The sequence below is a fragment of the Parasteatoda tepidariorum genome, chromosome 7 (assembly GCF_982258835.1).
Source record: "Parasteatoda tepidariorum strain Cologne lab strain chromosome 7, Ptep-v5.0, whole genome shotgun sequence".
Taxonomy (NCBI): domain Eukaryota; kingdom Metazoa; phylum Arthropoda; class Arachnida; order Araneae; family Theridiidae; genus Parasteatoda; species Parasteatoda tepidariorum.
In genome coordinates this window covers 100,037,008-100,318,771 of record NC_141761.1, presented here as the reverse complement: position 1 = coordinate 100,318,771, position 281,764 = coordinate 100,037,008, and the positions used below count along the sequence as shown (strand labels likewise).

The window sequence follows — 281,764 nt, the reverse complement described above, 5'->3', positions numbered from 1 at the left end:
GACAATTATTTCAATTTTTTTTCTTTAAAAACTAAATAATTAATATTCACTGACCATTTTTTATGTCCTAAGACTATTATATGTGTGCAAATGAGAGTATTTTTCTATTAAAATTTTTGTACAATTTCATCATTTCGTACAAATATATTTTTTAAAATTTATTTCTTAACTTTTATGATGCAATTAATTTTAAGTAAAGAGCATTTTGCCGTTATGCTCATAAAAAATATAAATTTATAATTTATAACATAAAATTAATTAATGTGTATGTGGCAATTGTAATCGAAATAAGTTAGAGTTACACTCAGAGAAGAGATATGGTAAAAACTATCAGAATATGGTAAAATTTACCTTGTTTCTGGCTCTATAAGAACACCAAAAATCTCGGTAATTTTAACCGAAGCACTTAGGTAATGATTTTGGTGAAATTAACTATAAAATATGAATATATTACGCATGATAAAATTCATTAACTTTATTATGATACATTAGAGCATGGTATAAAAAACATTTATTCCGTTAAATTTACTTTTATGTTTTGTATTTTTTTTTACCAAATATTTACTAGTTGTCTAAAACTTTATAAATGTCGAAGCATTTGGCAATTTCATCACGATACCTTAGAGCATGGTATAAAAAACATTTGTTCTATTAAATTTACTTTTAAGTTATATATTTTTTACTAAATGTCTGGCCGTAAGAGCTATAATTTTAAAAAACGGGAATTTTCGGAAAACCGTTACCATATGAATGGATAAATTATCAAATGAATGGTTTTTAAACCTTACATTTTATTTTTATAAGGCGAAATTATATATATTTTTTACCAGAAATGTCACTTACAGTACCGTAGTTTTATCAGAATTTTTCTCTTCGTGTAGAGTCAAGCTTTGAAGAAAGTCCGGAGTCTGATTTAAAGCAGTCGACTACAAGTTTTTAATCTTTGCTTATTAGACAACAAATCTTAGCGGCATACTTATTTGGAAAATTTCTAAGATTTCTTGCTGTTTTAAAATTTTGCTACATTGCCGAATTAATAATTAAACAAGCACCAATTTGATTACTATGTAATAATTATTCCGAGTAAGTTTAACTTACTTTATAATTATTAACCTCAATTTTCTAACAAACAGAAAAAATCATTGCTCTTTCGCTTATATCTTCTTTTTTTTCCTCCATTTTTTTTTAAAGAGCAGATTTATAAACAGGAAAAATAATCATTCTTCCCTGACGAAATCTAATTAAAGATTACAACTTTTTCTATGATTTGTTTTCTTTTAAATAAAAACGAGAATAATAAAAAATAATTTTGATGTATAAATTTTCTCGTTTGTCCACAAGAGAGGAAAAAAAAGAAAAACTCGGAAAATAAGGCACAAAAAATATCTGGAAAAAAAAGGGATGGAGCAAAAAAGGAAAAAAAAAAATCCAGTTTTCATGCTTTATGATTTTTCTCATTACTTTATTGTTCTAGTTTACACTGAAGCTCCAGGGACAAAGGATTAGTACTAGAAGTGGTGGTTTTTGACAAGCGATATACCCTATTGTTTTAGTACCACAGTTTTTTTTTAAACATCCTTCGTAGTATTATAACTTGATGTTTTTGTGACTGTTTTTTTCTGTTCAACCGAATGAATCTGGGATTAGAGATAATACTTAGGCTGTTTTGTTCTCCATAAGCCCTGGGGGACAATTATTTATTGCAGTTCTCCCGTTTCTTTTTAGCCATGGCTTTTTCACCCAGAAATCAGCCGGAGTGCTTTCTCTTAAAGCTAAAGCTGAAAGATTTTTTTTTCTGTATCATTTATCCACCCCTGTGTATCTTAACTTCTTTAATTTAAAGATAAGCATTAATGTTCTCTCCTTTGTTAAAAACAAAGAACTGTGAGATGGTTTAGGAATAAAATAAAAAGAGCTTTAGTATGGGTTGCGGGGATTTATGTTTCTTATTAAGTTCCTGATTTTATATTCTTTACAGAATGGAGTTCTTTTTTTGCTAAAATTACTCGATTTAGGCTTCAATTCCCAATGGTATTGTAAATATAGTTTTCTTTTTTTGGCTAAGTTAATCTCTTTCTGGTTGCAGAGGAAAACTCAGAAATGCTGGGAACCATTTACGTTATTTTAGTTGCTGCCTTAAATTTTTTTTATTTATTTACCTATCTATTGATATTTTTCTTCAATTGAACTATATCGGGCAATCGGAAAAAGCTTATCAGAATATTATTAATCATAAAATGTATAACCACATATAGTGTAATGTATGCCACTGGGTCCTTTGGTTAAATAAAAATACAAAAATGAAATGGGAGAATTTAAGCCATTACCCATCTAATTCAATTCAAGACACTAGATTAGGCTGGAAATATAGTTTAACGGCCCCTGAGCCGATTGCGGCTATACTGCTCAAAATTCAAAATAATATCTATCCCAGCAAGATATTTTGTCATGATATATTAAAACGTTCAAAAAATCACCATGATATTTCAATATAATATCAAATAGGAAAAAAAATATGATGCTTCAAGCTATGCGTCACTCAAACACAATGAAGTAAGAAAAAAATGTTTGTTTATTCAAATTTTTTCATATTTTAATGTTTCGCGCTAAAGCAATTGTCTAGAGTTTTTAACAGAGAGACAGTTTTGGTAGTTGCACAGGTAATTGAGGTTAAAAAAATAACAATTCGAAAGCATTAATTCACATATAAGGAAGTTGACTTTATTTCATGATTGTTTCGAATAAGCCGAAATCTAAATATTTAATGCAAGTAGAATTTTTAATTATTTACCCTAGCACCAGGAAAAAATGTAAAAACAGTGATTTATGAAAACTACAATATTTAATTGGTTGCTAAAGTCAGTCCTGCTGACACCTGAAATGCAGTTTCAAGAAAATTACTTTTGACACTTTCCGGGCTCACGCAGTTGATTATAAAGGATTGTAAACATTGAAATTCGAGAATTGCTTCCACGACTTTCCTTCGAATATCTAGATTAGTACAAGATGGTTATAATTGAACTGACAAGAGCAGCGATGGGAATAGAGCCCTTGCCTCCCAATGAGGTGACCCAGGTTCGAATCTCAGTGAAAAATTTTGCACCCGGATCTCACCAACAACAGTGCTGTCGTAAAATACTCTCAGTGGTAGACGGATCATGGGTTACAGTCCCCTTGCCCGTGCTAACCATGGGAGGTTTACAGGTTTTTTTTTCGTGTAACGCAAATGCAGGTTATTTCCATCAAAACCTGCTTATTTCCATCAAATCTGTTATTCTTTGAATTGCCAGCTGCTTTCTTCGTACTGTATTATACCACTCCCGAATGGCTAACTTCAAACTATTTCTTAGGGAGAGGGACCTCAACCTTATATCCTATATAAAAATTTTTTGAAGTTTTATCTAAATTCGTCCAATAGGACCGAAAACTAGTCTCTGAATGTCGTCATTCGAATTTTAACTACTTTGTAAATTAGATGCCTGTTAACACAGTACTTATCACAATACTTTACCACCATGCTTTTAATACTTATTCCTCCAAATTGAGCATACTTGGGGACAATAATAGTTTGACAATTTAAAAAAAATTCGTTTTATGCTTTTTACTTCATTTTTCTCTCTTCAAATTTATTACCTATTCATCCTATTTTAACCCTATAAATTACGAAATATGTAATTGCATTATAGATACAGTGGGTGATCGGTTAACGAACATAATCCGTTCCAAGACTATGTTCGCTATCCGAATTGTTCGTTAACCGATCATCGATTCACCATAGACTTCTATGTGAAATCGATTAATTCGTTCTGGAGACCCTAAAAATTAAATTTAAAAAAATGTATAATTTCTTATTAAGTTTTTTAAAAAATAATACATACATATAGTCTTGCATATTAATCAGCTAGTCCTTTTCATTTTTTGCTTATGGGGCGTTGAAGAACATGTCCAATGTCGATTGCTTTTCTGTCTCTTTCAAGATTATACGGAAGTAATTAATAGCATTGTCGTTGTAAAAATCCCCAACCCTACTGACATCAGCTTAGTTTGGGTGCCATTCTAAGACCATTGCTCTGACATCTTCCCACTTTTTCAAAAGATCTTTAACGGCAGATGTCGGCATTGGTATGCTCTTTCGTCTTCCTTTTGTTCAGAAGGAGACACATTTCGCTGTGTTTCTTGGTGTTCTTCATTCAAAATTTCTTGGAATTCTTCAGTCGTCAGTTAATCTACATGTCCCATTATGAGCTCTTCTATGTCATCCTCGTTCATCTCCAATTCCAGATCTATAGCAGTTGTCAAAATTTTATCCATAATTTCAGGGGTGTCTCCCTGATCATCTCCGTCACTTTAAACGAAAGATGGACACAGCTTCCGCCAAGCAGAAATCAACTGTCGCTGTGTTACTTCTGACCACGCCTTTTGAATGATACGAATAGCTTCAAGAATGTCAAATTTTTCTTTCCTAAACTTTTTTGAAGTCATTGTTGAGGAGAATTGGCTTGCTTCAAAACACCGACGAAACAGCGCGCGAGTGTTCTTGAAAGCCGCAATAACTTCCTGATCCATCGGCTGAATCAGCGAAGTCGTATTCGGAGGTGAAAACTGAACTGTCAGCCAGGGAAAGTCTGTCAACAAATTATCTTCAAGATCCTTTGGATGTCCTGGTGCATTGTCCAATAGCAGCAGTGCTTTCAACGGCAAGTCATTGGCATCAAGGTAGTCCTTGATGCTCGGACAAACTTCAAATAGCCATTCTTTGAAAGGATACTGCTTGACCCATGCCCTCTGATTCGATATCCAAATTGCTGGCAGTTTGTTATTAATTATGGAATTTTTTTTTAATGCTCTGGGATTCTCAGAGTGGTAACCGAGAAGTGTTTTAAGCTTTATAATAATAATATTATAATTTCACTTAGTTATTATCAGTACTAAGCATGCTTTAAATATCTTATTTTGTGTGCAAAATGATAACAAACGTTTAATAGTACTTTTTTTCAGGCCGAGAAGTGTTCGTTAGAATTCGTTTTGTTCATTATCCGAATATGTGTTCGATGTCCGAACACAAAAAATCTTTCTTGAAAGTGTTCGTTATCCGAATATGTGTTCGTTAACCGAACACAAAAATCTTTCGTGAAAGTGTTCGTTAACCGATTTGTTCGTTAACCGATCAGTTCGTTAACCGATCACCCACTGTACTTTATTTTAACTTATTTTAATTTTTTTCATAGAATTCTTTTAGATATTCTTTTATATGCTTTTAAGGAAGTTATATAATAATAAAAAATACATTTATTGCTTCATAAATTTTTTTAATATTTTCCAATGTTTAATAACAATACTGAAAACAAATTAAAGTATGGATATTTATCTTCAAAATAAATTAAAAAATAGGAAATTAAAAAACGATATTTTTAAGCTTTTTTAAAAATCGAAACATAAAATTTTTAGAAAAATTTAAAATGTTTCATAATTGTGAGATTTTTTTCAAATCTTTCTATACAATACAACACACACAAAAAGAAAAAAAAGAATTAATATATAAAAGCATTCATTATTTAAAATGTTTTGAAAATTATGTACCCTCTCCTAATAAATAATTTGTTGGTTCGAAAAACTGTAGCCCTTTATGCCGCTTTACCTGATAACATCAAATAATACAGAGAATCACACTAAATGATATTGAATGCACGTTTTTGTCTTAACAGTATTGCACTGCCATCTATGAATGATTTTTAACAACAATCCCAATTCAGTTAGTCTAATAGATTAACTCTATTCACTCTTTCAAGAAAGTTTTTGTTTAGTTATTCATTGTACTGTGCCAGATATGCCGCAAATTTTTTTTTTTTTTAAACATTGAATTATTGTAAAAGAAATGCAGGAAAAATAAAATGATGTTCTCAAGCAACGTTGATACCAGATTATTTAAAACACAAAATTTATAAATTAAGTGAAAAATAATAATAATAATAAAAAAAAAATCTGACATGATATAAATTAAAACATTAATTTTCTTAATCTAAAATAAAATTTCTTGAAAATTTTGAATCGAATTATATTTTTTAAGATTTATATAATTACAAATGTTTCAATTTCAACTATTTCACCATTTTTTTTCCTACTTGCATGCATTAGGTATTTCCGGACTTAATTGTTTTTATTCTGACCCATATTTTATTTCTCAATTTTTCATTGGAAGAAAACAAATTTAAATCAAATCACCTATAAATATTTATTCAACTAAATTTCATCATACTGCAATGTTAATTGACAAATTCTTACCCCAATAATCAACCAAAATTTATATGTAGTCAAAAATATTATTGCTACATTATTATCACAATTTTTTTTAATACTTGCATTAGATAGTTCGAAACTTAATTGTTTCCTTCTTACCCATATTTTATTTTATATTTTCTAAGAGGAGAGAATTTAACTAAAATTAAATCTTTTATAAATATTTATTCAACAAAGTTTCATCATATTACAATATTAGTAAACAACTACCTACCCCAATAATCAACCGAAATTTATAAATAGTCAACGCTATTATTGCTAAGAGAGTGTCACAATTTTCTTTCTACCTGCAATAGGTTGCTCAGAACTTGTTTGCTTCTTACCCATACTTAATTTGTATACATTGAAAGGAGAAACAGTAATTTAAAATTAAATCTGCAATAAATATTTCAACAAAGTTTCATCATACTAAAATATTCGTAAGCAAATTCCTATACCAATAATCAGCCGAAATTTAAAGGTAGTCAAAGGTAATACTGTTACGTGAATGCCACATTTTCCCCCCTAATTGCATTAGGTAGCTTAGCACGTAATTGTTTCACTATGACCAGTACTTTTCCCATTTTCTATTTAATTGAAAGAAAAAAGCAACATTCAATCAAATCTATTACAAATATTTATTCAACAAATTTTCATCATACTACAATATTAGTTAACAACTTTCTATTCCAATAATCAACCAGGATTTATAAATAGTTAAAGCTATTATTGCGACATTAGTGTCACTATTTTCTTTCTACCTGCATTAGATAACTCAGAACTTAATTGTTTTCTTCTTACCCATATTTCATTATGCATTTTTTAAAAGGAGAAAGAGAAACTTCAAATCAAATCTTTTATAAATATTTATTCAACAAAGTTTCATCTTGCTACAATATTAATAGACAAATTCCTACTCCAACAACCAACTGAAATTTATAAGTAGTCAAAGCCATTATTGCTACGTTAGTGTCACAATTTTCATTCTATCTTTATTAGGTAGCTCAGAACTTAAATGCTTCCTCCTTACCCATATTTTGTTATATATATTTTGAAAGGAGAAACAGTAATTTAAATTAAATCTTTTTAAAATATTTCAACAAAGTTTCCTCATACAACAATATTCACGGACAAATTCTTATCCCAATATCAACCGAAATATAAAGGTAGTCAAAGATAATATTGCTACTTTAATGTAAGTTTTTCCCTTACTTCCATTAGGTAGCTTAGAACGTAATTGTTTCATTTTAACCAATATTTTCTCTACTTTCTATTTAATTGAAAGAAAAAAACCAATTTTCAATCGAATCTATTACAAATATTTATTCAACAATGCTTCGTACTATAATATTAATATCTAAATTCTTACCCCAATAATGAACCGAAATATGTAAGTAGTCAGAGATATTAGCGATATGTGAAGAACTAACAATAAAGAAAGAGATCTGTCAACATTTACTTCCACTAGCATTGGCCAACTCAGAAATAAGTGATATACTCCCCAAACTTTCACCAACATCATGGTAAACATTTTCCTCCTCATGTCTGCGAATCTATTCCATAGTTACTTTTGGCTATGGCTCCTTTTCTTCTTACACCGAATCCTGAGAGGCTATTTTATTTATTCCATTTCCCTATATTTTCTTTTATGGGTTGTGTTTTTCATAAAAATTTCATCGATGCAGACGCACACGAGTGGTCTATTTGCATACAAAGGGAGAAAAAAAGTCTACTCAGCATTCGAAATTTTAGAAAACAAGTTTAGAACGACTTTTCCCTAGACAGTGTCTTTTAAACCATAGATGACGGGCAATGGAGAACTCTGTAGTAGAGACGGCTATTTTATACTGAGTTTATGCAATTGAGAATAGTTGAAAATGCAGATTGTTTGTTTGCTGTGGAATGTAAAAGATATGCTTGTTGCGATTGGGTATGGGGTATGTGTTTGTTAGGGATATTTTGTGTTTGGAACAAAGTTAATGGTTGAAAAATTACAATTGTCATTTGATTGTAGTCACACATGGATTTGAATTATGAGAAAAATATTTAGTTTTTTTGAAATAATTTATTTGTGTTTAAAGTAAACAGAAAGAAATTTGTAATTTTTTACAGTACTTTCTATTAAAATTGCAAAAGTGAAAGATGGTACGCTACACTCGTAAAGTTTGCATAACAGATGAAACCTGGTATGGTGCAGCTCATTCATGTAATGCAGACGACAATGGCGACATATAAAAGTAGACATTCTTCATTAAAACAGGCTTTAAAAGTTATTTTCGACTAAAAAGTTGCTTCAATGTCCAGTGTAAGCGAATACGTAGCAGCACGTGTATGACTTTGATCGGGGAAAGATTATAACTAGACTATAAGAGTTGCGGTTTATTGTACAGCATTATTCTCACTTGCATTAACTGAGGTCTCTTAACTGTCCACGGAATATGGAATCAATGAATTCAAGATGGTTATACGAATTACATTGCGAGTCACAAGTAGGGAAACGGAGTAGTTTGCAGGACAAGTTTGTGCTCAAATAGTTCCACAACGATAGCAGCAGCATGGACCTCTAACGTGGCAACCAAGGCTGTTGTTATCCTTTACGGAGCACCATAGACCGGAGCACATTCTGTGGTCTGATAAATGATAAACATGGCATGCCTTTATTACAGACGAATTCTGGGCTATATAGAAATATGATGGCCACATACGTGTTTGACATATAGAGAAAGCGCGTTACCAACTTGTATTCTACATCGTCATACTGGTCCATCACCCACAATTGGGTGCTATTTTATTTTATAACCATCGTTGAACAGTCGACCCTATATTGGGTTAACGACTACCAATGCTCAACACCGTAACGTTGTAATATTGAACCCAATCCAGAAGACAAGAGAACTTCTGGATCTAGTATTGGTAAAGTTTTGCGTCTCTATGAGTAACACTACTACCGCTCTGGTAAATTTTCTTTAGGTTAAAATTTGTTATAAAGTTTTAGGAAATATTTTATCATAAATAGTAAATTTGAAGCAAAGTTTTCTTCTCGTATCTGGTTGTTGTAGACTCTCTTATTTAGTATGTTCGATCATCAAATTAACTTAATAAAAGAAAGTTCTAAGATGGTATTTTTTAAAAAAAAAAGGAAATTTACTCGATTATCATCTTATTTTAGCCTTATCTGACCATACATAATTAATATATTTAGCCAATGTTTAAATTTCCTAGATCTCTGCGACGCTAAAGATGCTAACTAACAATTTAAGTAGTTTCAGTGTGAAAGAATGTCATAAGCGCATTCGGCAACAAATCATTCAAGAGTAATCTTAACAATACTTCCTTTTTATAGCAATGTAATTGGCCAAGAAATGTCGCAAAAAGTTTGAATAAGTTTTAGTTTTTCATAGACAATTAGAAGCTTATGAATAAGAAATAAAGGCAGGGATAATACCTTTACTTTCTGCTGTTAACTATAAATTTTTAAACTAATTCCCCAAAATTCCCTAAATTTTCCCTTTGATCCTTTATCCACTTAGCTCTTCTTTTATTATAAAGCATTAAGCATGTATAATAATTATGCTTAATAATTTATTATTAAATTAATTGCGTATTGAAGCTTACTTACAAGAATTAATGGCAATACATAATCTTTATTTCCTTATGAATTATCATTATTATTATTATGATCTTTCAGCGTCTTAGCTTTTCATTTAATAAAAAGCACAAAGCATGCTATTAGCATCAATGCTATTTTATCTCTTACTTGTTTTTAATGTCTAGACATGATGCGATTTATCTGAAAATGAAATTTATTTTTAGATCAATTGCGCATTGAAACTTACTGATAAGAGATAAAAATGCATAATCTTTTTTGTTTATTGTCAAAGGGCTAAATTTATGGCTAATTCACAGAAATTCGCTAAATTTCCCTTAAATCACTTCTTAGCTTCGTTTCTTAATTTATTATTGAATATCAAGCCTATTTCTGTTTGTATCCACTCCATATAATACAAATCATTTATAAATGAAATGTTCTATTAAATTGCAACATTTGCCAAAGACACCATTCTAATTAATTCGAGATACATTTTTTTTACTATTAAACTATAAAGAAATGACTTATTTACTTCTACTTATTTGTTTATTTACATAAAAATATTCAATTTTAAATTCATTCCGTATTGAATCTTATGAACGAGAAATCAAGGTAAGATATAAATTATATTTGAGTATGAACTTTAAAGCCAATTCACTAAAATATCACTCAGAACTTTCCTTCACTATTCACTTAGCTCTTTGTTGATTACAGCATCAAGCATACTTCAATGTGTCATTTTGCCTGTTTACAGCATTTCGACATAATGCAAAATATCTAAAAATAAAATTTACTATTAAATTGCAAAATCAGCCAAATCTTTGCCAATGACTCCGTTCTAATTGGTTCAAGAGGCAGTTTTATCTGGGAAACCCTTTCTTCATAAAAACCCTTTCTTCATGCGCTGAAATGAGATAAGTCACGATTCAGGGGTGTTTGATTTAAGATAACTTTTGAAGTAACAGTTCCTCTGTGAAATAGATGGTTTGAAAATAAAGACAATTTAGAACGTACTAATATATTGAATTGATTTTTTTACAACAAATTTATTAAAGAAAAAATGAAAAGCAATCTACCCCGTTACAAGTTAAGAAAATACCATTGCGGTATAGGATTTAAGTAGTCATCAGCCACTGTTAGGTTTCAGTTCTTTATCAAATTATTCAAACTTGCCGGAATAATCGATACTTACACAACAGTATAAAAGTTTTTAATAGTTAAGCATTCCAGACAAAATTTTATCCCAGCCATCTTTTACGATATATTTCAGAGAATTGTTAAAAAAAAAAGAAAAAAAAAGGTTATAGTTTTGCAGTCTTACTGGAATCCTAGGCGCAGTATTTTGATAATGAAGAACATTTGTTCTTGAAAAAGAAGCAACTATATGACGTTGCAAGGGCTTCGGATTTCATTGGCCGCCTGAAAATGACACGCTCTTAACAAATCAAATGCGAAATAAAGAATTTTTAGTTTTGTTTCACTGTAGAAGAAAATTGTCTGCAGGAAACAATATTTATTATCCTTTCATCAGTTTCTTTAAACGCGAACAGAAAAACGTACATTTGTTACGATTTTTAGATATAATTTTTATTAATTCTTATAACTTGTTAATTGATTATTGTTGTTAATAAGAAAGCATGCAAAAAGAAGATTGTGCAATGACATTTCAGGAGTTAATGATGTTGAAATACGCTCGCTGGAGTTTGGCATCTATTTGGCTGGTGAACCGCTGGCGTAAGGATTCTTATTTGCAATACACTTATTTTGATGGTATGAGCTTGTTTCGTTCAATCTACGAACGTAAAGTCACCAGAAAAGGCAACTAATAATTAAAACGAATTTTGATTCAAGCTACCTTGATTAATTGTACGCCTTTTAGTTATGTTCGTGATTCAACAGCGTATATTAGTTTCGAATTATTGATTGTTTACTTCAAAGAAAAAACTAGTTCAAAAGAACGAGCATGAAAGAACAAGTATTTCGCGAGTGTATAACAATAAAAAAAAACATATAAAAAGAGTCTGAGTGTGACAGTGCAAGTGTATTCTTTATAACTTCAGAACCACTCGTGCTAGGGTTCTGAAATTGATCGGTGCGTGAAAGGAGCAATTTGGCTTATTTTGTTTTGGAGGGCTGTTTGAAAAAGAATTTTTCTAATTTCTTTAACACTAAGCATCATTAGAACTTAAACTGTAGACGTTTTTTTTAAAGTATTTATTGGATGATATCAAGGGCTTTTGCTATTTAGCAGCTCTGTTTAATTAAAACCGAGTTTCAATGAGAGTTTATAGCACCTTTTTTAATGATTAATTATATTTGATTAATTATGTCAGCTGATTTGATTAATTATGTCAGCTCAATAATGGCAAAATCAAACTGGAGTGACGTCACTGAATTAGTATCTTTAATACTATCAGAAATCTGTTTATTTTAAGCTTGTTTATTTTAAATAAAACGCGTTTATTGTACAAGTTTATTTATTACTGTCTGTTTATTTTAAACGCGTTGCTGCAAATATGAATAATTCAAAAACAAAAGTAATGAAAAAATAGTTATATACTAGAGAGCAAAATTGATGGATAGAATTTTGATAATCTTGAATTGACTTCGAGCAATAGCATACTTTTCGGAACTGAATGATACTCAGCAACTTAAATCTTAATTTTGATAAGTTGAACTTTTCTAAACACGTGTCTTACGTTACGTTACGCGAGCAATAGCGTACTTTTCGGAATTGAATGAAACTGAGTAACGTCAATTTTTCTTACGATTAACTTTTCTAAACACGTGTTTTACGTTACGTTACGCGAACAATAGCATATTTTTCGGAACTGAATGATACTGAGTAACGTCAATCTTTATTTCGATAAGTTGAACTTTTCTAAAAACGTGTTTTACTTCTTATAATAAAGTTAAGTCACCATAGATTGCAACAAATAATTGTAAGAATAACATTGGATTTATTTTAGCTTATTTTATCGAGGTGATTTGTCCACTACGTAAACACATGTCATCTCAAATGAGTAGGGCATGTTTCCCGTATGAATGGCAGTGATACTTTATAAGAAGTTTTTTCAGTCAAATGAATTAACACGAGAAGAAACGAGGATGATCTAATCTTAAATGGATTGATGCTGTAGAGGAGAACTGTTTTGTCCTAAAGGATAAGAATTGAAAGAGTTTTGCTGCCAATAGGAATGGCTGGAAACGTGTGTTCGGAAGACCTTGGCCCACCCTGCTCAGTCGTGCATTTGTGAGAATTGTTATGATTACATGTTTTACAGTTTTGCACATGATTTTTTTGGTGTTAATAAATACCAACTTATGAATTATTTACTTTTCATTTCCTTGCACGAAGAACGCAGTTTTCAGCTAGTTACAAATGTAAAAATTTAAATAACTTATTGATCTCAAAGCAGGTTGCTCCTTGGCAGCAATTGGAGTAGTATGGTATTTTGGGGGACGATTCACGTGGAATTACTTCTACTATGAAAAAAACAAACAAATATATATAAGATGTAAGATTATTATATGATTATTGAAAGTGCAATGAAGTTTGTGGATAATTTAACATTTACTACGCGTTTTTGAAGCTGTGTATAAATTGAATGAAACAAAGCGTAAAAGACATAGGTGCGTTGTTGAAATAGGTTTTTGGGATCAAAACTCGAAGTGTTATAAATATTTAAACTTAAAATCGACGAAAATGTTCTAAAATAGATTTTTGTCGGATAAGTTCAATATAACTGCATTCTTACAAACGCATGTATTTTCTAATAACCGAAGAGTTATTTAATCAGCTTATAATCTATTAAGAATGGAAATAATACATCATATTTGCACACGCTTTCTATCATCCGATTATCTACATCTTAGAAATTATATCTTCGAAAACATCGACTTTTAATGCTGCGTCTAATAACCTTCGTGACCATAGATTTAAAATAGAAGAAGGAAAGATTTATTAAATAGATTTGTTATAGATAGATAAGGAATTTTAAAGTGTAGGAACAAAAATATTAGCTACAGCTAATTTTGAACGCCTTGGTAAAATACAGTGGTCGGAAGAACTACATTTTCTATGTAGTTAACTACATCTACTTTTTTACAATTGTAGTTAATTACATCTACTTTTTTTTACAATTGCAATTAACTACAGCTACTTTTTGTTTAAAAAAAAATGTTACGACTACAAACTACTTTCGAAATGTAGTCACTACTTCGCTACTTTTAGAAGACCAACTTAACAGGAGAATTTAATTTTCCCCAATATTCAAAATGAACTTGAAAGAAAAATTGGCTTGGTTAAATATGTGGAAATGTTAAGAAGTTTTAATTCATGTGAATACGTGAAATTTTTATTTTATTCTATAGCAATTTTTACGAATTTGTCGTTTTAACCTTCAAACTGCATGCTTTCTTCGACAGTGGTTTAAGAAATGCTTGGAAATTATCAAATATTTGCGATTTAATAGATCAATGCTTTTTTATATCCTACATGAAATAAATTGCAATTTTGAAAAACAAAAAACGGACCACCCTGAATAACTTTTGATCTAATGATCGGATCTTCACGTTTTAGGACTCAATCGTAGTGGTTTGAGAGGGTGACCCCAAATATTCTAATTAATTAATGCAGACGATACTTTAAGTTACGAAATAAGACACAAAAATGTACTTTACAGTTGCTGTTAAATCGAATTTTCAAAAAGTCCGATTCTAAAAATTCGATTTCTCAGGAACTATTCGACCGACTTCGCACCGAATTTTCCGAGCATCAGACGTAGATCTTATTAACGTTTGGCCACAGAGGCATTCTCATTGTGTACGTTGACGGGACCGAGAAGGATTTGCACTAATCAGTGCATTTGAACTTTGTTTCTTTATTTAACAACCGTTAAAAGTAGTTGCCAGGAATCACGACTAACTTCGGTTTTTTTGTATAGCACTACTCACTACACTACTTCTTGTAAAAAGTAGCTCACTCCACTACAAACTACGGGAAAAAAAGTAGCCACTATAGTTGTTTCGCTACTTGTAGAACGCTACTTCCGACCACTGGTAAAATAGCTTTCGATTGAAAAAAATTAATACTATAAAAACTTTTTTCATTGAATTTCAAACATTTTTAACTACAAATTTGTAAGAACAACTATCTGCGTTGCATTTATTATGCAGCTTGGATAACTTGCTATTTCGTGAGTAAAAAAAAATTCATTTTGTTGTAAAAATCTTTCTTTTCTCTACAGTGGCAAAAAAAAAAAAAAAAAAAAAGCAAAAAGAAGGAGGTTTTTTTTTTTTTTTTTTTCCTTTCTTTTTTTTTTCTTTTTCTTTTTTACCTGACTTAAAATTTGTAAACGTAAGGGGTGCATTATATTCGTAATAAATTTCAATTTCAATATTTTAAACGTCTATCGAAAGTAATGTTTCCCACGTTTTTGAATAGATAAATGTATGGGTCATTCTCACAAAAACAGTCATTTTCATGTCCCCAGAATATTTTATGTTTGTTTTACAGCTTACGAAGAATAAAAATTCTGGGAAAGTGTCCTTCAGAATGCAAGCTAACAAAAGAATAAAAATAAAATTATCAATTTTTATTTTTTATTTATTTTAGGTAATTAAAATATACCAATATGTCATTCCCTCACTTGTCCCCACTGCTGATTTTAAAAAAGAAAAAAATTGTTTCTGAAGTAAATTTTTTTTTTTACAAATTCGTGTTTTTTATTTCAGAATACTGAAATATAGAATTCAGAAAATCAATTTTAAATTTAATTTCTGATAAAAATATTAACACAGCACTATTTTAAACTTTGTCCCCAGTGTTTCGCGTCATTCCCTCACAACAATGTTCTTATCACCTACAATCTTCTTAGAATAAAAATATTTTAATAAAAACTTCAGAAGTTAACAACTGGCATCATAGAACAAAATTGCAGTATGTTTCCATCTTCAACTTAAAGAAGCTTTGCTGTGGAATAAATTTGAATGAATCAAACCAGGTAAAATTTTTTACATTTGTCATTCCCTCATGTCATTTTTTAGAGTAAAATAAAATACAATTTCATCGAGAAAGTGGATAATTATATGTTGCTTTCTTGTATGAATATAATTGTATTTGATTGACTTCAGAAATTAATTAGGCCTAGCTGTTATTTTTAAATTTTATTGAATTCGTCATTCCTTCACTAGAGTATAAAGTGAGGGAATGACGCTGAAGTGAGGGAATGATTCAAGATGAGTATATTATTAAATTTTTTTTTGTTCAATCGTGTCAGCCAATTTTATTTCCCAAACCTGTAAAAACTATTAAATATATAAGACTAAATTATAATAAATATTAGATATACTTAGTATGCTATCATTTTCAAACTTTAGGTAGATGTAACTTAGATAAAAACATGTATTAAAATTAACTATCATTCCCTCACTATTAGTGTCATTCCCTCACTTTTTAAATAGTGAAAATAATTAATTTGAAGTGAAATTATTAATTAATTTGAAAAATAAATTAAAAGATTAATAAATTAATTTGTTAAATTAATTAATTAATTATTAATTATTATAAATTAATTAATTATAAATTAATTATTTAAAAAATTAATTAATTTAAATATTAAGTATAATTTATAGGATATATACTTTCTTTATAATGCCATTACATATTTCTATTAATATAAAAAGTTTCAGAGCTTTTTATTCACTTTACTTTTTTGGGATTTTATGAACTGAAAAATGACAGTTTTCGTGAGAATGACCCGTTTAATTATTTTCTCCTTTTTAGTTCACTTGAAAAACGTTATTCTTAAAGATTTTTTTTAAATATTATAATCAGATAAAAAAATGTTTGCACATAACAATAAAAATGTTATAATAGATAATTAATGGAACTTTTTGAAATGACAGAACAATAATATTAACTAGAGATAATTTTGAACACTTATGTAAAATAGTAAAAAATTGCTATTTTATTGTAGTGCTATTAAAAAAAATTAAAAGAATAAAATTTTTTTTCATTGAATTTTTAATATCGGTAATACAATAATATCGATAATATTATAAATACAATACTTTATTCATAAATTTGTATGAAAAGGTATCTGCGTTGCAATCAATATACAAGTTAGATTATTTTCTATTTCATGATCAGGAAAATCGCATTTTGTTGTAAAAATCTTTCTTCTCTCCACAGGGGTAAAGAAAGAAAAAAAATCTATTTTTTTTCTTCTTTTTTTATCAAATATAAATGTGAAAATGTAAGATGCATTACACTCGTCATGAATTTAAATCACCACCAAAATTCTTCTCACGTCTATCAAAATTGATGTCCCCAACGTTTTTGAACTGATAAATGTAAAATGATTTTCTTATTTTTTAGTTCACTTGAAAAACGTTGCTCTTAATGAGTTTTTATTTTATTACTAATCAGATTAAAAAAAAAAAGTTTGTACGCAATAAAGTAAGCGCAATAGCATTACAACAAGATTGTAAAACGTAAAAATATAAATTTTTTTAGACAACTCTCTTTTAATGCTGCAAATTAAGCATAAAACTAACATTTTGAAACTTAAAAAAAGAAATAGACAAGATTTAAAAAAAAAAAAAAAAAAAGTTTGAAAAACATTACAAAAAGGTTTAAAAATCATTACAAAATTTAAAAAAAAATACTGCATACTTATATTTTTTTCATTTAAAAATGTGTTTATTTTTTAATAAATATTTTAAAATTAAAATCTATTTTCTGTAAAACAATTTAGCTTCCAATTGAAACGTTTCCGATTCGTTAAAGAGATGGCAGCACCAAACCAAATTTTCACTTTAAACAAGTAAGCAAAAGAAAAAAGTTCCTGTAAAATAATTATGTACGCATTTCCAAACGAGACCGCTTATTCTTTCCCTTGTTCTATAATATTTTATGCAAAATATTATTTTTTCTTGAAATATTTAAGATTATTGGCATTTATAATTTCAAATATTTCAGCATGAGTTTGAATTAGAAATTATTTTTAATTTTGATTAATTAGAAATTAGTTGGTTGCATAGTTTTTTTCGTTTTAACAACAAAAAAACGCAGTCATAAGTTTATATTTTTGCACACATTTACCCAAATAAAGTATTTATAGGGTGTTTGTGATTAAATGTTAAGTTTATACTAGTACAAAACAATTAATACCTAAATTATGCTCAAATTTTTAAAAAGTAGTGGCGCCATCTGTAAGTTGTAGCTGGAACTTAAGTATAAAATTGGATTTGAGGCATTCATAATGACTTTACGGTGCTGACATCTGTGAATTAGGAACGAATTGTAATGAAAAAATTATAATAAGGGATAATTTCCAAGAAAAGTTAAGATATGATATGGAATAGCTACTCGTGTATGTTTCTTCTATACCTGTAGTAAATGAATGAATTTCGTTTTTCGAAGACTACGTAATAAAACTTATGCATTATTTACCTTCTTATAATTAAAAGCAGATTCTGTATAAATGACAACATAACACTTCTTATTGTTACTTTATAAGTCGATTTGTCTGTGGAGGCGGAATCTTGCATACGAAATTTGGACCACTTTCCACTTAACTATAACAGTTCGAAATTTACTAGAATGATACATGCAAGTTTTCCTAAGCGCTATAAGTAAAATTTATTGTCATTTTATCACAAAAAATGAAATTTTTATCAAAATTTCCAACCACCTTAAATATCCATTTAAATTTTATGTCCCATAACAATAAAAGTTTCAATAGCTTCATGACAGCTAAAAACTGATTTTATCTCACTATGATCGACTAAAAAAAATTTCTCAATAATCAAAAATTTAAATACTTTCCGACTAGCTATAGTACTCACATTTTAAATAAAGCTGTGTGATATTTACTATAAAAGTTACAGAACAGAAGTTAATTTTATCACCAAACAAAATTTTTGTCACTTTCCAATATAAACTTTTACATTTTGACAGTCTAGTAAAAAGAATACAATAAAAAATTATTATTACTATTTTTTTAAAAGTTGTTTACGTAGATTAAAAACACGAAATAATTTCCTCTTTATCAAACCTGAAAATAAAAACATCGTGCACAATACTCATGTATTTCTACTGTTATCAGTATGCTGTGATATCCTGATATTTACTTTTTATATTTCACAAAAATAAAACTAATTTCTTCTTTTTCTTTGCTAGCATTTCCTGGAGAATTTTATTTGAATATAGAGGAAATAAAATAGAAAGTTTACTCTATTAAATTAACAGTTAAGTGTTAAAAATGGTGTAAAACAGAAGATGTGATGGAAAAACAATGAAATAGGCTCTTAAGTAATTAAATTATTAAATAAAATAAATATTTAATTTTTATAATGTAGTTTATGCAATTAAAATTATGTTATAATTTGACCTCATTCAATCACATTGGGATTCGTCTAAAAGAATTAAAGGAATAATCGTTGACGAGTTTAAATTGCATGATTAATAGATTTTTCAAGTCCAATTTTTTAGTACGGTTAAATTTAGACTTTGAATTACGATCGTATCAAAGGACATAAATTTTTTTTATCATACTTGGTGCTGCGTAGAGCCGGCTTTTAGAATCCTTATTAAAAAAGAAAACAGCGAAAGTATCCGCGTTAGGATCGTATTAAGTCCAATCTTTTATTACGGTAAAATTCAGACTTTGAATTACGATGGTATCAAAGGACATAAAAATTATACATGGTGTTGAGTATAGCCGGATTTTAGAATCCTTATCGAAAAAGAAAACAGCAAAAGTATACATATTGGGATCGTATTAAGTCCAATTTCTTATTACGGTAAAATTTAGACTTTAAATTACGATGGTATCAAAGGACATAAAAATTATATTATATATGTTGTTGCGTATGGCTGGATTTTAGAATCCTTATCGTAAAAGAAAACAGAAAAAGTATGCACATTTGTTTCGTATTAAGTCCAATTTTTATTACAGTAAAATTTAGACTTTGAATTACGATCGTATCAAAGGATATAAAAAAATCTTATTATACACGGTGTTGCTTAAAGCCGGCTTTTACTTTGAATTACGATGGTATCAAAGGACATTAAAAATTATACTATACATGTTGCGTAGAGCCAGTTTTTAGAATTTTTATCGAAATAGAAAAAAAGAAAAGTATACACTTTGGGATCGTAAATTAATATTTAGGCAAGAAAAAAAAATCAATATAAAAATCTGAAAAATTCAGATGAGGAAGGCGAATGTAATAAACCTCAAACCTGAAAAAGGGCTGAATTGGAGGTTAAAACATGAATTTGTTTTTAATAATCGTTTTTCATGTGACGTCATTATTCTTTTAATATTTCAAATAACTCCATCAGAAAAACAAACTACAATAAAAGGAATTTATAATCTTAAAGAATAATGAAATACATTTTCTGATTTTTAGAAACTTAAAGAACAATATTATTGAATCTGGATTTCGAACAGCTATTGCGTAGCATCTTGGAGCAAGCTCCTAAATATTTGTTAAATAAAAGTTCAAAATAAATGTTTTAAATAAAAAAGTTTAAAAGTTAAAAGTATAAAATATTTGTTAAATGAAAGTTTAAGAATGTTGAAGATTTTAAAAACGTCAAAGTTGAAGAGCAATCTAAAAGAGAACTTTAAATGTTATTTCTAGAATTTTACAGTCGATTACAGAAATAAATTTCACCAAGTGGAGCTTAATTTGAAACATATTAAATGGGCTTGTAATTCTTTTTAATAATTTGAAACATATTAAATGAGTTTGTAATTCTTATAATACTCTCAGGTATTATTGCGACAATCTTAGGAATTAATAGCTGCGCATTAATATAAATATATGAATGAGTGATTCAAATTTTAAAACCCTCAATTGTCTGCAGCTCTAGCTAAACATTTCTTTATCGTAAAAATTTTTTTTCATGGTCAAAAAAGTCTATTTGGAAACTCAGAAATTATTTAAAAATGTCTACTAGACGTACTTTTTGTTTTTAGGAATTTAAAAATCTATTTGCATCGAATTGTGTGAACGAAACGAAGTCTTTTAAAATCTTGAAGAAAAAAAAAACTTCTATTGATAATATTTATAGAATCGAATGGTACGCCATTGTCTCCATTTTTGTTTGTTCATAGGCTAGCATTTAAAATTCTTAAAAACATTTCCCGACAATTTTTTATTTTTATTTTATACACTTCCTTATAGTTCATCGGGCATCTTAACTTTTTCCTCTTCTTAGAATGGATAGAAAATTCTGTGAAGAAATATCTATTTATTTACTTTTCAATCGGTTTTACATAAAATTCCTTCTCTGTCTCATAGTAAGATGGAAAGGATAACTAGTACTTTTGTAATTTTCATTTATAAATTAGTACTATATGTGATTTTTATTTTTAATAATATAGTATTATACTTATGATATATCATATAATATTTCATTTATTTTTATACAATCAGTTTTTTCCATTTATGAAATGTTTCATATTTTTTTATTCCCTTCGTGGGCTTTATCCACTTGTTTCTAATCAGTGGATAATAAGCGTTTTTCGAAACTCTTTCATCAAGGTAAAGTAAAAAAAAGGTCACAGTTTATTTACCTTACAATCGTGGCAAAATTGCAATTTTAAACATATACCATTTTGCCGTTAAGAATTATCTGAATTTTAAAACTGTCGAGTAACTAAAGTAGTTTTAGATAACTAAAAATGGAAAAATGAAGCAAAACTAAGAAAACCACAGCAGCCGAGGGAGAAAAAAAGATGAGAAAGAAAACAAGAAAACTCAGATTTATGTTAACACTGAGTAGAATGGAGTAAAGGGAGCAAAACCAAGATAATGGGCAGGTTGTTTAGAGATCAGAAGTAAGATCTGCTGTAGCTCAGTGTTTGGGAGGGCGAATTAAGCTGAGGTCCATTTATGGCACAATCGGTTAAGGCATCGTTCACACCGTTGGTAAAGATCTAGAAGCTGTAAGTTCGATCCTAACAGCCGACTACACAAACGGCGTATATATGCAGCTAGGTGCACGTTAAATAAGCCGTGGTTGAAAGTTCTCTCGTTTGTCATGGGGTGACAGTTTGAAGGAAGGGGTACCAGCTCAGTCACTTCCACGTCGCTTCAACTTGGGTCAAAATTATATAGCATTCTTATCAAGGTTCCAAGCATAGGAGGAAGATTATTTAAATATTATATTACGATAAGATTATTTGAATTATTATTTCTCAGAAAGAGAAAAGTCAAAATGGGTCGGAAGTCGCCTAGAATTTCTATTGCCTTACTTTTGTGACGAATTTTTGATTTTGTCCTATCCAACATTATTGTTCTTGGATTAAAAGTGAATACAAGATAAATTAACTTTGTACTTGACAATAATAATAAGTACCTGACAACATTCTATCAGAGTAATATCAATTTATCTTAAACTAAGCATATACCGGTACCCGATAATAACACCTTCATCATTCGAAAGTTATTACTCTGGCTAGGCAAGCGATTTTCCGTATATTGTACCGGATACCCAAACCCAGTTTTTAACTCTATTTACCCGGTACCAGGTACCCGGAATCATAAAATTTCAACGACCGACCGAATGTATGGTAGTCAGGGAGCTGACCTCATTTCAGAAAGGTCTCGGGTACGAATCCATTGCATTTACTTCGGCCAACATGTTTCTTATTTTTTAGTACAGTTAATTCAAATTTCAATCAGCCGAATTAGTCGTCAAGTCGGGCAAACCGTGAAGATTTTTGCGGTTTTCATCTCCATGTAGCGCTAATAATTTTACTAAAAGCATTTCTCACCACGAAGGCGAGTTAAGTCTAATGTTTAATTAAAAAGTTGCTTTGTTTTCTAGATTGGGATCAAAAATACAGGATATGAATTTCAATAATAAAAATTGGAAAATCCGCTACATTAAGTAACGTTTCCTATTCAATAAATTTTTCACCAGAAATATCGAAACATTTAAGATCAAGCTTTATTGTAGGGTAAATTTAAAAAAAAAATATGATTCTTTATCCGGTAAAATATTTGTTTAGTTTAAAATTGTATTATTTTTGAATGGTTTCACATGAATGCTATAATAATAAATTCAATTTTTATAATGTTTGATGTATAATGTTTATCGAAATGCAAAATTTCATGGTATTTATAGTTTACATAAAATAATTTATACAATGAGCACTCTTTTTTACTGTTTATTTATTTTTTAATAAACAAAACCCAAACCTATAATACTAATTGGAAGTTCCTTTAAAGTTAGCAATTTATAAGTAATTTTTTTCCCACTCATTTACACTTTAAATTGCCTGATCATCATTTTCGATTCGCTTGTTTTTAAAGCAATGTAAAATACTTTCAGAATTTAAAAGAATACTGAAATTATGTGACACTTTACCAATCATAAATGTAAAGTATCAATATTTCAGAAAGTGCTTCAGAACCATTAGTTACTAAGTGATGGTTGTTCACCATTCTTTTCAACCTAAGTATTATGATTTACTCAACTGTTAAACCAGCAAGTTGGATTATTCACGCGCTGCGCTCGTATGTTTTTTTTTTTCACTTCACAAGCACAACCTTTCAGAATGTAACGCTTAATTTCTTCCATGATTTGCAGAGCTCGCTTAAATTTTTACTCTTTTTTTTTTTGTAAATGGGAAAGTTTCGCTAAGTAGTTGAAATGCTTTGCTTGTTTAATGGCTTGTAACATTATCGATATAAATATAGGTCCAAGAGAAAAAGTTTGGGAACTTTACGATTGAAAAGCGCCGATTATTTTGAGAAAGTATTAGTTAATGTGATAAATGCGTCGAGCAGTGATGTGGAAAATAATTAGTTAACGATTATTCATTGCATTTTATAACTCATTTCAGTCATTCAGAATAATGGGGATGATTCAAAAAAAGGAGAAATTTCGAATGAATGAAATTAAAAGAATTAAAAAAAGATAGACTTCTGGGATATATATATATATATATATAAAATTTCTATTTTATATATTTTTAAAATAAATATTTATTTTCTATAATTATCAATTGTCAACTTCATTAAATTATCCAGTATAATATTACCTTGCGCACATCCATTTCGGGTCCAACCCTGGTAACTAACAAATCAAACGCACTTCAGTAATGCAGTAAGAACGCACTTTATTACAAAAATCCTCTAGTTACGCTTTTAGCTCAATTTGCGCTTTTGTTTTCATTTTTTGCAATCTGGCAATCTTGATACGAAAATATTTGAAATCATTTCTGAAAAATGTCCCGTTCATGTAAGTTCATTAGAATTCGCTACTCACTTTTTTGATTTCATTTCTTGTTTTATTCTGTTTTTCCTTTATATTTTATTTTCTGTCTTTGCGTGATATTTTTGCTTATTGTGTTCTATTTTATTTGTTGCAATTTTTTTGTAAAATTTTTTGAGTGCTCCTCACACTATTGTATTGATATATTTTGCTTTGGCTATATTGATACAATATTAGAAAGCACTCTTTTTTGTGTATAGTCGTGTGAGCTGATGAAAAGATTATATCTCTTATTTTCCGGATTTTTTGTAAAATATTTGTTCTTTTTTTCAGATTGCTTCTTTCTTTTTTTCTTCTTCTATTTTTCGGTTTCCTGTTATCTTTATTTTTATTATTATTATTATTATTATTTTTCTCCTTCTTTCATTGTTCTGTAATTTTTCCCTTGTTTTCTCCACATTTTGAAGTTATTTTATGAGTTCTATTTACTTGCAGCTTATGCGCAATAAATAAAACTTATTATTTTCGTTAATTTTCTTTATGTTTTTCGTATTTATATATATATATATATATATATAATTATTTCCTGAGTACAGTAACTAGCTACTTAACATAGGAAATGTAGAAAATCAACAGAACACCGTGAATAACTTTTGTTTAATGATCGGATTTTCTCGTACTAGGACTCTACCTAAAGGGAGTGACGGGCGTGGGAGTGAAGTCAAATATGCTAATTAGTTGGTGCAGAAGAAATTTTGGGTCAGGAAATCAGGCGCATAAATGTACTTTCTTTGAATAAACATACTTTTTATCTGATAGATTATGAATCCTGATCCCCAAAAGGGCTGTCGTAATCTGGGAAATATTGTCCCTATTGTTGGGTCAGGTCGGGTTAGGTCGAAAGTTTGAACCCCGACCCATATTGGCCTAGACTGACATATACGTCACGCGAATTAAGAGAATTCTTCTTATCTGATACTGGACTGTTTTCACATCAAGCAAATGCTTTTTTTTATTTCAATAGTAGCTAATAGAAGAAAATATTCATTTAGTTAAAAAATAAACACTTTTTCAATAGACACTTTTTTGCGGCATTTAAAAACGGCATTTAAAAAATTTAGCTGTTAATGTGTTACTGTTAATTTTACCTTTTGCGTATTTCGTCACATCTATAGAACGTTTTAAGCGAAATTAAATTTTTTGCATATAGTTATAAAATTTGTTTATCCAAAGATTATTCCAAAGAAAAGATAAAAATTAAAAATTATTTAGTTTTATTATTTTATTTATTAATTGCTGCGGAATATTTGAATAGTAAAGTTTATAAATTTTTACATAATTTAAAATAATGAAATTTTATATGGTCAAAATTGGTTTCTGATTTTTTTTTTACAGTGATTATTCTATAAATTCCTTGCAAATTTCAGATTTTGTCATTCGAAATAGCTCGGATTAAATAAGTTAAAAATTTGTGTAGCATACAATTCAAACTTGTTTCGTCAGTTAGAAAATTTAAACAGAATAAATAATTACAAAATAATAATTTTTTTAATATCTTGATAAACAATTTTTATAATTGTGTGCAAAATGTTTTGATATGCTTCATCAGTTCTACAGATATGATATTAAAATTAAAGGGCATTTTCGACATCGGTATTCTCTCAGGGGTCCCCAACCCTATGCCCGTGGGCACCATGGCGCCCGTCAATCGATCTAGGTGTGCTCAACGATAAAATATTTCAGTTTTCCATTTTCCCTATAAATGCTATGCAAATACATGCTAAAGTACGCCGGCTCAGTAAAGGTAAAGTACTTGAATAGATTTCTACATTTAATTGGATAAATAAAAAATTATCTTGCAACCAAAAGTCAAGCATTTTTAGAACTAAGAGATCCTCTTTGGCTAGCAGATTTGTCTTTCAGAACAGACATAAGGGAAAAACTAAATTATTTAAACTTGGAGCTGCAGGGAAAGGACAAACATAAAGCAAAATTGATAGAGGCTGTAAACTCGTCCAGAGCTAAGCTAGTTTTGTGGTTAACACATTTGAAAATTAAGTTTCTTGTGCATTTTCTAAGCATGAAAAAATTGATAGGTGACAGTGAAATTGACTTATTAACATTTGTCACCAACCTCTAGTTGCTTAAAGATCAATTTAAAAAGCGCTTTCAGCAATTTAATATCATCGAGCCTTTGATAACTTTTTTGTTAATCCTTTTACCAACCAAATTAACGTAACCGTAATAGCAACATACATTTCAGAATTAGAAATTGTGGATATTCAGAATGACATTATCCTCAAAACTATTATATAACATGAGAAATTCTGGAATATAGTTGAAGGAATAAATTCCATTCTTAAAAAGAGCATCATATTCTCCCAATTATGTATTGCTGGCCAGCGAAATGCCATGCCAAACACCACATGCCACTGTATTTCATAAGTAATTTTTATACTTCGTATGTTTTGAAAGTAATTTAGTAATATTTTAGTTTACAAAAAATATTAATATTAATTGTATTCATATATTAAATTAATTTTAAAAATGTAATTTTTTGTGCGCTATATGTAGTGTGTAATATTTCCTATGTCTACCAACTATAAATTTATCTTGAAAAAATAAGTGGTGCCCGCCATTCGATCGATATTCTGGTATTTGCTCTTAGGTACAAAAAGGTTGGGGACCACTGCTCTAAATAATTGGGACTGCGTATAGTTTACAGCAATCCCTCCTTGTATTTTGTGGGTCTAAAGAGCATGTTTATTAAAGTAAATTTTATGTTTCATTTTAGTAATTAAAATATAGTCTGCCAAAATTTATTAGCGAATTTAAATTTAAACATTCGAACCCTAACCGTTGAATCCCAGAATGTAAAAATTCGATCGTAAGTTATTAAGGCTTTCTCTTTTTAATTTTTCGCATGCAAAAATGTAAAAACCGAAAAAATTTATTTGCTTAGGCTGCAACATTTATCTATTTCATTTAATTTAAACATAATTGCTTGCTGAAAGAAAATTTTTAAGCTGCATATTAATGAAAAAAGAATAGTTTTCTTGTTTGAAAAGGCTAAATAAAAACTCAAAAAATTTCCAAAACTTATATTTTATTAATTAATTATAATTTATGCGAATTCATTTGTATAGAATGTATCAACTTAAATACATAATTCCCTACTGGAGAAAAGGAAATTTCTGAACTAAAGGAGAAAATGCGAATTAAAATAATTTATTGTTGAGAAAGTGGAATAATTTAAGGGCAACGACTAATTCAATTGGAAAGAAATTTTACATAAATTCCCAATGAAAATAAATTAGGTCTTTAGGTAAGGATTAAAGATAGGGATTTCTCTTTGGACTATAATTAGTGTCATTACAATAAATTATATTGGTATAATTTATTGCTAGAGTAAAGCGTTACTAAATGACGTTAATAAATAGTGTTAAATAAATGTGTGTTACATTGATTCAAAAAAGTTATTCTACTTCAATCTTTTACTGGAAGTTCTTCTCTTGAATATTTTTTTTAAAATTAAAAATGCACAATAGGGACGGATTATTATCAATCTCAAGTTGAATTAATGATGTAAATTACATTATTATGTAAAATTGTAACGAATTTTCTACGTAATTTGTTTGCTGAACTAGTATTTTTTTATCTGAATCATCTTTGAGATATAAAAAAGGTATTTTTATACTATTTTTGTCTTGTTTCTCAAAAGTTTACAGGAAAAATATATGATGAAAATTATTATTTTATTGTTTTGCGATTTCTCAGTAAACAGATACTTACAAGTCTATAAAATTAAAAAAAGATAGAAAATAAATTTTAGATATATATTAATAATGAAATTACACTAGTTAAAATATATAATGAAATAACTTTTCATGAACGCATTTTTACAAAGCACTTTTAGTGAAAAAAACTTATAATTTTCAACCGGAAATAAAGATATTTCAGTGCACTGAGCACTGATCTTGAGGAAATATTCGAAACTGGTAAATTACTCCTCTTGAAACAATACTGAGAAACAGCTTGATGCAAAAAAGCAATATTTGAAGAAATTGTAACTTGTAATTAGTTTGTCCCAAGACCTTTGATTCTTTTTTCAAGAAAAAGTTTTGTAAACATTAAAATTTATGAATATTTATATTGATTATTTCGACTTTAATTCATTATTTTGGCTATTAAGAGCTTCTCATATATGAATGAAAGCAAATCAATCTTCAGCTCACGTAACTAATGAAGATGTTGCCAATTTACATTTCTTTTTTGCTGAATTTTCGTTCAGGGGAGAAAATGGTTCTGAATAATGGATATATATATATATATATATATATATATATATAATATGATGTCATTTGTGAACCAAAGCTAGATCAATTAATTGTACCGTATTTTTAAATTCTATGTTTCGTAAATTTTTTGTTTTGCCCATGTTTATTGCGCATGACGTTTTTTGCATATTTTTGCAATCAATAGGTGTGAGGGAGCTTAGTAAATACCTTAAAATAGTCCAATGGGTATTATTTTTATATAAATAATTTGCTTAAATTTACCTGTTTGCCTTAAACAAAAACTTGAATTAAAAACTTGACCTTAAAAGCACCATTATGTTTATTTGTTAATATTTAACCACTAGTATTAAAATAATTCTCACAGAAAATATGCACGTGCTGTTTAATTATGCGACTGCTTAAACATTTTGCTAAAACTACTTTAAATGTCGAAAGGGAGGCGAATGTAACACTAACAATTACTGCACACACGTAAAAGTCGCAGCTCATTAAATAAGGTAACTCTGTACAATCATTAATTCTCTTTGCTGTTATAGTCTTAAGTTTATATTTAATTTAATCTTTTTAAGTTAAATGTTAAAACTGGTCTTTACATGAAAGAGGGGTGTAATGCAATTAGTGCTTTTAACGAAGAGTAAAAAGGAGCTAAAATAGTGATTAAATTCTAAAACTTACATTCGTGTTCGCACTATTTGTTTACAAACATGTCGTAATATTTTCGTAAAATTACCGAAGAAACGAAACGTTTTTAAAGTTAAACAACACAAGACATAAGAGTTTACTATTTTCTGGTGAGAAACTAGAAAATTTACTTATACTAAGTATTAAAAATAATAAATTTCGTCAACACTCAAAAGATTCCTGTACTGTATGAAAAAAACAAATAAACTATAAAACATTGTTTTCTACAATTGGGTACATGCAACTCAAAGATAAGTGAAGTGTTATGCCTTACCATTTGATTTAAATCGGATTTAATTGGCTACTGGCCTGTGACGTCACGCGATCGTGTGGCACCTGATAGGCTTTTGAATCCATAAATACCGCGATTTACATGCGATGACGTCACTAGTAGGTATCCAAATTTAACTGAATTACTTAGAAGGGTGTACTTTCATTTTATCGTCAAATGGAGCTCCGTCGTTTCTGCATATGGTGCTTATTTTCAAAACATTGTTTTAATAATTGTACAGTGAACAGCGCCATCTTTTGACAACGTTTGGTAACAAGTTTGAAATTTAGAGAGAGATACAGACCATAGCTGAACAATAATTTTCTATCTCGTCCCGTCTTTTTAAACATAATCTTTAAAAGTCATTTTTATTTTTAAAAATGATTTTTAAAATTGCCCATCAATTTCAAGATACCCTGGAGTAATCCGTGAGTTATCTTTAGATAGCACATTTCTTAAAAATATTTTTAGTTTATAGGGCGAAAAAAAAACATATTTAGGATGAAGAAAGTCAAAGCACAGTGTTTGCAAATGGATATTTAATTCACAATGTAAAACACAGATAATACAGTTAAGAAAAATACAATTAAGTAGGGTTTGAATGTGAGTATATGTTAAGGAATACATAACTTCATCAGCATATACTCACATGTGAACAATAATAGTAAGAAAAAGAAAAGGAAAAATTATTGTATCATGATGTGGGTAAAATATTGCTTAATTCTGTATTCGTAGATATATTAGTGGAAGCATTATTTGCCTTAATAGATTACTGCATCAAAAATGCAGTAACTGACTACAGTTACAGGAAAAAGCAATTTTTTTGGTAAGAAATGGGGTTTAAAAATAGAATGTAAATAAACCCAAGAAATTTTTGTTTAAATACTGTAGGCTGTTTTCCTAAAAAATTAATTTTTAAGACGGAATATTTTCAAGTTTCTATGTAATTCCAGTTTAAAGAAATATTTGGAGACAACCTTGGCCTGAAACAGGTTGTCGAGTAGCAGATGAAGATATAGACTCATATGGGTATCATATGTTGACCAAAGGATATCTTATTTCGAAAATCTTTCAGAAAAGTGTTCAGTGTTGTTGTTCTGTGTTTAAAATAAATAAACAAATGATGACATGAAATATGTATATTGTAATAAATAATAATTAAAATTATGTTCATAATATATATGTGTAAAAATTATGTAAGATCTAAATATCCAAGGTTATTTTTCTCCACTAGTGATATTTTGCTACTAAACATTTTCAAGTTTCTTTATATACTCATAGGTGTTTTATAAGTAGGTCAAGGGATATCTAAGTCAGAAAAATCTTTCACAAAAATGCTTATTTTATGCTTAGGGAAATATTGTTTTTCTGTTTTATAAAATAAATAGGGTCAATAATATTGTATATATATATATATATATATATATATATATATATATATATATATATATATATATATATATATATATATATATATATATATATATAGAATATATATATATATATATATATATATATATATATATATATATATATATATATATATATATATATATATATATATATATATATATATATATATATATATATATATGAATATATATATATATATATATATATATATATATATATATATATATATATATATATATATATATATATATATATATGAATATATATATATATATATATATATATATATATATATATATGTATATATATATATATATATATATATATATATATATATATATATATATATATATATATATATATATATATATATATATGAATATATATATATATATATATATATATATATATATATATATATATATATATATATATATATATATATATATATATATATATATATATATATATATATATATATATATATATATGAATATATATATATATATATATATATATATATATATATATATATATATATATATATATATATATATATATATATATATATATATATATATTTGTTTTTGTTAAAAATAATATTTTACTACTGAATAGTTTCAAGGCTTTTTTAAAAATTCATTGGCTATGAGCACATGTGTAGACAAGGAAATCTTCCTGACTCAGTTCTGAATGTTCAATTTCTAATTATGCAGTAATAAATGCTGCCGCCTTCTTTTAAATAAATAAATAAGTAATGAAATTCATTTTTATAAGTTTTGAGTAGATATATATAAGTAGATATTTTTATAAGTTCTTTTCCGAGTAATTTTTTCCTTATTTTTATACAATTATTGTAACAAATACTAAGGTTAAAGTTAAATTTAAAAAAAATACCCAAAATTTTATCTTTTAAGTAAACAAATCACTACTTTTTTTTCACAGAAAACTAAGTGATAACGATGTTAAGTATATTTAAGAGACATTAAGAGATTTGTAACACAAGCCTAAATTAATCGTGAATCATTTAGCTGTAATGTCTTTAGTATCAACAGAATGATAGAAACTGCTGACACAAGATTTCTGGAAAATCTTGATTTCTATTGGCTACAGATAATGAAGAAATCTCCTTTTATAGGCGAGTAATCTTCTGTCCAATGAGTATCAGTATTCCCAAAGTAACGATCGTTTTAGGAATAAGGCCTTAAACTGAAATCCCAAGAATACATCAAAAGTGGCACTTTAAGTGGTTGGCATACTTTTTGGGATCCAATAATCTAGTCCCTGATTGTAAAGGGAATCAAGTTCCCTTAGACTCTTTAATTAATATCACTGATAATAGAGTCTTTTATGCCCCTTGATACTATAAAATGCTCTAGGCTTTATGTGGTATTTAAAGGAGAGCTGAAATCGATGATAATTGAACTAGTCGTAGAGGTACGAATGATGATTTACAAATGTTTTTCAGAATTTTGGATTTGTTTACTTAACATTTTTTTAGAAGCTATTTCGCCAAGGACAAAAATGCTGCACTTTTAGTGCCTTTTATTCCAGGCAAAACAATAATTTCAAACTATATATACTATTATAACGTAAATAAATATATAGGTCTTTTGAACGGATAAATTACTAAAATATTTTAAAAGTGTTTAAACTTTCTTTATAATCTCCAAATTGAGGAGATTTTTTCCGTTTATGAAAATCATTAGGACTGATATTCGAAGCTCCGTCACCAAGGAAAATAAAATGACATAGTTTAAGTAGTTATGCTTTTAGTGTCAAATTATTACGTACCGTTAAATTTAAGAGCTTATTACATTTTAAGAAACTAACACTTCGTACTATGTGGTGCATGTCAACATACTCCTAGAAGAGAAAAAGCTTTCTCACGGGGTATCATGAACAAAAAATACGATACTTTAATATTCCGAACGTTATTAAATACATCGTATTTCTCCTCACTTTGCAGTTTAGTAGTCCAGGCGTTGTGACATCTTTCGTATTTCCCCCATTGCGCAGTTATTGTTCGTTTCGTCGGACTACTAATTGACCGAAGCTTTCTTTCTTTTTAGAGGTGTTGAGTATATATGCCGAAGTATTAAGCTTCGTTCCTTACATTATGCGTTAAGGAGCTTTAAACACCTCTTATTATTTTATGTGCACTCTGCATTTTAGAAATGCTTGATATCTTTTTTAAAAGATAATTGCAATTAATTTTATTAATGTTTTATTTTTTTTCTGCTTACAGTTTACGTTTAAATTCAAAATCGGTAAAAAAAACGCGTTGAAAATAAGTTTTAACATCATCGGGAGAAAATATCAAAAATGTGAGGAAAAATATTTCAGTCCAATTTCTTTCTTTGCAAATATCGTGTCCTTCTAATCGGTTGTTTTCCCCCACTATTTTATCCCTTTTTCTAGATTTTGAGCCATCAAACTATTGAATGAATCATACGTTAAGATACAATCAAACAATTATTTCATCTTCCTGAATTACTACAAGGACATTAAAAGGAAGTACATGATATTGCTGCTACGCTATTTTTACTTATGCTTGAGCTCTCAGTTTTAAGATAGTTATTATCTTCTCTTCCTAATGAGTGATACCAAACTAGGCTATTGGTCTTTCCGTGGTCTTGGAGAGCCCATAAGATACTTATTACACTATAAAAATGTAATATTTGAAGACAAGAGGTACAAATTTGACGGTACATGGGAAAAGGAAAAATTTACCTTAGACTTGAATTTTCTAAATTTGCCGTACTACTTGGATGATAAAATCAAACTCAAGCAGAGTACAACTATTTTGAGGTACTTGGCTCAAAAATATGATTTGAATGGAGAAACCGAGGAAGGGAAATTACGTATTTCGTTGATTGAACAGCAAATAAAGGATCTTGGCATTTTATTCCTTCAAAGCGCTGTACTTTCGGATTCTAATGAAACAAAAAAGTACTCTTTGAAAGTGGCCCGGGATTCTCTAAGATTGTACTTAAAATTTCTTAGAGACAGAAATTTCTTTGGAGGAAGCAATATTTCTCATGTAGATTTTATGATTTACAATAAGTTCGATTTTCATGTGCTGTTTTCAAAGACGATTTTGGATGATTTTCCAAATTTGAAAACTTATATCAAAAGATTCAGGAGTTTGCCGGAACTTCAAGAATATTTAAATTCGACGTTCTATATAAGGCGGCCTATTGTTGGAATACCAGAGACTTGTGCTTGTGGAAGTAGTGGTGATATGCCGTAAGTGATGTAGTAAAAATTTTATGTTGAACTAAGATAGCTGTTTGCGAAATATCTGAAATGCTCATTTATAGATTTATGTTGATTACTGTTACAATAAAATAGTATTAAAATATTTTACACTCAAAAATAGTGATGCTTAAATTTGTTCTTTTCTTTAAAGTTTGAATCTTGTTTTCTGTTTTAACTGAAAATGTGACATAACTAAGCATAATTTTTTTAATAGATTCTAATAAAAATTTGGAAGCTGGTGTAAAACTTATTGCATATTTTTTGTTATCAACAGTTATATAAATATATTAAAAAATATTTAGAGTATATATGCAAATAAAAATATATGCAGTTTATTTGAAAGTTACAGATGCAGATATGTTAAAATGTTTTCATTTTGTACTTAGAAATAATTAAAAATTTACCGAGATATACTAAAATACTTGCCATTTGCATCTATAAGTTATCATATATAGTGTATATGTTAACTTATACCAAAGATTTCTTTTTGAAATAAGGAAAGTGCTAAGCGTTTTATGTTGCTAAAGCAAATTTACAGTTGGTAACAGACAATAGTGTGATTTCTAGGAATTCACGAAGGCTTAAAGGTTCTCTAAAGAGAGAAGAATAATACTCTTTTTTATCCATTGTTAATTAAAAGGAATTATGTCAGCGCAATTTACTTAATTGTTAGGAAACTAATTTAATATTTTAAGTGTCTTTTGTTTAATTTTATTCATTAAAATGTGCATTAATAATTCTAGTAACCAAATTTTAAATTTTAAATAAGTTAGCACTTTCAAAACTTTTTCCAAGTTTGAAATTTTCTGAAATTTAAGTTTTAAATATACTTCAAATTTAAAATTGATTAATTAGGTTCAATAGAAATACGTTTTAATGGATAAAATTAAATAAATATATTAATTAGTTACTGGGTTATTTCCCCATAGGAAAGATATTCTGTTTTCTCCATGTTTACATAATGGAAATCGTATTTCTAGAGATGTAATTTAAAAAGTTGTATCAGTAGGTCTGAGATATAAGAAAACTGAAGTGTTTTTTTTAAAAATAATAATATTTTTTTTGCTTACTTAAAAAAGAGTATGGCTTTCAAAAAACTTTTTTTTTGAAATTTATTATTCAGAAGACAAATACATATTTCAATATGCTGAGTTAGCTATCAAAGTTTTTTTCAGTAGCATCTATACATACAAGCTTGTTTTGAATATTAAAAAAAAGACACTATTTTTTGTTGCTTTGTTTCAATCGAAATTCGAACAAAAAAGTTTCAATTTAGTCGTCAGTGCAATTTAAGCAATTTTGTCTCTCTTTTTCTTTCATTAATGAAAGAAGCTTTCATTTTTATAGTGATACAAATTTTTTAATTTTCGGTTCGAATTTAATTTTTTGTATTTTTCCATTTTTTTCAACTTAAATAGTTAGGAAAATATCCGAAAGGAATAAAGTTAACAAGAAAAAAGTTTCGCTTTTCAGTATGCTCTGATGAATACAATGCAAATTTGCATCGATTTTATATCTAAGAATTTTACTAAATGATTTTAAAAAAATCAAAAGTTTCAAAGGTTTGTTATAAGTTTAGTTATAATTAAACATTTTTAATGAAAGTATTTGAATTACAATGTTCTAAAATTGTAATATTTCTTTAATCAAATCATCTCCGAGTGATACGGTATTTTAAGGAACAAATTGGTTTAAAAGCAAAATGTTTAGAAAACATATGCAACTAATTTAATGCAGTAGTTATAGTAAGATAAAATTTTCTTGAAAAATTAATAACTTGGAATATTTCTTATAAAAAACTTTTATAAACAATAGCTGAAGGCTAATATTTCTCACGTATACATGAAAACACTAATAACTTTTGAACTATTCGTTCTATTGACTCGTAAATTCATTCCATTCAGAAAAATGCACAGGAAACAATGTCTCGTTTGTTTTGATAGATATTTCAGATGAGTAGATAGGTACAAGCAAACATTTGTTCTTTTTGTAAACAAATACCTTATTTTATAAACGAAAAAACACGTATTTTGCACACGAAACCCTTATTTTGTACAGCAACTTCTAAACTATTCATCTGATCTCCTCGTGATTAGCCTCATTCTATTCAGTGCAAAATAAATAAATAAATAAATAAGAATAGGAAACAAAGCTGATTAAAATTCTTTATTGCAATTCACCACTATTTCCCTCTAAAAAGGAAGGTTCAGAAGAGAGTTAGGGAGGTTTCAGGCATCATTTATGAGAGCTTAACAAAGCTTTCTATCAAAAAATATTTTGGGTATAATTTTTTCAAAAAAAAATCTAACTTTACTCGACTAATAAGTTAAATTTATAATTGAAATTTTAGTATAAAATATATCTACTACTATAACAATAAAGTAAACTTCCCTATTTAGCAACAAATTCTTGGAAAACAGGCTCTGGAAGTAAATTAAGCATTAGTAATCTCATGAGCACCTCAGTTTTCACTATATTGGACAACATTTCCTACAATTTTATCACTTATTGATAATATTTGAAGTTTTTTCTTCCTATTTTATGCTTGCAATCAACAGAAATGTGTAATTGAGATGGTATGCTCTAAGAGTTGTTCAATAAATACAATTTCTATATCCTCATAAGACCAATATGTTGAACAACATTTGTTAAAATTTTACCACTTATAAATAATGCTTGAAGATTTTTTTTCTACTTGTATGCAATCTACAGTACTGTGTCGTTGAGGTAGTATGGCTTGGTTTGAGCAGTTATATGAATTTTGTTTGATGATAATAATGGTGGTAACGGGTGGAAAAAAGGAATTTATTTATAATGCACGGCGGTCATTTTTCCCGAAAACTTGCTTAATTCCCCACGTTCTTCTTGCTAATTCCACTGGTTAGTTTGAAGTAAAACCTTTCTCAATTAAGCACTTCCATACTATTGTATTATAAGGCAAATAATTATCTCAATTTCTCTCTCTAAATAATTTTCCTCCCTCTATATATTACCTCTTTTCTTCGCCGTTTCGGCTAATCTTACTTTTTCCTCCGGTAGCTCATTTCATCAAGCAGTTGGAATATAATGGCACGAGGAAGAGCGAGATTTTCCCAAAACATGGAAATTGAGGGACAAGATGTGGAATATAGAGAAATCGTATACCCTTGACATATCTATTCTATTTACAAAGAGTTGAAAGGACAATGGTGACTTTAGTGTAGTTTTACGATTTCATGCGGGTGAGTACGTTTACTATGGTTTAGACCAGGGTTTGAACCCTTCCTGATCAGAATGGATTTTCTCCAATCACGCCTTTAGTTAGGAATATACCCTAATCTAATGTTCGCAGCGCCTAAGAACATTAGATTAGAGTGGATTGCAAAAAAAGGCAGGAACTATTACACAGTTTGGGTGTGTGATGAGAAGATAGGACTGTTTGATATTTCCATTTCAACCGTTTGCTCTCAGATCTATTGTTGCGGGCTAACTGGTCAGTATTGTTTTCTGATTATCACTAAGGATGAACTCCAAATCGTCGCAAATAGCCGATTACTTTAGATCAATTACGTAATAAACTCTAATACGATAAGCTTTTTTTTTGAATCGTCAGTCATTTGTCTTATTCAAAGCACAGAGGATCTGAATGAAATACACAGTTCAAAATTTATTTATTAATTGGTACATACATGCAGGCCTGTGTGCTCAATTACATAAGTACGGTTTAAAAGCCTTTGTCTAGAAGAAAGACGAAGAGTACAATTCAGAAAAACCCAGCATGAAGATACATTCAGAGTTACAGTGGGATTCGAACCCCCTGCCTCCATAGAACAGAATCTTTGGTGGGTGAAACAGCTTGTCCTGGGAGACCTCTATAATTATAAAAGAATTATCTATTAAGAAGTTACGTAAATGAATAAATAAATAAGAAAACAGAGCCCTGAACTGTTATTTCCCCAAAATCACGTAAAGAACTTGGAGTTTACAGACGAATAACTCACAAATATTTAACTTTTATTTATTTATTCATCATTACATGTAGTTGGTAGCATTTACGCCACACTAGAGCAGCGCAATGGGCTATTAGCGACTGTCATAAAAACGTCCCAAGGGATGATCCGAAGACATGCCATCACATTTTTGATCCTCTGCAGAGGGGATGGTATCCCTACTTCGGTAGCCTGACGACCTGTGCGCGAAGTCGAACTCTTTTAACGAGTTTAACGAGGTTTAACGAGTTTAACGTCGTCAGTTTAACGAGGACCAATACCGCACATCTTCGGATCCTTTGCAGACTGATCCAAGTGGTTACCCACCCGAGCACTGACCGCATCCAGTGATGCTTGATTTCGTTGATCTACTGGGAACCGTGTCTTAACGATGAGTTCACTGCGGGACCTTATTACACATAGATATGTAGGCTTGTGTGCTCACATCAAAATACTGTTTTTAAGCCCTTGTCAAGTTGAAAAACGGTTGCACAAATTAGAGAGGGATATCACCAAGATACAACCAGGGTTACGGCTGGATTTGCACGCACTACCACCACGATACAGAGAGTTCGGCGGATGGCGAGAACACTCGGCTGGTGAGGATCTACAAATGCTTCCCTGAAATGGTGCTTACATCAAATATTGATTTGGTTAAATGTCGCACCAGAAATATAAGATTCATCCTTAATGCTGATCTGAAGACATTACTGGTGCATACGTACAATATATAACCACAATTTAGATCCGAGTACGAAGGGTGGTAGCAGTGACACACATTCTCCGTACTACTCCCAATCATGCGTGATCTTTCTCGGCTCTTAAACTGATAAATATATTAAAATTTTTTGCTTACTGTTGGTACAACTGATGATCCAGAATAGCAGGTGCTATCAGGTGTCGTAGGCAAAAGGTTAAAGTCAATTTTGAACCGTCAATCTGTAAACCGGATCAAACCTATGTAATGTAACCTAATGTAAACCTATCAGACATACAGTTTATAGCACAGGAAATCGGACCTCAGTCATAACAGTAGTGCATGAAACTTTAACACTGATGATGCACTGATTGGACGATTGAGTACAGTTATAAATTATATTTCAAGTTTATCAAGGGGGTGGATTTTGATTTGTGACCGAAAGTTGTGGGTTCGTTCTCCCGATTACCTAAGGAGCCTTAAAAATCTGTAAGCAAATACCGTGTAAGCACTTTATTGAAGTACGACAGTTAACTGGCAACACGAGATGAGCTCTCAGTTACGTTGATTTCAGTTAAGTAGAATGCTCATTTCTTGATTGCTAAATAATATTTTTATTAATCTTAAAGTGACTAAACCTAAGATTGTCGACCGACTATTATTGCAGACGCCCTACTTCAGTCGCTTCAGTACTGTTTTGCTTGTAAGTACTGAGTTTCAGAGTTTCATCAGTGGCTTCGGGACATGAACCTGTGACCTTCTCTGTCTTAGCCTGATGATTTAGCCTCTCGGTCACCTCAATTTGAAAATGACGATTGATTTTGTTGTTAAAGCACTGAATGGTAGGTAGGTACTATATTTACGTCTCACTAGAGCTGCACAATTTGCTAGTGGTGACGGTCTGGGAAGCATCCCTGAGGAAGATCCGAAGAAATGCCATCGCAATTTTGATCTTCTGCAGAGGGGATGGCTCCTCTAATTATGTAACCTAGCGATCTGCGCGTGAAGTCGAGCTCTTTACGGTAGAACAGTTTAAGGAGGACCGATACCGCCCACCCACGGTCCATACGCAGGCTGATCAAAGTTACCCACCCGCACACTGACTGCAACCAATGATGCTTGACTTCGGGTTCTACTGGGAACCGTGTCTTTACGATCAATCAACTACGGGTTGTTGTTGTTGTTGTTAATTTACGTCGCACTAGAGCTGCACAATGGGCTATTGGCGACGGTCTGGGAAACATCCCGGAGGATGACCCGAAGACATGCCATCACAATTTTGATCCTCTGCGGCGGGGATGGCACCCCCGCTTCGGTAGCCCGATGGCCTGCGCGCGAAGTCGAGCACTTTACGGTAGCACAGTTTAACGAGGACCAATACCGCACACCCTCGGTCCCTACGCAGACTGATCCAAGTGGGGCACCCACCCGCACACTGACCGCAGCCAGTGATGCTTGACTTCGGTGATCTGCTGGGAACCGTGTCTTAACGATCAGTCCACTGCGGGATCAATCAACTACGGGACAACGCACTGAATGAGCACAACAAATTGTATACACAGCAATGATCACAACCGTCGACCGACCTGTGTAGGGGTCAGGGAACTGGCCTTGCATCAGAAAGGTTCTGGGTTCGAATCCCGGGGGAAAGGCATGGATGTTCTTTCACTCTCTGTATTATCTGTCCTTACTGTGGAAGCAACGTTGGCCCACCTAATATGGTGCTCCCGAAGGAGTGGTCAACAAATCTGCCCTTCAGATGCCTGTATGACCTAGGTCATTTACCGGAGGGCAATGGAAAAAACTGACCACAACCTGATGGAATTTGAATCGTAGTTCTATTAAGTGGGAGTTACGATAATTGTGAATGATTAGTAAAATTCGTCGATTACTAAAAAAATATTATATGTTTAATACCGTGAAAAAAGTAATTGTATTCATGATGAAGTGCATATGTGAAAACAGTTATTAAGAGGACAACATTTGATGTTTTTATGAACTATGAAAATAATAATTCTCTCATCTGAGATTTTTATACAAAAGGGTAAGCTTCTTTTTAGTTTTAGTTTTATCGATTTCATTATTTTTTGATTTTCTTGTAGTGTAAGCCCTTGTTGAAATTTATGTTACATGGTTGCTTTACAAATTAGTTCCATTACTTGAAAGATTAAAAAAATTCAGTACACATATAAACAAACAATTATGATTCAAATTCATTAAAAATATTTTACGACCAATCTTTGAAGAAAATAGTTTTATTATCATACAGGATCAATGCATCATTACAAATCATGTTGGACTTTAAAATCTGGAGAAAAAAAACTTGAATTCAAAAGTGAAACGCAACGGTTGAAGTGAAACTGATTTTGTGTGTAATTATATGCCTAGTTTAATTTTTTATCTCTTAAAAATTATTCTGGGAGTGTTTAAGTGTTTTTTATAGTTTACTTCTTTTTATTAAGTTTATACAACAAGGAATAACTTTAAAGAATATGCCTTTTTCAAATATATTTTCGAATAAATTTAGATTTCATGAGCCTAAGGTACACTAGTGATCCTTTTCTGTTTCCTTTTTCTTCTGCATACAAAACGGTAACTATAGACGGTTTCAATATATAAGACATTTAAATATCATTTTCAAGAAATTTTCATCAGCAGAATATGAGTAGAAAATATGTTACGGTCATAAAATCTAGTTCATTTTTTCAATCGAAATAGAAATTTCAATTTTTTACTTTATTCCCTTTTAATTTTCATAAACTAAACTTTGTAATATCGCAAATGTATTATTTTTTTGAGTTTAATTTGCGAATGTAATAGCGAAATTTTTTTTTAATGAAAAAGAGATATCAGCAAATAAATTTCAAATCTAAGTAACTTTCTATTAAATATATATTATATATATATATTTAATATATTTGAATACTTCTGATGAAAGAACAAATATAGCTGTATTTCTTTTTCCAATAAAACTCCTTACAATTTTGAAAATGTTAAACTTTTTTTAAATTCAAAGCTACAGATGCTATTTTTTTCCGGATCCTGTAACAGGGATATATATAAATCTGGTGCAGGTGTGAGTGCTAAAAAGTATAGGATATGGCGAGAGAAAACGGATTTGTTTTTGCAAAAATCGAGCATTGCTAGCATAGTTCTTATACGTATTGCTGAAAAAGCAGAAAAAAGCTTCTCACGATTGCTCAGAATAAAATAAAAGAAAAGCAATATGGTTTAGAGTCTCGTAAGGGAATACTGAGAGAAACTGCTTGCTTAAATTCATATTTTTTTGTGTCAATTTACTTTGTGTCAAAAAATGTTATACATGTATAATGATAAAGAAATATAACATTAATCATATTTTCGTTACTTGTTTAATTTGTATTTTGTATTATATATATATATATATATATATATATATATATATATATATATATATATATATATATATATATATATATATATATCCTATTTCAATAATATGTTTTATGCTGGAATATAATCCAAATTTAATTATTAAAATTATTTCGCTCTTTATTTGCTTTTTGTTAAGTGAAAAAACTCTTAATGATTTCTAGATTTTTCTTTCTCTAGATATAAATTGTTCATTTTTCTTAGTGGATTTTTTACCTATAAATCTTTAAAACTAGTAATACAAAAGTGTAATGTAATATTATTTTATTACGTTTTTTATTATAATAATTTGTTTTCAAACCTTTCAGGTATGGCAAATTAAAATAGTACAAATACGAGGCGCAGCCTTTTAACCTTCAATGAAATATTAAAATAATAAAAATAAGTTTAAATAATCAAAAAATAATGAGTACCATTAAAAAATATCAACTTCACGAGATATAATAACTTTCTTATGAGGAGCAGTTGTGTAAAAATAATGAATATTTTTCTTAATTATGTTCAATCCGATGAAAAATTGATAAAATAATATAAGAGATAGTAAACGTAATTATAAGCTCGTTAATATGATAATTAAATCATCTTCAACGCCCTTAAGCTACTAAGTTCAGCAGAAAAGTCATAATGCTGAATAATGAATTAGACATCCTGTTTTAATTTTTTCTTAAAAAGAAAATAGTAGGAACAGAAACAAATAAAAGCAAATACATAATTTTTCTTATTTAAATACTTTTAACACTGATAACAATTTAAAGGTATATTTTAAATGCAAAAGCTGCTTTTCTTAAAAATATATTTGAATATTTCTTTTATATTTCTGCATCAATTAGAGTTGGTAGCTTACGTTTACTAATAACGCATATATAAAGAGAATTAGATTTTATATATCTTAACCCAGCTCTTTTTAGGCGATGTGTTCACCCTTTAGGAAATCATTATCACTCTGCCTATCATTGATTTTGGTATTCATGCTCTTCGTTTTTGGGGCTCTCTTAAAATTCTCCACTAAATATATCTCCTATAATGGATTAAAAATGATAATTATAATTCTAATTTGCAATATAACTATTTTAATATTTTGGCAGCCTTTATGCAGCTAGTTTGTTCACCTTTACGAGTTTATAATTTCGTGGTTCGACATTAACTATGCAACATTCATTTTTGCACTTTCATTTAGCACTAATATTTAACTCCAAACCAGTATATTAATTTTGACTCTGTTTCAACAAAGATTCTAAAAACATACACTAAAAAAGGCAAATGCTCTTAAGGAGTCTTAACCTAAAAAAATTAATCTGAGTTTTTAGGTCGGGCAAACTTAAAAAACTGTCTGCAGATGAAATTTTTTTCAAAATTTACTATAGAGCCGTGGTGGCTCAGTATATAGAGCATTCGCCTTCGAATGAGGTGAACCGGGTTCGAATCCCAGCAATGGCTGGTCGATACGAATTCCGCACCCGGCTCACCCCGACCACAGTGCTGACGTAAAATATTTTCGGACGGATTATGGTAGACGGATCATGGGTTAGAGTCCCCTTACCATCAGGCTAACCGTGGGTCGTTTTCATGGTTTATCTCTCCATGTAACGCAAATGCGGGTTAGTTCCATCAAAAGCCCTCCATGAAGGCAAAATTTCCCCCAATACTTGATCCAGGAGTTCCCTTGACTTCCGGATTGGGTTCAAAATTACAAGGTTATGGAGTTGAATATTAGTAGTCGTAAACACAAAAATTGGTTCGAATGTTTAGCGTCGGTTTTAAAATAAAATAAAATTTACAGTATCAGATTTATAACTTGAGTCAGGCTTATAAATCACAATCATTGTTGAATTTAGTCATTTTGAACAAAATTTATTGATTATAAATTTACTTGATAGTTTAGTTTCAATTATGATATAATTAGTCTGAAATATAAATTGATTTATAAACTGAAACATTAATTCTCATTAAAATTTAAGATTACTTTAGAATTTTTTTCAACGATCTAGGTTTTTATTTAATTAACTAACTTCTCACTTCTAACTTAAACGAACCTGACTTTAAATTACATCTAGTAAAATCAAGTTTGTATTTTGCTGTGATTGAAGTGCAAATATCTGATTGTTGTGATTTAAATCAGAATATAAATCAGCTTACTTCGATTCTGAAAGATTATTGGATGTAAAGACATTTGAATATTTTTTATAAACTAAAAAAACGATTTTTTAGGTAGGTAGGCAGATACTTTATTTACGTGGAAATAGAGTTGCGCAATGGGCTGTTGGCGACCGTCTGGGAAACACACCTGAGATAATCCGAAGACATACAACCGCAATTTTGATTCTGTTCAGAGGGGATGGCTCCCTTGCTCTGGTTTACCGACAACCTGCTCCGGAAATCAATCACTTTATTTTAGAACAGTTTAACGGGCACCGATACCGAACTCTCTGGATCCCAACGCAGGCTGATCAAAGTTGCCACCCATCCGCTTACTGACCGCAGCCAGTGATGCTTTAATGTTAACTCTAGAGCCGCGATGGTTCAGGGGATAGAGCGTTCGCCTTTCAATGCGGCGAACCGGGTTCGAATCCCAGTCGATACGAATTCCACATCCGGTTTGCACCGCCCACATTGCTGAGGTGAAATATCCTCAGTGGTAGATGGATCATGGGTTAGAGTCCCCTTGCTGTCATTCCTCTCGTATTATCAGATAGAATACTTTATCCGCTTTAAAAATATGCAAAAATCAAATGGCAGTCGATATGATTAAAGTGCATCAAAAACAGGCTCTCATTTTTCAAGATTTGACAGACTTGGATGCAACGAAAAAAAGTGATTTGTAAAAATTTAAAGTTTCCACCGAAAAAGGAAAAAATAAGGGGAAGGAACAGAACTAGAAAAGCCTTAAAAACCAAGCTAGAGAAAAGAGGAAAAACAGATTTAAAAAAAAAAAAAAAAATCACAGTGGCCGAAAGGCAAATCAGGGTAAAATGCATCTCCATGCGTAAGGAAGGTGGTGAGGAACTAATGTCGTGACGGATTCAAATGAATAAAACAAGATTACAGAGTGTCAAGATGAGGTGAGGTGGCGGGGGTGCACGTAGCTGTTAAATTTAGGTCGAGCATTAAAAACGCGTATTTTTTTCTATGTGTTTTCTTAAGCACGTGTTTTGAACTGTGTTCATTTTCTGAAGCATGAATTTTGTGACATTCCAGTGAAAAAAACGTTGTCCATTTTTTTCAACATGCATTACCTTTGTCCGTTTGCCATGACCAATTGTTATGACCAAGATAGGTCCAGAATAAAAAATTCAACTGCGATTTGTAAGTAATTAAACTTGACCTTATTTATTTCAGATATAACTGCATATCAAAGTTAGAGAGATGATAATAAGACACTTTTTATTTCAAAACTAATAAAACTTTATTAGTAGCTTAGAAGCATTTTTTAAATTAAAATTAACATAACATATTGCATGAAATGCTTATTTTAAGCGCTATCATATAATTAAGATGGACTTTCATAGTCTTCTTTGTATTCCCGTGATGCAAAATTTTTGAAAACCTAACAGAAAACGTTATATACTTATGACCTGGGACCAAATCCCAGCGATGACTGGTTGACACGAATTCCGCATCCGACTCGCACCGGCCACAGTGCTGATGTAAAGTATTCTCAGTAGTAGACGGATCATGGATTAGAGTCCCCTTGCCATCAGGATAACCATGAGTGGTTTTCGAGGTCTTCCTCTCCATGTAACTCGAATGAGGGTAGGTTCTATTAAAAAGTTCTCCACGAAGGCAAATTTTTCCCAATACTTGATCCAGGAGTTCGATTGTCTTCTGGATTGGGTTCAATATAACAAGGTTGTGGAGTTAAAGATTTCTAGTCGTAAACCCAAAATTGGTTCGGCTGTTCAACGACGATTATAAAATATAAAATGCTTGTGACACGTGAACTTTATGATCTCCTTTCTTTCATAAAAAAATTGCTTTTCTCCTGAAAAAGTAAATTATCATTTTTGAGAAATTTTTCAATTTCCCACAACAGATAATGAACGTCTGATAAGTTTTTTTCTTTTAAAGGAAATTTTGTTTCCCATCGTCAAGTTTTAGAATAATCCCTCTTTATTAACAAGAAAAAATAGTCTTTAACATATTTGCATCACTAAAGTTTGTTTTAAGAATGAAAATAATAAATTTTCAATTTTTATTCTGTGTCTACTAAATACAAAAGGAAATTATATCAGTGTAGAATCATTTTAGAAACTAATTTTTCTACTATAAACAGTGGAATCTATATTTTTGCATCGTAATTAATTTCTATGGTTGTCAATCTTTGAAACAGAGGCTTATGAGTTGTAATTTTTTTTCAGATAATTGAATTTCAAAATAATTTTTTCGGCGGAAAACGCAACAATAAAATTTATTTTAGAACTTAATTACATAAATCTGAACATCAAACTTATACTTTGGGACATAAGTATTCTTTTATGAACATTTATCTTAAAAACTGAGGCATACACATAGTTTATGCATTTCAGTATAATTAGTGTACTAGCATGTAGTGTTTTCAGTTATAAATAGATTTTATTTCGGTGAAAAAGTGACCCAAATTGCAAACATACGATGGATACATTCAAAAATGTATTGTAAATTTTTTTTACAGCGTAATTTACGTTTTAAGGACAAAAATAATTCATCTATTGCTTAACTGTGAGCTGGACCTAATGCAGGAGAATAATATTCAAATTTAACGTTAAATTTGCTTGATCTAAAATGAATAGATGTTAGCTGAGTTTTCGATGATTCAAAGCACTCAAAGCAGTGTTCACAGTATCTATGAATCTGTGTGACTAGTTTATGTCAGTGATTACGGTTTATGTAACAGTAAGGTGAACTCAAAATTTCAAAACCCTGAAGAAAATTAGAATTTAATAATATTTTAATTTTACTCTAGAAGAGATTAATTTGACCTAATGCAGGTGAAAAATATTCAAATTTAATGTTAAATTTTTTCTTGATCTAAAATGAATAGATGTTAGCTGAGTTTTCGATGTTTCAAAGCACTTGAAAGCGATGTTCAAACAAATGCATGATTGAAATTTAAAAACTAGATGAAATAGAGAATTTCCTTTTTAATCCTTTATCAAAATAGATAAGTTAGGCTAAATAAATTTAAAAAATCGATGTACTCATTGGAATTTTTTTTTTTACAAAATTTCTTTATAGAAAATCTGATAAAGTGAGAGATACTGTAAACATTATGAGAAAAAAATGCTTATTGATAAAAGAGACAGCACAATTCTAACTCTGGGTTATTTAATTTAATAACATAGACATTTTAATTCTGTAATTTGAAATTAATGTGTAATAATTTAATAATAATTTAATAAAAGTATAATATAATTTAAAATAATAAATAATAAAAGTATAATAAATTTAAAACACTGTTTTTTAACTTTTTAAATAAACAAATCAACAATCAAAATTTTTTATATATCTACATAAAAAATCAGTTGATTTACATCAATGATTTAAAAAAAAATCATTTGATTTAAATCAATGATCTAAAAAAATCATTTGATTTAAATCAAGCTGATTTAAATCAACAAAGTCTGATAGTGGGGGGAACTCAAACTTTCAAAATTCTGAAGAATATTAAAATTTAATAATATTTTAACTTAATTCTAGAAGAGATTAATTTGATTTCTAATAAAATGAATTTTTTTCCCTAAGTAACCTTTAAACTATTAAGATCAAATACTTGTTCGTGAAAATTCGACCATTCGATCAAAAGTCGTGAAAGTATAAGCTTATTTGCACAATGCCCATTGGGATTGTTTTAAAGATATTCTTGATTATGACTAAGATTTTTCTATTTCATAAAAAATATATTCGATTGAATTGAAATTGAGAACGTATAGCTGTTAATTAAAAAAACGTGTTTTGAGGAAAACGTTTTTGAAATCTTGCTTTTATTAATAAAACACTAAAAAATAATTTTATTGATTCCTTAACATAAAACTGCACTGTTACACAGAAATTTCTTTTGCCTAAAAAAAACTTTGAAGACGCAGATTTTTCTGTTTTTGATTGTTACCTTTGTGTGCAATTAAATTTCCTTTTTTTTTACAGACTATCTTCGTGTATTTGACTGTTTTTCCTTTGTTTTTAACATTAATCATATACGGATTAAAACCGTAAATTCAAATTTTAGTTCAAGCCATGCAGTTTCAAATCTTTTTTTTCAAGTCATTCAAGTTATTTTCTATACTTGCACTTGCTTTTCAGAAATTATTTTATGACTTGGAAAATCGAATAAATAAAATTGCGATTCGATTTCTTTGTCGAAATGATACTGTATCTGATTATTATCTGTCTTTAGATATAATTTTTTGGTTAATTTAAATTGTCAGACATTTTTATGAGGATAGACTAATAGAGTTTTAAACGTTTTATACTTTTAAATATGATTTCAATAAGTAAGTCTTTAAGAAAGAGGACGGTTTAACAGTTTTTTGTATACTCATACTTTAGAGCTGCAGTTAAACAGAGGACAAAGCGCTCACCTTCAATTGACCGGGTTCGAATACCGGCACTGACTTGTCATGCAAATTCTGCTCTCGGTTTGCACCATCTACATTGTTGACATAGTTATTTTATAGAGTTTTTTGATGTTGTAAAAGTCTCTTCATTAAAATAGGAGTTTTTTTTAATTATATTAAGAGATTTTTTGTTAAAATAAGTTTTTTTTCGTCGAAATAACATCAGTACTTATCCACTTTCAAATAACTGTATTTTTCTGTGAAATAAACAGAGTTTTATACTGGCACACCAGATGACAGTTTTTTTTATGTAAATTTAGCAGATTTTATACCGTATGTTTACTCTGTTTTGTTTTCTAACATTAATAACATAAAAATTCTTCCAAACATTGTCTTTCTTATTACGCTGAGATAAATAAAACTAATAAACTGCAGAAACAATTTGAATTCCGATGAAACATTAAATGGAATTTAAATTTTCAACAGAGATGTATTTTGTTTTGATTATTTGTCGAAATTGAACTTCATTGACTCCTCTAAGACTTTTTCCACTAATTCTCTGTTCCCAAAGCAGAGTAAATAGTATTGAAATATATTCTCAAAAGCTTTGTTTCGTCAGAGTAAATTTTGTTATGGGTGTTGCAAACTTTGTTTACAATGTAAAGTCAAATTTTACGGGCGGATATTCAATCCATGGAGGAAATGAACTGAGTTGATCTTTTGTAACTTTATTTGACAAACATCAGAAATGACTTTCTGTTTACTTATTTAAAAGGTTTGATATTTGTAATAGAATATGTGTGATATTTCAGTAAGATCTCTATAAATTTGATTTGACTGATTCATTTAAATTTAAACATACAATATGCGATGAGAAGTAAAAAAAAGAAAAACTTACCAACTTTCTACTGTAATAGGTACGGATCTCTTGCATATATTCAGAACTATATGTTTTTCATTTAAATCACCAAAACAATGTTTTTAAATATGTGGATTTAATCAAACGTTTTCAAAGAACATGCTTTTAATTTCTCATTGAGATGAATACACTGTAAAATATCCATTGATTTTTCTGAATTTCTTTTCTTGTTTAACTCTTTAAAGCCATTTTGTTGACAAATCGGTTTTTAGCCGTTTTTCACCCTTATCAAAAACCTATTAAAGAGTTACCTCTCAGAAGAGAGAAAGACTCAATGCGGGTTACCACAAACATGAAATGCAATCATTTAGTAGTCCAAACGGAATGACATCTTTCGAATTTCTCCCACTGTACAGCTTAGTAGGCCGAACTTTACTTATATTTGCATTAGATTTAAGCTCATCTAAAATTGACTCTGGGTTTGGACAATTTATCCATTTCAGTCTCTTTGGAGGAATTTTTTAAAGGATTTGGAATAGTATCAGGTCTTAATTTTTTGGAATAGTATCAGGTCCTTCTTATTTACTTTAATTTGAGACTCTTCAAAATGAACCTACAAGAAAATATTTTAAATACTGTTTTATATTTTCATACTTAAATTAAATCGCATTAAGATTCAGAGTTTAAATTTTGTAAACATACTCCCCTTAACTTTTCAACAACTCAAGAATTTTGAAGAAAGAAAAAACAACATTAAAATGTCTAAATACGTATTAAATATAGCATTTTAGATAGATTTCTTTTAATAAAACGTAAACAAACCGTTTGAACATTAAGTGACATTTTACCATAAGTGACTAAAAAAAAATTAAAGGAGCTAGGATTGAAAACTTAACTATCTGATAAATAGTAAATAAAAATGAAATACAATTAGGAAGAGGTAAATATTTATTTTTAACAAAACAAACGGAAATACTTAAAAGTGAATACAAAACTTGAGGATTCCGAGAAGTTTATCGTATACTTATTCAATCAATCTCTTGCCTTTATTTACTTAGTTTTATACCACACAAACATTCAAAATTTTAAATTAATAATTAAGTGTTGTTTAAAGGTCATATTTTAAATAAATATTTACTTAATAAATGAAGTTTTCAATGGAAATTTCTACATTTGCTATTTGCACTGGTATAAGAAATTAAGAGAATTTGCAGACTTGGTCGATTAGCTCAAGAACTACTGAACCAATTTTAATAAAATTTGATGTGCACATACATTAATGCAATACAAGACAAATAACCGTGACGTGCGTAACACTTGTTGGAGTCGGGAGGTATGAAATTTCCACATTCCAATTGCCACAGGAAATGATAAGCTGCCTTATTTCAAGTATCAAATAACGCTGCAAGGCCTGTATATCTGTAAGAGGGGACGACCATACCCCTATTAACCCATTTTCTGTTTATTCTGCAACCGCTGTTTCATACCTTCCGACTCCAACGAGTGTTATGCACGATCATGCGTGTGTATTACAATTGTTGAATGGTTATTTATTTTGTACTGTATCAATGTATGTACATATCAAATTTCATTAAAATTGCTTCAGTAGTTCTAGAGATAATTTTAATTTCTTACACCACCGTAGTTAGAACTGAATTATTCAAGTAAACCCAAAAAGTTATTGGATTATTTATTTTTAAAGGAGCAGACAAAAACAAGTATTCAGAAACAAATTCTAGCAACTTGAGATTGTTTACATGCTACATATATAAGTAAATAAATTCAATAAATTGTAAATAAGTGAGTAGTTACATCACATAACCGAGCTCCACTTCCAGTCTTCTTGTCATATCTTCTGCAATTTATTACTCTTTTCCTCTTACTTTTGAGATCTGATAAAAATCTTAACAATAGAAAGGCTTTTTTGAAAACTGATTTTTGTTAACTGTTATTGTAAACCTATTCATCGCTGCACAATTATCCACATTGATGATTTTAGGTATCTAAATGGCTTCAATCTCTCACGCTAGCATTAACACAACGTAACTAGCGAACTTGTTTGCTCCATAATGGCTGACGGTTCAGTTCTCCCTATAGAGGTGCCTCAGTATGGGTCATTGCGAAATTATAACATTTTAATTATAAATATGCATTTGATTAAAATTTGTATTTGAGCCATGATGGCTCAGGGGATAGAGCGTTCTTCTTCCAATGAGGTGAATCTGGTTTGAATTGTAGCGATGGCTGGTCGTCACGAATTCCCCATCCGACTAGCACCGGCTACAGTGCTGACGTGAAATATCCTCAGTGGTGGACGGATCATGGGCTAGAGTCACCTTGCCATCAGGCGAACCATGGAAGGTTCTCGTGGTCTCCTTCTCCATGTAACTCGAATGAGGGTTAGTTCCATCGAAAAGTCCTACACGAACGCAAATGTTTCTGAACACTTGATCCGGGAGTTTGTCTTCTGGATTAGGTTCAAAATTACAAGGCTACGTAGTTCAGCATTAGTAATCGACGCTGTTCAACGACGCTTATAAAAAAATTAAGAAAAATTACACAAGTCTGCGAAATTTAAGTTTTTGAAAAATACAAGAGAAGTTTCAGTTGATTTATATGTTATATGATGTGCTGATTTCGAAATTGACCTTCATTTTTCTCAATCACGTCAGGATGTTTTGTAAAATCGATATTAATGTTTTTACTAAAATCCTATTCGAAAGGAATTCTCTTTGAATGTATTATTCGGTAACTATCTTCTTCATTAGTTTTGATTTAAGTAAAACTTAATCTTGTGAAAGTAAATTGATTTTTGAGCTATCGGCTAATTTTTATAGGTTAAAATGAATAAGAAATACTGTTTCCAGATCGCACAAATCACCTCTGGTCGGGAGAAAAACAATAAGTTCCTTGTGTTTAAATTTTTTACATCAGTTTCTAGGAGAAAATCACCAACATACCATTTTAATTTACTTTTATTAAGATAACTTATGTAAAATTGACGATTGACCAAGAATAGCAACTATTGTTCATGTGTATATGAAAGTTTGAAACAGAAAACAAAACAATAAAAAAACAAAAGAGAAAAGTTTCTTCTTAAGCACATACTCGTTTTCCTCTAAAACTTATTTTTGATGATCTTCTTTTCTACTTAATCTCAGATCTATCCCTAGCTGTCATAGACCAGTAGTCGGAGAGAACGTTCTTTTCCCTTCTTCCTTGATATTTACTCTCCATCTCTCTGATATTTTGATGGAACCTTTTCCCTTGTTCTTCGCCGACAGCTCCTAAATTTTCGGGGTAAAAGTCCACATGTGAGTGAAGGACATGCATTTTGAAATTCATGGAGCAACCCAAAGTTTTAAATTTGTACAGCATTTTCATTGCAATTTCTTTATAATTAGGATCCTCGTAATTACCCAGTAATTTGCTGACGACATCTTTGAAAACAGTCCACGCTTCTTCTTCCGTTGCTGTCATGTTAGTCTCAAACTCTTTATCCTTCATGGGTTTGCAGATATCTGGACCAACAAAGATTTTCTCTTTCAACTTGGCTTGGAATGAACTGGGAAACTTTTTGCACAGGTATTTGAAACAATCACCATTATTCGGAACAGCCTTGACAAACTGCTTCATTACACCTAATTTTAAATGTAGCGGAGGTAACAATACTTTTTTCGGATCAACTAAGATGTTTCGAATAACGTTCTTGGAAAGATTTTGTCTTTTTGGCTATTCTTTTTTGACCAAATGCTGAGTTTTGACACGGCTGTCCCACTCACAAATGAAACATGGGAAAGTTGTAAATTCACCTTGTTGACCATAAAGTATGGAGATAACTTTCGAATCACCGCAAATGGTCCAACTATGGTCGATATATTTTATATTATCCAGGACGAGTGCCAGGTTTTCATAGCATTCTTTTAAATATACTGAGTGTCCAACTGGTACGGTTGCATACTGCTCCTATGATGAAGAAGGACAGCTTTGAAATTTATTATAGATTAATATATGAACAGCCTCCACTCATCTTTATCATAGATGACATTAAATTTGCTCATCAATCCAGGAAAATCAGAACAACAGACCAAGTTCTCTTCATCAAAGTACTTAATAAATTCCTTTTCACGATTCCTGTACCTATAAAAATATGTTCCTTTAGCCAATAAGGTTTTTTTTCCTTCAGCCTGGAGCCTAACAATTCAGCTACCTCTTTCGAAAGGCCCCGATTTCTAGTTAGATCATTAAGTTCAACCTGAGAGAAGGGCTGAGGTGAACCAGTTGCAAATGGCTTACACTCGATATCGGAACCTTGAACATATGGATATTCCGAACTCTGAAGAGATGACTGGCAATTCAGTTGGAGGCAAAGGCACAGGCACATCAGGTCCATGAGAAACGAGGTGCATGGCCGATGGAATGTTATCAGGATAAGATATTAGCCTTTGATTTTTCCGGGTATACCCACGAATATGGCGGTAACAAAAATAACAATCATCAAAGTGGTTTTGAGGCTCCCTCCACGTCATAGGAATTCCAAATCGTAAAGCAGTCTTCTTTCCTTGGTGCCATAAGCGTAGATCATTGAGACACTGCACACAAACTTTATGAGGATTTGCCCACGATTTGTCCTGGTCTCCAAGTTTCTTGCCAAAATATGCACGATAGAGTTGTCTTACATAGTCTGTAATGCTCCTCATGCGATTTATAACATCACTATATTCGCTCGCAGCGTATATAACAAAAGTCATCTGGGAAATTTTCACAATGTCTTGAACTCGAAGCTATGTTTCACGAAGAGCAAAGAGAGTAAAGCAGACGTTAAAATGCTTCCGAAAAATGACTCCCTATTACGCTTGCTAGTGTTTCTGAGAGGTCAGTGAACCTAGATAAGAATTCTCGAGATGCTATTGGTAGAGAGAGATTGTGACAGAGAGAAGGACGATGACAAGAAGATGTCATAGAGGGGTACTTTTGTAGATTTAACCAAAGTAGAATGCTGGTCAGGCAAGAAATTCAAAAACGAAAAAAATTTTATGGTAAATATTCATAAAAATTCCTGTAAAATTGAGTTTTTAAAAAAAAACGTGACGTGACAGATATTTTGCATTTTTCTCCATTTCAGCACCAAAAAATACATAAAGTTCAGCAATCAGACCCCTTGTATTTTTTTTATCGCAGGCTTGTGTTATATTTGATCAAAATTTGTATTTGTCTAGTTTATAAGTAACTGTTATACACTTCAAAACTATATTCCATGGATGAACTATAAAACTTATTTCGAAAGATTCCTTGCTCTTTTAATAGAAAAATGAAATCCTATAAATGTTTTAATTATTTTTATTTGATGTTAATTCTAATAGAATGCGAGGAAGCTTTTCCATTTAGCAGAAAATCCTATTTCGTAATTTGTCTTTTTTGAAAAATTACGATTTCTTTAAGAATAATGATAACGGATTATTTCCCCAAAAAACTATTAAAAGGAAATGGATAAACTAAAAATAAAAGAACTTAAGTTTCTTAAATACAGTTTTTCCTAAATTTATACTATAAAAATAAAGTTTACTTCAGAATCTATTTATAAGAAGTTCCACTAATGGATTTCTTTTCTTCCATTTAGGTCGTTTTTTTCATCCTTAGTTAATCCTGATTCGATTTTATCATCCCTATACATACTTAGATTTCTTTACTATTTTTCATTTGAAATTGACCACACAAAATAAAAATGTGGTCAAAAATAAAAATATTTTAAACGTGCAGTGCGCAAAATTAAAAATAAAAACTACATCTTTAAATTCGTTCTTCTGAACTATCGGAAACCGCGTTATTGTTCTGTTTATAATTATACTTTTAAGACGTTCTACTATAAAGTTAAATAATTTAAAATCAACGGTATTTGAAATAAAAATAAATTAAGTTTCGTTCTGAAAAGCAAAAATAACGGTAAAAGGCACTAATTTGGTGAGGACAAAAGTAAAAAGACATTTATTATTATTAATTCCAATGATAATTAGTTTTAATAATAGTTATTAATTGAAGTGAAAAATAAAAAGAGTTAATATATTAAAAGTAGAAAGGATTTCTTTTGTATAAATGTACTGCTTTTGAATTGCATCTTATGAAGGAAGCCTTTATAAATTCAAACTATTTATCCTATCATCTCGAATTTTATCGCATTTAATTCAATATAAAAAAATTTAAAAAAAAACATTAGAAAATGCACCACACTGTGGGGGCGGAGCTATCGACCATGCCAACCTTCATCTATCAAAAGGTACCTCATGATTGAATCAAGTTAACATGTCTTATACCCAGTGAATTGATGTTTAATAATCGTAGTGGTAGTTACGCCGCAATACTCCCCCACCAGAATTTTATCACGGATAGAATTCGATGAACGGATACCACTAGTTGCTGTACTTGTGAAAGACCGGGAGAGCTGGTTTTAAGGACACCGGATTTTTGAGGGCTGAATGTGAGAGGTGTATTAACTTCACAGTCGTAGTCGCTCCTGTGTTGCCATTAGCAGTCGAGTGTAGGCAGGCCGACGCGTCCAATAATCGAGACTGAGTAGCAACAGCGTGAGGAGGTGGATAATGTCACAAGTCAACTGTTCAATGTGGACCATCCAACGAAGTAGGCGTTACTGTCAAGAGTTTTGCGAAGTGGGCGTTACTGCGTGTCTAATAATCACGTCCGGAGATCACCAATGTGGGAGTCGGTGTTATCGACAATGCCAACCTTCATCTATCAAAAGGTACCTCATGATTGAATCAAGTTAACATGACTTATATACCAGTGAATTGATGTTTAATAATCGTAGTGGTAGTTACGCCACACAAACTTATTGATCTGCAACGGATTTCATATAATTTCATAGTTAGCGTCGCATCATCAGATTTTTCATTAAGCACTCAATGTCGCATAGGATATTTTTGCAATGACCCCATAAGGTCGCAAATCGGTTTGGATCACATAGGAATGTCTCATAGGAAAAAAATATTTATGAAAACGCTTGCAAATTTTGAATTTTACGTACTATTGACTCATGTATAGTCTCATTTAATTCAGCCTGATCCGTTACAGAAGAAACAATGTCTCTTATGTTCAAACATCAATATCAGATGTCTAAATAGGTACAAGTACAAATTTAATCGTTTTTTGAACTTTTCAGCTTCTAAACTATTGGCCTATCATCTATTTAGTGAAGAATAAGTTGGAAACAAATTCTCCTTTTCCAGCTTAGAAGAAATTCACTTCTTTTCAAATCACCCTACTCTTTCTCATTAAAGGGTTAAGCTTACAGAAGAGACTTGGGTAGTTTTCAAGTCTCATTTATAAAAGCATAACAACGCCTTTTATCAAAAATATTATCTTGGGTACTAGGTCTTTTCGAATAAGCACACATTTTTTGCTATAATCATTGGACTGAAACATTTTCTCGAAATTTAAAACCTAATTGTTTATTTTAAGTTATCTTGAATTTGTGGCGTAACTACCACTACTATTATTAAAGATCAATTCACTAGCATATAAGACAGACTAACTCGATTCAATCGTGAGGTTCCTTTTATAAGATGAAAGTTGGCATGGTCGAAAGTCTATTAGCTGCATTGGTGACCCGGGCGTGACAAAAATTCGCCGACATGAATTGTGACGCCCTCTTCAATGAATGGTCCTCATTGTACAGTTGACTTACTATTTGTGACGGCATCATTGTCCTCCTCTCGCTGTTGTTTCTCAACCGCATTAACACACAACGAGTTCCTGCACGCACTCGACTGCTAATAGCAACACAGGAGAGACCACACACACAACCGTAAATTTAATACAACTCTCACGACAAACGCTTATACTCGGTGAACATAATACAGCTCTTACCGCCAGAGATCAAAATCCGGTGAAATTAACACAGCTCCTCCGTCTTTCGCAAATACCGCAACTAGTGTTGTACATTCCTCGAATGATATCTCTGATAAAATTCTGTTTGGGGAGTATTTTGGCGTAACTACCACTACAATTATTAAACATCAATTCACTTGTATATAAGACATGCTAACACGATTCAATATTGAGGTACCTTTTGATAAATGAAGGTTGACATTATCGAATGTCTGTTCCCCACAAGATCCTTTTTCTTCATATTTAGAAATATTAAGCTTCTTACGCGGAATTGTGTCTTCTTAAAAAAAGAGAGTTCTTTTTTTTAAGAATGTATTCGCACAAATGCTATCATGGATTGGAGTTTCCTGAACAAATGTAATAAAATAAGGATCTCCACCTTTTCTACAACCCCCGTATGTACCACTCACTTATTAGTTTTTTCTTATAATTCAATATTTTTCACAATAAAATAGAACACATTTCGTTGGTAAAAATGTAACTGATACAAAATTGTGCAAGAACACTTTATTAATGCTTGTTAATCTTAAAAAAATGGATGATTACCTAGTTTTGAAAAATAATCAAATGCACTAGAAAAAGAAATTGAACTTAGGTAAACAAAATGTGTGTGAAATGAGAAGAAAAAAAAAGAAGTAATTTTACATGTTAAGGATAAATAATAATAATCTTATGAATTAATCAATTATTAAAAAAATGTGTTAAAATTTGGATTTTGATAAAATAACAGTACTTAAAAAAACAGAGGTCTGTTTTTAAATTACAGAATATTTCCATGAAAATAAACGGTTCTATACTGGCACGCGAGCTGATATATTTTTCTGTAAATTTAACAGATTTTATTTTACAGTGTAAAAATGCTTAATTAAAACACAATAAAATAATGATTAAAAATATTAGTTATTACTAAAGTTGTTATTAGTATTAATCCTATGAATTAAACAATTATTAAAAAATTTTGTTAAAATTTGGATTGTGATAAAATAGTATTACTTATCTGCTTAAAAAAATAGGCGTCCGTTTTTAAATAGCAGTATTTTTTCATGAAATAAACGGTTTTATACTGGCACACAAGCTGATATTTTTTTCTGTTAATTTAACAGATTTTATTTTACAGTGTAAAAAGGCAAACTCAATAAAATTAAAACTTAATAAAATAATGATTGAAAACGTTAGTTATTACTAAAGTTTTTATTCCATATAATTATACTTGACAGAAACTGCTTTTCAGTAATGGCAAATATAAATACTATGCATTTATTTTTCCATTGTTATCATGTTTACAAAATGATTCTGCAAGCGCATACTGTGAAAGCAAATATTTATTGTGTGGTAATCTCACAATAAATAACATCGGTATCTGGAAGTTTCTTTATGAAAGTAAGTGCTTTGACAGTAAAGACAGTTAATTGAAACTCTTGACAGCAGATAGATGATGTCATATAATCAAGGTCCCATTCAGAAGTTTTTTTCACGTGAAATTCATATGATATACACCATTTATCTTACTGTTCCAAAATCATGGCAAATTTTTTTTTACCAAGGCAGCTAAACTACTATGATAATGAATATCTATTCATGTGGAATCGCAAACAATTCTTTTCATAATGTTTCGAGATGACAGTTTGTAAATTAGCATCATTTTTGAAAGAAACTAATTCTGGAGATATATTACCGTGTGATAACTTAAACCATATTGCACAAGATGAAATTATTTCGTATTATTAAAAGCTTACAAGAGTGTATGCTTTAAATAGTTCAGTGCTATCTTCTATTGTTTGAGTAGACATATTTATATTTTATTTGTTTAATAAAACTTTTGAACATTATTTAGCTTGTAATAATATTATGAACTGTGCTTTTTTAATACAAGGAATGGAAAGCGAATTATCTCTTAAAATACACTTCAGAGATCTTCATATTAAAATACAATGTATATAATTAAATAATAATAAGTAAGTGTGTGATGATTTTAATTATACATTTTCTTTATCTACTTTTTTACTTATTGTTTATTGTCGTTTTTGAGGTTGCCAAGTCAGAGGCTGAACTAGATCAGTTTTCTCCCATCGGTATCTGGAAGTTTCCAGAACTTTTGAACATTATTTACCTTGTAATAATATCATGAACTGTGCTTTTTTAATACAAGGAATGGAAAGCGAATTATCTCTTAAAATACACTTCAGAGATCTTCATATTAAAATACAATGTATATAATTAAATAATAATAAGTAAGTGTGTGATGATTTTAATTACACATTTTCTTTATCTACTTTTTTACTTATTGTTTATCGTCGTTTTTGAGGTTTCCAAGTCAGAGGCTGAACTAGATTAGTTTTCTCCCATCATATAATCAATTGGAGTTTGGACTATTCCTCTTGGACGACTCTTATTCCTATCTCATCTGAAAGTTATTCCTATTGGTTACATTTGCAACTAATTGATCATTGATAGATTTCCAGTGAACAGGTATGTGAAGTAACGACAGCTTAGACATGTCTTTAGTATCTTTACCTTTGTCCTCATTTTATTTTCTATTTAAACACGCAAACTAATTTTTTATTTGTCCCTGTATGCAAGATCTGAGCTAATCTTCGGATTTTGATACCGTTCCAAGGCAAACTATGCTCCTCGAGAGCCCTATTGATGTAAGGAACAAAGAATTATTCGAATAAAAGCTATTCGAAGAGGAAGGAGCAAAATTGCGAACTTTTCCAAAAATTAAATTTTGACAATTTGAAAAAAAGAAGAAATAAGTTAATTAAAAATTCAAAAATATTTTATGTGACATTGAGTGTTTCGAGGAAAATCTGATGAAGCGGTGTTAACCTTGAAATTATATGAAATCCGTTGCAGATCAGAAATAGAAATAGAACTTAACAATTATAATCGTTTTAACGATTCAGATCTTGGTTCAGCACAGTTGTCAGAGAATACTCGGTATAGTTTTGTTTGGTTGTTAATATCCCTCAAATATGGAAACAAAAAGAACAAAAAAACAAACTTTTCTTAAAAATCTTCAACTTCAAACTTTCTTTAAAACAAACCTTTCTTGATCATAACTGTTCCTTGATAGTCTTAAACACTGTCATCGCAATGAAAGTATTTTATGTTGGTTTTTGTCTACTGAAGAAATATCTTAAATTTTACTCTTTTTTCTAGCTAATATATAATATTTAAAGAATGAAAGTGTAGGACAATAATATAAAATTTCATTTCACTTGCTTATGAAGCATTTTTAATCGATTCAGCATTCATTTTTAAATCCATCTAAACATGAACGAAACATGCCCATTCACAAAGCTTTCGATCTAGTTTATGAGTAACGGTGTCGAAAGTCAAGGATCCTTTAAAAACTTAAAATGAGCGGATATACTGATTACGCATCATTGTATTTTAAAATTCATTCATCACAGAAAGGAGTTAGTTGCGATACATTACTGAAAAAAAAAAGTTTTGTTTTAAAAAATTGAATATTATTGGAATTGTTTTGCTATAAAAATTAGACTGACCAATCGTATTTTTATCTATCAATCGGTATTGATATCTATTGCGCTGATCAGTAGATCAATAGGTATATAATTGATATCCATTGATCAGTTCGATTGATGTAAATAAAGATGTAAAAGAAAAATAACCACTTAGAAACCATTAATTTAAATTGTAAGAATTCTAAGGCTCAGTTCCACAATTCAACTTCTCTTTCACAACTGAAGAGATTAGTATATGTTTTCGAAAACTCCTCGCAGAGTTTTCCTTAAAATCAAAAAAAAAAAAAAAAAAATGTAAAGTAGAAGATAGCATTTAATTTATATTTTCTTCAATTTTTCCTTAATTCTAAGCTGTAATCTGATTAAAATATAAAGGATTAGTTTGAGAGCTGCTGCAAACAATGACATTAAAAAAACTGAGATAAATAACTGTTTAAGATAAGACGGGAGTATAAACAAAATTAGGATAAGTCTATCGCTTCAGGAAACTTTAATTAAAAGCTGATATATTGATGTTTGGGAGAATAAATAAACCCTAATAAATTAATCCCAAGAACTATTTGACCGATTTTTTAAAATCAAAATTGTCTCTTTAAATAGTATAATATTAAATGCTTAATAAACAATCCCAGGAAACTGAAGAGATTAGATATTACTTGATTAAAAGCTTCATTCGGAAATTCAATTGGAAATAAAAGTCGACATGTTTTAAGCTCTCAAAAGAAAGGCGTCCATTTTCAAGACTTTTCAGACGGAAATAAGAAGAAATAAATGTTATTTGAAGTATAAAATGTAAAGTTGCCAACAAACAATGGTAAAATAAAGATCAGAAATAAAATTAGAAAAACCACTGAAGCCGAGAGGGAAAAAAGAGGAAAACAGAAGAAAAAAAACCCACAGTGGCTGAGAGAGGCAAATCAGGGGGAAATGTATTTCCGCGAGCTATGGAGTGGTGGTAAGAACTAATGTTGTTAACAAGGGAATCAGCATTCATAGGAATAAAACAAGATTCTAAGGCCTTAAGATGAGCTGATGTGACTGCGGTGGAAATAATTTTGTCACTCTCAAGATTGAATTAATGCCAAGGATTCCAACAATGATTTATCGTACTCTTGATAACGAACATATCTATCGTGTGCCTTAAGTCGAAATTTTAAAGGGCGTCTAGTTCGTAGGGTGCTGCCAATGTTGCACTGACAAGGAAAGTGGTACATGTCCCAGCGATTATTAAAACTCAAGGATCATTTAAATTTAATTTTTGATTACAGGCCTAAAATTAACTTTAAAACCGAAACGGGAGAGGAGAATTGAAATTTGGTAACAAATGGAAAAAGAAAAAGCGCTTAAGTAACAAGTTTTCTGTAAGGATTAGAAGAAGAAGGGAGTGCTTGTATTCACGTCTGACAAGGCTTGAAAATGAGCGCCTGTTTTTTATCACTTGAAATACGACGACTGTTTTCTTTCCATATTTCTATATTTTTGAAGTTCATGACGTTTTTAATCAAGTAAATACTTTAAAACCATTTGATCTTTTATATCTTATTGTAAAATTTTTTACACCATTATTAAGCGAAATAATAAGAAATAGCAAATTATAATCAAAAATTGTTTTTTACACGAAATTATCTTTGCATTGACGAAGCAAAATACCGTAAAGTGAAATTATTAATTATTATTTTCTTACAATAGTATTGGGGTCTGTCTAAACTATTGATCGCTCACCTGAATCAACTACTGAACCCGTATTTGCAGTGGACTATTAGCGACATTCCCTGTATTTAGATAGCTAAAAGTTCAAATCCTTAAAAACAATTATATGTTTCTTAAGCAAATGTTCGTTTTGGGAATTAATCCGAACCTTAAAATATCGTCCGCACTATTTAGTAATTTAATTAGCATATTTCAACTCACCTTTTTGAACCATGTACCCCAATACTTTGCTTTCCCTCCATAGTCGCATCTGATACACGTTTGCTGTAACCTAACTATAAGCTTTCTGGAATCAATCAGTTTGATTTTAGAATTCTTTCTGTAAACAAACTCGTGAAAATTATGTAACTGTTATCTTTACCCGATGTTCTGGGCTACGATTCGTTTCTGTTTTTAGTTAAGACTCGAACATTTTGATGTTTTTGCAGTTACCCGGGAAGTTACTATTGCAATTAACAGGGCAGTTACAAAAGTTACTCTACTGTAACGACGGAAGTAAGTCGATGTTGTGGTTTTGTAACGCAACAGTTACATTTGGTACTTCATGGATGTACAAGAGTCATTCGGGAATTTTTCAACGTAATTCACGAAATGTCAAATTTCTGAAAGCGTCGAGAATTAGTAAAGGGATTACATACTTAATGACTTTTTAGTGGTGTTTACATGTTCCTCTCAATAATTAGAAATCGCTAAGAGTCTCCATCAATATTTCAGGAAAATAAAATTTTCCTGAATTATAATCGATTTAAATTGTTGTTAAGTTAAAAAAGAGAAAACGATTAAAAATGCTTTTTTCTTTCAAATGCTTAGCATATATAAGAATTTCTTTTTCTAATGTGTGAAATTTAGTTAACCATTAAGACTTAGTATTTTAAATTCGTCCTCCTTGAAAATTACAAACATGTAACGCCCATGCATAATAGTCTGCCAAAGTTGAATCTATAGTTAACTTTTTTCAACTAAAATTTCTAGAAATCTCCAGCATTATTACTAAATCAATTGTGTGGTAAAGATGTAATAAATACAAGCTCAAAGTAGTAAAATATTAAAATATGTAGTTAAAAGCTACTCTAAAATAGTATGCCTCTGACAAATATTATATTGAGCATCAAAGATGTATTTGAAATAAACTAATCACTCAATAATTCTTACAGTTTTAAATAGTTACAATTCAGAAGTTAAATAAGAGTGTTTTTAGAGCTGTTTAAATGTTGAAATCTCCAATGCTGTTAAAATCTCATTTGTACAGCATATCATTATAAATGTAGACTAGTAGGTAAGTTCTAAGTTACATTTTAGCAAATTAGAGTAACTTAGCTTTAAAGTTTACACATAAACAACAGTAAGTAATTATCATGCCTCCAATTCTGAAAATTTTTTAAAATATTTCAAAATATTATCCTATACAAAAATACCTAAAATACAGAAAATGTGTAATATGTTTTTTTATTTTTCAGATTTAATATTGAAAAATCTTTGAGCAGTTTTTTAAATCACTAAAATGTTCTTCATGCGCAACAAAATATGGAACAAAATTGGTACTAAGTACTAATATTGGCAAGAAGAAGCTGTTAAGATAATGACAGCATAAGCTACATTTTTTTTAAAAAATTACTCAGCTAATGACTATGTTTTAACGTTAAGATCGTTTGCGTAGAGTCTAAGAATTTCAAGCGTTCTTTATCTGGTAATTTAAAAGAAGCCATAAACATTAACTTCAAAAGAAACTCTTTATTGCTTAATTAATATTTTCAACGCCTTCATTCACATACTTAATTCAGAGATTAGTATAGCTAATCCTTCTTTATGTTTTGTGTAGTGTGTTTATTTTTAGTATTTCAATGCTACATGAATAAATATAAGAGTTACTTCTTCAATTATATTTAATGAGATTCCTCATCATTTGCCTAAATGATTTTATTTTATTTTTTAACCGTTTTAGAAGAGCCGAACCAATTTTTGAATTGGTGAATACTAATGTTTACCTTCTTAGCCTTATAAATCCGAACAGAATAAGGAAGACAAGGGAACTCCTGGATCAAGTATTGGGGAAAATTTGCCTACTTTTAAGATATTTCGCTAGAGCTAATCGCATTTGCGTTACAGGGAGAGGAAAACAACAAGAACCTACGGTTAGATTGACGACAAGGGGATTCTAACTCCTGATCCGTCTACCACTGAGGATATTTCATGTCGGCGCTGTGGTCAGTGTAAGCCGGATGCTGTATTCGTGTCGACCAGCCATCGCAGAGATTCGAACCCGGTTCGCCTCATTGGAAAACGAACGCTTTAACCCCTGAGTCATTATGGGTCTGCCTAAATGATTCAGGTATATTAATAGCGTAACATTGCCAATCGCATCGTTTTATAAGACCAACAAAGATACACAATGTGCCAATCACTGATTTGAAAATCAAATATAAAATTCCTTTAGTCTGTTTTGAAGTAATTAATAAGTCCTAAATTGTAAAAAACTGCAATATTTGATCTTGATTATAGCTCCAATTCCTTTTTATGCTGAAAATTAAAAAAGTATAAAAGTGTTCTAATTTTAAAAATTTCTCCGTAAACGAAAAGTTTACTTTTAAATTTCAAAGTGTTAAACTAAAAGATAAACTAAAGAAAATATAATAAAATCAAAACAAATGAAACACAAATTAAATAAAATTTTTATTTTCATTTCCCCCTTCTCTTGAATACATAACATCGTAATTTCAAGTTTCTAAGTTTTATGGTTTGTGCGTAGCAAATCAAACTCTAACGTAATGAAAAAAATGTGAAGAAAATCCGCACAAAAAGCTTCTAAAATTCCAATAACGTATGAAGCCTGTTCATAATCGAAAATAACCCTTTCTGCCCCCGTCAAATCTAAACTTTGTAGTTGTTATCATGCGGCCAGACAGAGCAGCCCACATAACATATTTAACAGTTAATAATTATCCAACGAATTTTCACTTATAGATTACTTTGTTCCATCGTTTATATTTTTCTACTCATCTATGAAGTTTAAATCTTCTAAGTTTCACAGTGTTCGCACAGCAAATCAAAATGTAACGTTAACTTGAACATCCAAAATAATGGCTATGGTGCTTACAATTTTTTGATACGAGTATACAGAGATTAATTAATAACAATTTAACAAAAAAAATATCACACATGAAAAAATTCCGGTTAATTTATGAAAGGAACTTCGAATACCTTCCTTTCAAGTATAAAAAAATGAATGCAGTCCCTGGCCAAATTATTACACGCAGTATAAGATTCTATGTAAAATCTTAATTATCAGATGATACTATACAGCTTTATTATTTTTATGTGGCTGGTACCTGTTTGCATTTGTTTACGTTCGTGTATCAATTGCAATACGTTATAATGCAATACGTTAAAAATAAATACAAATAGGAAGTATATAAAAAGTTTCCTGAATAAAAACTCATTAAATGTATGTTTAAATATAAAAGTCTTGCATACAAACTCGTGCAAAACATGCAATTATTAAAAAACTGCAGTGCTTCTAATAATTTGGACTTATAATATACTAATAATATAAGTGCTGACGTGAAATATCCACAGTGGTAGACGGATCATGGGTTAGAGTCCCCTTGCCGTCATTCTAACCATGGGAGATTCTCGTGGTCTTCCTTTCCATGTCATGCAAATGCGGCTTAGCTCCATCAAAAAGTCCTCCACGAAGGCAAATTTCTTCCAATACTCGATCCGGGAGTTTCCCAGTCTTCTAAATTGGGTTCAAAATTACAAGGCTACAGAGTTGAACCTTAGTAGTCGTAAACCTATAAAATTGGGTCAGTTGTTCAACGATGGTTATGAAATATAAAATAAAACGGTCTAATTAATATTATGTATCGTCTAATTTATCCAATCGATATACGAACGGAAACAAGTGCAAACCCGTTTCAGTCACATAAAAGCAATAAAGCTGTATAGTATCAACTGATAATTAAGATTTTACGTAGAATCTTATAGTGCGCCTAGCAATTTGGCCTGGGATTGTAGGAATTAAAAATTTTGTCTTAGGTTACATAACAAAACTTGTTAAATTGAAATTTAATATAGCACAAATCATGAGTTTTAATTTTATAGTACTTTATAGCAAGGAAAGACAGGAATATTTTGAATGTACTTAGGAATTTGGAAATCTCGAGCTTTCAAACCCCTCTATTAAATTAATAAATAAAATAATTAAAATCAAGAGAGGCCCTCTTTCTAATTCTCCTTTCATTACTTTTAATCTCTAATTCCCCCTGGAGCAAAGACACTTAAGACCAGTTCGCACTGAACTCTAATTATGCGTGAGTCAAAATATTTACCGAATAGGAAGGATTAAAGAGCCAAAAACAGAACTCTGATGGTACTTCCACCAAGTTCATTTCAAGTGTATTATATGAACTCAATTTCCTTGATTATTAAATAATTAATATCTCTTTCTCTTGATTCATTGAAATGTGTTTAACTGCATCCTTATTTAAAAAAATATTCAACATTTACAAAAAGTATTTTAGCATAATATTTTTAAGAATAAATGGAAGAATTTTAAAAATTTTAACGAAGTCATTTTGATAATTAATAATCAAGGGTTTTAGAAACATTTACGATCTTAAAACTTTCAAACTAGATTTAATAGAACACATTATATCTGAACAGTTAGTTTAAATAATTGTTTTAACACGGCTGGCAACTCTTGTATTTGTAATATTCTAACTCTGGCTGATTGCTAAGCAACCAGACGACTTTTTCTTGCAATAAATGTTTTGTATATCGTTTGTGTCTGCTAGTGGAAATAAAAGAATAAAATCGGTGTAAAAGCCAACATTATTAGGTTCCTTCTCGAATTATCCGCAATACTGAATTGCCCCACCAAACTAACAGTTCCATCAAATTATCCGTTTTGTTGTTATATGAACCAAAATTGTTAACTGGCAATCTATAAATTTCATGTGAGCTGATTCATAGTGGGAGTTGATTCATTGCGTGAGTTGATTCATAGTGATTCATGGTGTTTAGGGTAAGAGTTAGATAAGATTTGTCAACTTTAGCCAGAACCATCTATGCTTATTAGGAAATCATAAAAAATTTCAATACTAAAAAAAACTTAAAATTGTGATATTGAAAAGTTTTTTTTTCAACAATGAAAAATTAGAAACTTTTTTGTCAATATTTTGAAAGTTACTCCCATCTTGCATTGTATATACGCATAAAAAATTGCGAAAACGGAAAACTATTCGTCAATTTTTATGATTTTCATCAACGTATACAAATCTTCCCAAACTGGCACTTTTTTAAAAAAAAAATTACTTATTTTCAAATATTAAAGCTGTCTTTCTGTTCAATAGCTGAGATAATTCTTTACGATAAGATGGTATATGCAATTTAAATAACTTCAAAGTTTGTCTTAAATTTAAAGTTTATCAACATCTCCCTCTTAATTTTTTGAAACGCGTCTGCAAACTGAAGATTATCTTTTGATTAGTAATATAATGAGCTAAAAGTTATTTACTTAATATTTTTTCTTTTGCATGCAGGCAAAATACGAATGGGCGAGTCAACTTTCCACTTTGCAAGGATTAAAAAATCTTGGAAAAGCCAGAAACCCTTTAAATCCTACCTGGGAATATAGAATACTTAAAAATCTTTCCCTTAAATAAATTAAACAAACTAGTAAATAACTTAAGTTATGATAATTAATTTCAGAACAATAGTTTATAAACAGCCATACATGAAAATGTCATTTTTAAAAAGTAACCGGTAGAAGTACAAGTGAGCCCAGTTGATTCAGTGGTTACTGCACTGAACATTCATTGAGAGGATCTTTGAATGTAATTTATTATATTGTATTGTATTATATTGTATTTTGTATAGTATAGTATAGTATATTAAAGTACATTACAGTGTAGAAGTAGTTATAGTATATATATATAAATAGTTATAGTATATGAGTTATAGTTATAGTTATGAGTACTGAAAGGTAGAGTAACGAGTACAAAGTGCTATTAAAAGTACACGAACAAAGTGAAAAAGTAATTATTTTCACAAAGAGAATATTGACAATTTTAAATAAGATAGCTTATAACTAAATCAAAGAGAATTTAAACTAAGTTGTTTTATAAATAAACATCTAAAACATGTTTTATGATTGAATGTATTCAAATGTATTCTCATTTATTTTGCAAAAGACTCAGACTGGTTTCAAAATTCTTTTTGCGATGATAAATAAAAGCTTCATTGGAGCACTAAGAAAGAAATAATAAATAATTATAAAAGGAAAATACTTTTGATTGTTTTATGTAAAAGTACTCTTTTTTTGCGTCTGATTTCTCAAATTGTCATAGCGTCTGCACAAAATAATTAACATAAATAATAGAATGCGTCAAGCATTTTTTTTGTTTTAGTTTTGTAAGATTTTAGAGTTGAAAAGTTGCGGACTGAAAATACAAAAGGCATAAAAATTTTAAAAACGGTTAATATCGTTCATTCGCTCAAAGCACTTAAATTTAATAAAAACTTCAGAAAAGCACGTTTTTTTAATATTTTTTTAAATTGGTTAAAACTGTGTTGAAATAAATACTCTTTAGTTTTTCTTTGTTTGCTTGATTGTTTGAATATCCTAAATGAATTAAATTTTGCTGATTAAATTTATAGTATGTTTCATGCTCACGCAACATTTCTGAAAGTACCAAAATTTTACTAATTTTTCTCAATTTCAACTATTTTTTTTCCTTATTATGAACGAAATCGAACGTAAAGATAAGTAGAATTCGTTGAGTTGAATTCTTTAAATTATTGTATTGTTCAGTTTTCTGTTTCATATCTATAGAGCAAGAAAAAAAACTGACTATCCTGAATTACTTTTGATTTATTGATCGGATCTTTCCGTTCTAGAATACAATATGCTGATAAGATATTTTAAATTACAAAATTAGGCACAAAAAGGTACTTTTTCTGAATAAACATATCTTCTTTTTTTACGGATTCTGATTTCTACGGATACGGATTTCTGATCCTCAAAATATAGGGGGCAGCAGCAATCTGGGAGTTACGGTCCCCATAGTTTGGTCAGTAGAGCGGTTCAAAGTTTGAACCCCTTAATGATAATTTTACTTTTTGCGTATTTCGCTATATTCTGATGTTTTTCAGCGAATTGAAAAAATTTTGCACGCAATTCCTTTCATCCAAAGATAATTCCATGCAAAAATAAACTTTAGTAAATATTTATTCTTTTATTAAATATTTGTCGAGGCATTTTTAATTTTAAGGCATAAATTTTTTACATAGTTTTAATGCATGTAATTTCACATAGCAAAATTCAATATTTGATTGAAATCGGTTGTATAGTTCCTAATAAATCGATTAAAGAAGATTAAAGAAGTCATACACTTCAATTAAAGAAGTCATACACTTAAAATAAAAGGCGTGTTTATTCAGAGAAAGTGCGTTTTTGTGTCTTATTTTGTAACTTAAAATATCGTCTGCACTAATTAATTAGAATATTTCAAGTAACCCCGTCGAATCATTAAGAATGATTCCTAGAGAGTGAAGATTATTTAGGCTATTCAAACCATCAAAAAAAGCTAAGATCATTTTCAAAAGTTTTAGTTAATTGAAAAAAAATTAAAACAGGCGCAATTTTATTAATTATTTATTTTATGCATGACGATATTAACCGATATAAAAAAATCGTTGCCGTTTTTAATTACTCTTACAGCAGGAAGCTTTTCCACACAAAAGCGTTCCTAAACTACAAAAATAATTCGTTTTCGACACACTCTAATGAATAAGCTGTAGTTCCTCGAATAATTAAGATTCCATATTGCATGTCGAAATCCGATCATAAGATCAAAAATCATTAATTTAACATGTGTATTACTTTGTGCTTTGTCACACCAAAACAATTATTTAGTAATTAATTCATCGCTTAAAAATATTAAAAATATTGTAAAGTAAGCAAAAAAGCTTTCACTTTTTATCTAAAATTATTTTAAAAACGTTTGCTACATTTTCATTAGATGGTCGAAATCAAATAACTGTAAATATGTCAAAAAAAAACTGTGCATTATTATTTTGAGGTAACTTCTATTAAAAATGAAATGTAATTTAATACTTTATTTAAAAAATTAATCTTCAGAACATAATTTTTTTTAAATTTTTCAATACACAATAAAAGTTGAAATGACATCGATTGCTTGCAAAACCAAAGTGTCAGTTTTTCTTGTAACAAACAACTACCTTGAATTTTATTTTTCAAACGCAACTTTGAAAGTGAAATGATATGAGTTAATATTCCAAGCTAAATATCTGCTGTATTGGATAAATCGTATTACCAGATATTTTTCACTTATTTTCTTCCTTTGGCGACAAAGTTGGCTTCAGATGAAATGGTAACCAAGCATAAATGGAACATCAGGTCTTGTATAAAATAGCACTGATAAAAATACAGGAATTTCGGGAAACCATTTATTATTCAGAAATGCTTTTGGGAGATGAACTTTCCTAAAATATATCTTAACCCTTCTGCTTAGGAATCATTTTTCTTGATGTTGAGAGTTTAGATATTTCGTGTTGCTTTTATTCACTGGGGAATAAAGTTCGGCAGCAACTATTGATGCATTCCTGCTTACTTTCCTATAGACGATACTCTTGGCGGGCGGATGGGTTAACAAAGAAGAAAGTTTGGTCTTTCAAATCATCGATTATTGTATTTTTTGAAGAAAACATTCCCTGGGTGGAGAGAGTTGATAAAAGTTCAAGTTCCAGTAACTGATTTCAATATATTTCTCTTTTGAAGGATGGAATATAACATGCTGTTACTGATGTACTAATACAGGCGTATATTTTGCAATAGATTTTTAAAATCAAGACAAATAAGCAAACTGTTAATAGCAAGAGTTTTTAAAAATGCATATATTTCATAGATAATGAACATTTCTCGTGTATTTATAAAATTGTGGAGTTTAAAATTATGTTGGAGTAAAGAAATTTGACTTATTTGAAATTTTTTTTTTACCTAAAATAATCATACTCTAATTTTTATACATTTGGAAAAATTACTGTAAAATGAAAAATTTCATTTATTTTTATTTTTATTTCAATAACTTCAAAGTTCTTTGCAAATTTGTGTGTTATACACTAGTTGTTATAACCTTAGCATTGATAGTAGTTGGTGTTTCCTGAAAGTTTTTAACATGAACTGTTAAACACTGTTATCAGTTTTAACACATTGCAAGAGGGTAACGTAAAAATATGTTTTTGAAATTTCTGCGATTAATAAAAAAGTTTAAAAAGTGGTGGCAAAACTAGTTCGCTTCCGATCTGCTTTTCAAAGAAATTATCCATTCTTGATTACTACAAACATAAATGATTCAGTATAGATGTAATTAATTTTGCAATCACTCGTCGTAAATTTTTATTTAAATTGAAGTTGAAATGACAAGTTTGATTTAACTTTTATGAAATCTTGCCTACCACTTTTTTAAAATTTTAATCTGTAACAGTTGTAATACATTTTTTGGAAAAGTTGTCCGTATGCATTGTGTTAAGATGCAAAACTTTCTATTAAATGAACAATTTTCTCTTTTTGAGAATTGTTTAATTTTTTTTCTTATTATTATTTTATTTTTTCCAACCAGTGTACATACAGCTTACACACTTTGGTTCTTAGCATTAGAAATGTTCCATAATCACAGACTTTAGAGCATAATCTAGAATTATTTTCCTATATGAAGTTACCAAAACTTAATACAAGTCATAACTACTATTTAATTAGAAAAATATCTTCCTGACAAAATTATCTTGGCTTGTGAAGGAGTCAATAGCTTGAATATTTTAGAAACTATGAAAATTTGGTGATTAAGCTCGAGGAAAAAAATAATTAAAATCTTCGGATAATTTTCCTTTTTTGTAAATTTTATAAGCGCAGAAAATGCAGCTTGGAAGAAATTGCAGCTTGGAAAAGCGGTCTTCATTTTTCCAAAACTGATCTTTTTCATTCTTCCAATTTAAATTCAAGTCATTTTTATTATTAACTTAGAGTTTGTATAAGCTCATAACAGTTTCAAAATTTGCATAACAATTATGTTTTGCAGGAATTTATTGTTATTTTTCAATCGATTTATTTTCTTGTTGATTAAATACTTTTATATTATGTTTTAATTTACGAAGAGTTTACAATATTTATAAATTATAAAAAGACTGTCTCTTTATACAGAAATAGACGCTGCATAAGCTAAAACATCCCTGTAATAAATAAACTATTCTCAGAGAAACTCATAGAAAGTGACTTATTGTTCTCAAGCCACACAACTATTTGCATCCCAACCAGTGCAGCTTTTAATTTTGAAGACAAAGACTATCTAAGCTAAATTTGGAGCAATGTACTATTAAAGATTCCAATACTTACTACTAATTGGATACCAGATTCTTGGTAAGTTCCATTTACTAGGTATCCTTATAAGAGACACCGAAGCTTGTACTAGTAGCTCTCTAATCTCCATCTTTCTCTTCAATTATCGTCCACTTTGTGATGTAAATGGGTCGTTGGACTATAGTAACATCAAAGAGATGGATACTTCAAAGGAAGGCTCCATCTAGGACAAACGCAACAGATATTTGAATGTAAATAGGTACTATATTAAACTATGTTATATATGGGATTATTTTAGGATTATTTTAGGAGTTTCTTATTTTAGGAGCAATTCTTCCCTAATAAGTAATTTATATTTTAGATAAGTAGAATTATTTCAAAATAGTTCATAATGATCAATATTTCTTCGTATATAGGTTCTACATTTAGTGTGATATTTCAGTTATGTTTCCTGACATAGTAATAATACTATAAGCCTATAAATTATTAAGACATTTATTTTTATTAAATGTATTTTTGTCCCGCATTAGACTGATCTTAAAGACACGGTTCCTAGTAGAACACCGTAGTCAAGCATCACTGGCTGTGGTCAGTAAGGTAGCGATCGATGATGTGTGGTCCGCGTTAAACTAACTGTTCTACCGTAAAGTGCTCGACTTCGCGCGCAGGTCGTCGGGCTACCAAAGCAGAGAGGAGCCATTCCCTTTGCAGAGGATCGAAATTGTGAAGGCATGTCTTCGGATCACCCAAAGGGATGTTTCCAATCGCAGTAAAGTGCAGCTTTAGTTCTTCGTAAAGAAAATACCTACAGACTTAAGTATATCTATTAAAGCTTTTAAAATTATTTTTCAAATACCTCATTGGTTAACATTTAATTTTGAGCTGGAATGTTTTCTGATAAAGTGTGTCTGTTCATGCTGAAGATAATTGAATGCTGAAGATAATTTTTGCATATTAGATAATAGTATGCAACTAAAGTTTTTTACAACCAAAAATTATGTAACTAAAAAAAAAAATGGTAGTAGAAACAAGTATTGGTTATCCAGAACCGAGTCGTTGTTTTGGCTAACTAGTCTAACAGGTTTACTTATAATAAGCTTACATAGGCTTACTTACTGTTGTTGTTTTGTGTTCAAATCGAAAAGGTAGTTTTAGTTTATATTTATCAAAAATATATAAACATAATTATCATTAATGTGTTAAAATATCTACATTTGTCAACATAAAGTCTATTTCTGACGAGTTGTTTATCAGAAAATACTTAATTAAAGTAGCAAATATATGATTTAATAGAAAGGCAAATAAAGTATCATTGCCTCTTTCTAATCAGCAATACTACTCTGAATCAGTAACAGATAGATTGCAGGGAAATGCAATTAAATCTATTATAATAAAATGACGAGTTTGCGTGTGCGTCCCACTTGTAACACCAGAGCCAATTGTGCTAAAGGAATTGTGCTAACTTTGGAATTTGTGCTAAAGGTAGAATTTCAGCTCCCGATTCCAAAATTCGTTAAAAAATTTAATTAGTTCGTTTCAGAGGGGGATTTGAAAAAGGAGTTTTTCTCATTGATTTCAACGTTAAATTAAACAATGGTCGCATCGTTTTTTTAGCTATTTTGAAAGATAATAGTGATGATTGTTAGCTTACAGCTCTATTTTACAAATAAACGAGTTTCTTTCGCGTTACTTAATATCTAATAATATTTCGTTTGATTTTTAATGTAAAATGTATGATAAAAGAGAATGACATGTGAGGATTAAATCACTCAATAAGTGTTTATTTTGTTACCACGTGTTTATTTTTTAGTTGAACTTTTGAAACGTGTTTCTATACAACCAAATAATTAAAAATCAGTGGCAAGTTTTGTGCAAAAATGTAACTAATGGATGAAAGGTTCTCGTTTAGGCAAAAGAGTACCTTTTAAAAATCGCTATACTTTTATTGAAGTCAAATGATGCTAATTAATTTTGGTATTAGGTACCTACTACTAGTATTGCGGTAATTAATGTCGTTTTAACAGGTACTAAGTGATCTAATATATGCACCCAGTTATCTAAAATATATGCTGAGCGATTATATCTTAACGGCCTATTCAAAGGTACCAAAACGAGGGAAACTCCATTGATTCTGATGCATTTTGAACATCATTAGTTAGTCTAGACTCGAGAAATTGCTTAACCTCAAATAATAATGGTTTAATCCTTATATTGATTGGTTGAATGTGCTTTGCTTAAGCTTATAAGGTAACAAATAATAATAAATAAAAAAAAAGAATTATGGTGGTTTTATTAATCGTGTCAGTACATATGAGGGTTGCTATTTATATTTCTGGCCTTGGCAACAGTAAGTGTTGCTTGGCGCTTGCAGACGATTTTAATCGAAAGTTTGATATTTTTAAACATAAATTCAGCAGACGATTTACCATTATAGCTTCATTTGTGTTGTTGACAGTATATTGAAAAGTTCTTCTCTTTCAAAAAATGGAATTGAATCGTGAACATTTTCGTGCCATTATTTTTCATAACTTTCGACGTGGATTGTCAAGACAAGAGTGCTTCGATGAACTTAATTCTTTATTCAGCGATAAAGCGCCATCCTACAGCACTGTAAAAAATTTGTATAACGAATTTAATCGTGGTCGATGTTCGATCCAGGACGAATCCCGTGCAGGTCGTCCAAAATCCGTTGTTGTGCCCGAAAAGATCAATGCTGTGCATGAACTGATAAAGCAAGATCGTCATGTGATATACCGTGAGATAGAGGCGTCTTTGGACATTAGTATGACTAGCATCAATAAAATATTGCATGAACATTTGAGCGTTAAAAAAAATTGTTCTCGTTGGATCCCGCATAATCTGACAAACGCTCAAAAAAAGGCTCGTGTCGATTGGTGCAAGGAAATGTTGGAAAAATGCGTTCAAGGTACATCAAAGGTTGTGTATAAGATCTACACAGGTGACGAATCATGGATCTATGCATATGAGCCGGAAACAAAACAGCAATCAACTGTATGGGTCTTCCAAGACGAGGCAAAACCAACAAAAATTGTTCGAGGAAGAAGTTTACCTGTTTCTTCGGCATTAACGGTCATGTGGCAACAGTGGCGTTCGAGCAACGCAGGACTGTCAATTCTGAATGGTACACGACCATTTATTTGCCAGAAGTCATCGGAGAAATTCGAAAAAAGCAGAAGAACAGGCGAATCATTCTTCATCATGACAATGCGAGCTCTCACACATCGACTCAAACAAAGGCATTTCTGACGGAGCGAAAGATTGAACTGATGGGTCATCCGCCGTACAGCCCTGATTTGGCACCCAATGACTTCTTCTTATTCCCACACATCAAAAATAAATTACGTGGGCAACGATTTTAGACCCCCGAAGAAGCGGTTGATACATTCAAAACGCATGTTTTGGAGTTACCTCAATCGGACTGGAAAAAGTGCTTTGAAAATTGGTTCAAAAGCATGCAAAAGTGTATTTATCATCATGGATTATATTTTGAAGAACAATAAAACCAATTTCGATCCTACATATTTTTTTTTCATTATTAGGCCAGAAATATAAATAGCAACCCTCGTACCTCTTAATTTTGTACATTGTTTTTTTAGGGTTAATTGATACCGATTAATCGATAAATAACTTTTTCTCCATTTTGTATTCTGAAAGAAATATTTAAGTATTATTTCAAGTACAAAATACACCGTTATAATTTTTGAAATGTTTGTGTTGAGAATCTGAATCTTCTTTATAAGTAAGGAACCAGACAATAGCACTTACTAATCAATAAGAAAACACTGACAAATTCAAAAACAGCTCTAGACCATAGACCGATATGTTATGTTATACTGAGAAATAGTAATCCCAATATTAATTCATTATAGAGATGGAATCATTAATTTTGATGCAGTTTTTCATTTGATTATTTTTCCCGAATACCATTTCGCTCTTAAAACCGCATGGTTTGATTTGATGCTTTTCATTCAAAAAAAAAAGATTTCTTCTAGTTCTCAAATAGTCGGAATGTTTCAATACAAGCTAAAATGGTGAAATTTTTATATTTTTAAAAATATATTAAAGCATTCTTTCGCAGACATAGCTCAAAATTTCAACAAGTATTCATATTGGTCGTGTTTCTATTTTATTAGCAAAATTTCGTGAAACTCTTGATTTCGATTTAGAAAAAAAACATAGAATTCAGAAATAATGATTGTTAAATTATAAAAATATATAAGAGCAAAATCAAAGTAAAGACATTAAGGATTTGCAATAAAGTGAAATGTCAAAATTTATCTATAGATAAAAAATAGGAACTGACTTAGCTACGAATTTTCCTGTTTTCCAAAAAAAAAAAAAAACGTTGTTTTAGCCTTTCTAATACTTCACATAGAAAATATTCTGATGAAATTACCTTATTGTACGGTAATGACATTTCCGGTAATAAAACCTAAATTCTGATGATAAAACCTAAATATACGGTATTTAAGCCAATCATTTGGTAATTCTTCCGTTCATATGGTAACGGTTTACTGGAAATTCTATTGTTAAAGTTATAGTTCGTTTTGGCAGAATTTTTGTAAAAAATAAAAAGAAAAAAATGTGAAAAGTAAATTTAACCAAATAAATGATATTTATGCCATGCTCTTAGGTATCGATATAACAAATTTCATCACTTATTATAAAAGTATATTTTGTTGTTAATTTTACCAGAATCATTACCAAAGTGCTTCGTTAAAAATTTTCAACATTTTTGGTGTTTCAATAAAAGCAGAAATGCTGTAAACTTTAGCATATTCAGAGCTTTTCGATCATACTTTTTTACTCAGAGAGTAAAGCTAAATTAAAAACTATTTTCTAATCAGTTTTCGATTTATGGTTAATTATTTTTGAATGCATAACGTACATTCCTTTGACGTTTCGCTATTTATTTGAAAAATTAAAATTTTTCACTCCGTATTCACTTATTATCAATCCGTATTCACCGTTATCAATTTGTTCTCTACCATTTTTCTACTGAATAACTTTTCAATTACATTCTACTCATTATGTGAATATATTACGAATTTAGATTTGTTACGGACATGCTAAAAATTTAGATTTGTTAAGGATGTGTTACGAGTTTAGATTTGTTATGGATATGCTACGAGTTTATATTTGTTTCGAATACGCTACGAATTTAGATTTGCTAAGGATGTGTTAGGAGTTTAGATTTGTTATGGATATGCTAGGAGTTTATATTTGTTTCGAATACGCTACGAATTTCGATTTGTTAAGGATGTGTTACGAGTTTAGATTTTGGATATGCTACGAGTTTATATTTATTTCGAATACGCTACGAATTTAGATTTGTTAAGGATAAGCTACGAATTTAGAATTATTACGAATGTGTGGATATGTAATTAGGATTTTAAAGCTCAGAGTTGAAAATGTGTCCATTAGATTTGAGATAGTAAAATTGTATATTGTATAAGTATTTGCTATAGGAATGTAGTTTCCATTTTTATTAAAATTTATAATACTACAATTATTTTTACCTACACCAGTAAAAAGCATTGCATGGATGCTTCTTATGTTTCGAAAATAGCATAATTTTATACATATAAAAAATATGACTTTATAAAACTTTCTTAAATGATGACAAATTTGTCTTCTTTTTTGTTAAAAAGAATGAAACATTTGGCTTTCGAGAATGCATTGCTTTAGAGGAACTTGAAAGAATTTTCGAAAACGATACTATTAAACTAGAAAATCCGTACTTTCGTCCTTGAAACTTTCAGACTGTGAAACTGAAAATATCAAATTCTTCGTTTGGATATTAAGTTATGATAAATTTTTACAGATGTATTTTAGTAGCAGACATTTCTACAGGATTTTGCTTACAGAGAGATTCTCACGATTAGTTTTATTCAACCAGTTTTCTTTTTAAGAATGCAACGTTAATGTAACCAAAGTTTAAAAAAAAAAGAAAAAAAAAACACTCTGCAATGTTCTACCATTTACATAAAAGAAAAACGTGAATTTTGGATCAAGACATCGAATGAGGTTCCTCTCTTTCTGGTTCCTAAGTTAGGAAGATAAAGAATATTTGAAACATTCATACTTAATGCTTTTTTTCTACGAAGCATATAATCACATTACTTTGGTTTCCTCTTTTTTCTTGTCTTTATACAATAGCATTTCTATGATGAAATTCACCTGGAGAAAAGAGGTTAGAAGTTAATCTTCGTAGTTAGATTATCGATATTATTTTTTTGTTTCCACAGAGCTTACGAAACAAAGTAATTCAGTAAATACAGATATTTCCAATTCTTTTCTAGTAACCTGATAGAGAGTTCTTTACTTTAGTATCTTTTTATTTTTCTGAATGAAAAAGCTTGATATAAAGGTGAAGCATGCACCGACAAGTGATACCAACCTTCGAAGTGAAATCCATTATAGACACCCAATTCAGTTTCTATTCATAGCTTTTTTGAAAAAAATAATTCTATGTTTGTATTTCCTAATATACGTTAGTATCTGGTATTTGTTATTCCGAAAACATTATTACTGTTTAAGACTTGCTTTCACGTGGAATCCAAAGTCGAAATCTAGTTTAATCTACTATGAAATTTACGTGAAAAAATACTATTATTTTTTATCTGTGTTTTTTCTTCATTTTATTATTTACTACGCATGATGATTTCTCTCAATATAATAATGAAAAGAATTCGGTTATTAACAATTATTGGGAATTTATAAAAAAAACAACTTTCTATTAGTAATTTTAGTATTAATTAGTAATTTTGTATCTGTTTACAAAATATCGATAATTCAAGTTTAAAATTACTTAAATTGATACTATCCTTCAAGGTGGTATACAATATGGATCCCAATTCAATTTTCTAATTTAAAAAATTTATTTTTTAGATGTCAGGATTTCCTACTATATAATAGTACCTTTTTTATTATTTCAAAGATTTAGCTATGTTTGTGCATGGAATCTATTATGAATTATGGAATACACTTCACATTTTGTGGGAAAAAATGCTTTGATTTTCTTTTCTGTCTTTCCTACTTTCCTACTACGCGTGATAATTTTACGCAAAGTAATGAAAATATAATTATTAGCACTAATTGGGAAAGTAAAGTTAAAATATTTATGAGAAAATTATGATAGAAAATTGAGGTAGTATTGATAATGAGATTCAATTAGTTCATGCGAAGGAAAATTTATATCGATAATGCAAATATTCATTTATTTTATTATTTATTACATCGTAGAAAAATGCCAATGGCCGTAATATTTTAATGAAATACTGTAATATTTTTTTTATTACCCCCACTTCCACATTCGTGTTAATGAAACTGCTTTAACGTGAGAAGATTAAAAGAAAATTTATAGAAATCGCGCATAAAACAGCATAACCTTAAAAAATGTTGAATGTTTTTTCAATTCTTTTAGCGCAGATATAAAAACAAAGTATGCGTAGTAGTATATAAAAACTTTCATTAATAAAGGACATAAGTTTTAGGTAGAAATTTATAACTAATTATTCCAGTTTTTATTATATTTTAAGATTTTTGAAATACTTCACCAAAGTTTTGCTATCATTTTAGTTTGCGCACCAAATGAAAATGGTTGAAAATTTAAAACATTGAGCAAGTTTCAGTAATGTATACCAGGCACATTTATAGTATAAATCTACATTAATGTGTTAATTAAAAAATATAATTTTTCCATTATTATGTCTCTATTGAAGAAATTGCTTGTTTTATTGAGAATTTATTTTGTTTACTCACTCTGGTGGTTTCATCGCTTCAGTTGCATTTTTAGATGACACGCATTGTTATTTCTGTGACTAAGTTCTGCAATATGACAGTCGTAAAGAAACAGTTCCCAATAAAACACCAAAGTTTATTTTCTTTTTCTAAAAGCAGGTACTGAACTTTTACGCTCTTCACCTGGGAAGATGACAGAAGTGTTGCTCACTTAACGTCACCCAGTGGGCACCTGTGAGCCTAAGTCGCTTAGACGAGCAACATTAACCACATCGCACTGCCACAGATACCGGTTTGTAGGGGGGCCACATTCACACATCACACACAACAGAGGACTTGGACAAACAAAAATAAATAAAAAAACATTTAACTCAGAAAAATCTAATATCTTGCTCTTATCAAAAACATGAATTGGAAGAGAAATTAAAATATATACGAACGGCAATATATTGAATAGTGTCAGTGAGAAGAGATATCTCGGCGTGATTCTTGATAGGAAACTTTGCTGGAATATTAATACATTACAAATATGTTCAAAAAAGTTAGCTACACTATCAATCAATACCCTCGCCAGATTGGCAAAGGTGACTGGGGCCTAAGGTTCAAAGGCCTTGAAAATTATTTATGATGGAGCAATCTTGTCTCAGCTAACTTATGCTGCACCAGTATGGTTTGATAGCATCCGCTACAATTATAACAGGCTCAAGCTAAGAACAGTCCGGAGACTCATAGCCCTACGAATTATTAAAGGTTTTCGTACCATCTCGTATGGGGCATCTTGTGTTCCAGCTGGAATCGTGCCAATCTGTATTAAAATACAGGAATCTGCAGACAATAAAATTCAAAATATTGAACATATTTTATTTTCCTGCCCTGAATTAGACTCTCATCGTAGTGAACTTTTCAAACATGTTATCACTAGTGGATTACAAAGGCCACCAAACTGTCATATTCTGATCAATACTGACTGTCTACCAATTTTTCAAAAGTTTGTTCATAATATTCCTTTTCCTTCTTTTTGATTTTACTCGTCTGCTTTTATATTTTATATTTTTATTTCATTTTGTATTTTTGATCTAAATTTGTTATTCTTATTCTTCAATGCATGTATTATAACTCCTGTTATGGAGCATGCTGGAAATGAATAATTTAAAATAAAAAGGAAAAAAACAGAGGACAACACATAGAGAGAAAGATCCATGCCCAGAGCTGGATTTCAACCCGCAGCCATTGGCTTCGCAGTCAGTAACCGCTCGGCCACCTGGCCGACAGAGCACCGAAGTCAAGCATCATTAGCTGCTGTCAGTAAGTGGGTGACTGATCACGTTAATCAGCTTACGTAGGGACCGAGGGTGTGCGGTATCGGTCCTCGTTAAACTGTTCTACCGTAAAGTGCTCGACTTCGCTCTCAGGTCACCTGATTACCAAGGCAGGGTAGCTATCCCCTCTGCAGAAGATCAAAATTGTGATGGCATGTCTTCGGATCATCCTCAGGGATGTTTCCCAGACCGTCACAAATAGCCCATTGTGCAGCTCTAGTGCGACGTAAATAAAGTATCTACCTACCTCCTCAATACTACAAGCCACGTATGTCTGAAATTAAACAAGCCAGGTATGTCTAAAACTATAGTTTAGTAACGACATCTTACAAAGATTTGATAAACGATGGATTTCTTCGCAATATCGAATAATAGTTCAGAGCCATCCTTGTTACCCAAATGAAAATTTCAATAAATACGCCCTTAACATACGACTTTAACCTAAATGATTAAATCCACCATTAAATAGAGTCGTATTATGAATGAAAACCTAGAAAGCTGCACTGATGTATGTTAACTATTTTTGGAATTATTGAACAAGAAAAAATGAGAACAACACAAACGCTGCTGTTATTCTAATGTTATATAATGACCAAGCAAGGAGCTATAATAATATTTAATCAATTTTTTTTTCTGACCATCAAAATTCCTTAATCAAAAAACATTCAGCCATGAAAGATTCTGTTTGCATGAAAAAGTGTTGTCATCCCATAAATAATGCAGCAACTCGAAAAGAATAGGCAAATCATTTGTTTACCCATAATTGATCATAAATATGAAGACAGCGTTACGACATAGCAAGTTATCTTCTTACGCTCTCTTAATGGTTCCTGCCACATTGATAGTCCCTTTTTATGCATTTTTGGCAAGAACCCTTCTTTATCTATCCGTGCTAGAAATTTATGAGAAATGTATTCTATACATTACAAATATTATTAACTTTAAAATAGCGTTTAAAAACGAATATGCATTTATGAGGATGTTACTCGAAGTTTCAATTGCAAACTTAGTTGATATTTCTTATACACGGTTAGCGACTTCAGTTAGAATTTAGTTAGCTTAGTTAGTCTTTCTCACAAATTTTGTCAAAATCATGTATTTTTAATACGGTGTTAATACAACACGCGAATTTCGAATTAAAATCATCACTTTTTGATGGGTTTGATTCCTGCCGATTCCGTTGTAAATCCAAAATATTTATAAAAATTTTTTTTTTCACTTTTTGGCTATTCGCAAGATTTTTTTTTCAATTCCGATATTTTTGTGCTACGCTATGGCTAGCAAATTTCACCTTTTAGTAATCCATTTGTAAAGAGCTCGAATCGCGATGATTTCATTGCAAATTCCTATTAATTTCCGATCACTTTTTCAACAGTTCAGTTCCTCTTCAATTTTTGAAACCAGGACGACGTTTTTTGAATTCTGATATTTTTAATACAGTATTATTACCACCTGCAACATTCTAAAATTCGAGAAATACGTTCATTTTGAAACCAATTTATAGAATGTACTAATTTAACCGAGGGATTATTTTTAAATTGAACTATTTTTTTTAGAGAAGAAGAATTTTTTTAAAATAAAAATTAAGAATTTTCCGTACTTTGGGTTTCTGAAAAGCTATGAAAATTTTTAGGAAACACAATGCTCTTTTTTTGTGAAGGGTGTCCTTTTTTGAGGAAGGAACATTGATGCCTGACGCCATTGACGCCTAACTGTTAAATTTTATCTTTTAACTCTATAAACAATTAAAACAGGAAACCCATCGTGTGCGATATTGGGTAAAAAATTTCAAAACTCTTAGGTCTCAAAATTACAAAGCAGGAGCTAACCTGCTGGACACAGAAGACAACGATCTGGAAAAAGCAGACAACAATGTGTTCGAAACAGGAAATAAATTTTATCAAAAGACGAAAAAAAATATAACAGAACATACAACAATCAATAGTAGGCAACTCTCAGATCGAAGCAGGAAACAATACAAAATAATTGGTGACAAAACAACCACAGGATAAAACAAGCATACCCTTAAAATAAAATGTATGTCGATCAGATCGAAGCAATTAACCATCAATTTTCCTAACTCTCATTTCAATCGACATAACATAATTTTTTTTCAATCTTAAACTTATTTTTTACTTGTGTTTCAGCAATGTTACTTTAAGTAATGGTAAAAACAGAACATGCACTGATTGCAAAATTATTACTTTTTGTTCCATTAACGCAAAAAAAGCATCATTAAAACTTTCAAAGCCAGATTAAATAGTAATTGAAACATGTAGCATAAAAAACCACTTTTCTATATACTAAGACAATAATTAAAGTTCTTTTTTTTTCTTTTCTGCATAAGCTTTTCTTTAAGATATAATTTCGATTTAAATACATTTATATCTTTTTCTTTATGTATCATAAAACTATTTTATTGAACAGATTAGATTTTTTTTTCAATTGCTTTTATTTTTCAGGCTTTAAGAAGTCGATATTCTACTAAATTTATTTATCACTCCCACTAGATTTTAAGCAACTCTAGTTAATCTACGAATTAAAGACTTAACTGCCGTAATCGTTAATAAAACTTCCACTTTAAATGGTAATTTACTGCGAAATATTAGCAGTTTCTAGACATAAAGTTAGTAGATTCTAAGTAACTCCGATTGAAAATGAGTTTTCGGATCGATAATAATAATAAAAAAAGTAATAATTCCTTCAGTAAAGTTTTTAGTTACGTTCATCAAATTACTCATTTCATAATCTTCAAAAATATTAAGATTAAAATAATGAATATTTAGTGCTAATTTATAAATATATTGTATCTCATAAATGTTGAATAATAGTAGGGGATATGGAAATAGATCTGGGAATATTTCTGTTATTTATTCCTCAAAATTTCTTTAAAATTTCTCTCTAATTAAAAAAACAACAAACTGTTTCGCACTTTTATATGCATTTTTATGACAACACTTATGTTGTACGTGTTACAGAACAAGTATTTTATGATGGAAAAATGGATTCCTTATTTGCTATTTAAATGCTACTTAAGATTATTTTTTTCCTTCATATACCTTTAGTAGTTACTTTTGATTAGCTTTTTAAATTAATTAACAATAATATCAAACGAATATAGAACTCCATGAGGCTATTTATATTGAGTTCCCTGTTATAATGTTAGTTAATTGATAACAATTCAATTATTAGTATATTTATTTACTAACTTTTGATTTTGTATTGTAATTAATTTATCGACAATTCTTTTTAACTACTAAAGATTTTTATTTATTATATTTTTTTTTATTTTCTCTTTACAAAAAATGAGGAAAAACTAAAACTTAAATTAATTTTTATTATTTTATTAAAAATGTTATCTATCTATAGAATTTATTAATTAATATTATAAATTTAATATTATATAACTAATATTTTTTAATGAATATTTGTTTCGAGTTCTGTATTGGTATTTAATTAATAATGCATGTTTTGGTTGTAAATTACTGATTATATTTCGATTTAACTTTATTTTTTTATTAAATACGTGCTTCAATGCATTTATGTACCATTCAAAATGAATACAAGAGTTTATGTTTAAAAAAAAATAAAAGCTACTTACTATATACAAGCTTGCATGCATACCTGGCAATAGTTTTACTTTCCTTTCTTATAACAAAAGTTAAAAGTACGTACTTGTGCTTGCTACATTACAAATTTATCACTTCTAGTTGTTTTTACATTATTTTTTAGAATAAAAAGTACAAGTATTTGTAACGAAAATGCCAAAATAAATCGTTACTTTCTTTTTCAAAATTTTCCTCAAAACATTTTTAAAATCTTTTAATTTTTTTTTTGTTTTTGAATTTATACATTTATTGCATTGCATATTCTATCTAACTTCCTTTTCCAAACACCTCTGAGGATTTAGATTTCTTTAAAGGGGAAGAGCTGCTTTTTTAAACACACAATGACTTTTTTTTGCCTATGTCACTGCAAATTCCGACTAATTCCGAAGGAAACAACAAACTTTCTAAAGATTTGGTTAAATTAGCATAATTTAATAACTCCTTTTCATATGCGAACACTGAATTTTAATTTCTGATTGGGATTTTGGATATTTTCAACCTTCTCTACTTCAATGGATTTTGAAAATTTTATAAATTAAAATTAAAATTTAAGGCATATTCAATTTGAAAGAAAATCTTGTATTTTTTAATGAAATTTAAGCTTTAGTTCGAATTTTTGATTTCCTTGAAACGCACATTAAATCCGTAAAATTTTTTCGTACTTGTTGTACTTTTTCAAAAGCTATTAAAATTTTACTGGTACTTTTCAAAGCTTTAAATTTTTTTCTCGTTACTTCTGCTTAAAGTATTCGTACTTTTACTCGTTACTTCATAAGAGTAACGCTCCCATGAATGCTCGCAAGATAGTTATTATGTTTTGATATTGGAGATTTTTTTTAAAAACTTTTTAAAAAGACTACTACTTTTCAACATTTTTGGGAGGATTAATTTATTCACCTTGCACTATACGTTCGCTTTCGCTTTGCTAATGAACAAAATTCAGAAAATAAGCTAGAAAATGTAAGAATAGATATTTTAAAACATTTTTTAAGTCTTACACACTTTCCCTTATACGTGTAGTCATCAACTTTTCCTTAATGCATTAAAAAATAGTATAAAATTTCATGGATATCCAATTTTATACTTAGTTAAACTAAGAGAAGCGCTTCAAATTTAATTTTCCATCAGACTAGTCATTAAATTAGTGAGTTCATAAGTTATTAGGGAAGGAAAATCCCTAATTCGTTTCCTTTTTAGCGACGTCAAAACTGTAAGCAAAATTGAACGTAAACTGTAATAGGCAGCTGGATGAAATCTTTATCAAATGAGAAATTTCAAAACCCCCGTAACAGTAATTGGGTATTAGTCGAATCATGAAATACGCTTTCATATTCGTGGAGCTTAAATCCCAGCATTAATGTAATGGAGTTCTCGTGAAAACCATTTGCTTTAATGTAGTTAAAATAAGTCATCAATTATCAATGTGTGTACTTACCTTTTAATTGCTTTACGAACCAACAACATTTCGACGATGAAAACAAGTCTTTAAAGCGAAGAATAATTAAATGACGAAGAAAAAAACAGTTTATATTTTAACACTCCGTAATTTCTTTAATATGGAGTACTTAATATTTTCTCAAAAACGGGGATTAGAATCTGTTAATTTGTAAAATTTTCAGAAATTTGTGTTTTTGTGCTCACATATAAAAGGAACTTTGCAACCAATTATGTAAACTTTTTTATTATATTTTTATACTTATCGTGTTCGGGAATTTAAGTTTTTGTTTAATTTACTATATTTTAATTTCTTTCATTCTGAAAACAATAAAATATCCTTTTGTAAAGGTATTTTTATTGTATTGTTTGGAGAAACATTTTTTTCTTCCATTCTCTTGCATTGTTTTGTGACATTAATAAAACTTTTCTAAAATATTTTTTACGAAATAATTTTTTTAGTCTTTAAAAATTTCATATAATGCATTCATTAGAAGCAATTAAGTTTAGTTAAATGGTCGAAGAATTTGATTCTACATTTCCGACAAACAATTCTTTCAATGCTTTCGTTAATTTTTCAAAAATGAACGTTAAAATATAATTAATAGATTTGGAGTAATTATGACAATAATTGTGATTCATGTTACTTTAGCTACTAATTATGTTGTTTATGTTTTTTAAAAACTTATTTTAAACTTATTAAGACACCGGAGTTTATATTTCTTTTATAGAAAGACATATATCTAAATGAACAGTAAAAAATTTATTTGTTTGAGTAATATTCCAAACACAATTAAATATTTAAACAAATGCTACAAAACTTTTTATGCCTTTTAACATACGATTTTATTCAGTTTAGTTCGAAGAGTTAAAACCGATTTTGGTACGAAAATTCACACCAAATGACAAAACTGTCAGTGAAAATAAAATTCTAACACCCTTTAAAATTTAAAGTAAATAAATATGTAAGTAAAAACGATGAAAACCTTGTTGCTAAACCAATATATAAATTAAATGGATATATACTCAGTATATTTTTAGAAATTTTATTTTAAATTGAGTACCAGTATACATACAAAGCTACGCTAAAGTTATGAAGTACTCAATGAGCAATCAAGGGAATCTGAAGAGAATTGTTAGTTTTTGAATGCGCTTTTCACTTCCGCTTTTCAAATTTTTCATCTTAAGAACTCGGAAAAAAAATAGAATATTTAAAAATGAAATTTTTGTGAAATATTGATTTGCTTTTTTTTGTGAGATAAAACTGCAAGAAACATAATATTACACCGCAAGAATGACACTTTTTACTTTCAAATCATTCTACTTGAGAAAGAAATATATTTAAACATCTGTTGAATTAATATCTATTGGGATTCTTATTAAATAAAAAAACAGTAATTATAGAAATGAATAAATAAAAATGTATAAAAGGTAGATGGCATTGAAATAAAAGTAATAAGCAATAGCGGATTAAAATAGGTTACCTCAAAAACTATTTGTCAAAGTTATTGTTTTCCCAGTTTTTTTCAGCAAGCATAATATATTATATTTTTCTTTCAGAACAACTACAATTCTTTCTAAATTTATAAGATTTTTCTATTTAATCACTTTGCATTCCACAATTTTTTTAAAAACTTATTACTTTTCTCAAAAGTAAAGATATTTTTTTAAAATTTTGAATAGCAGAATTAAGAAAGAAAAGTTTTTTTTTTTCAACCCCATTCAGAAGTTACTTTTATTTTTATTATTATTATTATTATTTGAACGAATAGGATTTCCTTGGAGATGCGTAGAACATAAATTATTTCATATCCCATTTCGAGAATTTAGATTTATTTTAATTGTTAAAGATTATTATTTTCAATGCAGAAAAATATTACTCTTCGCGAAATTATTTATATTTTCTAAATGTTATAATAAGAAATGTTTGGCATCAGTAGGTAGTTCCGAGCAAAGGCAAAAGGAAACAATTAAAAAAAGTTTTATTCTACTTATTAGATTGGGTCAAATAAAATGTCGACTTAAGTAGCAGAAGAAGTTACAGAAGTTAATTCAATGGTTAACTCAAAATACAATGCAACTACATAATGGAATTAAAAAGAGTTAAAAAATGAACTCTACTTTACTCTCTGTTGTTGTTTCGAATGCATCCAGCAAGCCTGCTTGATGAAGCCAAGCGAATTTAAAGCGAATATGAGTTTCTCCGGTTTCAATGGCCAATTCCGGTTTCAATTATCTATGACCAAAAATACGTCATTAGTCACACACACACGTCACAGCCTCGTTTAGAGGGCAGAATATTCATACATCCACAGATCGTAATTTTGTACAGATTGTAATAACCTAAGAACGATCAATCTCAGATTCAGAACCCCCAGAGGATTTGATTTGTAATGGGAACTTAGTGATCAGACAGATTTTAGGTGCACCAGTCACCATTACATCGAACTCATGATCTTCTGGATATGGGCCCAACGCCTTACGGGTCAGGAAGCTTACCTGGCATCAGAAAGATGCCGAGATCGAATCTCGGACAAGGCATGCATGTTCTTTCATTCTCTGTACTTTTGTCTTTACTGTAGAAGCAATGTTGGCCCACGTAATATGGTGCCCCTGAAAGAGAGGACAAAAATCTGTCCAACTGGGTGGGCATTGTAAGGACAAATAATTCAAATGCATACAGACTTACACTAAACATTTTTGGAGTGATGGACACCGGCAAATCGGGAAAATCTAATATTGTATACAATGCCTCATGTTTTTAGGTAAGCATGGAGCAGGAGAATTAATATATTCTTTACCTAAGGATACAATAACAAATTATTAAATAAAAAGAAGCACAATTATATTCAAAACTTATAATCAATCTATATATAAATGCTCGATAAAACAAGTAATATATAAATCAAATATGTTTTGTTCTGTTAATTATATTCAAACATGACGGAAAAATCTTTAAAGGCAAGAATACCTTGTGAAATATTGTTAGAATCAAATAGTTTTAGACAATTTAATTACAACCATTAACTTTTTTTATATGAAAGTACTTTTATCTCACGCTGTTTCCTAGTGTTGTTTCCAGATGGGTGAAGATATTTTTTTCTGTAACAGATCGCAGCACAAAACGGAGAGACTTCGTATTTCCGAAGAAGAAATTTTGTTTTTTCCTAGAATAATACTCTTTTAGATAAAAATTTGCCAATAATCACGTCGCAAAAACATTCCAGAATTTCTTCATAACCGTGTTCCGAATTTAAAAATTTTATGCAAATTTTACTATCCAATATGGAAATACATTTCTTCGAAACTTTTCCTTATCCTTCTATAGTACTAAATCTGAAATTGAGTATTTTATTTCTGTCTTTGAATTCTCAGTAATATGTCGGCTAAAGGTATGAAGAAGATGCGGATAAAGTTTCCGTCTTACGAACCAATCAAAGACGCGAGGTAAAAAAAATAAGTCAAACCTTATTCTTCCGACTATTTCAAGATAGGCTTTTACTTGAATATTGAAAAGAACCCGAGAATGGATATTTTCTAAAGGCTTTCTTCTCGTATGATAAAAGAAAAACCTTATCCATATTTTTTTACTATCTTTCCACAATGTCCTTTTTTTATTCTTTATTTCGATTTAATATTAAAAATGGGAATAGATTTTACGCGGTATATATTATCTTATTGAGTCTGAATATGTGTAAAATTCGAAACATTTTATTTTATAAAGTCTGTTTTAGGCTCGGTATCAAAATTTTTACTAGTACTTTCAAGGAAAAATAAATAAAAAGTAAGAGAGCGATGAAAAGATAAATATATAAAATATATAGCTTGGGTTTTGGAACACTGCCTTTAAAATATATTAATAGAAAATTTGAAAAAAATATGCCTTAAATATACACATTAAAAGGCGCAAATAATTCCATGATTAAAAAAAGTATACTGCTGGCAGAATTTGACGAATTATTATCGAGATCGATTCTTTGAAATTAAGCCTTAAAGTATTAAAATGATGCTCCATTTTTATAAGTGTGGGAAAAAGGTTAATAGTAATGATTTTCAACATCAGTGGTCTCGATAGTAATTCATTAAATTTAGTAGCGTTTTTCCTTCCTTACTTAAACACTAATTTTGTAGTCCTTTATTCGCAAATTTAAAACGAAGAATGCTAAAATTGTACCAAGAAGTTTTTAATACTAGCATATACAATCTTTTATCCTATTATATTGTAAACAATTAATGTAGCTTCCGTTGCACCTGGAATTCATTATGATAGACTTTTTGTTTTTGATAAAATAAATGCTCTACCCTGACTTTAAGATCATTTTTTGGTCACACTTTATGAAATAAAATATTAATTTTGAAGATTAGTTATTCGTTATTCTTGACACTGTTATAATTTTGTCATTAAATCCAAGTTATTTTTGATAAAACGTAAACTCTTTAATATTTGACAAAACTGCTATTGTCATAATACAGAATTTTAGAAGTTTGCAGTTTTCAGTTTGTTAGTTTCTACCTGAAGTTTTTCTGTATATTATACATTCGAAGATTTGCATATAATGCATGCAAGAAATAGTATTAGTGGTAAAATTGTTCTACCAGAACTATCAGAAAATAGTTACAGCTTAGAAAAATATTGTTTTCCGATTAAATGAAAGGCATATATCTGTTGAAAATGAAAGGCATTCAATCTTTTACGCATTTTAGCGTTTCCAAGGAATGTGTTTATGTCTGTTAAAGTGCAACCTATCAGTGAAATTTGGAACAAAAATTATTTCTTGAATAAATGTTGAGCGTTTCTTTTGAATCCTCTATGGTTGAATTTTTATCTCAATTAAAGTGATTGTATTAAACATGCTAAGTCCTTTTAAGGGAAACTTATTTCTTATTAACCCTATAAAATTGACTTATTTATACGAAATATGATATATAAAAGTCCGGGTTGGTAGGACGTTGGGTTCGTGGTCGTGTGAACGTGAGTTCGAATAACGCCGGCCGAAGAATCCCTGTGTATTAAACTGTGGCTGACTGGTGTACGTTAAATTTGTTGAGGTCACAAAATCTTTCAAGATCCCATAACAAATAAATACCTCTCTGGGGGTACTGAATTGTAGACTCAACGTTCTCTGGTTCAGGTCAAAATTACAAGCTGTGGATGAATGCATAAAGTATGATTGGGTTCTCCTTCCCCTTCAGACAGCTGTATAATATATTCCATTTTCTCAAATGAGATATAATTTAAACTACAGATGCTTTAAATGATATTTTTGATATTTATTGTTGTTAATTAAGAAAAAAACTATAGAATTGTTCAAACTTGATAGATGCTCGAACTTACGCTGGAATTTGTGATATGATATGCAGCAGAAAATATTATTTTATATTTTTCCAGTCAATGCATGTTAAAGAACCTAAACTGAGTTTGAAATTTGATTACAAAATCTATTTCCCTATAGAGAACGCAACAAAATCGCACATTCATATCACTTAGCGTTTTTTAAATTGATTTTTCAAACAGAATGTATATTTTTATATATTTTATTTATTACAGAATGTATTTGAAAGTAATTAAAATGTATATTTTTTTTAAAATTTTCCACATAATTTTGGATTTTGATTGCTTTGACAATTAACAGTGAATCCAAAAATGTTACGAATTTCTCTACTTTTTTTAAATGCGAAAAAAGAAAGCTTCAGAAATTTTCTCGGCAATCTCGAGATAAACTCCATCCCAACAAAAAGAAATTTCATCAATAATTGATTTCGTGATTTCGCAATAAAAGGATCTTGAATAACTTTCGATCCTAATGAATAGATTTTCACTTTCTTGGATCAATATTAATAGTTTGAGTGGTTGATCTCAAATATGTTGATGATTAGTGCAGACAATATTTCAAATTACTAAATCAGACGCAAAACGTACTTTTCCAGAATAAACCTACCTTTTTTAGATGGATTCAGATTTCTTACCCTTAAAATATAAGGAGTAGCCGCAATTTGGGAAATATGGTTTTCATAGTTTGGCCAGGAGAGCGGTCCAAAGTTTGGACCCTTTAATGCTTTATTTATTTTTTGCATATTTCGTCATAGCTCGAAATGTTTTTAAGTGACTTAAAAAATTTATTTATTCAAAGAAAATTTCATGAAAAAGTAATAAATATGGTGGAATATTTTTTAATTGTAATCTATATAAATTTTTACATAATAGTAAGAAATGCTATTTAATATAGCGAACTTTTAACGAAATCGGTTGAATTAATTTAGAGAAATCGAATTTTAACTATAAAAATAGTTTGATAAGTATTCGACTAATTTAGTTCAAATGTTGTATTTTGTGTTATTAAATCGAATATTAATAATTAAAACTAGGGTTTTTGAGACTCATTTCAGAAATTCCTTAAAAGTGAAATGAAAAAAAAAAAACGTATGTAATCAAGACTCATGTTTTTGGTATTCTTTATATAAGCAAAAACTGGAAAAGTTTTTCTAAATAATAAAAAATAACTCAAGAAGAATACAGAATAATAATAAAACAAATTGGCGAAATCTGTGAAAAGTATATTTTAAAAATAACTTTTATTTTAATTCTTATTTAAATGTCAAATAATATACAAATTCTGCTCAATTCCCTTTAATAAGATATTGCCTATCAGTTTTATTTCGTACTTTTTAAGACATTCTGAATCTGAAATTTAAAGAATTTTTTTTTGACTTAAATTCTTAGAGATAGCTTTATGGCTACGTGACCATGAATATCTTTTTCAGAAAGAGTTTGAACCTAGATAAATATTGACGTATTCGGAAAAAATCTTCAAGTTTTTGAAAGAAAAACACGTTTACAGGCTTTTTCTTCAGAAGCGGAGGTTGTCATCTTACTCACCATAGAAATGGAATATATGTATTTTCTATCTCCAGATACGCAGACCCATTAACAAAATGGGAAACGGGAATTCTTTTAAAAAAGATCACGGTACACAGGTTGGAATTCGTAGTTTGCTTAAAATAAAAGTTGCGTATAATTTTATTTTTCTATCGGCAAAATCGAAACTTTATAATCCTTTCTTATCCCAATTAATTTCAAAAGGGAACTTTTTCTGCCTTTTTCTATTATATTCCATTCTCTTCTTCATCTCGTCTACATATACATATGCATAAAATAAGCTCAAAATTTAGAGAAAACATGGAAAAAATTACAGAACAATGAAAAAAGGTTGAAAATGAAAGATAATAATAAAAATAATAAGAAACTGGAAAAAAAACTGAAAAAAAGGAAACAAAATTAATAAAAATCCTGTATTGTATAATCCTGCAAATATATTAATACAATACTATTGTATTAATATACTTTGCTTGGCTATATTGATACAATATTAGAAAGCACGGTTTTTGGTGAATATAGTCGTGTGAGCTGATGCAAAGATTATATCTTTCGTTTTACGGATTTTTATAAATATTTTTTCCTTTCATTCGGATTTTTTTCCGGTATCTTATTATTTTTCTTTTCCCCCTTTTCTTTATTGTCCTGCAATTTTTTCCATGTTTTCCCTTATATATATATATATATATATATATATATATATATATATATATATATATATATATATATATATATATATATATATATATATATATATATATATATATATATATATATATATATATATATATATATATATATATATATATATATATATATATATATATATATATATATATATATATATATATATATATATATATATATTATAGAAAGCATGCGTCTTTGCAATTTTTAGTAATTTTCTGTCGGACCCTTATCAAAAATGCATTTGTGTTTCAAAATTTACAGCTAAACAAAGAAAAAACAATTAAATCATTAACGAAATAAAAAGGTATTAAGAGAAAAACCAGTTTTATTGCAGGAAGAAAAATCCAAAATAAATGTCGAATCAAAACACCTTCAGTATTAGAAGCACCTTCAATTTTCCTTCGACAATTAAACTGGATTTGATGTTTCTAATCTCAACAACCTCAAAAGTTATTCGTCATATTCTGGCATCGCTTTTGTTTTTCCCCCCTTTAACTTTGGGATAGGTATCCATTTTTTTTTTTTTTAAGCAATGTCTATTATTTTTACTAATGTGCAGTCTTTTTATATTTTATTTTTGATTGAGGATTCTAAAAGGAATTATTACAGAAAACTTTGTTTTAGGTTTCGAATAAATAGTGGTTTTAAAGGATTCGAAAGTGCAATGAATATTTTTAACAGAATTGTAATTTTATTTTAAATTTATTTTTGAAACTTCGTTCTTTTTAGACATTGAACAAAGCATTTTGAATTACAATTATAGAGTATGCTTAGAGAAAGGAAGATACAGTTCTTAGTAGATCCCCGAAGTCAAGCATGACTGGTTGAGGATCGTGAGTAGGTGATTGATCAGCTTTGTTTAGCCTGCGAAGGGATCAAGTGTGTACGGTATTGGTTCTCATCAAACTGCTATATCATAAAATGCCCAACTTCGAAGCAAAATCGTCGGGCTACCAAAGCGGAGAAGCTATCGCATCTACAAAGGATCAAATTGTGATGGCATGTCTTCGGATGAACAGCAGGGACGTTTCTCAAACCGTCGCTAATAGCCCATTAGGCAGCTATAGTACGGTGTAAATAAAGCACTACTAAGTAAAAGTATGTTTCAATCATTATTTAATGATTATTAAAATAGAATTTAGTTCAATCATACCAGTTTCTGTATGAACTATATGTATGTGTATGAACTATAATATAATTAATATCATAACATGAAATTATAGATAACTTTAAAAATAAAACTTAATATTAAAAATAATTTATTTTCCATTTCAAAAATTTTAGTTCACGTAATTTATTAAAAACTATCAGAAATAATATTTTATAGTCGTTTATTAGATACTCTAAGCAAATATTTATTCATCCATATAAGTATGATAAATTCTTAAAAGACTTTGTATAGTTTTATTTTAAGGTTTTGTGGTTCGTAAACTATTTTAATCATTGAAGTGCACTTTGATTTGAAATTTCTTGAGAGTTTTCTAGTTAAAGTGGCACTTACTTTAATTGAAGTGTGTATCGGGATTTTGTGCACGAAAAAATAAAAATACTTTAGTTAGTAAGCACTAAAAGTTTTCTTTTGTCCAGATTTTTAAAAAGAAAGAAAAAAACAGTAATAATAATTTTACCCATAGGTTGCTTTTTATCAATGTGTTTTCTTATTATTGTTCAAATAATTGTTATTCAAACTTTCTAAACATATTTTTAACATTCTTAATAACATAGGTTTGGATTTTTAAAAAAAAGTTTTATTGCTTTTGTGTTTATTTCATGCATTATTTGAAAATAATGCGAAAGTTTTTTGAGTTCACAAAAATATGAAGATTTGAAAAAGTGATTTAACAGCTTACTTCCTAACTTTTTAATTTGTAATTAGATCAATCTTTAAATTGATTGTAATCTCTTACAACACTGGGGTTGCGTACCAAGTTAAAAATATAAGAGAATAACAGGAAAAAGGGTTTATATATAATCCACGCATGAGTTCATGAAAACGTGTTACAACAGGAGACGCAATGTATTACAAAAACAACAAATAACCATAAATGATATAGAAATACGTCGAATCACTTACGAGAAGCATGGTGGAAAAACACCAGAGCTTGTTTAATTGCCTGAATAAACATCATGTTGTTTATAGTAATCTGCTTTCAACTAATTTGTTTCTTCTTGCAATAAAATAGATTTTGGTATTTTCAGTACCACCTTCCAAAATTGTGATTAGTTACGTTTCGATAATTTTTGTTTTCATCACCAGTAAATATTAATTTTTGATCTCTAATGCGTATAATTCATTGGTTTTACTTTTGATAATGCTTTGAAGAATATATATATTAAGAGAGGTTCTTAAAAAACACCTTTCATGTAGGTTCTTCATAATCATTTTTTTATTGTCCACCACGAATAACAAACAACTAATTTGTCAGATGAAGCTGAAATATATTTTTTAAGTTTGTTTTTACGACCTCTATTCACTGAAAGCCAAAAACTAATTTTATTTTTAATTCCTTTTTCTACTAGATTGAACTCTATAGCAATTCGTCAGAGTTCCATATTGAATAAGTTATATAGTCCTGTTGAAAATAGTTAATGGTAGAATTGTTAAATAGAAAAAATATTTTTATGCTGATGTAATTTTTTTAGAACAATATAGTAAGTAAATTTTTTTTCAAATCAAATAAGTAATGGTAGAAAATATGATTTTGAAATACTAGTACGTAAATGAAAAATGCATTATCTGAAAGTTGATTTTATTAAACGTTTAAAAAAAGAAATAGATTCAACATTTAAAATCTGAAAAAAGTTATTGCGTAACTGTAATCTCAATCTTTTGTTTTTGGAATGCGATTAAGTATCTTTAATATAATCAGATATATAGTTTGTTTTGAAACATTCGTAAAACATTCTTTATTCCATTTGAGTTAGTATGACAATAAAAGAACATCAAATGCAGCTGTGGTATTACCAAATGTTTTCTGAATATTTATTCTGACAAAATGGAATAAATCTAATGCCAATATGTTTTCTTTACTTGCATATGAAATTTTTAGAAAATATTATTATATAAATGTGTTGTTAAGAAATGCAAATCTCTATTTTTTTAAGTTAATTTTATAAAAACTGCAAAATTATCTTCATTAGGTGAATGTAAAGTCTGATGGCACTAGAGCAATACCTCTTAGAAGAAAGAAAGCCTCAGCACGGATCCCTTTTGTAGTTCGACATAACGAACATAAACTGCGCAGTGGATGAAAAATAAGATAGATGCTACTATGTTCGGGTTACTAATCCGCACAGTGGTTATAAATTCGAAAAATGTTATTATATTTGGACTACTAAAGGATCAAGTCTTGTTGATCTATTAAATACTGAATGGAAGAAAAAAGATCAATTAATGGGAGGGAATAAAACCAATGTATATCAAGATTGCAGTGCATAGAAATGCATTGAGACAAAAGTGGTAATAAATCTTCAGAGACTAAACTATCAGGAATTTTCATTTTAAAATTGACTAAGAGAGGATTAAGTAACTACGCGTTTGTCTGACCGAAAGTAAATGTATAACGTAAGAGATAGCAGTTCTGAAAGATGTGGTAAGAATCTTTCTAAATGTTGATTATAAAATTGATGAGTTTTTGGTCTGACGAAAATCGAATGGTCATCCCTCCCCTGATTAGAACTAAGATTTATTGAAACTTAAAACTGAAATGATTGTTATAAAGCTAACATATCTACAACTTGTGCAGTACAAGGACATCTTTAATATCCGCAATCCTATCATCCGACTGGCATTAAACCTATAACCTGATTCTGTCAGAGAAAGAAGTTACGATTGTAAGAAGTTAAGATACGAACAATACAGACGATGCTATTTATGAAGATATAGGGTTGAGTTGGTGATCAGCGATGATGTAGAAGAGGGGATAGGACAGCCTAGCTTCTCGTTTGTAGAAGTGCATCAAAAAATAGTGCCCAAAACATCAGCTGAATCTCTGGGGGATTTCAGGAGCTCTTTAAATTCGTGAAGATCTCAATAAATCACTGTTTGGGAAAAGATGTGGATGGAGATTGCTCCCTTGTAATGTTGGAGCTGTGTCTCTTTGGATTGGACTTGCTTCCAGAGCAGTTTGGAGGGAACTCTTATCAAGTACACTCATCGAAGAGATGCCGTTGGTGAATTTCATACACCTAAGGGAGTATAACTGCAGGTTGATAGTATGTGGTCGCATCTTTGGTAACAAGAACATGGTATTTGAAAACGTCCTTCCCTGGATATTTCGACTCTGATTGGACGGTTCATAAGAGGGCGTAGGTCGAATACTCGAATACTAATTGGCTGTCAACAGTGTCTAGAGTGATGTTAATGATGGGTGGAGCTCGATGCTTGAATTGGTAGATTTTTTGTAGTTTCAATTCCAGCTTAAGCTAATCCCATAGAAATCTCTTATGGCTTGATGTTAACTGCAACAACTCTGATGAGGCTTTTAAAAGTCCTTTTGGAAGTAGCACTAGGTAGGGCTTTACTTTGTTCTTTTCCACCTCTATTGGAGAAGGCACGGCGATTGGAGGCGGTTGTTGGTACACCGGTTACGGTGTTTGATTCAGTGAGCACTGTGTCACTCTCAGCCATTGAAATCTGCATGTGAATTTCCATGCGGGAATTTTGGGGAGAAATATGTAAGTCAATTTCCATGTCCATTTGTCAATTTCCATCGGTGGTTTTATATCTCGTGCCGATAAATCTTTGATCTGAGTGACTTGTTCTGAAGTGAATGTTCTATCTTTTGTGGTCTCGTGGACCTGGGTTGAGATTCCAGTAACCTCTCTGATTTTGAAGCTGACGGAGAATTTTGATTGTACTGGAGTCGAAGCAGTAGATGAGGTCTACGTAGCCTTAGCAGTCTGAAAAAGAAAAGAATGCGCATCTTTTTATTATGTTTGAGACATTGACGTCATAGATATTGGTCTGACGTCAAATCACCCATCAGGTAGAACTTTCTGACAGCTTTAGATTCTTTTTATTTGCAAAAGATTAAAATTTCATAACCTAAAAAAACACGCTTATACCTTATCAGTCAAAATGAGAAACGTAGTTTTTAAAAATTTTATTTAATTATTTTCTTCTTTTAATTTTTCTGTTTCTTAATTTGTTTCAGCCTGAAAACCTTTAAAATTATGGCTGGCGATAATATAGCAAAACTTTTTGCTTTACTATGCAATACAATGAAACGTGTATTGCAATAAGGAAGCCAACTGTTGTTAAACTTTGTTCACTTTAGCTGCAATTGAACGAAATTTCTATTTCTATTCTTTCTATTCTCTATATTTGGCGATATGACGATCGTAACTGCTGGTAGCAATCAGGAAGCGATTGAATCATTTATCTGATCAGTAAGTGGTTCGAATTATGATAGAAGCATAATTCCATTTGACGATAAGATCATTACGATTTATTTTCGTAGTGGTCATGAAACAATTTAAACTTCTATGATCACTAAACATAGAGCTTTAGTTGATATTTAATCACTTAGTGATAGATAGTGGTAATTTATTTTTGGCGAATTTATGACTGAAAATTTTACTTTTAACGGTTCGGAAATGACTGAGGCTCGTACTCTCTATTTAAAATAAATTTGATTAATGATTAGTTAATGATAAATTTGACTTAAAAATGATGATAAATTCAACTTGTATTGGTAAGGAAACAATTATAGCTTGAATTGTTATGAGGCATGCAGTTTCAGTTTTTTATAATCGAAAATAGTCTAAATTTCGATTAAAATAGTCCATTATTGCTGACATAAAAGTGAATGAATAAAAGGAATATAAAGGGTTTTGATAAGGTTTGGATTAAAAGCATCGAATTCAGCATGATTTCCAGCATGATTCCGGAATCTAAAATTTTTATAATTTATTTTATAAGATGCTTTATTTTTATAATTTATTTTAATAATATGCATAATAAATTTTTATTTTATCTACTATGTATATAGTGTTAATCTACGTAGAAATATAGTCTCTAATTACGAAGACTTTTGCAAAATGTTTAATGAAGTGGTAGGCAATTAAAAACTAAGGCTTTTAGAATTTTTGGTAATTTTGCCTACATTTTAAAAATGTCACCACGAGAGGACATGAAAAAATAGGGTTTTATATGAAATTTTGAATCATTTACATGTAGTGGTGAGAAAAATAACTTTGTGGCCCTTGCTAGATCTCGGGGGGTTTAAAATAAGGGAAAAATAATGACATCTTAAACCACCAAATAAAATAAAATAAAATACTCATTTTATAAACCTTCTATTGGGATAACATTTTTTCAAAACACATAAATAAGCTATTCTCATTTATCCATGAATTAAATAGTATTTTTAATCCACAACTTCCTGGTTGGAATGAATTACTAATATACTTTTTAAGAATGATTGCGTAGGCGATTGAAAGTGAAACTTTCTAACTTTACGTCGCCATCTTTAATAAACATTCAATAAATATAAAAATGTTTTATAAAACTAAATATTTGCTTTTATCACTTTCATGAAACAAAATAAATCAGTTGTTACCTAACTTAACTAAAATTATAGAATTCGGGGTGAATTCTGAAATACTTTTATACATTTTATGATTAAAATAATGAACTTATATTCAGAAATACGTAAACAAATCTCAATCGTACAAAAGCAACTGTGCAATAACAACAAAATAAAGCTCGGATGAGCTTTCGCAATTTACTATCTTATTTTTCTTCAAAGTAATACACATATTATAGAGCTTTGGATAAGCTCTTTAGAAAGTACTAAATATATATAATTCAAATAAGACATTAGTTTTTGATAATCATCAACATAAGTTTCCCTTACGATAACATTGTATAAACACTCTTTTATGAAGAAAATTCAATGCTTAAATATTTAGAATGCAGTTTCTAAGCTTTTGCTTAATATATACACTTTAAAACATAACACTAATATTTTCATTAAGTTTCAATAGTTTGTAAATATTTAACTTAATATTTTACTGTAAAAAGTATACTTATCAACGGATGCGGGACTCCGTACAGTATCTTTATGAAAACCAGTACCACTGGTACAAATCAAATCGTATGATTTCTTGCAGGAAAAGGATTTTCCAAAAACAATGATGAACGGGAAAGGGTTTCCCTGGTTTTCGACCTGAAAAATTATTGAGCAGACGCTCAGACTATTTCGAACAGAAGACGTTGGGCGCCAGTGTGGCCCTTGCTAGATCTCGGGGGGTTTAAAATAAGGGAAAAAGCTTAGTGTCAAATATTTTATTAGTACACAAATAGCACACGGACAAACAAACATAAATTTAATTACTTAAGAAAAGAGAAATAAGAGTAAGGTCCATTCAGTTCGATGTCTGAGCATCCACTGCCTTGTACATGGTGGCGCTGTTGTAGCTTAGTTATGTGGTTGCTACAACTTTTAATTAAATTTTAAAAAAACATGGAATCATATATTGAAACAAACTTATCTACCATTGAAAGGTGGCAGCCCTGAATAATATATAATGCTATAATAATATATAATCCCTGAATAATATGTATAAAGCAATTGGTAATGGACTGAGGGTTATGAGATGAAATATTAAGGTAAAAATATAGTAAACAATTAAAAAAATGTAGTATAGTATAGATGGAATTAGTATTACTGGATTGAACGTGTTTCATTTTGTTTTAATGAAATACGTACAGTACGCGAAACGGACATACCTGAGTTACTTTTGATCTAATGTTCGGATCTTCACGTTCTAGGTCACAATCTTAATAGTTCGAGAGGATGACTTGAAGTATGCTAGTTAATTAGTGCATACGATATTTTAAATCAGACACAAAAACTTAGTTTCTTTGATCAACTTCCTTTCTGATTAGCCAAATTTCTTTCCAAACTTTCGACCGGTTCCTGAGCAAACTATTGGGACCATATTTCCCAGATTACATACTCTAGACGCAGACTCTATGTACAAATCTCTATATTTTGCTGGACAGAAAAATCTATCAAAAAGAATTGTATGCTTATTTAGAGAAAGTATTTTGTCTCTGATTTCGTAACTTAAAACTAACTTGAGGTCAGTCCTCGAACCATTAAGATTGAGTCCTAGAACGTGAAGATCCGCTCATTAGATAAAAGGTTATTTAGGGTGGTAAGTTCCTTTTTGCACACCGTACATTATTTCCTTAGTGAATTGCTCAACTCAAAACTTGTGGACTAAAGAATTCCATTTAACTAAATATTGTACTAACTCAACAATAACTTCTAAATCGCTTTTGAAAACAATTTACCACGCTTTTATCCTCGTATTCAACTACAGTCACGTGATAGATTAAAATGAAGATTATGAACTGAAGATTTAAGAGATTATTCTGTCGCATTCCAAATGCTGGTTCCGAAGATGAATGCATGAAACAATGATTAATAGCGATCCATGCCTTCCAGATAATACTAAAGAATAGATTATGTAGAACTCCTTTTCGCTGCATCATCCAAACTTAATATTCAGATTTACTGGAAAATTGGATGCTTAAGTCTTTCGCTATAAACGTCGGTTTATCGCGAGCGATTTATTATCGAGATTTATCATCATAATGAATGACCCAAGCAGTTTACATTGAAAAATCCAATACAAATTCTTTTATATTTAAAAATACGTTATTAATTTTACGCGATATACATTGTATTATTTACTTACACATCATATAATGTCTCTTATTATAGATGTAGACCTGATGCATGATGAATTATGGAGGTAAAGGCATTGGGGTTATCATTTTATCACTGAAGAATGTAAACCTACCTGGATTTTATTGGGTAAGACTAAAATCACTACATAATTTGAATGTTTAAAACTTGTTTTATTATGTTTTACTTTTTTGTTTGGAAAAATGGGACTGTGTAGGGGTTATGGAATTTACCTTGCATCAGAAAGGTTCTGCGTTCGAATCCCGGGCAACTCATGGATGTTGTTTCACTTTCTATACTATCTGTCCTTACTTTGGAAGCATTGTTGGTCCACCTAATATGATGCTCCTGAAAGAGTGGCTAACAAGTCTGTTCTGTAAGTGACTTAATTGACCAAATGTTAAAACAGGTGACCATTAAAAAAAATATTAAATTAAAAAAAAAATTATTTGATTCTTTAGAATAAAAGATATGTAAATCAAAAATTTCATCATACATAGAAGCAAAAATTTCTACTTCATCTTGGTGGAATATTGCATTTTAGTTCTACTTTTCTAGTATGTAGTATTACTTTTACTATACTACTAAAAGTAATATTACATACTAGAAAAATATTACTTTTAGTAGTATACCAAAAGTCATATACTATTAGCAATTTATGTAATTTTAGCATTACTTTTAGTTTATTATCTAGTATTAGTAATTTAGAATTAGTAATTTACCTAATATCATATCTAGAAGTGATTTAGTATTACTTTTTTCGGCAGAAAAGTAATAGTAAGTAATTGGAATTAATTGATAAGTAATTTGGATTATTTGCAAATTTGAAATAATTGGGGAGAATTAAATTAGGTAGATTAAAAAAATAAACAACTACTCTAGAATTTTTGTCATAAATATTATAAAAACTGTCTCGCAGGTATAGTGCTTCTATACTAAATAATTAATTCTGAAACTGCCTAACTGAAATAATGGATAAATAATTAAGTATTATAACTAATAATGACTATTATTTAGATATTGGAATGTATAATTAAAATAGAAGTAAATAATTAGCATTGACAAAAACCTGAAAGTTTTTTTTGTAACTTACATTTTATTTAAAAATAAATTACATTGACCAAATCGGTTTCTGCAAACTCTTTAAAATAAGTTTTAGTATTTATGTAGCTTTAGTATAGTTAATTTTGTAATTGTATGAACAATTTTAACAGATCTAGATACATTTTTAATTTTATAAAATTCATTAATAAGATATTTATAGATAAAAAAAATGATAAAAGGCTTATCGAACAAGCCTTTATATTTATGTTTCGAAAATAAAGCAAAATAACCTTCATTTTTGTTAAGATTGAAAACAAAATGTTAAATTTCATTATAATGTACTTTGAAATATTTTTGACTTTAAACCATACACAAACTTGAAACGTTTAGGAGTTATATAGTAATAAGCTACTTCCCCCCCCCCTCGAAATGCGACAATTTCACGTCAAATATATCCCTAGTATTGTTTCCAGTTTTGGGAATTTTCGCAGCACGAAACTCAGAGACATCTCATTGCCTATGGTAAATTCGGTGTTCTTTTACTAAAAACACTTTTTAAGGAAATATGAAAATGTGGTTTATCATTATCTTCCATACAACCCCTTTATTCAGTTGACAGAGAGAAAAAGAATAAGAATCACTTTCACAACGACTCAATAAATTGATCATTGATCATTGATGAAATTAAACGAATGTGTAAATATTTTCTGCGTCAAGTTAAACAAGGAAATTTTCTAATTTATTTTAAAGGCATATAGTCTACAACACAAAAGTTTTGTTCAATTCTATTTTCTACTTGAAATTGAATTTGAAAAAAGGTAATTTTCTAATTAATTTTAAAGGCATATAGTCTAGAACACAAAAGTTTTGTTCAATTCTATTTTAAACTCGAAATTGAATTTGAAAAAAAGTGTTTCAGAGTTGAGTTGTCCAACTGGTCACTCAAGTGTCTTATTTGCAAATCTTATTCGAAATGGCAAACTTATTTCTTATCTTTAAAAGAAAAGATATTCTCAGAAGATTTCGCTGAAAACTTATTCCTTTTTTTAGAGAAACAATATATATTTTGTAACATCTTTTATGCAACAAAACTTGACTTAAACTCGGAATAAAAGTAAACCCCATTCTTTCGGAAATATATAAGTTTATTTACGATTTAAATTAATCATTTTTATGCATCAAATAATTAATCATATTATATATATATTAACACCAAACATTCTGAAACATTTTAATGAATTTTAATAATCCTAAAATTCTGGCTTTTCTGGAGAAAAAAAATAAATGCAGTGACTTTCAAAAGTGTTCGTACACTTATAAGTTTCAATGAAATAGGATTCCATCCAGTAATTAAAAGGAAAATTTCAGAATGGATATTTAATTATAAGAAATATATTCTATTCGCAAAACTGCATAAAATATTTTATACACAAAACAAAAGTTTGTTTTTAAGAAATAAATAATAAAAGAAAAGCAAGAACTTTGTCTTACAACTTTTTAAGAAATCAATAATCACAAAGATCACTTTCAATAAATCTCCATCTATTAATAAATATTCTAACTTTCCGTTAAGATATCATCTAATAGAGCTTTTTCTCGCATCTACAATAGCTTTTAAAAGTCTGTAAATAACTGTAACTAGTTTATTTTTGCATTAAAATAATTTTTTTTAACCATTATTGTTTTTAGTTAAGAGTATGACAACATGGCATTAAAACAAAACAATTAATTTTCAGTTCCATTCAAATATGCTTTATTCGGTTTAACTATGGTAATTGAGGTGACGTGTTAAAAGTTTGTGGTCAATTATTGAGACATCACCCTCGAATTTTGAGAGACGTGTACTCAATATAGTAATCTTGATGTAAAACAAAAGTTGTTTCCAATACCCGAATTATGGGATAATAATTATAAATTATATCGTAAAATATTTAAATAAACAGGTTGATTTATTATGTCATCAATAAATATCAAATTATCTTTTCCTGATGCTGGTATGCAACAACACACAAGGATACCACAACCATGCTTAACCACCATCATGCTCCAACTAATGTGGGATAAAATTTACATCGAAACCCGATGTGGTAAATTTGTTTCCTTCAGCCAATAAAACATTGATTCGTTAGGGAATTATTACCCATTGACAAAATGGGTCTTGATTTGGATTTGATGGCGTCCTCACACTTTTGAACTGTGTAAACAGTGCTCTTGCGTCGTCATTGCATGCGTTGCTATGGTGACCGCTGCTGTTTTTATTTTTATTTTCACTAGCAAGTATTTTTAATGTATTTACATCATAATAGTTTAAGGTATTTTTATATTCTTTTTCTTATTATCGTATAATTACTGGCTTTGCAGTGATTTAATTAAAAATGCTCTCTACTTAATTTCAATAACAAATTCTAATTGATTTAAAGTTAATTTCTACGACATCATTACATTAAATTTCTACATACATTGTTCCATTTGAACAGGACATGTTTTAAGTCATAATACATGTATATACCTTTATACATGTATATAAGGTTTTTCTTTTAAATTTTATAATCAGGATTGAAATGCTTTTAGCACCGTTCCATTGTACCTTTATTAATATAATCAGTTAAAAAAGGATTCAGCAATTATGAGATGGAAATTTCATAACTAAAATTATTTATCTTATTAAAAAAAATATTACAATTTAATTAAATGTATTTGGACTTCATGTAAAAATATTTTCTACTTATCATAATTAATCTATCTCAAACTTTCATTAATCGATTACCTTTTAAGTTGATGAAGTACAATATTTTTAAGACTTAAACATTTTTCGCATTATTGAACTTCTATCATAAAGTTGCACATTTTTCGGAAGTTGTGTTTACTCTTCCTTTTGAAGCATGAAACAGTTATTAATTTACAATGCTTTACCCGAATTGTAAATTTATTACCAGCATATTTGTCAGAAAATGAATTATTTTAGTAGTAAAAGGAGTCATTAAAAAGCAATTTATCCATAATAAAGAGAAAAAAATGTCTAAAATTTGTAAATATATTTTATTTATTGTAATAGGTATGATTTCCTTCTTTTTATATTATTTAAAAACTTTGGATTGAGTTCGGTGCTTTTGCGAAGGTATGGTGCAAAATCTAGAATAAGCTTTTATTCTAAGATTTGATGAATTTAAGTAATACCATATTTGTAACCAAATTTAGGAGAAACACTCAAATAGCAACCAGATGGTCGTTTTTTTGAAAAAACCTGATTCAAAAGAATTTGCACTTGTTACGAATTTATTATAAATTTTTTAGCTATATTTTTTTTCATGAATTTATCTGCTGATTACGTTAGATGAGATTATAAACTTCAGAAGAATTTAAAATTATCAATCATTTTTTTTAAAAAAAATGTTAAAAGAAGTAATAATGGTAATATTTTTTTATGAAAGTGTCTTTGACAAGATAATGATTATAATTACTAATAAGATGCTAATATGTATAAAAGATATCCTTTTCGGAATTACATAGATCTGGGGCTTACAAAAAAATTGAGATCAGAGATATAGTTAACAAATTCAGTATTTTTTTGGATAGGTAGGTACTTTATTTTCGTCCTACTCTGCACAATTGGCTATTGGAGATAGTATGAAAAAAAAAACCCTGATGATGATCCGAAGTCATGCCATCACAATTTATGATGCCACTTCCTCAATTTAGAAACTCCTTTGAAGGGGAAGGAAATTTTATCCAGATCCCTGTACACATGTTACTACCTAGCGAGCGATCACAGAACTTTCGATTTTGTAGATTTTGCGAGCAAGTATATCTCATGTATTCGGTGGGTCTTAGGGAAGTCGAGAATCGAAATCTAATTCTCTAACCACTGGGCTACCACGACTGTCAGTGTTGTCTTTAATTTTTTTTAGGGAAAGTTATGATTTTTTTTATTTGAATGCTTACGTTAAACTACATTCTGTTTGTTTTTTAGCATACACCTATAAATTTAGCTTATCTAAAGAAATACTAGTAACTTAAACAGGAAAGATTCTAATCTTTTTAAAATGGTATCAAGCGCCACAAAACATGATACATCAAATATTTTTTTTTCTACGGCAGCCACTGAACTTCCGTTCTTCACCTCGGAAGATGCCGGAAGTGTTGCTCATTTAACATCACCTAGTGGGCACCTGTGAACTTAAGTCACTGAGGTGAGCAACATTACCCACACCACCCTGCCACAGATAATCGTTCATAGGGTGGGCCACATTCACACATCACACAATAGAGAACACACAGAGAGAAACATCCATGCCCTGAGCGGGATTCGAGCCCACAACCATTGGCTTTGCAGGCACAATGGCCATTCGGCCACCTGGCAGGCGATAAGTCAAAGGTCACGTAGCATAAATTGCCAAAAAAAGTTAAACAAAACTTTTGGATTGTAGTGCTTAATCCCAATATGCTATTTAGTTCAGGGTAACTCGAATGGTTTAAATTATTACTAAAAACATGTATGAATCAAAACATAAAAAAAGAAAAAAAGCTAAAAATGTGATGACTTGCGAAATTTAATGTCAGATTTCTTAAGGAGTATAATCATGAGGTGTTATGCTCTCACTCTAAATTGAACTGAATTTTATTTCCATAGATTTTCATCCTCATTTTGATCATTTTATTTCGATTCTCTGATATAATTTAAGAATAGGAATTGCGCAGAAAATGTCATGCAAACTATGGAAACCATGGGTAAGCATGAAATTTTAGTTTTATTTGCGCTGTAAAATTGTTTAATCATTGATAATCTTACAATTTTACCAGAAAATCGTGATATTTTCTTTTAAAAAAAAAACCCACAAATTTAATACCTCTGGCTTTGCACTTGTATTTGGCAAATGAAATTGATAATTCATTCTCCGAAGAAATTAAACTACATGATTTACTCAGATTAAATATTAAAGGAAAATTAAATATAAAATTTTTTAAAGTTATTTTATTGAATGCTTAAGTTTTCTTAATATACTCTTAACAAAACACCAAGCGTATATTAATTTTTATGAATGCCGAACCAGATTGTTTTAAAAATTTTGATTATTAATTCCATATTTTACTTGAAAATTAAAGATAAAAATAGGCTAATGTATTGCAGTTAAAGACGTCTACTTTTTCATAATAAGGCTTAACTAACAGTATCGGGAAAGTACTATGAGTATTATGCGCTTGGATATTTTAGCATTGATGGCATTGGAACAACTTTTTCAGGTTGAAAGAATATAAAGTTTTCATCTGGACATTATGTCCCGCAGACAGAAATACCATCGGGACATATATGTCCCAGTCCTCCTTCAATTAACCAAACAGTTAATTTTTTTGGCAGATATTGTTATATTATCTCACTGTTCTATTAAAGTCATAGTTTGTCTTTTTATTGAAAAATTCTGATCCTGAAAGAGTAAAATAGAAAAAATTAATACAAATGTTCCGATTGTGGACGCAAAATGAATAATACAATTTTTCAATAGGTACATTTTCACAAGAGTATTTTAATTTATTTACCTCGAATAGTATGAGAAAGTGCTAAAAAATCTTAATAGAATTGTGGGATCCGAATTTTCTAGCTCTTGATTATATTTCCAAGTTTCAAATATTGCCAAAGATCAGTTTTCCAATTAATGTACGACAATTTTACAACTGAAATAAAAATAATAGAACTTCTGAAAGTAAGTATTGGTCTTAAAACTGACTCACTTCTAAACCTAGTTTGTTCAAATATTTAAAAACTTCACTAAACAATGGAACGAGCAATCTAAGCAAGCAATTTTGATCTTAATTACTAGAAAGACATTTATGAGAATTTCATTACGTCAACGAGTCATTAGCAAATGGAATTCGAACAAAGGGAATGGATATATGATTGCAGCAATTTAGTTAATTTGCAATTAGAAACTCCGGGATTTTGAATTCCATCTTCGGATAAACATTTTCTGTCCGTTTCCTTCAAGATAAAACCCACGGTTATTCTTGAATAAATAACTTGAGTTTTAAAACGAGTTCATAAAAGAGTTTTCCCTTTCAAAGCCATTAAGTTATCCCCCTAACTTCTAATGATTTTTTGAACAATAGATAGAGAAGTGCTTAGTCTAATAAAATTGAATGTCGTTAACTAGCCTACATCATCGCTTCCAATTATGCGTTCCGTTTGCCTTGTTTATTCTTATTAATGGTAATGGTGATTTGAAATAAATCTTTGGTGAATATTTGCTCGAATAATTGCATAGTTTGTTTTATCTACCGATTAGCTTATCTATTTTATCGAGGCATTGTACATTTCCAGTTTAATTATTGATAATCAAATTATTTAAAACTACAGAGATAGGATAAATATAAGGAAACATATATAATCTCAGCAATCGATTTTCAGCAGCAAATGTTTCAGAAGGTTTTATGTGACAAAACAGTTAGAATAGTTTGAACGATCATGCTTGAAGCTTCATAAAATGGTGTCCCTTTTACCTATGCAAAGTTTGCCTCAACCAAAATGAGCGTAGGAGGTTAAAAACTTTTTTTTTTTGTTAATACTGACGTAATTTTAAAAGCATTCTTACATAAATATCGTATTCCTATTGAATAATTTCAAAATTTCTGGTATTAAAGTTAATAAGAAATAAATTTTTTTTTTCTCATTTAGTCAATTCAAATTTTATGAGGGTAAAATCTTTCTGAAAACTTCATGATATTTCAAATTAATCCAACGGTTTTTCAATGTAAAATCTCCCAAAACATTTACTGCTAAAAGAAAAAATGTATGAGAGTTAGAGTTGGAGTTAGTGAAGTAGTGTTTCCATATTTTTGTATAACTCCTGTTGTTGAATGCCACTTCTTAAAGGAAACAAAAACACAGTAAAATTTCCAAAAAATTAAAAAATTAATTATTGCAATTTTTGATAGATTATCCTTTTAAGATTATTGAACTGATATCGTAAAAATGTAAAAGTTAGAGCATAACATGCCGTGTGCGACAAAAAAGCATGCTGTGACAAGTATGAACGCGTGAATTTGTACGTTCAATTAATTAATGAATTTGCATACTCCTAGTAAAATACTATCATTTTACATAATTTCAATATATTTCAATAAAATAGTTAGCGAAAAAGAGTCAACGGTACTTTCTATAAATTATAGTTAGTTGCAAATTTTTACATATTTACAAAAATACTGATGGCAAAACTTTAATAACTATATACTCAAAACTTATTCTTTTAAACATTCCAAAGAAACTGAAGAGGTAACTCCTTTTTACTTGACAAAAAACTTCATTCGATTCAAATATACTCAAATTGGTAATACAAGTTGAGATGTTTCAAGCACTCAAAAGCAGGAGCTCATTTTAAAAACGTGAATGAGAAGAAACAAAAGTTTTTTGAAATATAGACAGTAAAGTTGAATGCAAAAAAATAAAAAAATAAAGGGGACAAAAATCCCCTTAGGAAAATTTGCCATAATTTTGCCATAAAAAAATGCCATAGGATATTCCTATGGGGTTTTGCACATGGTAACATTTTGCCATACACTTTTGCCATACATGTATGGCAAAATTTTACCATAGGCAAAACCCCATCAAAATATCCTATGGCATTTTTTTATATGGCAAAATTTTGCCATACGTATATGGCAATATTTTACCATAGGCAAAATCCCATAAAATTATTCTATGGCAGTTTTTTATATGGCAAATTTTTGCCATGCATGTATGGAAAAATTTTGCCATACGTATATGGCAAAAGTGTATGGCAAACTTTGACCATAGGCAAAACCCCATAGGAATATCCTACGGCATTTTTTTATATGGCAAATTTTTGTCATAAAACTAAGATGTGCTACAGCTTATGAGGAAATATATTTCCATAGGCTATGGTACACCTTTGCCATCATACAGCTATGGCAACATTTCTCGTTGATATTTTACCATACATCAAAAAATAATAACTTACAAGAATCTTTCGCAATGGATATTAAAAATGCAAAACTTAATAATTGTAGAATAAATATATATCCAGAAAGCTTTTTTCAAAATTTCTTTGATAAACTTCCCCTGCTTTACTTGCAGAATCCTTTCTGAATGCTGTTTTTATTCAAATAAATTTTAAACGATTAGTACTAACCGTTAGAAAATGGGTCCGGTGGACGGAGCGAGAGGGGAAAATATTGGTTATGTTGATTAAGAACAAAATATTTTGAGTACAGGCAACCGATATTTGTTAAAGCTGTAAAAAACAAGAAAATAGAAAGTGAGTCTGGAGGTCGGACCGACTATAAAAAACGTTAATTTGATTGGTATCAAAATTAGTTAGATAAGCGTCAGATATTAGAGGAACCTAAAAGAAAGCGAAGTAAAATAATGGTCCGATGGTCGAAGTGAGTATGAAAATGTTTAAAATTTTAATATGTGATATTAAGCTAAAAATTAAACAGACTACTAAAACAATAAAATACTATGAAAACTCAAAAGATAAAGAGCGGGCCGGTGGTCGAAGCGAAATTAGTTTAAAATAGACCAAACGGGACAAAAGCCGAATATGTAACGGTGCAACCAGTGGTGGCATGTGAACAAAATTTTATCTATAAAAAAGATGCTATTCGACTATGAAAAGCTAAGAATAGAAAACAGGCTAAATTAGTTGATCCCCGACTAGTGAGGGATATAAAACTCAGGAAATTTATGTTGAGTTGTGTTAAGCACAGTTCGAAAAGAGAAAGCAATATAGAAACATTGGTAAATACAAACATATTTAAGAGATGATTAAAATTGGTAAAATTAATAATTGCTATTGACACTTGGTCAGGGATAGTAAATAAAAATTAATTGGATATTGGAAATCACTATGACGAAAAAGTTGTACACTTAAGGAAAGATTAAATTGTTAAAATCATTTTTGGTAACAGCCAGCAGATGATATGGCCAGAGACTGCCCCGTTGATGATATTGAAGCAAAATAATTGTCAACCAGTAATCCAGCAAATCTAGTTAAGTGATGACCCTAAGCTATGTATAAATATGTAACATAACATTGTACAAATATATGTGGATACTTAAGAAATATTAGTTATAAGATAGTAAAACGCAAAGGCATGATAAAAAAAACAATTTAATGGCAAGCAAAAATTAAACACAAAATAAAAATATAAAGCCCTAACATATGTAAGATAATGTTAAAAAGCATTGCTAGAACCAAAGTGGAATTAAAATCAAAATCTGATGAGAATGTAAACACTGACTTTGATATTGATATATGACAGTAATAAAATGAAATTGTCATCGAGCAAGTTAAAAGAACTAAAAAATTTTAATTATTAAAGAAATGATGGATCTGGCTTGATGATAAGCACTTAACAGCGTTTTTCATCATGAAGATTGTTTACAAATTGCTATGGGGAATAGAACACCATTAATGATGGAAAAGTGATGTGACTTTAAAAATTTATATAAGATCAGAGGGAGAGGATAAAATAAAAAAAAGTTGTCGTTTAATCAGAAACAGTTGGGAGAAAGAAATATAAAAATTTTAGATAAAAATATAAACAGCAAGATATTAATTAAAGTGTACTAAGTCAGCGTTAACAAATGGCAAAATTTAACATAGCGAAACCTTATACCCAATCGCGACGTATTTTGAAAAGATACCGATAATAAAAGTACCAGACAGCCGGAAATTAAAAACTTGAAAAATTCAGATAGATAATCGCATAGGCATTCGCAATAAAATGTTTTTGATCTAGAACGAGGTCGAAAAAATTTTAAAATAAGTAGGTAAAGTTAGCGAAAGATTCCACTTGTAGTGGATGACACGTTAATATGGCGGTCTGATACTCTTAGCCTAAATCAATGGAACATCGGATTTCAAACACTCAAAAATAGAAAAATTGACCACCCGGAGGCCGGAAAAGACTCACCAGGAATGCCTTGTGGGATTACATGTTGAATTTAATTAACTTCGGGGTTAAAAAAATGGATAATATTTTTTTGGAAGATGTTTTTGAGGACTCCATAGGAGATGTTGTTTCGTTGGTGGGGATCTAGATCAGCTTTTCCCTATGGTATACTGCCTCACAAATCTTTATGGTTACCATTGGCCAATGGTATACTGCCATACAAATTTTTATGGTTGCCATAAGAGAATGGTGACGTGCCATATAAATGCCATACAGGTCTCTATGGTTACCATTGGTCCATGGTATCTCGCCATACAAATTTATGGATTATTAGGAAAATAGGCTTAAAGGGTTTTGTCATACAAATTTCTATGGTAGCCATAGGTTGCCATAGATTACCATAGGCTTCTCCATAGCAAATTTTTCTAAGGGTCTAAAAACCACAGTAGCCGAGAAAGAAAGAAAACGAAGTAGAAAAAAACCTGAGTGGCCGATGGAGGAAAATCAGGGTAAAATGTATTTAGACGAGCTATGGAGTATGGAGACGAGTTATGGACAAATGTAATTAAAAAAGGAATCGGTATTCGTAAGAATAAAACAAGATTCCAGGGCATCACGATGAGCTGATGTGACTAGGGTGGAAATAATTTCGGCACTGTCAAAATTAAATTAATGCCCAAGATTCCAGAAATATTCAACAACTGATGATTTCTTATATTCTTGATAAAGGACGTATCTACCATGTTCCTTAAATCTAAATTTTAAAGTGCATCTAATTTGTTCGATGTATCCAAGGTCTCACTAACAAGAAATGTAGCAAACACCCCGGCGATTATCAAAGCTATTGAGGATCTTTAAGAGATTTAAATCTGATTTTGTTAACAGGTCTAAAAGGACTTTAAAACCTAACAGGGAGAGGATATTAGCAATCTTCTAACAAATAGGAGAAAAAATGATAAAGTAACAAGTTCTCTGTAAGGATTAGAACAAAAGAACAGTTTAGGCCTAATGAGTTGAGCAAAAGTTAGATTAGCTATAGAAGGGTTAAATCCACGGTTGGTAACAAAAGTGAGCGGAGCAAGTTAAAGTTCGGAAGAAAGAAGAGTCAGAGCAGAGGTTAAGTATGCAGTAAACGAAGGTATGAAATGCAGAAATTTTCTGACAATTAGGCTGATTAGAAAACACATGAGGGGGCTAAGAGAGTCAACAAAATGTTTACGATAAACAGAGGTAGAAAAATGATTAGTGTATTTAGTTTCAAGAACATCTATAAAAGGTAAAATAAAGTTAATTCCCCCATCTAAAGTAAATTGGATTATGGGGTCAACCAATTTGACGAGAGCAAGTAACTCTTGAAAATCAGCATCCTTTTCTACTAAGACAAACGAATCGTCAATCACCATGAGAATTTGATCACCTTAAAAAACATTTTCTTCGAAAGAATGCATGAACATGCCACAGAGAATGGGAGTGAGGATCCTGACCATGGCTAAGCCCTTAATTTGTGTATTGAAATTACCATTGAATTCAAAAGCAGTTTGGGACAGGATGATACAGAATTGACAAGAGATATGTTTTCAATTTCAATAAAAGAGTAGCGAAATTCTAGCAGGTAAGAATAATTAATATCACTAGAAATGAGGATATTAGTGAGAAGAAAAAAACGCATCAAGAGAGTGTATAGTTCTGTAGGAAGAGGAAGGATGTGCTAGTTGAGAAATAGAATCATGGGAATTTTAAACAGTATTGATTTTGTTAGAAGTTATAGATGAGATGGCACGAGCTAAATTGCGAATACGTTTACAGTTCAATGTTAGTAGCAATAGGTCTAAAAACAAGATTAAGTTTGTAAACTTTGGCGAGGGCATAGAAACCAGCACAATTTGAAATAGAAAAACTTACGTTAAGTGTAGTCCAAAAGAGTACAAGAAGTACAAGTTCTTGTACGGATAATGATAATTTCTGATAACAATAAAAAAAATTAAGGGTTTAGCAATGGGCTTAGTTCCCCTCTCCCATTCTTTTTGACATATTCATGTATTACTTCGAAGAAGTTTTTAAACTATTCAAATGCTCATGGTGGAAAATATATGTTGACGGTACGTTTGGATTAGTATTTAGTGATACTAATTTTCAAGAGTTACTTTCTGTTCCAAACTGTGTTAACCCTAACATTCAATTTACTTTGGATGAGGAAATAAAATTTGCTTTACTTTTCTCTAGATGTTCTTGCAACTAAATAACTTGAAATGTTTTATTTATCTCTGTTTATTGCAAACATTTTGTCACCTTTTTGCTCCCCCGTGTCAATTCTAACCAGATAGTCGAATAAAATTGCCAGAAAATTTCCTCATTCCATTCCATGCATTTGTTTTCCGGTCGCTTCAACTTTGTCCTTTGTAGTTGATTCAGCTCTAGCTATACTCCCTAGATCCAAACGTTCCTCTTCCTGCAGATAACTTATTACTTTACCATTTTTTCTCCTGTTTGTTGTTAATATTCTTTTATTTTGTTCCCCTTCGTTTTAGCCTTAGTCCTTTTTAGACCTGTTCACAAAATTAAAGACTTAAAGATTCGGATAGTTTTGATAATTGCTAGGGCATTTACCACATTCTTTGTCACTGCGACCTTGGCTACATCGAACCAACGAGACGGGGTTTAAAATTTAGATTTAAGGAACACGATAGATATGTTATAAAAAATGCGATAAGTCTTTACTAGAATCTTGGGCATCAATTCAATTTCGAGAATACCAAAATTTTTTCCACACTAGTCACATCAGCTCATCTGGATGCCCAGGAATCTTGTTTCATTCATATGAACGCCGATTCCCTTATTAACGAGATTAGTTCCACCCGAACCCTCCATAACACATGGAAATGCATTTGCTCTAATTTGCTCCTCTGATTCGCGACTCAGACATGTTTCTTTCTAACGTTTACAAATATACAACATAAAATATTTACAAATTGAGTTTTAAGTATGCTTTTCTAAAAAAAACTTAGCTGTTCTAATTTTTAATGATTAAAAGAAATCTTAAAAATTGCGCTTAGTTTCCAACTTTAATAATGCTAATCGCTTTTAATTACCAAGCCTTATAACCAATTTAGAAATGAAATTGCATTGTTCTCTCTTTCTTGATTACTTTAAGTAACTTATTACTTTAAAGTAACTTATTACAGAATTAGAAATGCAAAAAATGATGTTCGCTTTTCAGCATCATGCCTTTTTGTACCTTAAAACTCACGTATAACAAACACAACGATGTTATCCTTACTATGCCACTATATTTTTACTATATAACTTATCTCTAATTCCATAAAAATATATGGAAATGCCCTATCCATAGACATTCGTCGAATAATATAGGAATCATTATCCCATCTCTTTCAGTTTGAAAGTTACAAGTGTTTGCGTGCTGTCTTTGAGACGAATGCTTATAAGACTAAGGTTAATTCGTAGTGTAGGAACAGTATAATTCATTCTCGAAAGAAACTTAAAACATAGTTAGAAGAACTGCAACAAGTTTTTTTTTCAAACAATTACTTATGTGTGTGTATGTATTAGCACTGAATCAGTAGCTCTACTCTGATTTTGTTTTCTCTTGAATACAATACCTTCTAAACAGCTATTTAGAAGAGACATAACAATTTTGCTCTTTCTTGAATGCCATATCTTCTAAACAAACAGTTCATTAGAAGAGCCATAACAATGCGGATCTCTCTTGAATAGCATGCCTTCTAAACAACTAATTAGAAGAGCCATAAAAATGTTGCTCTTTCTTGAATGCCATATCTTCTAAACGAACAGTTCATTAGAAGAGCCATAACAATGCAGATATCTCTTGAATAGCATACCTTCTAAATAACTAATTAGAAGAGCCATAACAATGGTGCTCTTTTTTGAATGTCATACCTTCTGAACAAACAGTTTATTAGAATAGCCATAACATTGTCGGTCTCTCTTAAATACGATACATTCTTAACAGCTAATCAATTAGAAGAGCCATTACAATGCTGATCTCTCTTGAATACCGTGGCCTATAGCAGTTATTTCTTAATTAATTACACCACAACAATGCTCTCCGCTCTTAATTAACATGAAATTAAATAATGATGCCTAAAGGATTTTATCATTTAAAAAGTTGTTCTCGATTTTTATGATACTTTTGCACATAAAAGAAAACTATTTGCTTTATTATTTAAAATATCAATAATTAGGCTGAAATAAATATAAACTAAGTGAAAAAGAAAAGTAAGAAAAATCTCGCAAAAGCTTTACTAGAGTATATTATACAGCTCTCGTTTTCAATGGATCAACAATTTTAAGCTTATGTTTATGAGTGAATATACTTCATCAAGGTTTGAAAATGCGTCAATTATAAAATCTTAATTTCGAACTGTAATTAAACGATAAAGTGGTTTAGAAATGAAGAGAAATTTGTTTTAAATAAGTTCATTAGAGGCTTATGAAATGTGGGTGATATTTGTTAAATATGCATAAAATTTGCATTTTGCTTAATTACTGCACAAAAGTTACGGAAATTTCATTACGTCAACAACTCATTAGTAAATGAGAACTGAATAAAGCTGAGGCCAATTCAATTACTACAAATTAGTTTGAATCTAATTACAATAATCAATAAGTTGCTTGGTACCCCAAAAAACTTTATTTTTATGTATTAATAGGTATACAATAATATTATGCATTGCTAACGCAATTCAAATTTTGAAAAGAATTAATATTTAATTGCTATTCAAGCAAATATCTGATCTTCAAATGAAGTAAAAATGCTTTTATTTTTTAAATTTTATATGCATATTAAGAACGAAGTTAATGAACGTTATTGAAGAATTAAGGAGCAAAACTAGTTTGAAGATCTGATTATTATTGCTTCTTCTAAAACCTTTTTTAGTTAGTAATATTTGTATTTTTTTTTTCATTATAGGAAATTATTCCGAACGACTGTTATTACATTACTTGAAGATTTCTAATGAACTGAAAGCATTTATTATTTGTTTTCAATTCGTAACTACAATAAAAAATTGGAATATGGAAAAAAAATAATATTCAAGCATGTGAATTGAAACTAACTGAAGTCATTAGAATGATAAAGGAGAATACTTAAAAAAAAAGAGAATATTTTCGTATGGTAAATAATATTAAATTATAAAATTGTATTTGTGAAAATAAACACAAATCAATGCATCATCTTCGTTTTATCGTCTTACACAAATCAATGCATCATATAAGAACAGATTTTTCTTATCACAAGGCTTTTAAAAGAACATCAGAATTTGAATAAACGACAAAATAAATTTTTTGGAATGAAAAATAGCAATGCAAGCATATTTACTGGTATAAAAAGAACGTTAAACTGTATAAAATATTTCGTAATTCTTTCGCCTCGGAGAGTTTATCGAATTTTAAAAGACTACTGTATTTGAATCTGAGCACCGCGAGCAAAAAGATATTCTTTCAGTTTGAAAAGCCTTGATAGTGAATGCATTGAAACATAAAACCGCCTCAAGATACCATTCCATGCGAACATTTTCTTTATTCAACATACGGAGAAAAGGTATATTTGAGTATAAAGGAACATACTTTACGAACTATAATTTTTTAAAAGTAAAAAAAAAATATTTACGAAAGTAATTGTTTCGAGCGTTTCTCCAAAGAGTAGAAAACACTTATAATTTGTATTTATACAGTAAAAGAAGTAAGTGGGAGAAGGTTTTAAGTGGTATTTTAGTGGATTTGTGAATGGTTTTGAGTTTTAAGCGTTGATAATGGGAAATAAAGATTTTAAATTCACGCTATATTTTACTTGATAGCTTCTAGATGGCAAAACCAAAGTGACTGCCAAATTAAATTTTAGAAATTAATTTAAAGTAAGAAAACAATTTTAAATACCTATAAATACATAATAAAGAAGAAAAGGATAAAAGAAAATAGGAATTAACGAAGAAAAACAAAGAAAATAATAAGTTTTGTTTATTGCGCATAAGCTGGAAATACATAGAACTCATAAAATAAATTTTTAAAGGGGAAGAAAAAGAATGTTTTTTTTTAAAAAAGAAAAATTGCATATAAAAAAAAGGTAAAATGAGAAAAAGAAAGAAAGAAAATAAGGGAAAGATATAATCTCGTCATCAGCTCACACGATCATATCCAAAAAAATAGTGCTTTCTTATATTGTATTAATGTAGCCGAAGCAAGATATATGAATACACTAATGGGAGGAGCTCTAAAGAATTGAAACAAATGTAGAATTTATATCTAATGATATTTGTGCCGCTAACTGAAATTTTAGAGTTTAAAAATTAAGAGCAAAGATAAAAAGGTAACAAAGTTGCAACAGATCATTGTGAGCCAGGAAGAGATGAGTCATGAAGATTAAGACTTCACAATTTCGCCACCTGCATAATGATTTCATTTTATAACGAACATTGAACAGCAGACCTAATTTTCAGGTTAGCTGCTCTCTATGTTCAGCTCCGTAATTTCATAATTTTGAACCCAGCTCGAAGACTAGGGAATTCCTGGATCACCCATTGGGACAAACTAGCTGCTTGGAAGAGGTGGAGGAACTAATTTACATTCGCGTTACATTGAGAAGAAGACTACGGAAAACTTCCATGGTTAGTCTGACGCCAAGGGAATTCTGACGCATGATCCGTCTACCACTGATGATATTTTACGTCAGCACTGCAGTCAGTATGAGTTGAGCACACAACTAGAAATTTTCAATTATGGCTTGGATTTGAACCAGTGTTAACCCTATTCGGAAACAGTCCACCCTCTTCACCTCCGCGATTCCAACAGCGTGATTGCGACAATGTGGTCAGCATTGTGTTTTGACCGTCCTTACTTTCCATATAGTTGGTATTCTTTGTTTATGAACCACTTGGGATCGAACCCTAGTCTTCCAAACTGGCAGCTACGTGAGTTAATCACTGAGTTATCGCGACACTGATCTATATTATATTGGTTATGTAAATGACTATTAATGTGTATGTTTACATAATGACCCATTCAAAAGTATTATTGTAAATATTATAGTAAATATTGTAGTAAAAGTATTGTATATTATAGTAAAAGTATCGCAGTATTACAGTAAAAGTACTGAATTATTATAGTAGAAGTATTGTTTATAATTTGTCTTTTATTTCAACCCTTAACGGTCCAAGAGAACTACAAGTAAAGTGCCAAGTTGGCTACTTTTTCTAAGAAAAAAGAAACTATAGACGCACTATTTTATTTCAGGGGAAATTTATTATTATATTATTATGAATCTGTATATTATTATGGATTAAATTACATCTATTTTATTTTATAGGAACCGACCTAATTCTGAGTTTACGACTTTCAATGTTCAAATCCTCTGCCTTGTGATTTTCAACCCAATCCGAAGGACAAGGACTCTTGGATTGGATTGAAACTCCTGGAGCAAGTATTAAAACAAAATATTCTTCGTGGAAGACTTTTTGATGGAACTAACACACTTTAGCGTTACATGGAGGAAAAAAAATCACAAAAACTTCCCATGGTTGGCCCCGCAAGGGTATTCTAACCCATAATCCGACTACCACTGAGGATATCTTCCTTCAACACTGTGGTCAGGGTGAGCCAGAAGCTGAATTCGCATCTGCCAGCCACCGATGGGATTTGAACCTGGCTCACCTCATGGGGGACAAACGCTCCATCTACTGAACCGCCACAGCTGCATTTATCTTTATTGTAAATTATGCATATATTGTATTTATTTTAGCTAAAATTAAATATGGAAATATAAGAGTAATAAAAATTATAAAAAGATTTTTGCCACCAAATGTCCAGTATTGAGCTTATTAAATAAAAGTGCCATTCAACTTTTATGGCGGCATGGCACTCCGATGTTTATGATTAGCATTTATTTAGGATAATTTAACGCTAAAACACTACTTATACGTATTTTTAAAAACAGTACAGTTTAAATATCGTTAGATTAAAATTATAGTTTATAATCAACTAATAGAAGCTGCTAAACATTCTGTTATTCGCGATTTAGCTGAAGTTTTCTATAAAAAGTATCTACGGATATTTCAAGTCGATCAGAAACTATGTACTTTTTAGAACACTATTTCAGCTTTAAAACACTATTAAGTGTCAACCGTTTCCTAGAAGAATTAAAAGAGTGTAAATTATGTTAATAAAATTTAGTTTCAATATAGTTTAAGAATTGTTCCCTGATATATAATATGATGCAAATAAAAATACTAATAATATCTCTATAGAGTAAAAAACTCAACGTTAAACTAACACCTCAATGTGAAATCTTTAAATTCTAAAAACAATTCTTTGAATTATATATTTTTTTAAATATAAATGTCTTTTCAGAAACAATTATTAGTAGTAATAAACTTATGAAAATCTAGATAAAATTAGATGATAAGCTAAATTGTAAATATAAGGAAAATTTATGTCCTTTGAAACTACTTAACTTTCGTATATTTGTTTAAGAAAATTGATAACCTCTCTTAAGTGTAAAAAAAATGTCAATGAAAATTTTTTAATGACAAATAATTTTATTTTAAAATCAGTATTAGTAAAACATTTGTATTTACCTGGAAATTAAAAATTTAAGAAATAATCTTTTAAAAAATTAACTTTTTTCTAAACTGTTGTTTAATCATTTTTAACTATAACCGAATACTTTTTTCGCTGAAAGATATTGAACTCAGTTGTTCTCAATCGAAATTCAATACATTTCATTCTTGTTCCATAATCTCTCCTTCCACTAATTTTTTTAAACTATTTTTTTTAAAAAGGGTTTTTGTTTTAATTTAAGCGCAGTAATATAAACGCTATAACGAAATGAAATTTTTGAAATATCGATCATTAATAAGAAAATGGTGAAGGTGCTTCAAATAAATTTTCTCTATTTATTTTCTCCATTTATTGAATGTTTATTTATTTTCTCTATTTTCCTATTCCACCTTTTCAGCGAAATTTGATTTCATTTAAAGAAAAAAAAATGCAATATTTTTACAAAATATTTTCCAATATTGGTTTAAAATTTAAAACCATCATATGAAACCGCTGTTTATTCCACATTTTATATACGCCAATCATTATTTTAAGTTTGGGAAAAGAGATAGATTTTATGTAAATTTATTAAATTTTGTGAGGAATTTAAATCAATTTAGTCTTTTGAATAGGATGTTTCATTATTCCATGATCTTGAGAATTTTCATTTATTTGTTTACTTTTTTACTCCTTTTGCAGTAGCATGTACTGAAGATTAGTTTTTAAAACTGAATATGTGCACTTTCTATATATTCCAAAAAACTTTCTATAAAATTGCTCTCTTTCCAAAAATTTAACATTTCATTATTTTTCAAATATCGTCTTATGTTAACAATAATTAAATTAAGGTGTTTATTCAGAAAAAAAATCTCATTCTTAAATCTTTTAAATCTTAGGCATAAAAATATTTTTGCAGTTAAAATTTGATCGACCTTTGCTTGAAATTTCTCTTTTAAGAAATTCTTTTTCTATCTTAACCAACTGTTAGTTCCATGATAAACGATGCCTACAGTTAAAACATTACGTGCTTTTTTCTAAAATTTGATATTGTAAAAGCACTTGAATTGCTAGTTTGTATAATTTATGTCAGTGAATCTGTACAAGTGTAAATTTACAGGATATCCTAAGTTAAACTGACGGCTTTCAAAAATTTATAATAAGAAAACATATATGAACCAAATTGATTGAACAAGCTTTAAATTTTTATTCTCTGAATTTCTGGTTTTAGTTCAAAACAGCTGATGGTTTAAATTTTAGTTAAAAATTTTGAAACTCAGAGGGTACTGTAAATTCCTTATACCGTTCCGATGTACAAAAATTCTGTTCTCTGATTGCACACGTGTTTGAGGTAGATGGTAGATGTTTCAAAAACGCTCATTCTATGAAAAATTTCGAAACGTGGAATTTTTATTAAATTTCTTTGATGTACAGGTTTACTATTCACAGCGTCATTTGTTCAAAAATGCTCGAATTTAAAACAAAAGCACTTGGTGTAGTTGTAGTTCATTTACGTCACACTAGAGCTGCACAATGGGCTATTGGCGATGGTCTGGGAAGCATCCCTGAGGATGATCCGAAGACATGCCATCACAATTTTGATCCTCTGCAGATGGGATGGCACCACCGCTTCGGTAACTCGAACGACCTGCACGCGAAGTCGAGCACTTTACGGTAGAACAGTTTAACGAGGACCAATACCGCGCACCCTCGGTCCCTACGCAGACTAATCCAAGTGGTCAGCCACCCGCACACTGATCGCAGCCAGTGATGCTTGACTTCGGTGATCTGCTGGGAACCGTGTCTTAATGATCAGTCCACCGCTATACGTGCCCTATTACATATCTTCCTGAAGAATTATAATCTTATTAAATTAAATCATTTTCCTGTTATTTACTTTCAAAAACCGTATATATATATATATATATATATATATATATATATATATATATATATATATATATACACAGGGTGTTCCAAAATTCTCTTTACAACTTCAAAAATTCATAACTTCGAAAATAAACAAGACATTTATATTCTGTCTTTTGCATGTATTACTGCAACTAATAAAGTTTTGTTTAGTACACTTCAGCATGCGCACCATTGGTGGCCCTAAGCACTTCCAGTCTGTAATCAATTTCAAGCCAGGTGATGTAAAGATAATTTTGGAACACCCTGTATATATATATATATATATATATATATATATATATATATATATATATATATATATATATATATATATATATATATATATATATATATATATATATATATATATACAGTAGGGAACCGATTATCCGGAACGATCGGGACCATCGCTATTCCGGATAACTGATTTTTCTGGTTTTCTGAATCGCTACAAAAAGCCGTTTTTTTATTGTTAAACCCAACTAAAAAAAATTTTTTTTTGGAAATAATCTTAAAAAGAACAAAAAACGATGGAGGAATACACTAATGATTATTTCGAAAATGATGGTTAGGTAAACATCTTTCAAAAAAGAACGAAAAATCCTAAAATTTTATAAGGGAAAATTTTTTTTTTTTATAATGGTGGGAAAATTTATCGAATTTCGTTCCTGTTTTTTGGTTTTCCGGTTTTCTGATTTCCGGATAACGGGTTCTGTACTGTATATATATATATATAGTATTTTTACCATTTTATTGTAAAAGGTCATTTCAATTCCGACAAATATTTAAGTTACATGGTTTTCTTGTATAAACATGATTTACAAATAATATCCCTATGTTTCTATACATTTCGAAACTAATGATTCTCAGTATTCTAGATTTGTAATATAAATAAGTGTAATGTATATAACAATCATAGTGAAAATGTAACGGAATGCAGTGCAACCAAGATTTAGTCTGCTGACCATTCAGTGTTTGAGCAGTTTCTGTTGGAAAGTTGAGTACACAGAAGCCCACAACAGCTTAAAATAAGAATCAACGAGAAAGCAAAAGCACGTAGAAACTTAATCAAGCACGACTTAAGTGAAGTAGTAATATTGAACAAGGTCTGACATCATAGAAAGAAAGGCATTTATAATATAGATTAAAGTAAAGAATCGAAATCAGAAAGAAAAAGAAAACATCACGAAGTCGCAAAGCTCGACTGGAAAAATTAAAATTTTAAAGGCGTATCGTAGTGCATGCTCTCTGTAAGCGTTGTCCGCATTTTGCAATGGGTGAGGCTAAGTATGAAATATAATTATTTATAAATAACCGGATAAATTCTTAAGCTTTCACAACCATCCGATATGCATTTAAGCTAATTAGAAAATGTGTAACGAATTACTCAAGGCGTAATGCAAATTGCCTAAAACAAAATAAGATAATTGATCAATGAATTGTACTTATTCAATTAGCTTAAATGCATGTAGGCTCTGTGCGTTGTTCCTAAAATGCGATAGGCTGATGATTGCCGATTTGATTATTAGAAAATAATGAAGACTTTTACATTTTGCCTGATGCATTGCGAAATGATAGAGTCGGATAGTAAAATTTCACTTAAAAAAACGTTTTTTTTTCCACAGAAAGTCCAGATTTTTTATTTTTCATGGGAGATAATTGTGCAATAAGGAAAAATTTTTGTACACACTTGGTGGGTTTTAAATTTGAATTTTTAAATATTTATGTGCAACAATTAAATTTGCATTAAATAAGGTTTCCATTATTAAAAAATTCAACATTACTTGTCCCTTAAACGCATTAAATTTTGATATATATCTCTTCAATATGTACGTAAATATGCTATATTTATAAAGTAAATTTTATTTTTTTTAAAATTTAAATTTTAAATTTTATTTTTTACATTAAATATAAAATAAATATCAAATTTTGAAATTTATCTTTGTTTTTTTGAATTTCCCCAGCAACTTTAATTTTTTTTCTAGATAGTTTAAAAGTATTTAATTCCCCAATTTATACTAAAATTAAGAAAACAAAATAAAAAAATCATCGCTTTAAAATAAAAGTTTTTAATAAAAAAATATTCTTTTATACACGTCAGTGTTATAAACATGTTCCGCAAAGATAACAAGCATAGAAGTTCGAAGTTCTGAGAAACCTAAGGAGATTAAACAAGATAAAGTAATATCAAAAATTCTGCGTGGTAAGAAAACTTATTTTTTTTTGGCAGTTAGTTCAGGATAGATTCCAAAAAAGTATCTCCCGGGAGAATTTCCGGATAAAAAGAATTGCCCGAAGAATTTGTTGTTACTGGAATTTTCCAGATTTCGGTTACATTTTGCATTCCTCTATTTTCGTTTCTTGTTCATATGACCCTACTGTTAGAAATTATTTCTTGTTAAAGAAAAATCCATGTCCATTTAATATGATGCTAAATATTTATGCCAATATTTTTTTTATCCCGTTTCTTTTTCTTTTTTTCGCTGACTTTCTCCTCAATTTATTTAGAAGCTATAAATATAAAAAATGCACTATTTAACACATCGCTTTCTAACAATACCCAATAATAATAGTAATTTATTGTAGTACTTCACAATAGTACACGATAATAGTTCAGATAGTAATTACACAAAATTGCTTTTAAAGAAGGAATACATTTTTAAGCCTACTGATTAATTATTTTATAAAGTCAATTCCAAGGAAAGCTGGCAGATATTCAAGATGCCTTACTATCAGTATACCGTATTATTTATTCTACGTAAAATTTTTTTTTTCAAAAGATGTGATTAATAGCCTCCGATTTTCTATTTTTCTTTAGCTGAGTTCAATAGTATAATTAAATTTTCAAAATACCTAATATTAAATATTTCTTTTTAAATTATATTTTATTAAAAAAAACTTTTAATTATTTTTTAAATTGATTTATTATTATTATTTTATTAATTATATTTTATTAAAAATTATTTTTTAAAATTATATAAAATAATTTTAAAAAATAATAAAAAAAATAGTAACACCTCTAACATTATTGTTCCATAAATTACCTTATTTTTAACTATATTCTTTTAATTATAGGTACCGTCGGTAACCATGTCATTACTGTTATTACCAAGTTCATTTCAAAATTATCTAAAAAGAATTTCTCAAATTCAACTATACTATTGAGATAAAGGTTCCATTAAGCAAAGATTTTCTCATAGGAAATACTTTTCATTGCTAATTTTCTTTCAGATATATGGGTAGCTTAAAATTTAAATTGCATATAAAAAATTGTTTTGAGGATATTGAAAATAATATATTAAAATGATGATGTTTATTCTTCAAAATATCAAATAACTAACAAATTGTAGCAGTATTATGAAAAAAAAATGAAGTAATTCTGCCATTATTTGTTTTCAAATGGATATTTTAAAAACGAAACAAGTATTAAAAAAAATTAAAGTCAATTACTACTTAGGTCAACAAAGCAAATTTTTATTTTAGTTACTTTTAATTAAATAATTAAAATCTTTTCCCCCACATGAAACTAAAATTAATTCATTCAATTTAATTAATGGGTTAAAATCTTTGAAAAAACTTTATTAACATCAAATGTCATCCACTACAAGTTTAAAAAATTGTATTTGAACTTGAGAGGATGAATGAAAAGTATTTTATGAACGATTTAAAATTTGAACAAGATATATAAATATGAATATAGAGAGTGTTAACTAATGAAAGGAACTGAAAAAAAAGGCGTGTGGTATCAGACATTTATAAGAGTATGGATTTCTTGACGTGGAACACACGCGCTACCATGTAACGTTCTTTATTAAATTTATCTGACACAGCGAATATAAAATAATAAAATTAAATTTTTAAATGTGCGCAATAAACTATTTTTTGTTCATATAGAGTTATAAGTTAGAAATTATCACTGATGTAATTTTTAAAATATGTGAAAACTGAATCCCTTGTAGTAAAATTTAAAAAAATGACTAACGCTTAACCAATCAGAAAATTCCATTTTGATTTGCCCCCATCCCTATTTTTAATTAATGGATTAATATTTGAAAAAAAAACTGTGCTAACATCAAGTGTCATCCACTCTCAAGTTCAAAAAATGTATTTGAACTTGAGTAGATAAATAAAAATTATGTTATTAATGATTGAAAATCTGAACAAGTTATAGGGAGAGTGTGACTAATAGAATGTGACTAATAGAATGTGAACTAATTGAAAAAATAATCAGCTTGTAAAACTTCATAGCTCATTATTAGTTTTATCTGAATTAATTTTTTGCGTAAATTAAATTATTAATTACCAATGATTTTGGTAGAGAATTTATTATGCAATGTTTTTTTTACGGTTTAATGCCCTCTTAATTCAGTTAAATATCAAGTTTTTAACTGTTTTTTTTAATTATACAAAAAAGTATTTAATTTGTTTTTACCATTCAATTACATCTAAGGTCCAAACATCTTTTGATGGATATAAATTTAGCATTTTGTAATGTAGTATAGATTTAGCGTAGTATATTTTAATATACTTATTACTCTCTATAAATGCTACTTAATTAAACGTAGAAAATTTTATACTTTTTATCTGAAAAGGTAAGGGTAATTAAATGGCTTTAATATCAGATTTTGAGAATGAACTGCTGAAAAATTAATTTTTTGAAAGCAATGCATTTTTCCTCGACGACGATTTTTTCACTGTGCATGTGGGTGAGGAGTAATCAACCATGTCAACCTTCATCTATGAATAGGACCTCCAACATAGAATCGAGTAAACGTGTCTTATATACTAGGGAATTGGCAGTGTGTTTTTGTAGTGGTGGAAATGTAGTGGTTTTATAGTGGTGTATTGCTATATTGTGAGAAGCCGGGAGAGCTGTATTGAGATTACCGTACTTTTTAAGTGCTGATCGTGAGAGCTGTATTAAGTTCACGATAGTGGTCGCTCCTGTGTTGCAATTAGCAGTCGAGTGTATACGTTGTTTGTGATCGACATTGGGAAGCAACAGCGTGAGGAGGACAAAATCGCAGTCACAAGTAGCACGTCAACTGTTGAATGTGGACCATCCTTCGAATTAGGCGTGTTCAAATCGTAATGGGTGTTTCTGCCAAGATAGGTGTGTTCACATGACGTCCGAAGGTCACCCATCTACAATGGTCACCAGGAGAGAGAAGTTATCTACAATGTAAACCTTCATCTATGAAAAGGTACCCCAACGTCGAATCCAGTTAACGTGTCTTATATGCTAGTGAATTAGCATTGCATTTTTGTAGTGGTAGAAACACTACAGTGGATGACTAAGTTAGTAGTTTTTGCAATTTAAGTTAAGATTAATACTAGAAATATTGAAAATTGCTTTTTCACCAAATAAGACTGATGGGTTCAGTTGGGCCCTTTCCAGATGGTTAGTATGTGGATTAATTAGACATCCAAAATCTTTAAATAATAAAATATAATCATTATTAATTTAATAAAGACATATTATAGAGTTAATCAACAAATTTTTATGGTATTTTGTTCGCTTTTTTTAATATTTGACTACACGAAACAATGGTTTTTCAATTATACGTATAGATTAGTTTCTTAGATAATTGAGTTTATAATATTATGTAACTCTATAAATATTAATTTTAGATATGCTGAAATACGCTTCCTTATTTTATGAAACTGGGTTACCTAATCAGGGTTGGCTTTTTGCCGGCTGAAACTGGTTTTTGCCATGCCAGTGGCAGAAACTGGTTTTAACCGGTAAAATCCGGCAAAAACTGGCAGAAACTAAAAAAACGTCTATATTAGTTCTAGTAATTGCTTAATGACATTTTGTTTAAGTAAACTGAAAAATGTAACTCCATGTAACTGTAACAAATTTTTTAATTCATTGTTTGTAAATATACATTATTTTGTTTAGATTACATATAAAGAGTGCAATATATCAAATATTTATATAAAATAAAGAATAAAGTGTTGTTATAATAAATATAAATACTAGATTTTAGTTCATAATATTAAACTCTGAAATTCAGTAATTATTATCATTTAACTCCTAACATAACTGAATAGAGCTTCAATCGTAGTTTTCAAGAAATAGTTTTTTTTTCTTTCCAAGACATGATTTGCATGGCAACAATCCAATTATTATAACAGTTTTAAAAAATATGCAATATATGAAAGTTTCACAAATCTTGCTTGTTCCTTGATGTCAATGCTTTCTAATCCTGCTGGACTTCAGAGAATCTTTTCAAATTTCTCGTTCGTGCATAGCAAATTGAGAAATTGTTTAGGTTTAGAAACTGCATCAAAACTTGTCTTTTGTTATAGATTACTGCAGAGTGCAAACAATGCAATATTTGATTTTGAATGATGATAATTTTGCTAATAAATTGTACTTTGTTTCATATTTAATTGTTTTTTCTGTAAATTATCCATTGTATGTCAATCTCAGTACTTATTTTTATGTCATTTTCTGAATTTCTGCCACTTTCTGCCATGCCAGTTTTAACCGGTTTCTACCAGTGGTTTTAACCAACTCGGCAGAAACTTGCCAACCTTGTACCTAATACACACCAAAGGGTGTCTTATTCCTAAAACTACGTTGGATTATGGTATGCCTACAGAAATACTTAAAAGTCTCTCCCCACATTCTAGGTATGAAGTTCTATGCTGACATTTCTGGAACGCGAATGATTTAATAAGCACTTATATGGGATCAAATTATGAAAAGTCAGAAATACTCAACAGTTAGTAAGTTACTTTTAGTAAGTTATTTTCCAATTTACAGTGCAACAAAAAAACGAGGGAGGTCAAACTGACTCATCCATCTTTCTAGTGTGGAAAAGATTTTTTTCCGATTAATTGCGTCCACAGCTAAGTAAGTACGTAAATTTTATTATTAAGTATTTAAAAAAAACAAGCTAATTTTTTTAATTACTTATCAAACTCATCCCTCTTACAACAGCATAATACTAAGAAAGTATATGTAAAAAAACATTAATAGAAACGACACAATCCTGCGTATTGCAAAGAATATAATTTTTAATGCTATTTAAAAGATTTGTAAGAGTTTCGTAAACTTGAAAAATGAATTTACGTTCGATTTTTAAGGATTCTATTAGGTTACAAACAAATTTGCTCACAAAAGCCTCTTTATCTTTGGAAAAATAATGGGCTTTAAAATTGATGATTTGGGAGTTAGTTTTAACAGCATTGTTATTTGAAGTTTCAATCTATTTTATTCACTTCATAACACAAACTGGAGAAGTTGAGATACTGAATAATTATTTTAATAGTGTGGGAAAATGGTGGCATTAAAATAATAAATTTCTTTTTCACCTTGTTTGCAAACTTTAAGTACAGACATTTCTTAAATTATGTGGATAATATAGCATTAAGAGAAAACGAATTTTGTAATGAGCTTAGTGATTTAGTTTTGCAGCAAAGTAATAAGTTTTTTGACGATTTGTTTTACTGATAATTTGTTTAAAAAGGAGAAATTCTTCATCGCAAATTCTCTCTCCCCTCTATAAGTAGTTTAAAATTTGAAGTTTATGAAAAAGTGAGTTCAACCAAACCTAGAGTGAGCCATGAAGTTTTAAATACTGAAAAAGAAAATTTCAAAATATCAACATGAATTCAAAATTTTAACTATCTGAAATTTTTAAAATTCAATTTCGTATGAACTATTTCAAGAGATTTTGCTCAATCTTAGTATTTTGTGATATAAAATTATATTCTTAAAAATGATGCAAAAAATTGTATACCTTACAATTTAAAACTTTCTCTACCATCATTAAATAAAATAATAAAAAAATAAATAATTACTAAAAGTTAATTTTTGCATGGAATTATTTTGGTATTGACGAAATTTATAATTACAAGTAATCGCTGTAAGTGAAACTTGGGACACCTAATTGGACGCCAAATGCTCTACCTATGAGTTACAGCATCTCATTTCTAAACAGAAAAATAATTTCATAGACATATATACAGTATACAATTATAAAAATGAAACTTCGTATTTTTTGAAAAACAAATCTTATTTATCAATTCTCTTAAAGTTTAAATGTTGATGCTCATTAATATGATTTAAATAGATCCAAAAATATGAAGCAAAACTCTAAATGATTGCAACATTATTAACACTTTACATTATTACTTAGTTCTAGGAGGCTTCGCCCCCTGCTCGCTGGCGCTCACCAACCCCCGGAACTGCTTTCACAGTTCATTTCGGATTGCTTCGCAATCCAATGCTCGCTTTGCTCGCTCATTGGATACGTTCTTAACGTCTAGTTTTTGCATACTTTTTTGAACACTGAAGTTCCGAAAACTTTTCACTGTAGAAAATTCTAAACCTGTACATTTCAATATTAATTTGAAATTGCAAACAGTTCACATATTTTTCTTAATCACACTATTCTAAATTTCAGTTGTTGAGAAAAGTAACTGTTGTAAGTTTTGTTTTAAAGTCTTTCCCACCAGAGGGCTAAAGCCATGTGTTGTAAAACGATATGAAATAGTAGTCTGCCACTGAACGCCGGATGTAAGGCATCGGTCTTGATGAAGATAATTTTGTATTTTTAATTCTCTGAAGGGCGCCACCTTAATAATATGGAATTTGTAAAATAAATGTATAAATTTTTGATTGTTGATGAAGCCCATCATTTTGTGTTTTCATCAGTGTTCAGAAGCAGAACAACTATAAGTTTTTTATTTTATCACAAAAAAATAAAATTTATAAAAAACACAGAAAAGAGTAAGAAAATGAGTATAGTCATAGAAAGAGTTAAAATTATAATATAGTATTTGTCAGTTAAAATAAAACTTTTTGTTTAAATCATTGCTAACAATTCAAATTTCTCCGAGACAATTCTTAAGTATAAATTAAGGTAGTATTGTTAAGTTGAAACACAATATTTTTAGTTTTGATGTCAACAGTACAATTAAATTTTTCTGAGGCAACTCTTAACCTCTAAATATTATTTTTTTTACGTACACATTTCTAAATGTCAGTATTCAACCACTAAACAACTTAAAGTCCTCAAATTTAGCATGATGTTGTAAAATGTAATGAAAGAGGGTCATAGCAATAGCATAGTAAAAGTAAAATTAGTACTGTAAAATTAAAAAAATATTTTTAATCAATGAGCCAAGTTCTTCAAGAAGCAGTTGTAGAAGTGGGTTGTTTATTTAAAACTTTTTATAGAATTTCTTTAAGGACACAATTGTTAATTTGGGCATTTGGCGATACAACACTTTTAGAATTGAAGGATTTGTTACGTCAAGCGCTTAGGTGTCATAATTTTGATCTAGTTGCGCTTCTATGTCATTTTGATTTATGTTGCTAAGTTAACTTTCAAAAAATTCTATGGCTTGCAACAGCATTTTTATTTTTTAAGTTGTTTATTTTTATTTCTTTTAGAATTCGTTATTTTTTTAGCGAAATGTTTTTTAACCTAACAGAATTCTTTGCCGACTGTTTTCTCTATGAATGAAGGAAATAAAGTAAATATTTAACTGTTGTGAAAAGAATCTTATTTAGTTGTACAAAGTACTTCAGCCAAAATTTGGGAGCCACGTAAGAGAATTATATATATTATATCAGAAACACATCATTAAAAGGCAGAATGCTTTTTTGTTTTCAAAACAAAGCAAACGTTGCCACCGGCGGAAAAGAAATACAGCCAAAATTTGGGAGCCACGTAAGAGAATTATATATAATAGATGTGCAGATTTTTTTCAATTCGGCACAAAAAGCAAAAATAGCATTAAGGGGTCCAAACTTTGGATCGCTCTCCTAACCAAACTATTACGACCATGTCACCCAGAATTCGGCTATACCCTATATTTTACAAGCAGAAATTCCGAATCCATCGAGGTAAAAGGTATGTTTATTCAACGAAAGTACGTTTTTGTGTCTAATTTCGCTACTTAAAATATTGTCTGCACAAATCATTTAGTATATTTAAGGTCACCCTTCTCAAACCATTAAGAATCAGTCCTTGAACTTGAAAATTTGATTATTAGATCAAAAGTTATTTAGGGTAGTCCGTTTCTTTGGCGAACTGTCCATTGATTATTTCTTTCTCTTACAGTTTTTCTTTAATTTTTTATTTAAAGTTAGAGGTCATTTTTTGACACTAATTTTTAAAATTATTTCTTTAAATCCTTATAACAATTATATAAATTGTTTTTGACATTAATGTTCTCTAAATCATTTTTCACATTATTGTTTAAATTTTTTACTTGTTCTAAATTTGTATCACATTGAGTTTTGTGTAAAAACTTTTAGAATCTAATAGAATCGAAATTGGGCCTCAAAATATAATCCACTACAGAACTAGAAAAAATCCAATACAAAACCTTAAAAATAGGGTATTATCCAATAAATCCTGCGACAACGTATTGCTCAAGACACATAATACATTTTTTCTGACAGAAGGATTTCTTGACTTTTCATGGTTCGTTAATTCTTTGGAAACGTATGCTTGGTTAAATTCTTTGTTTGATCCATTTTGTAACATCAGTTTACTCAGTTCTTTTCATTTTTTTTTATTAAATGTATCCTGTATGAATAGCTGGTAAATACAAGGTTGATTGCCTTTACTTCGTAGCACATATTTTTCTTTGAGGAGAAAATATTTCTTTTCTGTTACTTTTACGTATAAATATCAAAAAAGTGAAAAACGTGCTTGATGGTTATTCTGTGTCACTATCTTGTTATTTGAAAACCGGAGAACAATGAGCAGTAGTTCTAGAAATATATTACAGGCTATTTCAATTTCGGATAGATTATCTATAATTTCGAATTTTTAGAAATAATTTATTTAAATCGAAAAAATGTGAATTTAAACTTTGCTCATTAGGATCCAATCACATTTTGATACTTTAAACTTGTATTTGATTCCTAACTGATTTAAAGATATTTAAGAAAAAATTAAACTTGATGTATTAAGAAATTTTAGAATTAAATTTGATGTATTAAGAAATTTTAGAATAAAATTTGATGTATTAAAAAAATTTAGAATTAAACTTTTTTTAGAAAGAAAGAGAACGCTAAAAATTTGTTTGAAAAACTAAACAATTTTCAAGTTTAACTCCTAGAAAAATACTGTGTAAAATTTCTAATTCCTTTGTCCATTACTAATCTATATATATATTTCTACTACACGGCGACAAAAAAAAGCCTAATTAGAACTCTCCGAATGGCAACGCTAGAAAATCGACCAATGATTGCCGCTAAAAATGTCACATGCCAAATCTAACTGAGATGGCTCAACATATAGCGCCTTAAAAACGGAAACTGAAATTACCACAGAGAGCATAAGCAAGGCAGAAGTGAGTAGTCTTTGTCGATAGATCTCTATTTTAGTATTTTGTCGAAAGCGCTTTTTTTTCACGAATTTATATATTACGAATTTATTTGACAATTTTTGATTTACATCACGAATTTATTTGTTTTACTAGAAGGTGCAGGGTTTTCCATTGCAATTCACTTATTTAAATTTTTAATCGATTTCAACCAAAATTTTAACCTTTTTAAAGAGATATCAGTTTTAGAAATTTTATCTTAAGATTTTATACTGTAACGCATTTCTAATAGGTTTAACGAATTACATGTCATTTATTTGAATTCAAATTTATTTTAATGACTTAGTATTTACTAAAAAGATGTAATTTTTCTTTTTTTAAAAAAGTGTGGATTTGAATGATTGTTTTGAATTCTTAGAATTTTGTGCATTTCCAATGTACCTAAGTTAGTAGCGAGCGAAGCGAGCTTGGTTTGCGAAGCAAATCATATGAGATAGCGTAGCAATTTTCGGGGGTTGGCGAGCGTTAGCGAGCAGGGGGCGCAGCCCACTAGTATATTAAATTTTACTTCAAAGGAATCTATGATATAGATCGCTTTGAAACAGTTGAATAGAATACACAGTTATCTATTGAAATATTTGTCTGTGAGAGGAATACATAAAACAAAGGAGATGCTAGTAAATTTAGATATGCCATTAGGTTAGCAATAATGGAAATAATCAAATAAGTATGAAAATTGTTAAAAAATAACTTAAAACCACTTTTTCAAGAAAACAAAAACAGCTTGACGAAAACGTAAAATAAACGCATGGGCATTCTATACTTAATTTAAAACAGCATAAATTATTTTTTTAAAAGTATGTATCTCAAGTGCTTTTTTGCACAGAATTTACAAGATGAAAAAATAATCGTTTTTAAAGAAAATATTGCAAAAGTAAGTGGTTTTTTGGTTATTCACTTGAGTTATAACTTTTTCGGTTTAAGCATAAAGAAGAAACAAATAAAATTATATGAAGATAATACTTTTTTTCTCTCGACCACGTAGAAAAACATCTCTCTCAACACAAAATAGTTTTTGAAAAAATGAAGTTTATCGATGCTGAAATGTAGCAAAATGTTTATTTTCTTTTAAACAGTGAAAGCGTACAACTAAATTTTCTTTCCTTTTTATGCCTTTTTTTTCTAATTTTTATTATTGTTTGTTCTAAAAACACGTTGTATAGATATAAATTCTTTATATATCTGAAATATTCTTTTTATAAACTTACTAATAGAATAATTTTTCTTTTAATGGGTTGAAAAAGACAATAAATCTGTACTGAGTGAAATCATGCACAGAACTGGAAGTCACATACCGACAAAATAAATAAAGCTGAAATAATGCCTTTTTTTTAGTTGTTTTCAGTTGATACACTTCCATTTTATTAGAATGAGCAAAACGTATTTTTAGAAGTTCATTTCATTAAAATAAAGATTAACTGTATTCAGCGTAATTTAGCTATATGTTGTTGCTCGAGGCCAACTCATAATAGACAAAATTTACTACACTCAAAAAAGAGGGTAGTTTTATCGTTTATATCATATCGGTTTACTAGAAATTGTGTTTTTAAAATTATGGTTTTTATTATCACGTATTTAGTAAATATTACAAAACTATAAAGTAAATTTAAGTGAATAAATTATGTTTATGCCATGCTCTAAGGTACATTGATAAAATTTCCAAATTTTACTACATTTATCACATTTTATAACACATTATAAGATCATTAAAATCATTTTAAATTAATTTTACCAAAATCATTACCGAAGCTCCTCGATAAATAAAAAATGAGATTTTTGGTGTTCTTATAGACCCAGAAATACATAAATTTTACCGGATTCGTATAGTTTTGATAACACTTTTCTTTTCTCAATGTAATAATTATTGAAAAGGACAAAGAGAAAATAGAACAAAACGGAATGAAAAAAAATGCAAATATTCTGATAATCAAAAATATAGAGAAAGTACAAGAAAAATTAATGGAACCAACAATTAAGTAATTAAATTTCAGGTAACTAATAGCACCAATTTGGCTAATAGTAGTTCATGTCATAGAGGCAAAATTGAAAACAAAGCAGACTCTTCTCTATTTTGCAGTTTGTTATATTTAATGCTTTAGTTATTTTTATCGCAATTTTTTATAACCGGTTTTTAATTTTTATGACATTCCTCTTGAGATTGATCCCTATTTATCAACCTTAACTTATCTCTTCAAGAATGAAGCACAAAAACTCAGACATTATAGTGGATTGTAAGTAATAAGGGACGGTTAACCAATATGGAACGCAGTACGAAAAACATCAAAACCCATTTGATTGTCTGTTGAAATTTTGATATGAATTTACAATCACCTTTTTTTCTCACTTCTTACAGTGATCAGGTAGGTTTTTATGATTAAAGTTCTTTTTTCTTATTAAATTTTTGATAGCTTCTCGCAGAAACTCTAAAGTACTTAGTTTTTTCTAAAGATCTTCTGTGTCTGTCTTAGATAAGTGTTTACGAAATGTAATGTGACAAAACCGCGTCAATGCAGAAATCAAAATTGATATCGATTTTTTATCTAACTATTGAAGTAATATTTACGTTTTAAATAAACTGCATTTTAACAAAAAGAAATTAGTGAATCCCTATTTTTCATGAAAGTATAGTTTCCTTCCAATAAAGAAAGTAAATAATCATTAAATTTATTGACCTTAGCTTTCGAAACAAATATATTGATTTAAATACTACAGAGTAGTTAGCAGAAAATTATTCACCAAAATCATTAAAAAAAAGTTTAAACAGTACTTCATTCACATTTTAAGCGAGTTACATGTTATTTTTTAAAAACACTTCCATTATTTTCAAAAAAGTAATTCACTGAAAGTAATACATGAATTCACAAATTTTCTTTATATCGTAAAAATGAAAACCATTATCTAAGACATGAGCGATAAAAATATGCAGTGAATTTAAATCCCTCATTAGTCAGTGAGGAACGTTCTATTAAAATTGCTTTTTACTAATATGGATAAAAAATATTACATTCATTTTTAAAAATAAGTACGTGTTTTTAATTTTTGAAAAGGTCAGGAAGATGCATTTCACAAAGTTATTAAAAAATTCGATGAATAAGTAATTGCTGAAGGGATCTTCACTTACAGCAACATAGTAAGCAAAAATGTTTATTATATCCGACACAGTAATGAAAAGCTATTTTTTCATAAAAATATAAATTTATTGCGCTATTCAAAATGAGAATTTTTGTTAAGTCCTTAAGGCCTTTAATATTCTTAAACATTTATTAAATACAACTTTTCTATTGAAAATGGATTTTTGAATTTAAAAAAAAAAATTCTCTCGATGAAATAGATTATCATGGAATAAATTATAACTTAAATTATTTTTTACATCTACTTCATTTAATACAAATAAAATACAAAGTGTATGCACTCTTTTAGAAATACACCTTAGAAATTCCTAGAATACTTTTAGAAATTCTTTGAATACACCTTAAAATTATAAATTTTGTGAATAAGTATTTAATATCAACTTATAAAAGTTTCAAGTCAAAAGTTTTGATTACTAATGATTGCTAATGAGAATTTTTTTGATTGGATCGTTGAAAAAAATATATGGCTTGAAATTATAAATTTTGAGGAGTAATTTTTAATATCAACTTCTGAAAGGTGTATTTTTAAGTCAAAAGTTTTGATTGCTAATGATAATTGTTTTAATTGGGCAGTTTAAGAAAATAAATGTCTTTAGATAAGAAATTCTTTAGAGCAATTTTTTATATTAACATCTAACAGGTCTATTTCTAAGTTAAATGTTTTAATTGCTATTTCGATAATTTCTTCAGTGCGGTATCAATTAGTATGATAAAGTCGTGGTGACTCAGAGGATAGAGCATTCGCCTTCCAATGAGGTGAACCAGGTTCGAATCCGAGCGATGACTCGGCGATACGAATTCAGCATTCAAATCACACCGACCACAATGCTGACGTAAAATATCCTCCGTGGTAGACAAATCATGGGTAAAGTCCTCTTGATAGGCTAACAGTGGTAGGTTTTCGTGGTTTTCTCTTCCATTTAGGGCAAATGCGGGTTAGTTTCATCAAATTCTTGCAATACTTAATTCAGGAGTTCCCTTGCCTTCTGGATTTAGTTCAAAATTACAAGCATACGGAGTTGAACATTGGTAGTCGTAGACTGAAAATTCGGACGGCTGTTCAACGACTTTTATAATAATATAATAATAATTTGCAAGGTACTATTTTAAAAAGTGATTCTTTTAAAAACTATGCGCTCTGCATTGCAAATTTATGAATAGTTCATAGCAGCATAAAAAGAAAAGAATCGCTTTCATGTGGTAAATCTTTCTATTAATGGTAAGATAAATTGCACTAAGAAATAAAATTTACATTTTGTGGCACTTAACCTATAATTATCTAAAGGATGACCAGATCCGATTGTGTAGCTCTGAAGCAATAGCAAACTATCGAGAGATTGAATTTCCTCTTATCTTAGATTCAATTTGGAAGCACTTGACTACAAATCTTGTAATTATTTGTTGAAATGTTTGATCAGGCGTGTAAGTTTTCCACAAATGCAACAATACTGCATAATATATCGGGTATTATTCATTGTATGAAATTATTGCACAAATAATGGTCGACTGCGTTTACAGCACTTATAATGTTGTTTTGAGAATTAAATAACAGTTGAATTGATAGTAAATGATAACTATTTAAATAGTTTGATTGATAAACAGGAAATAGTACATATACTATTCAACATTAAATACAAAAAAGTACATTTCTTTTGCTAGGAGGAGTAGATTACAGTGGGATAAAAAGTTTTGAGGGGTTTATGAGTATCATAAAAAAGAGATATTTGCTAAATGGTAATGTGATTAAAAACGTTAAAACTAGATAATTCAAAATTTAAACTTTTAATGCAATTGTGAATTTTTAATGTTTACATTTTTAATTTACCATTTCATGAATACATTTTTAAAACACGACTATCAACACCTTAAAGTAGAAAAACAAGTGTAGTATCAAAGGAATTCAACCATATCTATTCATAATGCTTCTTTGAAGAATTCGACAAAAAAATGTATCTGTGAGCGAAATCAAATATCCCGAGTTTTAATTAAAAAAATTGGGTTTTGCAGTAATTTTGGGTCAGTTTGCTGGATTCAAAAGCTCTAATGCTAATCGAATGTTGAACTTAATATATTAGTCAAAACTAGTCAACTCTAAAATAATAACATTATGTTAAAACTACTTTTTTCGAAACAGGCTTATAAGTAAAATTTAGTAATATACCAATGCTTTACTTCTTTACATGATGAGGGTAAATTGAAAATTCTCTGGTGTTAGTTTAAAATTATATTTCAAGAATCAGCTTATGGATTAACTTTGTTAGCGTGTTAATTACAAGTTAGTGCTTTAGTACAAAAGAAACTTTTGTATTAACAATTTAGTGGATGATAAACGAGTAGATTAGCAAATATACAAGTGAATCAATTAGTGGCAGATTGTGTCAATGAGAGAGTGGAATGAGTAAGCATGCTAGAGAGAACCGTATTGAATAAAAAGAAGTAAAAGTGGACAATTGATCAGATGCAAGCTAGTCAATTGATTACACTGGTTTGTTGCATTTATCCAAATACTTGATCTTGGCCGGGATAGCCTGACATTGGTGACATTTTAAGTCTATTTTTTGTCAAAATGTATAAGTTTAAAAGCGTTATATATAACAGGGTTATCACATAAACATTGCGACATTTCTTTTGGGAAGTTAGGGCACATCATCAGTATTAAAATTGCAGAGTAACCCATACCCGGAAATGTCGTCATACTAGGCTGGGAGCGCTTTCCCTATTAATACTAGTTCAGAAGCCCACAAAAAAAAACAGTTCATAATCGAGAAGTGCCTTGAGTGGTGTTAAATGACATTTCCGGGTATGGGTTACTATGCAATTTTAACTCCTTAGAAATTTGTCGCCACGCTTATGTCATATCCTGTTATATATAATGATTTTAAACTTGTATATTTCGTCAAAACATGGACTAACATGTCATTTAAAAGATCTGTGGCCTGGGCAGAGAAACCAATTACAGATTTGAAATCAGCGATAAAAAAGTATCTAAGATGTACTAAAAAAATCTCTTGCAACAGGATAAAAAATTGTTCCTCAGTATTATCGAGTGGATTAGTGAATGAATAAGCTAGCTAGAGAACTTAGAGAATGAAACGGCATTTTAGCTACACAGTCTACTAGTTATTTTGTGAGAATTTTATGGAATGAGCAAATTGTATTAATGAATTAACTGGTGAAATAATTAATCCATTTGTATGTTATATAGTGAATGAGATCGGTAACAATCATATAAATGAGTTAGTGAGTACAAACTCCTGAAATTTCAACATTAATCTTGGACTGCCTGGATAAAATTATTTACATAAAATTTCCCATACAATTTAAAGAACTAGCATCATTATCTATGACACAAATAAAATATCATCTCTTTGATTATAAGAAAACAAATTGTAGCTAATGGAGACTGTTCACTAACCCATAAGTTTGGTAAAATCTTGTTAATCAATAATTTTTTAATCAATATCTTTTTAATCAATATATTTTTAATCAATATCTTTTTAATCAATATCTTTTTAATCAATATCTTTTTAATCAATATCTTTTTAATCAATATCTTTTTAATCAATATCTTTTTAATCAATATCTTTTTAATCAATATCTTTTTAATCACTAACTTAACAGAACGACAAATTAACGTGTTTGTAATTTGATTTGTTTTCGGGTTAGAGTAGAGTCCCATTGCTGTTGGGCAAATTTTAGATTTTTTTTTCTTGCTAGTTACTTTTATTCAAATTGTTCTTGGTAGATATTAGTTTGTTCAGACGATTGAGGTACGATATTATTTATTTCAAATAACGGTTTCAAAATTATACAGACACAAAACCATATAATCCAAACCTTTCTCAGATAGAGTTTTCATTATAGGAGATATTTATTATTAATTATACTTTAAATTCTACATTTTATTAATTCTTTGCTGATTACGTCTTAATATTTGCTACATATCGATTTCATAAAGTCTACATACTCAAAAATTCAATTCAACATTGTACCATAGTATAGATTTCTAGAATTATAGTGTGAAGCAAATTTGTTATAACATAAATAACGTGTTAAAAGAAATCATGAAATTTAGAAGTTTTTCTTTATTCTCGTTTCAAAATAATACTATATTAAGGCTGTTAATTCTTTGCTGATTACGTCTTAATATTTACTACATATCGATTTCATAAAGTCTACATACTCAAAAATTCAATTCAACATTGTACCATAGTATAGATTTCTAGAATTATAGTGTGAAGCAAATTTGTTATAACATAAATAACGTGTTAAAAGAAATCATGAAATTTAGAAGTTTTTCTTTATTCTCGTTTCAAAATAATACTATATTAAGGCTGTTAATTCTTTGCTGATTACGTCTTAATATTTACTACATATCGATTTCATAAAGTTTACATACTCAAAAATTCAATTCAACATTGTACCATAGTATAGATTTCTAGAATTATAGTGTGAAGCAAATTTGTTATAACATAAATAACGTGTTAAAAGAAATCATGAAATTTAGAAGTTTTTCTTTATTCTCGTTTCAAAATAATACTATATTAAGGCTGTTAATTCTTTGCTGATTACGTCTTAATATTTGCTACATATCGATTTCATAAAGTCTACATACTCAAAAATTCAATTCAACATTGTACCATAGTATAGATTTCTAGAATTATAGTGTGAAGCAAATTTGTTATAACATAAATAACGTGTTAAAAGAAATCATGAAATTTAGAAGTTTTTCTTTATTCTCGTTTCAAAATAATACTATATTAAGGCTGTTAATTCTTTGCTGATTACGTCTTAATATTTACTACATATCGATTTCATAAAGTCTACATACTCAAAAATTCAATTCAACATTGTACCATAGTATAGATTTCTAGAATTATAGTGTGAAGCAAATTTGTTATAACATAAATAACGTGTTAAAAGAAATCATGAAATTTAGAAGTTTTTCTTTATTCTCGTTTCAAAATAATACTATATTAAGGCTGTTAATTCTTTGCTGATTACGTCTTAATATTTACTACATATCGATTTCATAAAGTCTACATACTCAAAAATTCAATTCAACATTGTACCATAGTATAGATTTCTAGAATTATAGTGTGAAGCAAATTTGTTATAACATAAATAACGTGTTAAAAGAAATCATGAAATTTTGAAGTTTTTCTTTATTCTCGTTTCAAAATAATACTATATTAAGGCTGTTAATTCTTTGCTGATTACGTCTTAATATTTGCTACATATCGATTTCATAAAGTCTACATACTCAAAAATTCAATTCAACATTGTACCATAGTATAGATTTCTAGAATTATAGTGTGAAGCAAATTTGTTATAACATAAATAACGTGTTAAAAGAAATCATGAAATTTAGAAGTTTTTCTTTATTCTCGTTTCAAAATAATACTATATTAAGGCTGTTAATTCTTTGCTGATTACGTCTTAATATTTACTACATATCGATTTCATAAAGTCTACATACTCAAAAATTCAATTCAACATTGTACCATAGTATAGATTTCTAGAATTATAGTGTGAAGCAAATTTGTTATAACATAAATAACGTGTTAAAAGAAATCATGAAATTTAGAAGTTTTTCTTTATTCTCGTTTCAAAATAATACTATATTAAGGCTGTTAATTCTTTGCTGATTACGTCTTAATATTTACTACATATCGATTTCATAAAGTTTACATACTCAAAAATTCAATTCAACATTGTACCATAGTATAGATTTCTAGAATTATAGTGTGAAGCAAATTTGTTATAACATAAATAACGTGTTAAAAGAAATCATGAAATTTAGAAGTTTTTCTTTATTCTCGTTTCAAAATAATACTATATTAAGGCTGTTAATTCTTTGCTGATTACGTCTTAATATTTGCTACATATCGATTTCATAAAGTCTACATACTCAAAAATTCAATTCAACATTGTACCATAGTATAGATTTCTAGAATTATAGTGTGAAGCAAATTTGTTATAACATAAATAACGTGTTAAAAGAAATCATGAAATTTAGAAGTTTTTCTTTATTCTCGTTTCAAAATAATACTATATTAAGGCTGTTAATTCTTTGCTGATTACGTCTTAATATTTACTACATATCGATTTCATAAAGTCTACATACTCAAAAATTCAATTCAACATTGTACCATAGTATAGATTTCTAGAATTATAGTGTGAAGCAAATTTGTTATAACATAAATAACGTGTTAAAAGAAATCATGAAATTTAGAAGTTTTTCTTTATTCTCGTTTCAAAATAATACTATATTAAGGCTGTTAATTCTTTGCTGATTACGTCTTAATATTTACTACATATCGATTTCATAAAGTCTACATACTCAAAAATTCAATTCAACATTGTACCATAGTATAGATTTCTAGAATTATAGTGTGAAGCAAATTTGTTATAACATAAATAACGTGTTAAAAGAAATCATGAAATTTTGAAGTTTTTCTTTATTCTCGTTTCAAAATAATACTATATTAAGGCTGTTAATTCTTTGCTGATTACGTCTTAATATTTGCTACATATCGATTTCATAAAGTCTACATACTCAAAAATTCAATTCAACATTGTACCATAGTATAGATTTCTAGAATTATAGTGTGAAGCAAATTTGTTATAACATAAATAACGTGTTAAAAGAAATCATGAAATTTAGAAGTTTTTCTTTATTCTCGTTTCAAAATAATACTATATTAAGGCTGTTAATTCTTTGCTGATTACGTCTTAATATTTACTACATATCGATTTCATAAAGTCTACATACTCAAAAATTCAATTCAACATTGTACCATAGTATAGATTTCTAGAATTATAGTGTGAAGCAAATTTGTTATAACATAAATAACGTGTTGAAAGAAATCATGAAATTTAGAAGTTTTTCTTTATTCTCGTTTCAAAATAATACTATATTAAGGCTGTTAATTCTTTGCTGATTACGTCTTAATATTTACTACATATCGATTTCATAAAGTCTACATACTCAAAAATTCAATTCAACATTGTACCATAGTATAGATTTCTAGAATTATAGTGTGAAGCAAATTTGTTATAACATAAATAACGTGTTAAAAGAAATCATGAAATTTAGAAGTTTTTCTTTATTCTCGTTTCAAAATAATACTATATTAAGGCTGTTAATTCTTTGCTGATTACGTCTTAATATTTGCTACATATCGATTTCATAAAGTCTACATACTCAAAAATTCAATTCAACATTGTACCATAGTATAGATTTCTAGAATTATAGTGTGAAGCAAATTTGTTATAACATAAATAACGTGTTAAAAGAAATCATGAAATTTAGAAGTTTTTCTTTATTCTCGTTTCAAAATAATACTATATTAAGGCTGTTAATTCTTTGCTGATTACGTCTTAATATTTACTACATATCGATTTCATAAAGTCTACATACTCAAAAATTCAATTCAACATTGTACCATAGTATAGATTTCTAGAATTATAGTGTGAAGCAAATTTGTTATAACATAAATAACGTGGTAAATGAAATCATGAAATTTAGAAGTTTTTCTTTATTCTCGTTTCAAAATAATACTATATTAAGGCTGTTAATTCTTTGCTGGTTACGTCTTAATATTTGCTACATATCGATTTCATAAAGTCTACATTCTCAAAAATTCAATTCAACATTGTACCATAGTATAGATTTCTAGAATTATAGTGTGAAGCAAATTTGTTATAACATAAATAACGTGGTAAATGAAATCATGAAATTTGGAAGTTTTCTTAATTCTTGTTTCAAAATTATGCTATATTAAGGTTTTAGTGATTTTATTTGAGCGATACTACGCTTCAACAAGCTCCGCATTTTTTACAGAGTATTGTTAAAAGTACTTATTTATATTTCCACTAATTGCCGTTTATGATGACCCATACGTTTCTATTGACAATACAAAAATTTAATCCATTGACACTGATGGGACAACGGCGTCCCTTTAATAAATTTTTTCTGACTCTCTTATTGCAGAAAAAAATATATTTGGGAATTTTTTACAAACTATTGCTACTAAAAAAATCTGTCAGACACTTGGAATCGTACTTGTATTAAAATATAAAATCCAAAAAAGTAAATTAAATGTTGTTTTTTTCCATATTAAAAAAAATATCAATAATTGATTTTATAAGTTAAAATTGTTTTAATGATGAATAAATTTTTCTTTTATTTTGCATTGCATTTTGAAATTATTTGGAACTGTGCCATGTTTGAAAATAAAGTATGAAAAATATGTTTAATAAGAATTCTGCGTGAAAGGGTCAATGAAAGCAAACTTTTCCTAATACAAAAACATAAACAAAAGATATTTCTCCATCTATTTATTTACATTTGCAACTACAAGAATGAATAGAAATTCATACAGTCCTTGTTGTTTTAGGTCTCGTAGAAAAATGGGGTCCCAAAATTTCTAACAGTGTATAGTTAGAAGTATTTATCCTTTATTTATTTTTTTCCATAGTATTTTTATCGTAAACAATGCATTTTACATTAAATCCTAATTTTCCTTAAAATAATTCAAAAATTTATTAATGCATATCAAACTACGTATAATCTAGAAACATGCTCAAACGAAAAGTATATACTATCTGCTTATTTAGTTTTGCAAAGATGAGAATGAATATGAAATCCAAACAGTCTTTGACTGTTTACATAATATTTGAATGAAGTCTCTACACGCGAAGTCTAATATTTTGCGAATACCGTGGAAACATCTCTGCATGTTTCTGAGTTATGAAAATTGCTTATTTATGTAGATTTTCAAAAAAAAAAAATGCTCTACAATTTTTCTTTAGTTCAAAATTATGCTGCTCATTAAGTTTCACACATGCATTCAAATTTTTCTTCTGTACTTTGAGAATAAAAATTATCAAATTAGTATTTAGAAGATAAAATAAATCACACCGAAATAGAATGGAATTACATAGAATAAAATAGAATAGAATTGCATAGAATAGAATAGAATTACATTTGATAGAATAGAATAGAACTACATAGAATAGACTAGAATAGAATTACTGTGCCAATACATAGACGAGATAGACTAGAATAGAATACTTACATAGACTAGAATAGAATACTTACATAGACTAGAATAGAATAGAATTACATAGAATAAATTTTTTTTTTAAAAAATGGCTTTCGCTTACGAAAGTGAAAGATGCAAAGATTTTAATGCAGATGATTTTTTCAGATTATGAAGATTTAAACACATATGAAGACTAATATTTAACTTTTTTCATTTACCAGAAGTAACATGAGATAGTAAATTGATGGTAAATTAAACGTTTTTTTACACATAAAAAATCAAAAGTTCAACTAAAACTTGTGTATTATGTTTTGGTTCACGTCCTTGTATTTATTAATAAAATTTTAAGAAAATGTTCTTGATTTTTTGCATTTTTTTTCAAAAAAATTGATAAGGGAAGCTGTTGAAACTAAATAACCTACATAATTTTTAATAAAATATTGTTTTGTTATTTATTCTGTTCTATACTTATAAAAAAACCTGAATAAAATTTGAAATTTAATAAAAATAATCTTTAATTTTTGTTTAGAGTTATCTTCCTTATTACTTTCTAAATTATTCAATCGAGGAAACACTTCAAATTTAATAATAAATATAAAGCATTTTAAGTCGTGTACAATAGAATCTGGAAGAAATGATTAAAATCAAATCTTCCAAATGCGGAGTGATTTTATAAATTGCCATTTAGAAGAATTCTTTTGGATATCAATTCAAAATTTATTCAATATGAAACAGTATATCTGTATGCAACAGATAAACTTTGATTTCGATGCTTATAATTGAATTTAAAATAAAATTTGTAACATGAAGGAAATATATAATTAGATTTCGTCACAATATCAAACACACCGAGAAAATTAAATTAAACTTATTGGAAACCACGATAATACATCCACAGAAATAGTATTTATTCAAAATTCTTTTTTTTTTTCTCTTTGGAATAAATTCAGTAAGGCCTGCAAAGTAAGTATAGAATGTAACTGTTTTGTACAATTTAATTAACATTTTTAAGAATCGTCCCGGTCACAGAATTCTAATTCATTTTTGGAAACATATTTTATTAGTTATTTATTCGATTACGTTGCTTCAAAATTAAATGAAACTGAATTTAGAGACGGAAAGAAAAGTTAGACAAAATTAAAATGTCTTTAGTGATAGACGATTCAATTAGATTTTGATTTAATTAATTACAGTTTCTTCAGCAATCGGAATAAAAGGAAAAAATGTCAGTATTAATTTGAGGATATTATTTTGCTTAAGGGGAAAATAGGGAAAAAATTTTATTCAAAAAAGTGTTCAGAGAGTGGAAATGGATGCCAAAAATTGTTGATTCTTTTTATTGCTTATTAAAGTTTATATTTCTATTATTATTAAATAGAATAAAATCTTATTAATAAGAGATATATTGACAAAAGAAATGAATAACAAAAATTGTATTATCAGTTCCTTTTATTTCTTATTATTTAAATTTATAAAGCGAATGTTATTTATTTGAAGAAACTGATTAGTCTTAGGGAAATAGACAAAGAAATGGATGCCAAAAATTGCATTATCAGTTCTTCTTATTGATTATTCTAATTAAATTTCTTATTGCTTATTATTCCTATTTCTCATTGCTTATTCTATATTATTTCTACTTCTGCTACTATTTATTTGAAGAAATAATTTAGTAATAAGTGAGAATTTGCAAAATAAATATATTATCAGTTCTTTTCTTCTTATTTAAATGCATATGTCAAATATTATTTATTTGAAGGCACATTAGATTTAGGAGAAATGGAGAAAAGAACTGATAGTATATTAAATATTGAAGAAATTTATGCCAAAAATTGTATTATCAGTTCTTCTTATTGCTCATTAGTTTTATTTCTGTTACTATTTACTTGAAGGAATTATTTAGTTTAGGAGAGGAATAGACAAAAAACGGATGTAGAAAACTGTATAAGTTACTTTCAAAGCTTGTATTTTAAAATCTATATTTCTATCACTATTTATTTAAAGAAAATATTTGGTATCAAGGAAATGAATGTAAAAAATTTGTATGATCAGTTCTTGTTGCTTATTATTTTTATTTCTATAGCTATTAGGCTAAATAGTAGAAAAAATTATTCAGACTAAGGCTATATTTCTATGACGATTTAGTTAAAGTAATTCTTTAGTCTTAGAAGAGAATGAACAAAAACAAAAATGAATCTAGAAAACTTTATTATAATTTCCTTTATTTATTAATACATAAATTTATATTTTTATTACTCTTTGAAAAAAGTCGAAAAATGTAACACAAAATATTAAATTTACGCACTAGCATCTTAAATATCTTCTTTTCTTGCCATAAATTTTCAGGAATTATATTTTACAGTGAATGGTGTTTATAAGTAATGCAAATATACTTCTTGCACGCATTTCTCAGATTGTCGAGATGAATTCTGTTTTTCCTAGTATTTACATCTTGCGTGTGAACAAGCCATTCGAATGTTTATTTTCTTTGGGGGGTGAGGGATACTAGCATTCCTTTAAGGATTTTTTAAGAACTCTCTCTTTCAGTCTCTATATTGTTCAAAAAAAAAATGGTAGCCGTTATCTTTCTGCAAAATAAAAACAGACAAATGTTTATTTCTTTTTTATAAGTAAAAGAAATCATGCCAACACATTTGTGCAACCGTAACTCTCCGAAGAGATTTAAAATAAACACTATCTTTAATATTTACTGAAAAACGAAAACCCAGTTAAGATGCGCATTCATCAGCTAAATTTATTTTACACAAGTTCTTAAATACCACATTTCAATATCATAAATTGAAAGATTTAATGTTTTTTTTTAAGACTCTGTGTTTACATTTACATTTTCAAAATAACTTCATGCTTAAAGTCGTTTAAATTAAATGAGCCCATTTGTATAAGCATAACGTACAAAACAAGCATAAAATAAGTAATAATTTTGATTACATTTTGCTTTTTCTATGATTAAATATTAGTTTGCAACTCCCATTGCGTGGACTTTGTTTTTATTTCAGATATGAATTCTTAAAATGCAAGGTGTTTTTGTGTCTGATTTGATAACTTAAAATATTTTCTGCACTAAGGAATTAGCATATTTAAGGTTAGCCTTTCTATTAAAATTAAATCTTAATACATGAAAATCCAATCACTAGATCAAAAGTTATTCAGGGTTTTCATTTTTTCTTGCACACTGTAGATATTTGCTAAAAGAATCGAAACTGTAATTTTTTTTTTAATGAAATTAGAATTTAATTGGCACAAAAGCTGGATAGACAACAATGTGCCAATATAAATGACGTTGCGCCCTCTAAACAAGATCATATAATGGTTCTATAAACTAAGTTTTTTGCAAAAAGAGAAAAAAACATTTGAGATTCTCTCGTTTATTGATCACAGTTTATTCTAGTAGTAAGTTTGTACTAAGTACTAAGTACTAAGTTTGTCGAAACAAGAAGAAAAAAATTACTTATGAGCCTTACGTTTATTGATTATAGTTTGTTAAAAGAAGTACTAAGTTTGTCACAAAAAGCGAAAAATTACCTGGGGTCCTCGCGTTTATTGACCGTATCCTAGAAACAATTTTACCTTGGCCCCGGTTGGGTTCAAAATTGGCTCGATATCGGTTCTATATGTATATGCACCGAATGACCAAGATTGGGATGTCTAGATTTTTTAATATTCGTTTTATATAGGACCAATATCAGTTTATATACAACCAATCTAGAGCTTATATTGACTGAATAATGACTATAAAATATCTGGTGAATCTGACTACTCTATATAGGGCCGATATTGGTTTTAACGTTGCTGTAAAATATCGGGTGAATAGGAAAATTCTATATAGGGCTAATATCGGAAAATTACGGTCCTTTAAGCTCTTATTGATTTAGAGCTGCGATGACTCAGGGGATAGAGCATTCGTCTTCCAATGAGGTGAACAGGGGTTCAATCTCGGTGATGGCTGGCCGATATGGATTCTGCATCCGGCTTGCACTGACAACAGTGCTGACGTGAAATATCCTCAGTGGTAGTCGGATCATGGGTTAGAGTCCTCTTGCCGTCAGTCCAACCGTGGGAGGTTCTCTGTCTTCCTCTCCATGCGGGTCAGTTCCATCAAAAAGTCCTCCACGAAGGTAAATTTCTCCCAATACTTGATCCAGGATTTCCCTTGTCTTCTGGTTTGGGTTCAAAATGACAAGGCTACGTAGTTGAACATTAGTTGTCGTAAACCCGAAAATTGGGTCGGTTGTTCAACGACGGTTATAAAATAAAGCTCTTATTGAGCCAAGATTAGTGAATGGTTGGTCCAATGAGGGCCCGAGTTATTTTGCTGCTATGGTAGTTTATTCAAAGAAGGCGCAATATAAAGTTGTTGGAACTGTGATATGTAAACTAAGTGTTATATAAACAGCTTAGATCATGGATCTCATATTTATAAAAAGAAATTTTCTGTTTATAAGTAAGAAACAAAACATCGAATGGTTTTGTGATACAAAGGATATAAACCAGAATATTATAGCGTTCAATTCCCAAATCATATTTTTACAGTTGAATTTTACATTTCGAACAACAACAATGTAAAAATCTAATAAATATAAGTCTATAACTTTCTCACCTGTTATGAATCTATTTTCACTTTAAAATGTAATTTTATATCTGTTACGAAATATTTTTTCTTGTGTCTAAATTCTGAAATAATTTTTTTTTTATTTATTTCAACTTCTCTATTTTACTACTGTATTTTAAAACGCTATTCTTGGATTTTATGTTTGCTCTAGTTTACTTCTACCATAGAAATCTTGTTTCAAAGAAAAGAATTTAGCTTCCTACCAGAAATTTTTTCCCCTAAGCATTTTATATGGAGAATGAAAATATAAAGCATTAATCTGGAACTGCAATTTTCGCAGTTATAATAACCACATAAGTTAAGTTTAAAAATCAAATTCAAAATTATTTAGAAATTTAAAAAAAACAGGCAATTTGTAAAGACTAGGAAAATTTATCCTTAGTAGAAATTATTGCCTTGAAATACATTAAGTAATAACTGATTTGTACATTTAGTGGTTAATACATAGTGAGCAAAAAAATAAACGGAACACCTCAAAAAATGATCGGATTTTCACGTTTTAGGACTAAAGGGGTGACCTTAAATTGGCTAATTAATAAGTACAGAAGGAGGCGTGTAGGAGGCGGGGAACTGTCCTTGCCTCAGAAAGGTCCTTAGTTCGAATCCCGGACAAGGCATGGATGTTTATTTCTCTCTGTGTGTGTTCTATGTCCTTTCTCCTTTCTGTGTGAATGTGTGTGAATGTGACCCGCCCTATAAACGGGTTGTGGTTGTATGAATAGCGTAGCAGAAGTAGAATTCCTGGCCATAGATGGTGCCATTGAAAAACAGGAGCAATCGTACCCCCACTGCCTAAACAGGCATACGACAAAAAAATAAGTAGAGACGATATTTTAAGTTACGAAATCAGGCACTAAAACGTATTTTCTCAGAATAAACACACCTTTTTTCAACAGATTAAGATTTCTGACCCCTAAAATATAGGGTGTTACAGCCATCTAGGAAATATGGTCTCTATAGAATTGAAGCCTTTTTGAATTTGAAGCCCTCTTCTGACAAACTATTGGGACCATATTTCTCAGATCCCGGCTTCTCCCTATAGTTTGGGAGTCAAAAATTACGAATCCGTTAAAAAATGGTATGTTCCTTTAGAGAAAGTATGTTTTTGTGTCTAATTTCGTAACTTATTATAAAATCTGCACTTATTACTTAGCATATTTGAGATCACCCGCTGGAGCCCTTAAGATTGAGTCCTAGAACTTGAAAATCCGACCATTAAATCAAAAGTTATGTAGAGTGGTCGGATTTTTGGTGCACTGTACAACCTATATGAAGGAAATAAGCTGTCCCTCGCAGCCTATCAATTTTTTAACATACCAAGTTAAAAAATTTTAAATCAATTGTTTGATATATTTTGTACTTTACGATATTAAATAATGAAGTTTTGTCACTTATGCTCTTTTGAAATTTCAATATTTTAGTTTGCAAGTGTAGCAAATATTTATATGTCTTTCATTTAGTTAATTTAAATATTACATTCGCCATTCATTCGAACTGTTTTTGAAATGCAGGTTGTGCGTAAGATAACGTGAGATGTTTAAAGCTCCATAACACGTGCTTTACTGATCGGAATGTTAAAAATAACTGACACACATACACACAGCAAAATGGGGGGTCTCAACTTCTGGAGAAAAAAAAAGGAAAATAAAAAATAGTTCCAAAAATTGCTTATAGGGGAAAATTCAGCGCTTCGAGAATAATCCGCGTAGTAAATGAATAATAATAAACAGCTTTTATTTATAATTTACAAATGAGATTAAATGTTACCATCATTTTGTTGTTCTAATAATTTCATGTGGCTTAGTCTGCATGCGGCATGGCCAAGAGACTAGATTCTGTATTTTTAAATTAGGATGTCAGGCACTGGTCTTTTCAAAATTATGCGTTTCAAGTTTTTCCTATATTAAACTTCTCTTATACTAAATTATTCAAAATTTTCTCTTTATTCCTGATGAAAGAGCCAAATCCCCCCCCCACTGGCGATTTTTCAATTTTTTTTTCTTTTTTAAGACATTAAAACCCCATACTCTTCTAAGTATGTGTATCTATTTTGTTAAAATTCGAATCACTTATGGCGCTCCAAATCAGTGTTAATGAGCTCTAAACAAATCACGTAATTCTACGAGCAGTTTTTAATTATAATAATGAATTTAATTAAATTGAAAATTTATTTGAAACATTTGAAATACATAAAATATTTACATTGCTTTTATGTCACTTAGAACTCTCAAACGTAAATGAATTTGAAATTTCTTTTCTTTTCGAACTATAAGTCAATGTGTTATTCTAAGTAGTAAATGCATTTTAATTTTTTTAACATTATCTTCATGAAAAGTACATATTAATGTTATTAAAGTAAAAAACAAAATCACGAGCTTAAGGATACATTTTTATGAATATTTCAAAATGTAATATTTGTCTGCATTTGTCCAAAACTTTTTGTTAGGCGTGTAAAAAATTCTAAAATAGATAGTCTGTTTAAAATATAAATACATATATTTTTTTCAAAAATATCTTATTTATTTTGCATTTGTCTAATGTATCATTCATAAAATCTTGAAACAATTTCACTTTGTTAATTAATAAAAAATAATAAATAAATTAAAATAACTTAAAATATTTGCATAAATTTCTGAACATTTTTCATAGTTTATTCTTATTAAAGGCTTTTTGTGTATCGAAATATATTTTATTATAAAGCGCCTTTAAAATGAGCATTTTAATATATTCATCAAATTTAAATTATTGATTATTTAAAAAAGTTGACTATTATAAAATGGCAATTTCGCATATCGCTATAAGGGAAAAATAGTAGTGTAAAAAATCTACAATAAAATGAGAGACAAATTTCTCTGGAGAACATCTTACCTTCTTTAAATCTGATATGTTATATAAACAAAAAATTTGAACTAAAAAATTAAAAAAAGACACTAATGAATAGTCTTTAAATAAATTCGTTTCCTAATGACTCTTTTTTATCTAATACAAAGCTTAAAAAATGAGAAAAGAAAGAAAATCCCGAATTATTTCGAACATTGAATCCTATATTCCCTAGAGCATAATTAAGGAGAAAAAAGTAATAGCTATCATTTTCAATAAAACCCAAATTTCAGATTAAAATGATCAGAAAACGAATGTAAAGAAAAAGGAAGATAAATCGCTTTCAAATGAACAAACGGCATTTAAAGATTCCAGTTTGGTCTATTTTACTTAGTTTGAATTTAGTTTAACATCTACGACAAAAATGCTTGTTTTTTACGCAATTTGTTTGTTTTTTAAGAATTTTTCCCTCAAGATGATACATTTATCTTTCGGCCTTTGAAAACATTTTTTCAAAACATTCTTTAAAGTTATTTCCGAAATGAATAAAAAACAACATTGATATGAAGTTAGCATGCTTTATTGAAAAATGTATTTTAAATTAGTAAAAAGTGAGATATTTGTCATTTATTTTCACTTAGTTTAATAATACACTGGTGGACAAAATTAAGAGATGGAAGACATTTTTCCAAATATCTCAAAAAATACTGAATATAAATAAATGAAATTTTGTATGGATATAGCTTATTTCATGATAATAAAGTATGCAAAACAAAAATGAAAGTGCCATTCACTGGCAAGATCTATTGCCAATAAATCCAATGTAGTCTGAACTTAAGGATAAAAGATGACAATAAAAGTGAGGCTTGTACAGTGTGTGTTGCCTCTAGTATCGTGTATGGTCATCCCTGACAGACAGACAGCATGCACAACGAGTTTGCATGCTGTTAATAAGGGAGTTAAGGAGGCCTTGTGGGAGACCCTCCCATTCTTCCGCCCGAGCAATTTTTAACTCCAGAATGGTTGTGGGGGTAGATTGGCGCATCGCAATAGCTCTCCCAAGAGCATCCCAAGCAAGTTCAATAGGATTCAGATCAGGGGATTCGGCTGGCCAATCCATTCGTTGAATATCCTCGCTTTCCAGATACTCATCAACCATGAGAGCCCTATGTGGTCACGCATTGTCGTCCATAAAAATGAACTCAGGGCCAACAGCGCCCCTGAAAAGACGCACATGGGCTCTAGGACCTCCTGCCTGTCCCTCTGGGCATTCACGGAACCATTGTCAAACACATAGAGCGGTGTGAGGGTATCTTGCATGTGCGAATGAATGTGCGGAAATGCTCCCCATCTCTAAATTTTGTCCACCAGTGTATTTATATATATATACGTACGTGACGATCCATAATGACTCGTTCGCCTTCCAATGAGTTGAACCTGGTTCAAATTCCAGCGATGACTGGTCGATGAGAATTCCACATTCGGCTTGCACCGACCACAATGCTGACGTAAAATATCCTCAGAGAAAGACGGATCATCACAGGCTAACCGTGGGAGATTTTCGTGGGTTTCCTCTCCATGTAATGCAAATGCTGGTTATTTTCATCAAAACGTCCTCTATAAAGGCAAATTTCTCCCAATACTTGGTCCCGGATTGGGTTCAAAATTACAAGGTTACGGATTTGAACATTAGTTGTCGTGAGCCCAAACATCGGGTCGGCTGGTTAATAACGGTTATAAAATATAAAATAAAATACACCAATACTGGTTTGATTGCGTGAGGAAACAGAGTTATGACAATTTCAATGTTGTGACAATTATTATTAGAAACTTGCTCAAGTTTCAAACTCTAATTAAATCATTTTTGATGTTTATTACGCGCACTTTCTCTGTTACCTTCCTCAATTGTATGTAATCATATTTTGGTAATGTATTTACTCTTTCCTCACTTAGATAAAAATTTGCTACCTCATGCGTGCGTATCTTTCTCTTTTAATTCTTGACATGGATTCTAAAAATACATACTAAGGGTGATCTTTACAAAAGATCTTTACCATCATGTGGTAGATAAAATTTACAAACCTCAAACCAAACACGTGAGAACGATCAATAAACGCATTTTTCAGCAGCCGTATAATAATTGTTAAATATGTTTTTTCTCTACTTTTCTAGTTTATAGTAATTATTATAATTGTTCAATATGATTTTCTCTATATTCTCTTAATTTTTGTTAACATAAATTTCTCTTTTGATTAATATTTAGATATCAGAAATTAGAGAGTGGTCTTTGTACAGGATTGCAATAAAAAACGTCGTATACAAAAGCTAAAAACGTATGGGACAATGACTTGCATTTTTAAGGAGAATTTTTTTAAAGAAATAAATAAACCAATTATCCAATTAGGTTCAGCAATTGCTTACGTTTTGTTTTAAATAAGCATCTTCCCAATAAGCAAAAAAATTATTTGTAAGAAAAAAGTATTGCAAATTCACAAAAAAATCGAACTCCTAGTTTACTGAAAAACTTCGCGAAATATCTGCCTCAGAAAATGTTTATTAAACGGATAGGATTTTGAATGCCTAATGCAATCCTTCCCCATATCATTTTGCATAGGAATAATTTTATAGTACCGAACAACATGATTAATTCAATTTCATTTAATTTATAGAACTTCTTATACGTACCTTGTATTAACCATTATATATTACTTACAATTTTTCATCGAACAAAGTGCTGATATTTATACTATGTCATCTTTCGAGAGATTAATACGCGAAATGTTTGGTTTGTAGTAAACTTTTTGCGTGATTGGTATTAACTATCTTTTACTCAAACAGAATGAATACTCCATCCTTTTTGCTTATCTGGCAATAAAATTAATCATCAAAACACACATTAATATGCAGTATAAACTATATATTTTGTGTGTGCAATATTTTCGAAACTATAAGACGAATAAATAAAGGTTAATTTTCTTAATTGTTGACAGAAATTTCATTGGTACTTCACACACTTCAGTACCAATCTCTCAAAAAAAAAAATCTATTCTCCAAGATGATTCTGCCCAGTGAAATAATATTTCATATATCAAGTCAAGAAGCAACAATCTTTAGTGTATTTCACTAGCTTCGGTACCGTATTTCTAGATTAAGATGATGATTTTGGTCTCTGCAATAAGCTTACTGGTCAATATCGATAATTGGATTTTTTTCCCTTCCCCTACTAAGTGATTAGATTAAGAACCGGGGTTCACTTATGTGATGTAAATAACTAGAGAAAAGTTTATTATTTCTGGTGAACCTCATTGGTGTCCGAGCCATATCAGTTCTGGAAAAAGAATAAATTATAGTTTGGCAGAGAGTATCTATAGCTCAGCTTATTCTATCAATTACTTACAGAGAAAAAATAAATATTTATTAAATAGATGTAGGGTTTAATAAAAACACCACCTTTTAATATACAAGATATTTCATAATTGTCTCTATTAACGGTACGACAGAGAGTGTCTAACTCAGCTTATTCACTTAATTACTTACAAATGAAAAATAAATATTTATTAAATAGATGTAGGTTTTTATCTAAACACCACCTCTTAATATACAATATATTTTGTAATTGTATCAATTAACGGTACGGCAGAGAGTGTCTAGCTCAGCTTATTCATTTAATTACTTATAAATGAAAAATAAATATTTATTAAATAGATGTAGGGTTTTATCAAAACACCACCTCTTAATACACAAGATATTTTGTAATTGTCTCTCTTAACAACCCTTTTAAATCCTGGTTGAAAATATAATTTTTGATATAATAATGACATAATAATATAATAAAATATAATAAAAATATAATAATAAATAAAATATAATAATATTATAATAATGTAATAAAAATATAATAATAATATAATAATATAATAAAATATAATAATAATATAATTCATATTTATATAACTTTTGATTATTGAGAATCATGAATTGGTATTTCAGTGAAGATAAAACAAAATTTGACTAATTAATTATTTGAATATGGGATCAAAAACTTCAAAAATCGGGATTGCATGGCGTTTTTTTTAATTAAACGTTTAAATAGCGAGTGATAACTGTAACTGGTATGTGCATTTTTTCAGTTTAATTTTTTGAAAAGATTCTAAAAATACATATTAATGTTGGTGATTATGAATTATCCTTTTTTTTCAGAAACTTATTTTACTTTGAAACTGATGAAGAACAACAGAACTATTTTTAGATTTGCCGTTGTTGTGTTAAAATCAGTAGCTATATAATTTTGATGTCAAAATTAAGAAACAAAAGCAACTTTTGGATGAAACAGTAAGGTAAACTTGTCTTCATGGAGGACTGATTGAGGAAACTAGCTGGCATCTGCCATACGTGGAAAGCAAAGCCACGAAAATCACCCTTGGTTAACTAGATATCAAGTACATTCTAACCCATTCATTTACCATTTGGGATATATTACGTCAGCACTGAAGTAGATACAATCCGGGAGAATTCAATTCGACAAGTCATTCCTACTATTTGAACCTAGGTCACCTCATTAGTAAACGAAAGCTCTATCCGCAGCTGAGATGTCAATAAAGATAATAGTAAAAAATGAATTCAGGAGAAGTCAGTAAAAGGAGATGTCAGTAAATCAAGAGTCGTTAAGAAAGGTTGTCGTAGGCCATAAACCAGAAAAAAAAAACTAGAAATATTGAATATTTCAAAAAGGAAAAAAAAAAACTGCAACATTGCTATAAATTCTCAAAAAATGAATCACTAATATTGTAGCTGTTTCATGATACGGGAGAAGTTGTCATAGTTTAGTATTACAGAAGTCTGCTACATGCAGTAGAATACTTCATGTACCAGACTCCTGTCATACTGAACTTTTGTACATACTAATACTAAACAACTGTATTTACTAATACTGAACAACTATCATATTGTAGTACTACATGAATGAAGTCAAGTATGTCACAACTGTCTGTGAGAACGTAATGCCCAGACAAGATTTTCTTTGTGGGCAAGAGCAGGTGGAAATAACTGCGTATAGGATTGATAGGGGCTATAGTTAATCTCAAGATAGGGGCTATAGTTAATCTCAAGATAGGGGCTATAGTTAATGTCAATCCTCTTTCAGTGGGACCTTTGCAGCTCCGATGAAAACTTTTGAGGATTCTACATCTTCGATTTCTTTTTCTTGTACATGAGGAAATTCTTATCCGGTCATTAATTTTACCATAGTCAGGCAAACAGTTGTGATTAAATGACTCCATTCCTGTTCATAAAGACTTCTTATGATAAAGGAGAACGAAAATTCTCACGGTCTGGTATGGCAAGTGATACAATTCCTCTTGTTCTTATGATGAGAATTAGTTCAAATATTACTGTACTTCTCACAATGTATATTTGCAGATAACTATGATTTATTACTTTTTATGGACTGTGGGAAACTGACTTTCTGGATGGCCCTCATATATCTGTTGAAGCAATAGTACAGGTAAGAAAGATTCTACACTTAGCCAAAGTGTAGCGATTAATCCGTATATAACAATTGTCCGATGAAAAAGAAAAATGGTGCAAAGTAACGAAATACCGATGTGCTTCGGGACAACGAAAACCTTATAACATTTTATTTATTTATTTCACATACATTATATCTTTGAATTCAATGAATGATTAATATATCATAGTTTCATAACATTTCTTTCCATTGTGCAGATTACATACGTTTCTTAACCTGTCTAAACACTGAAGAAGCAGTTTTAAGAAAAAATTGGCAAAAATACATTTTCCTTAGGGATACCATTGTTTCGATCACGGTACATAAACTATTTATTTATTATAGCTACACATAATTATTGATGGAACATTTCGTAACATTTTCGTGAACAAAAGACAAAGATGTTTTTTAGAGATACCCAAGATAGTGGCAAAGTTATTTCTATCTACGGAGCATAAAATATGTAATTATAAGTACTGGAAACGCAAATAAATATGGAGCATGCTGCAAAAATGTCGAGCTATACAGTTATCGGAAAAATTATTTATCGGTATATTTTATTTATAAAAACATATCTTAGCTTTTAATTTCATGTTATAACAATAAAAAAGTGAAGCTTCTTTTAATTTTATTTACTTGAACGAAAAGATACTATTTTCCTCTTTGTAAAGAAAACCGTTTAGGAAATGAGTTTTTTTGCAATATATAGTTAAGGAATGTAGTTGAAGAGAGTAATTGAATAAAGAATAATTGAATATAGTTAAAGAATAAAAAAGATTTAAATTTTCTTTGAAAACGTAAAACTTTCATGTTATAAGTTTCTTCTTGACGTATGCCAAAAAGAAATTTAGTTTGAAATCTAAAAAATAAATAAATAAAAATCGATGCATTCAAAATTTAATGTTAGAAAACAAATGGCAAAGGTGCTTTTTTAGAGTTGCGCAAGCTAGTGCCTAAGTTATTTCTATCTAGGCAGCATAAAATATATAATTATAATTGTATGAAAAACAAATAATTATGGAGCATGCTGAAAAAATGTCGAGCTATACACTCTGTATGAGAAAATATTGTGAAATAAAACGTATGTACGCAGAGAAGAAAAATTTGTTAAAATTACCGTACTGCATGGTAGTGATATTTCGGTAAAAAAATATAATTCTGTACTAAATAACTATAAATAAAAATATCTAATTACACTTATTTCAACAATGCCGATTTATAGAGCAATATATGAAATTACCAGGGAAACAGTGGAATTACTTAAGGAACACTTTTCTGAAAATTGAATACGTTCTACTGATGCATAAGCATCTAGAAATAAAAAAAAACTATCAATGTAGTTTTTTGCCGTATTCTAGTTTCTTCTTCAATTGGCGTGACAACCCTTTGTGGGCCAGAGCCTTCCCTAAAACCTTGCTAAATTTGGCTCTTTTCATATTCCAGTTTAACATATTGAATTCATTGAGAATTATTTATAATCATCTGAAAAGTAGAATCTATATTAAGATTTGTTGCCCAGTGTTATTAATGCAGCCCCTTTTGCAGCATATTTTACGTCACACTATAACAGGATCACAAAATAGTAAGTATAATTTAACTAACATAAAATATGAGTGTATTTAAATAAGTATATAAAAACAATCCAATGTTTATAATTTTAAAGAAAAAAAGTAACTAAATCTCGAAAATTACTTATCTTTTTGAAAATACAGGAAAGAATATTTTATTTCAAGAAACTTTTTTTATTGCAGGAGATAAAGCCTTAACACGATTTTATTTCAATTCCTTCAGGCAATGGTCTAATAATTTCTATTTCATGAAGAAAACAAAGGGGAAAAACGACGCTATTGAAAATTATTTATCAGTATATTTTATTTATCAAAACATTTCTTAGTGTTTAACGTTATAACAAAAAAAAATGAAGTTTATTTTAATTTGATTTAGCTAAGCGAAAAGATACTATTTTCTTTCTGTAAAAAATAACGTTTAAGAAAAGGAGCGTTCTTGCAATATTTTATAGCCCTAATTTGAATATCTTTAAGGAAATATAAAAATTGGTACTGAAGTATGATATCTATGAAAATATATTCACCTACTGAATAAAATATGTCTTTATGGAGTAAACAAGAAGTGAATTTCAATTATAATAAGTTGAATATAGTTAAAGGAAAAGAAAGATTTAAATTTTCTTTGAAAATTTTCCTTTAAGTTTTTTGTTGATGTATGTTTATGTATTTTGTTAAAGAATTTTCAAATTTTCTAACAGCAACATCTACTTTTTTTTTCATTAGAATGTCAGCTTCACAGTAAAACTTTTCAGCAACAGCTCATTGTTTCTCAGTGACTTATGGAAGTAACGACTTGACAATTTTGTGAGCTTATTATAACTCAGTCACGATGGCTCTGTTTCTTAACACTGAGCCCTCGTGACTAAAGATCTTAAATTATTATTTCAAAATATGCTTAAGTTACAACATATAATTTCCAAAAATAAATAAATAAATATGCATTAACTAAAATATAGGAATAAAAAATAAGTTAACTCCTCAGTTCAATATGCGGAAAAATAAAATTGCAAAACATTTTCAAGTTATTTTTTTTCATTCTGAAAGCTTAAAGTCATTTTTTTTAATCTTCAAAGAAGGAAAAATTTATATTGATTGTTAATTGATTGTTAATATACAAAATGGCGATACTAGTCAATGATGAGAAAAAGAGTATTCAATAAATTTTCATCCAGATCATGTTCAGATCGGTTGAAAACGCCCTTACGACAATGATAACCGACCACCCCACCGACCATATCCTGCTCGGTGGGGTGTCGAGCCAATGTCCAAGAGTTCGTGGGTTCGGTCCCCGCCGATCGAAGACTCCCCGTGTAGTAAATGGTGACTGATGCACGTTAAATCTGTCGAGTCTCAAAGTCCTCCATGTTCCCATAACAAATCAATACCTCTGGGGATACTGATCCAGGAGTTTCCTTGTCTTCTGGATTAGTTCAAAATTACAAGGCTACGGCGTTGAACATTAGTAGTCGTAAACCCAAAAATTGGGTCTGCTGTTCAATGGCGGTCATAAAATAAAAAAATAAAATGATAATGCTCAAGGAATAGAGCATTCACCATCCAATGAGGTGAACCGGGTTCAAATTACAGTGATAGTTGGTCCATACGAATTCAGCACCCGGCTCGCACCGACCACAGTGCTGATGCAATATATCCCCAGCATGGATCATGGGTTAGAGTTTATTTGAGTCAGGCTAAACGTTGGAGGTTTTCTTCTCCATGTAGCGAAAATGCGGGTCATCAAAAAATCCACCACGAAGACAAAATTCCTCCCAAAACTTTATAAAGGTGTTCCTTTGTCTTCTGGATAGGATTTAACATTACAAGGCTGTGACGTTGAGCATTGGTAGTCGTAAACTTAAAATTGAATCCGTTGTTCAACAACGGTTATAAAACAAAATGATAAAGAAGAAAACTAATTATTTTGGGTAATTGATTTCTTGCGATTCCTTGCATCTTAATAAAGTCACCACTATTCACTCCATATTAAGATTTTTTTTTGCCGTAAGGGTCAAGTTTTGAGAAGATAAAGTATGTGTAGCTAGTACAAATCTTGAAATTCTATATCATTCAAAACAGTTAAATTTGATAAATACTTCCATGAAAATTTTTATTTCGTTCCCTCAAATGGAATGCCCCCTTTAGGTCGTTATACGTATGTCGATAAAGTGGTTTTATTGTCACCCTGTACATCTTTAAAATGCATTTCAATTCTAAATACAGTACATTTTGCTTAAATCTGTACCCTCTAATACAAAGTTACAGAAAAAAAACGTTAGTTTTAGAAAGTTTCTTTAGCCCCAAACTTGCTCTAATGCACACCTAGAAGTTTGAATTACTTTGTAAACAAAATTAGAGTTACAATGATCAGGGAGACAAAAGCGGTTGAAGCACACCCAGTTGAGATTAAGACCAACCCTTATTGAACAGGAACGGAAATCGCTATATTTACTTAGCTTTTGTGAAAGATAATTAGTGAATGAAAATCCAAGTTTCGACTAAGTTTAATGTCAACATTAAACCTTCCTCTGGTAGGGTACATTAGTACCCTGAAACATAATACGTGGCCCTAACAGAAGATATTCGCGGAGGGTTCTCTTTTGAATTAATTATATTTCACCAAGACTTTGTTTAGCTCATTTGTTCAATTTTAGTTATAAGAAATCGCCACGTTTATTATGGATAAGGAAATTAATAGACACATGTAATTTATGGCATTCTTCATAACTCAAATTAATTAAAGTATATTAAAGGAACTACAAGTATTTTTACAATATTAATAATAATGGAAACAATTTTATGTCCAAATGAAAATCTATCTATATTATATAAAACGCTAATACGTAAGTATGTATGCATGTATGTATCAATTAAACCGATGATATTTCTTTTCTCGCGCTGGCAACAGTTTTCATTTTTAATTGATTGGATTCGGCGCGCAAGAGCACGTAGTGAGCAACCAGATAACAATAACCAGAGTGAGCATTATCAGGTTGTTCAATTCAGATTCATGCACTAAAAACATGACAATATTTAATTTAAACTCAATTAGGAATTAATTAATAAAATTGAAGTGAGAATGCTTTAAAAGGCCGCTGTTGAATTGATATTTTTCTACTGGGAGCTTCCAAAACGTCTAAAAAACCTTTAAGTGTTTGTATTGAATGCATTGAATTTTTTTATATTTCGCGTTTATTTATGCATTGAATTTTCACGCTTTAAAATGCAGAATATTAGTGAAGCAATATTTGATAATTTATTTTGCTAATATGTTTCTTATTTAGCTAATGTTTTGATTTTTTCACCATGTACAATCTAAATAGCTAATATACTTTTTTAAAAGCCAATAAGAACATCGGTAGAATTCTTCTACATAAGTACAATACTGTGTCTTTGATGATAAAATACTATGTCTTTGATGATAAAATACTATGTCTTTGATGATAATTTATTATGTCTTTGTGCTAGAACATTGTGTTCATTGGCGAGCGAGCGCAGCGAGCCATGGTTCACGGCGTGAACCACATAGGATTGCGTAGCAATTCTCGGGGGTTGGCGAGCGTTAGTGAGCAGAGGGCGGAGCCTCCTAGTAGGATATAATTTGCGCTACGTATGAATGAAATAGGCAATAATCAAAACATAAATAAATAACATACTACTATGGCTTCTCAAACAAGAATCTTTCTCATTGAAACCCAAAATGACCTGAGAAAGTAAAGAGACAAATAAGTTATAACAACAAAAAAGATTAGATTTTTAATAGAATAAAAGGGACAGATTTATATGAGATAATAAAAGAAAGGGGATAAGGAACATGTGTAAGGGGAACGGTTTTGAACCTTTAGGTGCAAGATGTAAAAATTAAACTAATATAGGTGGAGATCGAGAAAGAGTAGAATGCTGTGAAGATCATTAACTAAATTATTAAAATTTCTCAAAATATGGAAATATGGAATGATTCCAGCAAGTCAAAGCCGCTAGAAGATGAGCAGTGTTGAATGATTTTAGCAGAAAAAAACTGACACTTCTGATTAGAATTTCTACTTTGTAAGGTGATGGGACATAGTATAAAATCCTGATTTTGGACACATCTTTCATGTTCTGTTCGTCAAACTATAAGACTACGCTTGATTTTTGAATCTATGCAAAATCGAGTCATGGTGGTTCAGGGGATAGAACGTTCGTCATCCAATGAGGAGAACCGGGTTCGAATCCCAGGGATGGCTCATCGAAACAAATTCCGCACCCGGCTCGCACCGACTACAGTGCTGACGTAAAATACCCACAATGGTAGAAGGATCATGAGTTAGCGTCCCCTTGCTGTCAGGCCAACTGCATGAGGTTTTCTTGGTTTTCCTTTCCCTATCACAAATGAGGGTGGGTTTCATCAAAAAGTCCTCCGCGATGGCAAATTTCTCCCAATACTTGGTCCTGGAGTTCCCTTTTATTTTGGATTGGGGTTAATTACAAGGTTATGGAGTTAACATAATTAGTCGTAAATCCAAAGTTGGGTCAGCTGTTTAAAGGTGGTAATAAAATAAAATATACTCAAGATCACACTGACATTGATCAATTGATCAATATCCCAGCTCTCAATATCAGTAATAGGGGTTTCAAGATTGGTGAAATTGAAACTTTTTTGATAAAAACAATTAATTTGTTAAAGTTTAAATTAAAGAGTTTGTCGGATTGCATGATTTATTTTCCATGGTTGGAATCAAAAATATTAAAAATAAATCCATGGTCACCACAATATCCAACGTAGTTTTTTTTGAATAAATGGGCTTTCTTCATTGAGGATATTACTATTTGAGCAAATTTTAGAAGTACCGTGTAAACGTTCGTCTTACGTTACAAGATTATTTGCCCTTTGCAATTTGCGTGATTATGAATTTAATCCCCACTATTCGTAAACTCTTGGTAAACTCTAGGCACAGCCAATGTGGAGTTTTTTTACAAGTTATGTAATGTAGCTAAATTAGTTTTTTTAAATGCATTTTTATTCTGATTATTAAAATTCATTTTAAAAAATATTCTGAAACATGTAAAAAGGAAAATAATACCATTTAATTAAAAAAAAAAACGAAAATTTTTCCTTTTATTTAAATTGTCCGGGGATAGTAATGTGTAGATTTAAGAATATCAATGAACATATAACCTATTTTAAGTAAAACTTACCTTTGTTGATTTTAAGTGTTGTTGCTTTGTTGATTTTAACACAGTAGGAGGCTGTAAAAAATTTTTTTTTAATGAATTTTGGTAACAGTTGTGATAAACTTAACTTAATATAATCTTTTTTTTCTGCCTCATTGCACATATTTTAATCTTCATTTTATCATTTCACAAATATAAAAATTTCAAAAGTCACTGTTCATATAAAACAATGTTTATAACTTATTTTTTAAATTATTCATAACTTGTTTTACACATAAGTTGAAAAAAACTCCTCCTAATTTGATTTCATTTTGAGTTTTTTAAACTTCATGAATGTAGTTTTCGTTGCACATAGAATTTAAAAAAAATTTCTTTTTTTCACAAAAATGTGGTGCTTTTTCTCTAAAAAACAAACTTCAAAAATTGATTAAAAATAAGTGGATTCATGGATTACTCAAAATCATTCTATCCAATTCAAAATATACCTTTGTGCAGCGAAAACTATATTTATTGTGAACATTGTGTTAAAATGTGAAGTAAATCGGTGGAAAATTGCACTAGTTAGAGATAGAGCAAGTAAATCTTATGATAAAAAATCCATATAAATGCATACAATTTTGCACTAACTATAACGCATCAATACCAGGTTTATAAATAGCTTCTTCTTCATCATTTTCAGCAGTAAGTGCTATTCTAGCTACTCAAGTACTAATTTCTTTCTATTCGATTTACCCTTACGTGACACCTTATACATTGCTGGAGTAGCAGCTGAAATTCAGAAACCATACATCATTTTGAGCATATTTATTTCTAATTATTCTAAAACTACCAATAACCCTTTGTAACCTTGATTAAAAATTATTACAATTAAATAAGTTGAGCCGTGAATACTTAAAGGATAGAGCGCTCGCCTCCCAATGAGGTGACCCGGGTTCGATTCTGGCTATAGCTGGTCGATTCGAATGCCGCATCCAGTCTTCCACTGACCACACTGCTGTCGTAAAATATCCTCAGTGGTAGACGGGTTAGAGTTCCTTTGCCATCAGTCTAACCATGGAAGGTTTTCGTGGTTTTCCTCTCCATGTAACGCAAATGCATCAAAAAGTTCTGCACGATGACAAATTTCTCCCAATGCTTGATACAGGATTTCCACTGCCTTCTGGGTTGGGTTTAAAATTACAAGGCTATGCAGTTGAACATAGGTAGTCATAAACCCTAAATTGGGTAGGTTGTTTAACGACGGTTATAAAATAAAATTAAATAAGTTGCAATTTCAACTATTTATATTGAAAGTTCCATTAATTACTTTTCTTACATAACTTAAACAAATAATTTCGTTAAAAAAGTTGAGATGATAGTCTTTTACTAAAATGCTCTGATAAAAGCGGGCAAATTCATTTTCCAAATGAGTGCACAAGTCCAATTGTTCATACATGTTACAGCGCGTCCTGCGTCTCGCACCTCACTCAACATATTGTGCTGTAACTTTTACATTTTTGCAAAAATAAATTCAATATTTTCTTACAATCATCTTAAAATGATAACTATCAAAAAAGTTAATTTTTTTAAAAATTTTTTAAAAAATTACAGTTATTCCTCCCTAAAACGAAGTAACTCATTCCTAATTAGACAAAGACGGTTCACTAATTTTGCTTCTGAATACCGCAAGAAAATACATTTTTGCTGTCTTCCTGACAGCAGAATTTCTTTCCTGCTAATTTGGTACCTACGCGCCATCATAAGATAAATTTGGCGTAACAAAGTGATAGCAGTCAAGTAATTCTCAGTGGGTCAAAGAACATATTACTGCACTCATAAATTTCAATTAACTGGTAACAAGCTACAAGTCGAGAAAGTATTTTAAAGTGACTGCACTGAGTCGCTGTGATGATTAATTGCTAGATTATCATAAATGAATATTAATGTTATAAGTAATTTTGCTTGTTGCATCATTATGATTATAAGACGAGCAAATATTTCAGCTCATCCTACGAACCAGTTTCTTTTATATACATTAATTTATGTAAATAAAATGCCGAGTATTAAAGTATAAATATATTAAGTTATTATTTAAAAATAATTTTTAATTTCTACTAATAGTTTTGATTAATAACAACATTTTTGAAGCAGTTTATTAAAAGCGGGCTTGATAAAAATTTGCCCTTTTTTTCAATTTTTGGAGAATGTAAAATTTTTTATTGCTCGTCAATTTCATTGTTTAATTATTTTCAACACTATCACAGCGTACAGAGTGGAAAAAGGTCTTAAAAGCTTAAGTTCATCATTTAATTAATCAAAAATAAAAGTGTTGGTAATTAAATTGCTGTTAAATGTTTTATCAATTTGAACGTAAAATGGAATTTATTGAGGCAGCGATAATGAAAAACGTTCTTATGGGAACCATACATTTAAAGTTTTCGGAGGCTTATTTTATACAGTGTGGAAAAAAAATCCGGAAAATCCTGAATCTAATGACAGGAATCTAAACTTTTGATCTAATGACACGATTTTCACGTACTCAATCTTAATGATTCACGAAGGTGATTTGAACTATATTTATTAGTGCAGATGATATGTTAATTTACAAAATCAGAAAAATAAAATTTACTTTCTCTGAGTAAACATACCTTTATTTTCGACGTATTTGGATTCCTGACCCTCAAGATATAGGGAGAAACAGCAGTTTTGAAAATATGGTCCCCATGATTTGGTCAGGAGAGAGATTGAAAGTTTGTATCTCATAATGTTTAGTATACTTTGTGCGTATTTCACCATATCTCAAAATGTTTTTAAGCAAATTTAAAACTTTTCAAACGCAATTATAAAATTCGAAGATAATTTCATGCAAAAAATAATATTTAGTGATTATTCATAATTTAATTTAATGCTAGACCAAAATTAAATTGAGTTGTAAGGTACACAATTTTTTTCATATAATTTAAGAATTTTTTATGTGACAAAATATAAAATTTTAACAAATTGGTCGAATATTTCCTGAGAAATGAAATTTTGAATGTACGAATTTTTTAAAATTCGATTTCTCAGGAATCGTTTTCGATCCCTCTCCTGACCAAGGTAGTGGGACCACATTTCCTAGATGGCTGCTATCCTCCGATATTTTAATGGTCAGATATATTATAGTTGGTATTTTATTTACGTTGTACTAGAGCTGCACAGTGGGCTATTGGCGACGGTCTGAGAAGCATCTCCGAGGATGATCCGAAGACATGCCATCGCAATTTTGATTCTCTGCAGAGGGATTGTTCCCCTACTTTGGTAGCCGGATGACCTGCGAGCGCAGTCGAGCACTTTACGGTTGAACAGTTAAATGAAGACCGATACCCCACACTCTCGGTCCCTAAGCAGGCTGATCAAAGTGGTCATCAACCCTCTTATTGACCACAGCCAGTGATGCTTGACTTCGGTGTTCTACTGGGAACCGCGTCTTTAAGATCAGTCCACTACGGGACGTCAGAAATCTGAATTCGTGGAGAAAAAAGATGCCTTTGTTCTGAGAAAACACATTTATATGTGGCTGATTACTTAACTTAAAATATCGTCTTCACTAATTATTTATCATGTAAGCATATCCACTGCTTATATAGCTCGAGTCCGCGAATTTTTCGATCATTAGATCAAAAGTTATTTAGGGTATTCCTTTCTTGCGAATTGTTTTTTTTATTTATTTTATTTATTTATTTTTTTTTTAATTTTTTTTTTAATAACGGCAGGCACTGAACTTTTCGTTCTTCGCCATAGAAGATGCCGGAATTGTTACTCATTTAGCGTTACCCAGTGGGCACCTGTGAACCAAAGTCACGGAGGCGAGCAACGTTACCCACGCCATACTGCCACAAACCCGTTCATAGGGTGGGCCACATTCACACAACAGAAGACGGCACAGAGAGAGAAACATCCATGCCCAGAGCGGGATTCGAAGCCGCGGCCATTGGCTCCGCAGTCAGACACGCTAACCACTCGGCCACCTGGCCGGCTTCTTGCGAATTGTACATATGTTGAAATTTTTGCATGCTCTCATTCAACATCTTACGCAAGTTTAACTTGTTTAAAGGCTTTGGATCATGACACTTTAAAAACATGTTATCAAATGAGCATTCTGTTAAAAATAAACTTATAAATTAAGATTTCTACAATTTTGGCAAACGTTTCTACAAAAATGTAATAACTGAAAAAATTTATGTTTGCTTATTAAAGGTGATTTTAAAGTATATCTTGCGTTGATAGAAAATTAAAAATGCGCATAAAAGAATAAGAAAAGTTATTGGCTTTATTTGGAATTCAAAACAATTAGTCAAATGTGTTTTGAAATCATAACTTTAATTGCAAATGTTTGCTTTTAACAATATTTTTTAAAACGCTGAGCATTTGTAAATTATAATCATATTAAATTTCTTAGGCAAAATAATGATAACTCACACTTTCAGGCTGTACAGGAAAGCGTTTTTTTTTTAATCAGAAAAGGCAGCGTTTTTCATTTAGGCTGTAAAAAGTGAAATGTAGGGGAATATTTGAAAGCTTCTAAAGTACCGATTTCGAAACAATACTAATAAACATTTTGGTGTAAAAATATGCAAAAATTGGTAAAGTTGTGACCTAGCAATTTATTTTCCCCAGTCATAATCAAATTATTTCGTATGAAAAACACATAAAAATGCGTGCATCATTCATTAAAGTTAATTGTGCTCTATAGCATTGCCTATGTCTATTAAACAAGGAAAATTAAACAATCTTAAATTCTTACGATATTCATTTTCTAAATTAATGACGTATGATAATACTTTAAAGAAAAATTTTTTTTAAAACTTTTAAATTTCTTTTTATTCAAAATCTATACATATAACTTAAGTTTTCACTTATAATTTTTTTTCCATTTATTTTTGGAGCAATATTAAACTTTTTATTCAACCACAGGTTAGAAAATTATAATGAAGTCTTTATAACTATAAAATTGAAAGGAGATCTACTCATTATATTAAAAACAAATTTTGCTAAAATAAGATACATAAAAAGAGCGATCGCTAGCTGACTATTGAGTTGTATTAAATACAAACCCAAGAATTTTAATTAAAATTTTCTAGACGCATGCAAATTGCTTTACTTGTATAGCTTTCAACAATTTTTTGCATGTTACCTAGTTAATTATCAGAATTCCCAAAAGGGTGTTTTCGTGACTAGCACACGTCCAAATTTTAATCTAGTTTTCAAACACTTCGAAATTGTCTTAGCATCGAGATTTCCTTAAACCACTTAATTCCTTTCTTAATCACAGCACTGCTCTGTAATTTAATTTAAACGCATAGACATTCCTAAGAGCATTAGAACGAAAATTGAATTGTCAGTCTATAGTATCGATTAAAATACCTCATTTTAACATGATGGGAATTTTAAAACGGAATGAATATTTTTCGTGTTTATGGGAACAAAGTTTTTTTTCTTCTTTGTGGTTGTCCGAAATGAAGAGATTAAAATTCCAATAAAAAATGTAGGGCTTTATTAGAATACTTTGGATTATTATAATTCTTTGATCACAAAAGTAATAGGCACATTAACACGCATAACTCGTCCTCGAAGGCAAAAATTATCATTTCACAGTAGGCAAATGACGAAAATTCGTTATTTGTATGTTGCCTAAAACCCTTAATGCAGAATTTTTATGTATCTATATCTTTCCTACTGTTTCCATTTTGTATTAATCTAGGTCAAAATAAATGAAAAATATTATGTTTAGCACTTTAAAAATTTATAATTATAAAATACTGAACAAAACACCGTTTTTTTTAAATTTTTTTTGCACGTTAAAGTAAAAAAATTTCCAACTCGGCTCACTTCCATATAACCAAATGATAATTTTTCAAATTTAGCAGTTATTTAGATCTAAGAGAAACAGTAATTCCTCATTGAAGTTTCTTGAATTTACAAAATAAATTATTGATAAATGTTTGAATATGAATGAAAAGAAAATTTTTTCAAACTACTTTTTTTCAGATTTTATGTTTTAACACCAATTAAGTCCAATTCTGATAATTAAGTCCAATTCTGATAATCAAGCAGATTTTTAGTGACTATTAGACTGTTTTTTTAATAATAAAAAATACAAAAATATAGCTTTTTTTACAATTGGAGCGTCAGAAAAAAATATGTATGGAAGTTATATCGGTGTCCCATATGCGTCAAAGGGTTAAATAATTGGTTGTTAAAAAATTCCAGCTGTCGGTAAGAGACTGCGCAAATATAGACGGAGGGATACGTCTTATGTACTCTAACTTATGAATTCTATGACAAAAAAAGAGACTCAAATTACACAAAATGTCCTTCAAAAATTTTAAGTTGTGTTTGGGGAGCCTCTATTTCCTGTCACTAAACCCTATATCTACAAATAGAGTATATGTGTTTTTCTGTTAAAGCTGACTACTGTCTGTTAAATCGGAAAATAAGTTATTTTCATTTCCTGTTTTAAAAAAATGTAATATGTAGAGTCGATAAGAGAAGTTTTTTATACTTGCTATAAAATACATTGAAAATAATATAAGTTATTGTTCACGAAGCCTGTAAAATAAATTATTTTCCTTTCGCTGCAAAAAAAAATTATTTATTGTCTTTGCAAAGAGTCTGAAAAAGAATTTTCCCATCCTATGAAGTAGAATATAAGTTATTATGAATCTGGAAGGTTAAAAGGAATGTTGATTTTACTTATCGTAAAAAAATATGTATCAACTACCCGATTGGAAGAGACACTTTCAGAGACACTGTCTTCTCTTTTGACTTTTTTTAAAATTTCTCAGGGTATACTTAGAGGATTAATTTATAACTTTAGGGGTGTTTAAGTCATGCGATTTCTCATACTTATCAGTAAAGTTCAAGATTTTCAGACGTTTGAGAGACCTGTAAAATTACGAACAAAAACAAGTATTTTTAAACATTCTATGGCATAATAGCTAAAAGTTTGTAACGTGTAGCGATTGTTAATTTAGTGTTCTAGTTTATGGAGTAACTTCCTGTTACTACAATTTTATTAGTAACCATTTTGTTAGAGTTGATCATTTTATGTAATGTACGCACACCACCCAACCACAGCCAAGAATCTAGCCCCCCTTTTTTCAGGGCTTTATCTCTTTACACCCATGGCAAGAATGCTTCGTAATTCCAGCGCGACGACTTAAACATCACCTAGTATTCCTCTTTCCAAACTTGCACATCACAACTAATAATAGAACTTTCAGCCACGGCCAATTTAACGTACACCTTGCTGAGCATATACGCCGGTTGCTTAGTTGACTACCAGGTTCGAACTCATGATCTTCAGCTCTCCACCACTGGTGTGAGCGATGCCATAACCAAATCCGCGTTGATAGTGTTTTTTTCGGGGGAGGGGGCAGAGATAATTGTCTTTCATAAACATAAGTGGGTTTTTTTCAAGAGATTTTTTTTTAAAAAAAAAGTCTGAAATTTAACGTCTACCAAATATGCTAGAAAATACTCTTCAAATTTGAATAAAATGAATTTTCTTCATAACTAAAAGCTCCTCAAATCCCAATTATACTCATACTCTTCAAAGTAGCACTTTAAAGAAATGTGCAGCAAATTTTTGTTAAATTTTTTGAGGATTATCATATATTTTTTATATTTTTAAATGAGTTTAATTATTTAGTTATTTTTAGACAATATACGTATTTCAATAAGTCTGAGAAAAACTCAATTAAATTTTTTTTAAACTAAATTTTTGAACGAAATATTATTTGAACAATTTTTAACCCATTTTAAGATATTATAATAAAAAGTGAATAAAATTTTGCGTATCTGTTTCACAGAATATTAATAACAAAATGACAGAATTTAATCAAGTGAAATTAATATAGCAGGATTTGATTAGATAAGATATTGGCATTATGTTTACTTTAAGATATTTTGAAACACTTGTAAACATAACAACAATAACAAAAAATTAAAATGTCGAACAGATTTTATATTTCTTTTTAGAAAAGCTCTCAAAAGCGCCTCTTGTTTCGTATAGAAATGCAATATTCCATGAAAGCAATTTTGCAATATTGCGAAGAGTATCATTTCTTTCTTTCCGATGCTTGTTAAGTTGCATTCTAGCACTTAATAATCTTTTCCTGAGAACATAAAATTGCATTCCTTGTATACAAAGGCTTTATGTTTCAAGGTACTATCAACAAACATATTTTATATGTTATTTTGAAAAAAACATTTTTAATATATTTAGAACAAAATCCGATTTCTTTTATGCATTAATCTTCTATTTAGCTAAAACAGTCAATTACCTATGATTCCTTTTATGAAAAAAAAAACAAACATATCGGTTTTCTTTGGTATGCAATGCGGAAACTGATCATTATAAAAAAGCTATTTTTTAGAGATTTCGAGATGCATAATACTCAAACATTTTGAATAATTTTGTTATTTAAAAATGAACTTGAAAAGAAAAATACAAAAAAATTTATTGTAATTATCCAAGTAAAATTTCGAATCGAATGCTTAAAGTTCAAATACTTAAAAATGCCCTTGAAAAATACGAAAATACCAAAGAATGAGTGTAAATATCTAAGTAACATTTGGAATTGAATGCTTAAAGCTTAAGCATTGGAAAAACACACTTGAAAAATACAGGAAAGTACGGAAAATATTTGAGTACCGTTATATCAGTTATATTTTCAATCGAATACTTAAGGCATAATTAAGATTAGCTTTAATTACACAACTGAAATAAATAAATTGTGAGTTAATAATATATCAAAATAAACACTTATATTATGAATAAAACATTTTCCTGAGAGAAAAATCAACGAGAAAGATAATTGGAATTTCTTTTAGAATGCATTATAGATAATTAAAAGAAAAACATTTTATGGTCATTTGATTGTAATTGTTTTTAAATTCAAAAATAATATGCAAACTCTAGATAGTGGAAGATTTTTTTTCTAGATAATTGTCAAATATGTTAGAGTATTATGAACTTATAGTATTATAAACTTAACATAAAAAAGACCTCTGACCTAAAGAATATCTAGAAATTTATATAATTTTGAAACTCTATAAACTTAGTGCAGATTACACAGAAATCAATTATTAAATATTAAGAAAAACAGAAAAAAGTAAATATAAGAAAATCAAAAATGGGACTTACCTTACAAGTTTGAGATACCAAAAAAGCCGATCTATTAACTCGAAAGATATGCTCGTTTACTCAATCTGCTAAAGTCTTGCGAATTGAAAATGAACGAATGTTTAAGTCACTAATTTTAAAAATATAAGTAAACTTGCATGTATCAATAAATTACTTAGCATACCACTAACATTCTATTGTATTCTTTAATTGTAAGCAACGCTTTGTTTTGAAGTTTCAAAGGAATTCTAAAATTCCAATCAATTAAGATAAATTTGATACACTTGCCAGGGAGCTATGAATGATTATTGGTACACATTTATTGGTACTCGTATATGTAGGTTGTTGTTGTTGTAGTTCATTTACGTCGCACTAGAGCTGCACAATGGGCTATTGGCGACGGTCTGGGAAACATCCCTGAGGATGATCACAGTTTTGATCCTCTGCAGAGAGGATGGCACCCCTGCTTCGGTAAACCGACGACCTGTACGCGAGGTCGAGCACTTTACGGTAGAACAGTTTAACGAGGACCAATTCCGCACACCCTCGGTCCCTACGCAGACTAATCCAAGTGGTCACCCACCCGCAGCCAGTGATGCTTGACTTCGGTGTTCTGCTGGGAACCGTGTCTTAACGATCAGTCCATTGCGGGTCCTCATATATGTAGGCTAGTGAGCTTAATTTCAGAAGTATGACTTATAAGCCTTTGTTAAGTAGACATATGATACAATCAGAGAAGGACAACTGTGGGATTCAAACTTGCCACCTCCACGCTACAGAGGGTTTGGCGGGTGATACAGCAGGGCCTCCCTAGAGGAGTGGTATCGCCCACCGCGAAGCGTGGAGGTGGTGGGTTCGAATTCCGCCGCAACCCAGGATCTATTCTGCACGATGTCCTTCTCTGAATTGTTCTACCTGTCCTTCTACTTGACAAAGGTTTATAATCCTAAATAAAGCACACAAGCCTGCAAATGTATGTAAGTTCAATAAAGCAAGAAAGCGGGCGATGCCGCTTGGCCAATGTTGCCCGAATGATACGTGTCTATCAACTTATTTACTGTTACACACACATATACATAACTATATGCTCATTATGACTTATGAATCCTTGCCAAGTTAAAGAAAATGGTACAATTTAGAGAAGGACATCAGAAAGGTACATTAGGGGTTACAACAGGATTTGAAAATTTTACTTCCATGATATCGAGCGTTTGGGGGAACAACAATATCATTCATTCAGGGAAGCCCTCGATGCATGCCTAGGTTAGATCGAACTAGAGCTACGGTATACCGAGCTTTAAGATAAGTGCTAATACTAATGTATTTTTGATGTACATTTGTTCTTGATGTTCCAAACATAATATTATGCACTTTAAAAATTACATAAAAATCACTGATTACACGAACAATAGAAAATCATTACATTCCAGTGTAAAGTGACTTTGCATTCCAGTGTAACGACGGTAATCGAACCCACTACATCCACACTGTCGACAGAATTATAATAGCTAACAGCGACAGATACCTTCTTTACCCATATAATGCATCATAATAAATCTCATGAAACTTTTTCGCTTGGATGTAATAACTAACAAATCTATGTTAAGTTTGAAAAAGAAAAGACACAGTGATAAGATTTATAGTATATCATTGTTTTTTGTGAGGATAAGTCATTTTAAGTAGTAAGTAGTTTTCATTTTATTTTTCAAGCAAGAAGTTTAAGAGAGATATAGAATAGTTAAATTGTTACAGATAATATGCTATTTAGATAAAAAATACAGATATTACTTTTAAAATTATCATAAACACAAAATCACATTATTTACACATTTTCAAGATTACACTTGTGAGAATTAGTTATTTTATAAGCGAAGATATCGCAATATTATCTCAGTAAAGAAATAATTGAGAAATCTCATAATAAAAAAAAAAAACTATAAATTGGCACGAGAACAAAAAATAAATAAATAAATTCAATTTGAATAAGAATTAATTTGTAAAAGGTTTTGTGGATTTTCTTTAAAAAAATTGCCAGAAAATCAGCTAAGTTTTCACAACACAGTTTGAATAAAATGGAACATATTATTTATTGCACATTTTTTAAATTATCAAAAATTCAAAGTCACGTTACAATACAATTTCATAAATGCACTAATTAGTGATTACGTTGCTAATTAGAGGGCCGGGATAGCCTGGTCGGCAGGGCGCTGGGTCCATGTCCGTGAGTTCGTGGGTTCGAACCCCGCCGATCGAAGACTCCTCGTGTACTAAAATGGTGACTGGTGCTCGTTAAATCTGTCGAGTCGCGAAGTCCTACATGTTCACTTAGAAAATCAATACCTCTGGGGGTACTGGATTGGAGATCGATCATTCTCTGATTCAGGTCAAACTTATGATCTGTGGATGAATGAATGGATATATGAATGGATCCGCCTTATAAATGGGTGTGGCAGAAGTCGAATTCTTGACCATGGGTGGCGCCGATGGAAAACAAGAACAATTGCACCCCTCTGCATAAAACAGGCATACGAGAGAGAAAGTTTGTTAATGTGCATAAGGTCTTGGTATAATATCTATTTATAACAAATTAATTAAAGTTTGTTGAACTAAAGGCAATGTAAGAAGTCTTCATTCTTGAAAGAAAGGCAATGTAAAGGGACTGCGATTCATGGATCCCTCGACCACTGGAATCAATTAACAGTGTAAACTTTCGCTACCATACCACATGTTCGCGTGCATCGATCTGAAACAGGAAAATTCAGACTGTGATGTGGTAACGATATTTCGCAGAATATAAATGAAAGTGTAGGATTTGTATGGGAGTACTAAATTTCTCTACCAGTTGGGAAGCTGGTGCTTTATAGCCTAAATCACTTCGTCTCTTAGTGACATAATAACTATTCATAAAACAAACGCCACAGCCATAGCTTCATCACGGTTCTAAAGCCGTAAAAAAGTTATAAGGAAAAATGGGGCAAAAAGAGATCATCATATTTTTTTTCCAACTGTCGCTGAACAGCAAACCTAATTTTTGAGTTTACGACTACCAATGTTCAAATCCATAGCCTTGTAATTTTGAACAGAATCCGAAAGCAAGGGGAGTTCCTGGACCATGTATTAGGAGAAATTTGTCCTTGATTTTCCTACTTGACTTTTTGATTGAAATAATTAGCATTTGCGTAACATGTGGAAAGAAAACCACGAAAACCTCCAGTAGTTAGTTTGACTGCAAGGGAATTCTAACCAACGCTCCGTCTACCACTGTGGTCAGTGCGAACTGGGTGCGGAATTCATGTCGTCCAGCCATCGCTGGGATTCGAACCGGGTTCACCTCATTGGGAGGCAATCACTCTATCCCCTGAGCCACGAAGACATTTCAGAAATCGTTTGGAAATTCCCTTTGACATTCCGTAGACATGTAGCAGTATGAATCGCATCCGTGGCATCTCTAAACTCTAAACAACACGAAATCCCTGGGTAGTGCAAAATGAGTAAAAGCGTTCACCAACTAGGCTGCAGAGAAAAAAAAAACGACCCAATCACCGTTGATCATTTCGACATTTTATTAAGCTGGATTCCCAGTCATTGCTATAGATCATCTGGAAACGAAAGAGCCAAACAAAGATGCTCGCTTTCACAGTCCTTTCTTGTACCCTTCCTTACAATCAAATTTCTTCCACCGTGTCTGGGCGATAGATAAATTTGTTAAAAACAATCAAAATGCAGGTGCTGCGGGAAAAAGTTAGTCCGGATTTATTATAGATCCCATTCTCATGAGCCTCCCTCACAAAGATTCCTAGCAAATTTCAGAATTGTTAATGGACATCACGATCTCCAGGATCACTTTCTTCCTTCTCTGACTGGCCACTGTTTTCAACAGGAGAGGCTGCAAATTTCAATTCCTTATCAGTCAGCTCCTGAGCAACATAACTGTTAGTAATTCTTTGATTATTTACAGTCCTGCAGTGGACTGATTGTAAAGACACGGTTCACAGTAGAATACCGAAGTCAAGCATCACTGGCTGCGGTCAGTAAGAAGGTGGGTGACCACTTTGATCAGCTTGCGATGGCGTGTCTATGGATCATCCTCAAGGATGCTTCCCAAACCGTCGCCAATAGCCCAATGCGCAGCTATAGTGCGGCGTAAATAAAGTATCTACCTCATTACCTTGATTATTGACAGATATCGCGTAAAATCTTCCTTGTACTGGGCTGATAGAATGAAAATGTCAGCCGGCTCCCAGACGTAATAAAAAAATGTATGATTCTTTGCTGTGGTGGCTAAGGGCAAACTTACGACAGAAACGGAAAAAAACTTATTTTTTGATTTTATATTTTAGTATAAATGCCTAATATCTGATAATGATGCATGATTCTGATAATGTAACAGATTTTTTTAGTAGCTATTAGACTGTTTTTTTATAATTAAAAAAATACCGAAATATATATTTGCTTGCAATTAGAGCGTCAGGAAAAAAATATATGAAAGGGACACCGGTTTCTCATCTGGATCAAAAAGTTAAATAAAGGCATAAAATGCGATAGAAATATGTAGTACGAAAGAAAGTTAACCTGTAACTTTTTTTAAAATTAATTAACCTTTAAGTAATTAAAAAAAGGTTAATTAAATTTAATTATTATTAAGATTTTTTTAAAAATTTTTAGATTAATTAAACTTAATTTCTAGCACTTTCAGACATTGTAAGATATTTTTATATTGTGTTTTTTCACTTTTTGGTTAAGAAACAAAACGCAAAAGACTCATGCAATAAAATATTTTTCTGACATAAAATGGTCCGAAAGTTTACTTGAGGCAGGTTGAATTAAAAATGCCGATTAACAAGGGAAAAACCAATTATATTATTACAGGGACATTATTTTAGGCATACAAGCAGAAAAAAATTATAAAATATAATTTTTTAATTGACTAAATTAAATTGAAAACTGTCCAATACATTAGACGTACTGTTTCAGAAAAATATTATCCATAATCAAAAAAAAAAAAAAAAAAAAAAAAGGGAGAGAAAAGAAAATTCATCTAAACTGTTACTAAGTTGGAAAGTAGTTTCTTAGAATATAGAGAAAATTAACGGATATGGAGAAAAAAAGAATTAATGGAAATGGATGAGTAGAAAAGAAAACACTAAAAGAATGTATAAAATTTTAAAGATACCAATGGGAGAAATAAAACCTTTCGATGGCATTTTTTACCCATCCTCATTGGGATTTAAGTAATAAAAAGCAAAACTGCGCTTAAACATTCTTCGTTCTCTTACTGAAGTTTCCGATCTCTTTCTAAAGTTGATCCATTTATTTTAATGGTTTCAGGTAATCCATTGTCGTTATACCTCAAAGTTAATGTTAGTTCAACGAGTCGAAAATATTTTGGTGGAGTTTTTCATTAAGTAGTGGAACTATTTCTTTCAGCGTTCGGAAAAGAATTCAATTGCTGTCACGAACAGTTTCACTGTTAAAAAAAAACACGTTGTTTTCATTTTGAAGAAGAAATCCACTGTGCATGATTGTTATCAGCAATGGTCAAGGTGATGAACTGTTTCAAGAAGAACGGGTTCTTGGCGGCCACGTGGCGCTACTCAGCGGGAGCTACTGGAGGCGCTATTCATACGGCGTATGGCTGTGGCGCACCGTTCTGTGTCTGCATCAGAAATTCGAGCAGAAGTTGGCACTGCACTGACTCAACGAACTGTTACAAATCAGTTACTTCAAGCACAGCTCCAAGCAAGACACACTGTAGCTTGCATTCCTCTCACTCCAAACCACTGCCGTTAACGACGTGAGTGGTGTCGAGTTAGAGCTCACTGGAGGACAGAGTGCAGATCTATTGTGTTTTCCGATCTAAGTCGGTTCGGCCTTGTGACAGCCGTATATTGGTTAGAAGGAAGCCAGATGAAAGCCTGCTACCGATCTGTCTTCGGCCTAGACACACTGGACCTACACCTGGAGTTATGGTCTGCGGAGCAATTTTCCATGATAGCAGGAGCACTCTCGTGTTATTCCACGCATCTTGACTGCAAATTTGTACGTCACCCCTATGATTCTGTTTTGATGCCATTCATGAGCAGCATTCAAGGGAGTATTTTCCTGCAGGATAATGCTCCTCCTCATGCTGCTGTTGTAATCCAACATGCTCAATAGAATGTCAACAGATTGCCTTAGCGTGTTAGATCACCAGATCATTCACCAAATGAGCACATATGGGAGTTCATTGGACGACACTATTAGCGTCATCCACAACCAGTATTAACTATCTCCGTATTGGCTGACCAAAGGCAACAGACATAGGACCCTTTGCATGCTTGCATTTAAATTCTGGTGGTTACACAGGATATTAATGCAAATGCACCAGTGCTTCGCATTTGAAATAGTTTTTCTCTTAATTTCATTAACCTGCGAATTGACCTAAATTGCAATAACTTGTAATTTTTTTCCTTTTTTTAATCTTAAATTATTGGTAGGGAAAGAAATAATAATTAAAAAAAACTATACATATAGTGAGGGAAAAAAATAAAAGACCACCCTGAATAACTTTTGATCATCTCGTTGTAGGACTCAATCTTAAAGATTCGAGGGGTGACCTCAAATATGCGAATTAGTTGGTGCAGACGATACTTTAAGTTACGAAATCAGACACCGTACTTTCTCTGAATACACACGTCTTTTCTTGATTGGTTCAGATTTCCTTCCACCAAATTATAGGGGATGACTGCAATTTGGGAAATATTAAAATAATATTAATCTTTTTCAAATTTCGATTTCTCATAAACTATTCAGCCAACTGAACTCAAACTTTATATTTTGCCATGTAAAATAGAATGTTTTAAAATGATGCAAAAAACTATGCACTTTAAAGTTCAAATTTTTTTCGGTTAATTTTAAATAAAATATTAAAAAACAATAAATAATTATTGAAATTTATTTTTTGTGTGAAATTATCTTTGGGTAAACGAGTTTTATGATTTTGTGCAAAAATTTTGCAATTTTCTTAAAATGTTCGCTAGATATGGCGAAATACCCAGAAAGTAAAATTAACCATAAGGGGTGCAAACTTTGGACCGCTCTCCTGACCAAACTATGGGGACCATATTTCCCAGATTGGTGCTAACCTCTATATTTTGGGGGTCAGAAATCCGAATCCGTCGAAAAAAAGGTATGTTTATTCAGAGAAAGTACGTTTTCGTTTGATTTCGTAGCTTGAAATATCGTTTGCACTTATTAATTAGCATATTCGAGGTTATCCTCTTGAACCAATAAAACTGAGTCCTGGAACGTGAAAATCCGATCATTAGATCAAAAGTGTATCAGGATGCTCCGTGTTTTTTTGCGCATGTCAAATGTCACATCGCAAATTTACAGCTCTATTTGCCTACATTCACAGCTTTCTGATTCTCTGTTTTAATTCTTTTCTTGCACCGTTCTTTTCTTCTTTCATTTACTCTTTACTAGTAAAATCGTCACTATCAAATTTTATAACAATTGCGTTTTTTTTCTTCTAGTTTATCTATTAAATAACTGCCCCTAATGTACTCTTTTGTTTTTCGTTTTTGACACGTTTTTTTAATTATACTTTCAGGGTGGTTATTAGAAGGCTCTCATTATGGGTAGTTAGAAAATATGTTCTAAGAACTCTATTTTTTTTACTATAAAGACATAGTAACTCTGTAGTATAGCTTGATGATTATTACACTTATTATGAACTAGACATACTTTATTCTACATAGGTTCAATAGAATAGATATTTTTATATTTAGAAAGCAAACATTGTAATAAATCAAAGAATGGAAAACTATTACTAACAGTGAAAATAGTGATTTGTTTTATAAATAAATAAAGTACCTAAGTAATAAAAAGCAAATGCAATCACAAACTTTTCAATTTACGAAAGTAAATACTTAAGGGAAAACGGAAAAACATCTACAGTACTGTCTACAAGTTTGAGAAGAAACAAAGCATTTGCAGAGAACAAAAACGTTCTTTTCTTCAAATAGCCTGCAGTCTGTTTTGTCTTTTTCGCCAATCATAAAATTTGATAGAAGCTATTTTTTTTGCTGTTTTAGCAAAAGTACATTAGAATTTAAACTTGCATTAGAGAGAATAATTTTTACAGTATTAAAAGAAAACACTAAGATTTTAGGTAATTTTGTCGACTCTTAAATGAACTTAAATACAAATAGATTTTTTCTCAATTTCTTGTTTGTACTAATTTGAAAAAGCAATAGTTTGTCCTATATATTCCTGTGCCTCATGAAATAGAAAATTCATAATTACTGATCCACTGTTATTTCGAGTTTTTAACTTTGTTTTGCTCCTCAAAACTGTAAAATTTAAAAAAGAGATATCGAAAATATGATCCAATAAAAATTTTTATCATTTGATAATTTGTTCGAGAACAATAAAACGTGTAGTAAAAAATGATAAGCGAATAGTATAATGATTGGATATCATGATTGAAACAAAAAATCTATAAATATTTAAGAACTATAAATATTTTAGAGTAAGACACATTAAAAGGATTAAAAATTTCAGTGAGTCTACCATGGATGGAAACGTTCTCTTACGTCACTAAGGTCACTTCCTTTTATGTAATTGCCGACTCATCATCTATTTTTGCTCCAAAGAGCTAACATAAGCACAATACTAACATAGCGTTAACTTGTGAACTTTTTTGCTCCAATATTGCTTGATAGGTCAGCTCTGTTAGTATAGAAGCCTTACTTTTATGGACTGTCTGCTTATACACATTTGAATTTATGATTTTATTTGTCTAAATTAGCTTAATTTCATGTTTTCTAACAATTGTTGTCGAAAATTGCATCCAGATAGGCCGAGAAATAGCTGTTTTAACACGATTTACTCTTTCAGGTGAACAAATTGGCAAGCTTTGCAAGTTAATCGCCAAATTAGAAAACTATGACAAATCAACTAGATCTGGGTTTAGCTCAGTGCATTTTTGACAATAATCATTGGAATACATAATATTAAGATAATTTTAAAAAATATATGTTCCAGTTCTTCGAACTGGTAGTCCAGAAAACGAAAGCGCTCCTAGAGACGTACCAGGACATTCTCGTTCATTCCCGTTCGAACTTTGAACTGAAGTGAACTGTAGTTTTGCTAAGATGTAAACATTCATGCACAAGTTTGTTCACGAGATGTTGTTTATCTGTAAAACATATTTTTCTCACTCGCAATCGTCGGCGAGATATGCTTTTTTATTTTATGTAACTTTTAATTATTTAATTTTAATTACATTAAAATGTAATATTTTGGATTAATTAAATTATCCTCTTTAGGTTATTTAGTAAATAAAGGCGGAATTAGGCCATAACCGGAACGCGTTGAACCAATCTTAAAATGTGCATTGCCTCAAACCACAAAGGAATTACACCGTTTTCTTGGGTTATTAAATTATTATCGTAGAAATATTGAAAATGCTTCCCATATTCAAGCCCCTCTTAACGATATGCTTAAAGGCAGGAAAAGTAAGGGAAAAAGTTATCTCGAGTGGAACGAATCTCAAACGTTAGCATTTGAGTCATGTAAAAAACAGATTGTAGAGGCCACCATTTTGACTCATCCTGACCCGGAAGCTCATTTAACGCTTTTCACGGACGCTCAGCTGTAGGAGCTTCACTTAATCAAATTACGAGTACTAACAATGAACAAAATATCAAACCTTTGGCGTTTTTCTCGTCAAAATTATCACCGGCACAGCAAAAATGGTCTACTTTTGATCGCGAACTTTATGCGATTTACGCAGCCATTCGTCATTTTAAACATATGCCTGAAGGCCGTCAGTTCACGATTTTCACGGATCATAGGCCACTCACATACGCTTTTCTCCAAAAATCGGATAAGTGTTCCCCGCGACAATTACGACACTTGGACTATATCGGCCAATTCAGTACTGATATTCAGTTTGTCAAAGGTTCTGAGAATATACCAGCCGATATGCTGTCGAGGTTAGATGCTTTAGAACTTTTAGATATTTTAGATTATGCAGCCGTAGCCCAGGCCCAAAGTACGGATTCCGAATTACAGGACCTTAGGAAATCAAACACGGGTTTGAAATTTCAAAAAATGATAGTACCAGGTACTAATGTCCAATTCTTTTGCGATACTTCTACCCAAAACATTCGTCCTTATTTTCCGCTCGAATTTAGAAGGAGCATTTTTGACGCATTACATAATCTCGCTCACCCAGGCATAAAAGCCACTGTGAAACTTCTCAGATCGCGATTCGTATGGCTAGACATAAAGAAAGATATCACAAAGTGGACACGATCGTGTATACCATGTCAGAAAGCTAAGATATATCGTCATACAAACAGCCCAGTTCAGACTATAAAGGCCCCAGACAAAAGATTCGAACATATACATATAGATATTGTAGGACCCCTCCCACCTTCTCGCGGTTATTCGTATTGTTTGACATTGATTGACCGTTTCACTCATTGGGTCGAGGCTCGTCCAATTTCAGGCATTTCGGCCGAAACAGTAGCTAGTGCGTTATACGAAAGTTGGATCGCCCGATTTGGCATTCCTAACATAGTGACAACAGATCAGGGTAAACAATTTGAGTGTTAACTATTCAAATCATTAATGACATTATTAGGCATTAAACACATCCATACGACGGCATATCACCCCATTTCTAATGGCTTGATTGAAAATTGGCACCGTACATTAAAAGCCTCACTGAAAGCTCATCTAACTGATCGTTGGACAGAGGTCTTACCCACAGTATTATTGGGAATGCGTTCTGCATTCCGGGAATCCATAAATGCTACAACAGCTGAACTGATTTACGGAACTGCCTTGAAGTTGCCGGGAGAATTTCTAATGCCAACACCAAAGGATTTCAATGTCAGTGAATTTGTACAGCGCCTGAAAGAATACATGGCAAAATTGTCCCCTTTACCCACCAAGAATCATGACACCAAGAGCCGAACATTCATCTCGACCGACCTCAAATCGTGCAAGCAAGTTTTCATCCGACACGATGCTGTTCAACCGCCACTTAAGCCAGCTTACGATGGACCTTTCGAGGTACTTGAAAGAACAGACAAAGTATACAAAGTTCAAGTCGGCAACAAATCCAAGTTTGTGGCCATAGACAGACTAAAGTCAGCCTACATCTTGAACATTCCAGAGTCAGAACCAGAGCCTGTGACCAACCATCCAAGCCCACCTCCGGAAATTACTGAGCCAACAACAACTAATGTTGAACATGCAGAGGACAAGGCTAAGCATACACGATCGGGACGTAAAGTACGTTTACCTGTACGTTTCAAGTAACGTTACACTAGGAGGGGGGTACTGCAGTATCCTCACTACTGAGTCAAACTCCCAAACAGCAACTGCCCCCTGACGCAGTTGTGAAATGAGACTATGATACTTCAACTTCTACTAACCGAACTTTGAACTGAAGTGAACTGTAGTTTTGTTAAGATGTAAACATTCACGCACAAGTTTGTTCACGAGATGCTGTTCATCTGTAAAACATATTTTTCTCACTCGCAATCGTCGGCGAGATATGCTTTTTTATTTTATGTAACTTTTAATTATTTAATTTTAATTACATTAAAATGTAATATTTTGGATTAATTATTATTTCATGTCTGCTGCATGAAAGACAGGATTGGACTTCGTGTTCGGGTCTGAACCTGTAATTTCTTAACTCGCAATTTAACAGGCTATTCTCACTAATTATGCGTAGAAAAGAACCAGCCGCAAAATGTTAAAATTTATCGATTTTGTAAGAATATATTTCCTAATCAGGGAAATAATTGTGGCAGCAGCTGAATGCATAAGAATAAGTGCAAAATTTTAAGTATAAATATATGATTTTTAAGTTCAGAATTTTCGACGACAGGTTAACAAGTCCAAAAACTTCAAACGATAAAAGCTTGAATTCTGAAACTGAGAAATCACGAAAGTATTTGAACTTTGTATAGCATTTTTCTTTGATCTATAAAATGAATTCTTTCCATAATTCATGAGAATCTTTATTCAACCTTTTAAAATAGTCAGATATGCGTCTAGAAATATGACTTATGAGAAGCATTGAAAGTCAAAGAACTTTATTTGTTTATTTTTTTTAAATAAATCTATTTCATTCTCTCTGCTGCTCCCAAAAGAGATGAGTAAACATTTCGACAAACTGCTATGTTAAATAATGCCTAAATCCATAAGTTTAGCGAAAAATTCGCCTCTGTGAAAAAGGCTATTCTATCTTACAATATGCCAATTCAACAGATGAAGCTTTGGATACTTTCTGTTGAGTCTGATACTTTTTTTTTTTTGAGTTTATTACAATCAGTTTATTATTAAGCAATTATTCTTTGTTATTACGCTAATTAGGAAATGTGCGAAAGATTACTAAGCCTGACATACGTTTCTTAGGCTTATTGGAATAAAGACATTAACGATAGAATCACGAAAGTGGTCATTTTGTCAAAAATTAAATTAAGGTGATCATAACTTTTCAATTTCTTATTTAGAAGTTCATTTTTATCATTTGTGTTAAATTTTGCAATTATCGCATGTTTAAATTTTAGCCGATTTTAAATAACTATTTTCATCATCAATATTTGCATAGAGGAAAGGTTCCCACTTTGAGATTCTTTAACTACTATTATCCACTATTCTTTTTTAATATAATATTTATTAGGATATTTTCTATAATTATATATCATGTAAGCGTGATTAGTGTAAATCGTTGAAAATCAGTAAAATTTATAAAACAAAAATCCTACCACTGTGTTTTTTCAAAATCGACAACAGATATTCCAAATCTAAAAAATGTCATAGCATAGAATAGACCCAAAATATTCTAAATACTTCAGCTCTAATTATTATAATTTTGAACTATGGTACTAAAAAGAATAGGTAAAACATAACGAAGTACGAATGTAAAAAAAAACGGATCAGAATAAGGTAATTTACTATACTAGGTTAGGAAAACAAATTTTTTTCGAAACTCTATTCACCAAAAATGATAATTCATGATATCATTTGACATCAAAAACAGTACTTTTGATCACGGTCCTTACATGATAATAATCCATTGACTTAATTGGGTATACTTTAGCCTACGTCACAGATCGCGTTATTCCTACTAAATTTAACTAGTAAACAGCATTTTCTGCGAACCTGATTTCTAGCAACAAGTAAAAGCATCAAACGAAGTGTCTTGTTATAAGTCGCTACTCGCCAGGTTGGAATTGTATTAGTCTAGTTCTTTTGGAAATAATTTATATTGTTGTTTTACCGAAGTTTATGAATTTAGTAAGCATATTTAAAACTCAGTTTATTAATTAAACTAAAAGGTAAATGTTATTCCTAGTAAGTGGAAGTAGTTGTGCTTTTTTCATATTATACCCAATTTAGATTTATAGAAACGAGTTTCAAATCGGTAAATATAAACAAAATCAGCACGTAGTGTCAGATAGCTTCCAAAATACTATATTAATGAATATTAATGTTGCTTATGATAATGCTGTTTCATAACGCTTATGAGAGATATCAAATGTAAACAATTATGCAAGAATATTCAATGAACTTCATGTTTGATTAAACAGAGCAGTAAGCAAGCAAACACCACTGATGTTATCATTTATATAATGGAAATAAAAGTTCGTTTGTAATCAAAATTACAATGATGCATAGTGGTAATTCTAAAAGAAAGACAATAGTTCTGTCACACGTCACCTTCCAATGGACCTCAATAAAAGTTTTAAAACTTTTTTTTTGATTAAAGAATAAAGTTGTCCCAAATAAATACCCTAGAACAAAAGGTTTTGGGTAAAAAAAATACATTCATGAATGGACCATACTTCATTGCAACTTAAGAAAAGCCCATTGTTGAACAGGCTTTAAGTAATCATCCAAGACTGTATATAGTTCAGTTTTATTTCATTATCAAACTATATAAATATGCTTTCAAAACAATATAAAAGCCTATAAAAGTTAAACACGTCAGACAAAAATTTAATTCGTGCTATCTTTTACGATACACATCTAGGAATTATTAATAAAAGATAATAGTTTAGATGTTTTGCTGGAATCGTAGACTTGGCGGCTTATTTCGGTAAATAAAGAGAACATTCGTTGTCGAAAAAGAAACAACCATATGACATTGGAAGAACATTGTATTTGATTGGACCTCTAAAAATGGCGCGTCTTCTGCTGACATGCCCTTAACAAATCAAATGCGAGGCAAAGAATATTTACTTTTTCGCAGCAAATGGAAATTGTCTGCAAGAAACAATATTTGGTATTCTTTCATTAACTTCGTTGAATGAGAGTTGGCGATGTTTATATACGCTCACGCTGGGAACGTGGCGACCATTTGACAAGCACTTATATACAAACAGGCTCTCTCCACAGATATAATGGTTTTATCTAAACTTGCAACAGACTATAATTCTCCCTTTTTACATCTTTTAAATGAAGGCCACTATTGATGCCCATAATTGTATTGTAGAGACTCCTAAATTCTTTGCTCTTTAAGAACTTTTTCTTTTTAAAGAAAAGGGTAGAAAACGAGCGTGTTATAACTTTATTAATATGATAATTTAATCAGTTTTAACGAGTTTGAGCCACTTAACTTCAAACGAAAAGTTTCATCGCTGAATAATGCATGATTTTCACGAAATAAATTTTTTTTTCTAGGAATTTAATACGTTAATTAGACATTTTAACTAATAAAAAATATGATTTTGAATACTTTTAGCGTTTCTGTAAAAAGTAGTTCAAAGTTTGTAACTTAATGAACACTCTTACAAATATTTTAGTTTAAATTTAAAAGTCAAGGTCAAAAGAAAAATAATGTGAGTTATACAAATGTATTAATCTTTCTTTTTAATGTAAAATATTGCAAACGAGTCACAAAATATAATATTTTTATCACGGGAGGACATGCGAATGTCATTTTATGACCCCATGCAAAGATTTTAGACTTAAGTTTTCAGGAAAGTTAAAGTTTTATAAATGTTTTTAAAGCATAAACTGTAAATTAGAAAAATAATCTTTTTGTACTTTTTACAAAATCAGCAACAAAAAAAACTAAAAGGAAAATGAAAAATTCACCTAAGAAAAGAATTAAAAAATTATGACTTACGCTACTTTGAGCAAAGAAATAGTAGAAAAAAAATCGTCTGTTGAAGGGACTATATCGATATTGCATTATATCTTAAAAACTGCAATAAAAAATTCACTTACATGGCAATGGTTGCAAACTTATTTTGAATGAATTTGCAGAAATTAAAAATACTTTGTTATGTTAAACTGAATATTTCAATCTTATCATCGCATAAATAAACTATCGATATTTACATAAGAATTTGTAAACGTAAAAATGAAATAATGTAACAGTAATAAATTTGATAATGTAAAAATGAAATAATGATAATAATACATTTTGATAATGTAAAAATGAAACTGAATTATCTAAGAATAAATGAAAGCGACTTTTAAATGTATTACATCGTATAATTTATTCTAGTTGGTTGAAATTACATTAAGCAATTTATATTTTAAAATGAATAAGTGCAATATATTGATAGACTATAGTAAGTAAAAACTAATATTTCTTAATTTTTATAAAGTTTTTCAAGAAGTTAAGAGTTGACAGTTTGCAATTTTATCAATTTTACATCTTAATTTATTCTTTTTCATTACAATATTTAAAAAAAAACAATTTTATCCTAATAAAATGAAGCAGCTCAAGGTTATGAAAGCAGCTCAACAGAAATGAAAATAATTATATTATAATTTAACGCATTGGAGATCTCATAAGAAAGGAAAATAAGAACAAATAAAAACACTAAAATCTTAATTATGTAAAAATTATATTTAATTATTTTTACAAAGTTTATTTTTTGCATATTTAACAATTACCTATTTACAATTTACTTCACAATACTCAGAATTTAGACAAGTGAGATGAAAAATAATAAAACTGCTCCGACTAAAAATTTAAAACGAAAAAAATATACAAAACTTTTATCTTATATTCTAAATTTTTATCTTACTTTCTAATTATTTAGTCATATTTTCTAAATTGTAGAAGAAAGGAGTTTTAATAATAAACGAAAGTAAATAATATTTCCTTTTTCAAAGATAGTCTCTAATTATTAGTAGATTTTGGAAATTAAAAACAACATATTTATCACACAGAATTTCCTTTTTCTGAATTCAGAAAATTGTACTATTCATAAATAAGAATTATAAAAATGCACCTACCATTTTTATTAAAAAATTATATACTTTATGGCATATTTATTCCCATATTCAAAACATAAGTCAGTAAATGAAATATAATGCAAAAATATATAAGTATAAACTAAAGTTAATTTTTAGCTATTTCTACAACTAAAAATTATTTCTATACAATACATATTCCATAGATATTTTAACTTAGAAAATTCACATAATTCCCTCGTTTCATTAATTGCTCTTAACTTACTTTCGATTTTTATTTAAAAAAGTAGCACTCTCCTCTCACAAAATTTGTTCAAAGTACCCACATTTTACTCCAAGACATATGTGAATTTAGATGTTGAATGGTAGTCAAGCTCTTAATATAGATATGCTGTTGCATGCATTGATAATTCTGCTGAAAGAGTTCTCTCACATCGTTTTAGGAGTTGTTACATAGATAATTTGATAATTATAGATAATAATAGATAATAATAGATAATATAACATGGAGTTTAAACGTCCCCATAACAAGAAATCTATCTCCTAATATTTCATTTAGAGACTCCTTCACCTGTGAGGCTTTACGGGGAAGAGCACCATTTAATTTTATGTTTTTATTTTATGACCATCGTTGAAGAGATGACCGAATTTAGGGTTTACGACTAGCAATGTTCAGCTCCATAGCCTTGTTATTTTGAACCCAATCCAGAAGACAAGAGAACTCTTGGATCTAGAATTGGGAGATATTTTGCCTTCGCGGAGAATTTTTTGATGGAACTAACCCGCATTTACGTTACATGAAGAGGAAAACTACGAAAACATTCCATGGTTAGCCTCTAACTCATAATCCGTCTACCACTGAGGATATTTTACGTCAGCAATGTGGTTGGTGCGAGCCGGCTGCGGAATTCGTAGTGATTAGCCATCTCTGAGATTCGAAACCTGTTTACCTCATTGGGAGTCGAGCTCTCTTTTCCCTAAGCCACCTCTACTCGGGAGCACTATTTAACTGAAACAATAAGGTCTTTTTTTGTTCTTGTGGAATATCTTAAATTAATTCAGCTGCAGAATTTAGAATTTATTTTTACCCTTTGCTTACTCAGTCCAGGCAACTGATTGGTGAAAATTTGGATTTTCTTCTAGTTGGATTAGTCGCCAGTCTTTGCTGGTAATCATTTGGTTGAAGTGCTTGATGTCCATATACGAACGGATATCATTCATACTTTCTGTGCACTCCCCCGACACTTGCACGACAGAAATTTCATTGTTTGCAGACTCTTGGTATGCTTTCTTAGGGATAGGAAGTAAAAAAAAAACCAAAATGACACTTTCTACATAATTCATTTGATTTCTCGACTTCCTAAGCTATACCTGTCTGTGGAAAGTTCAAATACTCCGTCTTTTTTCTATTAAGTGCCGTACAAACATTCAACAATAATGAAATATCAAAAGAAAAGAAATTGTCATAAATTTATATGTTTCTAAGTGACAAATAAAGCATTTTATTTTTTAAAATAAAGAAGTCATTTAATTATAGCATTATTATTAATGAATTAATGAAAAGAATGCTGTTTACAAATAATTTATATTTTCATTCCATTAAGCATTTCTATGTAAAAAGCATTTCTTTAAGCCTAAGAATTCTAACCTCATTTTTATCACTACAATTTTCACTGCAATTAATTTTTATTCTTATCATTGCATTTCCACGAAATGCATTAGTCTGACGTGCACTATGTATACAGCCTCCTAATGTTAGATACAAACTTTCAATATCGATATCTCGGTAAATTTTTAAATTAAGAGGTCGTGTTTCTTTTTTAAACCCTTTTTATTATTTTTTACGAGGAGCATTCTTTGTATTAACATTTTTGCCTTCTAGGGCCTTATAAAAACCTAAACTGTTGTAACTTTCGAAATATCTTGGAACGTTACAAAACACTAATATGAAATGAATAATTGATAAAAATAAACAGTTTCTTAAATTTGCACCATATTTCTGTAACCCTTAGTTTGAGAAATATTCAGGTGTGCAGTATTTAAGAGGCATGCATATATATATATATATAGAAAGAGAGAGAGAGAAATTGTGTTAAGTTTTGTTAAGTCGATCGATACAATTAAAACCAATGACTACTAAATATCTATTTGCAGAACACTGGGCCCAAGTCCAAGAGGTCGTGGGTTCTGTCCCCCTCAGCCGAAGACTTCCCGTGTAGTAAAGGGTGATTGATGCATGTTAAATCTGTCATCCACTTTCTCATACCAAATTATACCTGTGGGCGTACTGATCCAGGAGTTCCCTTGTCTTCTGGATTGGTTACTGAGTTGCTATTACTACTGAGTTGAACATTAGTAGTTGTAAAACCAAAACTGGGTCGGTTGTTCAATGACGGTTATAAAAAAAATATCTATTTAATCCAGAACAATAATCCAGAACAATTACAATAATTAATTTTCCTCTATCTTTTTTGGTGAAAAAAAGTATTTAAATTATTTAATGGCGAAAAACTATTCTCGCGAGCTCATTGTTAATTTTTACAGTCACGTAAAATTTCTGCGATAGCAAATTAGTTCATTAGTTTCAATTTTCAAATTTCTCTTGAGAAACTGTTGGGTATATTAGTCCTTATCTTTGGCTGGCATTAAATAGCTTCCAAACTAAAATGAAACTAATTAAAAACTACTTAAAATAAGTAAGTGTTGTGAGCATTGTTGTTCCCAAAAGAATAAAACAGTTATTTGAAGATAAAACGCATTGAAATGCATTTTCCTCCAAACAACCAATTTCAAAAATATGAAATGTTAACATTTTAACAGAAATCGACAAAGACAATTAGTCTAACAAAGCTACTCCGCTTTTGTCGAAGCATAGAGAAAATTTCCCCAGGGATTTCGATTTCCTATTTGTCACGTTTCAGCTAAATATTTTATAATCACACTCTCTATTTTCAATTAATTTAACACATTTTAATCAATAAAGTTTTCAAAGTTTCAAAAGTATCAGTTTCATGAACCACTTAAAACTTGTTAAGAAGTACTTAAGTTCATTATTTTGCTTCTATAAATTACTTCAAAGATACAACACTATTTTTAGCGTTACGAAAAAGACTCTATGCCAGTATTTGAAATGTTGGACATTTTTGAAATGTTTCTTAAAGTTGATAGAAACTTTAAGTTTTTATATAAATCAGATTTATAAACCACTCAAAATTTGTTAATCAGTATTTAAAAGAAGTTGAATAGTTAGCTACTAAAAATGACTTAAAAGCTATAGCTATTAACAGAAAGGCTATTTTTAGTTGCTTAAAAAAACGATTTTCAATATCTATATTTTGTATCTTGGAACATTTTCGAAAAGTTTCTTTTTTAAAGTTACATTAAAATCACAATTTATGTGCAGTGTGCAAAAAAAGCAAAGAAAAAAAACCTAAAATAACAACAACAAAAAAAAAACAGATCATCTTGAATAACTTTTGATTTAATGATCGGAACTTCAGATTTTAGGACTCAATCTTAATAGCTCGAAAAGGTTTATTAACATATTGAGAAAGGGATCTCAAATATGCTAGTAAAAGCAGATGATATTTAATTTACAAAATTATGCACAAAAACGTACTATCTCTGAATAAACATATTTTTATTCTATAGGGGGTAGTCGCAATTTGGGAAATATGGTCAAAATTGCTTGGTCAGGAAAGCAATCCAAAGTAAATTAGCGAATTAAAAAAAAATTACTCTCAACTATAAAACTCTTTTATCCAAAGATGACTCCGTACAAAAAATAACTGTCAGTAAATATTTAGTATTTTTTATTGTTTTATTTAAGACTGGTCGAAAAATTTTCGAATTGTCGGCATACAATTTTTCGTCTCATTTTAAAGAGTATAATTTTACATGGCAAAATTTGAGTACTTCGGTCAAATAGTTCCTGAGAAATTGAGCTTTGAAAAAGTCATTTTTTTAGGGTTTAAGTTTAGGACAGGCATAAATTTTCCTTATTTTTCCAAATATAACTATGTGTTCAGAAAATTCTGGCTTTTCACAGTCCTAGGTTTCCTTAACATTATGCTAAAATCAGACTTTTTGCAAATTTCTTAATCAGACTGTCAAAACGAATATAAGTGCTTTGCAGAAAAAAGTATTGTATTGTGTTCCTGAAATAAATTGTTACTCACAAAATGTCAAATAATATTGTAAAGAACGCCCTGTTGCATAAAACGTAGAAACTTTCGCCTTATCTCAAATGCTTTCAAGAATTCTTTATCATTTTATTTAATCTGCACACAATTTTCCCTTCTTTTCCATCTTTTGTGAAAGCCAACAATAGAGACTGGAATTTCAAAAGAGAATTCCCACAATCGGATGGAATTGTGTTTGAAATGCATTTCTCAAAAGGTATTCCAATATTATAATTTTCATCACAAAGTCACCGTGGATATGTTGATCAATAATCATCGATTAATTTTTATTAAATTATATGGATATTTTTGATGTTTGAATTAAATGCAAACAACTGCCAGATAAGTTTTTTTTTTAAACAAAAAAAAAATAATTTCTAGGTAAACATTTTCCAATAGAAAGAAAAATTAATACAATAGAAGCTATGGTAATTTTTATATTATTTTTCTCCACTGTTCCTACAAAATTTTAAAACCTAAAAATATGTTGCATTTTTTATCAGATAAATCAAAAACAGAATTATGATTCTAATATCTGAGTAATGATTTATTACCAAATCACGGGAAGTGAATTTGTAATAAATCATTATGGGTCGTCACTTCCATCCAGCGTCATCAAAAAGTCTGACCATATTTAGATATTAATAAAAAAATTAAAAAGACAATCTCACGCAGGCGTTAAAATTTAGTAATTACCGATTGGGATAGCCTGGTTGGTAGGGCTTTGGGCCTATGTCCAAGAGGTCGTGGAACGAAGACTCCCCGTGTAGTAAATGGTGGCAGATGCACGTTAAATCTGTCGAGTCACAAAGTCTTCCCTGTTCCCATAACAAATCTGACCTCTGGGGGTACTGATCCAGGAGTTTCCTTATATTCTGGATTTTGTTCAAAATTACAAGGCTTCTGAGTTGAACATTAGTAGTCGTAAACCCAAAAATTGGGTCGGCTGTTCAACGACGATTATAAAATAAAATGCAATAATAGAGCCACGACCGGGTTTGAATCCCGGTGTTGGCTGATCGATACGAATTCCGCCTCTTTCTTGCTCCGACTACAGTGCTAACGTGAAATATCCTCAATCGTAGACGGATTATGGGTTAGAGTTCTCTCGCCTAACCATGGGCGGCTCTCGTGGTCTTTCTCTCCATTTAACACAAATGTGAGTTATTTGCATCAAAAAGTCCTCCACGAAAGCAACTTTCTCCCAATACTTGATCCAGGAGTTCTCTTGTCTTTTGGATTGGGATCAAAATTACAAGACTACGTAGTTCAGCATTAGCTGTCGTAAACCAAAAAATTGGGTCGGCTGTTCAACGACGATTATAAAATAAAATATAGTAATAGTTTTTTTTAATTAAAATTTATAATTTTATACTGATATTCAGTTTATTTAGATTTTCTTCCAACTATTTAATATATAGTTTCATCTCCAAAAGTCTTTTCTGGAACAATTCTTCTGGATATCATTCATGGGTGTCTAAAGCCTCGAACAATGAGCAAAAATACATATTCATAAACTTATTTTGGGAAAAGAGCAGCCACATAAGTAACATTTTCTATGCAAGAATGCGGAATAATTCTTCTCTGAAGGATCATTTTGATGCGAAAAATATTCGTGTTTATGCAAAAATGTTATTTTGCAGGGCTTAATGAGTTTTCCCTCCATTGTGTCTTGTAATTAAAGTGTGTAAGCTTTCATCTCATTCTCAGCTGTTAGAAATTGTGCATTTTTGTCATCAGCTTTATATCCATAGAATCTAGATTTTTATTCATCTAGATCTGTATTCATCTGTAACAAAGTAAGTAGCTGATCTTTTTGTCATATGAATTAGTAATATTTTACAAATAAAACAATGGTGTATTTGAAAATATACGCAACGAATTTGATCTTATAAAATTACCGAACTGTATAGTAATGGCACTTTTTGTAAAAGCAAAAAAAATATTTTTATTATTTTTTTCGAACTTCCGCTAATTTACAAAATATTGTCATCTTTAATACATGATTTTTCTTCAGCCACTAGACCTTGGTATCTTCTGGCCAGGTGTCCGAGAGGTCAGCGTGTCTGACTGTGAAGCCAATGGTTATGGGCTCGAATCCCGCTCACGGCATGGGTGTTTCTCTGTGCGTTTTGCTCTCTACTATGTGAATGTGCCCCACCCTATAAAAGGGGTCTCTCTTCTTCCTTATCCCCAAAATTATCAGGGCTAAATAATGTCCATGAAATTCATGACCCGGAGGAAGTAGGCCACCAAAAGTGTGTTATTTGGTATGTCCCTCTTGTCCAGTCCAAGACAGTCCAGGATATGTTGGGGAGAAGCCTGCATGTTGTGGCACTTGGGGCAGTTTGGGATGATTTTAATACTACCCTCGAAGGAAAGAGGCTTAAGGTGGCCGCTGGTTAACCTGGCAAGCGCCGTCTGATCCTTGCGGTTACACCGAATGTTGAGTGCACCTCCTGGACGGGTGCTCTGGTACCAGTGATGTTTGGGGGTGCAAGCCAGGAAGTATTGTCTTCTTTTTTCTTTTTCGATGCCAGTTCCATGAAGGTGAGTGAATTTGGACACATCAAAGTTTCTTCTGTCCCCTCCTTAGCCAGAGTGTCGGCGATATCAATGCCCAGAACCCCAACGTGAGAAGGGATCCACTGGAGGTGGACTTCACGCAATCATGAGAGGATTTTAAGTTTGTGTAGCGATAAGTACTGTATGGAACTGAGATTGTCAGAGAGTATCCAGATATTATTGTGATCTTGTAGTGTTAGAAGAGAATCCAGGACAGTAAATAAAAGGGTATCTGTGGCAGTGTGGCGTGGGTAATGTTGCTCGCCTCCGTGTTTTAGGTTCACAGGTGCCCACTGGATAACGTTGAGAGAAAAACACTTCCGGTATCTTCCGAAGGGAAGAAGGAGTGTTCAGTGCCTGCGTTAGGAAAAATAAAACTATCATTCGTTCCGTAAAAGTTAATAGCAGAAAAACGCTTATGAACAAAACACCGTACGACATAAGTGCAGAGGCAAAAAGCTAATGTTTTGGATTCTTTTTATATATGGGCCATTCTCACGAAAACTGTCATTTTTCAGTTCATAAAATCCCAAAAAAGTAAAGTGAACAAAAAGCTCTGAAACTTTTTATATTAATAGAAATATGTAATGGCATTCTAAAGAAAGCATATATCCTATAAATTATACTTAATATTTAAATTAATTAATTTTTTAAATAATTAATTTATAATTAATTATTTTATAATAATTAATAATTAATTAATTTAATAAATAAATTATTAATTTAATAAATTATTTTATTAATTTTTTAATTTATTTTTCAAATTAGTTAATAAGTAAATTAATTATTTTCACTATTTAAAAAGTGAGGGAATGACACTAATAGTGAGGGAATGATATTTTATTTCAATACATGTTTTTATCTAAGTTACATCTACCTAAAGTTTGAAAATTATAACATACTAAGTATATCTAATATTTATTATAATTTAGTCTTATATATTTAATAGTTTTTACAGGTTTGGGAAATAAAATTGGCTGGCACGATTGAACAAAAGAAAATTTAATAATATACTCATCTTGAATCATTCCCTCACTTCAGCGTCATTCCCTCACTTTATGCACTAGTGAGGGAATGACGAATTTAATAAAATTTAAAAATAACAGTTAGGCCTAATTAATTTCTGAAGTCAATCACATACAATTATATTCATACAAGAAGGCAACATATAATTATCCACTTTCTCGATAAAGATGTATTTTGTTTTACTCTAAAAAATGACATGAGGGAATGACAAATGTAAAAAACTTTACCTGGTTTGATTCATTCAAATTTATTCCACAGCAAAGCTTCTTTAAGTTGAAAATGGAAACATACTGCAATTTTGTTCTATGATGCCAGTTGTTAACTTCTGAAGTTTTTATTAAAATATTTTTATTCTAAGAAGATTGCAGGTGATAAGAACATTGTTGTGAAGGAATGACGCGAAACACTACACTACGGAGAACAATAGTGCTGTGTTAATATTTTTATCAGAAATTTAATTTAAAATTGGTTTTCTGAATTCTATATTTCAGTATTCTGAAATAAAAAACACGAACTTGTAAAAAAAAAAAATTTATTTCAGAAACAATTTTTTTCTTTCTTTAAATCAGAGGTGGGGACAAGTGAGGGAATGACATATTGGTATATTTTAATAACCTAAAATAAATACAAAATAAAAATTGATAATTTTATTTTTATTCTTTTGTTAGCTTGCATTCTGAATGACACTTTCCCTGAATTTTTTTTTTCGTAAGCTGTAAAACAAACATAAAATATACTGGGGACATGAAAATGACTGTTTTTGTGAGAATGACCCATACAATGAGAAACAATCTAGGTATGAATCTAGTTCAACAATCTAGGCTAGAGGTTATAAAAATATAGCTAAAAAGCGGTATATCCACATGGAGAAAAAATGCTGATAAAATCACCGTACTATATGCTAAAGATATTTCGGTTAAGAAAAAAACCATAATTCTGGTAATAAAAACCAAAATATGGCATTTAAACCCTTCGTATCGTAACGGTTTAACGGAAAGTGTAATTTTCAAAATCATATTTCTTATTACTATACATTTAGCAAGAAATACAAAATTGAAGACCAAATTTAACAGAATCAATGGTTTTTATGACATTATCAAGACAGCGGCTCCCAATTGTTTTCGGTAATGGAATCCTAAATAATCAAACTTCATCCGGAAGATTTTCATAATTAAAGTAAACAAAGGCACCTGTGTAGTGCGTATTAACCATTAAAAACTTACTTTATTTTGACTTATAAACTCTATTATATTTAACAATTCGAATGCAACTTTCTCATCGCTTTATGGTTAATAATCTTAAATTAGGTTTTATGTTCGGCAGTTAAATTCTCAGTTTTGGAGTCTCAATCTAGTCCAGTTGAAAATTTGTTTTTATTATGCTATAATAAGTGTTTAAAATGATTTTAAGTGGAACAAATTTCTTAATGAAAGAACTCAGTTATTTCATTTTGATTTGAAAAAATGTATGTGAAATACTATGGCAATTTTTTATAAATGCACGTCCTTATTATCTCTCTCATATATATATATATATATATATATATATATATATATATATATATATATATATATATATATATATATATATATATATATATATATATATATATATATATATATATATATATATATATATATATATATATATATATATATATATATATATATATATATATATATATATATATATATATATATATATATATATACATATACATATATATATACATATACATATATATATATATATATATATATATATATATATATATATATATATATATATATACTACCGGGCTCCGTCCCCTACTCACTACCGCTCGCCAAAAAAATATATAAAAGACACATCAGTGTCCCTTCTGCCCCAAAGGTTCAAAATGTTTATTTTGCTTTTTATTTATTTTACCAATAAATATAAAAGTATGAAATTTTGTTATAGTATACTTGTGGAAACAATTTAAGAAAAATATAGTTTCTAAGATTTCTTGTATCTTAAAAAACATAAAAAATGGCAAAAACGATACAAATTATTCCGCTTCTAGTGTTAATGAAATGTGTCGAAAATTATGAATCATTTTATTTGTTACCTAATATTATTTTTGAAGATATGATTGATTTTCTTTTCCTTTCTTAAGATGTAGTCTGCTAATTTTAACTACAACCGTCAGCTGTAATAAGGTTTAAAGGACAAAAGCATTAAGCTCTTTGTCACGAAAATTTCTTCTCACCAGAGGGCAAATGTAGCCGAAGAAATCGCGAACTTTTATTTGTCATCTTAATCAAATAAGGAAAGCAATGAAAGAAGAACGATTTGTGTAGAGAAGAAAGTTTGGCGAAATATCTTACACGCACCACACTCTTTTCTCGTACTTTCCAAGAACTATTTCCTTCCTTTGGGACATTGCTGGTAAACAAGTAAAGAAACGGAATATGAAAATGCAACCAGAATCTCAGAAATTCCAGGAAAAGATGGAGAAAAGTCTCAAAGAATCGCTTATTATCCTGAAATTCTCCCAGGAGATGTTTTTTTTTTTCCGGGTATACCTTGGAACTTTCTACCAGGGGTTCATTTTTCTTGTCACGAAGAATTTTTGATTCCCCATACTTCGTTTAATCTTTCTAGAAAGTTCCATTCGTCGTCTCGTTCCTGTTTTCAACCTCATAAATGATTCCTTCTTTGAATGGTTTTGAGTAAAGAAAACAGAGAAAGTTTTCCTTGGAATCATTCATCATTTTGTTTCCAGAAAAAAAGGATGAGGCATGGGTTTTGAAATGGTTCTTTGAGTTCTGTCAATGCATCGTTTTTGATACGAAACTGGTAAAAACGCAATTACCGATCTAGAAACAATTAAAAATACATACCATACTAAAAAAAAAGAAGAATTTTAAAAACTGGTTCTGCTTATTTTGTATTTTCTGCCATTTTAAGATGTAATCTCTTGCGAAATTAAACAGTCTATAACAATATTTAATCTTGTTTCATGAAATTCCTGCATCAAGTTCTGTTACTAAGAGAATCGCATAAAATTTTTAAAAAATTGAGTTAACAGGTAGTTATTAAACAGGGATAATAAGGTAAACCAGTGCACAACGCCCCCTGTATGCTGACGCTCACCCTCCCGCGAAGATTACTTTGCTATATTTTATGGTTTCATTTGCAAACCATGTCACTTGCTGTTAAATTAAACCCATTTAGAGTGTGTACTAGAGTAAATCATTTGTTTAGACCTTCATAACTAATTCTTCTTAAAAGTATTAAAAGTTTTAGCCAATAATAAATTATTCAAAAAAAATTAGAAAATTTTTAAATGAATGACCCATTATTGAAGATTTAAAATGTGTTCTAGAGTAAATCATTTCTTTAGACCATTAAAACTAATTCTTCCTTAAAATATTAAAAGTTGATAGCTAATAATAAGTTATTCAAATAAAAAGAAAATTGAAGTGAATGACTTGTTATTAAAGATTCACAATTTTGTTAAAAACACAATTATAAATTTCAGAACTTTGAGCCATCACTGTGAAGCTATCATTCTTATTATGTGTAAAATCTTTACTATTGAGCCTGGTTAAGTATAATTAAAACATAGTTTAGAACATAGTTTTTGATAAAAACTTTTAGCTTTTAACATTAAAGTCTCCCGAATTTAAAGATAAGTTTACTTCAGCTTTTAATTTTGAATTTTTATTTAAAAATTGTAAATGATTTCGAATAAATTTAAAGTAAAATGGTTCGCGTAACATTAAATTGTGAAATTCATTATGTACTAAAAAAAAACTGATATGTAAACTTTAAAATTCTAAAATCAAAATTTAATAAATTATTCATCAAAATCATTGAAAGTCGCAAAATATTTAAGAATATATTATTTCTTACTAAATATAGAGTTCTGTATTGAAGGAAGTTTAATAAGAACTCTATATTTAGTAAATATATTATAAAGTTTGAGATATTATGCATTTTCTTAAAAATTTTACAAAAAAAATGAAAAAAGTCAACACATTTAGAATCGCAAATTAACACTTAAAAGGAAAAAAATTAGAAACGATAGTGAAATCTAAAACAATTGCAGTTCAGGAAAGCGTATGTAATAAACATCGAAACAAGTATAATTAGAGGTTAAAGCTGGAAGGTTTTACTAATAATCATTTTTCAAAATCACTCTGTTTCCTTCATCTGTCAAACCTATCTACTTGTTTAATAATTTGTCTGATTTTAATAGCGTTCACGACCCTCAATTTGTTTTCATTTCTTACTAAGATTCTAAAAATACATTGCTAAAATAAAATGATTGGAGCAAGAAAAAAATGGCTAACCCAAGTTAAAATTTAAGAAATGTTTTGAGGAGAAATTCCACTGTTCCTATTATGTCTCAGAGTTGGTTTAGTGTATCACGTTGATATATAATGGATATTTTGGAAACAATACTAAGAAAGAGTTTATAATAAAAATGATCATCTTTGGAAAAAGTGTATCTTATTATCTTACTAATGCCTTACTTCAAGAAAACAATACAGTAATGCTAGTAATCATAACAAGATGAATTAGATACTAAATTCCTTGCAACTTTTAGAAAACTTCTATTTTGACGACAGCATTCATCATCTAGATTTGACAGTGATGGATTTCTATTATTATTTCTTAGAAATACTCTTCATGAAGTGTGGTTCCAACTGTCTTTTATAATTTGATCACTTACTAGAGACGAAATGTTTAAAAAAGTTTCCTTGTGTTTAAGTAAAAATTAAAACAACTTATTACAAGTAGGATATTTTTACAGTGACTTAGAAGTAAAATTAATTTTTTTAATAGAATTTTTTTTAGAAAAACACACACATTTTAAACTGTTATGATTGTAATCACTCAAAACATGATTTTCAAGAAAAATCTGAGCTTCGTGTTTTAGAATATCTCCCAATAACTCCTGTGATATATCTCGATTCATAAATAATAATTTATAATCAGTCGGTTAGATAAATTTAAACTAAAGATTACTTTGAAGACAATTCGTGGTTGTAGCATATCTACCACTACAAAAATACCATTTCAATTCATTAGTATATTAGACATTTTAACTGGTTAATATGTTGGGGTACATTTTCATAGATCAAGGTTGACGTTGTTGTTAACTACTATCCCCACATTGGTGACCCGGAGGTGATGTGAACACACCTACCTTGATAGAAAAGCTCATTTCGATTTCAACACGCCTACTTCGATGAATGGTTTTTATTGAACTGACTTGCTACTTGTGACTGCGTCATGTGGCTACCCAATCTCGTTCACACACAACGTCAGCTTGTATTCCCTCGCCTGCTAAGGGCAACACAGGAGCGACCACGACCGTTAACTTAATACAGCTCTCACGATCAGCATTTAATGGTACGTTGATCTTAATACAGCTCTCCCAGCTTCTCACAAAACAGCATTGAATTAACTAGTGATATCCGTTTATCGAATCCGTCTCTGGTGGGGGAGTACTATAGTGTTTCTACCACTACAAAAATACAATTTCAATTCATTAGTATATAGGACACGTTAACTGGATTTTATTTTGGGGTACCTTTTCATAGATCAAGGTTGACATTGTCGTTAACTACTATCCCCGCAGTGGTGAAGAAAAATAAGTATACTTAATTTGTAGCAAACAAGATATGTGAACTTGAATTAAACATTTATTCTCATTTTTTAAGATTTCTACGAATAAAAAGAACATTTTTAGATGTAAAAGGAAAAGCATCTGATTTGAATGGTGTCTTTTATTAAGATATTTATTAAGAGATAATTAGTCTCAATTGGAATCATTATTGGTATTGTTCTTTATTGGGAACATTACATTTCTAAAGTAACTGCGTCCATACAATAAATTTGATTATAATTACGAATACAAAACTGTAAATCATTATAAGGATTTCACTTTTTGCTCTGTTATTAATATTTTTATTGAAAAATGTTTTACGAATTTTTTTTATAGAAATTATAATTTAGATTAAAATTAAAAATAAAATAAAAAAAGGAATTGCAATGATGCTGAGAAAAATGATTAGGTTTAATTATTTCCGCCGGAATCGAATACTGCTTCGAATGGGCAACCCAAGCTTGCAGTCACTGCTCTTTTTTTAAATTAAGTGAGTAAGGTGCGCTTTTCGTTTGACAAGAGAACACTGCAAGGATGAAAGTACGTCGTCACGCAAAACCCCACCGATAGATGGTAGCACTACTTCCTCAATTTTGCACGGCTCAATGACGGACCACACGACTTTCGATTCCACATATTTTACTCATACATATACCGAATTTACTCGGTGGATCTCAGCGGAGTAGAGGATCAAAACCCGGTGGCCTGGAGTCCAATTCGATTCTTTAACTAGCAGGCTTCCACCTCCCATCAAGTACAACATTTCCAATACCAAATCTGTGTTAATAAAATAAAAAATTCTGATACCTTTTAGTTAAACAACTTTTAGTTTTCATGTAACAACCTGATTAATGATACGAAATAAAGAATGATTACGCAATAGTGTATGTGTTGGTGAGCCAAGCAAGCAGAAAACAGAGCAGTTAACACTCAAAACACTAAACAGAGAGTAGTTAGCACTCAAAACTCAGTTAAAAAACTTAAAACACTTGAAACCACTCATTAAAACATGCAATTTTAATGGATGTATTATTTAAAGTAAAAATAAAAATGTTCTAATCTGGAATTTGTTAATTATCCTTAAGTATTTGTTAACGACCTTGTTATCCAATTTAAAATATCCGGAACTCCTTATTAAAATTTTAAATTTCAGAACAAGTATTACTGACAATAAAAATAAAAATCCCTTTGTTTGTGAATCACCCTTGAGTAATTCTTAAGGGCAAACTTTAATTATCCTTTCAGAATTACTTCGGGAATATCTTTTCTGGAATTACCCTTAGTTGAAAGCGCTAACAACAAGGGTCATATCATTAATATTCATTTTATGCTAATCTATAGTAACGCCTCATAACTTACGTAAAAAGTCCTTTTCTACTTAATTTGGCCAAACAGCTTGTCATGTTAGGGTTTCTAATGAAAATCTAAGAGCGAACGCTCTCTAATTAATGAGGGTTATTTTTAGGATTCACCTTAATATATTATTCGCTCAGTCATTCTTGATCGTTGGTGTTGCATTTTTGAACAAATAATGAATAGTACATCTATGAGTAATTGGTCAAAATTAACTGAAAACAAAAGAGTTCATAATATAAAAGAATGGCTTTATTCATTTTTAAAAGAGTGGAGATATGAAAGAAATTTTAAGTTTCAATATGAGAATCATACTGAATTTTAAAGAATTTAACTTTTATGGACTACATAATAATTAACGTGATTTTATCTTAAAGCTGAAGAAAAGTTTAAAGCTTTTATCTTAACGCTACTACATTGCAAAAAATATGCTTTTTACATTTAGCTCAACTTGCGAATTATTATGCAACCGTTAACGCAAATTTTGGTACCCCAAGTATCTCTCTGTATTTAAAAACTGTGAAGGTCATTTGAGCGAAATCGGTTGAATAGCTCCTGAAACATCGAATTTTAAATTTACGACATTTTTAAAAATTCGGTCCCTCGGGAACAATTAAACCAATTTCGCTCGAATTTTATACTATGTCATGCAAACTTACATTCTCTAAAATGATGTAAAAAATTGTACATCTTACAATTCAAAATATTTTCGAAAAATATTAAACGAAGGAGCAAAAAATAATAAATATTTCCTAAAAATTATTTTTCCATGACGTTATCTTTGGTTAAAGTAATTTTATAACAATGTGCAAAAATTTTTCAATTCGTTAAAAAAGTTTTGGAGATATAGCGAGATACGCAAAAAATAAATAACGTTAAAACGGTCCAAACTTTGAACCGATCACTTGTCCTAAGTATAGGGACCAGACTTTCCAAATTGCGGCTGTCCTCTATATTTTAATGATCCGAAATTTGAATCCATAAATAAGGTATCGCTATCAAGAGAAAGTACGTTTTTGTGTCATAATTGAAAATATCGTCTACACTAATTAATTAGCATATTTGAGGTCTGTGAACTGGATTATAAATAAGTAGGGTCAGCCACAATTCCTTTCGGACCTTGGAAGTGTTATAACAAATAAAATATATTGCCAATACATTGACAAATTTTACTTTACCCGATAAGGAAACATCACGTGTTCTTTTTCCCATAATAATTCAATACGATAACCTTGGTTGATGCAACAGACTTCAAGTCTGAAGTCAAATTCTTATCATACTGGCTGCAACATGCCATGATCAATGGTAGCGAATACGGTTGAGATCTTTCGTCTGTATTCTGTTAAATCGCATGGGCATGAACAAATATTCTCTGATGTAAGTCCATAAAAAAAGAGCAGGGAGTTTGGAGAAAAAGTATGTCTACTCAGAGAAAGTTCGTTTTTGTACTTACGTCGTCACTTAAAATATCGTCTGCACCAATTAATTAGCATATTTCAAGTACCCTCTTTAAACCATTAAGATTGAGTCCTAGAATGTGAAAATCAGATCATTAGATCAAAAGTTATTCAAGGTAGTCCGTTTATTTTATTTGCGCATTGCACAACAAATTGTGATCTCAAAAGTCTATTGATATTGTCTATTTGTGTAGAATATAAAAATAATAGAATAATTGTTGCTTATAAGTAACTGTTTACTGTACTGATATTAATAATATAAATTTGTTTCATGAACATACTTATAATCAAGATATGAAATGATAAACAAGGAAAGGATGTAATGTTGATTGAAAATTGTTCTTAATCAATTAGCTGATCTACTGACCAGAATTTAGTGAAAAGGAAAATAGTTCCTAATTAATATGGAAGAGCTTATTTTTATTATTAATAAAACTGATTTAATTATTATTAATAAAATAAATTTCCAGAGTTAATAAATTATTATTATATTTGTTTTAATATGATTTAAATTTAGTAAAAATATATCTTTTAAAGATGAAATACACGCAGAAAGTATAGTATTTTAACTGTATACACTATCGTACAGTAATTTTTTCTTCATATCTTGCAGTGAATTGTTTACTTGCAGCTTATGCGCAATAAATAAAACTTGTTGTTTTTCTTAATTTTCTTCGTGTTTTTTTTCATTTTGTAATTATCTATCTATCTATATCTATCTATCTATATCTATCTATCTATATCTATCTATCTATATCTATCTATCTATATCTATCTATCTATATCTATCTATCTATATCTATCTATCTATATCTATCTATCTATATCTATCTATCTATATCTATCTATCTATATCTATCTATCTATATCTATCTATATCTATCTATCTATATCTATCTATCTATATCTATCTATCTATATCTATCTATCTATATCTATCTATATCTATCTATCTATATCTATCTATATCTATCTATCTATATCTATCTATCTATATCTATCTATCTATATCTATCTATCTATATCTATCTATCTATATCTATCTATCTATATCTATCTATCTATATCTATCTATCTATATCTATCTATATCTATCTATCTATATCTATCTATATCTATCTATATCTATCTATATCTATCTATCTATCTATCTATCTATCTATCTATCTATCTATCTATCTATCTATCTATCTATCTATCTATATCTATCTATCTATATCTATCTATCTATATCTATCTATCTATATCTATCTATCTATATCTATCTATATCTATCTATCTATCTATCTATCTATCTATCTATCTATCTATCTATCTATCTATCTATCTATCTATCTATCTATCTATCTATCTATCTATATCTATCTATATCTATCTATATCTATCTATATCTATCTATATCTATCTATCTATCTATCTATCTATCTATCTATCTATCTATCTATCTATCTATCTATCTATCTATCTATCTATCTATCTATCTATCTATCTATCTATCTATCTATCTATCTATCTATCTATCTATATCTATCTATCTATCTATCTATCTATCTATCTATCTATCTATCTATCTATCTATATCTATCTATATCTATCTATCTATATCTATCTATCTATCTATCTATCTATCTATCTATCTATCTATATATATATATATATATATATACTTAAATATGAATTATTTTAGTAAAACCATGATTGTTCTAAAGGTAAATATTTTTCTTCAAAGCATTCATGGGAATTATGAAATTCACTTTAAAAATAGGTATTTTGCTTTTTAACAGTAGATTCAAATTTTTTCGACAACAAATATGGATAAAGTTGAAATCACTGATTGGGTATGAAAAAATCCTTCATATTTCATATTAATTAGAATTAATTTTAGTAAATATTAATTTATATAGTGATATTTTTGTACTCAATATCCATAATTTTCTATACCCTTCATTGGAATTATTAAATTCCTTTTCGGAAAAGGTATTTTGTTTGCTTTTATTACTTGAAAGTATTGTGAGCTTTCGTAGAAAAACAAATTTAAAAATATTGATTGCAATCTAGCAAAACCTAAAAATGTATTTATTTTTATTGAAAAAGATACTTTTAAAATTCAAATATTCGATTCTCCACGTCTTCGAAATACCATAATAAAATTTGCTTATAGCATAGAAACCTAAAAAAAAATGAGATTCAAAATTTCCGGCGCTTGCATCTTTTTCAAAGCTATTTAAACTTTTTAAACTAGAAAAATAAATAAATAAATCGAAGGGAGATTTTTGGAGAAAAAAAATATTTTATGACTCTTCAGTTGCGGTTTTGATCAAAAATAAATTTAATCATTTTTTCGACTTTTTAAACTTTTTTAACAACTTTTTTTCATTTTCTTCTCTTTTTGAAACAGCAATTTATATTCAATAAGCTTCTTTTCAAAATACAAATTCAATTCAGCAAAAATGTTCCAACTCTAAAAGCATTCTTTAGGCTTCGAGCGAAAGTGAAAGAAAGCTTGATATCTAGGATATCCAAGTAAACAGAGAAATAAGTAAAATGTATCCACCAAAAAAGGTACTCTACTATATAAATGTATCAACATCTTTTTCTACCTAAGGGTAAAGGGTAAACCTAACAATGAGTGCTAATATAGTGATTGGAAGAAAAGAAAGAACAGTGCTAGTGCTACTGTACTAAAAGGAAAGGGAGAGTGTTTGATCTTCAATAATGAATGAAACCAACAACTTACACTGGAGGAAAAAAAACTTATTTTTTAGCCTTATTTTATCAAACCAAGCTTATCTCAAGGATATTTTCTGGAGAAAAAAAGTGTTTTAGGTTGATCAGAAAATACATAGTACCAGCCTTAAGGTGTTTTAAGTAATGTAATATCATGGAAAAGGTATTTCTTATAAATCTAAAAAAATAAGGAAATATTTTGTTCGCTTTAGAAATACAATAATAAATCATTTGTGATTATAATCAAATCATAAAGTATGCCGCAGAATTTATAAGAAGTTTGAAATGTTTCAGTAAAAATTTGTTTTTTAAGTGAAAAATATTTTTTGAAAATATTACGTATCAATTCTGCTGATTTAAAATTCATAAAAAATTAAACGTAATTGTAATCAAATGATGAAATATATTGTAAATTCTATATGCTGATCAGAGAAAGATAATACCAAAAAAGATTTTCATTTTCCATTTTCTTTCTTAAAACTAAATTAGTTTGGAAATTTACTTAAAATCTACAAAATATAAAGCACGCACAATTATAATAAATTAAAAATACGCTGTTGAAACATAAGTAGTTTAAAGAAGGGTATCATCAAAGATAAAATATTTTATCAAACCAAACTTATCGCGGTACCGTTTTCTGAAAAAATAGTGTTTTAAGTTGAAAAGAAATACGTAGTATTGGCCTTGAGGACTGTTAAGTAATGTAACATCACGGAAAAGCTATTTTTTATTGGGAGAAAAATTCTAAAAAAATAAAGAAACATTTTGTTCGCATTAAGAATACAATAATAAATAATCTGTGATTATATTCAAATCATGAAGTATGTCACAGAATTCGTAAGAAGTTTGAAAAAAGATGGTATCAATAGAAATATGTTTTAAAAATGAAAATTATTTTTGAAAATATTACGGAACAATTCAGCACATTTGAAATCCAAAAAATGTACATCTAATTGTAATCAAATCATGAAATATATTGTTAATTCTGCATGCTGATGTGAGAAAGCTAATATCAAAAAAAAATTTTTTTTCTACATTTTCCTTTGCAAAATTAAATTAGTTTTGAAATTGACTTAAAATCTACGAAAATAAAGCGTATTTTATTATTTGCGCAAATATAATCAAATAATAATATACGCTGTTGAATCATAAGTAGTTTCAAGAAAAATAGCATCAAAGATAAATTAAAAGCGAAATAATTTTAAAAGCGGTCAGAAAATAATTTGTTTTTATAAATCTAAAAGGAACAAAATATTCATACAATTGTAATCAAGTTACATAGTATATTTTCGAATCTGATATGGTTAAAGAAAGATGGTTGGAAAGATATGATGTTTTTTAAAAGTTAAACAATTTTCTTAAATAGTACGAAATGTTTTGTTTATTGACATAATTATAACAAGTTTTGTTTGTTGAAATAATAAAACATACGTGATTATAAACAAATCTCAAAATATATTGTCTAACCAATTAGGAGTTTAAGGAAAGGTAATATCAAAAATAATTTTTTTAAATTAAAATTACTATAAAAATGGCAAAGAAAATTTTAATTTATTTAAAATTAAAGAATAAAACACATATAATTTAGTTCAAATCAAAGAATCTCCCCAAAAATGAATAGTATCAAGGATGAAATATTTTTAAAAGCCAAGCAATTTTGAGAATTGTAATGAAATCTATTTTTTTTTATTCTAAAAAGAATTAAGTATTCACATAATTTTAATTAATTTATAAAATATATTCTATTATCTAATATTGTTAAAGAACAGTGGTATCAAAGATAAGATGTTTTTTAAAAGTAAAATAATATTGTAAATAATATTTACAAAATTATTTTACTGTTATGAAAAAACAGTACAATTTTTAATAAATTTTTTGAAGAATAAAACGCTTATAATTTTGTTTAAATAAACGAATCTGAACAAAGATAGGTAGTATTAATGCTAAAATATTTTTAAAAGCCAAGTAATTTTGAAAGGAAATAAAGTCCATAATATAAAGTCCATATATAATATAAAGTCCATATATAATATAAAGTCCATATATAATATAAAGTCCATAATATAAAGCCAAGTAATAAAGTCCATTTTTTTAAATCTAAAAGGTGTAAAACATTTATATAATTATAATTAAGTTATGAAATATATTTTTGGATCTAATATGGTTAAAGAAACATGGTATCAAAGATATAATTGTTTAAAGTAAAATAATTTTGTAAATAGTACGAAAAATTTGTTTGTATGACAAGTTTTGTTAGCTTAACATATATAACCATAATGAAATTATTAAATATATAGTTTAACCCATTAAGAATGTAAAGAAAGGTAATATAAAAGCTAAAATATTTTTTTAAAATTAAAATAACATTGAAAATGACAAAATTTTTTTATTTTTATTTAAACACATTTTTATTAAGATATTATAGATTGTTTATTGAGGTATATATAATTTTTAAATGTAAAATGACTTCTGATAATACTGCTAAATTATCGTAGGGAAAAAGTTTGTTAATTTACCAAAAACAACACATAAATTGAATTCAGACTAAAAATGGTACAAGTCATGGTAAAATTTATGGTTTTAAGTAATATAACAACAGGTATGAGATATTTTTGAAAATAAGAGGAAATTTCAAAATTGTAAGGGGAAATTTTGTGTTTTAAAATGTACAAAGGGTTCAAAGAAAAAAGGTAACAAAAATAAGATGCTTTTTAAAAGTAGAATGATTTATGATTGTACGATCAAATTGTTAGGAAAATAAATTTCGCTTAAGATCTTTAAAGAATAATACAAACAGAACTAATATCAGAATCGAAAGAACATTGAACAAGAAACGGAAACTCTTAATTTTTTTTTTATTAAAAAAGGGGTAAAATAAACGAAATTTTAAAGTTTACATGAAACGTACTATAGATGGTGTTTATAAACTGTTAATTAAAATAATTCATTAGACATTAAATAATACGATATTTAATTTTTCTAGTTTATTGCATGTAGTATTAATACGTTATGAGTCGCATCGAAAATTATATGATTCTGTGAGTATGAATCTTGTTTATCAGTGTTTTTCACACATAATCTATCATTTCAACCGTCTTTCGTTGAAATAAAAACAAACGGTCATAAATCATTTACCTGTGCCATTTGTCACCGTTAAATAGCTTTGAAGTGAAGAGTGATGCTATTTTAATGGTTACTAAATCGATTCCAGATGCCTTTTTACATTTCATATGTGTATAAATGCTTTAATGTGATATCAATACTTTTTTTGTAGTTTAATGTCTTAAAGATGTTTGTGGCATGAGGTAATTTCAATATATATATATATATATATATATATATATATATATATATATATATATATAATATGCGGTGTATCCACACCGATATTTTTTTAGTTAATTAGGTGAAAGAAGCATGATTAAAGAGTCCAGATTGTGCATAATCTTCTTTTATTAAGTTGCGATGGTGAAATAGCAGTTTAACCCCTCTCCAAAGCGGGAGAGGGGGAACACATATCCCGTCTAAGCTGACGGATTTTATTTTAGCATGATAAACAACAAAAAAGCCACGCAAAAACTAGTGCTCTGCGTTTTATAGGATGATTAAACAGTGTAAAAAAGTCCAGTCATATGCTTTTTCTGTATTCTTACGCCTCATCAAATTTATTTATTACTCATAGCAAATCTTTCCATATATGGAAGTGAAAGATCTTAAAATAACTTCTCTTTTGAAGTATAAATCTAATTATTATTCATCAGCATGTTTTTAGCCTTGAAGTCCCAAAATAGAATTTCTACCCTTATCCTTTAATAAAGATATTTTATGAAAAGGAATGAAGTTTTAATGCTTTTATTAATACAAAAGTATTTAATTTTTGTATTACATATATATATATATATATATATATATATATATATATATATATATATATATATATATATATATATATATATATATATATATATATATATATATCGTAAGAGCTGCTGCCTCCACCGTTTACAGTGTAGCATTGCTACATTTTCTTAATTTTGCGCAGAAATTGTAAAGCACTTTAAAAATGCAAATGTATATGAAAAAAAAATTATAAATTATTTGAAATACTTAGTTCAAAAATTATCATGCAAACACGTATTTAATGTTAATGTAATAGTAATAAAAAATAACACGCAGTAATGCCACACTGCAGTAATGACTATTTACAGTGATTTAAATCGTTAGCAGAGGATCCTGCTGACGGGCAAATCATAAAACAATGTGCGCAGTTGCATTTAAAGTCCTTTTACAATCAATGTTTTCAATGTTCCGGTAACAATGTGTATACTGGTCTCAGTTAATATTGCTCTCACCCTAAGCCGCATTGTTGCTGTAAATAGTGTTTTTTTTAATTGTTTCATATCTTTATAAAGTTAGCAGCAGAATCTTTTGAAAATTTTTGTAATTAAGTTATAAAAATTTTGTTATTAAATTAGCTGGTTTCCTAAGCAGCACACAGTATACATTTATAGCTCCATTATCGTTTAAGGAATTTTTAAAATTTCGAGCCATTTTTTGGGCTCAATTAATCCATTTGTAACCCACTAAAATAACATTTTATGTATAGGTAGTTATTGTACAAATGCTGATAATACATCTTATTCTTAATCCAATAAAGAAAATAAGGAAAAATAGACACTGTATTTTCTAAAAATGTTTCAAATTTATCTGAACTAGGCTTATTTATTGCTTTGTATTTATGATAAAAGTATATAAAAATGGCTACCTTTTGGCTATTTGATGTTTCTCAATATTTACAATGGAACATCTTCGAAGATAAAGAGAAGACGTTGAGCTGAATCTAAATATAGTCATATTTTCAAATTCGATAAGATGTCTGCAAAAAGACAATATTTTATATTTTAACCAAATGTTCTTCTACAAAAAGTAAATAGTCTTACCTTTCTTTCTTAGCCCCAGAGAAAAAGTTCTGTTGCTGCTCATTCTATGAATTTTGGTAAAAAACATTTAATAAAAAAAAAAACTTTATCGATAAAAGATTTTTTTTTGTTCTGTTAGGGAATTTCCAGCAGCAAAATATGAAGATATGTATCTATCGTTTTGTTTTTACATTTATTCTATTTATATGATTGCTATTTCATGCATTCGTGTAGCACAATATTCATACGTTTTAATAGATAGCCGTTTAAAAATTCCGATTTTTTTTCTCCAAATATTTCATTCGTTATTTTTTGCTTAATTTTTATTGTCTTTAGAAATTTTTATTTTTATTGTCTGAGAAAAATGATATAGTCGAATTTACTAGAATACGGTAGAATTGATCGTTTTCTGGTTTTATGGAAACACCAAAAAGCTCGGTAATTTTAACCGAAGCGCTTTTGTAATGATTTTGATGAAATTAACAATAAAATATGGTTTGATAATGTGTGATAAAATTTAGTGATTCAGGTAAAATTTCATTATTTCATTACCTTGAATAGTCTTATTGATTCAAGGCGCAAATGTGTTTAAATCTGCTTTTTAGTTTTGTATTTTTTACAAAACGTGTGGCTATAAGAACTATAATTTTAAAAACCAGAATTTTCTGGTAAACCGCTGTCTTATGAACGGAAAAATTACTAAATGAATGACTTAAATACCGTATATTCTAGTTTCAATAAAATAAATTATGTATTTATTTTACCACAAACCAGAAATGTCATTACCGTGCAGTACGGTTGTTTTTCTAGAATTTTTTACCATGCTCAGAGGCTCTGGAATTATCCTGCCATTCTGAAAAATCCTTATATCGGTGGGACTAAACAACTGGCCTTAGTTGAAGCCTAAACAACTTAGCGTTAGTATCGAAATTGTAGAGGCTTAACCTCCCAGAATCTTTGGCAAACTATTGGTCATTGCGTTTTACCAATTATTTGTTTACTAACATACTGCTGTCATCAAAACACAAAGAAGAAAATATCAATGTGGCAAAAACCATAGAGTACAGCTAAACAAAGAAATTTAAATAATTTTTACATTTCAAGAAGTTTTATACTTTTTCTGCATTTTTTTCTCTATATTAGTTCTGTTTTGCCTAAGTAATGGCGTCAAGATAGCTGTACACTGCAAAAAATGCAGGACCAAAATACGGTATAAGGTACCGGCACTTTTAGAGCATTATCCGTAAAATCAATTTTACCGTAAAATTAATTTTTACCGTACCAATAAATTTATTATACAGCAAAATCTATCGTACCGTAATTTTTACAATAATATTTCCTTAATTAGAGTGATTAATTTAAAAAATTACAGTATAACAGATATTTTTTGTTTCATAACATGTTCCGCTAAAAAGGATTTTACTATAAAAATATCGGTATTTTGAGTGCAGGTACTTGTCAACATAATCTGATTTACTCTCCTCGTGTGTTTTTCTTTTGAACTACTTTATTGTTTCTTTATTTTCTATTTTAGTATGTGGAAATTTATAAACATAAAAATTTTCCTGATATTTAAAATTTACGCATTTATCTAATTATAACAATATCTTACATAATAAGGATATATATTTATTGTATTGTTTTTATTTTTAAATTTGCAACTTAAAAAGTAATGCTTGGAATTCCCTTAATGTGATGAAAAGGAATTTCTAAAAATAGTCACGTTAGAATAGCAAGAAAAAGAAATAGAATCATTAATATTCATTTTGAAGTAATCTTTAGCATTACACCATAAATAATCAAATTAACGGGGGAAATATTTTAAAGAATATTACCTTGACGTAAGATCTTTATATTTCAAATCTATTTTGGAAATTGATTACTCTATGTGTAGCAATATGTCACATCAGCAACTAAAACTTACGCAAGCTCATTATTCAATGTTAAACTGCAAGAAAAGTAATTTGAAATTTCGATGTTATACGTCAATTATTCTCCAAAAGCCTCTATGATTTTTTTAAATATAAAATCTATTAAACGTTTTTAACTTGGTAAGTCTTAAATTAATAACAATAAAATTAAAATCATTAATCAGACTTTTCAAAAATGCGTTTTTAATCACAGCATAATTTAAAGAATCGTACAAGACATTTTATATTCGCTTTTATATGAAATTTGTGCATGTTAACTGATACTTCATTGAACACTGATATTTCGAAAGGTAAAAATGGGACTATTTCAAAAATAATGACAAAAATTAAATTGAATACAAACAGAAATTAAAAAAATTTTTTTTAATTAATAATTAATAAAATAACGAAACATTAAGAAATAAATTACTGTAATAAAAAAAAATAGAAAAATATCTAAATAAATAAAAGTATAGAAATAAAAAATAAATAGAAACCGAAAATATGCAAAATAAATATTATTTTAAATTAAATTAAAGAAGTCAAAAATTTAAGTTGAAGTGATTAATAACGCAAGTAAAAGTTAACTTTAAAAGTGATTACTTTAAAATCCAGAGAGTCTGACGAATGTTAGGCTGTGTAATGTTAGAATGCTAGACTATGAATGTTAGAATGCTAGTCTGTGAATATTAGTCTGTGTAAAATTTGCACATCATGGATTCACAGACCAGTTCGTTAACTTTGAAAAGGGTTTTTAGAACAATTTTTAGAATAATATTAGAAAGATAATTTTCTTGAGAAAAACAGTTTCAAAAATAAAACTTAAGTTGCTGTACAGTTTAAATTTTTTTTCAAATTAACTAAAACGTCTCTACTTCGACTAAGCTCTCTGTTTAAACAATTCTTTGAAACTAAACAAATCAAAAATAAAATCCTTTTCCTCCTAGGAAATACGACTTCCAGCTTTAAATCAGTTTCGAAATTTACACACAAATAAATCTTTCAAATGTCCTTCATAATCTCTACTGTTTAATCTTCGTTTTTATTATACAACAGTCACGGATAGCTATGGGCTTCGGGCGTGTTTAAGTTTCGTTGTATTTTTAAGCAAGTGCTTACTGGAATTAAAAGAAGACATATTTTTACTTAGCCGAGTAACAAAGGATTCTAATTGGAATGTATAGCTTGAACTTGTTAAATTAAATATTATGCGTGCATCAATAGATGCCGTAGATTTTTGCCTTTAAGGAGAATTGAAGCTTAAAAATGTTTGAAAATATTTGTGAAAGTTTATTTGATGCAGAAATAATTCGATTCTATCGAATTTAAAAATTTTTTTTTATCACCAACAGTTTCCATTTCATCATATAATGCATTTTTTACCACGAATTTGTTCTATTTAAATGAATATTTTTTTAAACAATTTATTTCAAAATATTGAGACGTAAATTATGCTTCCAATTGTATATGACTTTTTTAAAATTCAGGAACTATTTGATCAAATGTTTTATTATAAATATCGAATCAATTTTTTTTGCCATATATAATTATATTTTTTTAAAAATTATGTAAAAATTTGCTTATCCTGCAAATTTAAAATTTTTTTGACTAATTTTAAGTCAAATGAAGAAGGAAAATAAATAATTATTAAAAACTATTTTTTGCTCGGAATTATCTACGGATAAATAAATTTCATTTTTGTGTGGAAAAAAAATTTATTCGCTTAAAAAATTCTCGTGATATGATGAGCTTCGAAAAATGCATGATTTACCAATTAAAGGTCCTAAATTTCTACAGCTCATCTGATTAAACTATTCAGACTTTACTTTCCAGATATCGAACACCCACCATATTTTGAGGATCAGAGATCTAAATCTGTCGAAACATATGTGTTTGCACAGAGAAAACACTTTCGTGCTTTTTATTCAGATTTTTCTTAAAATATATCGTCTGCACTTATTAAATAACATAATTTGTGATCACATTAGTTCTCCTAGAAGAGTAAATGTCTCCACAAGAAGCAATTGTCCGAAATAACAAAGATAAACTGCGCAGTGGGGTAGGAGAATGAAATTTGTCACAACGTTCGGATCATATTCTCGTTTCTGATAATCTGTGCGGAGAAGCCGTGATGGCTCAGGGGATAGAGCGCTTGCCTTCCAATGAGGTGAACCGGATTTGAATCCCGGCAATAGCTGGTCGATATGAATTCCGCATCTGGCTTGCCCCAACCACAGTGCTGACATGAAATATCCTCAGTGGTAGACGGATCATGGGTTAAAGTCCCCTTGCCGTCAGGCTAACCGTGGGAGGTTCTCGTGATCTTCCTCTCCATGTAACTCAAATGCGGGTTATTTCTATCAGAAAGTCCTTCACGAAGGCAAAATTTCGCCCAATGCTTGATCCAGGAGTTCCCTTGTCTTCCGGATTGGTTTCAAAATTACAAGGCTGTTGAAAATTAGTAATCGTAAACCCAAAAATTGGGTCGGCTCTTTAACGACGGTTATAATATGAAAAATAAAATCTGTGTAGAGGGGGCCGGGAAAGCCTGCTTGGTAGGGCACTGGACCCATGTCTAAGAGGTTGTGAGTTTGAACCCCACCGGAAGAAGACTCCCCGTGTAGTAAATGGTGACTGATGCACGTTAAATCTGTCAAGTCACAAAGCCCTCCATGTTCCCATAACAAATCATACCGCTTGGGGTAATGATCCAGGAGTTCCCTTGTCTTCTGAATTAGTTCAAAATTACAATGCTACGGAGTTGAACATAAGCAGTCGCAAACCCAAAATCGAGTCGGCTGTTCAATGACGGTAATAATATAAAGTATAAAATCCGTGTGGAGGCTTTCTCTCTTCTAGGAGGTGTTAGTGACAGCCCCGTGAACGATTACGTTTGAGTCCTAGTAAAAATCTGATCATTAGATCAAAAGTCATTTAGGGTGTTTTTTTTTAAATCGTTGTTCATATTTTCATCAGACAACAGGATTATATGTCTAAATATCGGTAATGCTTAGTGAAATCTATAGCAAGTAAAAATATATTGCCAGACAAATTTATTAAATTTTGCTGGCAAAGCTACACATCCATAAAAGTTAAAATTAGCATTACAAAAATATTTAATTTTAAACTTTTTGGAAAGTTTTAAAATTATTTTTCGAAGATTCTTAGGATATATCTAAAGTATAATTTTTTTTTCGAAGAAAGTCATTTAAAACCACCATCTAGGAAAATGGTCTATAATAGACTCCATTCAATGCTAAAGTAAATGCTTAACTCCTTCAGTCCCAAAGCTTCTATTTTTTTTCTTAGAAAAAATAGGTTAACGGAATTGATAGAACTGCGTTATAATTCATTTGCATATCCTTTGTAGTCGATCCGGTTCACATAAATGGTTTGAAATATGCCATCAACTTTCGAGAACGTTTTTCGAAGAAAAAGTTTCATTTAAATGCTTTTATGTTTAAGTAGTGAGTTTAAAATTTGCTAAACCAGATGCCTATCTCTTTTATAATTACTTTCATGCGTTATATGCTCTTTAAACTTAAATTGGTGATATAAAATTGCAAGTGTTATTTAAAACGAGTTTTTGTTTATTTAAAAAAATAACGTAAGAGAAAAATTTCGTTGTGAAATAATTTAAGTTATTTTAATTACATAATTTTCTAAGAAAATATGAAATTTATTTAGTAGTACTTTTAATTAGATCTCTGTACTGACAAGGAGTTCTAAGAGAAAAAGTTATTCTGAAAATTTATATCTCGCAGTGACATAATCATTTTTCTTTGTCAACTAAAATTTATTATGGGCATAATGTATGGGATTATGAGATATTTTTTAATTTATTACAAAAAAGATGCTTTTAAAAATTTTAATTTTTATGATTGTACAAAAAGCTATTAATGCAGATATTGTTTGTTTGATAGGTTTACAAAGCTAAAATTTATAAATTTTTAGTTTGATTGTTCATAGCAAAAGAAGCTATTTAATGAAAGAAAACCACAACATAGTTTCGTTCTCCAAACAATTAAAATGTCCATTCTAAGTTTGTGGCATAACATATTTGTAGCTAACTTCTAGAATCCAAGGTAGTCTTAAAACCAAGATATGTATTTCATGTCCAAATATTGCAATAAATATTTGTGTTATAATGACAAGATAAAATATTACCTTTGTTTTTAATCTTATTTATTAAACATAACAAAGATGTATTTAGAACCCTGTTCACGGGGGTGACATGAAATAGGCGAAATAATCAGTTCGGACTATAATTTAAATTATAAAATCAGATATAAAAATTTACTTTTTATGCATAAACATGTATTTTTTTTGACGAATATGGATTTTTGACTACCAAAATATAGTAGTTAGTCACAATTTAGTAACTATGATCCCAACAGTTTGATAAGGAGATCATTTACTATATATTACCCGAATGCATATCAGATAATTTCTATATTCTTTCTATAAACTGATGACTTTCGCCAGTTTTCAAAAGTCGTGATATTAACTTAATATTTTCAAGATTCCAAATATTTTTTAATACTTATCTACATTTTATTAAGAATACAGCTATGTTTATCCTAAGCTTCGCTAATGGCTTTTTTAAAAATTAATAGAAAAAAATGAGCCTGTTTTTAATTCAGAGTCTATTACTCGAATAACTTTCAGATTAATCTAAATTTAGGCTTTATAATCTAGAGTAAAAATCTATACTGATAAGTTAAGGAGAAGCATTTATTTATGCTATATTGTTTAGAGTTAAATTTTATATTGATTATGTATTTCTAGTTAAAGTTGGCAGATTTCAAATGACCAGATAATATTTTACAAAATATCATGCTTTTTTACATTTTAATAAGAATAATATACTTATCTAGATTTTAATGAGAATACAGCTAAAATAAAAATGAAAAAAATTGACGGAAAATAAAAATGAGCATGTTTTTAATTCAGAGACTACAACTCGAATAATAACTTCTAGACTAATCTTGTTTTAAGTTTTATGATTAAGCTCTATTAAGTTTGTAAAGAGAAAATTTGTTTATACTATTTTGTCTAAAGTTAAAATGTATATTGATTTTATATTTCTAGTCAAAATTGACGGATTTTAAATGACCAGATAATATTTCGCAAAATATCAATTCTTGTCCCATTTCTGTAAACCAGTTAAATATAAATTAAGCTGGAAAAGGACTTGATTTTTGTACTTGATTCTTCAAAAATGTTCTTTAACCCTTTAACGTAAATGGGACAACTTTGCCCCTTCTTAATATTGTCTCTGACTCTTTAATTACAAGTAAAATTATATTTTAGTACTTTTTAATTATAAAAAAACAGTCTAATTGTTACTAAACATTTGTTAGATTAGTATAAATAAATTTGTACTAAAATATAAATTTAAAAAAAGTAGCTCGAATTTTTTTTCATTCATATTCAAAAATAAGTGATTTTTTAAAGTAAAGAAATTTCGATGATGAATAACTGTCTCTGTTAGATCTACATAACTGAAAATAAGTACAAATGTGAAAACATTATTATTTGGAAGTGAGCAGTGTTTAGAAAATTTCAACTTTATCGCAGAAAAAGATACAGATATCTCATGCTGTATTTCATAATCATTTATTATTAAATTGCCTAAAAAATAGGATTTTCACTTATTTTGGATAGAGCTAAGTTAACACAAAATACCGAAAAGAGTTTTTAAAAAAGTGTTTAATTAAAATTCTGCATTAAAGTGAACCTCGAACACTTTTTGAATAATATTTTTATCAATAAACTGCATTACTTAGCATTCTGTGTAAGCATCTAAGTTAGGAAAGCAAAAATAGAATTTTATTCCACCATTTTGCTTTGGGGAAAAGCGGCAAACACGTTTCCCTATTTTCATCGCCTCGTTTGGTTGCAGTCATTTGGTATAATCAGTAGTTCAATAAGCGAATGCGTTTCTCATCCAAATACGGAGTCACGTTTGTGAACTCGGGAGTTCAGAACAAATTTTGGCCTCAGTCTTCCTGTATTCCTTCCTTTATGAGTGTCTTCTTAAACAATAAAAGACTCAGTATTCTTCTTATTATTCCAACTGCCAAGGGCAATTTCCTATGCTTATTACGAGTCTCTTGTGCGTCGTAGGCTCTAAACGCTGTCTCACCTTTGTTTTCTTTGACAAACGCCTTTGACGTTTGGAAAGCGAATTTATATTCTATTTGTTTTGTTATATAGTTAACACAAATGGCCGGATATTCAAAAATGGTTGATAATTTGAAAAAAAAAACATTTAAAAAATGGAAGAGTATAGAAATATATGCGATTTGCTTGGGACCAATATGTTTCACGAGTTTTTAATAGTAGTTACTAACTTAGTTACTTCCACTAAGAACAAACAGTGTTTTCCTGTGCATGATAGAGCATTCCTTACTAAGACATCGCTCGTAAACAGTATAACGCACTGTTTTTTTAAAAAATGTCTAATGACTTAATAGAAATCAAGTAAAAAAATGGAAGAAGCTATAAATGTATTCGATTTTCTGGAAGCCAGTTTTTGCATCTTTTTTTTGACATCCAAAAGTTTATGCATCTTAGAAAAACTATGTTTTTCGTTGCATATCAGAACATTCTTACTAAAATCTTGCTCGTTATCTATTGATGTTGTCCTTAGACTATACTATAATTGTTAGGTCTTGACTATAATCTCAACTAAGGAATGTTTTGATATCCCGCTGGTTGCCAGAATATTCCAACTTAAGTATTGTTCGTTATCTACAGATGTTATACTCAGAGTATACTATAATAATTAGGTGTTGACTGTACTTAGAAATATTGTAGGAATGTTCTGATATCCCACTGGATGTCAGGATATTCTTACTAGACTATTGTTCGTTATCTATTGATGCTGTCCTCGGACTATACCATAATTATTAGGTGTTGACTGTACTCTCAACTTAGGAATGTTGTAGGAATGTTCTGATATTCCACTGGATGTCAGGATATTCTTACTAAAATATTGCTCGTTATCTATTGGCCTTGTCCTCAGACTGTTCCATAATGATTAGGTGTTGGCTGTACTCTCGACTTAGAAAAGTTGTAGGAATGTTCTGTAATCCCACAGGATGTCAGAATACTTCTAGACTAAAATATTGCTCATCATCTATTTATGTTGTCCTCAGACAATTCCATAATCTCTAGGTATTGACTATAATCTTTGTAAGCATATAAGTCAGAAAAATAAAAACGATATTTTTTTTTTCGTTGGGGAAAAGTGGCAAAAAACGTTTTTCTATTTTTATCTCGTCATTTAGTTGCAGTCATTCGGTAAAATCTGTAGTTTAATAAGCAAATGAGTTTGGGGAGTTACGTTTGTGAACTTAGAAATTCAAAAGAAAATTTTGTTTAAGTTTTTCTGTATTCTTTATTTAATGAGTGTTTTGTTAAACAACAAGAGATTGTTAAGGATAATTTCCTTCTCTTTATTATGAGTCTCTAGCGTATCGTAGGATTTGATTTTCAACTCTGTTTCATTTTTGTTTTCATTGCTGAACACCAACGGCATTAGGAAAGTAAATTTAAATGTTATTTCTTTTGTTACTTTCCTGCATATTTAATGCAAATTACCGAAAATTTTTAAACCTGGTTAATGTTTTGAAAAATCAATTAAACAGAATGATAGAATTTTTTTTCTCTGGATAGTAGAAACTAGGTATACTCACAAAGATTCAAATTTAGCTTTAAGAAAACGCCATACCTAGAGAGAAACCATTTATATCAAATTCTCTCTGATCAACATAAATAGTTTAAAATCAAAAGTATGGAAAAATCGAATTCTGTTTGACCAAGACTAAACCATGAAAAATGCTTTCAAATTATGTTGCTATTTTTACTTATGCCACTTGCCAATACCGGCTAGCCTGTTTGGGAATCGATCAATTTTTAAGGCAGAGGGTGCGTTTCTTGTTTTTTTCAGTGGTGCCATCTATGAACAAGAATAAGATATTAGCCACACACACGTGACACCCCGTTTTACAGGGGGGATCCAATCATACTTCATTTATTCTTCTACAGATCGTAATTTTGACTGGAACCAGAGAACGATCAATCTCTAATTCAATACTCCCAGAGGTATTTATTGTTACGAGAACGTTATTGCAAGACTTTGTAACTCCGAAGACTTTAACGTGCAGCAGCCACCATTTAATACACGGGGATTCTTCAGCCTGCGGGATTCAAACTGACGTTCAAACGCACACGAGTCCAATTAGGCTATCCCAGCAATATCTTCAAATTATCCAAATGCAAACAAATAAGTACAGGATTACTCTGAATTACGCAGTGGAGAGGTTATCCTGCAACAATTTGCTTTCATTTTATAGTTTAAAAACATTGGAAACTTCATATCTTACTCTTACCTGATTTCACTTTTCTCTGAACTTGACACTTTCTTGAACACTCTATTAAAGTATCTGACTAGCGCAAAAACATGATTTCGGACAAAATTTTCGACATTAAATTAATTATAAATTTAAAATTCCAGTAACCATAGCTTTCCAAAAATACTTCATTTTCGCTTGTACTCCAAATATTTACTAAGTTATAGCAGTTTTTGAGTAAGGTGATAACAGTGAATTAACAAATAATGTCGAATTTCATATTTAATGCATGTTTAGAGAAGTATTGAAATTGCAAAAATTCGCTTTTTTAACTACGTTGATCCCTAACTCAGTATAATATGCACCTGCTTTTAAGATAACAGTTACAAAACATATTTGATAGCCTTCTAAATAAAATCCTCTACTACTTTTTCGTTTTATGCGATATAATTTTGTCACAGTGTTTAGAGTATGAAAAAAAAATTCTTATTTTTACCTAAAAATTGTCATTGATAAAAAGTTTGAAAATAGTAATATATTTTTTGCTAGTTTTTACACATAATAAAACAAACTAGTTTTTAAAAATTTTATATCAATGTTTAAAAAAAAGTTGTTAAAGCTAGTCTACCTTTAATTATCTAGATGAAAGAAAATTAGACATTACTATATTTTATTTTCATATTAAAGCACTTTCTTAATGTACTTTAACAGATGGAGCTGCTAACTGAGAGAAAAATGTTTTCTATCGCATGTTAGTTCATCCCTTCTGAAATATTGCACATGCGTAAGATTATACGGGATTATATATATTAGATGGAAAAAATAAATCACTTAATAAACCTCCTTTCTCTTTATCACAAACAGTTAAAATTTCAGGAAACCTCTCCCTCCTTTTCAAGTATGACACCTTTTTTAACGGATCTTTTCCTTTTCATGTTTTAGTTTAAAGATTTATATTGCCAATAAAATGCGAAACAATAAAAATAAATTGCATTTTTAAAAGTTTTATAAAATTCGGAAAAGTCTTAAGCAAAAAAAAAAAAGATTTAATAGTACTTGGAAAAATAATAAAATGATTAGTACTTTTTCAATTAACAACAACACACGCATTGACATAAAAATTTTATATAATAAATTTTTGTTATTAATAATAATCTAGCATGCCATTATTTAAATTTTTTTCACGAAATATATTATTATTTATATAGTTTTCTAAGTTCATTACAATATGATTACATTTTAATATAAAGTTCTATGATCAAATAGAGAAATATAATAAATAAAATTTAAATATCATGAAACGGATAAAACCGTTTCGAATCCAAACTCAAGCTGTATGTTTGAAGTCTTCATTTAAAAAGTATTGATTCGTTAAAATCCTTTAGCACAAGACGCTTAATATTCATTAAAAAAAAGTATACTTCATTTGACAGTAAAAAATGATGCATTCATTAATATTCATTCAGCGTAGCTCTGAAAATTAAAAGAAACATAAAAACTCGCTTTTAATGGTAATGTTTAGAGATGGTATGGTGGAGGAAAAAGTTTAATTGAAATCTATGGTTCTAAAAACAGAGCTCCATAAATCTGTTTGCCAACCAGAAAAAGCTCGCCCAACTGTAATATTTTAAATTAAATCTATTACGCCTTACGGTTAATATATCGGCTAATTTAGCATTCTAATTTCCCAAAAAGTGGGTTAACGTAACTTTTTTGAAATTTAGAACATCTTATACGCAGTGTGCCTGGCCATATTATTAGGCGCAATAAAAGATTCTACATAAAATCTTAATTATCAGGTGACACTATACAGCATTATTGTTTTTGCGCTGCTAAAACCGGTTTGTACTTATTTATGTTCGTGTATGAATTAGTTAACATTGTAATGCAACAAAGCTATAAAAATAATATAATAATGCAAATAGGAAGTATATAAAAAATCTCCTGAATAAAAACCCATTACATGTGTGTTTAAATATAAAAGTATGGCATATAAACTAGTGCAACACATGTAATTATTAAAGCACTACAGTGAGTCTAATAATTTGGTTTAATTATTATAATATACTAATATTATACCTGATATAATAAATATTCTATATTCATGTAATATATCGTCTAATTTATCCTATCGTCGAACTTATATTATCTATCGTCTCATTTAACCAATTGATACACGAACGTAAACAAGTACAAACCGGTTTCAGTTGCGTAAAAACAATAAAGCTGTACAGTATCACCTAATAATTAAGATTTTACATAGAATCTTATAGTGCGATACTGAAATGGAAAGATCTACTTGAAATGAGCCGGCTTTATGATTTATGAAGCAAATAAAGGGTTTACATTTCAAGTATGTCCTCCATTATATGTTACTGTCGATGCTTTTGAGAAGAGAATGGCATGGTTAAAGAGGATGTTATCATTAACGGGAATGCAATTTTTTTTTAAATATTAAAAGAAAGCACAGATAACATAGTTTTACTCTTTCAAGTGTGAAGAATATATAAACTGTAATGATGTGAAATTTAATTATTATATCTATACATCATATTCCCTACAAAATATTTTTTATCCAAATATACAGTCCCTGGCCTAGTTATTAGACGCACTATAAGATTCTATGTAAAACCTTAATTATCAGGTTATACTATACATCTTTATTGTTTTTATGCGACTGAAACCGGTTTGCACTTGTTTACGTTAGTGTATCAATTAGTTCAACTTAGACGATAGATACAATAAATTTGACGATAGGATAAATTAGACGATATATTATATATATAGGATTTTTTTTTATAACCGTTGTTGAACAGCTGACCCAATTATTTGGGTTTACGACTACCAATGTTCAACTCCGAAGCCTTGTAATTTTGAGCCCAATCCAGAAGACAAGGGAACTCCTAGATCAAGTATTGGGAGAAATTTTGCCCTCGTGGAGGACTTTTTTGATGGAACTAGCCCGCATCTGCGTTACATTAAGTGAAAGCCCACAAGAACCTCCTACGGTTAGACTTACGGCAAAGGGACTCTAACCCATGATTCGTCTACCACTGAGGATATTTCACGTTAGCACTGTGGTCTGTGCAAGCCGGATGCGGATTCGTATCGACCAGTCATCAGCGGGATTCGAGCCCGGTTCACCTTATTGCTAGGAGAACGCTCTAACCCCTGAGCCATCATGGCTCAAATATAGAATATTTATTATATCAAGCATTATATTCGTATATTATAATAATTAGGTCAAATTATTAGATGCACTGTTGTTTTTTAATAATTACATGATTTGCACAAATTTATATGCACTACTTTTATATTTAAACTTACATGTAATGCGTTTTTATTCAGGTGATTTTTTCATATACTAATCTACTTCCTATTTGTATTTATTTTTAACGTATTGCATTACAATGTTAACCAATTAAGCGTGAACAAATGCAAACCGGTTTCATCCGAGTAAAAACAATACAGCTGTATAGTATCACCTGATAATTATAATCTTACATAGAATCTTATTTTGCTTCTAATAATATGGCCAGAGACTGTATTTATTCAGAATAAAAAAATTAGACTGTAAATAAATTTTAATGCTTTTAGTTGTTCATTGGATGACTGGATGATATTCTTCTTTGCCTCCTTCGCATTGATGGTGTTTTTTAGGTTAAAATGTGGGTAATCTGTACGTTATAGTAACGATATTCTTATTGGTCTAACATCAGACAACCAGGGGCTAAAGGTGTTTTATATTTTTCTGTAGGTTCAAATAAAGATATTATACTTGACAGGGCATAAGACTATCAGTTGCTATACTAATGGGATTTTTTAATTTCTTAGCTTACACTACTGCTTTTCACACTGAGAAAAAAAATGTAATCAAAATTACCAGAGTATGGCAAAATTTACTATGTTTTCTCCATGGGAACACCAAAAAGCTGAATAATTTTCACCAATGCGCTTTGGTGATGCTTTAGGTAAAATTAGCATTGAAATATTAATTTAACATGTGTGATGAAATTCGGCAATAAGGACCATTTATTCAGTTAAATTTACTTTTCAGCTTTGTATTTATTATTAAATATGTGATAATAAGAAGTATAATTCAGAAAATCAGAATTTCCAGTACCCATATGAGGGGGAAAATCTACCTTCCTAGGGTTTAAATGCCGCATATTTTATTTTTCATTACAAAAGAATTGTTTATAATAGTTATAAAAAAAACAGAACTGTTATTGCTATACAGTACGCCTGTCTTACCAGAATTTGCTTTAACTTGTGATTGGTCTAACATAAGATTATCAGTTATTACACCAAAGAGAATTTAATAACTTTTAACTCATTCTGCTTTTCAAAGAGATTATTAAAACTAAACGAAAGTAAAAAAGAAAAAAGCGGCAAAAATTTAAGTTTAGTATATAAAAAAGATCCCTTCTAAAAATACAAATACAATAAATATTTACATCCTTTATCTTAATATAAAATTCGTATTGTGTGAATTAGAAATATCTTATATAACTAATCTATTTTCATATATTCAGACATGGAGTTACATTTCCTACTACGATTCTTCGCAGAAAATTGCTTTTTGATGGCTTCTTTCATTAGAAAAAAAACCATTTTGCACAAATGCTCTCCTGAAAATCATTTCGTTGATACATAGCTTTGGAAAAAAATTGACAAGTCTTACAGCGCTTTTAAATTATTAAAGCTATCCCTCTGTTTTGGATAAAAGATAGCACATTGTTGCAAGTAAATGCATAAGCATGTTCCTTTTATCGACTTTTAACGTCAAATAAATACAAGGTCTCAGCTGAGTTTTATTGATTTATCAGTCTCTGTGATAAATTAATCAGTTAAAATTGGCCCGAAGCTTAAGCGCATTTAATGTAGAAATAAAGTAATTTTTCATATTTTATGAGTTTTTAAATATCAAAAAATCACAATATGTTTGACAATTTTTTAAACTAGTATGAATATATCCAAACAAATTGTACATTTATTGATTATAAATGTAAGCCATATACAATATTGTACGAAAATTTAAATGAAATAAAAAAAAATTAAAAATAATTGAATTATCTAAAATGGAGTTCATTTGGGAATGCTTATTGTAAAATTATATAAAATTATATTCAGGGATCCTTTTGATTTTCTGCGAACTTAAGTGTATAAGTTAACTCTGAAGCTCAGATGTCAAATGTCGTCATTCTATAGAGTACCTCGTTAAATTGCTGAATTTAATAATTTAATATACTTCAACTGAATTGTCTAGTTATTTTATGAAATACCTAGTTACTCTATGAAATATGAATGTGAAATGGTTTTCACATTTTAACGATAACATATCTTAATTTCTCTCAATTCAGCACTTTAATGAATAAGTTACCTCATAAGCTATCAGATGTCGTTATTCTATAGAATACCTCGTTAAACTGCAGAATTTAATAATTTAATATGCTTCAACTGACTTATCTAGTTATTACATGGAATACCTAATTATTCTATGAAATAATGGATTCCACACTTTAACGATAGCGTATCTTAATTTCTCTCAGTTCAGTACTTTAGTGTGTAAGTTATCTCTGAAGTTCAGATGTTGTTATTCTATAGAATACCTCGCTAAACTGCAGAATTTAATAATTTAATATACTTCAACTGGCTTATCTAGTTATTTCATGAAATACCTAGTTATTCTATGTAATAACGGATTTCACACTTTAACGATAACATATCTAAATCAAGTATTACAACAAAGCAATCAGCAAATTAGTAGACAGAATCAATCATCATTTAATAATATAAATGATACGGAATTCGTTAAGAAAATGGAGGTCGTTAATGTACATAATAAAATGCTAAAAACACTTGATTCCATTCTTTAATGAAACAAATCTATTACCCTGCAGATTAACTGGGTAATGTGCACATGTACGGCTTTCGAGCTGCAGATTAGCTTTGATAATAAATCTTTTATCTCCCTTAACTTCTTTAATAAAAATAATAACAAGGAAAATCCAAAAGAATGTCTATAATACTTGATATTTTTGTGAAAGAAAAAAAATTGAAACAAGCGTTTTTTCTACTCTCTAGTAACTTAACATTACTTCGAATGAATCTCTTGAATTTAAATTAGTGAAACTTTATACCTTAGAGGTTTCCCTAATCTAATTATAGTCTCTTATACAGACTTTAATTTGCAACTTAAGTGGAAAGTAAATTTGAGTTTTTATCAAATATTATGTTGAAAAATCCATTTCAAAAATCTCAATTCGTTTGAAGTACGTTATAAATAAAACTTTGTTTGGTTAATGATCTAGTTTTCAAATTATTATTTTGGCTGTTAACTTATTTATTTATTTAACTTATCTTGAACGAGATAGAATTAAGCAAATAAGTGTTTTCAAGATCTTAACGAAATTAAATTTGCATAAAACAGCTCGAATTAAATCCAATGTATTAATTCGTAGGTGAAGCGTTCTGCTATTATTAAAAAATAAATTAGGTTTTTAGTTCAACGTATTTTACTTGCTTCGGAAAAATTCTTTCAATACACTGAAAAAAAGTATGGTCGAAATTGTTAGAATACCGTAAAATTTTCTTTTTCTGACTTTATGGGATTCCGAAAAAGTATGTTAATTTCTAACGAAGGACTTTGTTAATCAATTTTGGTAAAATTAACCTTAAGATATGGTTTTATTACCACGTTGTTGTAATTTATTTACGTAGCACTAGAGCTACACAATGGGCTATTGGCGATCGTCTCTGAAACATCCCTGAGGATGATCCGAAGACATACCATCACAATTTTGATCCTCTGAAGAGCACACCCGCTTCGATAGCCCGACGACCTACGCATGATGTCGAGCATTTTACGGTAGAACAGTTTAGCGAGGACCAATATCGCACACCCTCGGTCCTTCGTAGACTGATCCAAGTGGTCACCCACCCGCACACTGACCGCGGTCAGTGATGCTTGACTTCGGTGTTCTACTGGGAACGGTGTCTTAACTATCAGTCTACTGCGGGACAAAAAATTATATTATGATACCCTAGAGCATGGTATTAAAACCATTTATTTGGTATTAAAACCATTTATTTGGAATTAAAACCATTTATTTGGCATTAAAACCATTTTAATTTCAAATTTTGTATTTTTACTAAATGTATGATAAGGAAAACTATAATTTTTTTTGAAAACCTGTATATTCTGTAAACCGTTACCATGCGAACGAAAGAATTACCAAAATAATGGTTTAAGTACCATACATTTTGTTTTTATTGCCCGAATCATGTTTTCAGTTATTAGAAATGTCCTTACCATAGTACACTCAATTGTCACAAGAATTACAAAATAATTTTCTACAAATTAATTTTTTATAGTAAACTGCATTTATTTTGTAAGAAAAAAATTTATGTGGATGGTTAACTTTGTAAATATTTACAAGAACATTAATTTTATGAAAAAAATATATAATAATGTAATCCAAGAAGATTCCTTTTATATTTTTATTATATGGAAAATACCCACATTTATTTTTGCGGTATCTTTTTGAAGCTTTTTTTCTTTAGCTTCGATGAAAAAAAACTAATTTTGCTTGGATGAAGACTACGTATTAATCTATATTTATTCGATATAGAATAGAGTAAATGCGCTGATTTATACACTTAACTTTTATGTTTATAAATAACTAAGCTTATAAATTCCAAATAAATTTGATAAGATATTTTTCATGAACGGGCACATAACACACAAGGGAAAATAGCTCCCCAATTGTTGGTTTCTCTTTCTTGACCCCACTTTAACCTTTACTGTTACCCACATTTATGCACACAAAGCCTGTCTTCATTTTTTTTGTATTTTCTGAAGTTATCAACAGATGGCCTAATAAATCATAAGTATGAAAATAACTTATTGAAGTTTGCGATGCTTGTATACTTATAACGGCCTTATAAATATGTAATTCATAATGATTTAATAAGAAGACGCATACAACTTAGTAAATAAATTAAATCATTATAATTTCCAATAATTTAATGTTTCACATTGTATGTTCGAAAATTGGTATTAGATATTTCGATGTATGTAGCAATAAAGTTGATAGAAGTAATTAATTTATGTTAACAAATGAAATGCAATCAGCTTTCAACTCAAAAATATTTTTTAAGGAAAAACAAAACCAGAAACTGTAACTTATTTCTAAACAAAAATCTATAGAAAACAAAAGAAATATTTAGTTGAAACAAAGCATCTGAAAAGGAATAGAAAGAGACAAAGGGGAAAAAAACCGTTAAGTGCAAAAAGCAGAATAGTTTGCCCCAATGCATCTCAGTGCAAGGGAAAATATTGGCTGTTTGTTTGGTAAACGACGAAGCAATGCTATTACTCTTCTATGATTAAAACAAAGTGACTTTTGTTTCCTTTCAAGTGACAATAAAATACGTAAAAAATACCAAACTTCTGTCAATAGTGTTGCTTTCTAAGCTTACGTTCATTTTTATTTACGTTGCTTTTTGCTTTTATTGGAACTTTATTACATTACGTTCGATATTTTTTTTAAGAATTCATGATTTCTTCAAACAATTTATGGGATGCTTGATAGAATTAGAAAGAACTTTGACCAAGTAAAATTCTGAAAAGTTTTGGAATGCAATTTCAAAGCTTAATTTTCCATATAATACATATAGATACTGAATATATAGCTACAGAACGGTTCACAATATAAAGTAGGAATTGTAAATGGTTAAACATTTAAACATATATTTTAAAATGACACAGTTAAAACAAACATTACGATGTTTTTAGGGTATAAAAAGCTATTCCGGGTCAAATCAAGCGTCATAGATTAATGTTCTAACTCAACACTTAGAATAAAAAATGGCTAAAACTACAAAATTTACTACGCGTCTGGATATATGGATTACCAAAAAGATTAGTCATTTTAACCGAAATACTTTGGTACTGACTTTGGTAAAATGAACAATAAAGGATGGTTTCATAATGTAATAAAAGTTGAGGAATGTGGTATCAGTTAAGTTTATTTTTCAATTTTTCATTTGACACTAAATGCGTTGTAATTATAACTTTCATTTTGAAAACCAGAATTTATGTTAAACCGTTACCATATGAACAGAAAAATTATCATATAAATAATTAAAATACAGTATATTTTGGTTTTTAATACTGGAATTATGGTTTTCTTTTTACCAGAAATGGCATTACCATACTGCATGTTAACTATATCAGGATTTTTTTCTCCATGCCATACAACAGAGTTGATTTCCTAATTGAACTGGTAATTGGCTAACAAATTTTGTTAACTAACTATCATGACAATATTTTCCATTATCTGCCTTTTTTATTGCTAGTTTCAAAATATTTTGTCCAACTGTTGTTTAATTTTTAATTAGTGGCATAACACGAAGTAATTTTCTCAACATTAATAAATTGTATAAATTTATTTATTCAATATTAAGGACGTTTCGTTTACAACTAGAACAATTTTTTTTTGAGACAAAAAAGGAAAAATAGAAGAAAAAATTAAAATATTTTTTCTTGAAAACATGAAGCAAAAATACAATCTGGCAATATTCTTTTCATTATAAAGTTAAGTTAGAAATATTAAAAAGCAATCGACGAACACATTAAGCAAACATTAAGTTTTACACATTAAGCAAAGTGTGCATTAAGCATTAAATTATATTAGCATTAAATTAGAAAGTTTTTAAAAAAAGTTTTTTGATTAAGAAGTTTAAAAGTTGTTCATTTGTTCCATGTAAAGCTTTTCCGATGACAATAATTTTTTTATTATTTGTTTATATTGTAGGCTTATATTATTTTCGTTATAAGAAATTAATTTGATGCATTTTTCTTATTTCGATCCAAATAATTTATAAAACAGTTTTATAAATTCAAATCATGCTTTTAATTGTCAAATTGATCTTGATAAAAGCGAAAATACCGAACAATGCATGAACTTCTGCACAAATTATTTGGGAAAACTTTTCACCCTCTTACCTGTCCAATCCATCATCTGTTAGTGACATTGATGGATCTCAGAAATATTCCGTATGTGGAGCACATTATTACTTTTTATTATTATCAATCTACTGAGTTATAGCTCTACTGATTGATATTTTAAATATTTTTCTTAATTTTCAAATACCACGAAAAAACTTTATATGAATTATTTAATTTTGCCAATTAAAACTAATCCTTACATAAAACTCTACTTTAGACACAGGCAACACTATTGGCAACATTTGGTTCAATTTTATAACTCTAAGAAATGATATTTTATAAACGATTTCTATGATTTCAGAAAACTGCTGCCTATAAATAAATTTAATTGGTTTAATTCACAATAGTCGAAATTTTTAATTGCAGCTAGACATATAAGAAACATAAAATATTTTATACCACTATTCTTATGGGCAGTTCTATGGCATATAGTGAGTTTTGTGTGAGTATTGAGTTTTGTGTGAGTATAATGAACTGACCAAAGTATGTGAGTTGACCATTGAACATAATGAGTTTTGTGCAAGTATAGTGAGTTGACCAAAGTAACCGACTCCATAAAACTAGCATACAATGTGCAAAAGTGCTAAAAATTAAAATTTACCATTTAGGCAGTAATCTGTATGCATAAAAATGAATGTCTGTCTGCCTGCCTTTTATAGAATCTCAAATCATCTGATCGAGAGCTGTAAAATTTGGCCTACTGATAGTTAGAAGCACCGAGAAGATTGAAACATTATACATTAAAACATTCTATAACGAATCATACGTATGGGATGAGCGAAAATTGTATTTTCTTAACATTACGAATTGTTGCAATTTAAATTTGCAGACTATTCTTATTTTAGTTCACAGCTCCAGTGAATACAAATTTAGGTTTACCAAAAGTTTATAACACGTTTTTAAGAATTATATAGCTTTGGTGTTTTATATTAGGTGATTACAAAAAAACTGTAACTACAAATGCTTTCCGAAAAAGAAGAGCTAAACGTGTTCAGAAACATCCGAGCAACAGGAGGAAAAAAGACTGGTAGTCAATCGGTTAGTATACATTGCCATATTATGTTCGTCGGAAATTTCCTAACAACTAGAAACTGATCTATATTTTCCCCCAAATCATGTTTTTTTTTAAAAAAAATGAAATAATAGCATAAGTTCTACTCATCCAGAAAACATCAGGTTGAAAAATTTTAATGGCACATAACACTTAACATCTGAGGCACCAATTAGGAAAAAAGTTTAAATAAACAAAGCATGCGAAACCTCGCATTTTATTACTTTCAATTCTGAAAAAAAATCACGTTTAAGATATATATAAGATGAAATTAATTTCAAATAATTTCTCATTATAATTGTAATACAGCTAGTAAATTGTTTTTCTTGAAAAATACCCACAAAATGCAGAAACTTTGAATTTTTTACTAGGAACAATAGATAATAACCGTCGTTGAACAGCCGACCAAATTTTATGGGTGTACGACTACTAATGTTCAACTCCGTAGCCTTGTAATTTTGAACTCAATCCAGAAGACAATTTCCAATTAAATGAAAAAGTGTTGAAGCATCTTTTTTTAGTTAATAATGTTCATCATCCGCTGAATTAATTAAATATTGAGCTGAATTATATATTATACAGTACGGAAATTTTAGCTGAATTGAACAATTCAGCTAAAATTACACTACTGTATATTAATGGCATTTATGAATTAAAAAAATTCTGCCTCATAAAACCGAAATATATGGCAATTAGATCCTTCATCATTTGTAATCTTTCCATTGATATGGTATTGGTTTACAAGGAATACTGGCTTTCAAAATTACAGCTCTTATTGCCACTCATTTAGTTAAAAATACAAAATTATAAAATAAATTTAAACATATAAATAGTTTTTATACCATGCTTTGAGGTATATTGATAAAATTACAAAATGTTACCATATTTACCAAATTTTATCACTTATTTTAAAACTATAATTTATTGTGAATTTTATGAAAATCATTAAATTATCAAAATCAAAATCAATCATTAGTGCTTCGTAAAAAAATTTTTAGTGCCCCATAGATCCATTAATTTATTAATTTGAAACTTTGAAATGTTAACTCTCTCTATTTAATTGAAACTTTAACATGTTTTTCTGTAAAAAATATTTCTTCTAAATATTTCATCAATAATTTGATTTTATTGCAAGTTATAAAATTGATCTGAACGAACATATCTCCGAGAGTTCATCAATATTTTTAAAATACATTATACAATTTATATAATTATTAGTACTATTGAATAAAAAAAGTTATTTTACATGGTACGGCGTAATAAAGCCTTGAATTATTTTATAAAAAAATACTTTCGTTACGACTGACATTTTCTACCAAAGATAAAAATTGATTGGCTAATGTTTAATTCTCAGTATTATCCAATATTTTAACCTATAAAATATATTTTTAAGAACGTATTATTATTTATCTGGAATAGAAATTTTAATTACAGCTATAAATGACTTACTACATTTCGGTAGTTTTGATCATACATTTTTTCTTATGAACTTAATAGTTACTTCGAAATTATTTAGTTTATTATAAATTTAGTATATGGTTTCAGTATTTAGTTATGGAATAAATTTAGTATATGGTTTCAGTATTTAGTTATGGAATAAATTTAGTATATGGTTTCAGTATTTAGTTATGGAATAAATTTAGCATATGGTTTCAGTATTTAGTTATGGAATAAATTTAGTCTATGGTTTCAGTACATACCCAGAAAGCATGTAACCTTACTGCAACCTTGTATCGGAATTTTCATTTTATTGTCAAGAAAGTGTTTGTGCTAAAAACCTTTTTTTTCTTCATTAAAGCAAAAATATTGCAGTTTGAAACCTTTCATCCTAAAAAGATTAAAAATTATTTTTTAAAACTTTTTTAAAAAAATATTGTCACTTGAGCGAAATAGCCACTTAGGTTCATAATGACGTTTTAGCTGACGTTTCACTAGCGATAGGATCAAATTGAATTGTCCATTTGAATTTCACGACAAGGTGGATTTTAGCTGAACATACAAGACGTTGCGAAAAGAAGCCTTATAATGACCTAGATTTAAGATTATTTTAATCTTAAGACTAGCTTTATTCAAGGATTTTTTTTACGCTTGAAAACCTTAAGACAACCTCGATTTAAGGATTTTATATGGAAAGTTGCTTTCCAAGGTTTTGGATTAGGGTAATTTGCGTAGAATAGAGCAGACTGTCACAGATCTCCTTTTAAGATTAGAAGGTTTACACGTAAACGGCGTAAAAACCTTTTTAGGTTTACATTAAAAGGTTTCTACTGAGTGAAAATAAACCTTATTTTGCTATCTGGGATAGAACCTACATGAAGAGAAAATTAACCCCACTGAGCCATTGCTCTTGAGATTTTCTTGGGATACGTGGGAAATGTACTAACAATCTCTCTAAATGAACATATACGTATTTCAAAAACGTAATGGGAAGCTGTAAAGTAATCACAGATAAAAGTAATCTTATCAGGAAAAGTTTTGAGAAAACAATACAAATATTGTGTACGAAATTCCTTTAAACTTCGTTTTGTTTTTCGCAGTTGGATGAGACTTTTTCAATGTTTTATTACGAAAAAATATATTTATTTAGCGTTGCTTTCTCGCCTCCGATTTCTAATAAGATGAATGCGTTGCAAATACGGTTAAACAGTGTATCAACGAACGCGCGGTACTGATCTTCCAACAATAAATTTCTTTAACCTTTAGCCGCAGAATTTATATTATACATATTTTTCTTACTTATGTCATTATTTCGTAGTAGGTCAAATAAATGAAAAAAAAATATATTTAGCTTTTTAAAAATTTATGGTCATCAACTATATCACGAAGCATCTGTGTTGTTTACTGAGGTAAAGACGAAGTCTTTCTAGCACGGCTACTATATGATCAATTTTCAAATTTGCCCTTATTTGCAGTTATTTAGATTTAACAGAAACAGGTATTCAGCATTAAAATTTATTTAATGTACAGAATTAATTATTAATAAATTATATATTATGAGAAAAAAATTCAAACTTTAGATTTTAGTATAAATATAATTCCGATAATCTGACAAATATTTCAACAACTATTAAACTGTTTTTCTTATCAAAATTAAATATCGAAATATCAATACAATAATAGGAGCATATAATAGGAGCACAGGTCTTATCTGCGTAATAGGGTTAAAAGTTGCAGGCTCGCTTTCAGTCAATGAGTTTTTTCTTTCTGTCCTCCTGGTATTTTAGAGGTAATTTTGTTTTTATGTTATGGTTCTTATGGTGCATTTAAAAAAAAGATTATTGCAGTTATACCTTTATCTTTAGACTTCTCACGAAGATTGTAGAGGGCTATTAATAAATTTTAATTAAAAAAAATCATGCATTCTTGTCATATTTGAAAAGAAAAGTGCATTCCTGCTAAGGAAAAAATACCTAGCTAATTAAATACCCGGAGTAGCTCGCTCAGTACAGAATACATTTAATAAAAATTCAACATTTAAACAAAATACAAAAATGAACAAAACTTGTAATTTAAATTTAATTATTCCCGCCGTTTCAGGCATGCATTCGCCTGTCTAGTATTCTAACTAGCCTTAGGCACACAAGACTCAAGATTAAATACATTAAAAAATAAAACGAAGAAACTCAATAAAAACCTAAATTGTCTTTTATTTTAATTAAACTAATGTTTAGTTTAAGGACGCTGACCATAAAAAAATTATTTTTTTTTGTCAAGTAAGGAATTCCTAGGGCTCGATGGATTTGAGTTTCTTTAACAACTTCAGAGAAAAAATATTTTCTTGCAATTTGAGGAAATGAAACCAGACTCTTTCCGCATTAAATGATGGCAAAGTAAATTTTAAATATCAAACTTTTTCCTGTGGGTATCATTCGTTTTATTTTGCAAGGAAAAAAAACTATCATTTCATACTACTTGTTCTTAATTATTTTATTAGCTTAATTTCAGTTTAATTAAGTTGAAAAGGAAATGTACCTAAAAATGTATTGTTTCAAGGAAAAGTTACAGCAAGCATATAAAAAAATCGCTTTCTGACTTAAATAAAATTATCTACAACCTTTGTTTAATTACGTTAATTTACCTATGGTAATTTGCCATTAACTACGCTAATTTACTTATAACATTTCTAGTGCATAAGGATTGACTCATTTAATTCACGATAGGCTTGAGTTTTGCCCAATTTGTATTATAAAGTATATCCGATGTAATCCGTAAAATTAAGACGTATTTTCTATATTCCGAAGAACCGTATAAAGCATAAAATGAAGACGATTGTCAGCTGATTGCTCAGGATTTTTAAAATTCTAGCAATGTTTTGAACATTTATTGAGCCACTTTTTGACCGATGGATTTGTTTATCTTTTTTTGTGATGTGTATTATTATTATATATCAACCCAAATGAAAATTTAAAAGATGAAGTCCGAAACTTACTTGCCGAAGATAGGAGGAGGCAAGATAGTATTGAGTAGGAGATCGGAGTAGTGGAGGAGGAGATTTGAAGAGGCAAATAGTATTTTGTTAGTATTTTATTTGTTATTTTGTAATATGGATAGGAGAAGACATAGGACATGGGTGCTTGAAAAAAGAGACTTGACATCTTAAATGCCAACAAGCGTGAAGAGGACAGGTAGGCAGGTAGAGCTAAAAGAAAAAAAAATACAATAGTCTATTTTAACCCTTTACTGGATGATAAATATACATATAGTATTTATGGAGGTCGGAATTGAATATTGCTGAATCAACAGATTGAGAAAGATAACAAGGAAAAAAAGTTAAAAAACAAATTTAAAAAAAAACCCGTTGTTCCTAAACACTAGTCGTAAAATGTCATTTTTAAAACTACTATACTCATACTATACTTATACTATACTTATACTATATACTATACTCATACTATACTTATACTATATACTATACTCATATTATACTTATACTATATACTATACTTATATTATACTTATACTATATACTATACTCATACTATACTTATACTATACTTATACTATATACTATACTCATACTATACTCATACTATACTTATACTATATACTATACTTACATTATACTTATACTATATACTATACTCATATTATACTTATACTATATACTATACTCATATTATACTTGTACTATATACTATACTCATACTGTACTTATACTATATACTATACTCATACTATGCTTATACTATATACTATGCTCATACTATACTTATACTACATACTATACTTATACTATATACTATGCTCATACTATACTTATACTATATACTATACTCATACTATGCTTATACTATATACTATGCTCATACTATGCTTATACTATATACTATGCTCATACTATACTTATACTATACTCATACTATACTTATACAATATACTATACTTATACTACATACTATACTCATATTATACTTATACTATATACTATACTCATACTATACTTATACAATGTACTATACTTATACTACATACTATACTTATACTACATACTATACTTATACTACATACTATACTCATATTATACTTATACTATATATTATACTTATACTATATACTATGCTCGTACTATATTTATACTTACCTACTATACTTATACAATGCCTATCCATTTATTTTATCTCTATTATTCAATACCATACAATCAATATCATAGATAGCTGTATAATATTGATATTAATGCCAGAAATAACGTTTATAACAAAGCACAACAAGGTTTTTTTATATGATTAACAAATAAATCATGCAAGCTTGAAACAATGTTAAATTTAACTATGCTAGTTTACGCCCTACGAAGTTTGCATTAAGCTTGCATTTTTATTGAGATTGAATCAGCCTTTACAAAATAATTCTAGAAAAACCTTCTGAAAAACCTTCGAAAATCAATCATCATTCGCCAAAAAAAGTAGAAACCAAGGTATAAATTCACTTTCTCAAGGTCTATTTTAGATTTCATGGTAATCACTAAAACAAGGTCTAACACCTTAAATGTGAAGGTTGGCTTGATCAATATGTTTTCAACACAAACATTTGAGAGCTTGAACAAAGCTAGCATGAAAAAAGGCTAAAACAAGGTTTACAATACCTGTAAATAAAAGCTAAAAAAAAAAAAAATAGTGCGTGTAGTCCCTCCGCGCGGAAGAAGTTAAACTTCGTAACCTGCGACGTTAATTGTAGAAGAATCAGCAGTCGTAGAAGAATCACTAGTTCTATTCAACGACTCTTTTTCCTGCTCTGCTCGCTTCCGTGCTCTGTAATAACGGTAATATTGTGCATTTTTCTCTCGTGGACCTCTTGAATCAGTGGAAGTGCTTGTGGTTGCCTCATCGTCTCGCCATGGAAAATGTATTTGTATCAATAATGTATGTGAATACGTCATAATGTAATTTCAAAAGAGAAAACCTGACAATCAATTGATATTCACAAGAGACGTACCTTGACATAACCTTATAAATCCGTCGCATTGTCCGTGGGATTGTTTTCACTCATTTTTTACAATTGTTATCCACTAAATTTGAAAATAAAAAATAATATCCTATTAAATTATATGTGATTCAAATCAAACTAAAAAAATATTTATAGAAAAACAATACTTTTATTATTTTTATGCTAGTGAGAACCAAAACAATATGGAAATGAATTAGAGAAAACTGGATCCTACCACGTGATTTCCAGGCCAATAAAAATGTAGTGTTAAACGCTTAACGCAACCTTGCTGGAAGTCGCATAAGAAGTATAACTTCAAAAATAATTTTTTGATGATTTTGATAGAATGATTTTTTTTAAAGGCTTTTGCATACGTTTATTTAATCTTTAAAGAAACAAGCTTTATATACAAATATTTGGAATGAGTTTCAATAAAAATTAATTAATAATCCTTTCTATGCCAAAGGAAAAAAAATTAAAATACGTTTGATGTAAGGTTGTCTGCTATTTGGTATAGTTTTTGGTTTTGGTGGCTAAGGGCTGACATACGACTGCAACGGAATAAAAGTTTTGGTGGCTGCAAGTAGTCAATTGACTTCTAAGTGTTAAAAAGCAACTTTGATTGCTCTCAATCATTAATATTCTGTTACCTGATTATTTTTGTGTATAGTTAGAATTATTCATCAATGTTTAAGATGACAGTTTGTAGTTTAACTGTTTGTAGTTACGTAGTTTAAAAATTATAACTTCTTAAAAAAACGAACAAAAATAACTAAGCCCGAACATGCCGAATTTTTTGTTTTAAACAATAGTGAAACATACGAAACTGAAGTTACTTAAAATTCTAAAAGTTTTGAGAAACTGGTTCTTACAACGGACATAAAAGAAGTTAGTTTCTTGTTCTGAAGCTTTAAAGTTTTAAAGAAGTCCAGCTTTTTATATACTCAACAAAAGAATTTTTTTCACAATTTAGTTAAGCGGGTAAGTCTAGTTTTATAGTTGAAAGCTAAAAAAAAACATACCATTATTTCTCCTAAAGTGTACCATGTAAAGACGAAAGACATTTTCTTTTTTTATTTGTTTACTTTCAAAGATAGTATTAATAATGATTTCTGGTCTTTAAAGAAGTATATAATATTTTTTAGACTCTCAAGCAGCATATTTGCACCATAAATCAAAATCGCTATGCCGCAATAATAATTTGTTTCGAAAATATTAAAAATACAAAACTTCGATAAAATTTTTTATTACTAACACAGTCTGATCTCCAGAATTTTTGGTAAACCATACCATATGAGCTGAAACCTTACTATATGAATGATTTAAATGCCGTATATTTGGTTTCATTACCAGAATTGTGGTTTTCTTACCAGTTTAAAAAAGGTTTTGGTGGACTTTTTTACCTGAAGCGTTTTCAAACTCCACTATATAGTACGGTAATTTTATCAGAATTCTTTTCTTTGTGATGATATACTGGTTTTAATTTTTATAAACTTGATACCTTGATTGTTTCTCACAGTAATCAAAAGAATTCAATGTTGAAGAATCCAAAACGGTAGCCTTTTTTTATTTATTTTTGTCCAAAAATACTATAATAATTTTTATTCGAGATTTTCTGTTATTAGTTTTTACGGAGCAAATAATACTAAGGTCTGGTAAATGAAGTACACTTGTAAATGAATCTCACATCCTCTTTCGAATTTGTAAATTGATAAGAGATTTTGCTTTCGATTTTATCTAGGAAATAGCCAGCTTGTATCATGGAATTCAGTAAATGGAGGATGTTCATTGTATCGAGATAGTTTCCTACTGGCAATGGATTTAACACTTTTCCATGTTGCATGTTTTGTCGGAAAGCTTGTTCCAGAAGCTTTTTCAAATGCATAAAATTCTATAAATTGCAATTTATTTAGTTATGTAAATGAAGTGTAATTAATTAATCAACTTTCAAATCTTCTCGTACTTTGACAAACAAAAAGGTTTTGATAGTTTTGTTCTCGCTTTCCATGTCAATGATTGGTTAAGTTTTAAATATTAATTTGCAATTCCATCAAATATTAATTTGCAATTCTTACAGTGCACAGGCTTTGGTCAAGTTTTTAACTCAAGGTGGTTTAACAGCTAAACCACTTATTTTTGAAAAAAGTTATAACCAGTGATGTGAAATGAATAATAATGAAGTGAATTATATTGAAAAGGAAGTGATGAGAATAAGCGGTTTTATTGTGAATTCACTTGTTTAAAGTGGAAAAACTGGTGAATATAAGTGGTTCAAAAATAAGTGGCTTCATAGTGAAACCACCTATTCTTCAAAAATACATAAATTCTAAAAATGCTATAGTTATTTCATAAATAGTAAGATCACATATGTTCAAAATAAGGTTCCAAAAACATATATTGAGGACGATAATTATAATGTAACCTAGAGATCTAAATCGAACTTTTTAAATTTATTAAAACATGAGATTTTTAAAGAAGTCAATAATTCATCGCCAACAAGCTCAGTTTCTACGCATCGTTTTATAATAAATATGTTTAAATGAAAGCAATATAATGAGTTTGAAAGAAAACATTAAAATAATATTTTAAGAGAAACAAAAAAATCAATAAGGACTAGCTTATAGCTCTTATGAAATAAACTAGGCGTAAAACTAGTCTGAAAGAAACAGGTTTTCTTCGCAACAATTTAGTAAAGAAAGAAGGCATTTTTTTTTAATACAAAGCACAAGTAAACGTTAAAAATAACGATATCCACTTCAATTAATCTAAGTGCCGTTTTACACTGAAAAACACTCCAGAAATATTGAATCAAGATTCAAGCAAAGAGGAAAAATACACTTATACTTTCCGGCGGTGTACACTTCAATTGAAAACTCTCTGAATTGAAAAAAAAAAACTTGAAGTTGTAATTAAAAAGCTATTTTAGTTATGTTGTCTCAATGACTGTAAAAATATTTTTCTCTCAATACTTATGAATATAAAGCACTTTTATTCTAAAACTAATTCAGTTATTTTGTAATGTTAAGGAAAATGGGAACCTTTTTTTTCCTTTTCAATTAAATCGAATCAAATAGAAGATACAGAAGGCACTAATTCTGCAAAAAAATTGATTCAGTGTTGAACCGAATTTTCTTAAGTGACACTTTAGAGGAGTAATTTAGGTAGAAATAGGCGGATAGATAGTTCAAGCTCCGAAAACTTGTTCAAAAATAAACTGGTAGGAAAGTTGAATTTTTGGCGGAAAATTTTTAGCCGTCTGTCGTATTGTATAATGCGCCAAAAAATAATAATAATTTTTTTTCAATAGTGGGCACTTGGGGTTTGTCCCATTGGCCACAGAAATGAACTGCTACTCTCTTTTCGTTACCCAGTGGGCACCTGTAGCGAAGCCACGGCGGTGGAGCAGCGTCACCAACGTCACACAACCACAAACCCGTTTAAAGGGCGGGTCACATTCACACAAAGAGGAAAGGACATAGAACACAGAGAGAGAATGAAACATCCATGCCCTGAGCAGGATTCGAACACGCGGCCAATTGCTCTGCAGTCAGACACGCTAACCACTCGGCCACCTGGTCAGCTTATAATAATAAAATAATAAATAAAAAAACGGACCTCCTGAGTAACTTTTGATCTAGTGATCGGATCGTCACGGTGACCTTAAAATAGGCTAATTAATTAGTGAAGACGATATTATGAGTTACGAATTCAGACTCGGAAACGTATTTTCTCTGGACAAACGTACTTTTTTTCCGACGCCTTCAGATTTTTGATCCACAAAATATAGGGAGTAGTTGCAATCTGGGAAATATGGTCCTTATAGTGTGGTCAGGAGAGCGATCCAAAGTTTGGACCCATTAATGTTAATTTTACTTTTTGCTTATTTCACCATATCTCAAGAGCTTTTTAAGTGATTTGGAAAAACAAATTCACACAAATATAAAACTCGTTTATCAAAAGATAATTCAGTACGAAATAAAATTTTTTGTAAATATTTATTATTTTTTTTATTTCTTTTAATATTAATAAAAAAAATTGAATTGCAAGAAATGCAGTTTCTTACATCATTTTAAAGAATGCAAATTTAAATGGCGAAATGTAAAATGTGTGCGAAATCAGTCAAATATTTCCCAAGATATCAAATTTAAAAATTACAACTTTCTCAAAATTCGCTTTTCCTTGCACAATTCAATCAATTTTGCTCAAATTTTGCCATTTAAAATTACATTATTTAAAACTATGTAAAAAAGTATTTACCTTAAAATTCAAAAGTAGTGATTTAACTGCTATTAAAAAAATTATAAGAAATAGTATTTATTTACTAAAATTTCTTTTTTGCTTGAAATTATCCTTTAAAATGGATTTTATAATTGTGTGCGAAGACTTTTCAATTCGTGTAAAAAGTTCTCAAGATACTCTGACATACTCTGCAAAAGATGAAATTAACATTAAGGGGTTCAAAATTTGGAGCGAACTCCTGACCACACTATTGCAACCATGTTTCATAGATTGCTGCTACCTCCTAAATCTAGGGGTCAGAGATCCGAATCCGGCAAAAAAGGCATGTTTATTCAGAGAAAGTACACATTTTTCCTAATTTCGTAACTTAAAATATCGTCTACAGTTTTTAATTAGCATATTTGAGTTCATCCCTTCGAAACATTAAGATTGAAGATCCAATCATTAGATCGAAAGTTATTCAGGGTGGTCCGTTTTTTATTTTGTGCATTGTACATTAATAAATATAAAATTTCACAAATAAATAAGTATATTCAAATAATTTTTCATAAATAAAAAAAATAATTTCCCAAATAAAAAAATAATTCCGTGAATAGCAAAATAAGCATTTTCTGAAGCTAAATTGCATGTATTAATGCAATTTATTTAAAGATAATTTAATATTTTGATCCAAAAGAACTAGACATTATATTCAAATATAAATTAAAGTTTCTAGTTAAATTCACTTAAAAATTTCTAGTTATTTTATATAACTAGCAGAAATAAAATATGCGTTTTGATTAAAAATATATAAATTACTAATATAAAACGAATTCATTCAACATTCAAAAAATAAATAAATAAAAAATAGCGCTTTTCCCTCATGAAATTTGTATAATTACAGGCTTATTATTTATAATAATTAATTATGTAATGAACTTTAAATTTTTATTTAGATGTCGTATTTCATTTGTGAACAAGCATATATTATCGATCAATATTAAACTGCTGAAACAAATTCGCGTTACTTTAAAAAAAAACTTGCGAAATGGAGCAGAAACTTCCAGAAATCTTTAAAACTAACAAAATTATTTATGCGATATGATAAATTAAACAACAAAAAAAATCTCTATAAAAAACTTGGTTTGTTATAAATTTGGGGAATTGCAGTTTAGCTTTTTACTACTCCTTTGATTAGATAAAAGTTTATTTCTTGTAACAATTTCACTAAAATGCTACCTAGTTTTGAACAATTCTGCTAAGAAAATGACGAAAAAGGTTAAATCTTCCCCGAAATACTATCGATAACAGATGCCATTGTATTTATAAGAATTGCTTAAAACACAGAATCAAAAAGTTTCTGCTAAAAATAGATTTCGATCTATAAATAAAGAGAAGGGAATTCATTTCAATCCTCTGAGAAAATCCGCAGAAAGGAGACCCCAATCATCGAATAAGTTTAAAGTAATCCATTCTTATTATTTCTTCTAGTTTCTGAATCTATTTGAAAGACAGAAGATATTTCTATCTGTTTGAAGGAAATTCCGTGTGCAGTTTTATTTAAGCCACTCCTTCATCTACATTTCATTTTGAGAACATGGCACCGTCTAGATTATTATTTCTTTCTCCATTAATCTTAGAGAAATACTCGTTCTACATTGGTTGCAGTTGATTGTCTTTGTTCCGACATTGTTGAGTTTGAATGTTGGGTTTTGGGGGATTTCTAAATGATCTTTAATGCATACAAAATACTTTTGAATATGAAGTAAAATCTTACATGCATCTTGAAATTGCTTTTTGTATGAATAATAGGAATGTATTTTATTAAAGCTACTTTTATTAGAGACTCTATTCAGAAATTCTATAATAATAAGATGTAATTGAGACCAAAAAATTTAGGAAATAAATTTGCGATTAGGATTCACAATTATCAGCTGATAATAACTGAAAATCTGCTAATTTTATGATTGATAACTTAGTCTTAATAATTGACAATTTATTTAATAACAGCTATTTTTCGTTTAAATATTATGTAAAAAGATTTATAATAGGTGTTACGTCAAGCGCTCAGGTATTATAATTTTGATCTAGTTGCGCTTGTATAATTTTGATCTAGTTGCGCTTTCTACGTCATTTTGTTAGCATCGTTTGGTTTGTCATTAAGTTAACTTTCAAAAAATTCTATGGCAACAGCATTTTTATTCTTTAAGTTGTTTATTTTTATTACTTGTTTAAACGCTGTGCTATAAGCGAAAGCAGAGAGCACGCCGCACTTTACTATACTCAATACTCAATACTTGTAGAATTCGTTCTTTTTAGCGAAATGTTTCTTAACCTAACAGAATTCTTTGCCGACTGTTCTCTGTATATATGAAGAAAATAAAGTAAATATTTAAGTGTTGTGAAAAGAATCTTATTTAGTTGTACAAAGTACTTCAATAGGTTATTGATAAATTAATCATTAACAACTGCTGACATAATAATTGACATTATATAAAACAATATAATGCATAAAAGAAACAACGATAATTGACACACACAATAATTGACAGTTGAAGAGTTAATTATTGCTAGTTTTTGGGTAAAATTCAATGTATGAAGGACCACAATCATTCAAATTAATTTTGAGATAATAATAGAAAATAACTGAAATCATTAATGCCAATATTTTTAAACACAGCTGACATCTAGTTAATTATTTCCTCCGGATTCTGAGTATATTTGAAAGACAAAAGGCAGGAAATAATTCTACTTATCTGACGAAAATTTTTTGTGTAGGTTTTTAAACCACGCTTTTATCTACATTTCATTTCAAGAACATGTTATAAATACATGTATTGAAACACATGTTCATAATACATTATAAACATATGTTTGAAACGCATGTATTGAAACATATGTTTGTAACACATTATAAACACATGTTGTAATAGAACATGTTTGAAAGAAATTCCTGGGGCAGTTTTATATACACTAATCTTTGAAAAATCTTTTATTTCTATTTCACTTCAAGAACTGAGATCGATAAGTTCATAATTGCCTTTACCACTAATTTTCGCGAAATACTTGATCTACATTGGTTGCATTTGATTGTTTTTGTTATGTCTTTATTCAAGTGTAAATTTTGAACCTAGATAGATTTCGAAATGATCTTCATTACATATAAAATACTTTTGACTATGAAACAACAGTTTACATGCATCTTGAAATTACTTTTTTCGAAGGAAGAGTTATAATGCATTTTCATATGCTACTTTTATTAAGTTACTATTATGTTTAGAAATACCCACAATAACAATATTTTTTCATTCAGTTCAGTTGTAGATAATAAATAGGACATACTAACGTCAATTATTAGAGTAATTGTAGCTTTCACTGAATAATATTACAATACAATAAAATATAAGAATTCGTACAATTTCGAATGTACGTCAGCTGAGGGAATACACAAGACAATTGATTAGTTCCTAATCTCATATATATATAATAAATGCCAATCTTTGGTATAATATAATTGAGCCAAAACACATGAGTGTCATTTGTTGACATACTCGTAATAATTGAGGCCTTTCAGAAATATAGTGGTAAGCCATACTTTTCCCACATGTGACATTCTTACATAATGATCCATTCTTATTATTTCTTCTAGTCTTTGAATTTATTTGAGATAACAAACATGGGAAATATTTCCATCTGTTTGAATTATATTACCTCTGATAAAAAAAATTTTTTACATTGATTGTACAAAGATTGTTTATATTTTTAATATTTATAATACTTTATATTTTAATACTATTATAATTTTCAATACTTTTTTCTGGGTACAGTTTTATTTAAAACACATTTCTAAAGATTCTCCAGTTGCATTACATTTCGAGAACATGCATCGTGAAGGTTCTTATCTCTTTCACCCTTTATCATTGATAAATATTTTTTTTTTAACATTTAATGTCTTTGTTTATGCATTTTCAAGCCTAAATGCTGGATTTTGTGGGTGATCTAAGTGTTTCTTACTGCAAACGAAATACTTTTAGAAATGATATGAATATTAGTTGACGATGTCCATTTATTAATATAAATTAAAGTATATCATATCTTTTAATAAGAGCTATACGTTGTAATTGACGCCCGGTGGCAGAGCGGTAGCGCTTCGCGCTGTCGTGCCACAGTTCCCTGGTTCGATCCTCGGGCCGGGCGAGGTTGACTCAGCCTTTCATCCCTTCAGTGGGTCGTAAATGAGTACCAAGCATGTTTGAGAACTAAGCACTGGGGGTTTCGCGTTCGGTTGACCACCTGACCGGAACATCTGCTCCTGCACCCTAAAGCTCAAGGTCAAGAAAACTGAGATAGGCACGGCAGGCCTTGGCCTTCTATGGGCTGTCGCGCCGCTGAGTTTAGTTTAGTTTTTATACGTTGTAATTACTTAAATAAAAAAACTTCATTCACTTCAAAAATATACAGATTGGAAATAATAGTCGACATGTTTAAGGTGTTGTAAAATAGATGCCTCTTTTCAAGACTTGCCAGATATGATTGAGAGGAAACAGAAGTGATTTGAAATATAAAACGTAAAGTTGCGAACAAAAAATGGAAAGTAAAGGTGATAAACAAAACTAGAACTACCCAAATAGCTGAGAGAAAATAAAAATAAGGATTGAAAAACAGAACAAGAAAAACCGCTTTGACTGAGAGCGAAACAAACCGGGTAAAATGCATTTCCACGCACTATCGCGAGACAGTGAGGATCTAATGTCGTTTACAAGAGAATCGTCATATATATGAAAGAAACAAGATCCCAAGGCATCAAAATGAGCTGATGCAACTGAGCTGGAAATAATTATGGCATTGTCGAAATTTAAATTATGTCCAAGTTTCCAACAATGAGCAGCGATTGGTGATTCCTCGTAAACTTGATAACGGACATATATATTGTGTCCCTTTAGGGAAAATTTTAAAACGCGTAGTACTTTGTAATATTATGAATATTTTTAAAAAAATATACATCGTTCAATAATATTATATATTAGTCATTTTTCACCTTGTAATAATAATAATACAATATACAAGTTGTTCATTCCTCCGTTAATTAAACCAGAGCTCACAGGGTCCACGAACCGGTACCGAACCGTGGATCCAATGATACCAAACTGCCCAAGGAAATTAAACTATTTAAATTTTATTTACTGTGATGTATTTCTCTCGGGTTGGGCTATTTTCTATGGACGGAAGGTTAACTGTGAGCTGATGTAAAACTTACTATAGTCACTAGTCTATAATCTATTCCTCAGACGAATGCATAAAAAAAATTCATACAAAAATTGAAGTAATTTTTAAAAAAAAATTTCGAAATAATGCGTTTAGAATGAAGGAAAGTAACAAAAAAATTAGTTTTAAGAAAAAGGTAAAAAAAAAATGCTTATTTAATACTAATATCGTTGTTTTTTTTAAAAAAATCATCATAAATTTCGTTCTTTTTGTATAAAAACTCAAAAGGGTTTTGAAAGAAAAAAGTCCAGACTTTCATTTCATTTTAAGAAAATATATAATTTGGTCAATGACTGTCTTTAAAAAGGTACTCGGGTAACTTAATCTGTACGAAATTTAATAAAAAGACGAATTATACATAAAATATGAGACGTCTAAAGAGGGAATTTTTTTGGAAAATAATTTCAGTATACAAAATAAGAATTAAAAAAACATGTTCAGTTAAGATCTAATTGACGTTGCCACAGTCTCAGAGAAAGCTATTTAAAAAAACTCAGACAATGGGAAACTAAGTCAACAAAAATAACAAATATTCGTGCTGATAAATACCATATTTAATGTTTTGTGTCTGTAGAAATAAAGTTTTTCATTGCATTACATGAGCCTTATTATGGAATCAAAAGAGAAATTACAAGCCTCTCTAATCTCAAGAATTAATCTGATCCTACTGCTTTGATGAAAAGAAATAAAATCACACTTCCGGGATTAACCTACGAGATTAAGTTCCAATAGGAAGTAACCGTATCACATGTAATACTAGAAAAGAAATAATTCGAAGAAACAACAGAAGCTTCGCTGTTGCAAAGATATCCCCCTTTATTTGCTCTAAAAAGTCTTTGAAATAATTTGTAAGCAATATTTCAAACTGAATATTTACTTAATGTTATTATTATGTATACTGCTTGGAAATATTTTTGGTGACGAAGTTTAAAAATAACGGTTTATAACAAATGGCGTAAAATGTAGCAAGAGTTATGAATTTTTTGTTTTTCATTTTTAAATGTTACTGCTTATCAAGGTTGTTTGTATTTTGTTTTCTGAATGTTAAAATATTTGTTTGCGTATAAAGTTCGATGCATTAATATGAAATCAAAAGGAAAATTAGTTTAAGTGTTTTAATAGACACGGTATTTTTTGTGCCGGCCAAGTGGTGAATTTCGCCAAATTTAGAACAGAAAAAATACTAGTGTAGGAAATATCGGGCAACAGTCATTTACCTAAGTAAAACATCCATGTAGGGAGTACCATACAATAAAACCTTAAGTAAAAATAGTATAAAAAACAGAATGAATTGCTTCCTACCTTTCTCATTTGCAAAATATATTGAAGTGAGCCCTCCCTTTTAGATGAAACTTGGCATTAAAGGCCAGTGCAAATATTAGTTGCTTGCCCCAGGATGTAATCATTACGTCTAAGGATGTAAATGCCAACCCTGAAAAAAAAGAGACATACTCAGCTTTTCTTTTTTCGAGACATTCTACTAATTTCCTTGGAATAGTTTTTAAAAAACGCCAAAAGCATAATTCATACACGTCCATGATTTTTTTTAAATTTGTTTCCGACATTCTAAATTCTGTTGGCATAGAAAATTCACCTTCTTATTCAATTTTATGATTGACTATCTACTTTTTTGTTTTTATTTGCTATTGACTATAGAATTTTGAATCTTGAATTTTTTATTTGCTTTTGTCCCTATTTACTATTTACTTCCACTTTATGCTTTTCAATATTATTAAGATATATATTACAATATATATTAAAAACAATATTCTACAGATATAGAATGGAGTAGAAGACAAAGAAATTAAATGCATTTTCATCTATGCCTTACGCAAAAATTAAAACCCCTCACTTAGCAGGACTGGCTGACAATATCTAGATCTTTCAAATTTGAATCAGAATATGTTTCCAACAAAGTCATTGTTTGTTGTACCGTTATGCATCACTTAGAGCAAGCAAAATTTATTTGTAAATGAGACAAATAAAGAAAATTACTCTCTTTTCAATTAACTCACTTGTTAACAACAAATTTATCACGGAGGTAAAAGAAGAATCAGAAAGGAAGAACTAACAGCAGAAAGAATCTATTTATAACCATTGTTAGGAAAGCATTGAGAAAAGCCCTTCACTCAAAAATTTAACTCTAAAATTATCAAATGACACAAAAAAGTATAACAGTCCCCTGAAAATCATCTCCTTATCAAAACTAATTCCTTTTCAGTAGTTAGAATCTCAACAAGAGTGAAAAACATTAAGTATGAAACGGTGCCTATCTTGTATTACTTTCTAAGTATTCTGTCACTATCACTTTGTCATCAGCCAGCTGCAAACTGATGTCAAAAGAAGTTGAACCTAACCACATTCATCTCTCATTTTCCCCTCAAACATCATTATTTTTGTTTTAAATTAGTGTCACAATACCAAATGAATGAAATATACAAAACATGCATGAATGAATAATTTAAAATAGAAACCTTGAAACCTAATGTTGCTAAAATTGTATATTTGGTTTTGAACTAATAATTTGACATTAACATTTTTAAGAAAATTTTAAATTTATTGCTTAACAGAGCATTATATTATTCATTTAAAAACTCGTAAGTGTTATACTTCTATTATGAAAAACTTGGAATTTCGGTAAATTATATTACAAACAGGGTAAAAATAGTCAAATGATTTTAAACTTCAAAAGCTCCTAAACAATAAATAAATAATTATGGAAAAAATAAATACTCCATTATGCAAAATTTAAATGTATGAAAAGTAATATCATTTGAACTTCAATTGCTTATTAATTTCAAATCCATCTGCCAGTTTCATAACATTCTCATGTAAAAGATTAAAAAAATAGAAAGAACTAAACGGAAAAAAGCTATTTTTAAAGTGAATCTGTACTGAAAGTTGGACATTAGATCCTACAAAAAATATAAATTGCTAATTTAAAAGAATATAAAAAGACTTGATTTTAAACATTAATGCATCAAAATTGACACTTTTAATTTAATTATTTTTATCTTAATAGAAAATCATATTACAGTTAAAAATTAATCAGAGTATACTTAAAACATAATTCGAATTTTGCTTTTGACTTTTTTTTTGTACAATTAAGTTATTTATTTTGATTAGCGAAACTTTATGCAACCAAAGCATGTACATTTTTTGAGACATGAAAAATATGACAGCCCGCATTACTGAAAAGAAAAATCTTTGCTAGTGTTTTTCTTATAAAAAAATAAAGTTTTTTCCAAAGAAGTCAATATTTAACATAGATTGAAACTCCTACCATAAGAATGAAATGGATATTCATCGCCACGTACGCCAGTTCAATTGCAGTCTAACAAAAATAGTGATACTCCATAAATAATTTTCGAAACTCATTTTTTATTTATGCATTATCACGTATGGTACTAAAATAAGAATCTGAAATGTATCGTTAAAATTTTATAATATTGCATGAAAAATAATGCTTAATATGAGGACACGAATATTTAGGGGCAAACAAATACTTTAGTAAATAAACTTTTCACAATTTTTTCTAAAAATACGGAATTTTCAACATTTCAGATATCTGAATTTCAAGTTTAATGCATGTGTAAGGTTTGTTAATTTACTTTTTATACCTACCATATGTTCTCCTGCCGAGATAGCCTGGTCGGTAGGGCATTGGGCCCATGTCCGAGAGTTCGTGGGTTCGAACCCCGCCGGCCAAAGACTCCCCTCCGAGCTTAGTAAATAGTGACTGAAGCACGTTAAATCTGTCGAGTCGCAAAGTCCTCTATGTTTCCATAACAAATCAATACCTCTGGGGGTACTGAATTGGAGATTGATCGATCTCTGATTCAGATCAAAATTGCGATCTGTGGATGGATGAATGAATGTATGAACAGGTCGACCCTATAAACTGGTGCGACGTAAGGGTGTGGCAGAAGTCGAATTCTTGGCCGTAGATGGCGCCACTGGAAATCAAGAACAATCGCACCACTCTGTCTTAACATGCATACGAAATCATCATATATTCCTCTCTGTTATCAAGGTTCAGAAGTGTTTAAAAAAATAAGTTACCTGAAACAGTAAACAACCTATTCTTCCGTAAAATTTACAGTTTAAATCATTGAAACTGCTCTTTGTTAAATTATATCGAGAAATAAAACATAATAAATGGTTAGTAATTGAGTGAAAAGAAGGGAACAGATAGGCAGCTATATTTTAAATGTTCTTGCAGTTCAAATTAATAAATTTTTATCATGCAAATACCATCTACCTATATGTTATTTAATAAATTAAAATAATGAAATACTGAATTAAAATTCAATGACATAAAATGATATAAAAGATTTAATAAGTGATATTAAGATATTTCATATCTTAATATCTGCTGCTGATAGATTAGAAGAAACATCAGGGTTCGGTGTACCCTTTAAATGCATACATGGAAGTTGCACTTGACCTTAAAAAAACATTAATGTAGGGAATACCTGGCAAACGTATACCGGGCAGTGGCATTTAACTAGACCTAGTATATATTTCAGGCATTTTCCAAAGCGACAATGTGATTGTCAACATTCACCTGTGGAAGTAAACAACCACCAATTTCTGTCATTCGCAGTTACAGTACTATTGTTCATAGAGCAATTAAAGCATTTTTAAAGAGGTTAAAGTTGACCAACACAGAAAATTGTACCTGCAGCCAAACAGGCACAGTCTTTTATTATGCAACCAAATATCCCCTTGCTGAGTTCTATCACTTTCATTGGATTGATTGGTTGGAAATAATCAATTCTCTACAACAATCATCAATTCAACAAGATCAATTCTCAAATCTTTGATTGGAAAAAATAAATTCTCAACATGATCATTCTCTCTAAAGCAGAGAGTCAAAAATTTGATCAACTTCATGAAAATTACTTAAACCATAAAGTAATATAGATAAATTTATAAATGAATATAAATATATGTATACATAAAAAAAGGAAAAAGAAGAGAAAAAAATACGTACCTTAATTGTCTAAATTCTAATAATAGAAGCAAAAAAAGCATTATTTCTAATCCGTAAAGTTCAATTCCTTTGATCCCAGATCTAACATAAAACAGTCAATAATTAAGAAAAAAACATCAATTATACACTTACTTTCAATCTATTGGTCAGTAAAATCTCATATTAGTCCTCTATTATATTGCATAAATATTATTTTAAGTTTAAGCTGATAATACTAACTATACAGGCGTTTTTTTTAAAGTTTAAAAGTAATGAATAAATGATAATGAAAAGAAAAAGATAATAAATAAAAATATTAAGTGAAGCTTTCACATAAAGATATAATTTATTTAGCTTAATAGGAACAGAAGTCAAGACATTGTTTCATTACTTTAAAAAAGCTCGACGAATCATTAGAAATTTTTTCATTTCATCAATTTGAAAGTTTTTTGAATAATATTTAATTCTTTAAGTTAATAACAACGACTTTTTGTTTTTCTCTACAGTTTATCATGAATATCTATTTTTTCTTCTGTTTTAAAATAAAATCTATTCTCGAAATTTTTCTTTCGCAAAACAAACATCAGAAAAACTATAAAAAAATATTATCTAAGAATCTTTTTTTTTTTTTTGCTAATCATTAAATAAATATTTTTGTTTCTAAAAAAAGTATTAGCCTTAAGAAAAACAGAACAATAATAAAAATGAAATATTAAAAAAATAATAATAAAAAAGTTTTAAAAAAACATGGAGGTCACAAATGAAAGCGTATTATGTAAGTTTTACTTTCGAAACAAAAAACAAATACTAAAACGAGTAATAAAAAACTGTTTTTTATTTTATTTCTTGTATTCATTTTACCTTTCTGAGACTCTATCCTCACAAAATATAATTGTTATCTCACTTATTTTTTTTTTTTTTTTGTTCTTCACAAAACAATGTTTTTTTTTAAGTAAACGAGACAGCTTATTGTTTCTGTTCACAAAGTTTTATACATTCATGGCACACAAGTGTTTCATCCTAATGGAGTTACAGTACTAATTAATCATAACATCCCTTAAAAAATCTGGGTAATATATATATATATATATATATATATATATATATATATATATATATAAGCTAAAATGTTGAGAAAATATGGAAAATAATAAAAAATACTGACAAGAGAAGAAAATTATTAAAAATAATTTTTCAAAAGTATTTAAAAAAATAAAATTTTTGATATCTAAAAAAAAGGAAGAAAAAAGAAAGAAATTAAAAATCCGGAAAACAAAGCAAAGAAAAGATACAATCTCCCCATCAGCCCACACAATTATATCCGCTAAAAGGAGTGCTTTCTAATATTGTATTAATATAGCCAAAGCAAAATATATCAATACAATAAATACCGTTTTTTGCTTGATATATTTGTTTGTTTTTTCGTACATATTTTTTACTTAATGTCTTCTAATTCTGTTTCAATTTTTTTGAGTGCTCCTCACATTATTGTATTGATATATTTTCAAAATTATGATTGCTATTATCACACATTTACTAAAAAATTAATAATAAATAAATAAATTTATTAATTAAACCGAATAAATGGTTTTGCGCCATGCTCTAAGGCATCACGAGAAAATTATCAAATTTTATAAAATCATATTTTAATGTTTATCTTATAAAAATCATTGCCGAAGCTCTTCAGTAAAAGTTATTTTATTTTATAACTGTCGTTGAACAGCTGACCCAATTTTTTTGCGACCACTAATATTCAACTCCGTAGCCTTGTAATTTTGAATCCAATCCTGAAGGCAAGGGAAATCAAACGCATTTTGGTGAACTATTTTGCGAGGGAGAAGCAACACTTTAATTTGAAACTTAAAATTAAAGTTTCGAAAATTTCTTATCACTTTAATGCTGTTTCCAGACAGATGCTTACAACAGTACGAGTTCTTGGAATTTCCAATTGATGATAATACAAAAAATTTAAACAATTTATTGCTGAATCAAAAATTTATATGTTTTTACCAAACAACAATCACTCAACAATTTGAAAATGTGCGAGGGAAGTTTATGATTCAATTGCAAAAAAGCAATTGAAATTCATAGGGTTGAATTGAAGTTTAAGGAGTCTACCTGTTAAAGTAAATTTTATGAGATATTAGAAAATCTGTTTTAGAATAATTAGAAATCGCAGAGAGTTACTAAGAAAAATCGTTTTATTGAAAACTACCTTAATTATCGGCTTAGAAGAATAAAATTTTCTATGCTTAAAAACGACCACAATAGTTTAATTCTAAAAATTTGAGTGCTTTCTTAGTGTTTTGAGTGTTTGTTCAAACATTTGAGGAACTCTTTACATGTTATTCTACCTAATCCTTTTCTTGCATTATCGATCTTAAACAATACATTATTATTCGATAGTTTATGTTCAAAATTTCTCTACAAACATTAGAATTTTATGCAAACATATTTTGTAAAACTTTTAACAAACTAATTGTAAATTGTATAAATAATTGTTAATTGTTAAAACCTTTTATAAACTAATTGTAAATTGTATTGTATAATTGTTATAAATTGTAAACTAAGTTGCTGTCATTTGTAGCTTAAAACTAAGCGTTTAAAAGTATCCTATCAGCTTAATATTGTTTCCAGACAGATACTTCACAATTTCTTGGAGTAACCATGAATGAAAGCACAATAATACAGAATCATCTTATTGCTTTTATGTAAATAGTTACGTCCTCCCTTTAAAAAATACTCTCTTGGAAAATATTAAATCAAGATTCATGAGTGCATTACGTTCGAAACCATCAATGAAAGACTTTAAATGAAATAAGTATCTCTGAGCCGACCGGGTTGTATGGTGGACAGAGAGCTGACCTCAAGTCAAAAAGGTGCCAGATGTTATTTCCTTCTCTTCCCTGCATTATTTGTCTTTCTTACTGTTGGAGCAATGTTGACCCACCTAGTATGGTGCCCCTGAGAGAGTGGTCAACAAATCTGCCCTTCTGATACCCAAATGACAAAAGTAGATATCCTGGTAGTCATTCGAAAAAATATCCTTGATTAGATATTTTATATAACATCAGAAAATCAGATTTCGAATAATTGATAATATCAGAAAGCTGTTTGTGAATTATCGTTTTAACTGGAAACTGCCTTATTAATCGGCTTGCTAAAATAAATAAACCCTTATCTGACCGCAATACTTTAAACTCAAAAATTGGAGTCTTCTCAAAATATCGCTTTCCTTGTTTTCTCTCTAAATCTCTTAAATTCCCGACTTCAACGATCTGCAACATAACTCTACTGTGTAATTCATTTTCAAAATCTACAAGCATCAGAAGTTTAATCAAACACATTTTGTGAAACTTATTTACAAACGAATTGTAAATTGTAAAACTATTCAGTGGAACTCAACTAATTGGAAACTAAACTCGCTAGGGAGAAACGCCGCTTTAATTTGTAACTTGAAACCAAACGTTACGAAATCCTCAGATTTCAACTACTAATTATCGCTCTTCTTAGCTTTATAAAGCCCGGAAACTTGGATGTCAGATTTCTCTAAGCAGTTTATTTTTGCTTTTAAAGGAATTGTTTGGACGACAGTATAAAGCTTTTGTAATCGTTGCGAGTTTGTTTTCAAAGCAAACAGAATTCAGTTGGTTGTAATATGTTGACCGAATAATGGCGAGGAGTTTTGGCTTGAATGGGAATACTTTAATGAAACTTTGAGCTTTAAAAGATTCTGGTCTTTGAGCAATACGATAGTGCTGATGTTACTTTACAAATTGACATGGCAGAGTGAGCTTTTGAAAGTGTAATTTGTATAACGCCAAAGGAAAAAAAGAGAAATAATTCGAAGTTTGTGCCTCACAAACATAGTAAATGTGATCAAGCATGCCAATTCTCTTAAAATTGGCGGCTGTTATACAGTAATGAAGAAATGCAATGGATTATTGCTTGTAGTTTCACGATGTTTGGGATTTTTTTAAAAAAAATATATTTTCAAATTTTATTTCTATGTGCATAAAATTTGGGTTTTTATGATAATATCTGAAAAAATAATTTATGTACTTAAAAAGTGTAAATTATTTAGAAAATGTTACGTATATGCAGATTTTGCCGATGAAGCTTGAAAACCATTAATATGTATATTAAAAATATAATCTACAGATTAACTGGGATAAACCATTAAAGTGCGAAATCAAGAGTGTTCCGCAATTTAATTTGGTAATGTGCTCCTTAATGGCTTCGGTATTGCTAATGTTGAAAAGATTTCTACTTCTTCATCATAGATTTCTTCTTATCTCAGCAAGTGCCTCGCATGTAGTGTGCAGATTATAAAGGTAGTTTTCAGATTACTTAGGTAATTTAAGGAATTAAAAAGATTTTTGCACTTTACGCTATTCAATGGGCTTATTAACTGACAATCTAGGGAATAATTTATTTCGACACTTTAGTAGTAAAAAATCGCTGGGAAAACTTAGGGCTCTGCCGTGGTAAGTCAATTTTTCAAATTTTTCAGGAGAGTATTTCGCGGAAAATACCATGTCTTCCATTCTACATTAAACTGTTCAATAGTATTCTTTTCCGATATGTACTTCAATTTTCTACGTGAGAAGCGATGTTATTAGATCTTAAAATCTTGAATATGTAGCTATTTGCTTTAAAATTCACATATTCTGATACACAAGCATACATTTAACTTTGAAGTTAAATGCATGCTTATGTATGAGCCTGATGTATTTGATTTCCTTATAAATGAAAAACGCTAAGTAGCCGATGGATGGGGAATTGAGTTTGAACATTCCATTTGAATGTATTTAAGATGCTTTTGTTGGATTTCTGAACAAATATTTAATCTTTATACTGAAAAAGTTTGATAAGTAAGTATTTCTTTTAAATCACTGAATTAAAATTGTTGTATATAGCTTGTTGTCTATGATTTTTCAAATCGTATTTTTTCCAAATAATATCACAATATGTGCATACATATACATTTTATAAACATCAATTTCGATACATTTATAAATAAAAACGGAAGCTATATGTAATTTAAATGGACTATATTTTTATTTAAATATGTTAAAATTTCGAATCAAAATGCATTAGTTTTTCAAGATTATAACAACGATGTGTGGTTCATATACTTGGAATTAAGAAACTTAGATTTATAGCGGTCTTAATTAATTTTATTTCATTAAATTGAAAATAACTGCAAACCCTTATAAGCTTTTTATTTCATCTTTTAAAAAAATGGATACCCAGTTATGTAGAAAAAAATTATAAAGTGTCTCTGAAAAATAAAATTTTGTAAACTTCTGATGTATACAGTAAATTATGCCTTCAATAAAGGTTAAGAGTATATTTTAGGAAAATTGTTTTATCACTAGACGTACATAAAATATTCAATAGAAAATAACACGTAATGTTTCTTTTGATCGATGCAGCTGTTAATAATAAAATAGAAACACAGCAACATGGCACTTTTACATGCGGTAATAATGAAGAAAAATGTTTTAGTTGTAAGCGTATTTGCACGGAATGTGGTTTTTTTCCGATACAAGATGCAATCATGGATCTATGTTATGCCCAAAATATGGAATGATTTTTCATCCAATCGTAAAATAAAAAATAAATCAAGTTTCCCTTTTTATGCAACCGTAATTCATTGTAGATACTCTTGCTTCAAACTTTTATATTAATGCAGCATGTTTCATAATACATTTTATAAATGTATATATATAAATACTCTGTAATGTTACGCTTTTGGAAACAAATTTGAAACATATTTTTTTAAATCTTTTTTTAAAATATTAAGTGATTACTTATAATTTGAGTATCAAAATTTGATTGATTAACTAAAAATTGTTCTTAGAATTAATTTAGTTTTTACCATGTGAATGTTCAGTTTTGGAAGCTTTATGGAAAATTTATATTTAATCAATAATTAATTCTTTTTTTAAAAGAACTGGTTAGGTTTTTATGTAAACTATTTTTGAGAAATTACTTTAACTTTGTCTAACCCGTTTTTTAAAAGAAACCGGTTGGATTCGATATAATTTGCTGTTGCGAATCATTTGAACTTTGTTTGTGTAACTCATTTATTATTTTTTTTTTCTAAAAAAGGCAAGTATACTTGTTCAGCTTAGTTTTTTTGTCAGAAACAAATAGAACTTTGACTTTGTAACACTTTTGATTTCTAAAGTTACCGTCTAAGCTCAAGATAATTCACTTTGTTATTTTTAAAAAAAATTATAAATATTATTGGTATTTTAAATTATAACTTTTCCAAGATACTGAGGTGAAAGGATATACTTGATAATAAAAATAACTTCAATTGCTTCAAACACTGTTCCAAACGCAAGTGCATCAACTCAAATGCAATGATTATTTCGTCTTATATTATTTCTTACACCATTCTTTTGTTGGCAACGCATATATGTTTTTATATTTTGTGTACACTTGTGATAGTACAAAGATTTTTTTTCGATGAGATTCTTGATTTAGTGTTGATTACAATTCGAAAACATTTACGTTTATAACCAGCACAAACACTAATGAAGATAGAATAAACCGACATTTTCGATCACTCAAACAAAGGTGCTCATTCTCTAGACTAGCTAGACGTGAAATTAAAACTGATTTTCACACCAACCGAATCTTGAGAATGAGCGCATATTTTTGAATGCTTCAAACATATTAACTTTTATTTTCTTAGTCAATTTGAGCAAATGAGCAGTCATTGATTAAGTCATTGAGCAAATCATTGATTAAGCTCATGATTATTATTAATAAACACATGATTAATTCGTAACTAAATCTTTAGTTTTGAAAAAGGAAATTTCCTTGCGATATATAAAAAAAATTGCCAGTATTATTTGGATAATAAAAGTGTTAAATTATCACACTTTTGACTTGTACTTCGATTTAGATTTAGTACAAAAACTAATCTAAGCTTCAATAGTTAATCAAAAGCATTTCAAAGTAATAGTCAAAATAAAATGTAATTATCATAATAGAAATTTCCATTACAGTCTTCACAACTTAACATAAATATCAAATATGATACTTTCTCTATTTAAATGCAAATAAGTTTTTATTTTCTCAGGAATAGGGAAATGGCGTGGATTTTAAACTTAATGACCGAAAGAGCACTTTCAAGAATTTCATTTCATTAAGGAGTCATTAGAGAATGGAATGCCAATGAGATTATCTCAATTTACATTAGAGAATACCTTACAGTCTGCTTATTTTAACTATTTGGAGAAAGTGAAATATTTTAAAATTTTAATTATAAAACAAAAATACGATATTTTAATTATTTAAAGATTTTCTGAAAATGCTTTAAAATTTATTTTTCGTGCTTAGCCTATGTTTTTATGTAGTTTCAAGGGTCATGCCCAAATGATTTCAAGGGAGAGCAACATAGTAAAAGTTTCTTAAAATGAGCAAGGAAAAAACGAGAGAGATTCATATAAAAACATTACATGTTGTTAGAGATAAATTAAGAAAAGAATTTAAAAAAATTGATCGCCTCAAAGCGATCACAAGTTACCCATTGGCAAAATGGTAGCTTAATTTTTTTTTTGGGAAAAGCAGCCTTATTGTGTTTTTACCTTTATTGTGCTTTATGTTTTATCTTAGTATTGAAAACGATCCAGTCTGAACTGTAGGTTAGAATTTGGGATTCTCAATTAAAGCAATAAAAGCGAAAATATCTATCAAATAATAAAATTCTCTTTTATTCACAACTCAAGAAGTATTTATGGGAAGTCTCTGGCCCCATATCTCAAAAATAAACTACCAACGAGATTAAAAGTGAAAAAAAAAGAATTCTAAAAAAATTATCTAACAGCAGTGGTCGCCATAGCAACGCATGCAATGACGAGACACGCGCTCTGTTTACTATTACTCTTGAACACAATTGAAAAGTGTGATGACGTCCAAATAAGATGCGGAGGCCATCAAACCTAAAACAAGACCCATTTTGCCAATGGGAAAAATATTGCATTTTTTGATATTTTATCCCTCTAATATGATTTCATTGAATAGAATATTGAATAATATTGAATATTGAATTGAAAATTTTGAATTGATTTTCTCAAAAATGTAAAAGTTACAACACAATCTATCAAACGCTGCTTCCGATGCAGGGAACGTTATGACATTCATAATCAAGTGAACTACTAGGGCGATGAGTCGGTTAAAGGATTTGTTCACTGCTATCAAAACATTTTAGTAAAATACTATTATTTTAACTATTTTCTTAAAATTATTTCTAGAAATTATGTAAGAAAATTAATTTATGGTACTTTCAATATAAATAGTTTAAATTGCAACGCATTTATCTGTATTAATTTTTAATGAAGGTTGCAAAGAGTTTTTGACTCTTATGGAACAATTAGAAATAAATGTAGGCCGGACAGCAGAAGAATATGCTCAGAATAAAGATGAACGACAGATATTGGCTACTACTTTAAAAACTGATGAAGGTGGATCGATAAGGCGGTAGATTTTATGAGGGTAGATCGACAAGGAAAAGTGCTGAACAAGCACTTGAGACAGCTGAGAAATATGAAAGAAAATCATCTTATGGACCTTGTATTGATGCAATATAGTTAGTTGCAATAGTTTATACATTTATATGTATTATAAAACTCAAAACTTTAACGCAATTTTTTCGTAACTATTATGTTTCTCTTACTTCATAATCATGCGAAAAATTCATAAACCTTCCTATAATTATCTAGTGCTGTTTCTCCTAATCTAATAAAGTGACCTCTTTATTTTCACCCATTCTAAAAGTTATAGTGCTTTCAAATAAAATTTGCTAAATAAAAATAATATCAGTAAAATGTAAATCAAAAATCTGACCTAAATTCAAGGATGGTGAAGGTAGAGTTTCTCAAAAGAATGTCTAGGCTGATATATTCCGGTTGTAAGACGTTGAGCTCGATCACGAGTTGTGAGATCACAAGTTCAAATCCCGACGGCCAAAAATTCCCCGTTTAATAAATGGTGACTAGTGCCCGTGAAATCTATCGGGATACAAATTCCCATAACAAATTAATTCCTCTTTGGATACTGAATTGATCATTCTTTCGTTCAGGTCAAAACTGCTATCTGTGGGTAAAGCAATGGACTATGATTGGGTACTCAAAGTAAAACGGGTTGTGACGTGTGCGTGATTAAAGTCGTATTCTTAGCCATAGAAGAGCACCATCTGAAAAACAAGAAACGTAAACTCTACCTTAAAAATTCGCTAAGGTTTCTCATAGCTGGCTTGCTGGTTTATTGGCTTAGAATTTCTATTATGATTATTACATTTTATTTTGACTATTACTTTGAAATGCTTTTGATTAACTTGAAGATTAGATATTTTTTTGTACTTAATCTAAATCAAAGTACAAGTCAAAAGTGTGATAATTTAACACTTTTATTATCCAAATAATACTGGAATTTTTTTTTTTGCAATGACACAACAGGGATGATCTTTTCCATATCTAACATTTCGTATATCCGTCTTGGATAGCCTACTCTTCAATTGATACTGAATTAGAGATTGATCATTCCCTGGTACAGGTCAAAATTACAATCTGTGGATGAATGAAGTTCGAGTGGGTCCTCCCTGTAAGAAACAGGTTGTGACTTATGAGTGACTGAAGTCGTATTCTTGACTTTAGATGGCGTTACTGGAAAACAAGAAATTCACCCTCTGCCCTAAAAATTTGTCACGGTTTCCCATAGCAGGCTTACCGGTATTGGCAAATGGTTCAAGTAACAGCAACAACGCCAATGTTTTTTAAACTACTTGGTGTAAAGTAGTCTCCACCCTTTTTGTTCAATAGCATTAAAATTTATAATTACAGTAAGTTAAGTTAAACATAAGAGTCAGTAAATGCATTTTTGCAATACAGTATGAAGTGAGAATCATCAGAAGGGAGAATCAATATAACTTAGAATTTTATAAAAATTACTTCTTAAAAGGAATAATAAATAAATAGTTCTTAAATTAAATATTCGCGTAGTACAGAGAGAATCTTACCATGAATTCGAACTAGACTTCACAGAACGGTTAGAAAATACACAATATAAAATCAGCTAATACATTTCTCAAAGATTTAAAAATTAAAACGTTATTTTCTTTATTACACAACTAAAACCATGCATATATGTTAAGCGGCAAATTTTTGCTTCTGTTAGTGGAAATTTGTTTCTGTTATTGGTATAATTCACCATTGAAAACTATAACTTTGGTACAATCAGTGAACAAACTCTCGAAACCTTATTTCAGATTATTTATAAACGAATTACTCACTATAATCTTCTTGGCGTTTCTTGATATTCAAAGCTCGCCAACTCGCCAAGGGCCAACCTTGGTGCTTTCGGAAGTGAAAATTATTCTGGCCTGGCGTAAAAGCGTGAAAATTTGGTGTAAGTGTTGCTACGCCCGTTGGCTTCTTGGCGTCATTGTTATCAGCCAAGAGCCAGTTGATGTGAAACAACAAAAGCGCATACACGCTCCGCAGCGCTACCAGCGCACCCGCAAAATAAATAGTTTACAGTCCACGTTTGATTTTTTATACACCCGCAAGCTATCGGCCAAACACTGGTCCGAACGATCAGGAGGATAAAGATCCAGTATATCGCAAATTTACAATAAAAAACCCGCATTCATTATTGGACTGACCACGCATCGCATCAGAAATAACGCAGCATATCTCCAGCCATAGAATTAGTGAAAGGTAGGCAAATTTACCGCATAATTTCATTTAATAAATAATGGATAACATCGAGAAATGTAGAAAGAAACGCGCTACAATCAGAACTAGCGCTACAAAACTAATAACAAAAGCAGATACTATAATACAAAGTGACACTAAAGAAATAACAGAACTAAATGAAATATTTGAGCAATTAAGTCAAAAGGAGAGTATTTTGACGTCATTAAATTCTGAAATTGAAAATTTAATTTCGGTTCCAGCAGAATTCGAAACTGAAATTAGCACTAGCGAAGAATACAACGAAAAAATCATTAGTGCTAAGTGCAAAATTAAAAATTGCTTAACCTATTTAGAATCAGTTAATCAAGTGAAATTAACGGCCTCAAGCTTTGTAAACAATAGTGTTAGCATAAAATTACCAGAAATTCCGCTACCGAAATTTTCGGGTAAATGTGAAGAATGGAGTACTTTCAAATTGCAATTCAATAATGTTATTACATCCAATAATCAGTTGACAAATGCACAAAAACTACACTATTTAAATTCAGCTTTAATCGGAGAAGCTAAAAATCTTATTACATTAGATGATACATTCACTTCATTATATACAGCTTTAGAAGAAAGATACGAAAACAAAAGGTTAATAGTAGAATCTCACGTTAAATCAATATTAGATATTGAAAAATTAACGCATGAGTCGGCTAAAGACTTACGTAATTTAATTGATTGTGTAAAGAAAAATATAAGAGCATTAAAAATTTTGGAGTATAATCGCAATGATCTTTCTGATATTTTTGTTTTAAATATAGTACTTCAAAAATTGGATAGGGAAACTCGAAGGCAGTATGAATTAAATATTAGCTCAAACGATGTTCCTAAATTAGATGATTTATTTTCATTTTTGGAAAAACGAGCTCAAATATTAGAAAATGTTAGCAAAACCACTCCTTTAAGATTTAAGTTAAGTCAAGAGAGAAATCCAAAAACGAAAACATTTCTAATTAATAAAAGTGTAACTCAATCATGCATTTTGTGTAAAATGAATCATCCTATCTTTAAGTGCGATTCTTTTTTGAAATTGAATAGTCATCAGAGAAGTGAGCTGGTATCAAAACATAAATTGTGTTTAAATTGTCTAAGCAGTCAACACAAGTTATTGAATTGCAAATCGAAACATTTATGCTACATATGCCACTCAAAGCATAATACACTACTCCATAAAGAACGCGAAACTATAAACAACTCTGCGGTTTTGGCTTCTTCTTCTCACGGTCATGACCTCAATCCCGAAGCAGCGGTATTTAATATTCATCAACAAAATAATGAAATTGTTTCTGCTTCTTTATCTTGCATTAATTCGAAAAATAAAACAGGGCTTCTTCCGACTGTTTTAATTTGGGTTTTAAATCCTTTAAATGGATCTTATATTCAATGTAGGGCGATATTAGATTCAGGCAGCATGTCGAATATTTGTACAGCTAATTTCGCTAATAAATTAGGTGTACCTCAAGAAAAAATAAATTATCGGGTTTCGAGTTTGGGCGGAAACGAAACTACAATAAGATCAAAAATACAAGCTACAATTTGTAATGGTAATAGTTCTTTTTTGAAAACTCTTGATTTTTTAGTGGTATCCAAAATTACCGATTTTCTTCCTGTTACATCCTTCAAAGTAGATAAGTTAGAAATTCCGCAACAATTAGCAGATCCTAATTTCGCGGTAACTGGAAGAATAGATATGCTTTTAGGCGCGGAGGTATTTTTCGAAATTATCAAGGCTGGAGATATCCGCGTTGCAAACAGTGATTTGGTGTTTCGCAATACTGTTTTTGGATACATTGCAACTGGAGCAATAAATACCCGCACTCCAGAAATTCACTGCGGTTTCATAACCACTCAAACAGAAGTCGAAGACTGCTTAGAAAAATTCTGGAAAATAGAGGATATAGACTATAAAATAAAAATTCAGAGTGAAGAAGAAAAGTATTGTGAATCACATTTTCAGAATACTTATCGCAGAGATGAGCATGGACGATTCATCGTAGAGATGCCAGTTAAGGACGTTGAGCGTTTAGGAGAGTCCAAGGACTTAGCTGTGCGACGTCTGAATCAACTATGGAAAAGATTATCCAGAAATCAAGAAATGCAAGATTTATACAAATCATTTATGCAGGAGTACTTAGACATGAATCATATGGAAAAATATGATGATAATGAAAGCAATTCCGGTAATCAAATTACCTATTACCTCCCACATCACGGTGTTTATCGTCCAGAGAAGGCAACCACTAAGTTACGTGTTGTGTTCAACGCTTCATCAAGTACCTCAACGGGTGTGAGCTTGAATGATGTCATTTTGAAGGGGGACGTGGTCGAGGACATTTTCGAAATCATGACTCGATTTCGTAAACATAAATATGCTTTCACGGCAGACATCCAAAAGATGTTTCGACAAATCAAAATAGATCCATCACAGATTGATCTTCTAAGAATTGTGTGGAAAGATTCAGAGTACGCAAAACCGGTAACATTCAGACTCAAGACAGTCACTTACGGAACTGCTTGCGCTCCATTTCTCGCAATCAGAACTCTCAAGCAGTTGGCTAAGGATGAGTTACAATTTCCACTGGCATCATTAGTTCTTTTGGAAGATATTTATATGGACGATATCGTTTCAGGTGCTCAAAGTTTAGAAGGTGCTCAGAAAGTGCAACAACAGCTGAACGATATTCTATCAACTTGTGGAATGTCTCTTCATAAGTGGAACTCTAATTCAAGGGAGTTAAGGAACAGTTTACCTGTAGGTGACCCAGCAGAGCATGATTTTGCATCAGAAGTTGATGCGAGTGTCAAAACTTTGGGTGTAAGGTGGAATTCAATTGAAGATCAATTTACGTTTAAAGTATCCATCCCAGAAATGACCACCAAATTCACTAAGCGTGAAGTGCTGAGTTTTATAGCAAGACTGTATGACCCATTAGGCCTTTTGCAACCTGTCATCACGAAAGCAAAGATATTTCTCCAAAAATTGTGGGTACATAAACTGTCGTGGGACGATCCCCTTCCACCACAAATCGCAGGTCAGTGGCTTAATTTTGCATCATCTATGCAACATATAGAAACTATTCGCATTAATAGATACATTTTAACTGACTTTTTTACAAAAACTGTTTTAATGGGTTACGCTGATGCCTCGGAATTAGCGTATGGAGCTGTGGTTTACATGTACTGCCCAGGCCTAGCTGAATCTAGCACTTGCCGTCTTATTGCGAGCAAATCTCGTGTTGCACCCATAAAAGTCATTTCTATACCACGTTTAGAACTATCAGCTTGCTTACTTCTTTCTCAACTTATAAGAAAGGTTTATAATTCTCTTAAAATGGACATTGACGAAGTCATTTTGCATACAGACTCGACCATCGCACTTGCATGGATTAAAACGCCAGCCCACCAGCTTAAAACCTTTGTTGGAAACCGAGTCTCCAAGATCCAAACCTTGACTGAGAACTACCAGTGGAGACATATTTCTACTCATAACAATCCCGCAGATCTCATTTCCCGTGGCTTGGATCCTCAAGAACTTTCCTCATCAGACTTGTGGTGGTCGGGTCCGTCTTGGATGAAAAGTGGTGAAATATCGCATTTGGAGGAAATCCCTCTCTCAACAGACGCTCTCAAAGAAGAACGCAAAAAGACATCGTGCTTGATTGAAACAACTCCTATTGACTTTCCGATCATTTACAATGTTTCAGCATACGTTAAGTTAAAAAGAATTATAACTTGGTGTCTCCGCTTCATAATGAACTGTAAATCTCCGAACAATCGCATAAATGGTTATTTGACTAGTAATGAGATAAAACTAGCTAGAAACGTTTTGGTCAAAATAGTACAAAAACAAGAATTTCCAAACGAATATCACCAGCTAAAAAATAGCAAACCAATTTCTTCGAGTAGTAAGATCCTCTCCTTGAATCCATTTTTGGATGAAGAGGGCCTTATCCGTGTTGGCGGTAGGTTAGAAAATACACAATTATCGAATGAAAGAAAACATCCTATTCTCCTACCGAAAAAACATCACTTAACTAATCTAATTATAATTCATTATCATGAATCCTTCTTGCATGCTGGAGCACTTTTACTATTATCAGTTATTCGCAAAGAATTTTGGATAGTAAATGCTAGATCAGTTATAAAAAAGCAAATCTGGAAATGCATAAAATGCTTTCGATTAAAAGAAAAAACCGCGACACAGATAATGGCTCAATTACCACCTTCAAGAGTAACGCCTTCTAGAGTATTTTCCAAGACTGGTCTGGATTATGCAGGTCCATTTTTTGTGAAACCGCGATCTGGACGTGGAGTTAGATCAGTTAAAATGTACATTTGTATATTTGTGTGTTTCGCGACAAAGGCGGTGCACATCGAAGTTGTTGGAAATTTAACCGCTGAATCATTTATTGCAGCTCTAAAAAGATTTGTTGCGCGAAGAGGAAAACCAAATGAATTATTTTCAGACTGTGGTTCAAATTTTGTTGCTGCAAATAAGGAAATTAATCGAGTAGTTAAATCTCTTCAAAAAGAAGAATCCATCCAGCAGTATTTTGCCGATGAGCAAATTAAATGGCACTTTAACCCACCTTCAGCACCTCACTTTGGAGGAATTTGGGAAGCTGCTGTGAAATCCGCAAAATCGCATTTGAAAAGAACAATAGGTGATCATAAATTGACCCTTGAAGAGTTTTTAACTCTTACTGCACAAATTGAATCCTGCTTGAACTCTCTTCCTTTGTGTCCAGTATCGGACGATCCCGCTGAGCTTTCAGCACTTACCCCAGGACATTTCCTTGTGGGAACCGCTCTTTCCTCTATACCAGAAGAGAACCTTCTAAGCGAAAACATATCCCCATTAAAACGTTGGCAGTTGACTCAAAAACTTTTCCAGAATTTTTGGAAAAGATGGGTTAACGAGTATATTTCCAGCTTACAGCAGCGCCCCAAATGGTTGCGAGAACAGCCTAATTTGAAAATTAACGATTTAGTTCTCATTAAAGAGGACAATATTCCACCTTTGAAGTGGAAATTAGGGCGTATACAAGAAGTTTTTCCTAGTGCTGATGCTAAGGTAAGAGTGGTCAGTGTCAAAACTGAGACTGGAACTTATAAAAGACCCATTCACAAACTGTCAGTTTTACCTATTGACTGATTAACTTTCTTTATTTTATTTTAGACTTTTCTTTTGTTTTGTGTTAGTTATCCGGTTTATACCAAGGAATCTATACATCTGTTTATAATTATATATATTTAAATTTTGTGTATGTTGCATTAGTTTTTTATAATTATCTTTTTATTAGATGTATAGTTTAATTCTGTTTTTTTGTCAATTTATGTGCAAATTTTGAAACTATGTTTCAAGGTGGCCCGGTATGTTGCTACGCCCGTTGGCTTCTTGGCGTCATTGTTATCAGCCAAGAGCCAGTTGATGTGAAACAACAAAAGCGCATACACGCTCCGCAGCGCTACCAGCGCACCCGCAAAATAAATAGTTTACAGTCCACGTTTGATTTTTTATACACCCGCAAGCTATCGGCCAAACAGTAAGATTATTCAATTTAAATTGTTTAAATTTAAATTACACTCTTTTAATTCATATATGAACGTTCGCTTTGGTGTTAACTTGGAATAAAGTGTTCTTTCACACAATATTTTGGGTTGTTCATCATCATATTCGACGAGATATTACACCACAGTTTCCACATTGTACTTAAAATTTGTGAAGATCAAAAGTTGGATATTTTTAAAGAAATTTTCCGAAAGTAAATACCGTCAGACAGTTGTAATATTTAATTAATATCTTTTATATTAATATCTTTTAATTAATATCTTTTAATTAATATCTGGCAATGGGTACCTCTTTGGTGTCTTTCTAGACCTATATTCTCCTTTTATGGCAACCATGTCATTATGAATTGCGATTATAAGATTTAATTTGGCAGCGCAGCATTTTATAGGACTGTACTAAAATGAGAGAAAAAACTTTTATTTTTATTCGTTTTATTGAAATAAAAAATGGTATTTTGCTTATCTAGTATTCTTATACATTGTACAAAATTAGCAAATTCATCCGTCAGATCTTATAAAAATTTATAATATGTATAAACTGGTTCATCATATGATCTAGCCTAATTATGTACAATCGATATTCAGCGCATGTTGCATTTTAATCGAAATTCTGATGCTGAATAAATTTTATTCAATAATTAATGTCTTAGAAAAATACGCATTTAAATAAGAGAATAGTTGAAGAATAAAATATAGCGCTGAAGTAACTATGTAAAAAATGAGAAAAATTATTTAAGAAGAGAATAAATAAAATTTCAAATTCTTCTCACGTTCTATCGCGAATTTGATGCCAAAATGAATAAATCTCAAAAGATAAAGTAGCAGTAGTTTTCTCTTATCATATGTCATTTATGAATATTTGAATACGAAATAAGCATTACTATTTTCCCTTGAGGTCCAAAACTACGATCTCTAGTATTTATCGTCAAGAAACAGAATCTTAGATAAAGCTGTCAAATGTTACGATACATAATGTTAGAAAATTCGAAATTCAACTAAAGGAGATAAAAGAGCAGAGGAATATTAAAAAATGATTTTGAAAACTGCAAGGGATAATAAATATATAAAATCCATAAAGCTGTTATTTTTTTATAGAATCAAAGTATTTGTTTTATTCCAGACAGCAATGTTGGGTTGATTTTAATGTCAACAACAACCTTTATTGCAAATTCCGAAATAATAAATAATTTACGTAAAAAAACTATGTTAGCTTGAAAAAATGATAAATTCAACTATGCTGGCTTACGCGATATGAGATTGGCATTAATCCTTTATAAACTACCCTTTTATATCGAGATTGAATTTGCTTTTACAAATCAAGTTTTGAAAAACCATTTAAAATTTATGATAAATCATCATTCGCAAATCAAGAGTATGAAAGCATTCTCAAATCTAGGATAAATTTACCTTCTCAAAGCTTATTTTTAAATTTTATTACCATCAATGTTGCAAGGTTTATTAACGCAGGTTTTTATATACTTTCTCTTACAGTTTAAAAGTGAAGATTTACCTGATCATTAAGTTTTTAACAAAAATAAAATTATGTATTTGAGAGCCTGGACAAAGCAAGAATGAAAGCGAAAGGCATAAGCAAGGTTTAAAGTTGAAAATTAAAAATAAGTAATGCTTTCTACATTCCTTTATTCAACCTTTAAGAAAATAAGCTTGCCATACTAATATTTCGTAAAAGTTTAAAAAAGGATTAATTAGTCAACCAAGTGAAAAGGAAAATACAACGTTTCCTTCAAGGTTGACTGCTATCTAGGATTCATGAATCCCTCGTTGAATGGAAGTAACAGGCCCAAAGTTTTTCCAATTGAATTTTATGCAAAAATATTATTTAAGAAATTGAATTTGCCAATTGTAACATAAATAAAAAAATGTCCCCTATTTATAATTTTTTTTTAAAAAAAATATTAATGAGACATGCTTTTTCTCTGAAACATTTGGTGAATCGAATAAATCGACTCTCAGTAAGTGATTCTGCAATAGCAGATTTTATATATATATATATATATATATATATATATATATATATATATATATATATATATATATATATATATATATATATATATATAAATAAAACAATAAAACAAATTAAAGCAGATAGAGAAATTTGAAGTAAAGTTCATACAAAAACTTTTAAAAAAATTGGTTGCAGCTCAAAATGAGTTCGAGAAACTAACAAAGTTGACACTGGCTGCGTTAAGAATTGTTCATTAAGTTGTATTTGATACCATAAAGAATACAGAGCATTAAATATTATCACATAATGTGTTTCATAATTTTAAAGTACATCATAAGAAAGCTTGAAATGAGCCTTTATAATAATTTCTTATCAAAGAGATTACAGTGCGTAAAGCATTATCTCATAACGTATTTAAAGCATTAAAAGCGCCCCATAAGAAAGCTTGAAATGAGCCTTCATAATAATTTCTTTTCAAAATGAATACGGTGCATAAAACATTATCTCATAATGCATTTAAAACTTTAAAGGAACTCCATTAGAAAGCTTGAAATAAGCCTTTATAATAATTTGCTATAAAAAAGAATACAGTGCATAAAACATTAACTCATTAAGTACTTAAAACTTTAAAAGTACTCCATAAGTAAGCTTGAAATGAGCCTTTATAATAATTTGTTATCAAACTTTGAACGCAAATAATACAATTTATCTATACCTCAATAATTTGTTCGTTCAAGAACAAGCAAAAACTAATTTTTCAGGTTTTGTAATCATACTGCAATTTTTTAAATTAGTTTTAGCAAGTTTTTTACTAGCATTTGCAGTAAAAAACTACTGTGTAGTTTTTTTACTGAAAATAATCGCTTTTATGATTTCTCTTGTGAAAAAACAACAACACCTATATCTAACTGGTTTTGTAAAGTTTCTTTAAATTATTTTTTGTAAAGTACAGTTAATATCTTTCGATATGCGACAAAAAAATCCTACGATTTGATAATAAAAGAAATTACTGTTAATGAGCACTTTTTATTGCAAAATTAAATGAGATTTACTCAAAGTTTAAAGGGTTTCCGTTAGAAAAAATATTTTTACTTGAAATTTTAATTGTCTCAGAGCCCGCTAGCTAAGTTGTTTTTTCCCTTATTAAAAAAAAAGAAATCTTTTCTAAAATTGGTAAAAAAAGTAAGAAAGCTGGATTATTTTTATATAATTTACCTACAAAAGAAAAATTAGCTTTGAGAGCAAAACTGCGAGCTTCCATTGTAGTTTCTGCTTTCTTTAAAGTAATTAAGCATTTTTTCGAAGTTTTAAGCTTTTACTTTCCCTTATAATTAAGACCAGATTATTTTTCTCTGCAGAAATTTTTTTAAGTCTATTACATATACTTAACCCTCAGTTCCACACAGAATCGCCAATTTATCTATTGTACATTTTTACATAAGTTTAAAAGAAAGGTAGCAGATTTTCAATAAAAAAACTGACCCGTTTGCACCAATGGTACAATATATGTTTCATTTAGCATTGCCATATTATCTGCCTAAACATGTGCGTCCAAGGATATGCCTATAAAGTGAGTTTAAAACTATAACATATTTTATTTAAAACGTAAATGTAATTATTAAAAAAAGTATTTCGAATGTGGAATTATTATTTTAAAGTCAAAACTAAAGGAACATATGTGGTCAGTGTAAAATAAAAATATTTTACTAAACATAGTGATCATTAATAGCACCATTTATAGCAAGAGTGGCCAAAAATATTTCAAACATTTAGAGAAGGCATCATATTGGATAGCCACACAACCTTCATAGCTTTAAACCATGTTCTGTTATTAGTTAGATTAACCTACTGTTGTAAGTTTTGTTTTAAAGTCTTTCCCACCAGAGGGCTAAAACCATACTTTGTAAAACAATATGAAATAGTACTGAGCGCCGGATGTAAAGCATCGGCTTCGATGAAGATAATTTTGTGAGAATTTTTTTGATAATTCGGTGAGAATTCTCCCGATTAGACATATGATGCTCACTACGTGCTCTTGCGCGCCGAAGCCTATCAATTAAAACGTATTAGCGTTTTATATAATATAGATTAGCCATATGATGCTCACTACGTGCTCTTGCGCGCAGAAGCCTATCAATTAAAAATGAAAACTGTTGCCAACGCGAGAAAAGAAATATCATCGGCTTTACGTTTAGCGTTACATACGTATTAGCGTTTTATATAATATAGATATATATATTATTGGTATATAATGGAAAACTTTCGGGAATATCTTAGAACCCAAACTGCTGCTTTGTCTTCCTCTATGGTTGCTGCATAAGCTGGCACAAGGATTACTCTGTGTCTGGTCTTTGTTCCCCATTTCAATTCGGATACTTAATTGGCTGCATGCTTATACGATGCCTACCATTACAGTTAGGGGTAGACACATTTTTTTTTATTAGAAATAATTTTTGTATTGTTTTCACACTAAACTGTGATGTAAGACCGAAAGAAGAAATCTAAGAAGAAATTTTAAGAAGATACCTAGGTTTTTCCTTTATTTTAAATAATTGTTGTGTTTGGATTTATATGCATTTCTAATATAGCAATCAAGAGGAAGAGTTTTAAAAATATTCTTAATAAATTTCGTATGACTATGTTCGATAGTTTTCAAATGAGCCTCATAAAATATGTTGTGCTGTTAATTTTGGAGAGAAGTATACAGAATTAAAATAAAACTAACAATTTAAAACATAAATTTTTGCGTTGGTTTGGAAGTAATGATTTATAAAAAGAGATTACTGTTAAAAATTTAACAAGAAAATAATATTCTTTACTAAGAAATATAAATAATGACGCTTTTTTTCTCTTTAAATCTCTTCAATATGTAATTCTGAACTTGAATAGTATGAGAATAAAGTCTTGGATCTCACGATATATTCTGCAGCAGAAATAGAGTAAAATCTTATTTAAAGCACATCTCAGGTTTATTCTGAAAGCATATCGCATCAAATGTAATAGTGGAGATGTGTTGATAAGCTGCTTTTCTCTTTTCTCGATAGAATAAATATTATTTTCTTCTTTTTTTCTGTTTATCTATTTGTACTTTTTTTATGTTTAAGGGTTTCATTGATGGATTATGCTTATGGATTTCAGAATATGTGGAATCTCTATATCTTTTATTTCAAACCGCAGTAAAGGCAGAATGCTATATACACGAATAACGGTGTGTAAACATTCCTACAGAATAACATTACAAGGTGCAGTCATCCTTAATATTATCATCTTTAATGTGTGTTAACTTACAATATTTGTATGAATTTAGTGAAAAAAAATACTGATTAAAAAATTGTAATCAATATTAAGCTGCGATTTTTTCACGGCTTAAAATATTTTAAAAAAGTTGTAAACATTAAAGGAAACATAAACGTTAAAGATACATAAAAGCAAACATTATAAAAAAGTTGCAAATTATAAATTTGGAAAGCATATTTATAATTTAAACATCCAAACCTGTTGAACTACCAGAGGAAGTTGAAAGTAGTTTTAAAGTTCGTCATTATAAATACCTAACATTTTCATCCGGGAAGAAAATCGATTTTTTTTTATTCTAAATTCCACTTTCTCATCAGTATTCGTCAAATTTAGAAAACATTTGTGTTTTTTCCTAAATTTACTATGTAATTTTTTAACTTCAACTTGAAGCACTCATTGCTTTGTTCTTTTATTTATTTTGAGAAGAATTTTAAAAATATATAATAAGGGTGATACTTTTGGAGCTTTCTCAATATGCATAATAGTTGGTCAGCACTAATTAATTAACATATTTAAAGTTGGAGCCTGGAATCTGTTTCAGAGGGTTAAAGAATGGATTTTTAAGTCCTTGTTGCCAAATAGGCTTATTTTATAACGAATGTAAAATAATGCGCAATTTTAAGACGCTGATAATGTAAATCCAGCAAAAAAACTCTTTTACTAATGCCATGGGAAACAGAAAACGAGAAGATTACGAATTAGGT

At 29.6% G+C, this 281,764-nt stretch overlaps 2 protein-coding genes, 2 long non-coding RNA genes and 1 pseudogene across 13 annotated transcripts; 4 read left to right on the top strand and 1 right to left on the bottom strand.

Moving 5' to 3' along the window:
• Positions 1–33,366: 33,366 nt before the first annotated feature.
• LOC107445471 (glutathione S-transferase Mu 6 pseudogene) lies at positions 33,367–34,149 on the top strand (annotated as a pseudogene).
• Positions 34,150–40,465: 6,316 nt separating this feature from the next.
• Positions 40,466–122,133, top strand: LOC107445494 (uncharacterized). 3 transcript variants are annotated; one of them, XR_001584267.4, is made up of 4 exons: positions 40,466–40,740; positions 103,399–103,491; positions 109,037–109,134; positions 119,264–121,338. It is a non-coding gene; the product is annotated as an uncharacterized LOC107445494 (long non-coding RNA). The 3 variants fall into 3 exon arrangements; XR_006225182.3 differs by lacking the exons at positions 109,037–109,134; positions 119,264–121,338 and adding an exon at positions 121,655–122,133; XR_006225183.3 differs by lacking the exon at positions 109,037–109,134.
• On the bottom strand, positions 98,713–177,684 carry LOC107445485 (uncharacterized). 8 transcript variants are annotated; one of them, XR_015435632.1, is made up of 5 exons: positions 177,335–177,684; positions 177,172–177,246; positions 168,030–168,080; positions 166,508–166,556; positions 98,713–99,562 (listed from the first exon to the last, which is right to left on the bottom strand). It is a non-coding gene; the product is annotated as an uncharacterized LOC107445485 (long non-coding RNA). The 8 variants fall into 8 exon arrangements; XR_015435633.1 differs by lacking the exon at positions 168,030–168,080; XR_015435630.1 differs by having other exon boundaries at positions 177,172–177,677.
• A 10,086-nt stretch (positions 177,685–187,770) lies between these two features.
• On the top strand, positions 187,771–188,466 carry LOC147807349 (uncharacterized). Its single transcript, XM_087168900.1, has one exon. The coding sequence runs from the start codon at positions 187,771–187,773 to the stop codon at positions 188,464–188,466; it is 696 nt and encodes a 231-aa protein (XP_087025026.1).
• An 81,767-nt stretch (positions 188,467–270,233) lies between these two features.
• LOC147807348 (uncharacterized) lies at positions 270,234–275,378 on the top strand. The gene is made up of 2 exons (XM_087168899.1): positions 270,234–270,888; positions 271,804–275,378. The coding sequence occupies exons 1-2, from the start codon at positions 270,234–270,236 to the stop codon at positions 275,376–275,378; spliced, it is 4,230 nt and encodes a 1,409-aa protein (XP_087025025.1).
• The last annotated feature ends 6,386 nt before the right edge of the window (positions 275,379–281,764 follow it).

Bases quoted from the DNA above. Each gene is read 5' to 3' on its own strand.
- LOC147807349 (XM_087168900.1), top strand. From the start codon at position 187,771: ATGACATTATTAGGCATTAAACACATCCATACGACGGCATATCACCCC.
- LOC147807348 (XM_087168899.1), top strand. From the start codon at position 270,234: ATGGATAACATCGAGAAATGTAGAAAGAAACGCGCTACAATCAGAACT. The intron at 270,889-271,803 runs GTAATTTAATTG...TTGATTTTTTAG, and splicing joins TGAGTCGGCTAAAGACTTAC to TGGTATCCAAAATTACCGAT.